This window comes from Bos mutus, chromosome 8 (genome assembly GCF_027580195.1).
Source record: "Bos mutus isolate GX-2022 chromosome 8, NWIPB_WYAK_1.1, whole genome shotgun sequence".
In the NCBI taxonomy this organism is placed as follows: domain Eukaryota; kingdom Metazoa; phylum Chordata; class Mammalia; order Artiodactyla; family Bovidae; genus Bos; species Bos mutus.
In genome coordinates this window covers 61,178,714-61,410,795 of record NC_091624.1, presented here as the reverse complement: position 1 = coordinate 61,410,795, position 232,082 = coordinate 61,178,714, and the positions used below count along the sequence as shown (strand labels likewise).

The following is a 232,082-nucleotide window of genomic DNA, read 5'->3' as shown; positions in this document are numbered from 1 at the left end:
CTTGAGAAATTTGTATGCAGGTCAGGAAGCAACAGTTAGAACTGGACATGGAACAACAGATTGGTTCCAAATAGGAAAAGGAGTACGTCAAGGCTGTATATTGTCACCCTGCTTATTTAACGCCAAGTGAAGAGGAACCCAAAAGCCTCTTGATGAAAGTGAAAGTGGAGAGGAAAAAAGTTGGCTTAAAACTCAACATTCAGAAAACGAAGATCATGGCATCTGGTCCCATCACTTCATGGGAAATAGATGGGGAAACAGTGGAAACAGTGTCAGACTTTATTTTTCTGGGCTCCAAAATCACTGCAGATGGTGACTGCAGCCATGAAATTAAAAGACGCTTACTCCTTGGAAGGAAAGTTATGACCAACCTAGATAGCATATTCAAAAGCAGAGACATTACTTTGCCAACAAAGGTTTGTCTAGTCAAGGCTATTGTTTTTCCTGTGGTCATGTATGGATGTGAGAGTTGACTGTGAAGGAACTGTGGTGTTGGAGAAGACTCTTTTCGAGTCCCTTGGACTGCAAGGAGATCCAACCAGTCCATTCTGAAGGAGATCAGCCCTGGGATTTCTTTGGAAGGAATGATGCTAAAGCTGAAACTCCAGTACTTTGGCCACCTCATGCGAAGAGTTGACTCATTGGAAAAGACCCTGATGCTGGGAGGGATTGGGGGCAAGAGGAGAAGGGGACAACAGAGGATGAGATGGCTGGATGGCATCACTGACTCGATGGACGTGAGTCTGAGTGAACTCCGGGAGTTGGTGATGAACAGGGAGGCCTAGCGTGCTGCAATTCATGGGGTCGCACAGAGTCAGGCATGACTGAGCGACTGATCTGATCTGATCTGATAAAATGAATGAATGAAGCAATCAATCAGTGTACATTCACAAAGAAAGATGACAAGATAAAGTTTTAATAATAGGGGTCTCTAGGTGGTAAGAGAGTGGGTGGCTCGTATTTTGGATTCTTAACTGCATTTTTTTAACTTTTTATAGTGAGCACTGGATTGTTCTTCCAAAATACAATAACACTATTTTCAATAGATGTTAGAAGAAATTCATTTTACATATAACAAATTCCTAGAGTGAATATGATCTCTGACACAGAAAGCATACAATAAGTAAACCTGAGCACTTGTCTTCTGTTTCACACAAAGAGCTAAAATGAGTATGTGTGGACACAAGTTCTAAACATTACAAAAAATTTGATTTCAGGTCATTTTGACTAGACCAGATGCCCTTTTATATACTGGTGATCCTAGTTGGGCTTGAGCCTGTCTGTGGAGTGGGAACATATGAGTAGTGTATGTGTCAGCTTATATGAGTGTGTGTGTGTCTGCAATCTACATTAGTATGTGGCAGGTGCCTTCTGCACCCGTTCTGTAAGACTCCTTGTGAAAGAACCCTGCCTTTTAATGAGTTTACCAGTAAAAAAAAAAAAAAAAAAAAATGGGACACTGCCTGGTTCCACGGTGTTAAATGAAAATAACATTCAGAGTTGAGTTAATCTGATTGCATGGGATCTATTTTCCCCCTTGCTGCAAATCAGAGCAGTTTTCAGCTAACAAGAATGGGTGCCCTACTTGAACGGGCAGCGGGTACTGCTGCTAGTCAGAGCAGCACTTAGCATGGCATTGCCATCATTACATCCCTAGGTTCGAGGCAATGAAACTCCAGGAGCAGCAAAGTCAAATCAGTTCAATTGTCTGATTGTTCATACTCATAAAGTGGGGAAGCTGGCAGGGGTCCGGCATAAAACTTGGAGTTCTGCACTGGAGCTCCTTTAAGGTAATTCATGGCCCTCTGCAGTAGCTTAAATCAGAAGGGCCAGCATGGTCACAGTAAATGCAGCTCCCCACACTGCTTGAGAGCAATATCGCAGATAGCCGGCTGCTATGCCAGATGTCAAAGGTGCACTAAAAGCACTTGTTTTTGATCTACCCCATTCCTGAGAAGCACAATGGATGGGCCTTTAAGCACTGCCATAAAAAAAGATTGTGATTAATGAAGCAGCACAACTTAATAAACCAAGTTGACTCCCGCTTCCTTCTCCTAGGCATTTCACTGTCCACAAAGCAGTTCTTTTACTTAGCAGCAGGGACATGTAAAATGTTAATCATCAATCTGTGGGCCATTAAAGAAGTTGCTTTCCCTTTCTCAACTTGAAAACCAAGGGGGAAAGATAATAGGTTTGGTTAACAGAGCTGTTCACATAATGGAGATGTGCGGAGGAAAGCTTTGATAGAGGCAGCGTGGGAGCCCTGAGCACTAATCCATTCTGCTCTCGGGACCAGGAGTTCAGAGCCTAGCTGAGGCTAAGAGGCTCAGGATGGAGGCTGGAGGAAATGTATTGATCTGGCTGGACCAATGGGAGGTTACTGCACCTGAGTGAGGACCAAAATAAGATGAGACGGCATGGAAGCTTTCTGTGTCATGTACTGCCTGATCTTATTTGGCCTTCTTCCTTGCAGAACAGAGGACCACGGCAGCCTTCCCAGGTGAGCAATGGCTGTGAGGGGAGCCCTGACCGAAAGAGCACTCCCTTGCCCAGACAGCAACAGAGTTTTTGGCTAATTCTCCAAAACCCAGTGAAACATTTTCTCTGCTGGAGTCAAAGGTGTATCAGTCAGAAACAAATAACATTTTACTCATGATTTAGGAATTGCTTCTGGCAGAGGCAGGAGTCAGAGATGCAAGGATTGAGCACATGGCCCACAGATGTTTAATATAGTCAATCAGTTAATACTGGCAAGAAAAAGAGAAACTACTAGAAGATGGTGTCAGGACATTCTGAAATGTCCACAGTTAGGAAAGTTGATGCTAAAATTAAGAACAGTTCATTGCATCTCTTTTCATTCCTTTAGAGAAACTCTTGGTCTTATCTTGCCTTGGTGAAGAAAACTTAGACAGTAAGCATGAGGAGATGCCTCTTGCTCCTGGAGAGAGCGTGTGTTGGATAACTCCAAAGAGAGGAGGACCAAGAGTCCATGACATTCTGAGAAACTCTATTTGATCAGCAAAATGCCACTTCTCTGTTAGAAGATTTAACTTTTGGATTGAGGAAACTTCCATCACTCACATCAAAGATAATGATAGTGCTAATGATAGGATAAAGTGAATTTGGATGGGGCTGCTGGTATGAGCAATTAAAAGCCCTTCCAAAAAAACCTCTACCAGTTGTAATCACTCACCAAATTCCAAGCTCCTATGGGCAATGTCTATGTCATAGTGTTGTAAGACCAAGCAGGTCATACTCAGGGGATGATTGATATGTGTCTGCTGAATTAATTAACCTAGAATTGATTATGTTTAAAGCATTTTCTAATTTCCTTAGCCTTCATAATAAAACTTCTTCCTTAAAATTGCATGAAAGGCTTTTAACAGTTTATCCATTCTTCTCAGCTTTATCTCACGCTACCCGCTACCTTATTCCAATACATGATATAAGAACTAGCTAGAACTAGCTATTCAGCATTCTCCAAACATCTCTCCCAGCTGCTGTTCCCTCCACCAGGCAAACTCTATGTCATTCTCTGTGAAGCCTTCTCTTCCCTCTTGAGATGGGAGTGAGTGAAAGTCACTCAGCAGTGTTATACTCTTTCAGCTCCCACAGACTGTAGCCCATCATGCTCCTCTGTCTAGGCCAGAATACTGGAGTGGGTAGCCTTTCCCTTCTACAGGGGATCTTTCCAACCCAGAGATTGAACCCAGGTCTCCCACATTGCAGGTGGATTCTTTACCATCTGAGCCACCAGGGAAGCCCAAGAGTACTGGAGTGGGTCACCTATCCCTTCTCCAGTGAATCTTCCTGACCCAGGAATAGAACTGGGGTCTCCTCCATTGCAAGCAGATTCTTTACCAGCTGAGCTAGAGGGTCCCTTTTTCACTTGAAATAAAGGCATTTTGCAAATGCCTCAATTGCAGCTTCTGTTGCAGCGAGGTTGTTTTCTACATCTGCTGCTGCTGCTGCTAGGTCGCTTCAGTCGTGTCCAACTCTGTGCAACCCCAGAGACGGCAGCCCACCAGGCTCCCCCGTCCCTGGGATTCTCCAGGCAAGAACACTGGAGTGGCTTGCCATTTCCTTCTCCAATGCATGAAAGTGAAAAGTGAAAGTGAAGTCGCTCAGGTTGTCTACTTGAAAGTTATACAGTTGTGTCCGACTCCTAGCGACCCCATGGACTGCAGCCCACCAGGCTCCTCCATCCCTGGGATTTTCCAGGCAAGAGTACTGGAGTGGGGTGCCATTGCCTTCTCCTTTCTACATCTACCTTCACACAAACCTGTGAGTACCTACCTTACTAATCTTGGCAAACAGTAGGCACTTAACAAATCCTTGTTAAGTCAATAAATCAATGACTGAACCAACAAAGTAATGGAGCAGCCACTGAGGAGTTACCAAAAAAAAAAAAAAAAAATCACATGTTCTGTCTAGTCTGCCTATGCTCTGTCAGCGATGGTTCTTGAACAGATCATAAATTTTCACAATAGTACTCTAAAAATGTCTTCAATTTTAAATTTTGATAAAGTGATATATTTCATGAAAATGTTTCAGTTCCCCACCCACTGCCCTTCAGTAAATGGCCCAAGATGACTCTTAAAAATTATTTTCAAGTTTATGAATCCAAGCTTTAAAATCAGAGCACAGTTTAAAGTCTGCTTTGTGGGAAAAGTACATGATAATAAAATCTCATCAGAAAATTTAGTTAATTCCCATCTCTTATGTATATCCAAGTTTTCCACCTCCATGTTAGCTCTTGCTGGGTGAAAATTTACAGTGATCATGACCATTCAGTGTAGGAAATGAATTAACATTCTCCACAGGACCCTCATTTGTATAGTATATTAATAGGCTCCTTATGTAAATTTCTACTCTTACCTCACTGCTTATATGCCTGCTAGCTGGTGGCATGCAATTTAGAAATGAGGGCAAGAAATGTTTGATTTCATGAAATGTCGCTTAGAGGGATGGTAAGGAGGGAAGTGGGTAGAGGTCAAGCAGTGAAAGGCTACAATGGACATATTTTATAGCTGTCATCAAACTAACAGTGCTCAAGAAAGCCAGCTCTCATTCCAGTAAATTATGGGGAAACAAACAGCAATATATCTGATGATATTTGAGGACACCTGGTGCAAGAAGATATGCAGTGTTAGTCAAAATTGTGCCATGTCCTAAACAAGGAGGACTTTGTAGTAAACATTTCCATGGAAAGAAAAAACCCATTCTCCAAAGCCATATCAAAGAACATTCCACTTTCCAGAACCACTTTCAATTAAACGAGTATTTGGACCAGATTAAATAATCCCTAATTGGACAGATTTTTGTCAGCTGTCCATCAGACTCCTTTTTCTCTTTTATGTGGGTACACTTCTAGACCACAGTTCTTAGCCTCTTTTGCAGGTAAGCGTGACTGAATTCTAGCCAATAGTATGTGAACAGGAGGACGTGTGCCATTTCTAGGGCTGGCCCATAAAGCCTCCCATGTGCTCTCTTTCCTTGCATGTTATTTTCTTTTGGGTGCCCATTTGTTAAAGATGATAGAACCTGGTCAGCCTGGGTCCCAGAAAGGCTATGTGGAGAAGAGAGCACAACCACTCAGCACAGTCTGCCCTGCAGTGTTAAGTGAAAAGTGTCCACGGTGTCAAGTCATCACACGGTTGTGTCTATTTACTGCTGTTGTCCAGTGTCCCCTAAAACAGAACCACCTCAGTGCTATTCTAGGATCAATGTCACTCACTATTACTCTTTTGTTTGAAAAGAGAAGCAGATGGAGGCCCATGAGCATATGTGGGGGCAGAGAATATATGGGAAATCTTTGTACATTTTGTTCAGTTTTGTTGTGAACCTAGAATTGGGCATTTAGAAAAGTCTATTTTTAAGTAAGAGAGAAGCATCTCCGGCTCCACCAATCCTGGGTGGGAAATTGTTTTGGTGATGAAATAAGAATATCTTAAATAATAACTAATAACTTCCCAGCACACTTATTGTGTGCCGGACACTGTACTAAGTGTTCTGTGTACAGTCTCTCTTTCTCAAGAGTACTCCTTCCTGGTAGACATTAGGTTACAGAGATGAATTTGCTCTACAACACTGAGGTGCAAAAAATGGCATATTACCTTATTTTTCTAAATCTAGAGAGAGGTCTGCTCTCTCTACAATGATAAAAGAGTTAGTCTCGCCAGTCATGTTTGGGGATTCTAAAACAGGTAAGAACAAAAGCAGGTCACTGAGTGTTTGGAAAACAGAGAAGGGCTTCTTAACTTGGTCACTGGGCCCAAAGGATCTGTTCACAGGTAGGTGGCTCCCATTCGATCCCTGACTAGCATGGATACAGATTGCTCCCTGTGACTTCCCAGGACAGCTCTTAGTCAGTTTTCTCGATAAACACAAACTGGCCCTTCACAAGCCCTATGCCTCTTACCCAAAACACCATCATCTTCCCTGCCTCCAGGAATGAGTTTCTCTTCTCTTGTCAAGTTAGGCTTCTTCTGCTTTATCAACTCCAAGTTCCAATCCCCATCAATTTTCCAGATGTCGTGGTGAGAAGCTGTCATACTGGGACCTTGTAACTTCTGCAGTAAGCCATTAATGTCCTGAGGAAAAGGCACCCACCTACCTTCTGCGATGGAGAACAGTGAGAAGAAAGACAAGTCAGTATATTAACAGATTACCTGCCATAGTCAGATGATACGCTGCGTTCAGAGAGGTTAATCGGCTGCCCAAAGGTTACAAACTACTCAGTGGCAAAGCTTCAGATCAAACCTAAGTCCATCTGGCCCCAGGGTATAGAGACTTTCCTACTGTTTCATGTAGACCCATCTGGGAAAATTCAAAGCATGCCACAGGCCTAGGTGGCCTTTGATGACAATAGGAAATAATCATAAATCATCCTAAATAAAATAAAATATCTGAATCTTTTCACTTGAAATCTTCAGCAGATATCCAAGCCTGGTATTCAAAGAACTACCTTCTATTTATACATACACACATACACATACACATACAAATAAGCAAAGTGCAATATTAAAGTCATCAATCATTAATTTGCAATAATATTTTGTGACTAGAATTCTGAAATCAGAAATCTAATGTATTATCCTCTTTGAAAAGCATAGACAAGTACATTTTATTTGATTATTCTTAATGAGTCTTGGGGGCTTCCCAGGTGGCTCAGTGGTAAAGAATCTGCCTGCCAATGCAGAAGATGCCGTTTTGATCCCTGGGTTGGGAAGATCCCCTAAGAGGAAATAGCAACTCAGTATTCCTTCCTGAAAAATCCTATGGACAGAAGAGCCTGGCGGACCACAGTCCATGGGGTTGCAAAGAGTCAGACATGACTGAGCACGCACACATGAATGACAGTCATGTAAAGATTTCCAAGTTAAAAAACTTAGTCACAGAAACATCTGAATATTTTTCAAGAAAACAGAGAAAATTTTAATACAAGACAAGCATTATTTCCCTTAACCCAAATTCAGTCATTATCAAGACAAATGATAGTGACTTGGAAGACCTGAGTTCTCGTCCCTCCTCTGACAATACAGTTATATTAACTTTGAGTGAAACACAGCCTCTTCCAGTTACATTACTTTTATGTACTCTTTTAGTTCTCATTTTTTCTAATTCTGTATTTCTGGAAAAACTGGTACTGCACTTATAAAATTAAAGACGTTTCTTGATCCACATTTGCAGCCAGCTTAGTATAAAAACATGTAACAGAAATACAGAGTCAGAGAAAGAAAAATGAAGAAAGAAGGTAGAGGGAGGGAGAGAAGAGGGGAGGAAAAGGGGGAGGAAAGAGGAAGGGGGGAGAGAGAATGGTTGAGAAAAAAATTCTCATTATCATCCATACTTTCAAGGCCGATCTAAGAGTCACTTTCAGTACTTTGGAGTCAGTCTGAAATATTGCAGACTTTGGGTATTCCACTCCCACTTAGCAGACCCATTTCTCTGGAGAAGATGGGATGAAACAGGAGGTCTTAGCCTGACACCATTAAATGTGTGATTTCTAACTCTCTTTGTTCTGATTCCATGCACCTCATGTAAACCTTTGATTATAATCCAGCTTCCAAGGCCTCCAGGGACACACTGTGATGGTCAGGCTGATAAAGGTTTTGTAGTTTGCATAGATTCTATTTTTCACTATAAATTGATAAACTGGAAGGTCACAAGATGCTATCAAATAGTTAGCTGTTGTATTATTGTTAATAACAAATAGTTATTTGTTGTGACCAAACAAATATCTGATTTTCTAGGAAGACATAAAAAGAGGACAGAAATGCAGTGGAAACAGAAAAATTCATTGGCAGACACAATGCCAGATTCAGAAAAGAACCCACTCACCAGCCTGCACTTACCTTGTGATGATGTCACGAGGGAATGGCTTTCACATGGACTCACAGATTATAAATGGCCATTAACTGTGTGTGGAAGATTTCCTTGACAACAACATATATGGAGAGGACACAAGGTAACATTCCACAGGTGACAGTTTGGAGCTTCTCATCCAGTGGCCTAAGTTAAGTCCTGACTTTCAAATCTGTGTTTCAAACCATCGTAGGGATTCAGGTGCTAGTAATTCTGAGTGTGCTGGTTAGTACTGCCTAGCATCTATGCCATGGATTGGATGGAGCTTTAAATTCTGGCTCCCCCTTGGGTAGCTGACTTAACTAAGCTGCCTAACTTATAAGCAGCTTTTTCAAATCTTTGTAATGGGCATTTAGCACAATGCCTAGAACATAATGAGTGTTCAACACCCACTGCCTTATAATGATATTAAAAAAGTTATCATTATAACCATTATTATTGTGGGCAATGACAAATCAGTATACTGTAAACCCCTTAATTGTCTTGGAGACCCTCAAAGACAGAAATGGATCTTATTTAACAAGTCTAACGTTAGGGTCAGGACATAACACATGGTAAGGCTCAGTAAGTATTTCTTAAATAGGACAAGTACTGACCAGTTGTAGAAAACTAAAGTCTACATTGTCGTCCACACTTCTTTTCCAGTCCCCTAAGATGTCTCCTTCTCAAATGGCAACCCACTCCAGTGTTCTTGCCTGGAAAATCCCAGGGACGGGGGAGCCTGGTGGGATGCCATCTATGGGGTCGCACAGAGTTGGTCACGACTGAAGTGACTCTGCAGCAGCAGCAGCAAGATGTCTCCAGAAGCCTTTTAGCAGTAGACAAACATCTCATCTCATGAAGCCCAGCCAATGTTTGTTTTCATCTGTAACACTCAGATGATCTCCAGAACACATCAGTCTCTACTCTCTCAATAAAATCACTCACCCAGTCCTGCCATCTGTGATACTCTCTATCCTCTGCCGCAGAAGATGGTCAGTGGTCATCTCCTCCTCTCCATTGCTATTGCCCTCATCTCTTCTCCCCAAGTCCCTTTCTACAAAATTCCAGGGTCACATAGGCAATTCCAAAGCATGGCAACAATGTAACAGTTTCCTAGGGCTGCCACGACAAAGCAGAAGGACTGGGTGACTTAAACAAGAGAAATTTCTTCCCTCCTGTTCTGGAAGCTGTGAGTCCAAGATGTCAGTGTAACTGATTTCCTCTGAGGACTCTCACCTTGGTTGGTTTGCAGATGATGCATTCTCTCTGTCTTCACATGGTCTTCACTTTCAGTGTGTCTATGTCTCAATCTCCTCTTCTTATAAGGACAACAGTAATATTGAGTCAGAGTCCACCCTAATGATCCCACTTAAACTTTATTACCTCTGTAAATACCTTATTTCCAAATACAGTTACATTCCAAGGTACTTGGGGTTAGGATTTCCACATGTGAACTTTGGGGAGACACGATTCAACCCAGAACACATACCAAGGATTTCTTTGGGTTACGAAAGCATCCTGAGGTTCTGTGACCTCTTATTGGTGACCAATATGGAACAGAGAAAGAGATTCATTACAAGCCAAAGTGCAATCACATGACACCAATGATGATTCCCACCAAATTCCTCCAATGAAATGCAGTTATTATTATGTTCACATTTGGACAGTCATTAGCCAAAGGTTTTCTACCATAACAATTGCATGAACTTTCTGACTATTAGTAGCAGATGGAATTTTTAAAGGTTCAAAGTGAAACAAACAAATGAACAAAACCACTAGGGGAAGATGAGAATGCTGAAGGGAGTTAGTTACTAAAAGATGTACAAGCCATAGGCCAGAATTTTCCTATTACTAAACAGCCTTATACTGACAAAATCTAAATCAGCATTAATTAAATTGTTTATAAAACATCAGGCCTTACAAATACCAAGATTCTAAACCTGCTCTTTTTTCATTCCTAAAAATATCATCAATGATGGTTCCAGATTTGGGCTTTACTTATCCTGGAAGGCTTTCTTTGGGCAGAGACTTTGGCTGTGTAAAACCCAAATCCATCAAAAAAGAAAATAAGTAGGAGACACTGTGAAATGGTGAACATCAAGATTTTGAACCACTTAATTAAGCTTGAAAATAAAAAGGGAGCAATGAGCTTTTTCCCCTTGGAAAGAGAAACAGCAGAAACCACTTTTGTGTTTATACTAGAACAAGTCCACTGAGCATCCTCTGTAAACATTAAATAATGATCACATAATATCAAAAATGAAAGCCCCTTATTATTTACTGAACTGGATCCCATGCTCACAAGAAGGCTTTTAAATGAGATTCTCAAAAGACTTTATAAAAGCTCCCTCATTATTGTTCACCTTTGTTTGAAAAGGTAAGTATCTCATCCTCATTTCAGAGTTAGGGACTAAAAGAAAGGTTAAAAGAAATATATAAAATTAAACCAAATCTGCCAATGCTAGAGATCAAGGGTTGTTATCCCTTGAGGACTTAAAGTTCCTTTTGAAAAATTAAGCAACTTCACTAATTATTTTCAGGAGGGCATTTCACTAAAATATACTTTATCTGTACATCAAGGTCTAAGAAGAAAACTCACAAAATAATAACTGTGCTAAATAAAAAAATCAGTGTGGCTTCCAGAACCCTTTCTATTCTGTGTACCCACCCATGTGGCTGGAGATTTGAAATGCTATTTAAGTCTCATTTTCCTTCAGAAGCTAACCTCTGTGGAATAAAATGCTGTTAAGGGGGAAAAAAAAATCTTTTCTGTCATTTGACTTTAACTTATGATAAATTAGCTTCAACTAGTTTCTTAGAAAATTGCCCAAGAAATGACTACAGAAAATTAAATACCAAGACTTCAAAGAGGCAAACACACAGCCTTCAAATTCCGACCTCAGAGAATAATCCTTCCTTTCTCATGCTTTGGAGAGATGTGAGTAAAGAAATCGTACTAGGGCATGGTAATGAACCATCTTTCAAATGACTTTTCTATCAATCTTCTTTTCAAAGGGTAATAAAGTGATGATTATTTCTAGGCAGTTTCTGGGAAGTTATCATCTCATTTCAATAGTCACCAGTAAGAAGGATGGTACTCTGGTATTATTGCCATGACGATAAGAGCAAGAACTGGTTGAGAATTCAATAGACAAGGTGTAGGTTGTTAAAAGCTATTTCCTGGAAAATTAAAACAGAGAGAGATCAAAAGAATTGTGTTGGGTCTTAAGGAATTGGTAATCATTCCCTTCTAGATTAAAAATGCAAATCTGATTTGTTAACTAGTAAATGAAATCCATTATCATGGGAAGGTTTTATTATTTCTTTCAACAAATAAAGTTCAACACTTATTACATGCCAAGCTTTGTGGTAGATGCCCGTGGCTGATGGAGAAAGGCTGCAAACCATGACGGGAGCATCTATGACATGACTTCTAGAGTGTGAGTGACCCATCTTCATCTAAAACAATAACAAACAACAGCAACAACAAAATTTTTTTTTTCAACTTTTCATTAAATGGTTGTTAGGGAAGTTTTAGTCACCCAGAACTTGTTTTGCAGAGTCACAGAAAATAGCCTGGTGAGAAAGACCCAAAACTATATCTGATCTCATTCCCCCAGAGTTGTTACTAGAAGCTTTAAGATGTCATGGGGCGAAGTTACCCCAGGAACACACAGCCCCAAAAAGGGAATGCCCATGCTCAGGATGCCTTCAGGAAGGACTCCCAGGAACCTAGCTGTTTCTCTGGTCCCCAGATTCAGATGCCATCTGTGAGATGGGCTTGCTGCTGCTGCTGCTAAATTGCTTCAGTCATGTCCGACTCTGTGCGACCCCATAGACGGCAGCCCACCAGGCTCCCACGTCCCTGGGATTGTCCAGGCAAGATCACTGGAGTGGGTTGCCATTTCCTTCTCCAATGCAGGAAAGTGAAAAGTGAAAGTGAAGTTGCTCAGTTGTGTCTGACTCTTAGCGACCCGATGGACTGCAGCCCTCCAGACTCCTCCGTCCATGGGATTTTCCAGGCAAGAGTACTGGAGTGGGGTGCCACTGCCTTCTCCAGTGAGATGGGCTTAGGGCTCCTATAAGGATGATGCAGTCCATTTTTCCTCAGTGGCTCCTAAAACCATCCCAGTTATGTCTTTTCATTTGTCCTAATTCTCATATCCCAATCTAAACCTACTGCTCACTGGCAGACAGAATATGGGACACATCTCTGTGTTCAACATTCCCCCAAAAGTCAAATTTTTCAGCACTCACCAGAAATCCAAACCTGGAACAACAACCAAAAAGGAAATATAAGACATGCCGCTTTTTTAAGGGCAAAGAAATGTTACGTGCACCACACCCTCATCTCTTACACATTACAGAGAAGGCACTTAATAAATACCTGTTGAATAAAATTAACCAAATGAATGAATTCATTCATTTGTGGTCATGAATCAAGTCATGATTATCACATTGGTATTTTCCTGTCAGCTATCCCACAGTGACCTTTGTCCAGTGTTTCATCTTTTTAAAATGTTATTCTGGTGATATTTTCTTAAAAGAGAGACACAAAACCACAACACAGAAAAGAAAAATCAAAATGTATTTTTTTCAAGTTCCATTCCAGGTAACAAATATTTGACCAATGAATTAATGCTTTCTAGTGTGGCCTTGGATAGGAAAATTGCCTCTTTCCATAGTTGAACATGTCTCTGAAGTGAGTACCAACAGATCTCTTACCGATTTGCAGAACAGGATAAGGCAGTTAAGCTCTGAAAAAGCATTAACAATTTATCCTCATTGCCAATCAAGAAATCACCCAGATTTCCCACCTCCCACCACCCCCAAGACCAAAGTAAAAGGGCTGTAAATCAGTCATCATGCATCTCACAAAAATCATGCACTATCCTTGGCAAACCAAATCCTTGGCTTTCCATCCCCCTACCTTTGGGCAACATATCCCCAGAGTATAACCTAAGAATACAGGAGCACTGATTTGAAAGGAAGCCAGCTAATGCAAGGGCTAATGGTAAAGATAAGGTGAAAATTTCAAGCCCCAGGAGGCTTGTTGCTGATAGATTGGAATGCTTTTTAATGAGGAAAGGAGATGAAGGGAGAGCGGGGGGGAAGGTACCCAGCCCTTCAAGTCCTCCTTGGGTGAACAGTTTGTGCTTGTTCTGAGGTAGGGTGACCCTTGATAAGTGTGAAAGAGGGATGACTGATCCCCCAAACATGTTGTACAGTGTGGCTCCCAGGGACCCTTTCTTCAGGCTTCTGAAACTGATCACATGTGCTCAGGCCATACTTAAACTATACACTCCAGCACTCTTGAAGCCACCAGAACTCTGCACTGCAATGAATCAAAATTTTCAAAGCATGTTTTCATTCAGAAACCCCATCTTTACTTATATGACCTGACATAGAGTAATTCAGCTTGTAATATTATATACCCAGCTTTGAAAAAGGGAGTAATTCTTAAGAGGTTGGGTTACTCAACTCTCTAACCAATAGTGTCCCTGAGCTTAAGGGAAGGGAAAACATTTCTTAATAATTGCTAGTGTTATATAACCTTGTTCCCTTAAAAAAAGAAATGCCAGGGCATTTGTCTTAGGTTTCCCTTTCCTCTCTTCTAGAGAAACCTGAAATGCCCAGTGATCGTATGATCCACTGATGATACTCAAACCCAGTAGATGTCACTAGGATGCTACCTTTTCGCTGACTAGTTTGTGCAGGAGTGTCCTCCAGTCTGTGCAAATACACCTTCTCTCCATTGTTTTCCTTTCTGTCACCATATAAAGCCCTATGCTGCTGGAAAGGAGAGAGGAGGAAGTCAAGTGAATTTTTTATGTACAACTATATACATCAATACAATATGGGGGTTAGGTGATGAATAGCAGTGGAGGTTAGAGTCTGCACACAGAGTGGGAAAATAAATTAATCTGCCTGGTTCTTTAAGTGCCCAGCATTCTGCACCAAGGAATGAGGTATGAAGGAGCCGCTTTCCCAGCTGATTCATCTAAATGTCTTCCTGTGCAACTTGAGCATGATGAACCCTGCACATGCAAAGCACCCTGCAGGGGTCAATATCTAGGAAAACCCATTAATCAAACAACAGGGAAGTCCTTGGGCAAGAGAGACCTGAGACTCAGAAGGCACGTCCCAGAAGGCCCTTGGGGTAAGGCCATTCTGGCAGAGGCTCTGACATCATCAGTGTTATATCGCCAGTCTGTGTTACCATAGAGTTCATGGAAGGCAGGGCAAAGGCTGTCATCTTCTTACTTCTGTTTTTTGTTTTTTTTTTTTTTACAATCGTGTGAGATCTTCTGGAGAATTACTACCCTCTTCCCCCGCTGGAATCTCCTCAGCTGGTTCTATTTTGATTTCAAGTCCAAAGGCAGAATTTATCCTTCCAGGAGAGTAGTCATTTCTTTTTAAGTCTGCAAGGAAGACAGTTAAGACAGTGATAAGGAAACCTTAAGAACATGATGTTCAGATAGATTGGACTTTAGGCCAAGTGCTCAGAGAAGACTCTGCTCCCTCTGATGTGTGAAACTCAGACCCTCAACCCAGTCCAAAGTATACCCCAGCAGGCACACATGCATCTAACTCCCCAAGGCTGTGCTCACTGTGGCAACACTCGGTTGCTTGGCTCAATACATAGCACCCTTGAGACGTGACCTGGCCGGACCTAAGTGACGCCACAGAACAGGGCGTGTTCACTGTGAATGACGGCAGAGTCAGACTGTCCGTCAGAATGGTGGACTTGAGACATCAGTGGTCAGTTTTCTGCAACAAAAATGTACCTCAGGTTTGGCTGAACCTCTAAAAGCATTGTCCAGTGATCAAATCCTCTGCTTCCTGAAGCCTCCTTCTTTAGTTCAACAGGGAAATTACCTAAAGAAATCATTAACAAGCGCAACCCTTGGGGAGAACTTAAGGAGGACAGTGAGCTTTAAATGTTTGGATTATCATGGTATACCATGTTGATTAAATTTGTTAAGCTTAAACATACATTCCTTTATAATTTTTTAATATTAAATGGGGACTATCTGGACATAAAACTAATACATACTATAGTTTGATAATAGCCAACACTTTTTACGTTGCTTCAATCCTTATACCACCTTTATGAGGTAGGTGCTATCATTCCCAGCTAACGGATGAGAATGAGGCCAAGGTCACAAAATTAGTACAAAGTACTCCTGGGATGTGAGCTCAACCTATGGACCCCATGCTCTCATACACTTTCTGAGATGACTTCTCTTTAAAAAAAAAAAAAAAGTAAAACATAAACAAAAAGAAAAATCACCCCTACTCCTGTTTTCTGAGCTAAGCTTTTTTAAATTCAAATTACCAAATGTTCGAGTAAATGAGGATATTTCTTATTTCCATTTAAATGTGTTAACTAAGGTTTTAAAAGGAAATAAGGATTAGGTCTAGAAATGGAGGAATTCTTGAATGTCTCAAAAGCCACCATGGTAGGGAAAGGCAAGAAGGAAGGGGATGGAGGAATCTTAATCCTACAGAAGAAGTGACTGGACAGAAGCAGTGAGTTACGCCTCAAGTTTCCCTTAATCCTGGCTGATCAGAATTAGTCCCTGTGTCCTCAAGAACAAGAAGTGGTCCTGCCCAGGAAACAATGAATCAGAGCTGGGAAGAGGTCAGCACCTGAGGACGCTGAGTTAATGAGCTGGATTCTGGCCTGCGATCATAGGCTGGGAGATCAGCTCCTGCCTCCCAGAGGACCCTTACCTGGAGGCCTGGATGTGGCTCAGTCCAGGCCCTGCTCCCTCCTGGGCTCCTTGTAGTCAGAGAGGAGGTCAACGGGCAGCTCAGCCAATGTGCTGAGGACTGTTCTCTTTGCCCATTTCCACTGTGTGGTTTGTGAGAAGGAGTCCTGGGCAGCCACCAGATGACAGCGAGATCCCACTCTCGGTACCACTCGAGTCTGACATCCTCACCACAACCTCCCCGGCCAACAAGCTACTCCCTGCTGGAACTGGAAGCTGTTACCCATCCCAGTCTCCTGTGGCATCGTGTCCACAGGAGCAACTCCTACCTTCAACTCCAACAAGATTAGAAATGGCCTTTCTTTGCTGTAAATTTTCACCTACTCCATCCCAAGTTACAGTGGATGTTGATCTCATACTGATTTCCAATTTGGGGTTCAATCACTTATGATAAGGCTAGAAGGGCTACTCAGCTTAAAAGATGTGAAATTCCATTTTAAGGACAAATGTGGTACAACCTTAGAGAAACAGGGAGTGAACTGAGACAGACATAAAGCGTCCCTTCTGAGATAAGAGGAAAGAATGCAACAGAGCTGGGGCCACCAACTTGGGGCCCACAGACCTCTGGCTATTGCCTTTTATGTTAAGAATATTTTTCTGTGCTAAGTCTATTAGTCTTAGAGAAAGCATGTCACACTATCAAATCAGATTTTAAAAACATATCTTGTAATATATGTTTACAGGAGTAGGTTTTTATCATAAAAAGCACTACTTTAATTGATAGCTGTTGCTTCCCTCCATGCCCCAGCCTCCCAAATGACCAATGAGTAAATAAGAACAGAATAGAAATACTGTGGGCATCACACAAGATCCAAGGGGTGGGGGCACGGCGGGGGGAATCTGCCTCCATCCAATTTTACCCCCAATTAAGTAGGTGGAACTTTTCCCTTAGAGAGACTGTGACAAGCATTGGGCCTGATGTTGTTTTATCACATTTCGGCAGAACCTGAAGTAAATCTTTGTCCTTTTAATCCCTTTAGAGACTTAAAAAATTTGCAGTCAGAAAGTCAGGCCTCGACTGCGAATGAGATAAAAAAGTGATTAAGATTTTCTACTCCATCCCAGGTTACAATGGCTGTTGCTCAATGAGAGATTTACTTAGAGAAAAATAGAATTGTTTGGGGCATACCCGGGAGTTTGAGCTTCCGGCAGCAGGAGTTGCAACGATGTTTTGCAATGAAGTTTCTAATTGCATCTTCCCCTAAATTGGCTGGTCCAAACACCATTCCTCTTGATCTAGAGGAAATATCAGAATATCAATTAGATCACAGCTAAGAAAAAGGAGCTCAACTAGGATTCTCTCAGATACCGAACAGTATCCCATAGTAACCCAGTAAACTTGAAGGAGCCAACAAAGAACAGAGCACTTTGGGGAAGCAACAGTGTTAGGTCTGCACATTTACAATTCAAATGCACTTCAATCTTTGTACCCAACTCCAAGACCTACTGTGAAACTCATTTCCACACTAATCTGATAGAAAAGTGAATTTTCTATGTACCACAGTAAAACAAAATACAGTGAGACCCTTTTTCATGCATATGGGGTGAGAGAATGACATTCACTACCAACTGTTCTACTAGAAAACCCAAAAGGTAAGTATGCAATAAAATAAATTTGCTATTGGCGCACCCCTTCTGAAAAGACTGATGTGCATTCTTTCAAACCCAAATACTGTTCTGAACATAATCAATGTCCTCAAACACAAAAGCCCAACAAAACCCGGCACCCAGGATTCATGGCTCCTTCGATAGCTCCTTCTACTCTGCAAACTGCTATGGCAGTTTTCTGGGCTCTTAGTGAAAAGACATGACAACTAGGAGACAATGATTTTGTGGAAGTAAACTTAGGTGACAAAATTACAAACAGAATCATATATATTAGGCACATTTTGAACACTCTATAAGTGATCTATTATAGATTCTCATAATATTATAAAATTATAATAGATTCCAGGGTCAAAGTTTACCCATTATTAGATCATATACAACTATCATTCTTCGACTGACATGCTACACACCATGGAACACAGCACACCAGAAATACCTCCAAAGAAACTTTATGAAAGCTAATATTTTATTTTAATGACATGCTGAGTGGAAAACAGCACATTTTAAAATCTGAACTCAATTACTGCTCTTAAATACCACGTCTTAAGAAAAAAGAAAAGCAAACTATCACAAAAGGAAACAATAAACTTTGCTTCTAAGGAATGTGGTTTTTCAAAAGGGACGTGGTATAAAAATGGACTTTTTTTTTCCATCTGAGTATTGAAACATTTATCTCAATTTCCACTTCCTTTTGGCAGAATAACAGTAGCTGCTCTGAAGATGTGCCAAGCTCAGAACGAGGGCTGATGTCAGTTTGATCTCAGATTGCCTCTTTGCTCTGAGGCGGGTAGGTGGAGGAAACCTCTTGGGAAGATGACATGAGCAGACACCCAGGATTAACTTTCCTGGTCACTCAATCGCCCTTACACAATACGGCTCTCGCGGTGTTTACCAGGCTGCAAGAGCTGCCTTTTGTTAACTATTCCTCTTTCAGTCCACATGGTAAGGAATCACTTCTTTAAGGTGAAACCAAATGTAGCAAAGAAGTAGAATCACATAATATTTAGTACCAGAATTCTATGACGCTGATAATGTGAAAAACAAAGGTGGTTTTTGAGTCATTAAAGTTGCAGGATTCCTTTTATAGTCTCTCTGGCATGACCCTATTGGAATATATCACTTTTTACATTCCACACTGCCATTTCTTTCCCCCCAGTAAAGCATGAAAGTTTCCAACTTAGAAATGTAACACTGATTCTCAGATAAAAGCTGTAAACTAAATCATTTCCCTCTATGAGCTTCATTAAAGTTAAGACAAAAGAATCAAAATTACTATAATATGTATGTATCAGGGGTTCAACCACTCCCTGAGCAGTGGAGAGTGAAGGAAGGTTGTAGGGACACTAACTAATACACCATGCCTACAGCCTTGCAGTCTCAGACAACCATGTTTGAAAAAATATACAACTGTTTTCCAGATTTTTCACAGCACAGGAAAGCAGGTGGTAACTTGGTTTCACATTCGAGGAAATGCTAATTAGTACCATGTACATAGAGATTTAGTAAAGAACATCTCATCATTATCATTTCATACTTGTCAAATGCCTGAAACCATCAATGCAGTAAGAAAAAAAAAAAAAAAAAATGCAATCCCAAACTACCAAAGCACTTGAGGCAACCTCCACTGAATGAGGAACCAAGGTGAGTGGCCAGAGAGAATTTGGGGGAGAGAAGGTGTAATGATTTGGTCTTCGCATGCAAGGGCAAAGTTCACATGTTAGGGAAAGTTATGAGACAACAGGCATTAGAGACAATATCGGAATTTGCACCACACAATATCTTCCCTCTTGTAGAGGATCATTCCTTTTCATTGACCCTCTTCTCCTCATAGGCAAGTTACCATCTCCATTGGGCTTCAGTTTTCTCATTTGTGAGCAGGGATTGAAGACATTTCCTTCTAAGGTTATCGTTAAGAGTAAAATAAACAACATGTGACAGCACTTGCTCCTCAAACTTTTTTTTTTTTTTTTGGTGGGGCGGGGGGCTGTAGGCTGCACTGCAAAGCATGCAGGATCTTAGTTCCACTGACCAGGGATGGAACCCACACCCCCCTCCCTGTAGTGGAAGCATGGAGTTTTAACCACTGAATCTCCAGGGAAGTCCCTCTCAAACTTTTATTTACACCAAATCACCTGAAGATCTTCTGAAAATTCAGGTTTGTGATTAGGGAAGACTAGGGAGGGTCTTTTCATTACAAAAGACCCTGATGCTGGGGAAGATTGAAGGCAGGAGGAGAAGGGGACGACAGGATGAGACGGTTGGATGGCATCACCCACACAATGGACATACATTTGATCAAGCTCCGGAAGATGGTGAAGGACAGGGAAACCAGGCATGCTGCAGTCCATGCAGTCACAAAGAGTCAGACACGACTGAATGACTGAACAACAACAACAAAGGGAGGGTCTCAAGAGGCTGCATTTCTAACATCTTCCGGTGCTGCTGATGCTATTGGTCCTGGCCCATGCTTTGTGTAGCAAAAATGTAATATATAAGAGGCATCCAGAAATGTGAGCCTCATTGAACTAATCAGATGTAATCCTCCACATTGTGAAAAAATAGTACTTACTATCTTCACCATAAAGATGCAGAACAACTGCACCAAAACTAGGTGATCCCCACAAAAGCAGACAGGCTATAGTGATACCAACCTATCAGCTTCCAGTGTTCCCGGCCTCAAGCCATTAAAAAACGTCTGCTATCAACCAGAGGCTCCCAACCCTGACTGCCCATTAGAACCACATGGGAAACTTTTGAAAAATACAGACATCAGGGTCCCATCCTGAGATTCTGACTTGAGGATAATTCTGAGCAGCTTTTTTTTTAAAGTTCCCTATGTGACCCTAATAGAAATTGAGACACACTGGCTTATAGAATGCAATTAAATACTCAACTGTCAAGAGGAATAATATAATCTTCTTAGAATTCGAAAAGTTGGAAATATTCAGGTCATATTAAATATACATACCAAGGTCAAAATTTAATAAATCATATACATAAAGTATACATAAACTCGATGCATTATATATGCAAAAATTTTCACTGCAAAATTATACAAAGTTTCTACTACAAACTCTTGGGCATACAGGACCACTGAAGAAATACTACATATTTTTAGCTAAAAAAAATAGCAAAGTCTTTATCTGTACACTAAGGGTTACAACATGAACTCCAGGGTCAAATATCATGGGGTTTGGATGCAGAGGAGCAACATAGCTCACTTTTATCTTCTCTAGCTCACCTGATGCAAAGAAACAGCTAATACACTTTTAGACGTACTTCCTTGTAGAGACACCTACAGATGGCACCATATTTAGATTAATCATTCAGTAAAAGAATATAGCATTAAAGTAGTGAATAACTACAATATGAGTCCATGGGAGGGAAATAAAAGTTTCCGAGTTCATCATATAGAAATCACCCATTTTTATAAAAATATGTATATATACAGACACTCATACACACAACCCACAGACCAAGTTTAGACACTTAGGACAACTAAGAAATTAAAATGTCATATGTTAGCAGTTCTCAAAAGTGTGGGCTTTAGGCCAGCAGAATTAGAATCATCTGGGAACTTGCGACATTATGTGAACCCATCCCAAACCCACTGAATTAGAAACCAGGGACAAGAGCTGGAGGTAAAGGGCAGCAAACTATGTTTTAACAAGCTCTCCGGGTGATTATGATGCAAGTTTATGTTTGAAAACCACTGTCATTTTTCTATATTGATCCATCCTTAATCACTACTTTTTTCCTTAATCATCACTTCTTTTTACTCCACCGTTAATACCACCTCAGATCCTTTACTTCCAAGAGCTCCCAAAAGCCTGCTCATGGGATAAAATGTCCATGGGAATTCAAAGGACAGGCAGATGACACATCTCTCTGTAGAATTTACTGTCCTGAATTAATAGACAACCTGATGACTCCATATCTAACCCCCACTGTTTGGGCCTCTTACAGATTTGCTGTTACTAAATAACACACTTTCTGCCCCCAGCTTTAATTTTATAGGCATGTGATGGAAGACACTACCCATGACAAGAATACAATGACTCCATTGTGAAGACAACAAAGGAAACTGTCTCTCCTAGGACACTGTCTTCATGTCAAAGCCTATGGAGGCTGAACTTACCCATATTTCTCCTTTGTCTGGGATAGGAGAAAACTCAGAGTCAAATTTGCAACAAAGTTCTGGCTACAACATTGGTCTTTATACAATTTCCATTTCTGTGTACTAACAACTCCAGATTTAATCATATTCTGCTTATTTTTTGGCCCCTATTTCCTAAGCCATACATTCTTTAAAACTGTATTTTAAATCTTACTGTATTTTATCATATTTGGATACAAATATTTGGGGATATAGATACAGACATTGATAAAACCTGCCTCAAAATCTTCCTAGGATCTAGGCAAGATATATAAGTGCTTAAAAATTATGTTTAAGAAATCATGTACAATGGGTCAAGTGCAATTTTCTAGATGATAAATTAACTTACTGTTTGTCTTCAGGTTTTATTACAGATGGATCTGTCAAATTTTCTCCAACACCTCCAAAGAAAAAGAAAATTCATTTAGTAAATGGGGAGTTTCACTTTTTCAGAAATTCAAGAAAATAATAACCAAGTTTTATTTCCTTTCTTTAAACCTACATCCACACTGTGGTAAATTCAACATCATGTGAATTTACTATACCATAAAAATTGTCCAAGCAAGTTTGAAAACTTCAGTTAATGCACTATCTCCTGCAACCCCGTCTATTACGCTATAATAAACCTCTAGGCTACAAATGAGTGTATTTTGATGTGTTCACAGTTACTGATAATGGCATCCATCATTCATTTATCACTCGTATACACCAGACTAGTTTTATTTTTTCTAACTCTTGGCAATCATGAAAGAAAAGTTTTAGTATGCTGATAGCCTTATTTTACCAATGAGTACACTGATGTTCAAAGATATTAAGCAATCTGTCAGAGGTTGCACAGACCACAAGAGGTCATAACAGGATTCAAGCTGAGCCAAAGCCTGTGTCCCTCCCCCTAGCCCATGGTCTCTTTAGATGGAGTCCATCAGTGCTCAGCAAGGTGCAAGGTACTGTGTGGTTCTGCAGATACCCACCTGTGGTCCATCAAAGACACACAACAAATGCTATTTTTACAACGTTTACAAACCGAAGAATACAAACAGCCTACATTCTTGATCTGGGTGCTGGTTACACACATGTGTTCAGTTGTGGAAATTCTTTGAGATGTACACATATGCTGTGTTCACTTTCTTGAATGAATGTGATCCTTCAGTAAATTTTACTTCTTTAAAAAATGGCACCAAAGCATAAAAAGACAATGTAAGTGTAATTTAAAATGAACGTTTATTAAAACAGGGATCAACATCAAAGTGACTCTCTGTTATTAAATGCAAGTGGTGGTGAGACTGACTTCCAATGGGAGCATTTTCACAAGTGAGCCAGTCAGACGGGTTGAGTACACCACGTGGGCATAAGCCAGCAATTTCTGAGACCATACTCTAATCAGCACTGGTTCTCTTGGCTTGGAAGAGACCAACCTCATGGGAAATCCACTTAAAATCACATAAAATGTAAAACATTATTATGTGTTTCTATTTGGTTAAGAAAAAAAAAACAAAACAACATGTTTCTAACAACTACTTTAAAAAAGAAAGGTTTTTACCATGTTCTGTACTTTTTCCATATGCTGATACCTTTCACAGGAAAATGTAATCCTTATAATTTATAGACCATTCCCCTGAGAAACTGACTTTCCTAAAACAGGTTAGGAAAATAACCTGTTTTAAGTTGGGGATAGGGGGCAGGTAGGGGTTCCAACTTTTTTTGTATCATGACACTTTGTCAGCCTGATGAAGTTAAGGGAACCCCTTCTCAGAATAAATGTTTTAAAATGTATAATCTGAATATGTACAATTACAAAGGAAACCACGATATTGAAATACAGTGATTAAAATATTTTGTAATACATGTGCTTCTTTTTCAGCACATTAGCTAACAGGATCAAGCACAAGTCTAATAACACTATAATATTCAAGTAATAAAAATACAATCTGTATTTTGAGAAAAACATTTGCCATGTTAACATCTGTAATTGCTATTGCAAACAGTCATGGGTACTGCCAATACCACTGTGGTTTGCTGTCTCCATTATAATTGAAGGAAATGATAACTTTCAGCTATAGGTTAGTATAAAGGTATAACTATTTTTTCATCAAAGTTCACAGACCCTCAGACTTCTACCCAGGGACCCTTTAAGAACCCCTAGCTTAGAATCTCTTTGGGCACTGATTCTAAATAGGAAAGGGAAAATAAGTCTGAAACATAGACTCACGTGGAAGTATGCAAATGTGCTTTCTTTTTTAAAGAAAATGTCATAGGAAGAAGCTGGGCCTTTTATAGTTTTCTCATTATAGATATAAGAAGAAACAGTGTAGCAGGACACTAACTATATAGTAAACATGCAGTAAATAAAAAGAACAACTTTGTTTAACTATTTTAGTAAATAAATAGCACTATGTAGTAAGTAAAAAAACAAGACATCCCATGTATGACCAATAGAGAGTGAAGGCCACAAAGCCTTCACACATCTAAGCTCAGACCTGATTTTATGCCTACAGCTTCCAGCAGTGATGAAAGCTTTAGGCTGATGTCTGAGTAAATTGTAAATTTAAGTTGGAGATACGCACAGTACTGAAAGAATTGGGGAAAGGGGGACTATACAGTGGGGAAAAAGTCTATCAAAATCATACCAGCTTCCATTTCTTTTCAGTCTTGTAGCCTGTTAAATAGGAAGAAGTCAAAGGGTCCAGGTCTCACCCACAGCCTCATCAGTCTCTAGCTATGTAATCTGGACACCTTCTTTAATCTCTCTGTGTTTCAGTTGTATCATCTGAAAGTGTGAATAATCATGGGCCTTATCCTATAGGTTACTGAGAAGATTACATGAACCAGCATATAAACTGCTTAGCAAAACAGAAGAAGGTGAAACATGTCAACTGCTCTTTTTATTGTCTTTATTCTATCAAGGGACTTCCCTGGTGGCTCAGTGGTAGAGAATCTGCCGGCCAATGCAGGAGATACAGGAAGACCCTGTGGAGGAGGAAATGGCTACCCACTCCAGTATTCTTGCCTGGGGAATCCCATGGACAGAAGAGCCTGGCGGGCTACAGTCCATGGGGTTGCAAAAGGAGTCAGACACAACTGAGCAACTAAACAACAATTCTATCAAAAGCTCTTGTGAAGTAAAGTTCTGTTTTCTTACCACTGATAAAACCAGGCTCTAATGATCTAATGTTTCCTAATGAACAGAACCTCCTCTAAGACTGAGGGTGAAGAGTATCCACAAACCTCTACATCCCTAAACCCAATCTGACAGCTCAAAGCTTAACTGCTAAACACATCTATCAAGACCCGTGAATGGCAGAAGGGGGATTGCAGTGAGTGAAAAACAGAAAACAGTTCAGAGAACCAACTATGCTGTACCCTCACGCCCACCCCGGCCTCTCCCAGCTACACAGGAGTCACTCAATAGGCAAACTCTAACACAGGTGCTTATCCTATCCACACACCTGTGTGTGTGTGTCAGTCGATCAGTCATGTCCACCTCTGTGGGACCCCATGGACTGCAGCCTGCCAAGCTCCTATATCCATGGGATTCTCCAGTCAAGAATACTAGAGAGGGTTGCCATTCCCTCCTCCAGGGGATCTTCCCAACCCAGGGATCAAACCCAGGTCTCCTGCATGGCAGGCAGATTCTTTACTGTCTGAGCTACCAGGGAAGCCCACCCACACACCTAGATATCTAGAAAATGTGAAAGAAAATAAGACATTTTAACATCTAAAAATTCCAGTGGTATCTCTTTACTGGCATTAACAGAGTATATGCCGATGTACAGGCAACACACAGCACGGCCTTATGAGAAACTCAGAGACTTACATTCTGATCCCAAGCGCTTTGGGATACATCAGTGAATTTCCATATCTACGGAAAGAAGTTACTTCCCTGGTAGCAGCAGAATTGTACCATGATGATGCTGCTGCTAAGGCTGACTTATACTGAAAACTGCTTTGTTGAATAAAAAATTAATAGCCCCAAAAGTTCTTTGTGTCAAGCCTTAACAAAAAAAAAAACAAAAAACGAAAAAAAAACGCCACAGACCACTGTAATTTCAAATACAATTGTTTTTCATTCCTATTGCTGGGAATAAAATATTAGATTTCACATGTAATAATGATGATTCAGGCTCTCACATGTAGGGTTTTTAAAGAGAATGAGACTGGAATAGTACAGTATCACTACAAGTGATCAGAAATTAGTCAAGCCTCCATAGATGAACCTATGGCCGTTTCATGTTGATGTTTGGCAGAAACCAACACTATATTGTAGAGCAATTATCCTTCAACTAAAAATAAATAAATTTAATTATAACAAAAAGAAAAAAAAAAAAGAAATTAGTCTAGCCTCTCCCTAAATTCAGCTTCCTGGCCTGATGTGGAGGCTGAGTTATGACTGGCACTCTCTGGAATAAAATAAAGAGAAGAACAGAAGAAACCGAATGAATAAATGGGCAGAGTATTCCTCATTCCTTCTTTCCCTCAAAGCAAGAGGGAGCCACAGCAAGCTGATCAGGGCTTCATTCTACAAAGCCCGAAGCTGGGATGTCCTTTAAGTTACCACCAGGACTACACAGCTAAGAGGAGACTGCCCACAACAGAGTAACTGCCATGTTAACAAGCCACCCAGAGATTAACCCTGAGAACAACAGCTACATTTAGTGTGTCGGGAACTTGCCTCATTTCGGCCCCTGAACAACCCTGTGAATTAAGTGCATAACATGATTTATCCCAATTACAAATGAGGAAGTGGAACTCAAAGTGGTCGCCCTCTCGTCACGCAGCTAATTCATGGCTCCACCATGAATTAGCTGGGGGTGGAGCCCCCAGCACCATGACTTCAGAACTTCTCCTAACTGCAGCTGACTGGCCTTTCAGTCTCCACTCCCTGCCACCCAGACAACACACATTGTCTCTCCAAAGACTAGAAATACTATGCAATTAAATATAAAACATAACTGAACTGAAAACTTGTTATCATATTTTAAGACTACATTCTATTCTCCCATTTTTCCTTTCCAACCTGGTTTGAGTTAAATATATTAATGCACATAAGCCTTTAGCCAAGTACTTGACACAAAATAACTAGGAAATGTTAGCTAGTAGTAGCAGTAGTATTATAACTGCTTATAATTACTATTATAGGATTCACATTCTTCCATAAATTCAGGGCTAAACAATTGGCAAAACACTCCAATAAGTATCTCAATTTCTTCATGCTCATTCTATGATGTCCATTCTTCCCTTCTTTGAAGGTCAGTGTTTTGACATAGTTTATTTGGAGTGGCCTATTTCTGCAGTTCACATAATTGCCCAGCGAAAAAATAAAGTTAATTCCTTTTTCCCCCCAAGACTATCAACGCAGTATTTGTTCTGTTTAATGTCACTTTGGATTACTAAGAGACATAAAAATCCCCAAACATAAACATCATTAAACAAAAACCTATTCAAGTGGAATACAAAACACACTGAAGAGTCATCATTAATTCCTTAAAGTTTTTCTTTGGTTGTTTTTTGGTTTGTTTTTTACTTTTTAAACATCTCCACCCAAACCTCAAAGCACAGACACTCAAGTACAGATGAAAACAATCAACCTTTCCCCAACATGAGCTACAAAAGCAGATGCCTAGGGCATCAGTGTGCTGGGTTTACATGGATCATGTACTTGCTGGCTTAAAACGGAATCATCTTGACTGTTTTAACTTTGTTTATATTGCTTCTTAAAATATTGTGTTTGAGGGTTAGAAATATAACTCAACCTTGTGAGCAGCACAGATATGAAAGGACAGAAGGACTCATGTGTCATTTGAAAAGTGTATATATATATATATATGTATATATGTATGTATATATGTGTATATATATACACTTTTCAAATGACACATAAGTCCAAATGACACATATATGTGTGTGTGTGTGTGTGTATATATATATGTGTGTATATATATATATATATACACAGACACATCCTTGAGCACATGGCACAAATTTCAATCAAAATGGGTTTGCAGTCTCAGCGGACATTGCTCACGATGCCCCAGGATTGCTTGCTCATCTCATCTGTCTCCAGCCTTCAAGCCTGGTTTCGGCATAGAATCCCAGGTCTGGAGAAATGGAAAAGTCAGAGAGGACAAGGAAGAGACCAGATTTTTTTTTTAATTAATAAATAAAAGGAATCAGAACATGGTAATATTCTTATGGATCTGAAACTTACAAAGAAATAAAGGAACAGTGACAAAGAAAGAGCATGGATGATCAAACCAGCTTAAGCCTGCGTCCTGGCTCCCTCTTAGGTAACTGTGCAACCTTGGGCAAGTTATTTAAACTTTCAGGACATAAATTCCCCGTAATATCTACCTCGAGGTGCTGCTTCTGGGATTAAATGAGATAACTTCTATGAAAGTTCCTGGGCTAAATCCCTTATTTGAAACCAAAGCCCCAGTCAGCGAGCCCGGGGACTAAACTTTGACCTTAATACATATCTCCTTCTGTCCCTCAAGGAAAGCCTACTAGAGATACTTTGTTTCGTGCCGCAGGATTATAAGTCACATGTGAGGTGTTGCTGGTAGAGAGATGCACTGATCAAAGCCTTCCATTAAATAACAGTGCACTGCGTTGCCTCTCCCAGACCGAGTCTGTACTTTCAGACCGAGTCTGTACTTTGCTGTATCAAGGTACACAGCAAAGAGAGCAAGCTAAATTATAAACTGCTGAAGTACGGAGCTCAAAATCATGAAAAGTGACCAGAATTGCAACTTTCCTACACATATTAATGCATGCCTAAGTGTTATTGTGCACTTAAGTCCAAAGAAAAGCCAGAAAACTAGAAATCTGGTACAAAAATCATTCTCCTGTTTAGATTAACATTTTTGATAACTTTATGTTCTAGGCCAATAATCATCTGCCTATATCATCTGCTCCTGATCATCACTGTACAATGTCTCTGACATAAATGGCCCTACCACATATCAAAGCTAGACAGAGCAACTCCATACATGACCTATCCTGGTTCTCACATGATCTCTCAGGATACCTGCCTGATTCTACCCACTTAGGACAGTTCCACAAACAGTAAATAAATTCAGAAAACTGATACCATCTTCTGTTTTCAAATTAAAAAAAAAAAAAGTACGTACTGCCAAGGAATGTCCCCACTGACAGATCTTAACTGTGACTTTAAGAAAGAGCTAGGGGCAAATGTAGGTGACAATGACAAGGAGAAAGCAATCCTTGGTCTGTGTTTCCTGAACTTTGCCTCATGCTTATTCTATCAAATCCTCAGCTATCAATCACCTTGCAAATCTAAAACCAGCAGCTCTCCCCGAGTATACTCATAGGTCCAGTGAGAGAAAGCCAACATCAGCTCCTCCAAGGTGTTGCTGGGGGCAATTTCATCACCGTTGTTGTTGTTGTACTTCCGGAACTCCCCCGTCATATACTTCTCAATGGTCAACCACTGCTGGGCTGAATGGCAGTAAATTAAGAAAACTTCTAGGAACCTATGAGGAGGGAAAAGAGGTCACGGTTTTCCCACCAGGCAGCAAAGGTAGGAGTTATATATTACTGAACAGAGAACAACAGAGGAGATGTCCTAGCCTGACTGAGTAGCCGCAGCGCGCGTGCCCCTGCCTTTCTATTGAAAAAAATGCGATGCAAAGATTTGGAGCTTTCCCCACGCTCACCCACCTCCCTGCTCTTCGAGGAACTCTCATGAGTACTGGATTCAACTTTCCTTGCCTTGCTGTATGAAGTTCCTTGTAAATGGAACAATAAAACTTTACTGTAAGTCCTCAGCACTGAACTATGATCTGTGTTGCTAAATGAATCCAAGTGCATGGAAACACTCAGGTGAAAGTATAAGAGTTCATTCCTTTAAAGTTCCTAATTTTTACAAGATAACTAGGAGAGGAAACTATGCTTACAATAGAAGTGTTTTCCTGCCATAATGTTTCTGGATATTAGTTAACAACACCCAAGATCTGCCTGCTTTCGTAATCGAGAGGTTAGTTATGGCCTCTGCTTGATCTGCTCTTTTCCACTCACATAAATTCAGTGATTTAAGCCAAACATCCCTGGGATGTCTACTTCTCTTTTTACTGTCTCCAAGGATGATCTAAAGAAGAAAACAAAATTAAGGTCATGGGGAACTTCCCCATGAGTCTGGTATTTCTTGTGACCGACAGTGGAACAACGAAATTGACAGAAATCCCTACTTAAGATGAAGTGCCACGTGCCAATATTTCCTCACCTTGGAGTGTAGGGAATGGTTTGTGGTTTTACTTGGTTGAAGGTATAGATCAGTTTTTGAGCAGCTCTTTGTTGTTGAATTTCCTGCAAAATAAGGAGCATTGACAAAAATATTGGTTTACTACCACATGCCTACTAATGAATGATCACAGAATTACTAGAAGACTCCCAGGTGTGATTTTTAGCCTTACTCAGCTTCCATCACTACCCACTCCAAAAGTAAAAGCTAAAAATAATAAAATACCACCACCTCCAAATATTGGAGTGGGTAGCTTTTTCCCTTCTCCAGAGGATATTCCCAACTGAGGAATCGAACCAGGGTTTTCTGCATTGCAGGCAGATTCTTTACCAACTGAGCTATCAGGGAAGCCCCAATTTCAAGATCTCTTGGGTTGAAGTAATGGCCTTCAACCAGGACAGAGCCAGATTCCCTTTCTTCGACCTGTCCATCTGGGCTCTGGGTCTCTGACTCACCCTAAGGCAAAGATGAAGCACAGTACTCTCCTGGAAGATTTCGTGCCATGTCTGCACAACCTCAGGAAGAAAGGACTTCACAATGAAAACCTGCCCTGGCTTGAGGATGTCATCCTCAGACCAGGTGCTAATGACTCTCATGGCTTTGCGAAGGCCACCATCCATCTCCTCTTGGGACAACACCTGGATCATAGCAGATCTCCCCCGCTGGGACCAAGAAGACATGCTTTTATCCAGATTCAAGGGAGAACTCTCCTCCAGCCTGTAGACTGTTACTTCTTCTCCTGCTGCAAAGAGAAATGCAGGGGAGGGGTTCAATGAGACTCATGTCTATGACATGAACGGCCTCCTAAATATCAACTCAGAAGAATCGATTCAGTTTCCCAAAGGATCGGAGGGTAATGGGAATTGCATCTGTTCAGGGTCAGGTACAGACATCTGGCTGTGTCAGAGTCCAGTAAAGAGGGAGAGGAAAAATGAACCAGGTGTTAGGTGTCACATAAGAATTAAGTTGTTCTTATTATAGATTATAGCTAGATGAAAATAAAATCAGAGAATCAAGGCTATGCTTCTTTTGTTAAAGACATTACTCTTAAAGAGACAGTTCAAACCCCGTGTTTATTATCATCCCCCTTAGGAGTTGTTTTAGACTGTTTGTTTTTTTTTTTTTCCTAACTGTCCCTTCCCTGACATTTTAATACCAAGGATATACTGTATATCTGTTTATAAACTCTGAGTGTGTGTGTATCTGTGCTTTACACACGAAAATAAAAAGATGTTTTTGCTCCCTTGGGGGTGATATTACCCCACTGAGATGGGTTAAAGTTAGAAGCAAAGTCATACCCCAGAACCTTTCCCTCCTTTCTTTGTGCCTTTGGACAAGTTATGTAAAGCCTCACTTTGCTCATCAGTAAAATGGAAGTGTTATTAAAAGAGTCACTTCATTAGGTGGTTATAAAGATTAAATACACGGCTAAAGTGAAGCAGACTCGCAGTTACAAACCCAATCCCACTTTAAAGATTTTACACCCACGTGTTCTCTAACTGCTCTGCAGCTTCCAATTTTAGGCTGTTGAACAGGGAGCCATTCTTATGGGGCCTAGACTCCACCTAATATAGTGTGCAACGCTTCCTGACAGAGGTAACATACTACAGAAAACTTCTGTCTGGCCTGTGTTCTCCTTACACCTCAGTTTCAAATGGCTTTTATTATAAAACACTGTACTGGCTTTTCTTATGAAATATTGTATAAAACACTTTACAAAGAAAAGAATCTATTTGCTCACTCTTGCATTTAATTGCTTACCAAAGAACATGTCTAGGTAATGCTTAGTAACATGCTTTTGAATATTTATTCTTGGTGCCCAGATAAATGGCACTAGAGATCTCTTTAGAGTTCTAAATACCTAGAGGATTTAGAACAAAGCTAGTGAGTTATACAACCAGTTGTGGAGACAAGTGGAAGGAGAAATCATCAACAATCAGAAGCCACCTGATCTGTCCTTATGTGAAGGATGCGAGAAAATCAAGATCAAGGACAGTGCAGGGACCCTTGTTATGTTGTCAAGTGGCAGGACAGAGAAATGCCAGTAGCCATGGCTAACATGGCACCCAACTCCAGTACTCCTGCCTGGAAAATCCCATGGACGGAGGAGCCTGGTAGGCTGCAGTCCATGGGGTCCGTAAGAGTCGGACACGACTGAGCGACTTCACTTTCACTTTTCACTTTCATGCATTGGAGAAGGAAATGGCAACCCACTCCAGTGTTCTTGCCTGGAGAACCCCAGAGACGGGTGGGCTGCCGTCTCTGGGGTCGCACAGAGTCGGACACGACTGAAGTGACTTAGCAGCAGCAGCAGCACGGCTACCATAAGTTTGTTTTTCTCTACTACTCCAGCCTTTAAAAATCACGTTTGTTCTCTGAGCTAAGAGCAATTAGTTTACATGAAACAAAACAAACAAATTAAAAGCAATATACCAAGCATTTCTCTTTAGATGTCTGTTAGCTTCTTCTGTATTGACATTGAATGCTTTCTCCTCTGTTTATTACGAATGACTGGTTGGTTCTTTTCTATTCTACTTTTTCCAGCCTTAAATCAGTGAATGCCCGGTGCAACAGTATTGCTTTTTCCCCCAACTGCTGCTCATTATAGTCCTGTCCCCATAGTATATTAGGTTTTGAGCCTAGATACCAGCCAGGCAGTTAATAAGAGTTTCCATTTTAGGAAATTAATATTGCTAAACTGCAACCATGGGTAAAAGAATATCTTCAACTAAAATTATGCAAAATGTTTTCTCCTATGATTCACTCAGATGTTCTGCCTTTGCCCTGGCACAACCTCAAGAAGGTAGAAACGGCACTCACCAAACAGTTGGATTGGTGTAAACGGTATGGTCTGAGAAAGCCTCATTAAATTGTTCCTTTCAATGGCTGCAAACAAAAGCAGATTTACTATTTTAAGTACGCATCAGTAGACTGAATTTATAGAAAGACTTCCCACATCAATATACTCATATAATGCTACAACATTTTATTTTGAAGACCCTTTAGTTGTTCCCTTATCAAAAACAGTATCTATAATACAGTATTTAAAATAAACTATGCTTTAAACAGGAAGGATATCCCAGTTTTAGTAACAGATTATATAAGATTATCTAGTAAATCCTGAGCTAGGGTTGTCACCTACACCCTCCTGAATAGCAAATACCACACTAATCCATACATATGTGGAACTTGCTTTTAAAGAGCATTTTAATCTGTGGTCTTCATTCTCTGGTTTTTCTTTTCCAGATCAAACTAGTGCACAGTGGGCTGTGGGGACATCTACTGTTGATTTTTCAGAGTTCATTTTCTTTTCCCGGAGAGAGCTGAAGACTAATTTTAATTAGAAGCAAGTGATCTGAATTTTCCTGTTAAGAGTTGTATCCTAACAGATCAGAATCAATGTCAGTTACAGTGTTCCTCACCAGAGACTTTCTTCAGCTGACAGCTGGAGTCAAAATAACAGATTACTGCTGAGCTGAAACACCCAGTTATGAGAGCCTGGAATGTGGAGTCTGAAATCCACTGAAACACTATTCACTACAGAGGAAAATTCAGGATAAGGTAGCCTATTGCCGAACCCTGAACCCATGACCTTGATATAATAATAATGGTAATTATCACACCAATACACTTGTACTCTTGTACTCAGCTTTAAGAGTGTATAAAAAGTTCACTCGTGTAGTATCTAATCCAATGCTGAAAGCAATGATACCCAAAAGACCACCCAATGGCATGAGTCCAGTTGGTTGTTACATTACTTTGCATTTCAAAGGGTTTCCTTTATTCTCAACTAGCCCTTTGGCAGATTGCTCCTCAGGAAGGGCAAGTACAATTATTCCCACTTTGAAAGAAAGACTACTGAATCACTGTGAAACGATGTTGCTTAAGAGAGTCAAGACCCTTGACGTCTTGTTTAATAACATCCCTTAAGGTGTCTTTGTTGAACACCCCCTGTGGGGCTGGCATTCATTCAGTGGTTCTGTTCACTGAGGGCCCAGTAAGGGTACAAAACCCTGCCTTAGAGAACCAGCCCCAGGCCTGTCCCCTCTCCAGCCCAAAACACAAAGATCTCTGGTTTTGACCTTGTAAGGAATTTTCAGATCTCAAGGTCATCTTTCCCTTTTACAATTTGGAACTTACCAATACAAACATTTTTTTTTTAAATTCAAAATTTCTTAAATCCTAACAACTTGCTTTCCCAATAAACCTGAATATGTTCTCATCAGAGTAAACAACTTTTCAAGTTGGAGCCATATCAACACCACAAATTCATTAATGCTTTTGTTTCCAAATGCAGTCTCACACACATCTAGTTCCATTGATACATCCATGTGTACATGCATCCTACCTGAATAATGATGGTGAGGCTCTTGAGGGCTTTTTAAGGAGTCTGAGATTTCTGAAATTACAGAGAAGATTGACATTTTAATTACTTGGCTGGAGATAAATACATACTTATGAATATATTGCCTTCAAAGTTATTATTGAACAGGTTAATCAGAACGGCTTCTCGGTTTTCGAAAAAGATTGTCTAATATCCTTTAACCACATTATCGTGCATGGTATCCTGACAGCTTCCAATCATCAATGCAATATCTCCAAATATATTTATATAGGGAATTGAAGAAAGACAGGTAATATTAGCCTCAAAGATGTATTTCCTCTGAACCAATTACACCTCTGGGTTGCAGAAGGCACGCAGCTGCCCATCACATTTCACGACATCCCAGAAGCACAATTCTCTGAGCTCCCTGCCAAGATGCAGTGCCCACATAAAGACGTTATTAATATCAAGTTATTAGCAGACTACTTCACTGACTTAAGAATGACAACAAAATGATGAAAACATATTAAGAGGTATATATCAGAAACAAAGGAGGTGGAAGGGAAGGTGACAGCAAGGGATTTGTGTGGTTACAGAAGGACTGCGTGTTGGGAATACTTCTTGCGAGTTCAACTGGTTCTCTTCTATCTGCTCATGTCTTAAATTACAAGGCTCAAGAGAAATCCTTTCCAACAGTTTTGCCATTTCATAAAGTCAGAATTAAAGTGGAGAACTTTGGTCTCATGGTGGTAACGGCTTTATACTTTGTAGAATAAGCAGCGTAATGAGCCCAATTTCACAGATGTCTCTGGCTTTTTGCTGCTGCATAAGCAAAGGAGCAAAACTCCCTCCCTTTGGGGGTGCTGGGTAAAAGGTTAAGATCATCAGAAAAGACTGTTCCTTTCTGGAATAACACTGTTTCAGTTAATTTGGAGGTAAGGAACGGGAGTGGCAGTCTGAAAGCCAGGTAAAATCAAGAAAAGGATTATTTTTTTCTTTTGTACACGACAAATTTTTTGTAGGTGGAGAAGGAATCAACTGCAAAGGATGTACTGAAAATACAAGAAATTGAGATGGAGCAAGACCACAGAAGAGGAAGGTTTCTGATCTGTTCAAGGGGTCAAGAAGACAGAAAGGGGTAAATCTGAAAGTGGCTATAGAGAGTGGTTTCGGTGAGGGAGGTGTCTCACCAAAGCAGGCTTGGTCCTACTTAGCCACTTGGGGCACAGAGTCCCACTGAAGCCACAAAAGAAAGATCTACATACAATCTCATGAGTTCTTACTGGGCAATGTGTTAAAACATCACAGTAGGAGTTGTCAAGCAGTCTAAATGAGCTGAGTGAGTATACTCTTACTCACTGGAAAATCATGGTTGAAAATTGGTTACTCCAAAAAATTTTAAACCAGATATCAGTCCTGATTTATCTGGGGAAAGACATTCAAAAACTTTCTCCTTTTCTACTGCATTTGCTACTCTGTATAGTAGACAAAACCACAAACAGGATTTCAAGAACTAAAAATCTCAGCAGGAGTGTAAACCTCACCAATAATAATATGAAAAAATATAAAAACTTACTGTTAACTCCATTTGAACTTCTCAACCTGTTTGAAAAATTAAAGTTGTTTAGATAATGCTTAAATTTTTCAATGATCAAAGATAGAAAAAGTGCACGAAACACTAAATAATACAGAGTCTATAAGCATATATGTATACACATGTGTATATACTACTTTAAAGGAAGAGTATCAGTTACATCTGACCCCTACTTTTAGAGAAACAGTTTACAGCCCTACAATTATTTTCATAGAAAACGAGCACCAGATATGCACGTAAGTCATTTACTGTGTATGCCCTAAGCTAACTGAAAAGCAGTTGTTGGTTTTTGTTTTTAATTAGCTGTGTGATCACACAACATATATAAGATTTAACTGTATTTGTATTCTTCTTGATCAATTAAACTAAAGGGTTCCTGAACTATGCAAAGTAGATGCCTACAAATGAGTCTATGAATGTCTCTGGACAAGCCTACAAATCAGTTTCATTAGCCCACGTGATCCCTAAATGTTCAAGGCTGAAATTAGCTCTCTTTAAATGGTTACGTGCCCTGCTCAAGTGCACAAGTGGCCATGGGCAAGTCAAAATAAGTGCATTCAAAGAATATCTCCAGAACGTAAGGTCCTTGGGGAAGAAAGTACAATTACAATTATTGTTTAATTTCATGCTGCAATAACCCACCACTCTGCATGAGCACAAACTACTGAACCTTTGGGAGAAGAAAGACATGTGCACATTAATTCTAGAGGCAGGCTTGCACAGAGAGACCTTGATGGGAGCTTCAGAGAAAAGGCCATCTCAAACACAGCTGACTGCCAACTGACCATCATATTCCACCTGCCTGACATCAATGGCCCCTTTGTAGAGTACAGATGCTTTTGAATTCTGCTCCTTTAGCTGTAAGAATAGTCAATTTGATGATGTAACTGGAAAGGTCCATAAAACCTACAAACAAAATAGAATAATCTGCCTGGTTGGTGTTCAAATATTCTCCGAGTAATAAAAATCCAGGAGTCTCAAGTCTACAAAAATGTGAGTTCTCTATCTGCTCTCTCTAGCCCTGTCCTCCTGTCTCACACCTTCTCAAATTGTTACTGTTTTGATGAACACTTAGGACGTTAAGGAGAAACCAGAAAGATCCATCTTAGAAACTAAACAGAAACATTTGGGGAAAAAAATACTAAGGGAAAGAACTATCTAGTCTTCACTCTAAGTCTTTTTTTCAGTCAAGACAGACTTATACTTAATTTTTAATGCAAATTTCACATCAGAAAAGATATGATACTTATTATTTCATGTGTGCTTTTTTGACACTAAAAAAGACAAAATGGTTAATTTGATGCAATAGCACATGTTTCATTATATTCTTAAAAGGCACTAAGGTGAGATCTTGTTGCCAAAAACAGGAAAGCTAGGAGAATAAATAATCGTCATTCTTTCTAACAAAAGAAAAATATTGTTGTTGGACATACTTCTCTTTTTTCTCCTTTTCTGACCCAATTAAACCTTGGTTCCCAGTCCAGTTAAAAAAAGAACAGAAGCCAAAGATGCTTAAAGACAGACATTCAGAAATACTCACTGAGACTTCCTATTGACTGTGGTGCTCCTGGAATCCCACAAAGAGCTTTTGCTAAGATCCTGAGGAAAAGCGAAAGATCATTACATGCTCACCCAACTTTCTCCCACCTCAAGCTTCCAACAACACATTTGCAAAACACACTCCTTGGAGGATATGGTTGTTTTCTTTTCCCTTCCTCTAGCTCAATATTTCTTTTATTAAGTATCAAAACTCAAGCTGGAAAGATGAATAATGTTAGCACAATATATGAGTAATTCAATGCGGTGACCAGCTTTAACAGAAAGAATTTTATGGGAACATCAAAGAGAAACTGTAATATATAACGGTTTTTACAAAATTGAGAGTGAACATATAACATCTGTTAAGGATGTGAAAGAAGGCATGAAGTCAAAGTTGACAGGAAACATTGATCATTACACTGTTATACCCAATCACCAGATCATTATTTCAGTTAATTATTATTCAGAATGTTACCTTTGAGATATCTCATTCTATTTCTCTTTAGATTCAAATTATTTCTTAAAATCCAGTATACTCCCAGCACTGTGTGCGTGCATACTCAGCTGCTCAGTCATGTCAGACTCTTTACCACCCCATGGACTGGAGCCCGCCAGGTTCCTCTGTCCATGGAATTCTCCAGTCAAGAATACTGGAATGGGTAGTCATTCCCTTCTCCTGGGAATCTTCCCAGCCTAGGAATCGAACCCTGCGTTGCAGGTGGATTCTTTACCGTCTGAACCACCAGGGGAGCCACTCCAAGCATTATTACAGGCATTTTCACTACTGTTATTTTTGTTATCCACTATTAAACTGGTAAGGATGGCATTAACCCCATTTTAGAGATGAAGCTAATGAAGCTCATAAGGTTAATTGATATGTATAACTTTGAAACCTAGGAAGTGGAAGAGCCAGGATTTGACAGGGCAGACAGGTTCCCTGACTACCTTCAAGTAGTATTCTGTTTCACAGATTACCTTCCTATAAGAACATCTGAGGTTGTAGTATATGTCCACATAGGTGATTTGTACACACTTTCCAAGGTCACAGAGGTAATATTCAAACAAAGGTCAAAATTATATTGGGTGGGGGGGATTAGGTGGTGGCTAGTCTAATTAGATCATGCTTCCCCCATGGTGGGTGGCAATAAAACAAGCACATATTTGCAGACAGAAAGAAAAACAGACTGAAAAATCAGTATTGAAGAAACACTAAAGGTCCTTTACTCTGAAATGTCCAATCCCCTCCAACACATCTACAAAGAAGTTGGCTTGGCCTGTTTAACTAACCACACTGAGTGAGACATTAACTACTGTGAGATAAACCATTCCATCCCCAGAAAGCTGCAAAAGGTAAAAATTCCTTCTCAAATCAGGCTGAAACCTGTCTCCCAGTAGTTTGTATATGTTGTTTTTTAGCTCTACCTCTGAAAAGTATATTAGAGGTATTTTTCTTCCATGTGGCAACTTTTATATATTTGAAAACAGTGTCAAAAATTCCTAAACTTTTTCTCATTTATGCTAAAATGCTCAGGATAAGTTATTGGATGGATAAATAGCAAAAAAAGAGAACAACAAAGAAATAATAAAGTGGGAGGAGAGGGGGTGAAAACTGAGCTTTTAAAATTTCAAATAAAATGCTTTCACCTCTTGAGACTGCCTTCCATAATCACTGACTTGTACAGGATGTCGTTCAGCTCCTTTCGTTTTCATTTTCTGATATATGTAAGATTCTAGACCTTGTTAAAAGGAAGGAAAAAATTAGAGAATACATGAAAATGTGTTATATGTGAATTACAGTTACAAATAAAAGATCTCAACACTGCATTTATCTAAATTGGAATATACTTTTCTTTTCTCTGTTAAGCAAATTTTACCAAGATTCTTTTGTCTTTTTTACTCAAGCGGTTGAAAGCTATTTACCCCATTTCTATTCTTCCATAGTTACCCTTATGTTTACAATTAATACTTCTCTATCAAAGAATTATCCATACCCTATCTTCCTATAAAATACCTTTAGTAATTTTCACTTTCCCCTGAACCTTGTCATCCATGCTTTATTCAAAATACATGAAATTTGAGATCCAAATTGTTAGTAATTCTTCCTTAATAGCATTACTGTAGGCTATTTAAAAAAGAAGACAAAATCAAACTGAGACAAAAGAAAGAAAAGAATGCCAGCAAATAGTTTTAATTTTTAGCCTTTTCTTTAAAAAACTTAACAAGGATCATTATTGTTAATATTTTTTATACCTGGTATTTACAGAGTCACTGGCATATAGTAGGTAATCAATAATAGTTTAATAAATATTTGGTTGGATAAATTCTGAGAAAAATACTTATTAAAAGTCCCTGGCTAAAAGTAGTTGTTATTTTTTCCTACTATTTGGTGCTGGTAATGCAAAAAAAGCTACTGAAAAAAATCACAAAATTGTATATATGATACTTCTCATAACATAATAAAATTATGATAAATATGATCTCAATGAGAGTACAGTACTACAATTAAAATAAAATACCTCTATGAAAATCTAAAACTATGCTTTTCCTTTCATAATTAATTTCCTCAAAACTTTACCTTTTGTGTTTAGAAGGAGCTACCTGACAGGGCACTCTCAAAAATGTTTTTTAATTCTTTTTCAATTCTTAACTCAGACAAGTTTTTAAAAAAACAAAGTTCTCAACCCAGAATGTGGATCAAGACACTAGGCCTCCTGAAGTCTTCAGATTAGCCAAACACCTGGAATTAGCCTAATTCTCTAGGTCTTCTCTTTCTTCCTGATCATCACATTTAAATGAGATTCTTTGCCAGAACCCTCCTGCCACTCCCATCTTTCTCAGTTTGAATTTTTTTGAAATAAGAGAAGATGGTCAAAATGTACAAACTCCAGCTATAAGATAAATAAATACCTGGGGAGGTAATATACAGCATGGTGGTTATAGTTTAACAATACTATATAGTGGCTAAGATAATAGATCTTAAAAGTTCTCATCACAAGAAAAAATAATTGTTAACTATAGGTGGTGATGGACATTAACTTACTGTGCTACTAATTTTGCAACACAGACATACATCAAATCATTATGTTGTATATCTAAAACTAATACATGTACCTTAAATTTAGTACTTCAAATAATTTTAAATATTTATGACTTGCTAACCACATAGTCCGTTCTGTTTAAAAATTAGTAAGGGTCTCTTAGTATCAAATGGAAGAGGTTCAATGTTCAGTTCATTGCTACCTATTCTCTTCCTAATATGTCCTCAACGCATCTGTCCAGGCTTATTTCACAGTCTACGCTTAGCTCACAGTCTTCATTCCTAGCTCACTCATCTGTCTTCTATCCTCTACAAACATCATTACTATTAAGTTTAAGGGAATCTTGCCGATGGAATAAACACTATATGGGAGCAGTTGTAAATGACCAACTACAACTCAATCCGCTGAATTCTGTGTAAGGGCCCATATCAACGTCGCCTGAACTTTAAAGATTAATTTATAACATTAGACAACTCACCCCATAAGTCAGACTAAATGAATACTCCTTGATGCAGATTCAACAGCTCTGAATAGGAGACTATCTACATTTTAATTGATTTTAATTTTTCTTTTCTGAATTCTGACAATTATCCTATTAAACAAATGCAAATTGAATCTCTTTCATAAAAACTAAAAGCAGAAAAGAGCTATTTATCTAAGAAAGTGTGGCCCCTTCTCATTCTCTCACCTCCACTTAAGAACAGCAGGTACCCCCAACTGGTCTAAAGACCATACCCTGAGGAAATTACCAGGGTTTGGGTAACTCAAGAATGCAGACTGTTACATACTTATCTGATTAAATTTGGACACTGGAATCCAGTTCTTGCTGCCCTTGTGTGCTTCTGAGATCTTTTCTCCAGGCTCTGGGTTCAACTGGTCACTTTGAGAGCAGGTGTTGACTGTTATGACCTAGAAAGAAACACATTCGTTGGAACAGAGTGACGTTAATCTGAATAGATTCCAAATCACAGTTATCACTGACATGAGTTTGAGCAAACTCTGGGAGATGGTGAAGGACAGTGAAGTCTGGTGTGCTGTCCATCCTAAAGTCCATCCCAGTCCATCCTAAAGGAACTCAGTCCTGGGTGTTCATTGGAAGGACTGACGTTGAAGCTGAAACTCCAATACTTTGGCCACCTGATGTGAAGAGCTGACTCACTGGAAAAGACGATGTTGGGAAAGATTGAGGGCAGGAGGAAAAGGGGATGACAGAGGATGAGATGGTTGGATGGCGTCATCGACTCGATGGACATGGGTTTGGGTGAACTCTGGGAATTGGTGATGGACAGGGAGGCCTGGCGTGCTGCGGTTCATGGGGTCGCAAAGAGTCAGACACAACTGAGAGACTGAACTGAGAACTGAGTGAAGTCTGGTGTGCTGCAGTCCATGGAGTTGCAAAGAGTTGGATACAACTGAGCAACAGAACAACAACCGCATGTTGAAGAACTGCTGCTGCTACTGCTAAGTCACTTCAGTCGTGTCCGACTCTGTGTGACCCCATAGACGGCAGCCCACCAGGCTCCCCTGTCCCTGGGATTCTCCAGGCAAGAACACTGGAGTGGGTTGCCATTTCCTTCTCCAATGCATGAAAGTGAAAAGTGAAAGTGAAGTCACTCAGTCGTGTCCGACCCTCAGCAGCCCCATGGACCGCAGCCTTCCAGGCTCCTCCGTCCATGGGAGTTTCCAGGCAAGAGTACTGGAGTGGGGTGCCATTGCCTTCTCCGATGTTGAAGAACAGCGGTTGTTAATATTGGCTGCACATTAAAATCACCTGGGAAGTGTTAAACTTCCATCACTCGTGCTGGCAGGACACAAGCATCCATGTGACTTTCCTATTTGCAGTCATGACTGAGAACCAGGGTGGGGAGCAGGGTTTCTCAAACTTGAGTGTGTATCAGAAACACCCAGGACTGTGTTAAACCCACAGATTTCTGGGTCCCATCCTCAGGAACTGTGTGTGATTCAGTAGGTCTGTGTGTGCGGTAAGTCCCTTCAGTCGTTTACGACTCTTTGTAACCCCATGGACTGTAGCCCGCCAGGCTCCACTGTCTATGGGATTTTCCAAGCAAGAATTCTGGAGTTGCCATGCCCTCCTCCAGGGGATCCTCCCAACTCAGGGATCCTACCTGCGTCTCATATGTTTCCTGCAATTGGCAGGTGGGTTCTTTACCACTAGTGCCACCTGGGAAGCCCTTAGTAGGTCTGAGGAGAGGGCAAATTTGAATCTCTTAAGTTTTCAGGTAATGCTGATGGGAGACCGCAGTTTAAGAACCACTGGTATAAAGCAAAACAACAAAAACATAAGGGTCTGAAAGAACTGGTTAGAATTCTATCCCTGTCACTCAGAAACTACATGAACTGAGCAAATCACTTCATGTCTATGAGCTCCATTCCCTACATCATTAAAATAACAGAGAGCTAACAATAACGGCTGCCTCATGTGCTTCACAGGGGCAGAGAAGAAATGAGATAAATCGACAAACTACAAGATAACAAACAAAAGCAAGTTATTAGTGCTTGAGCTCAGTTAATAGTTCTTATTTTAACTCTGGCCATTTTAGAACATAATTAGAACATAATTCTAAACTCATATTTTATGGGATCCCAGCAACTCATCGCATGTTCCCTGAAGGAAGCACATTCTTTATGGACGTTAAGTCTCCTTCAAAAGGTGATTCTGCACGAGTCACTATGGAAAGGCACATGAAACCACTGTGAGATACCACTGTCCACTCACTAATATGCTAAAATCAAAAAGACTGAGCCTACTAAGGACTGGCAAGGACTTGGACCACTGGAACGCTCATAAACCGCTACTCATAAACTGGTGGCAATGTAAGTTTCTTCTAAAATTAAACAAATACTTACCATATGACTTTACTATTCTACTCCTAGTTACCAAAGAGAAATGAAAACATATGTCCACACAAAGACTTGTACACAAATGTTCTTAGCAGCTTAAGTGGAATAGCCAAAAACTGAAAATAACACAAAAGTCCTTCAACATATGAGTTGATAAATGAATTGTTGCAAATCAGCTCTGCTGACTCTTAAGATTTACATCTCCATTCCTTCCAGGACAGTGTTATTTTGTGTACTTGGCACTTTAGAATAAAGAGAACTCAAGCTAAGATAGGATACTACCTCAGTTGCCAAAAACATAAAAGGCACTTACTGGCACCTGCAGTGCTTGTGTTTTCTTCTTCTTCTTTGACAGTTTCCTATCCTTGGTTAGCAATTTTGTTTTGATCCATTTTGACTGTCCTATCTCTGAGAATTTTGATAGATCTGTAAGGGAAATGATTTACATGAGACAATAAAGACAGTATGTGGAACCATTGTGTTTCACAGGTAAGACTGAGAGAATGGGGAGAATGAGAATGGTAGCAAGGTGAGAATTTAATCCCAGTTTTTAAGTGTTTACTTCTTACTTTTAATCTTAGAGATCTTCAACTTCTCCTCCTTGTGTAATCTCAAGCTCTGATTCCCAGGGAAGGGCTTGTCTTTCCGAAGCAGACTGATTCGAAAGGATGTGTTTGGCTGGAGCCATGGAAGTACTTCTGAGCAATTCCTCTGGGCCAGTCTTGCCGAGTTATCAGACAGGGATCTGCCCCGGTTCTGCCTCTGGCCGTGTTCACTCTGTCTGGAGTCATGGTTACAAGCGGAGGCCATGCTGATTTGACATTGCTTCTTGGTGCTAAACACACCAGTTTCATCACCTTCTGAAAATGCCCAGTTCACATACCCACCTCCAGGTTGCATGCTCATGACCTGGGAAGGGAGGGAGGACACTCTCGTGGGTGCAGGTGTGCAAATCAAAGTGGGGAGCACTCGTTCCCCCTTGTCTTCTCTGGCTGGTATCTGACCAAGTGACTCACACTGCTCCTTGGTTTCCACCACGGGGCCCTTGGCTGAGACACCCGGGGTCTGCCACATCAGATGAACAGGGACCTCAGTCTGGCTGACGTGTTCAGTTGTCAGCCCATCTGTACCTGCTTCCACAGATGGTGTGGACAGAGGCAAGTCAGTTTTTGCAGAATAAGAAACTTGTTCTAGATAAGAAGGGACCAGGAGATATTGGCCATACTTTGGATGTGCCTGTCTGTTCAGCATCACCCCAGAAGCAACTACACGATTTTTTGTTTCTTGCTCTCCTTGGTCATCTCTTACATTTGAAGCCTCTTGATCTGTAATCTCAAGAAAGGGCCCTTTCTGCCCTCGTGGGGGATACCAGCCTCTGGCCAGGCTCCGCAGCAAAGAAGGGGGCATGCTATAACACTGATACTTCTTCTTCTCAGAGAGTGGCATGCTGCCCAGAACCTCTGCACAGATGACATTGCTCCAGCTGTGGGGAAGTTTTCTGCAAGTAGAATGCTTTCTGTTGGCCAGGAGAGCCTCATCTTCTTGTAAGGTGTCAACAGCAGAAAGGACTTTTAAGGTATCCACTGTCAGGACAGAGAGATCCTGCAGGTGTCCCACCTGGCTGTCCAAAGACAATAAGGAGTCCTTTATGAAAGACACCTTTTCATTCATTTCTTTCATTTGGAAGTACATCTCGGTAACCCTAAGGGTAAAGGGAGGGAGAAAAGCAATAAACGCAGTAAGTTGATGGGAACTGGCCTGCCTCTCTTCCTGCTCTGCTTCCATCTCTAGGTGGCTGCGCAGCCTATGCGGCTTCCCTATGTTGGGTCTGTCTTCTGCCTTCTTCTCTATCCAGTAGGTACTCATCCCAGGTGCCCTCACCCACTCCTATAATTCCCACTATCACCAGAAAAAGGAAAATTAAAAATTGTATTTCTAGCCCTGATTTCTCTCCAGTATTTCAGAACCACATTCCAGCTTCTACTAGTTAGCCTTCCAATCATCTCATCAATCAGCCTATTTGTACTCATTAACATATTCATTAACTTACATGACAAACATTTTAATATCTCCTATTGTCAAGCACTGTGCTATTTTGGTAGACAAGGGAAATCCTGAGGATGAAACCAGAATGATAGGAATAGAATCAATAATAAAAAACATAATTGGAAAAAGTTTATAGATCTTTTAAAATAAAATTTCGTATCTACAGTATAAACAAGCATCCCAGGTTTCAAACAAAGCCCATTTTAAGAAACCTACAATCAGAGAAAGCCTGAGCCAATTCTTAAGTGATTTTGAATACTTGAACCCCAAATTATGATATTGAACCAGTGGTTCAAGTCAAAGCAGCATAAGACACCATCAGTTATGCAAGTACAAAAGTGCATTGCAAGTAGAGTCAAATTAAATTTAACACTTGATTTCATTTAGAAAATTAGAAAGAACAAAGAAAATATATCTATATCTATCTATCTCTGTTATATGGGTATCGGTTTTGTTTTGTGTGCCCCCAAAATAAGATAAGTTGAAATCCTAACCCCCAGTATTCCTAGAACGTGACTTTATTTGAAAGGAGGGCCTTTACAGAGGTAATCAAGTTAAAATAAGGTCATTAAAGCACACCATAAACCTGTATAACTCATATTCTTAAAAAAAGGGGAAATTTGGACATAGAGGGAAGAAAATGTGAGACAACTGCCTTCTGCCTGGAGTGATGCATCTACAAACCAAGGAACACCAGGGGCTGTCAGCAAGCAACAGAAGCTAGAAGGAGTGAGGAAAGACTCTCCCCTAGAGTCATTAGAGAAAGCATGGACCTCCAAACGTCGTAATTTTGGACTTCTAGCCTCCAGGACTGTGAGATAATAAATTTCTATTGTTGTAAGACACCCAGATTTTTGGCACTTTGTTAGGTGTGTGTGCATGCGTGATAAGTCACTTCAGCTGTGTCTCACTTTTTACAACCCTATGGACTGTAGCCTGCCAGGCTCCTCTATCCATGAGTTTCTCCAGTCAAGAATACTGACGTGGGTTGTCATGCCCTCCTCCAGGGGATCTTCCCAACCCAAGGATGGAACCCAGGTCTCTTATGTCTCCTGCATTGGCAGGCAGGTTCTTTACCACTGGTACCACCTGGGAAGCCCTTTGTTATGGCAGTCCAGGAAATTAACACAGTTATGACATTTTTCTTTCTTTCCTTTTTTCCTCTGTTTCATTCTTTACTTTGCAGAAAGGAGTATACTTTCCAATTTCTCAATACTAAAAATCTTTGATAAACAGAAATAAAGTGAAAAGTAGCAAGGGAGGGAATATAGTCAACAGTTTCATGACTCACATCACCATATGCAGAAATAAAAAATTGTTCCCAATCTTATTTGGGGGCTGGGAGAAGCAGTGATTAATTATATCACGAAGTGCTTGGCACTCAGTTCTAGGAAGCACTTTCCAAAATAGTGTCAGATGTCTCCTCTCTAGAATATATCACAGGTCACATGGATTGAGAAATCCTCCCCTTCTTTCTGGAATCTTTGCAGATAGAAATGAAAGAATAAAGGGGGTCGTATTTTCCATTTTTATTATCATCTAGGCGGGTGGAGCCCTCTCTTGCTTCAACTTCTTTAACTCAATAGAGCCTTAGTGAAGGCTTCCTGACCTTCTGGAACCTGTAAAACTAGAATTGGTAAGGATGATGAAGAGCACAAAATATATGTTTATTCACTTCCAAATATGCTTCATTAGAGCCTCTCCATCTAGCACACTGTTTCATCTAATTCAAAAACAGTGCAGTCTGAACAACAGTAATGGAGACTCATTAAGTTCCATTAGCAGCAGCCCCATCAAAAGGATACAATAGACACCAACAACTATTCAGAGCCACAGGTAATCTGCTACAATAGAGACTGTCAGGCAAATAACCTGGTCACCCTCAAATCAGGTCCTTGTGCTTTCATAGGCACTTCTTATCTAAATCTCAATGTCCTATGAAACATATTTTAATTATATTTCTCAACCACGATCTATATTAACCAAGTCTTTTAGTCACTCTGACATGGAAAAGAAATTCTCGTAATTTTTGTTTCTTCTGTACAAGGTTTGAGAGTGAGGGGGAGACCAGTATGGTTATTGTTTCATTGTGGGTCTCTGGACTAGATATTGTAAAATGAAATTATAGAAAGTATTATTATAATTATCATGATAATCACAGTGTTCCTGAGTGCTCATTATGTGCCAGGCATTATACATTATTTTATTTAATCCACATGACCACCCTATAAAGTAGGCATTCTACCATCCCTTCATGAATATAGGTCACATTACCCATCACATGGTCGGTGAAAGAGTGAGGCTTCAAAGCCAAAGCATGCAACTCCATATTTAATGGCATTAACCACTGCCCTCCAGCATGTATCAGCAACTCAGCAGGGATCCAAGCAAAGTCCTATTGAGGTCCTAGAGTCCCACGAAGGATGACTGAATTGCACCCACATTTTCCATGCCGAGAGTTGTTCACAAATGTTTCTCAGTAAGATATCATGATAAAACAATGATGGGACCTGCTCAAGCTCTAACTCTGCTGAGTCACATTGCTCAATGTGATAGTTTAAAAAAAAAATTTTTTTTAAGATATAGCACTTTCCAAATATAATGTAACCAAACATGCTTACTATGGAAAAATCCCTAGTTAACAACTTATTCCATAGAAGAGAGAGAGAAAACACTGGCTTACATCGGTAGGAACAAAAAGTAGCCAGCATTCCAAATAGAGAAAGTAAAATATAAAACAGACTTAATAGGGTCTCTTTCCACTTTTACAATTCACCTAACTCTGTAAGGATACAGATAATCTCTTTTCAGAGGTAGGCAAACATACAAATGTCTTCCTAATGTCTTTTCCCTCCCTCTTCAAACTACTGCTCAGTTACTGCCAGAAAATATTCTTCCCTCCCTGGTAGCTCAGACAGTAAAGAATCTGCCTGCAAGGCAGGAGACCTGGGATTGATCCCTGGGTCGGGAAGATCCCCTGGAGAAGGGAATGACTACCCACTCCAGTATTCTTGCCTGGAGAATCCTATGAATAGAGGAGCCTAGTGGACTACAGTCCATGGGGTCACAAAGAGTTGGACACAACTGAGCAACTAACACTTTCAGAACGACCTCAATAAGGACCATCGTGTAAAAAGAGGGCTCGTGAAATAGCTCTATCAAAAAGGAAATTTGATCAATTGTGTTTTGAAATTAAATTAGGGCTTCATAATCAAATTCTAGAGCCTTTGAAAGCATCTAGAATATTTTTCAGAAGCTACTTACCCATCTACCATCTAATCCTTCTCTACTCAAACGCCAAGAAAAAAACTGAAGAAAATGTAATAGCATATGATGATTACTGGTGTTCAGTTTACTATTATTACTATCATCAAGTTTCACTCTGTATTCACTTGACTCATGATATTACCTTCTCCTAGTTTTCATTATTCTCTTCTGATCAATTCTTTTCAGTCTTCTCCACAAGTTCCTCTTCCTCAGCCCATGACACAGGTGTTGACACCTCTCAGCGTGAGACCCACTGAGTCTCCTCACTCCACTTGCTTTCTGAGCATAATCGCTTCCTCTCTAATAGTTTTATTTTCCTACAATAGGCAGGTGACTATCAAATTTCCTATTCAAATTTTGCCCTTCGGGCTCCAGAGCCATATATGTAAAGCCTTCCAGACATCTCTGGCTAAATATGCCACTAGAATCTCAGGCTCAACAAACTTCAACCTCATTGCTTCTACCCGCTGCCTCAGTCTCTGCCATGCATCTTGCATTCCTTATCCCTTCAGTGACACCTTTCACCTCATTACCCTGCCTTAGACATTATTCATCCTGGACTCCATATACTCCCTTATCACCACATCCAATCCTTAACTCTTCTCATGAATTGTCTTCTCTAAAAATGTCTTTATTTATCCTCTCTGCTATGCCCTAAATGTTAGTGTCCGCACCCAAAATTCACATGTTGAAACTTTAATCTTCAAAAGTGATGGTGTTGGTACATGTGGCTTTGGGGAGATGATTAGGTCATGAGGATGAAGCCCTCATGAGTGGGATTAATGCTCTATTTTATAAAAGAGACTCCACAGAGCTCCTTAACACCTTCTACCACGTAGGTATACACTCAGAAGTTTGTAACCCAAACAGGGCCTTCACCTGACCACCCTCAGACCCTGATCTCAGACTCCCAGCCTCCAGAACTATGAGCAATAACATTCTGCAGCTTCTAAGCCATCCAGTCTGGGAAATTTTGTAACAGCAAACCAAATAGTTTAGTCAATCCTAAAAGAAATCAACCCTGAAAATTCACTGAAGGACTGGTGCTGAGCTGAAGCTCCAATACTTTGGCCACCTGATGAAAAGAGCTGACACATTAGAAAAGAACCTGATGCTGGGAAAGACTGAAAGCAGGAGGAGAAGGGGATGACAGAAAACAAGATGGTTGGATGGCATCACTGACTCAGTGGACCTACGTTTGAGCAAAGGTGAAGTACCTTTCACCAGGACATGGTGAAGGACAGGGAAGCCTGGTGTGCAGCAGTCCATGAGGGCACATGAGGATTCAAGTCCACGAGGATTTGAAATAACTCAACTGGAATTCCATCACCTCCACTAGCTTTGTTAGTAGTGATGCTTCCTAAGGCCCACTTGACTTCATGTTCCAGAATGTCTGGCTCTAGGTGAGTGATCACACCATCATGATTATCTGGGTCATGGAAATCTTTTTTGTATAGTTCTTCTGTGTATTCTTGCCACTGCTTCTTAGTATCTTCTGCTTCTGTTAGGTCCATACCATTTCTGTCCTTTATTGTGTCCATCTTTGCATGAAATGTTCCCTTGGTATCTCTAATTTTCTTGAAGAGATCTCTAGTCTTTCCCATTCTATTGTTTTCCTCTATTTCTTTGCATTGATCGCTGAGGAAGGCTTTCTTATCTCTCCTTGCTATTCTTTGGAACTCTTCAGTCAGATGGATATCTCTTACCTTTTCTCCTTTGCCTTTCACTTCTCTTCTATTCAAAACTATTTATAAGCCTTTCTCAGACAACCGCTTTGCCCTTTTGCATTTCTTTTTCTTGGGGATGGTTTAGTCTTGATCCCTGCCTCCTGTACCATGTCATGAACCTCCATCCATAGTTCATCAGGCACTCTATCAGATCTAGTCCCTTATCTATTTCTCACTTCCACTGTATAATCATAAGGGATTTGATTTAGGTCATACCTGAATGGTCTACTGGTTTTCCCCACTTTCTTCAATTTAAGTCTGAATTTGGCAATAAGGAGTTCATAATCTGAGTCACAGTCAGCTCCCAGTCTTGTTTTTGCTGACTGTATAGAGCTTCTCCATCTGTGTAGAGTCTTCTCTTGTGTTGTTGGAAGAGGGTGTTTGCTATGACCAGTGCATTCTCTTGGCAAAACTCTGTTAGTCTTTGCCCTGCTTCATTCTGTACTCCAAGGTCAAATTTACCTGTTACTCCAGGTATCTCTTGACTTCCTACTTTTGCATTCCAGTACCCTATAATGATACTTTGGCCACCTCATGCGAAGAGTTGACTCATTGGAAAAGACTCTGATGCTGGGAGGGATTGGGGGCAGGAGGAAAAAGGGACCACAGAGGATGAGATGGCTGGATGGCATCACTGACTTGATCGACGTTGAGTTTGAGTGAACTCTGGGAGTTGGTGATGGACAGGGAGGCCTGGCGTGCTGCGATTCACGGGGTCGCAAAGAGTCGGACACGACTGAGCAACTGAACTGAACTGAACTGACCCTATAATGAAAAGGATATCTTTTGGGGGTGTTAGTTATAGAAGGTCTTATAGGTCTTCATAGAACCATTCAACTTCAGCTTCTTCAGCATTACTTGTTGGAGCATAGACTTGGATTACTGTGATATTGAATGGTTTGCCTTGGAAACGAATATTTTCATTAAAAGAAGAAAATCTGTAACTGTGTACGGTGATAGATGTTAACCAGATTCACTATCGTGATCATTTCATAGTACACAAATGTCGAACTATCATGCTATATGCTTGAAACTAATATATTGTTAGGTTAATTACAGCTAAATTTGAAAAATGCAAATAATTACATGCAATCCTTCATTATTTTAACGCCTACAATTAGTAATACATGCACAGCAGCTTTGATCTTAATAGACTCTGAGTTTGTTCACTTTCTCCAACACATCTCCTCTTTCCTCAAAACTCTGAATGGCATTCTTACACTAATTCCCCCCACAATCACACCCATCCACAGATACCCTCCCTGATGACTGCCCTGGTTCCTGCAGCCTGGTTGCATCCTCTCCTGGTCCTCTCCACATCCTCTCCTGGTCCCCACCATTAACTCCCCTTCCCAAGGACTTCACTCAGCAAATCACTTTTTCCCTCTGGCTCCTGCAGCTCCTCCCATTTCCAGGAACAAACACATTAATTTTGTTATCGCCACATAGAACAAAAGAACCCCACCATGTACCCATACCCTGCTTCAGAGGTAAACCTCTTACAAAATCTGCCTCTGATCTCTGTCTCTTCTATTCACCCTCAACTGCCCTCAACTCAATGCACAAGTGCTAGTCAGGCTCCCTGAGAGCTCCATGACTCCCAGTGCAACCGGTACCCTGCACCTGCCCTCTTCAGGACCAACCTACTGCTCCTGGACACATCCGCATCCAGTTTGGGGGCACCATCCCACCTTCCTCAGGTCTCTCCTTCTCAGCTGCCTCAAAGTGGTCCTCCTGCACCAGGCTCCCCAGACAGTCCAACCTACCCAAGCCAACCCAGCTCCAGCAGACCCTTCAGGGCAATCATTCCCTATTCCCTTATACTACTTGTTTTTCTTCATTGCTCTGGCATTAAATTACATATTTCTTTTTTGTCCTCCATTCCCATCACCCCTCCACATGCACACACTAGAATGTAAGTCCTACAAAGGAAGGGCCCCTGGTCTCATCCACCATTTATCTCCTCTAACTTATAAGACTAGAACCCAGCAGATGCTCAATAAATGTGCAATGATTACAAGAATATTACACACTACTTGAGAAAATTTTAGAGAATCAAAACCTCGGGTTTTGAAAGTAGACCTTCTACTTTTTTCAGCCATTCTAGTAAGAATCAGCTTCAAGTAGCAGCTTAGGGAATGAAAATACATATAGAACTTTTACCTTTCTGATGTCACTCGGATTTGTTCCTCACAACTACAATTCAGATCTTCCATCTTCTCGTGGAAGTACTTTTCCACACACTGTTCTTCAAAATCGTGAAGTTTTTTCAGATCCTCCTTACTTAGGTAGAGTTCTGTGGAAGTAAGTATAGTATATAAAAAGAATCATCATTCCCCCTCCATAGGAAGCTGAGACCACGTCTGAGTGACTTTTCTTCCACTGGCGTTGAAAATGAATAAAACTATAGTTTGTGTGAGAATAGTTTACGGCCTTGTCACACTGTATTACTAACACTAATTGGGACGCACTATCCACCAACACCTGGAAGCACCGGGCTGAGTCTTCTAGTTGTTTTATAAGCTGAAGTGGGGTCTTGGAGGTGACTCATGTGGATCAGATACTTTATCTTCAAAATTGTCCTAAGTTAGAATACTTTTACACATAAAAATCTATCATATTTATATGCTTATGGCAGTTCCTCCACCAACTATTTAAACTGTCAAAATGACAACAAGTAACCCACAGGTTAAAATCAAAGTTAGAAGAAATCTACATCTATTTCAGAGAATCTAGTAAGTGTAAGAAAGTTGTACCTTGTTGCACTGGGTTTATATAGGCACTGAGTTGGTATATACTAAGTTCTTCTATTGAAAAAAGATATTATTGCCAGTAGTATTAATGGCCAATCAAGGCTATACATCTTCATTGACAATAACTAATTCATTAAAAGACACATCATTTCATGATGTTATGCAACTAATGCAATCTATATCAATTTCAGTGATCACATGTGGTATACCACCTTGACTCTTACCTAACAGAAAAAAACATTATCTTTTAAGCAAGTTTCTAATACTTGTTAAATATAAAAATGCTGTTGCAAAAAGGGTAAAATTGGAATGTTTTCTTCCTTCAACCATTTCACCTAAATTAGGGGGGGAAAAAAAGAAAAAACAAGAAAGAACCATTAAAGTTCTCCAGAATTAATTAGAAATTCAAAGGTTCTAGAAGTTATTTAAAGTGCAAATTAACAAAAATATTAATTTTAGAGGATAATTAAAAGAAAATATTCAGCCACAAAAGGTGTTCACAATGTTTTCTGAGTTTTACAGTATGGAAGAATTTTTCAGGTACAAAAAAAAAAATCCAGTATCTCCCCATCCCCACTCAGCTCTAAATTTTTGTTTGCATTAAAGAATCTTGTATGAGTAAGGGACTTTAGAATTGTGTGATCTGAACCTTCGGCGGATTCCTGAGAGCAAATAATCCCCAGAGCAATTCCAGTGATAGCGGTAGGTACAGCTAGAAGCATGTGACATTTTCTTGCAACTGTCCACCAGGTGGCACTGCTACCCCGTGTGCAAACATTCTGAACCTGAATACAGAGGCTCAAAGGCAATCACAAAAATTTAGAATTTCCTCTAAAACTCAGGGTGAGTGCACCTCTACCCATCAGAATATTTCCTCAAGTTTTATACCAGAATCACCCTATAAGTTCATATCAAGGCAAGCTCAGGAAAGGGTTCTTTGGTATGGTGCTATAAAATCTGGCCAAATCCTAGTTAATTCCAGGATCTCTCAAGTGGTTCACGCTCTCCTGTTAAATTGTTCTGGGATGGCACTCTATTAGAAGATGAAAAATTATAATATAATTATAAGCCTTTAAGTTAACTTCAGTTGTGCTTTGACTTCCTTATAAAGGCTGAATCTCTTGAGGGAAAGAAATGGAAAAGAAAAATAAATCAGTACAGTGGTTCAAGAAGAGAAAAATACTTCACAGAGTCAATTACCAGCAGGAGCAAAAGCATGTCACCCTGTCAACCTTGTGATAACACCTGTTAAGGGCTCACCAAAATGTACAGATAGTCCACAATTCCATATCTGAAACTCTTGGAACCAGTCTATTTCAGAATTCAGAAGTTTACTCTTCTAGTTTTGGAAATATAATATAAAGCATATGCCATAAATGAAGTAAAATCTCTAATTGGGGCTAGAGCAATATTCTGAAATTAAACACATTATTTCTGTAGCAAAATCAATGAGTATTCCTACTACAAGGGATAAAGAGGATAAGTGGCTTACATTAGTCCCATTAGCCTCTTCTATCCAGATGAGTCTCTCTCTAACTTAAGAAGAAAAAGACTTTCCATTTTCAGATATATTTTGGATTTAGAAATTGAGATAAAGGATTGTGGATTTATGCCATTTCCTTACTATATTTAGGAATAATCTAGAAACGGGCCTAGTACCAACGGACCTAGAGGAACTACAAAAGATCTGTAAACCAAAAGAATGAATTTCTCTTAAGACGATTAGTATGACAGTCATATCATGCTGTCAAGATATGGATAAGCAAAATGAACTAGGAAAAAAATCTCAAAATGTGTCGAGTTAAGCTTTGCCAAAAAGAGAGAGAAACCACATTTCTGCATCTTGACTTGAAGTTCCTGAAAATATGAGACATCTATAGAGAATGACCTCCACATTCTGTAAATCAGAGAACCAGAGAGCCTTGACTCTAGTGAATAAGTCAGACAAAGTCTGGTTTATCTATTTCCCTTAATCCACAAGACCTGTATCCTTTCAATTTGGATTCCATGTTCACCAACAAAGAATAAGTATGGGCCACTGGGACTACTACCCTCTAGGAGCTACTCTGATGACCTCCCAGTTAAGCAGAGAAAATACAGGTTTTCCAGGTGACAAAAAACCTTTACAAACCCAAGCAGAGATTCTGTTCCTACCCATTTCTTTCTTTCAAACTATTAATTACTCTTAGCAAAAGATACTATAAGCACATGAGATCAATGTATTTACTTAGACCCAGGTTCCCAACTGATAGTCTTTTAATTTAACTCCCAGAGCCTTCCAACCTGAGCCCTGAATTTAATCGAAAATGTTCAGGTGTCTTCACCTTGGATCTCTGCTCTTTACTTTCTTTCTCCTGTGCCACCAATTAAAAACTTACTTAATCCAACATCACCCTCTTCTTGGTCATTTGGAGCTTGGTGCTGGCAAAGACGGCGAAGCAGGAGACCAATGTGACTCAGCAGGATAAAAGGTGGGGGCAACCAAGGCTTTTCATGGTAGGTCATGATGTAACGATAGCGATTATATTTCCACAGGTTATTTGAAATGGATTTCAGATCTATGTAAACGTTACTGTAAGTAGCAGTAAAAGAGGGACAGTGTTTTAATACGGAATCCTGAAACATAATAGTTAGATTACTGCTTTATTTTCCAGCTTATTATTGGTTCACCTGATGTGACCAGTAGTTAGCCAATAAAAATAATATCATCACATTTATGACTCTTCTTCCCCAAACAACCCACATTAATCACCCTCTACAATAAAATATGCTAATCAGAAAATGCAAAAGGTAGAAATTACAATCAGAGAGAAGAAAATGCTAACATTTTAAATACAATGAACAGAAACTGTCCTCTGAAAGTAACATTATTCTTGATTCACTATCTTTTTTCACATAAGATCTTTTCAGTCCATAAGTCATCCTTAATGATAAACGGTTTTAATGTTCTGCTATATTATCAATCTTATGAAGAGATTCTCCTAATTATCAAATGTGAGAACTGCTAGAATAACCCTAGCTAAAACATTCAAATGGAAAAAAAAGATGAGGCAGGCAATAAAAATCAATTTATCCTACAATAAACCAATAAGCAGAACTTTGATTTAGAAGCTAGATCAATTATTTACATTAACTTTATAATAAAAGTAACTTCATATTGGTTGGCTACTTTGGATTTTTTTTCCCCTTTATTATGTCAATTACAATATACAAATAGTGCAGAAAAATATGTTGATGCTATAGAGCTTGTGATGAAGTTGTCATGAGTGGTATCCATTCTCAAGCAATATGTCATCCTTAACTATATAACTTTAAGTCTATAATATGATATGGGTGGGGAGGACACAATGAAATATCTATCTTAATATTTTGCTTAGGCTAATATAGAATTTATTTCTTCAAGAAATATGGCAGAGAAGCACTTAAGAAGGGCAGACAAATTTAACAAATAGAAATGCAAGTAACCCTAAACTGCAGGAATGGTAAAGAGAAGAAACTCAAACTATCCCGGAGAAAAACAGCTTAGGATTGAAGAATGGGGAGGGACTTCCCTGCATCCTGTAGTTACGACTCCATGCTGCCACTGCACAGGGTGCTGGTCCTGGAACTAAGATCCCGCATGACACTTAGTGAGATTTTAAAAAAGAGAGGAAAAAGGTAAGGGGAAGTTTCAGATTACATAAGATAGATGAAGGAAGCACTGACAACCGGATTTAACGGCAATTCTTAAACTGCAGTCACTGAGCCGGCAGCACTAGCATCACTTGAGAACCTGTCAGAAATACAAATTCTTGGACCCTACCTCAGAATGGGGCTTCCCTGGTGGCTCAGACAGTAAAGAATCTGCCTGCAAAGCAGGAGACCTGGGTTCGATCCCTGGGTTGGGAAGATCCCCTGGAGGAGGCAGCAGCTTCCTACTTCAGTACCCTTGCCTGGAGAATTCCAGGAACAGAGGAGCCTGGCAGGCTACAGTCTGTGGGCTTGCAAAGAGCTGGACACGATTGAGTGACTTTCACTTACTCACTCACCCCAGAATGACCAAATTAGCTATCCCTGTCTCGGCAAGTCCTCCAAGTAGTTCTCTTGCACAATCAAGTTTGAGGATGGTCCAAGTTCCATGCTACCCCCAGTCCAAGTGTGACTACAGCATGTCTACCAGCAGGTGGCGATCTTCAGAGTGTTTGTCAGGCTCTTCGTAACTATTACAGAGTCTGGAAAGGGGCTTTTGGATAAGTAGTCAGATCTGGGGTTGCTCAACTTGGATGAAAATCCTAAAGGAAATCAACCCTTAATGTTCACTGGAAGGACTGATACTGAAGTTGAAGCTCCATTACTTCGGCCACCTGATGCAGAGAGCCGACTCACTGGAAAAGAGCCTAATAACTGGGAAAGATCAAGATGGAAGACAGGAGGAGAAGGGGGCAACAGTGAGATGGTTGGATGGCATCATAGACTCAATGGACACGAGTTTGAGCAAACTCCAGGAGATAGTGAAGGACAGGGAAGGACATGGACTGGCATGCTGCAGTCCATGCTGTTGCAAAGAGTGGGACACAACTTAGCAACTGAACAAGAAGCAGCTTGTATGGTTCTCGGTGTGTTCATCGCAGTGACGAGATTGGCCTGTGGGAGGATTTTTCAACCTCTCTTTTGACACCTGCTATTTTTGAGAAACAAAAATCTCATACCCACTGATCTTATTTGAAATGTCAGAATAAAAGCTATAATAGTTAAACACCAGCAAATGTTGCAAGTTCATAATATGGTGAGACTAAAGAGAGATGACAGTTATCATATAATCTTGTAATAATTAATAAGATTTCCCTGATATATGTGCAACAACAGTCGCTTTTTGCCTGTGTTTTTATTTATTTTATCTGCTTTCAGCCATATCTCCTCTACTTTCTTTACTTAGCTTCTATGCATTGATTTCCCTTTCTCTCTTCAGTACGATAATAAATAAAATACCTCATACAGTGGCTGGCATAAAGGAGGCATTCAGAAAAAACTAGTTCCTTCCCATCATGTCACTTGATTTCCTTCATCAATTAAACTCTTTTCAATGCTTGGGATAAATTCATAGGCAAAAAAGGAAAAAAGAAAACCCAAAAGCAAAAAAACAAACTTGTTCTTGTGAAGCCTGTATTCCAGAATGAGATAAATGGGGGAAAAATAATATATAAATAAATTATAAAATATATTTGGATATATAAGTGAGTAGGATAAAGAAAGAAGAGTAAGGGGGACCAGGCACGCCAAGGAGATGATGGAAGGAAAGGGCAACTGCACTTTTAAATAACATCCTTAGGTTTGTTAAGTGTCATTAGGGCTACAGTGTTGAGAAAAGAATATAGGGGCCAAAGTCAGAAGCAGAGAAATGATTAGGAGGCTTTGTGGTGGTAGCAGTGAGGTAGTGACAGGTGGTTGGACGAGGATCTATTTGAAGGTGGAGTCAAAGGTATTTCTGACAATCTAAACCTAGAAATATGAGAGGCAATAAGAAGGCCAAGGTTTTTGGCCTGAACAGCAAAGAAAAAAAGATGAAGCTTTGGCAGAAATGTGTGCTCTTCTTTAAAGATGTGGGAACAACTATAAAAAGAATAAGTGTATATTGGGAAAGAGGGGAAATCAAGAGTTTGGACATTTAAAAGCTCAGAAATCTATTATACATCTGACTGGCAACGGAACAGGGCAGCTGGACCTATAGAACTGGAGTTCAGGAAAGAGATGTAGGCTGAAGATACACATTGGACTTTGTCCAGATATAGAACATATATGCAGGAAACTGAAAGAGATCACCAAACAAAGCATAAGCAAAAGGCCTGGGCCCAGGGACAAATCCCAGTGTCAAAAGCTTGGAGAGAAGATGATGAACCAGGAAAAGAAGACGGAGAAGTGAAGTGATATTGAAGAAAACAGAGAATGAAATATAATGAGAGCTGATGAAGGGAAGTTATCAAGGACTCTCTAGTCAACTTTCAACTCATCAATTGCTCTTCTCCATGATTCCAAATTACTGCTTAATTACAGTGTATGACCTCTTTTAATTCTGTTTTTATTTCAGTCTATTGCTTTTTCTCTTCTCACACTCCGCTACCTTCCTACCAGTAGTCCCATGCCCATATTTTTAAAACCATAAAACCACAGTAATAAAGCATGATATGCATTAAAACAAAGGTTACATGTGACTCTTTCAAAATACTTCACCCATTTGACTGATACAAAATAACCATATTTGATTAAAATAACCTACTTAAAGAAAGCAATCAACAGGTTCACCATGATGATATATTGCACGAAGAGGTAGACAGCTTGCAGGAATGGAGTAAGAAAAGAACCAGGAGGGCAGGACGGCTGGCTTGAACAAACTGCAAAGAAAGAATTTAAAAGAATGAGAGACAAGGTGAATCACAGTCCTATGACCATGGACAAATATTTAGCACACTGATTTAGCAGAATACCACAAACTCTTGACATTTTTAAGATTCAGATAGTTGTTTTCCAGAGTTCTTTACAACTCTGAGTGTCTACAAGGGTTTGATTTCCACAGTGTTGGAATACTCTACATACCATCTATCTCTGAAGCATAGACTTCTCCATATATCATCCAGTATGGCTCAAATACGATATCTCGGGCAAGGGTCCAGGATGGGGGCTCCTTTGGTGAAAGGATGGCTTTGCGTGCCACTCCAAAGCTCAGGAGGACAATGGCCATGATGATCACAATGTAGAACATGTTTGCTGTCTACAAAAAAGCAAGGCACAGAAACAAACTCACAGACTTAGAAAATGAACTTATGGTTGCCAGCGGGAAGAGATAGTTAGGGAGTTTGGGATAGTCATGTACACACTGTTATATTTAAAATGGATAACCAACAAAGACCTGCTGCATAGCCCATGGAACTCTGCTCAATGTAATGTGGCAGCCTGGCTGGGAGTGGGGTTTGGGAGAGAATGGATACATGTATATGTATTGCTGAATCATTCTGCTCTCCACCTGAAACTATCACAACATTGTTAATTGGCTCAGTTCAGTTCAGTCAGTTCAGTCGCTCAGTCATGTCCGACTCTTTGCGACCCCATGAATCGCAGCACGCCAGGCCTCCCTGTCCATCACCAACTCCTGGAGTTCACTCAAACTCACATCCAGTGAGTCCGTGGTACCATCCAGCCATCTCATCCTCTGTCATCCCCTTTTCCTCCTGCTCCCAATCCCTCCCAGCATCAGAGGCTTTTCCAATGAGTCAACTCTTCGCATGAGGTGGCCAAAGTACTGGAGTTTCAGCTTTAGCATCATTCCTTCCAAAGAACATCCAGGACTGATCTCCTGTAGAATGGACTGGTTGGAACTCCTTGAGTCCATGGGACTCTCAAGAGTCTTCTCCAACACCATAGTTCAAAAGCATCAATTCTTCGGCGCTCAGCTTTCTTCACAGTCCAATTCTCACATCCATACATGGCTACTGGAAAAACCATAGCCTTGACTAGACGGACCTTTGTTGGCAAAGTAATGTCTCTGCTTTTTAATATGCTATCTAGGTTGGTCATAACTTTCCTTCCAAGGAGTAAGCGTCTTTTAATTTCATGGCTGCAATCACCATCTGCAGTGATTTTGGAGCCCAGAAAAATAAAATCTGGCACTTGGGGCCAGATGCCATGATCTTCGTTTTCTGAATGTTGAGCTTTAAGCCAACTTTTTCACTCTCCTCTTTCACTTTCATCAAGAGGCTTTTTAGTTCCTCTTCACTTTCTGCCATAAGGGTGGTGTCATCTGCATATCTGAGGTTGATATTTCTCCCGGCAATCTTGATTCCAGCTTGTGCTTCTTCCAGTCCAGCATTTCTCATGATGTACTCTGCATAGAAGTTAAATAAGCAGGGTGACAATATACAACCTTGACGTACTCCTTTTCCTATTTGGAACCAGTCTGTTGTTCCATGTCCAGTTCTAACTGTTGCTTCCTGACCTGTATACAGGTTTCTCAAGAGGCAGGTCAGGTGGTCTGGTATTCCCATCTCTTTCAGAATTTTCCACAGTTGATTGTGATGCACACAGTCAAAGGCTTTGGCATAGTCAATAAAGCAGAAATAGATGTTTTTCTGGAACTCTCTTGCTTTTTCGATGATCCAGCGGATGTTGGCAATTTGATCTCTGGTTCCTCTGCCTTTTCTAAAACCAGCTTGAACATCTGGAAGTTCATGGTTCACGTATTGCTGAAGCCTGGCTTGGAGAATTTTGAGCATAATTGGCTATACCCTAACAAAAGTGAAAATGTTAGTCACTCAGTCGTGTCTGACTCTTTGTGACTTCAGTGACTGTAACCCACCAGGCTCCTCTGTCCATGGAAATCTCCAGGCAAGAATATTGGAGTGGGTAGCAATGCCCTTTTCCAGGGGATCTTTCCAACCCAGGGATTGAATCAAGGTCCCCCACATTGCAGACAGATTCTTTACCATCTGAGCCCCAGTATAAAATAAAAAGTTAAAAAAAAAATATGGCACAGCCAGAATTTTAGCATAGATTAGAAATTCAAAACAAATAAAATACCTGGAGTCATCATAATTATCGGAGAAGGCAATGGCACCCCACTCCAGTACTCTTGCCTGGAAAATCCCATGGATGCAGGAGCCTAGTAGGCTGCAGTCCATGGGGTTGCTAAGAGTCAGACACGACTGAGCAACCTCACTTTCACTTTTCACTTTCACGCACTGGAGAAGGAAGTGGCAACCCACTCCAGTGTTCTTGCCTGAAGAATCCCAGGGACAGGGGGGCCTGCCAATAATAAGACTGTCTAGTCATTGACCAAAATACCTAGTCCATGAACAACTGGATTTCCTTTGTCTAAAACATCTTGTTTTCTCTGCAAAATATGTGTTTCAGGTAGCCTATAGAATAATTTAAATGTACTAACAGTAGAGAATCTATGCTTTTTTAAGAAGTGATGAAATATGAATAGCCTTTGATTGGATAGTATCTAACTTTTCATCAGAGATTATGAAAAGAAAAAAATTAGGGTAATTCAAATTAGTAAAATGGCTCCTTATTCCCAGGATTATCTTCAGCAGTATTTAGAGTCTCAGAAAATTGATTAGGCCAAGAATCTGCTGAATAATTCCAGGCTACTTAGGAAACTGAAGAATTTAAGGGGGAAAAAAAAAAGATGTAAAAGCAACTATAAAATGACGTTTGTTAAATCCAGTGGTTCATTAACTCTCAGTTAGTCTTTGCAGTAAAAGTAAGCCTGATTCAACCCTCCTACAATGTTGGTGGGAACACAAATTGGTACAGCCACTATGGAGAATAGGATGGAGGTTTTTTAAAAAACTAAAAATGGAGCTTCAGTATGACCCTGCAATCACACTTCTGAGCATGTATCTGGAGAAAAACATGATCTGAAAGGATACATGCAACCAATTGTTCATTGCAGCACAGTTTACAATAGCCAAGGCATGGAAGCAACCTTGGGGGTTCCCAGGTGGCTCAGTGGTAAAGAATCCGCCTGCCAAGCAGGAGACATGGGTTCAATCCCTGGGTTGGGAAGATCCCCTGGAGAAGGAAAGGGCGACCCACTCCAGTATTCATGCCTGCAGAATGCCATGGACAGAGGAGCCTGGAGGTCACAAACAGCTGGACGTGACTTAATGACTAAACAGCAACAGCAACAAGAAGAGACATAAACGTCCAGTGACAAGAATGGCAGAAGACGTGGTGCATCTGAACAGTGGAGTATTACTCAGCCACTAAAGAGAACGAAACAATGCCATTTACAGCGACATGGATAGACCGAGAAGTCGTCACACTGAGTGAAGTCGGTCAGACAGAGAAGGAGAAAGATCATCTGCCATCCCTTATGCGTGGAATCTAAAAAGGAATCGTACAAATGAACTTATCACAAAACAGAAAGAGACTCACAGACTTATGGTTGAATGAACTTATGGTTACCAGGGGGAAGGATGGCGGGGAGAGATAGTTATAGAGTTTGGGATGGACATGTACACACCGCTATATTTTAAATGGATAACCAACAAGGACCTATCATATACCACAGGGGAATTCTGCTCAACGTTATGGGGCAGCCTGAATAGGAGGTAGTTTGGGAGAAACGGATATATGTATATGCATGGCTGAATCCTTTCACTGTTCACCTGAAACTATGACACCATTGTTTGTCAGTCAGCTATACCCCAGTACAAAATAAAAAGTTTAAAAAACAAAGTAAGCCTGCTTGTTTTAATGCACAATGGAGAACTGCTTGAGAACACATATAATATATACATGTACCAAACACATGTACTATAACTTTTAAAGGCTCTTTCAAATAATTCATTTCCATTACTAAATGTATTAATACATCACATCAATCTACTTGTTCACTGTGGCAGAAACTTACACCATGAATTTCCTATTAGCTTCCCTTCCATGAGGCAGGAGCCACATGACCTATTCTGGCCAACGGGCTGTGGAATAATAGTGATTTGACTCACTTCCTCCTCAGAGCAGTTAAAAGCTGCTCCATCCCTTTAAAAGCATGCTCCTCCATGGAATTTTTTCCATCCCTCTGATTCCCTGTCATAGGAAACCTGAGAAGCCACATAATGACATGGGTATGCGCCAAGAAGGAAGGATTTGTGATCCCTCAGTCACTGGATAAGGGCCAGGCTCCATGAGCACCCATTGGTCTTTGCATTAGGAAGAAATAAACTTGTACTGAGTCACTGGGATACATTGGTTACCTCAACATAGATTTCCAAGTTAATACCAATGTCACCAAGAACAGAGAAAATATTGCTGGTCTAAAAAAAAAGTATAAAGTAACCAAAATCATCTTTGGTATCCTGGAGGTTCTCCCTTTACTGTCCTCTTCCTCTATCTCAACATAACTCTTTCTTCTCAAGAGCTTGCCCCTTCTCTGTGAGTATTCTAGAAGAAAAAGCAAAGATCTTGAGGTGCTGTCCTTCTTAACTCCTGTGCAAAGTCAGCTAGACAGGGCTTATACAATTGCACAGTGAGCTCAGACGGCAGACAGAGCCAGGTGGTCCAGATTTGAATCCTGACTCCCCAGCTTACTCCTTTGGGAAATTTACGTAAACTCCATTTCCCTGAATGTAAAATGTGGATTATAGTACCCATCTATTAAAATTGTTTTTAAGATTAAATGAGTTAATATATATAAAGTACTTAGAACAGAGTGTGGCCCATACTAATCACTATTTAAGAGTTGGCTAGGGGTGGAGAGACAAGACAAATCAGCATTTCAGCTTACTGTGCTCAGAGACAAATACGACTCAATACCCCATCATCTGGCCCTAACCAAAAAGGTAAGGTGAGTATCACAGTCAACTATCTAATATGCTATCCAAGGACATTGGTTAAATATGAATTTAAGTTATACAATAAGTGGTGATGAAGTGTGTACTTCTTTAAATAATTTTAAAAGTTAAAATACTATTGAATATGAACCATGAAATCAGGTAGAACTGTTAAAATAACACCAGGTTATACAGCAGACAGTACTCACCATTTTTGCAATCATGGTCACATAGGGACCTGCATGTTGATTCACAGCAAAGAAGTCCAGGAGCCGTGAGAACCAGAATATGATGTTGATGCAGTATATCAGTCTTCCCGCCGTGTAGAAAGGTGGGGCACCCCACCGAAAGCCAAATCCCACCAAAAACAGGCCAATAGCCACAGTTTCCATTAAGTTCCAGTACTCGCTAATCCACACCTTCACCTTTTGAGTAAACTTCCCAGGTTCTGAAACACAGACCTAAAACATGACAGAAAGAAAGAAACAAAGAATGTGTTATAACTCAAGAGTCTCATCGATATGATCTTCAATACTTCAACTGTTCATTTACAGAGGAATTGAATCCTGCCAAACCTTAGATCTTAAGGCAGCTTTGGAGATGTAAGTTATCCTTGGGGAATGAATTATTTAAACAATTCTATAAATACAGCTTAATGTGACTGTTAATGCTGGTCAACTATTTAAAAACCCAACTAGAAATTTAAAAAAGGAAGGAAGAAAGAAAAGTTTTTTCTAGATTTGATCAATCCTAAACTAACACAGGGAAACGCTGAGACAATTTTAAAACTCGACATTGCAATGGACTATAGCTGCAATGCCATTTCATGATGAATAGCCTAGTGCAAAGAAAGGAAAGAATCCTATAATCTGATCCCACTATTGCTGTTAGTGAACAGTTAGCAAATTGAACGTGACATTAGAACTCACTATTGCAAGAAATTACCCCTGCAACAGAATGTCAGACAAATTGAAATGTCAGACAGTAAACCCATTTTTCCTGAGGCATTAAAAAGAATGGTAGAATTTTGATAACATTTTTCTGCTGAATTATTTTCTACTGTCTATAAACTCCACAATAGTAACTAGCAGGCAACATAAATATATTACTAAGACTATATCTACATAATATACAGTATTGGTCATAAGAGCTCTAGGACAAACTCAATATATGTAAATGCACAAAGGTAGAGCTACATATACAGTGATTCTAAAATAGTCTAAGTTATACTATATGTGATTACATTACAACTGCATGGGAATATTCATTCCTTTTTTTTTAAGTGACTCACTATAAATTAAAAATAAAGTTTGCTTTGTTTTGTTTCTTGGACTACTTGCCCCAGAGGAATGTTTAGTAGGAACTTTCGAAGGCTATACATGAATTCTTTACCATTGTACAACTTTAGCCACTATGTGACATGAAATCAATAATATGTAAGTAATGTTAGACTATATGAAAATCAATCTTATTTTAAAAAAAAAACACTCTGGGGATGGGAAATCTAACAGTCGGAGGGTCTAATAACAACTAGACACTATCACTCTGTGACTGATAAACACACTAAGATGTCCTCAAAAATAACTGCTTTCAAAGAGCGGCAATCAAGAGAAATTATTTGTCAACAAGAAAAGGTTGAGATCAGAAATTTCCCCCAATTATCCTCCTGCAGCATGCCAAGTCAGGATCACTGTCCACCCCACCTCAACCTTTGACCTCTCCCTTTGCACCACCCCATCCCAGAACACCTCTAGCAGAGATGTACAGAAGACAAAGGGAGAAAGGGTAACTCACCTCCCTGACTTTCTCAATGGCATTGGTGAAGATGTAGATAATAACAAGCCACTCTTGCACGCTGGGCTGGGGCTGCATCTCCACCAACACGGTGTAAGTGAACAGCATAAGGAATGCCAAGTACACCATCTGTGAGGGGGACACATTTCTTGGTCATGAGTGAGAGTCATAGTGGAGGATACCAAGCAGACATGGACCCAACTCAACAGAAATCACATGGACTTCAACATGATAGCAGGGAAACATAACTGGGACCACCTGGTGCTCAGTCGTGTCCAGCTCTTTGCAACCCCATATACTACATGATCCATGGAGTTCTCCAGGCCAGAATACTGGAGTGGGTAGCCTTTCCCTTCTCCAGGGGATCTTCCCAACCCAGGGATCGAACCCAGGTCTCCCGCATTACAGGTGGATTCTTTACCAGCTGAGCCACAAGGGAAGCCCAATATCAAGGAAGGCATAAGAATCCACAGTTCTCTGTTCTATGATTCTATGGAAGGAAAGAAGAGCACTATTCTCTAATGCATCAAAGTGGGCACTGTTTCATCTTGTTGGCTCCTGATCAGAATTTTCAGAACCCTGCACATTCTGGCATGGACACAGTCAGGCTAACAACAAGGCAAGGGGGAATCACACACCTTCTCCTCCATTTAAACAGAAAACATGTGTCCTAAGGATGCCAAAGTAGCAGTATTGGTAGGAGACTGTTTCAAATATAATAAGTTGTGATGTTTATTACTGCTGAGAATTTTATTTTATGCTGATTAAAATATCCTGGTTGATAGAAAAGTATTATCTGATTGTGAATCTTTATAATTAAAGACTGTTGACATTTTTATCTATAGCACTTAAGCACTCAGCCTAACACATGATAGACAATCAAGAAATGTATGTTTAAGCGGTATGTATATTAAACCTAGATTTCCAGTCTCTTCCAAGAATTAAGGCACAGTAAACACATACACTGGAGAAGGCAATGGCACCCACTCCAGTACTCCTGCCTGGAAAATCCCACGGACGGAGGAGCCTGTTAGGCTGCAGTCCATGAGGTCGCTAAGAGTCGGACACGACTGAGCGACTTCACTTTCACTTTTCACTTTCATGCATTGGAGAGGAAATGGCAACCCACTACAGTACTCTTGCCTGGAAAATCCCATGGACGGAGGAGCCTGGTGGGCTGCAGTCCATGGGGTCGCTAAGAGTCAGACACGACTGAACGACTTCACTTTCACTTTTCACTTTCATGCATTGGAGAAGCAAATGGCAACCCACTCCAGTGTTCCTGCCTGGAGAATCCCAGGGACGGGGGAGCCTGGTGGGCTGCCGTCTATGGGGTCGCACAGAATGGGACATGACTGATGCAACTTAGCAGCAGCAGCAGCAGCAAACACATACACATAGATGTATGGTGATTAACAGCTTTGTGATCTTATCTAACATTCTTATGTCTTACAATTTCCAGAAGTAGAATAACTACACACATTTAAAAATGTGACACATATTACTAAGTTGCCAGCCAGAAAGGCTTTACCAATTTCTCAATCACCAACAAAGCATGAGACAATGCAGCCCTTCAAATATCTTCAGAGACCATACACAGTACTAGCTGATAAACACATATTACAAATCCCAGATCAAAGGGGGAAAAGTGCCTCTGTGTGTGTTCATTCTCATGAGAATCATATTATTTTAAACTGAATCCTTATTTATCAAATCTTTTTGAGCTCTACCTAAGTTTGATAAGTCTGCTAAGCTTAGTGCTGCATAGAGAATGGCTGAAATCACTTTTGACTATACCAAATTGGCATTTACAATAGGTGGTATTTCAGGCAGGCATAATGGCTATTAGCATTGCCTATGAGTTCAGAAACTTAATAGAGAAGCATATAAGAAAGTTAAGTAAATTCCATACTTCTCTAGATCTGTATTTCATAGTTTTAATATGTTTGATGATCCCGTAGGGACACAATTTAAATAAACTTGTACTGTCAAGCAGACGTTTTTTACATCGTTATCACTGGTTCCATGGTGGCCAGACACCAAAACACTGTAGATATTGGTGGTATTACTTCTGACTCTTTTTTTTCTTTCCAAGTTTTAAAAAGATATCCAAAAATGTTTACATTTTTGCTTTTTCATCATACCATTTACAACAAGACACTGTTTTAATAAAGTACACGTACCATAACCTAGCAATGTAAGGGCCATGAGTAAAATGCCTGTGCTCACAGCTAATACAGTTCATTGTGGTGCGTAGATATGGTTGGCTAGTTTGTTTATTTCCATCATCATTATTGTCCATTTGCTTAGGTTGTTCCTGTCTCTAAGAGTTCATAAGCTGGAATTTTCTAAGGAAAAAACACTTGAATACTCTACCCAGTGATGTGACAATGGTTGGGCTTCCCTGGTTGCTCAGCTCGTAAATTATCCACCTGCAATGCAGGAGACCTGGGTTCGATCCCTGGGTTGGTTAAATTCTCTTAATGCTACTATCAGAGTCTCTAGGATTTTGTTGCATATTCACAAAAATGGTAAAACCTGAATCATCTGAATGAAAATTTTCTTTTTGAAAACATAAAAGTTATTTGGACCTATGTACTTATTCAATATGTATATGAAACAAGTGTGTGGTTGGGCAAGGAATATTTTGAAATATAACGCATTTATATAAATATCCTCTTATAATGACTTCAAATGTTTTAGAAATATACAACCTTGACTATAAGCAATTTAACTATAGATAAGCATTAGAATCCCAAAGAAAGGCAATGCCAAAGAATGCTCAAACTACTGCACGATTGCACTCATCTCACACACTAGTAAAGTAATGCTCAAAATTCTCCAAATCAGGCTTCAGCAATATGTGAACTGTATACTTCCAGATGTTCAAGCTGGTTTTAGAAAAGGCAGAGGAACCAGAGATCAAATTGCCAACATCCGCTGGATCATCGAAAAAGCAAAACAGTTCCAGAAAAACATCTATTTCTGCTTTATTGACTATGCCAAAGCCTTTGACTGTGTGCATCACAATCAACTGTGGAAAATTCTGAAAGAGATGGGAATACCAGACCACCTGACCTGCCTCTTGAGAAATCTGTATGCAGGTCAGGAAGCAACAGTTAGAACTGGACATGGAACAACAGACTGGTTCCAAATAGGAAAAGGAGTACGTCAAGGCTGTATATTGTCACCCTGCTTATTTAACTTATATGCAGAGTACATCATGAGAAATGCTGGACTGGAGGAAGCACAAGCTGGAATCAAGATTGTCGGGAGGAATATCAATAACCTCAGATATGCAGATGACAACACCCTTATGACAGAAGGTGAAGAAGAACTAAAAAGCCTCTTGATGAAAGTGAAAGAGAAGAGTGAAAAAGTTGGCTTAAAGCTCAACATTCAGAAAACTAAGATCATGGCATCTGGTCCTATCACTTCATGGCAAATAGATGGGGGAAATAGCGGAAACAGTGGCCACCTTTATTTGTTGGGGCTGCAAAATCACTGCAGATGGTGACTGCAGCCATGAAATTAAAAGACGTTTACTCCTTGGAAGGAAAGTTATGACCAACCTAGATAGCATATTAAAAAGCAGAGACGTTACTTTGTCAACAAAGGTCCGTCTAGTTACGGCTATGGTTTTTCCAGTGGCCGTGTATGGATGTGAGAGTTGGACTGTAAAGAAAGCTGAGCACCGAAGAATTGATGCTTTTGAACTGTGGTGTTGGAGAAGACTTGAGAGTCCCTTGGACTGCAAGGAGTTCCAACCAGTCCATCTTAAAGGAAATCAGTCCTGGGTTTTCATTGGTAGGTCTGATTTTGAAGCTGAAACTCCAATACTTTGGCCACCTGATGCAAAGAGCTGACTCATTGGAAAAGACTCTGATGCTGGGAAAGATTGAGGGCAGGAGGAGAAGGGGATGACAGAGGATGATATGGCTGGATGGCATCACTGACTCAATGGACACAGGTTTGGGTGGACTCTGGGAGTTGGTGATGGACAGGGAGGCCTGGCGTGCTGCGGTTCATGGGCTCACAAAGAGTTGGACACGACTGAGCAACTGAACTGAAGTGAAGCATTAGAAAAATAAATATTATCAAATAAATGTAAAAACCACTGAATACATTTAGTGTATAGTTACTGCTTTTGCCATCTCTCCATCCATGACATATGTAGTATTTGATACAATTTTTCTAAAATTTGTCTTGTTCTCCATATAAGTATTTGCTACTGAAGACAACAACAACAAAAACTTGCATTTTTAGTCTATATTACACAACATTCCTACAAAGAAAAAAAATCAATTCAACTACTGACATTTTTGCCCAAGATGGGAAATTAATCCACCCCCATCCCTTAATACTACAACCACTATTTTCATTTTATTGTTCCACAAAGTTTCAAATGCTTAGTTCCAGCTGTGCTAACTGTAAACACTCAGAAGAAGAAAAAAATTCTTGTGCTTTTGCTCCCAAAAGTAGGAAAGACCTGCCCTCACCTTTTCTCACCTCCCTCCAATCTTCTTTCCTATCTCCTTTGCCAGGCCTCCCACTCTTTCTAAACTATATTTTTATTACAAGTTGGTAAATCAGGCATATCACTATCAACATTATCATTAAAAATTAACCATCCTGAATACTATATACAATTTTTTAAATGAGACCAACCGTATAAAACCAAAACTTGACAATTGGAGCATTGTAGAACTCATAGACTTTCCTGGTCCAAGGAAGGGTTTGGAGCCCACTCTTTAAATCAAAGTGCTGACTTTCATCTGTTTTCTCATCAGGTCCCCTTTCCAAATCACAGTCTTTCTGTAAAATAAACAAATAATTATTTATTGTCAGAGCCTTAACTAAATTGCTAACATTTTTAAATATCTAAAATATTATATATTTCATAAATATATAAATATAATAAATAAATGAGAAATTAATTGGGCATCCACCTTCCAAATTATAATCTTAGTCTTGAACAGAAGAAAAACTACATGTATTGTATCGATCTTTGACAGGGTAAAGAGAACAGTGCATTTCTGAAAAGCAAGTTGAGTCTGCCGTAATCAAATTTAGTCAAACTAAGAGTAGTTCCAAGCATTTTAAAATGGTCCCTCTTCCTGTTCTTTTTAATCTCCTTTATCAGTAATTTTGGAACCTCAGGATATTCATATAAATAAAGTCCTTGTGAAATCAATTAAGTAGAGAATAGATTTGTTTCCACATAAAAGGAGGAAAAAATGGATAGAGAATGGTGATACATCTTTCCCAAGTCACAGGGAAGTCAGGCTCAGTGTTGACTTAAGAATTCTGACTTTGACAGCTTCTTCACTCATTAATAACAGAGGTTCTTTACCTGAAGTTCATGAACTCTCTGAGTTTCTGGAGTTCTTTGCGCCTGCTGCAATTATATGCAAGCATTTGTGTTGTACATGCATTTTCTAGGGAAAGCATTTTCCATCAGTTTCTCAAAAGTTATGGGTCAGCCTAAACGGGTTAACAGTTGTAGGTGGTGAGAAATGAATATCTGTGTGACAAGAAAGCGGTTGCATGAATGTGACTAACAGAGGTGTCTGCTCAGAAGAGCCATTAGAGAGAAAAAAAGAAAGAGAAAGGGAAAAGCACTTGCACCCTGGTTACTTTTGAGAAGAGGAAACTTAGGGATGATGAAAGAAAAGCAAAAGAGGTATCATCCTACTTCATAGATGTCTGTGTGATTTTAATCTTTCAATAGGAAATGTACTACTTTTGTAATATTACGAAAGTCATATTAAATGAAAAGAAAGGAACGTTCTATGGTGCCTCTCAGACTAGCCTATTTCTTCAACCTATCCACAAAAGATGTCTCTCGAACACCAGACCTGCATGATTACCAAGAATTTCCAAGCCAAGGAATGAATCAGGTTTTGCCTGAATTATCCATGTAATAGCAAGAAAATTTAAATTTTGAGGCCTCAGGCCTCTAGATGGGTTTTCTCAGGGCCTAATTGATAGTTCTGTCATTCATGTCACTTTGGACAGTGGAATCAGAGATGTGATTTAGAAGTACAGTAACTGAGCCAGTTACTAACAGAGTTAAACCAGCCTAGAGTTAAAATGGCTTAGAACCATGGCTTAGAACTGATTTTAAAAGTCATCATATACTGTGATTTTAATGGCATCAGTACCACTTCGGAAAGACTCCAGAAAGCTATTTAAGTAATGATCTTGTTGTTAAATAACTTCTCATTATTATATTATAAAACATTAATTGAGGGCTTCCCTGGTAGCTCAGTGGTAAAGAATCCACCTGCCAACGCAGGAGACACAGATTCGGTCCCTGATCCGGGAAGATCCCACGTGCTGTGGAGCAAATAAACTCTGTGCCACAATTCCTGAAGCCCCTGTGCCCTAGAGCCCGTCCTCCACAACAGACAGTAGCCCCCTCTTGCTGCAACTAGAGAAAAGCCATCAATGAAGACCAAGCACAGCCAAAATAAATACAATTATTTTAAAAAACACTACTTGAGCCTATCTCTGAGTTGAATTCAAAGACCAAATACCATGACATGTATATGAAGTTCTTGATGTTGTATCTGATTATGACATCAAATAAAATACACAAGATTATCTGCCAAGAGCTGTGGCTGAAAAGCAGAGTGCTGGAAAAACACCTGTGTTGGAAAGATTGCTCAAGCACGAATATTTCCACCAGGATTCGAGGAGATGATGACATGTTCTCCAGACAGGGTGACTCAGAGTAAGTCTCTTAAAATGTGGCCTGGTTTAAAGATAGTTCTTGGCCATGTGCTCTTACCAGAGGGAAAGATTTTGCAGCCTTAAGGCATGAAATGGAACTCCAAATGAGGAAAAATGTGAAAGAAGGCTGTACTGTTAGCCTTGAGACCATATAAAATCAAACATGTATATGTGAATATCTCACATATAAAGATTGCCTTCTATTTCTAATAAGGTTAGGCCAGCACTACATTTCTTTTCTTTTCTTAAAAAAAAAAAAAATGAAACAGTCTAAACTTAGTAAACATATAATCTAACCAGTACAATCACAATTATGACAACTTGCAAAGCCCAGTTTTGCAACAGAGAATTTCTCACACACTCTGTAAAGGTTAGAATGTACCTGGTATCTTGTACTCTGAGAACCCCAAACAGAACTATCAGGCTTAGAAAAGAAGGGAAGGGAGGGAAGGAGGGATAGAAGAAGAACACATATACCCAAAGAGTCATGATAGTCAAAATATTTAATAACTCATCTGGTTAAGTGATCTGGCATTATCAATCAGAATGGATGCTCAATCAATCACAACAGATGCCATCCGTACAAACTATAATTAATTATTTTTCATTTAACATTTATCATAGATGTTTTCAACATTATAACAAATACCTCATAAGTACAAAAGCCCATCAGACAAGACACTAGCTAAAGATGCCTCACTGAAGTATTAAGTACCAGAAAAGATGTTCACTACACTTCATAGTCCGTCTAGTCAAAGGTATGGTTTTTCCAGTAGTCACATATGGATATGAGAGTTGGACTATAAAGAAAGCTGAGCACTGAAGAATTGATGCTTTTGAACTGTGGTGTTGGAGAAGACTCTTGAGCATCCCTTGGACAGCAAGGAGATCCAACCAGTCCATCCTAAAGGAAATCAGTCCTGAATATTCATTGGAAACTGAAGCTGAAATTCTAATATTTTAGGCACCTGATGCGAAGAACTGACTCATTTGAAAAGACTCTGATGCTGGGAAAGATTGAAGGCAGGAGGAGAAGGGGACGACAGAGGATAAGATGGTTGGATGGCATCACCGACTCAATGGACCTGAGTTTGAGTAAACTCCCAGAGTTGGTGATGGACATGGAGGCCTGGCGTGCTGCAGTCCGCCAGGGGTCACAGTCGGACACAACTGAGTGACTAAACTGAACTGAACACCTGATAGTAAATGGCAACTTCATCAGCAATGATCCAAGTTGAAACACAAAATTTAAAAAATGGATGTGCAGACAGCATATTGGAGGCTCTTCAGCAAAGATGGGTTGCAAGAGAACCAGCTCAAGTTACCCATGAAAGAGTACACATTTGGGAACTCAAGTAAAACCATCCAAACTCATTGGATATGACAAATGAAAAAACTGTGGCATGAAACAGTGAAGATCAGCACAAATTCTAAATCAGCATTTTATAAAATATTTTGAAGGCTACGAGACATCCCTTATTATAGCTTTCAAGAAACAATAAGTCTATTTGTTCCACTAGTCATAAAGGAAAATAAAATATTAAGCAGCTTCCTAGATATAATACAGTCTTTGATTTTGGCAGAAATAGGATATTTTGCTTAATCATATACGGAGGTTAATCAGAACTATCATACATAGTATACCTGACCATACTATAATATGATTAAGATTGTTAAATAGTTTGTTAATAAGTAAGCTATGCGTCTGCGTTTGTGTGCAGTCCAGGTCACAAAAACTCAGTTCACCATGATATCGTACTAACCTGACAAGAATTTTCTTTGAGAGTACTGGTGTTCTGGTCACCATTATACCATGTAAAGTCCTGGGACTGTGGGACATGTGACATTTCCGCTTTGCTTTTAAACTCCAGTGTCAAAATGGCAGGTGGGAAAAGAATACTGATGATGATCTTCAAAAGAGGAGAACAAAGCAGGTAGTGAGGGTTATACAAGACACACATATGATCCAAATAAAGTCAAGATTTGGGTGTATAGGAAATGTCAGATCCGCCCCCAGTTAAGTGGATACCCTGATTGTATACATTTTCTGACGTAAGAATTCCAATACCAGAAGTGTCTCCCTCAGAAATACTCATGAATCCAAGCATATGTATAGGGATGTTCATTGAAGGGCTATCTGTAATGGCAAAAAAATTAGTGTCAACCTAAATGTCCAACTAAGAAACTGAGCATAAAAGTCCATCTATAGAAGGATAGCTGATGTGGAACAACCTAACGGTGGAATTCAGCCAGCCCATCATATATGTGGGCTTTGCATCTACAGATGCAACTAACTGTAGATTAAAAATATATAAAAAAAAAAAAAATTCAGATAGTTCCAAAAAGCAAACTTGAATTTGGAGCACTCTGTCCCTGGTGGCTCAGACAGTAAAGAATCCGCCTGCGATGCAGCAGACTTGGGTTCAAACCCTGAATCGAAAAGATCCGCTAGAGAAGGAAATAGCAACCCATTCTTGTCTGGAAATCCCAAGGACAAGTGGGCTGCAGTCCATGGGGTTGTAAGACTTAGCGACTTAGCGACTAAACAACACCTAGCAGGAAGCGGCTGTGTATCATAGGGAGCCCAACCCGGCTCTCTGGGATGACCCAGAGACGTGGAATGGTGGGCAGGGTGGGGAGGTTTAAGAGGGAGGGGACTTGCATTAATGTGTGGCAGAGACTACCACAACATTGTAAAGCAATTATCCTCTAATTAAAAAAAGAAAACTAGTGGCAGGACACTGAGATGTCTTCTTTTTCAATGAGCATAATGCTTGAATAATTCTTTAAAGCCACTAAGTAGTTATTATCACATAAAACACTCTAAAATTTATTTATATTATAAATCAATAATGTAAAACCATACCAAGTCCCTCTGTTTACATCTATCTCCCATCACACATATATTTTCTCTGCCAGCAAAACCTACAGAATGTATAACTCTAGACATCCTTCACTCTATTGCTATCATTCTTGAATTTATTTATGGTCTATTCAACTTGTATGGCCTTTCGGGGTAAAGAGCTTGGATTTACTCAATTCTGTGAGAATCATCTTGGTGAACATTATCTCTTTTGAGCTAAAATTAAGCTCCAGTATTCTAGGATTCAATGAATGAAAATAAGATTACCCTGACTCTATACCATTCATGATTAAATAAACTAAAGCCATGCTCTTGTCAATTTCTTTCTTTCTTTTTTTTTTCATGCTGAAATGACTTTTTGTTGTTTTGTTTTAAAGCCTGATGTCCTGTGGAAGTTCTCTGGACTTGTCCCAGTTCTGGCAGGGATTGGTTTGTTTGTGTGTTTGTTTTCTTTTCAGATGTTGAACCCAAAAAACATGCAATCTTCTAGGTCTGGAAACATCATAGTTATCAAACACAATGATAATATTGCACTAATTAATTCCTAATCTACTTCCTGAAAAGCTCCACATTCTGTTGCCATTGACCACTGCAGAACCATCAGCTTGTGAAACAGTGTTCAATGATATCAACATCCCATTTCCAAGGAAGGGTTTGGAGTCTATTCCCTAAAAGCACTTACATGAGCTTTCCTTTCCACATAAAACTCTATAAAGTCTTCCTCCAGTCCTCATCCACTTGGAACTAGTCATTTTACAATTATTTATGGAAGTGTTCCCAAAACTTACAAGCCAAGCACTGATAAATTAGGATCCAGGCATAGAGAGCAATATGGTTTACTGCAAGTCAGAGATTTTAAGTAGCTAATTCAGTCTTGTAAGCTCACCATGTTTGGGGGCAAAACACCTAGTCTTACTTCACTTAAGTCTCTTCGTTGATATAAAAAATAAAGTATACAAAGAGCAGAAAGTTATTACGTTTTCAGGAATAAGGGTTTCTAATTTCTAATTCAAGATGAAAGATAAGGCTAAACTATAATGGAATACAAAAATTTGGATATAGTGGTGTGAACAAATGTGTTTGAGGGCAGCTTTATAAAACAGCCATTTATTTCCTGAAACATTACATTAGATGAGCACAACCAACTGCTAATTTTATTTAGTTTATCATGGGTTAGCATCCTTAAGCTAAGAAAATTCTCAGTAAAAAGTCTCATTTATTTCTATTATAATTATCAGGGACAGTGGTGACTACTAATAATGAAATCTTACTTATGTCTGTACATGCTTTTAACTTCTAGCCACTTTCTCATGAGTATGCCTTTGCAATGGACTGAGCTGGCACAATTATGCCCATTTTTAAAAAGAAACCATAGGAGTGGGAGATAAAGTAGTTGTCAGAGGTTTCACTGTGAAGATCTCTGCTCATCTGTGAGAATCAAAAACAGTATTAATAATTGGTTTTCCTAAAAGTACTCTTCTGGAACAAGTGACAAATGAAAAAAGTACAGACCTCCAGACTAAACTATTAATAACATTAAACTCTATAAAGCAAGTAGATATACCTTTAACCAAGAGTTTTTCCTCATTTTCAGACGCCCCATCCACATATCAGTTAGTAGCATTTGGGTACAAGTGTGTGAAACAAAGGGCCTCAACCCTCCAGAAACAGCCAGCTTCAAACAGGTAGAGTTGCTCCAGTTCTTGAGTTCGTAGGTCAGCAGTTTCATGGCCATTCTTTCGTTCTGTTTGAATGCCTTCTCCAACACATCCAGGGCAAGCTGGCCAAACTGTCTGCAATGACACAGTGGTGAGCGGCAAATATAAAGGCAGGCCAGAGTCCCAGAAACGTCCAAAAGGTTACATATGGGACTCAGAAAAGACCAAGAGAAAAGAGGGGACAGTAAAAGGCAGAGGCTACTTTAAAAGGGACTGCTGCTCAGAAAATGGATTGTTCTCCCTTTCTTGAAGGAACAGTGGGTTTCCAACGACGGTCCCTGAGCTATTCCTGAGGAGAAGTGACTCCACACCACAAAACAAGCTATGTAGGGCTCCCTGATAGGTCCTAATGAAGAATTTTTGCCAGAAAAGACTATTCAAAATCAAACTAGCATATAAGGAAAAACTGTGGAAACCCCTCACTCTTATTTTTTTTTTTTTTTAAGATTTTACAAAATACACAGATAACTTAAGTAAGAAGCCAGACCTGGAGACATCCCCAGGTGATCTTCTGGGAGGTTGTTTTCTCTAAAAAGTAGACACTGTCATTCTCTGAAATTTTTTAAAATAAAGACACGTGTACCCCAATGTTCATCGCAGCACTGTTTATAATAGCCAGGACGTGGAAGCAACCTAGATGTCCATCAGCAGATGAATGGATAAGAAAGCTGTGGTACATATACACAATGGAGTGTTACTCAGCGATTAAAAAGAATACATTTGAATCAGTTCTAATGAGGTGGATGAAACTGGAGCCTATTATACAGAGTGAAGTAAGCCAGAAGGAAAAACACCAATGCAGTATACTAATGCATATATATGGAATTTAGAAAGATGCTAACAATAACCCTGTGTACGAGACAGCAAAAGAGACACTGATGTATAGAACAGTCTTATGGACTCTGTGGGAGAGGGAGAGGGTGGGGAGATTTGGGAGAATGGCATTGAAACATGTAAAATATCACGTATGAAACGAGTTGCCAGTCCAGATTCGATGCACGATACTGGATGCTTGGGGCTGGTGCACTGGGACAACCCAGAGGGAGGGTATGGGGAGGGAGGAGGGAGGAGGGTTCAGGATGGGGAACACATGTATACCTGTGGTGGATTCATTTTGATATTTGGCAAAACTAATACAATTTGTAAAGTTTAAAAATAAAATAAAATTAATTAAAAAATAAAAAAATAACATAAAAATTATAAAATTTTAACTAACTTTGGCTTCTCTTCTCTCCCTACTACCATCATGCATTAGTAAATAAAAAAAAAAAATTCCCAACTTTCTATTTTCCATCATCATTCTCTGGCACTTAATACATAATATATTTACCTGTTTTCCTGCCTGAGAGGTACTTAAACAACAATTTTTAATATAACTTAGTATCAAAGAGTTTGATAGTCAGGAGGGAGTTCCAAAATCATTCATTGAACATTTTATAGTTTAAAGTCCCAGGACTTCCCTGGCGGTCCAGTGGTTAAGAATCCAAACTTTCACTGCAGGAGGCACAGTTTCTGTTCCTGGTTGAGGAACTAAGATCCTACATGCCATGTGCTGAGGCCAAAAAAAATTTTTTTAATAAAAAAAAAGAAACTAAAGTCCCACAGTCTTGGCAAGTCATTTGACCATTAGTAAAGAGCTGGCCCCAGGATAAGAACCCAAGTCTCCTGAACTAAGGGCCACCTCTCTTTCCTTTAGTCCTTAAAATATTTTAAGACTCTTATCTAAGGAAGAGTCCATGAAATGCACCGCTGTAAGTCCACTCCTCTTATAAGTTCTAGGGTGTGGAAGATAAAGGTTTCTAACCATTCTAAGAAGTGTCAATGTTAAGTGTGAGGTGAAGGGAGAACTCCTACTTTGAGTAATTTTTCAGTTCTTCAGAGGCATCATCGACCATGTTGCTCTCCTTGGCTTCCCGGGCCATTGCTCGGTAGAGGATACAAGCGATCACTGCCTTGACCGTGGCCTCCTCACCATGCTGCCAGAAGAACATGGCCATCTTCTGCCTTTTCATTAGCACAGCCCACACAAGCAGGTCATTATAAGGATAAATAAAGCCAGTAGAATCAGGGTCATCTGATATATTTTGTTCTTCTTTTGACTTCTTCCTTGATTTATGAAGGGCTGCAGACTTTTCCTGTTAGAATATAAAATAGGAATGGGTGTCCAAATACTCAGATGGATGATGTTCTACCTGACAAAAGACATTGAGTATCTCAGAAATATTTTTTAAATCACTGAAAAAGGATGGAAATAATAACAGAACTTTATAGCTTTTGTGACCCTATGAACTATAGCAAGCCAGGTTCTTCTGTCCATGGGATTTCCCAGGCAAGAATACTGGAGTTGGTTGCCATTTCCTTCTCCAGGGGATCTTCCTGACCCAGGAATGGAACCCAGGTCTCCTGCATTGGCAGGTGGATTCTTTACCACTGAGCCATCAGGGAAGTCCTATAAAATAGGAATGGGTGTCCAAATACTCGGATGCATGATGTTCTACCTGACAAAAGACACTGAGAATCTTATAAATATTTTAAAAATCACTGAAAAAGGATGGAAATAATAAAAGAACTTTATAAATCAGAAACCAAAACTTTGGCCTTTTATTAATCTATTTCTTGTTGTATCTAATAGTTTCAGGGTCCCTAGGCTAAGATACCTTAAGTCCACTTAAGTTAACACAGCTTAAAACTTAACACAGCTTAACACAATACAAAACAACTTAATAGAACCTAAAGCTCTACACCTTTAGAAAAGTCACTAACTATACAACAGTTTTCAATTTCTCAAGGAAATGGGCTGAAATTACATATAAGACAAATGAGAACTATTAAAAAAAAAAAAAAAAACTCTAACCTTACCTTACAAATAGATCCACTATCTTCTTTTCAGTAAAATGACATTAGTGTTGCCAACATTGTTACAAATAGATTGGTTTTAATTCTGATCTCCTTTATTCTGGCCATATTTCCATAGTGATGGTAATAGGTAATAATGAAATACCATTTTCTACCTGGTTAAACCCACCCTTTACAATTCATGTCAAAAACCATTCGCTAAAGCCCCACAGTCTTCTATGCCACTCTGCATGTATCTCTAGTTCAATGCTCATCACACTGCACTGAGGTTACTTCTTTGGGAGGGCAGGACCATTTCTTAGTCATTAACATATCTTCTCCAGCCCACCTGCATCTCAAATTCCACCAAGAGCCCAAAATAATGCCTGGCAAATGATAAGACTCAATAATTATTTTTTTTAATTAAAGGAGATCAGAGAAAAAATTGTAATAAGCTTCTTCTATTTCTATAAGTAGAGGGAATTTGTGTTCATTGGTTATGACCAATAGTAATTTTATGATATAACTTTTCGTTCTAAGAGCTGTAAAAAGCAAGCCTCTTTCAGCCAACATAAGAACCATTTCTATGGAAACTCTATGGAAACTCTTGAACAAAAGCATTCATGCCCAGAGGCAAGTGGGACTGAGGTAGTACAGGCAAGGGGGCATAACACTGCTCACACACATATAACATTCATAAATACATTATCATTACCATACATTAAGCGAAAATTAATTTCAAAAAAACTTCAAAGGGGAAAAAAGAAGATACAAGAGGGCAATGTAAGAGAAAAGCAAAGGAGAAGGTAACAGTCACCTCTCTAATCAGCCTTAGAAAAAGGAGGATGAAGGTTTAATGGTGATTTTTTAGTACCATTCCATGGACTGCCTTCCTGAGTCATCATCTGGACGTGGCAGAGGTAGGAACAAGGAAGGCAGCCTGAGGTGCCAGCCCTGGAGATCATTTAGTTCCCCATCCTGGGCATTTGCTCATCATTGTTAGAGAATAGCTTTATCATGTTTTAGACTTGTACCATCTGTTTACAGTTCCTATAAATGGTCCCTCTATCTGTATTCCCCATTCTTGAATTTAAAATGATGAAAAGATCTCAGTCTTCAAGGACAATTTTATTCTCAAATTTAAAAGAAGTAATTGGTACCTTGACTTTGTAAGGTTGGGCAGTTCTAATGAACTGGGAATGCAGGGTGCTCTCTGTAGACTCCTTTCTATTTCCTGAGCAGCGTCTTCGGTGAAGAGCAGGCTGGGACAGGCTTTGAGCAAGAGTGGTCACTTGCTGGCATGTGTTATTTTATTTTTAAAACAAACAAAAAGGGAAAAAGATGATTATGGTAACAATGAAAGTGGTAACAATTAACCTTTTGTTTCTCAGTTCAGTTCAGTTTAGTCTCTCAGTCATGTCCAACTCTTTGCGATCCCATGAACCACAGCACGCCAGGCCTCCCTGTCCATCACCAACTCCTGGAGTTTACCCAAACCCATGTCCATTGAGTCGGTGATGCCATCCAACCATCAAATCCTCTGTCATCCCCTTCTCCTCCTGCCCTCAATCTTTCCCAGCATCAGGGTCTTTTCAAATGAGTCAGCTCTTCACATCAGGTGGCCAAAGCATTGGAGTTTCAGCTTCAACATCAGTCCTTCCAATGAACAGCCAGGACTGATCTCCTTTAGAATGGACTGGTTGGATCTCCTTGCAGTTCAAGGGACTCTCAAGAGTCTTCTCCAACACCACAGTTCAAAAGCATCAATTCTTCGGCACTCAGCCTTCTTTATAGTCCAACTCTCACATCCATACATGACCATTGGAAAAACCATAGACTCAACTAGACAGATCTCTGTTGGCAAAGTAATGTCTCTGCTTTTTCATATGCTGTCTAGGTTGGTCATAACTTTCCTTCCAAGGAGTAAGCATCTTTTAATTTCATGGCTGCAGTCACCATCTGCAGTGATTTTGGAGCCCAGAAAAATAAAGTCTGACACTGTTTCCACTGTTTCCCCATCTATTTGCCATGAAGTGATGGGACCAGATGCCATGATCTTAGTTTACTGAATGTTGAGCTTTAAGCCAACTTTTTCACTCTCCATTTTCACTTTCATCAAGAGGCTGTTAGACAACAATAAAACCAAATATAATATTGCATCCTAGCAAATATCCAATGGTTCTGTCTTTCATCCAAGGTTAGTAATTAATTACTCATCCAACAAGAGCCTCTCATGGCCCCTTCTTATTAAGCATACTCTTATTTCCTAACATCTTAAAGAACATGCTTTTTTGTTCCCTATTATATATCTGCATTCCTTCTCTATGTGGAAATTCCATTAGAATCAACAGATGTTCTATACCTGGAACAAGTTCAAAACAGGCAATAAAGATTCACAGGTCTGATAAGAGAAAGTTCCCATTCACAAACAGCTCCAAGGTTAAGCTTAAGTTAGAAAGTTATGGAACGTCTCCAGGTGTTACATAATATCACTACTGGAGTGGAATTCCAGTGGCTAGATCCAATAATAACATAATTAGTTGCTTGTCAGTATGAAGCTTTCAGGCTTCCCAAGTGGCACTAGTTTGTAACCGCCACCATCTAATTTACTAGGAAACACAATAAACTCTATACTCCTTCACTAGAAAATAATTAGAGAAATGGGCAATTTCCTACCCATTTCTAGAAAGGGCATTAGAGGAACTTGCCCAACATGCTCCCCACTGGACTGCACCAATATCACAGTCAGTCCTATATCTGCCCCTGGTAGCCTCACAGCAAGGCTTATTTTGTTTAAATGAAGGAGCTGATACCTCAAGTGTATCCTTATGTCTGTGAAATTCCAATAAAGGACATTTTCTCTGGGAGAACTGGGTTTCTTTCTGTTTTGCTTCCTCATCTCCTAGAGCCAAGTTGGGTTTTCACTTTACTTCATTCTTTTTTTTTTTTTATTATTAATTTATTTTATTTTTAAACTTTACAAATTGTATTAGTTTTGCCAAATATCAAAATGAATCTGCCACAGGTATACATGTGTTCCCCATCCTGAACCCTCCTCCCTCCTCCCTCCCCATACCATCCCTATGGGTCATCCCAGTGCACTAGCCCCAAGCATCCAGTATCATGCATCGAACCTGGACTGGCAACTCGTTTCATACATGATATTATACATGTTTCAATGCCATTCTCCCAAATCTTCCCACCCTCTCCCTCTGCAACAGAGTCCATAAGACTGTTCTATACATCAGTGTCTCTTTTGCTGTCTCGTACACAGGGTTATTGTTAGCATCTTTCTAAATTCCATATATATGTGTTAGTATACTGCATTGGTGTTTTTCTTTCTGGCTTACTTCACTCTGTATAATAGGCTCCAGTTTCATCCACCTCATTAGAACTGATTCAAATGTATTCTTTTCAATGGCTGAGTAATACTCCATTGTGTATATGTACCATAGCTTTCTTATCCATTCATCTGTTGATGGACATCTAGGTTAAATAAAGGTCAAAAGTAGCTTGATAGTCTAGACTTTTCATGTGATCTTTCCAGTGTCATCCCTCACAACCGTCTGGCATTGTCCAGCGACCAAGGCCTCCTGGTCACTGAAAAACCATACCCTGGTGTCCACAGCACTATGCTTTGTATTGTTCCTGCTCTTCTTTCAAACAAAAATGCCACAAACTATCTTTTCTAACACTTGCATTATCCCCTAATAAGAACTAAGCTCTTCAAGCCAGAATAATTCTCATCTGTAGACTTCTGAGTGTACTAGTCCCCTCATGTCCATGCCCTCCCTCCCATTCTTGCCTACCCAAGATCTACCACTATTCTTAACTGAAATGTCGTTTCCTCAGAGAGATGTTCTCTGATTTCTCCATCTAAATCATTCTCTTTCAGTGCACACTTTTCTTTCTTCCAAATGCATAGAACAATTAAAATTTACTTATTAACTAACAAAGGAACTAAGTTCTTCAGTTTACTAATCTGGAAAGGCAATTTCAAGAAATGAGCAATATTTTCTCTGCTAATCAACAACTAGCAACTCTAATTTTGGCACTTCCCTGGTGGCTCAGAGGGTAAAGAATCTGCCTGCAATGCAGGATACCCAGGAGATCCAGGAAGCTCCCCTGGAGAAGGAAATGGCAACCCACTCCAGTATTCTTGCCTGGAGAATTCCATGGATAGAGGAGTCTAGTGGGTTACAGTCCACAGGGTCACAAAGAATCAGACATGACTGAGAAACTAACACCTCCACTTTCAGACTTTAAAAACTATGATGGAAAATAAAATATATATAGTATATATTTTTACATAGTACATTCTGCATACATCTTCCAATATAACCCCTACACATGTTCCAAGTGTCATCTCCAGGCTATGTACTAGTATGAGTTTATAGATGCAATCCTATTAAGCTTTACACTTGTGTATTTTCAAAGGAAAGATAAGGAAAGAACTGATCATCTCTCCCTCTAAACTTTCTCACCACATACTTCTATGTCAATACAGCACACTTTATATCCTGTTTTGTATTGTGGCTAGTTATTCATGTCTGTTTCCTCTAAGAGTTTCTAAAACTGCAGGTCTTTATGTCCATCCAGGCCAGCATGCCAGCATTTAGCACAGTAATTTACACGTAGCAAATATTCAATAACTATCAATAAACAGAATGTCCATTTGGAAAGCTCTTCCCACCTAAACTTCCCAAGCCATTTTTTCTAAAAGTATAACTCCTAGAAATCATCAGTTCTACAAGGGTGCTTTTCAATTATGCTACCTTATGTTTTCTGTAGAGGTTGTTGTAGAGGGCTCTGAAAGTTTTTCTAGTGTAGCTGCTGCGATATGCTCCACCAATAAGGTATTCTATTACCAATCCGATGTCAATCAGCGTTATCTTATAGCCTGAGAGAAGTGTATGCTGTAACAAAAACACATACAAATTATAACTGTCAGTTCTCTTTGTCTCTCTTTTGTCATGTAACTAGAACATAACCAAAGAGGGAGACATATTCTTTAGCCCTAGAACAATGCTTAGACTCACAAAAGAAGTGAGAGCCCCCGAATGTCACTAATAACAAAACAATAACAAAATCAATTGATGAATTAATACAACTAGCTACTGTTACAATCTGCTTGTTCAAATGGGAAAAATTACTTAGCCTTAATATGTTTTTAGTTTCACAGACACAGAATGTCTGCTTATAAAGAGCACATTGACTCTCTTTTCCTCTCTTTCTCATGCATACACACACTTTCAGAATAAAATACACTTAAAGAGAGCATAAAAGATTTTTTTTAACTGGCAATGACAGAACTACTACAACAGAAATACAATCACTAGAGAAGATACTGGAGAATCCAAAATAAACATTAGGTTAAAATCATTAGTCTCTCTTGAAATGGCTATAACATCACACACAAAACAAGAAAATGAAAGGAAGTAGAACAAACAGAAGGAACAGGAAATGGTGAAACAAAATGAAATATCAAAACACGAGGCTGTGCCAAGACAAACGGTATGGTTAGTAGGAGGCCTGAACAGCAGATTTTCAAGTACATGGTATTAGCCTAAATGAAAATTATTTTGATCCCTTAAAACCCACCTTAGTGCCTCTTCTGAACTGCCATGCATACATAGCATACTTTTAAAGGCACACAATGCTGAATAAGACCCTTGAAATGAACAGTCTGTGAATAACAGTCCCAAAGCTTTGAATAAGAAATAAGGTTATGTGTATAAATAAATGATTTAATTTCTTTTTCACATTCATAATTTACTTTTGTAAGGAACACAAATTTTAGCTCAAAAAATTTATTTTTTAACACAAAAAATAGCTCTCATTTTTCTGCTAGTTAAAAGCATATCTAACTATTTCATTCCTTTTTCTTCAGTTTAGAAGAAAACTGTGATAGAATTCGAGTTTTAGGAACTAACCTAAGGAAAATTATTTTGACCCAGCATAAATCAATGCAAACTAAATTTACATCAGCATGGACACTTTTGCTTACTACTGATTTGCCAACTAAATATCTTCCTCCACAGTCCTTTCACTCTGGTTCTCTCACCAAGTCAACATAATCAGAAAGCCCACACTCTCCCCACCAATATATTAGAGTTTAGAATTAAGGCAAAAAAAAGTCTGTTAAAGTCAGAAAGTTTTAGTAACTATTGGGAGGTGAGAGATGATGTTAAGTCTGACTTAACTCAAGGTGAATTGAGAACAGCATGAGTAAAATATAAGGAAAGATGGGACCAGTGGATGGGTCCTGGTTCCCTAGAACAACACACAGACTCACAAAAAAAGTGAGAGACCCTGAGTTATCAATAATAGCCAAAACAAGAACAAAAACAACAGAAATCACATGCCAGTCCTTCAGGAAAGATAACACAACCAGAAAGTTTCATTTTCAACAGATATTATCATCATTGGCAATTCTGTTACATCACGTTAAGCTGAAATTCTGCCTGGAAGTTTCTATGTCTACAATTCATGTTTTATAAAAGGAAATAATTATTTGCTCATGCCACTAACTTGGTGGGTCAAATCTTTTTTTTTTTTTTTCTAATTTTATTTTTAAACTTTACATAATTGTATTAGTTTTGCCAAATATCAAAATGAATCCGCCACAGGTATACATGTGTTCCCCATCCCAAACCCTCCTCCCTCCTCCCTCCCCATACTATCCCTCTGGGCCGTCCCAGTGCACCAGCCCCAAGCATCCAGCATCGTGCATCAACCTGGACTGGCAACTCGTTTCCCTACATGATGTTTTACATGTTTCAATGCCATTCTCCCAAATCTTCCCACCCTCTCCTCTCCCACAGAGTCCATAAGACTGTTCTATACATCAGTGTCTCTTTTGCTGTCTCGTATACAGAGTTATTGTTACCATCTTTCTAAATTCCATATATATGCGTTAGTATACTGTATTTATGTTTTTCCTTCTGGCTTACTTCACTCTGTATAATAGGCTCCAGTTTCATCCACCTCATTAGAACTGATTCAAATGTATTCTTTTTAATGGCTGAGTAATACTCCATTGTGTATATGTACCACAGCTTTCTTATCCATTCATCTGCTGATGGGCATCTAGGTTGCTTCCATGTCCTGGCTATTATAAACAGTGCTGCGATGAACATTGGGGTACACGTGTCTCTTTCCCTTCTGGTTTCCTCAGTGTGTATGCCTAGCAGTGGGATTGCTGGATCATAAGGCAGTTCTATTTCCAGTTTTTTAAGGAATCTCCACACTGTTCTCCATAGTGGCTGTACTAGTTTGCATTCCCACCAAATCTTTTAAAATACGAAGTAAATTACGGGAAAAACTGTGAGTGTGATTTGGTTAAAACTGTTCAGAGTCACAACTGTTCAGAGTCAAAGAGGACAGGTAATTCACTAGAAAATCCAATACTATTTTTTACAAAGCAAAATCTGGTAACATTTCACCACAAAGCTAAGACAACACAAGAAGAAATTTGTACACCTTCATAATTAGGTTACCTGTTTTACATCTTGGACAAGATGATGTAAGAGCATATTGGTTGGTCCTTGTTTCTGTAATAAAGAACAAAAGGAAGAATTTTAATTACCATGTGTTGGGGAGAAATAAAAAACCTTTATTTCAGAATGTATAAATAATCCAGAATACTGAAAATTTTCTTCAGCATCTTTAGTAATGAAGCTTAAGCCAAATTAATTCTAAGAAAGCTATTTCCCAAGAGAAGATGTAATTAGACTGAAATATTTTTAAGTGCACAATGTATATATCTAGGTAGTAAGGACAGTCTTAATTAACCTTGTGGCAAGAGGCAGAAACAAATTTGTAAAATCTATAACTATCTTTTATTATTTATAAATCACACAACTACAAATTCCATCACACAATTACATTGCATCAACAAATACTGATTGAGCACTAGCTACATTCATTCAAGTTACTGAGGGATTCAACAAAGAATATAAGTACTTTCTTTACAGAATTTTTACAACCCAATATAAGAGTGTGGTACTTACACTAAAAAAATAGCCAATATTATGAAGAGTATATTCAAAACAATGGCAAATAATCTGTATTATTATGAAGTGATTTGGGAGTGATCTATGGAGTGATCAAGAAGATCTATAGATCAAAATACTATGGAGTGATCAAGAAGACAGAGCTTTAAAGAAAGGGTAAGATCCAAAGGCAAGGAAGAACATCTCAGGAAGGGTGCTTGACTTGAGCAACTCACGTCTTTACAAGGAGTAAGCCAGTCTAGTTTCAATAAAAGGTTTGCATAGGAAAATTGCAGGAACAAAATTTTTAACAGTGTCCCTAGATTGAAATGCTCTAATTACTCAATACAAGCGATTTGTTCTTATTCCCATCTTTGGCTTTAATTATGGTCTTACTATATCCTATTTCTGAAATTAGTTTATGCTTCTATTCTGTATAATTAATTAAAGTGGGAAATGCAGAAATGGTCCTAGGGTTTGCTAAGAATGTTTCTTCTTTGATTGAAAAGTCTGTCTCTATAAGCTATCTTTGTACATAAGCACTGAAGGAAACTTGAACATTCAAGATACAGTTGAAGCTAAGTGTGTCTAATTAATAAGTAATCTTAAGGCACCAACTGATAAATTGTTCCAGTACTCACTGTATTATAGAGCTCTTCCAGTCGGGAGATGGTAAGAAAGCGATGGAGGTTCACTCCATACTCTATTAAGAGCTTCACAAAATCAACTCGATCCATCATCAAGGCATCTAACATCGCTTGTTCTAGAGAGCCAGGCTTCAGAGGGGAGAGATAAATAAGAGATATGGAAACAATTAAGAAAGCAGAAATAAGTAAAGAGTTACATGTATTTGAACTCAAAACTATACAGACAAAAATAATTATAAAATACAATCTTACTAAGGAATGTTCAGGACCTAAGTGAGGAAATAACAAAAAGTGAACCAAAAGCCTAAAAGACCTTTTGAATAAATGTGTTCTTGGATAAAAAGACTGACTATGGTAAAGATCTCAGTGTTTCCCGAATTAATGTTTGAAGTTAATAAAATTCTAATAAAAATCCAAGGTCTCTTCTTTTCTTTCTTTCTTCTTCTTCTATTTTTTTTTTTTTTTTGGTAACCTGGTATGTTCCTTTTAAACTATACCTGATTTCTGGGTATCATGGCAAATTAAACACTCATTTACTTTTAACCCCACCTAAAACTTCACTAAAATTATAGTAAAGGGTTTAAAAAAAACAAAAACAAAACCAGAATCCACAAGAACAAAGAGGTCAAAAGTGAAATATTTCAGAAGTTGGAAAGCAGATGGCCCAATGGTAACTGACTTAGCAGTCCCCAGGAAACCAGAAAATGGAAAGAGCAAAGAACCAAACAATCTATACAATAGAATTCTGGCAGCATAAATTGCTAACACTGGGACCTTTTCACTCATCTTCCCCTACTGACTTCCCTAACAATAACAACAAGGCTTTTATACCTTCTAAGCAGGAGACTGGAGGATTTCTTTCTGACAGTGATGAATACAAGAGAAAAATATATGAATATGCTAACCCTGCAAGTCTCCCAACAAATGGCAGCCAGATCACCCTACTGTGAAGCCCACATCTATAGGCTTGGAACTTCTCATGATCTTCCTTTCATCAACTCTTAAAAAAGAGTACAGGACAAACAGACCAAAAAACATCAACTAGGAAGAATCAGACAATAAAGGAAGAAGAAAACTTCAAAAGAACTATCGTTAATATCCTCTAAAAAACAAAAGAAGATATATACAGGATGCTATTTTTAAAAAGACAACAAATTTACCCCTAGAAATTAGTAACACACTACCAGAAACAAGGTAGCACTAGTTGTAAAGAATCTGCCTGCCAAGGCAGAAGATGCAAGAGACACAGGTTCGATCCCCGGGTGGGGCAGATCCCCTCGAGAATGGCAGCCCACTCCAGGATTCTCGCCTGGAGAATTCCATGGACAGAGGAAACTGTCAAACTACAGTTCATGGAGCCACAAAGCATCAGACTCGACTAAACAACTAGAGCACACAAGCACCGAAACAAAAAGCTACATACAAGGCAAGAAAAATTAAACTTGAAGGCATATACCAAAGAAAAGATATAGAAGATAAGAGGAATAGGTAAGATTAGAGGAGGAGCCCATAGACCTAACATTTAAATGATACAATTCCTGAAAGAAAGCAGAGAAAACAGGAGAGGAAACTCCCCAGAAGGGAAACCCGTTAAGTGCCAAGTTGAAAGCAAGTGTCCACTGTAATGGATATAAAGTTATAACAACACACATCACTGTGAAATCTCAGGACACTGAAAAGCAGGAAGATTTCTTTTTAATCCCAGAAAAGAAAGAAATGGTCACAAAGGATCAAAAAAACAGAAAGATTTTTTACTTCTCAACAGTCACTGCTGGGTGCTAGAAGCTAAGCATTCAAAATTCACGGGGAAAATTAGTCTCCTCTTGAACTAAAATATATCCAAACATATGAGGCCTCAATATTTTTATCTCCCATATTCCCTTTCTCAGAAATGATCAAATAAAGGAGTAAACCAAGAAAGAACAAAACAAGGGATACAGAAAACAGGTGTTCTAACCAAGGAGGGCATCTCCAAGATGATGAAGGATGATAGCTCAGCACCAGGAACAGCAGGCAACCAGTCCAGATGGCACCAGTGAGGGCCACAGACAGAGGTTAAGAGGCCTTAAGATTAATCAGAGGGACTTCTCTGGTGGGCCAATGGCTAAGACTCCTTGCTCCCAATGCCGGGGGCCCAGATTCAATCCCTGGTCAGGGAACGAGATCCCACATGCTGCAACTAAGAATCTGCATGCCTCAACTAAAGTTCCCGCGTGCTGCAATGAAGACCCAGTACTGCCAAATAAGTAAATACAATTTTTTAAAGTTTAAAAAAATAATGACTCAGAGAACTCAAACCAGGGCTCTGTAACAATCTAGAGGGGTGGGAAAGGGTGGGAAGTGGGAGGGAAGTTCAAAAGGGAGGGGACATATGTACAAAATTCATATGTATATGAATTAAGCCAATTCATGTTGATGTATAGAAGAAATGAAACCAATATTATAAAGCAATTATCCTTCAATTAAAAATAAACTTTAAAAAACAAACTTGAATAAAATAAATTATTAAAAGGAATCAGAAAACAGTAATATGACTTATTATTTAGAGATGGAGATTTATAAATGTCAGAGCAGTCCAAAAATTTTCAGTTTTTGGCTCTTGTGGTTTGCAGGGTAGAGAATTACTGTATTTTTGGTAGCTTTTTAGTACCATTTGACATTTTAAACGATGTGCATGAATTAGTTAAACCCCAAAATAACAGACCTATGGTATGGTCACAGCTATAATTTTTTTAAATGAAATGTTAATAGTGATTAGCATTAGCACTATGAATAATCTTTCTTCTTCCTGCTTTTCTCTGTTTTCACTAATTTCTACTGTGAGTATGTATTACATTTGAAGGCAAAAAAATAAGATAAACTTTAAGTTTTAAATAACAATATAAAAATCTGCCCAATCAAAAAATGAATAAAAAACCCTTTCATTTGCCTTTCCCCCAGCATCTTTTGTCAACTTCAACTAGGCTGCAGATTCATAGGAAAAAAAATGTTTTCAAGAAGGCAAAGTAGACAAAAGAAATGTCTTAGTGATCACATGTACCCAGCATCAGAGATGCTACCCCCTCCCCGAAGTAACCTATCTTTCCTCCAGTTTTCTCTTTGGCCCCTCCCTAACAAACCAATACACAACACGTTTCTTCAAAATAACTTCATTTTCATTATACCTTCCAGTGTTGTCCATAAATTAGGATATGTTTCTTGGCGATGTCCATTCTGTCCCAAGCCATTGCCAGATTCAATTGTTCTGATGCTGATAAATTCGTGCCTAAGGTAAAAGAAAGGGATTACATATTCTGTTTACAATATCAACATAAAAAGCACCAAGTGCCATGAGTGTGAAAAGAGGGAAGGAAGAACAAGTATAACCTTACTTAGACACTCACCCTTTAGCAGAGCTGTTAGGATTGCTAAATCAAGGTCCTGTGACTCCTCAGAATCAGCATCAAAGATGGTAATCTGTAATAGTTGAAAAACAGAAAGCCATACATTTTAAGAACTAGCAAAGGAATGCTTTCAAAAATTTGCTTTTGCACTAATGAATTAAGTGAAACATTCTTCATTAATGTCAAAAATCATACAGTTTAAAAAATTCTTTTTTTCACTAATAAGAGGGAAAACTTTTAAGTAGGGTAATGCAGAATTGTGCACATGAAGGGGGTGAAAAATAACTGAAAAATTCCAAGTATGTTAGAGGAAACATGCATGAAAGAACATTACTCCATTAATTTACTACTCATATGCTGTAATAGAAACTCAGTGTCAATTCCTCATGTAAAGCAAACTATTCCTCATTTTGAAAGGATACAAAGTGAGAGCCTTCCAGTCACCTAGCTTTCGAAATAAAGGCTTTTGCTTTTAATGAGAAATGAATACTCAAGGACTTGTCATAAGATAAATGAGGCACTTACAACATACCCAATGAGCAGGTACAATAGATAGCACAGAAAACCTGTACAATGTCAAAGTCTCCAGTGCATCCTGGCAAGTGACTCATGTTTTTAAGACAAATAAGGACATTTTTTATTATTATAACAGGCCTTCTCCTGTTAATGAATGCATCTCAGCCTTTCCAAATGAAAATATATAGTAGAGGGAGCTGTTCAACAAAAAAGAGCCAAGACTGCCAAGGTCCAGTCTGAGATATGCCACTAATTAGTCAGTCTTGGGTAAATATTATAAAGCCACTGCATCTTGGGTTCCTCACCCACAAGAAGAGAGGAACTCACTAACTAATCTCTGAGGTCTCATAAAGACAGAAAAACTATGCTTCTACAATTCACACTAAGAGCCTCTCTGCCTAACAGCCCCTCCAGTCCATGACTAAAATCAACCCTCAACTGTATAGGAGCTCAGGACCTAATTTCACTAATGTGTAAAACCTTAGCTGCCTCCACTTGTTACTTATTGATTATTACACCACTTCCTGGTTACTCTCCTTGATGACAGGAAGAGGCAAGTATGAGGGCGATCCCTTTAACATGTCCTTTTCTTTACCTACTGACATTGTGGGGGATATAAAATGTGGTAGATCATACACAAGATTTCAACCCTGAGCCCCAATTTCAGTTCTACTATTTCATAACTGCACGACTCTGGGCGAAACACTTAAAGTCTCTAGTCTTTAGTTCATTATCTCTGAAACTGAAATAAGCAATCACTGCCATACTGAACTCACTCATGGGGATATTTCATGTAAAAAAAAATTATTGGGAAAAAAAAACATATATTGAAAGCACACTGCTAACTGTAGACATGGTTACTGTTTTTGTTATTATTCAAATAGTTCAGTTCAGTCGCTCAGTCGTGTCTGACTCTTTGCGACCCCATGAATCGCAGCACGCCAGGCCTCCCTGTCCATCTCCCGGAGTTCACTCAGACTCACGTCCATCGAGTCAGTGATGCCATCCAGCCATCTCATCCTCTGTCGTCCCCTTCTCCTCCTGCCTCCAATCCCTCCCAGCATCAGAGTCTTTTCCAATGAGTCAACTCTTTGCATGAGGTGGCCAAAGTACTGGAGTTTCAGCTTTAGCATCATTCCTTCCAAAGAAATTCCAGGGCTGATCTCCTTCAGAATGGACTGGTTGGATCTCCTTGGAGTCCAAGGGACTCTCAAGAGTCTTGTCCAACACCACGGTTCAAAAGCATCAATTCTTTGGCACTCAGCTTTCTTCACAGTCCAACTCTTACATCCGTACATGACCACTGGAAAAACCATAGCCTTGACTAGATGGACCTTTGTTGGCAAAGTAATGTCTCTGCTTTTCAATATGCTATCTAGGTTGGTCATAAGTTTCCTTCCAAGGAATAAGTGTCTTTTAATTTCATGGCTGCAGTCAGCTAAAATCCCAAAGGGCTTTCACATCTGTTTAGCCTTGCCTAGTCTACACTGAACTTGCTCGACTGGTTTTTTGAGGCCAAGTGCTTTAATGGTACCAAAATCTTGTACAATTTGATCCACCCTTCAAATTCTGGGAAGATCACTGTGAATCATGACATATTTGCATATTTAATGTAACTGTCAGCTACCTATTATCCAAGTCACTGATAAAAAATTTTGATCAAAATGCCCTAAAAGATTAAAATCTCCTGATCTGTATCATGTTTATAGTCCATAGTTTGTGGCCTCCATCTTCCAGCTGAGAGTATATTCTCACATTTTCACTATCCAGTGCATCCCCAGTGATTCCTGCAGGATATACTGAGGATACTGAGAAATGGTCATCTAAGCCAGCAACCTTGAGTTTATTTAAGGCAGGAAGCTGTTCCTTTACCCTCAGAAAATATTCACATGTAATTTACATTAAATTCAATCACTTTTCTGTAATACTGTTATATTATCTAAGTTCTTTTTCCCAAGTACCATTAGGAATCTGAAGCATGGTTCCAGAGAAGGAGGGAACAAAAAGTCAAGTTAAAAGTCAAGTTCTGTAGCACTATATACAACCAAGTCAGAAATGAAAAAAAATTGTGAAAATAAATGTCACAATTGTTGAACATTCACTAGTGCTCATGCTCAGCAGCTCAGTCATATCTGATTCTTTGTGACCCCATGGACCATAGCCCATCAGGCTCCTCCATCCCCGGGATTCTCCAGGCAAGAATACTGGAGTGGGCTGCCATGTACTCTTCCAGGGGATCTTCCTGGCCCAGGGATTGAACCCATGTCTCCTGAGTCTCCTGCACTGCAGGCAGATTCTTTAGCTCTAAGCCATCAGGGAAGCCCCTTTTTGAACATTAGCAATTTTTAAGTTGGTCAAGTCATCAACTCATTATACTCACAGAATCCCTGTGCACCATACACTCCATCAGAATTTGGAAAAGGTGCTTGGACTGCTTAAGACTAAAGTTGAAGGTGTTCTGCATCATGCAGATGATCTCCTCCTTCACCTGAGGACGCAGGGTCCTGGGAGAGAGAGAAATAGCCATGACTTGACACAATCGAGAGAGGGAACAAGCTAAAAACATCAGCATAAGTACAACATCACTGTGTCTGTCCACGTGATGGAGGTATCTATGGACAGTTGTGTCAAGAGACAAATGAATGGGAGGAAGCAAAGCGGAGCACCGGCATGAGGAGAAGGCTGAACATTAAAACAAGGATGGACTCATATGCCATTCTCCTAGGAAGAAAGCACTTGGGGCAGGTTTTTGAGCTGACAGATTTCCAAGGGGCTGTGAATCTCCAGAAATTATGGGCATGGTATCCTTAAAGAATCTGACACTCCGAATCGTGTAAGAATCACTTGTCTAGGGTAACTTTAGGAAAGAGAGAGGTATAACCGAAGAGGAAGAGGATAGAGGGTGGAAGTGGGGCTGAAAGGGGAGAGAAACTGTAAAGGAAAAGTCATCAGAGAACAGTTATAGCTTAAAGTGAATGAATGTTTTTTAAGCAAATGAGTGGAGTCAACATTTCAGTTCCTGGGCCCTGTATTTACTCATGCGGCAGAAATACCATGCTTTTGAAATTGGAAGAATCATGCTGGATTTAGGGATGGCTTAGAGAAAAACTCCCATCTTGAAAAGAAGAAAGAGCTAAAACCTCAACTAAGTACAACATATGCTACAAAAATATCAGGATATCGATTTCTCTAATTTCTGCTATATTTACTGACAGCAGTTGAATTCAAAAGTGACTACCACAGTGGTCTTCTCCTTCACTCCCCCTGGAAACGCTTTTTCCCTAAGCTCAGACAAGGTTCAAAGTCCTTTGTAGATGCAAGCCATTCTACAGCTAAAGAAATAGCAACTTGCATCACTGGAGGGCATTTTGGTGTTGCTTTAATAAATACAAAAATCACTGAAAAATGAATTCCAGTCTCAACCCATCCTCCAAGATATCCAGAGAATTCCGGTCCCTGTCCTCTAAGGACATCCATCCCACATGAGAGCAGTGCTTAAGAAGAAGAAAGAGTCAGCATAGTTTTAGAAATGAAGGCTCAACAGCTCACCCTTCCTCTGCTAAGTGTTTGTGGGTGAAGGCCAGGAGGTCAGCAGCCCTGCCTGTGCCTTCGCACACCACCACCGGGTCTTTGTCTTTCACAGTCTCCCACACCGAGAGGATGACGTTGGGACCACCTTCCACCACCAGCCCCACCACGGGCACGCCTTGTCCAGAGCCTATTTCAGATGACAAACAGTATCAAATTGTTACAAAGGGACGCTATCAGCAATGCCAATTGCCAGACACAAGCCTTTCAATTCCCGCGTATATTCCTTACTTGAACTAACCGTTCTCTTCTTTGACTCAGGTTTACTTAGTTCAAGGCCAAGTCAGAAGCTTGGACTTTAAATAAAAGTAGCCACAAATATGGTTAGAGTATCTTCTCCCAGTTAAAAAGGTATCTAAAGGCTTTCAGTAATTAAAAAATAATAATAAGTAGTAGTCTTTAAGAAATTAACTTTTTATTGTGGAAATTTTCAAACATACGTCAAAGAAAACAGAATGATATAATGGATCCCAATGTATCCATCACTCACCTCAAAAAAATAATCAAGCTGTTGACAATTCAATCAACTTTTAATAGTGGTTATTTCTAAGAACAGAATGGGATGGGTAAACCTCAAAGACTTTCATATTTCAATGTATTCCATTTTTCACTAGTTGACTTTCTTGTCAGACTACATATTGCTTTATTAAAGTAAGGAAGACAAAAAAAAGAAAGACTGTGGAGTCATTCTTTTTAAAGATATTAAGCAAACTAAAGTTACAGATTGATATGTCCAGTATGATCCCATTTAAAACCCTATTTAAAAATTTAAAACTATATATATAGGTATATATTTTATATATACATATACACATACCTATATGTGCAACATGTTTTTATATTTACATAAATAACCAGAAAACTCTGGAATGATATACATCAAATTATTAATAGTGTAGGGAGGGGAAGATTTGGGGAAATGTTGACTGTTTATAGGCTTCTTGTTTGATTTAACTTTTACATCACACGTGTATTGATATATTTAATATTTAAATCAATTTTTTTCCCCCAAAAGAAGGAAAACTGGCGGCAACACCATGCCCACACCTGAGCAACAGAGGACTTCACTCTGGGTTCCAGGTTCTACCGCGCCCTCCTCTGGCCAAGCCCTTCCCCTCCCAGTGAGGAGTCTACAGGGTCAAGGTTCAAGAGAAGCCTGTGCTCCCTGTCGTACATTGGACTGTACTAGACCCCAAAATTCTTGATTCCAGGGGCTGCTTGAGCCTCTGCCCCAGGGATGTACTTGTCAAAGCAAGAGGATTTGGGGGGAGTAGGGCTTGGACATATAGATTGGAGTGTCTAGGTGACAATGTCTATGTCAGGCCCAGACATTATGAGATTGAACCAAAGCAAGGAAGAGAAGCAGAGAGTGACTGTAAACCAGGGACCAAGGTCCTGGTTCTGCTTCACCTCCATGATTTGGCTTTGTACTCCCCAGAATCCAGGACTCTGACCTCAAACCTGGCCTTCCAGCTATATATGCAAAGGTAAAAGGATTAAACATTATTTTATTATGTTTTTAATCTTGTTATTTGTGTTTGTTAGCTTGATTCAAAACTTTTAAATATTTAAACAAACAGTACGTGGGCTTCCATGTGCACCTTGTCCTGACTCCACAAATGATCGGAGTGGGCCTCTTAGTCCATTGTTTTAATATTTTACTTCCTTTCCTTTTCTACATAACTCCACCTCCTTATTACTTTCTCCTTGTCACTAAAAATCAGACCTAAGATGTACCAATTGATAGACATAATCTTCTTATAACATCATCTTATAAAAACTAAATTCAAATTCTAGGTTTTTATTTGGAGAAGAAAGGGATAGCCTTCCATATCAGAAGGGATATGTTCTTCTGAAATCATACAGATGAAAAAGTTAACAATGGTTATTTTTCGTAGTAAGATTACAGAGGGCTATCCCTTCCTTTTCTTTCTTTATCTGAATATGAGAGTATATAACACTTTTATCAACAGAAAAAGAAATCAGTAAGGGTATTTTGTAGGAGAAAGGAAAATAATTCAATTTCAGTTAGGGATATCTTTCTTGAAGCAATAACTAATCTCCATAAAAATAAATATGTTTATTATTGTTTTCTACAGAAAGAATCTTACTGATGCAACTAATTAAATTTGTTATAAAAGGAAAACAACTGTGAAGTTCTTGCTTATAAATCTCATGAGAGAGCTTCCTCTACTCCTGGCTCTCAGTTTAGACACATTATAGCTCCAGATGAAAACCTCCTAGAATAGGCATCCCAGGAAAGGGCACTCTTCTCCAAGACTTGGATGATGGAGACATGCAGAGTCACCCAATCCTATGCTTTCCATCCTCAGAGGCCTACAGCACAGCAACTGACATTGGCATATTTCATATGGATGAACCCAGGGATTTCTACAGCAACTTTATGAGTCAGGCTTTTTTTTTTTTGGATAAACGTCCGCTCTCAATATCAAGGGTTTACCAAGGACTACAAGAAGCCCATCTGGACCTCTCCGCAGCAGTGCCCCTAGACAGGACCTGTCGGCTGAGGTCCCGTGGGTACTCACAACTATGTATCTTCTGCAGAGAGAGGTACTTTTCCAGGTTCCTCCTGAGCTTCATCTCATTGCCATACTTGCCCACAGTGCCATCATCAGACAGGATAAAGTGGGAGTGCATGCAGTTGAGTGTTGTGAGCTTGCTGAGGGGGTTTCCCAGAGTCTGGTACAGGCACACTACCTGCAAGACAGTGAGAACAAGGGTCAGAGGTCCTTCCTGGGCTGACTGCTCCAAAGGCCTGTTTGTGCACTACAGAGTTCTGGTCCATGCCAAAAAGCACTACTAGCTACTAAGAGCTATCTGCCGTGAAGACTCAATCTGAGTTCCTTTACTTTTTATTTTTCTATGGATGGATACGTAGTCCCATAGTGCACGACTAGTCTGCAGCTTGTGCTACATTAGACTCGTGACACAAGTTCAACGACACTCGCACACACAGCAACATGAGAACACTTACCATATGCTTGGAGTCACAGCACTGTTACATTGCTAAAAATGCTTCCAAATATTTATTTTCAATTTCTCTACTTACTTTGTCTCAGATCATTGAAAAATCAGTTCAAGGATCTGCACTGGTACACAGAGCACATCAGTATTCAGAAACTATGCCTTTAAATAGATCTATTTCAGAATAATATTTGGACACTGATTTATGTTTCTCGTATCCCAAATGAAGTGAAGAGTAAATGGAGATGTATTCACATTCAATATACATTACCCAGATCCATGGAATTCACCAGGCAAGAATATTAGAGGGTGTTGCCATTCCCTTCTCCAGGAGATCTTCCCAACCCAGGGATAGAACCTGGGTCTCCTGCATTGCAGGTAGATTCTTTACCATCTGAGCTACTAGTGAAGCCCCTTATTAATATTTACTGATTCTTCCATAAACTACTCCAATTCTTATTTGTTTCTAGGGAGGAAAGCACAGTATAGCCATTTGGTATCCATGGGGGGTTAGTTCCAGAACTACTCATGGATACTACAGTCCACAGATGCTTGGATCCTTCATATAAAATGGCATAATACAGTCGACTTTCATATCCCCTGGATCCATGGTCGGTTGAATCCTGGGGATCCAGTGTTGGTTGACTCTTCAGATGCAGAATCCACAAACAGGGAGGGGCAACTGTGTTTAGAGTCTAAGAGTCCAAGTTTAAGGCTAGACTCTTCTGCTTTCTAATTTTAAATCTGGGTAATACCTGCTTCCTTTCTCAGGTTCATTTCCTCATGTGTAAGTGATATTAACGATTCCTATAGCAGAGGGTTGCTATGAGGTATTAAAGAAATAATGGATGTAAAAAGTACCATAAATGTTAAAACATTAGTCTTTAAAAGTTACCTTTACAATTCCTAAGCATGACACTGAGGCTATAAGCCAAAAAGAAAATGATTGATAGATTTAACACATTTTTTATATATGGAAAGATTTCATAAATAATACAAATTAAAATCTGGGAAATGCAGCATACGTAGCAAACAAAAATGCTAAAATGAATTATAAAAGGTCTTTCAACATTTTTAACTATGCTTAAAAGTGTCCAGAAACCACATGAAAAGATGTCGAACCTCACTAGTAATCAGAGAAAGGTACTTAAGAACAATTAGGTATTAATTTATACCTATCAGAAAAGCAATGTTTTCTAAAAAGCCAGAATATCTTCTGGAGCCAGGAATGGTACAGAACAATGGGCATCCTCATACCCTGCTGTTAGGAATGGAAACTGTTATCATCTTTCTGGAAGGCAATGAGTCACTTTTTTTTCAAGATATAGTTGTTTTGTTTCGTTTTTTTAGTTTTTATTGGAGTACAGTAGCTTTACAATGTTGTACTAGTTTCTGCTATAGAGTAAGTGAATCAGCTATATACACGTTCCCTCTTCTTCCGCTTCCCTTCCCTTTTAGGTCGCTACAGAGCAATGAGTAGAGTTCCCTGTGCTATTCAGTAGTTTCTCACTAGTTATCTGTTTTATATATAGTGCACGCTGTGTCGCGAAGTCTGACTCTTTGCGACACTATGGGCTGTAGCCTGCCAGGCTCCTCTGTTCATAGGGATTCTCCAGGCAAGAATACTGGAGTGGGTTACCATTTCCTCCCCCAGGGGATTTTCCCAACCCAAGGATTGAACCCCTATCTCTTACGTCTCCTGCATTGATTGGCAGGAGGTTCTCTATCTCTAGTGCCACCTGGGAAGCCACGGATGAGAATTGGGAAAGCTATTAGAATTACCCAGGGGATTAGGTTTGAGGTATGAGCAGAGATCACTTCAGGGTTAGTGCAGGGTTTTGGGCCTGAGCAACTGCAGGGTAAGATTGTCACTTTCTAAGACAGGGTAAGAGAGGCAGCATGAAGTCAGGAATTGGTTTGGGGCATATTACATTGAAGATGTCTACAGGTATCCAGGTATAGTGCTAAGCTGGCAAGTGGATATATGTTTATTTCCTTTTGCTATGAAAGAATTGTCTACTTACATCTCTTCCAATAAGATCTTTCCGGTTCTCAATGACACCCCAAGGAGGGATTCCAACTGTCCAGATTTTTCTCAAGGACTGCGAGGAATGGGCTTTCAGGGCATCCCCAACATGTTTGGACACACCTATGAACAACCAGGTTAGAAGTCAAACTTTAACTCACAAATCACGCAAAACACTGCAACTGCCAGAAAGAGAATAATAGGCAAGTATATGCAAAAGCCAACTTTTTTACTCTCCACTTTCAAAGTGAAAGTGGACAGTGAAAATGTTGGCTTAAAGCTCAACATTCAGAAAACGAAGATCACGGCATCTGGTCCCATCACTTCATGGGAAATAGATAGGGAAACAGTGGAAACAGCAGCTGACTTTATTTTGGGGGGCTCCAAAATCACTGCAGATGGTAACTGCAGCCATGAAATTAAAAGACGCTTACTCCTTGGAAGGAAAGTTATGACCAAACTAGATAGCATATTCAAAAGCAGAGACATTAGTTTGCCAACAAAGGTCCGTCTAGTCAAGGCTATGGTTTTTCCAGTGGTCACGTATGGATGTCAGAGTTGGACTGTGAAGAAAGCTAAGTGCCGAAGAATTGATGCTTTTGAAGTGTGGTGTTGGAGAAGACTCTTGAGAGTCCCTTGGACTGCAGGGAGATCCAACCAGTACATTCTGAAGGAGATCAGCCCTGAGATTTCTTTGGAAGGAATGATGCTAAAGCTGAAACTCCAGTACTTTGGCCACCTCATGAGAAGAGTTGACTCACTGGAAAAGACTCTGATGCTGGGAGGGATTGGAGGCAGGAGGAGAAGGGGACGACAGAGGATGAGATGGCTGGATGGCATCACTGACTCGATGGACGTGAGTCTGAGTGAACTCCAGGAGTTGGTGATGGACAGGGAGGCCTGGTGTGCTGCGATTCATGGGTCACAAAGAGTCAGACATGACTGAGCGACTGAACTGAACTGAGAAAGTGCCAGTTGGACTATAAAGAAAGCTGAGCGCCAAAGAATTGATGCTTTTGAACTGTGGTGTTGGAGAAGACTCTTGAGTCCCTTGGACTGCAAGGAGATCCAACCAGTCCATCCTAAAGGAGATCAGTCCTGGGTGTTCATTGGAAGGACTGATGTTGAAGCTGAAAGTCCAATACTTTGGCCACCTGATGTGAAGAGCTGACTCATTGGAAAAGACCCTGATGCTGGGAAAGATTGTAGTCAGGAGGAGAAGGGGATGACAGAGGATGAGATGGTTGGATGGCATCACTGACTCGATGGACATGGGTTTGGGTAGACTCAGGGAGTTGGCGATGGACAGGGAGGCCTGGCGTGCTGCAGTCCATGAGGTCACAAAGAGTCGGACACGACTGAGCGACTGAACTGAACTGATACGCAATTATTTCCCTGTTATCAGGGAAAGTTGCTGGCACAGAGGAATTACAAACATAATAGTTTCACTGTCCTCAAAATCCTCTGTACTCTGTCTATTCATCCCTCATTCTCCCCAGTCCTTGATAACCACTGATCTTTTTATCGTGTCTATAGTTTTGCCTCTTCCAGAATGTCATATAGTTGGAATTATGCACTATGTAGCCTTTTGAGATTGGCTTAACCTGCCTTTTAATTGCAAACACTACATTACACCACTTACTCTTTTAAAGTAGAATCTGACTCTGTATGTGTCATTAGCACAGGAAGAAAAAAGCAAAAACCCTGCATATTGCATGCATCTGAAGCACAGCACTTAAATCATTTTCTTCTCTCTGGCATCCCCGCCTCCCAGTCATCTTCTAAAACTGGGGTTCTGAACCACAGAACATACATCAGTACCAACAGAGATTCAGATCCATAGGTTTGGCGTGGATTACCAGCATGTGGTGGTGACAGTTTTTCAGCGGCCCACATGTGATCTTAACACATATTACCTGCTAAGACTCCATAAAACCTGATCGGACAATATCATTCCCTATTTATCCTTCTGTTCAAAAATCTTTTAAGGGCTCCCTGCTACACAGAGAATAAAACCTCAACCCAAATAGCATGGTACCCAATCTGGCTCCAGTCTCTCTTGGCTGTCCCTGTCCTCTGCCACAAGGCACATCCAGCTAGAAGGTGTATCACCACTCTCTGCACATGCCTTAAGCTCTAGCTGTGTTCCCAGCCCTGAACTGCCACCTTGGCCTAGAATGCTTCTTTCTACCCTTTTCTCAAGGGAAGAGTATATATCCTCCACCAAGCCTTTTTCTCAGGTTCCCCAGTTGGAAATGGAATTTGTCTTCCTCTTCCTTTTACTCCCAAACACTTTCTTTGTATCTCAACTATGGCCCATTCAGCATCAAGTTTTGGTTAGTTATTTATTGTCTGTTATCACAGTCACCCGCTTCATCACTAACCCAGGGGCCATATCTTACTCATCTTTCATCCACAGCATCTATCCAAATACATAGTAGGTTCTTAAAGGCTTCTGGCATTCAATTTAAATAAGTGTCAAAAATTCATGCCAAATAACGTTCTACTACAGTTGAGAAGCATTCAAGCATAGGCTAAAGCTGATAAACAAAGCTTCTCAAATTTAAATGTTCATAAGAATCCTCTGGGGCTCAGTTGGTAAAGAATCTACTTGCAATGCAGGAAACCCCGGTTCAGTTCCTGGGCTGGGAAGATCCGCTGGAGAATGAATAGGCTACCCAGTCCAGTATTCCTGGGCTTGTCTGGTGGCTCAGCTGGTAAAGAATGCGCCTGCGATGTGGGAGGCCTGGGTTCGATCCCTGGACTGGGAAGATCCCCTGGAGAAGGGAAAGGCTACCCACTCCAGTATTCTGGTCTGGAGAATTCCATGGATTGTATAGTCCATGGGGTTACAAAGAGTCAGACATGACTGAGCAACTTTCACTTTCAAGAATCATCTGGGGATGTTATCAAAACGCAGTTTTTTATCCCACTCATCTGGGGAGCCTGATATCTGGGTTACCATCAAACTCCTTGGTGATGCTGATGTTACTGGTCCAGGGACCACTTATTGTGTAGTCAGGCCCTAAGGAGCTGTGCTTGAATCAAGTCAGACCCTGGTTATTGTTTAAGGAAGCTCCAAATATATCTCATTTCTTTTGTTCATATGAACTATTTCTATAGTTTTCACACTATTATATTTGCATTCCTTAATTGACCCTAACCTAAAATATTAATTTTAAAAAGGCAGTAAGTAAAGCACGTGACACAGTTAGCTATTCAAAGAAAAAAACTATGACCAAGTTCACCTTTTCCTGAACTCTATAAACTTCCCCACCCACCCTTTTATTTTTTTTTTTTTACTGGAAATAAAATAAGTACTACACACTGGACTTAGAACTCTGCAACCTTCACTTTCTTTTAAGAATGTGAAACAATAGTACCAGAGGTTACCTACCCACTGGTGACAGGCTCTAAATCCCTTGGTTTTATGTTTTCTTTGTTTTTTCAATCACTTGCTTTCTTCATTCCTTTTTAGTCAAAAGAAATTATTTCTTATCTTAGTACCTGTTGTTCACTGTTAGACAAATGTATAGGCCCTGGCTTCTACCTCATAATCAAGGAGACTCATCCTGACCTAGCCTGTATGTCAAACACACACGTGGCACAGGTGCTACAGGCAGAAATTACGGAACAACAGTGAGTTGAGATAGAGAACGCTTCCTGGGTATGTCAGCACCTAATGTAGATCCTAAAGGACGGGCAGAATTTAATAGGAAACACTGGCTAGAACATCCCAAGTAGAAATAGAGAGAAGTAAAGGGAAGAGGGAAAGCTACAGGAGTGATATTGTGACTTGTAATAATAACTATTTAGTCTGTCAGAGACACAGAGCTCCTCAAATCCCTGGAATTTCCTAAGTGGTGAGAGTGAGAGATGGTATTGTTATGTTAATGAGACAACTTTTGGACCTACTGCTGTGGGTTGGTTTCCAGAATAACCAACCATCTTTGTGATTAGAGGGTTGGAACTTCCAGTCGCATCCCCAACCTCTGGGGAAGGGAAAGGAACTGGATATTGAGTTCAATTATCAATAACCAATAATATAATCAATTATGCCCATATAATGAAGCCTATGGGTTTCCCAGGTGGCTTAGTGGTAAAGAATCTGCCTGCCAATGCAGAAGATGTGGGTTCCACCCCTGGCTTGGGACGATCCCCTGGAGAAGGAAATGGCAACCCACTCCAGTGTTCTTGCCTGGGAAATCCCGTGGACAGAGGAGCCTACAGTTTGTAAGCTACAGACTGTAGCCTACAGCAGGCTACAGTCCATGGTTTGCAGAAGAGCTGGACATGACTCAGTTGACTAAACAACAACAAGAACAACAATGAAGCCTCTACAAAAACCAAACAAACAAAACAAAACAAAAAACAGGATTTGGAGAGCTTCCAAGTCAACATGTGGACATGGGAGGAAGGCACAGAAGCCCCATGCCCTTTCCCACAGGTGCCTTGTCCTATGAATCACTTCTCTCTAGCTGTTCTTGAGTTACATCCTTCTATAATAAACTGGTAATCTAATGAGTAAATTGGTTTCCTGCATCCTGTGAACTACTCTAGTAAATTCATCAAACCCAAGGATCGGGTAGTGGGACGTGAAAGAAAGTGTGAAAGTGTTAGTCACTCAGTTGTGTCCAAGTCTTTGTGACTCCATGGACCATAGCCCACTAGGCTCCCTCTGTCTATGGAATTCTCCAGGCAAGAATACTGGAGTGGGTTGCCATTTTCTTCTCCAGGGGAAATCAGGGATAGAACCTGGGTCTCCGACATTGCATGCAGGCTCTTTACCATCTGAGCCACCTTATTTGCAGCCAGAGAGTCAGAAGCACAGGTAACAACCTGGACTGGAGGCTGACGTCTGAAGAGAGGACAGTCTTGTGGGACGGAGCCCTAAACCTGTGAGATCTGATGCTGTTTCCAGGTAAATATTGTCAGAACTGAGTTGGATTGTAGGACATTTCAGCTGGTCACATGGGAACTGGTGTTAGAACTGTGATAGGTTAGTAACAGATGGTAACAGGAGTTTGTGAAGTTACTAATTCTCAACCCCGGCTGCACACTAGACATCCTTCAGAAGTTCCACCCTGAAAAACTCTAATTAATTTGGAGTAGAGCCTGTGTATTGTATTTTTGTAATGCCCCCAGATGATTCTGTTATACACATACAGTTCATAAAAACTGATGCAAGAGAGTCGGGTTAGAGGTTCAGGGGCTACTAAATGAAGTTTTTGAATGCCAGATTTCAAGAAATATAAGACTCAGATAGAGATAGTACGTGAAAAGGTGGTTTTGTAGTTAATTATCTCCTCATGCCCCATGCACTCAATACAATTGTTGCACACGTCCCTGCTTTCCAATTGCTGAGAACTTGACCACGGCGAGTTTATCTCATGTCTATGCCCACACACTACACACACTACACTGTTGCCTGGAGTCCGTGTCCTTTGTAACCTTACAATAGTCCAAAGCTCATGAAAAACTATTTTCTTTGGTAAAAGCCTACAAAGTTATATTAAAATAGGAGATTTTAACAATGGTAAAAACACAGTCCAGGAAAGGTCTATGATTCTTCTGGGTTTCTTTTTCAGTTACTACAGTTTCAGTCTTCCTCCCTCATGCTGCCTATATCTCCTAGGAGCACTGCAGAGCAAACTTAAGTGCTATACTGGCTGATTCAGTTTTAAAAGGAATTACAGAAAAAGAAAAAAAAAGAGTGGAACAGGGAATGTGCCTTACCTGTATTAATGCCTTCAGTTATTATCCATGCTCCTGTTGTCTCTGCAGCTTTGACCAAACCTTGGCTGAAGATCTCTTTAAGTTTTGAGGGCATCTTGAAGTTCTGGATACCACCATGGACGGAGATCACCAGCTTTGGCAGTTCCATCTTCCACTCTTTCAACATTAAATGTAACAGGTGATCCAACTTTGTGTCATAAGAAGTTCTAATATACTGGAAGATATACATAAACACATACACATAAAATAGTGGAAAAGACATGCCAATTCATAATAAGCACACAGCAGGGCAACTGAAATGCCAAAACTTAAAAGAACAGTGCCTGGAATCTCTTTAAAAGCTCATCTTCCTATGATGGAAATATTTACTTTGAAAGGATCCCACACCCCCTTTAAGTTCCTTCTGGGAATTACAAGTCACAGCAGGAAGGTTTCCTCTGATTTTCAGCGTTGGTCCATCAATGTTCTCTAGAAGGTCTGAGGTGAGGCAGAAAAATGTCAAACTGGCAAAAACCATTACTCCAGCAAACCCATTTAAAAAAATTGTTTAGAAATCAGTGAAATGAGGCTTTTCATAAATGTTTTGGCTTTTCTTAATTTACTTGGTCATTTCACATATGTGCATATTTTTTCATCCACTATTGACAATTATTGTACATCCCTTGAGATGCATATACTTACATGTTTGCATAATTTAAATTAAGATCCAGGAACATGTATATTTATTTCAAATTTTACTTTCTAATGATATTATTTATATATACATATATATATATATAAAATCTCTCTAAAAACTTTTTTCCCTAAAATATACACTTTTCACAAAAGGGTCAATGTAACCAAAAAAAAAGAGGAAATCAGACAGTCCAGAATCATTTGTCATTTTGCCCAAAATTAAAAAGCATATGACTGGCTTTCTTTTCCCAGCCAATGCAGCCACTTACAGATTGTTAAAATTATATTGAGATGAGTGTGAGCCAACCAACAGCAAGAATAAGTCAGATTTATAGGATAAGAGCTATAAGAAACCATGAATCTATAACCACAGGTAGAGATCACCATAGATATGCAAATAGGAATTATCACATGATCCTCCAGAATGTGATACTGATTTAAAACAATTGTCTTCACCTTTGAAATTCTTAAAAAATAATCCCTTTATTTCATAATTAAAATATTAGGAATTCTGAACATGAGGATGGTGCAGCCATCACAGAATGTATTGAATAGTAGAAAGAATCTAAGGGTAACTAGGATTCAATTTACAAGCGAGGAAACTGAGTTACCATGGCTTTATCATGTATACAAATAGCAGGGAAAATACAAGTGGACCTTTGTGCAATGGTTTATGTTGCTCCAAGTAATAAATAAAGGCAGAGAAGCAGCTCTGGGTTAGTTCTCCTTCTATCGCAACTCTTCTTCCAGGTAGCACTCTCTTTCAACCATTAAGTACTTTTAGTCCTAGAAGATACTTCTTGAGATTTCAGGATAAACACCCTTCATTAACTAAATTATCAGCAGCAGAGTCTTTTCTTCCAAAAGCCAACCAAAGGCGATGCTAAGGGTTAACTACTCTTACCTTCCCCTCCTCCTCCTTTATAACTACTACTACTACTAAGTCTCTTCAGTCATGTCCGACTCTGTGAGACCCCATAGACGGGAGCCCACCAGGCTCCCCCGTCCCTGGGATTCTCCAGGCAAGAACACTGGAGTGGGTTGCCGTTTCCTTCTCCAATGCAGGAAAGTGAAAAGTGAAAATGAAGTCGCTCAGTCGTGTCCGACTTTTCGAGTTCCCACGGACTGCAGCCTACCAGGCTCCTCCGTCCATGGGATTTTCCAGGCAAGAGTACTGGAGTGGGGTGCCATTGCCTTCTCCACCTTTATAACTAACTCACCTCCAATCCTTTGTGGAAGGAGGTGGGAGGGCTAACAACTGGGAAGGCAAATGCAGCCAGAGGGATGAGTAACCAGCTCTCACAAGCTCTCCTGCTATGCACTCTAAGACTGAAGTTCAATTCCAGGCTGAAGTATAAGGATAGCTGCTTCTCTTCTGAGAGGTCAAATAAAATGTATTCAGGCACAGAGTAGGTACCAGGAGCCTAATGCTAAGCATAAAACGTATTAGTGATCAGGAGATTTGTCTGACTATGCTTTTGGTTTTCCTCAGTTCAGTTCAGTCGCTCAGTCGTGTCCAACTCTTTGCGACCCCATGAATCGCAGCACGCCAGGCCTCCCTGTCCATCACCAACTCCCGGAGTTCACTCAAACTCACGTCCATCAAGTCAGTGATCCCATCCAGCATCTCATCCTCTGTCGTCCTCTTCTCCTCCTGCCCCCAATCCCTCCCAGCATCAGAGTCTTTTCCAATGAGTCAACTCTTTGCATGTGGTGGCCAAAGTACTAGAGTTTCAGCTTCAGCATCATTCCTTCCAAAGATATCCCAGGGCTGATCTCCTTCAGAATGGACTGGTTGGATTTCCTTGCAGTCCAAGGGACTCTCAAGAGTCTTCTCCAACACATACCCGAATCCCCCTTGGCCTTCGTACAAATTATTCCTCTTGCCTACAGTGGTGTTACCCTTCTGCCTCACTCACCTTTCCCTTCTCAGTATAGCCGTCCCTACTCTCAGATGGCTTCCCTGACATACACACCCAATCCAAGAAAAACAGGAGTTTGCTTTTCATTCTCTCAAAGGACCCTGTACTCCCCTTTCATAACATCTACACTGTCTGTAGTAATCGTATGTTCATTTCCTGTTTCCCTCACTAGACTGTAAGCAATGTTAGTACACAGAACATATGGTCTTTGGGGCATAGCAGACTATGAAATGAAATGAAGTGAAGTGGCTGAGTCATGTCCGACTTTTCCTGACCCCATGGACTAAATCCTATCAGGCTCCTCGGTCCATGGGATTTTCCAGGCAAGAGTACTGGAGTGGGTTGCCATTTCCTTCTCCAGGGATCTTCCCCACCAAGGGATTGAACCATAAAGATCTGCTGAATGGACTGAAAAAAATGAGTAAATGATGATGATTATGAACCAACATAAAACAAAAGGAAGAAGACAAAAACTTAAGGGAAAAAATCACATAAAGAGTTTTGTGAAAGTCAGCTTCCAAAGACAGTTTTCTTGGCAACTGAAGGAAAAGTCAATGCACAAAGTTAGGTGCAAGAGGATTAGTAATCAGACATGTAGACTACTATACAATTATATTATGAAACCTTATTATTATGGCACTATTAAAACTGTTGCTGATTTGCATTGTTATATGAGAGAAACCAACACAACATGGTGAGGAAATGATCCTCCAATATAAAAAAAAAAAAAAAAAGAAACTTGAGACTTGTTAAAACATTAAAAAAAAAAAAAAAAAAGAATTATTCTTTCAAATCCATTTAACTGATGGTGACACTCCAGGGCACAGCTGATTCTGAGCTTTCCTGAGGTGAGTGCCCCTTGCATTTTCCCCAGGGAAAGCTGCCTCTAAAAAAGCAGGGAGTAGTTAACAAGCTCAACAGAGACAGCTGACTTGTCAATAACTATGCAAATCACATGCAAAATACCATGTTAGAGACAGGAAGAAAACTGGCCTGGAAAGCCTAGCACTATCATTCAGGGGGTACAGAAAGAAATCACCCCCATTTTCTTTCCAAGAAGAATTTCTCATGGGGACATATCAGGCATCAAGAGCCACAGGCTAAGTTACTGAGAATTGCTATGGCCACACTTCTGCTGAAATCTGTTCTTTGGTAGTAATTTTTGTGCATTCCCGAAGGAAGGGCAGCCCTTTGGCAACTGCCTCAAGAGTAATAAGCCATTCTCTTCTGCAGGGGGCATAAAAGCTGGCTTGAAAGAGGTCAATCAAATAAAGAGCTGGCCACACCACATCTGGGAACTGCTCCTCAAATATAAAGCAAACAGCCCAGTCATTTTTGTCAACAGGTCAACAACATGGATCGCTTTTGCAATAAAATCTGGTCATCTGATCATCTACACTTGGAAATTCTATTTGGACATACATTTGGAGGTTATATCCTCTGTTTAGAAACCAGCAAAATAATGTGAGTTATTAGCAAACCTTGGAGTGGTGGATGTGCTCTCCATGTTGGAAGTTAATCGTGCCAAAGGTGTCTGTAGGGCTTTTCGTTGTGTGCTTTTCAACAGACCACTGTTCATCTTCACTACCGCTGGCAGCTGAGACAGTCCGAGTATAATCTATCCCATGATGGTCTCTAATCAATAGTCCACAGTAACACCTTAAATTTGACATAAAAACCAATTTAAAATAGAAAACACACAATTTTAGAATAGGAAATAGAGGCAGTGGGAACTTCCCTGGTGATGCACTAGTTAAGACTCCATGCTTCCATTGTAGGGGGCATGGGTTTAATCCCTGGTTGGGTAACTAAGTTTCTACATGTCATGGTCAAAAAATTTAAAAAGAAAACAGATTCAGTGTTTCTACATGTTTCTAGGGTAATGTACAGATGACATATATCAACAGTTTTAAAACTTCTCAATGAGGTTTATATTAGATTTCAAACACTGGGTTGTTTTCTAAGTTTAAAAACATTCTCAGAGGTTCTCTCCCTTAGCTGCACATTAGAATCATTTTGGGGATGCTTTAAGAAAACACTAAAAATCTCTTATGCACCCATGTTCATAGCAGCATTATTCACAATAAGCAGGAGCTAGAAGAAACATCAACAGATGACTATAGGAACAAAATTTAAAAATTCTGAACATCAGCTGACGAATGGATGGACAAAAGGAAAAAGTTCTAAAAATCCATTACACAACAGTGCGAATATACTTAACACTGCTGAACTGTACACTTAAAAATGACTGAAATAGTAAAGAAAACAAAAAACCCATCAAATTGTATATTTTAAACACGTGCAGTTTATTTTATGTCAACTATACTTCAAAAAAGCTGTTTTACCAAAAAAACTCAAGACTTGAGAAAATTAAGAAAATATCCTCATGTAATATGTAAAATGCACATCAAAAGGAGTATTAACCAATCCAAAAAAAGAGATGTGACCTCAGAGATATATATAAACATAGAATTTTTTATCTAAGGCTTACCTGATTAAATTCTGACAGACCTGACATCCTGCAGTGCATCTAAATAAAACAGATAAAACCACTGTTAGTTTATTAATGTTTTAAAACAAATTTAATTCATATTTAAATATCTGTTAGTTTTCTACAGTCTAGAAATCAGGATTACTGAGTATTCATATATATACTACCTCCCAAATATTCCCCTGTGTCATTTTCCATATATAATTACACCTTAGCAACTATGATCTAATTAACAAAACACAGTTAGGAACCAAAATACCTGGATTTAAATCTCAATGATTTAACAATTCTTCTAAGCCCCAGTTCTCATATCTGAAAATAATATCTGACCCATACAATTATTAGAAAGATTAAGGGTGATAATATATGTAAGGTGTCTTATAATATCTGGTACACTGCAGTTTGTATAATAATGTTGGCTACTAATATTATACTATGAAGATAACAAAATTCTTAAGAATTAAGTAAGAAAATACACATATACAATTTTAAAACCCTAAACACTGTCAAATTAAGGAACATTTGGTGTGAATATAATTGTTATCTTTATTAATCTCTTTTTTATGATTCAAAAAAGCCTCCTGGATTTGGGAGTTAGCCTTATGGTCATCAATGATTACATTTTTAAGCCTGAAGATTTTTTGTTTGTTTTGTAAAAATAAGATTTTTAAATCTTAGCACCATGGCAGATCCTCTGTTGTAACAAGCAGGCTCTCTAATTGTGCTTCTCAGGCTCTAGAGTGCATGAATTCAACCGTTATGGCGCAAGGGCTTAGCTGCCCTGCAGCATGTGGGATCTTAATTCCCTGCCCAGGGATCAAACCCACCCTGTTCCCCACATTACAAGGTAGATTCTTAACCACTGGACTACCAGGGAAGTCCTGAAGAAGTTTTAACTAGAAAAGAAATCTAGTTAAAATAATGAAATAAAAGATAGTGTTCATAAAATCAGTCATTCTAAATTATTCAGAAATGAATGTTCCAGCCTTTTAGAATTTTTGTTCCCTCAACAAGTTCAAAATGAGGGGGAAAAAAAAAGCACTGTAGTCAAGTCCATCAGATTTTTTTCTTATTAGAAGGGACAAAAAGAATCAGGAAAAGATCAACTTTTATCTAAGTTTAAAATAATGAACCATCACTCTTTTGCTGTGCACTGTAAGGAAGAAAATTGCATGAAGGCTACAGCTTTGAGAATTTTACTAGGGTCTAAGAAAAAGGCTGGCATAGGAGAAATAGCCATAACCATCCATTAACCTTTTTTTTACAATCACAGAAAAAGAGAGACTGCTTTCTTCCAATAAAAAGTAGTACATCTTAGACCATTCATGGAATTATGATCATTGATGTTCTTCTTGAGTCTGTGGGCTAATGACCTACTGCTGCTGCTGCTGCTAAGTCGCTTTAGTTGTGTCTGACTCTGTGCAACCCCATAGACAGCAGCCCACTAGGCTCCTCTGTCCCTGGGATTCTCCAGGCAAGAATACTGGAGTGGGTTGCCATTTCCTTCTCCAATGCATGAAAGTGAAAAGTGAAAGTGAAGTCGCTCAGTCGTGTCCGACTCTTAACGACCCCATGGACTGGAGCCTACCAGGCTCCTCTGTCCATGGGATTTTCCAGGCAAGAGTACTGGAGTGGGGTGCCATTGCCTTCTCCGAATGACCTACAGTTTACCACATTTCATGAAGTTCAAAGTGACTGTGAAGACGATTTTCCATTTACAGAGCAATGCGAGTCACCTGAACTCAATCTGCCTTCCACTACATCCATCATCATACTACAAAATGTCATAAAAGATGAAGGGAAAAAAGGTTACCCTGATTTTTTAGTCTGTAAACATTTCATAAGCAGGTAAAATGAGGATTTCCAATCACAGGGCTTATAAACCACAGGTAATTCAAAGAGGGTGGGACTAGTAAATATTTAACAAATGCAAAGAACACTATTTTAGTCATCATCCCCAAAGAACTAGAATTTCAGTGACCTCATGGTGCTATCTTTCATGAACATACAGCTGTGATTTCTAAACTTCACATGAATATAAGGTTAATTGCCCAACAGAATCTAAAAATAGAATGGTCCCCCTAATTAAAACACTGCTCTCCTATTTTCCTTTAATTCTTTTCCCTAAGGGCAATGCTACCCAACCTTAATTTCATGGATCCATTACCCTGGGGAATTTTCCACAGCCCTGTCTTCCTTTATCTTTCCCTGGCTACTGTTTTGAACTTTGTTCTACAAGTAGAGTTTTCAAATGATTGTCAAGAACTCGGAGTGGTCAAACTCAGGTCATTTCATTCTGCTGCCCATTATCTGCTCAAGGAAAAAGCCTGCAGGAGGAAACAATTAACTGTTTCTATATCTGAGCATGGAGTCCTGAAATATCCCAGCTACTATATTCCATAGACACCTGGGGATAAGGAATTCACACTATGTTGAAATATCCAATACTCAAAAGTTATAAATTATCCAAACCCACATGGAATAGATGTAGTACTAGATACTTCCCTGGTATCTATCATTCCACTAGACAAACAAGTGTATTAAAGATAAAGCAAGAGTAAAATTTACCACAATACCAACAGTGGCTCTGCCAAGGTAAAGTCATAGCTCTAAATTTCAATAAGCAGTCTTCCAAGTACTGTAGGTTTAAAAAGAAAAATGTAATTAAAAATTATACCTGTGAGGGTCTTTAGAGCTGGGTATGATTTTGTTACATTCTCTCTTGTTGAACACTCCTTCAATCCAAGATTTCTGGGACTGAATAGAAGAATGTCATTATTTTTGTAGCCTAATGAAATAAGAACTCAGTATAACCACAGTAGGCCAGGTAGGCAATATATGTTTAATTATAATAGACACAAATTAAAATGCCAAGACCAACCCCAAACAGACTAAGTGTTCATTGGCTTCTATTACAGACATATAGACAGAAATAATTTGAATGCAAAAATTTTCCCAAAGTTAATTGGTCCATAATCTCATTTAAATGTAAGATCCCTAAATGCATACAACTCTACCAAGGAAATAAAGATATAGCTGAAGCATTCTCTTAATTCTTCCAAAAGTCACTTTTAAATCTTGCACTGTAACCCTATAGAGTGAATATGAAGCTCTTAAACTTCAAAAATCTCACTTATAAAGTCCTACTCTGGCTAAGATTTGACAGGAAGCTGGAAAGAATGTCAGAGGAGGGCTGTAATCTCAGCAAGATTCTATGAAAGGAGTTCAATCTAAAACTAATCTGAAGGATATGTAATGGGGAATACTGCACATGCGCCCTCAGAAGGGACCTTAACTGAAAAACTGATTTCCCGATTCACAAGATAAATGCCCGATTCACAGGAAATGAGACTTAATTCCTGACCAATAACCATCCACCAACAGTCTCTCCCATCCTCAAGACAATGAATTGACTGCTTGGACTCTGACTGGATGCCCCCTTCTTTGCACTCCCTGTCCCAAACCCTCAACAGATTCACCTGTAGCTTGTGACAGCATGCATTTCCCAAATTGCAATTCCTCTGCTATTCCCAAATGAACTCAATTTCTGGTCATTCAAGCTCGCCCCAGTTTACTGCTTTCTTTAAGGGAGAATTTGCTGCACATTGTATAAGCATAGGATGTTATTGGGTAAATTTCAAAATATCTGAATTCATTCAACAAACATTTTAGAATAGGCCTCCATGTGGCATGCTGGGAATCCTATGGCAAATAAAACAAAGTTCTTACTCTGAAGAAACTCAGAATAAAAAGAAGGAAATGGATAACAAATTGATATAATTAAACCTCATGTGTAACAACTATTAAAAATAGCTCCAAAAAGAGAACTTAATTCAGGGGCCTATGTATATAAATTAAGCAAGCTAGGCTCAAATATTCCCTTCTTTTAAAAGGCTAGACAGCCAACACTAGTAGAACTATCTGGGCAAATTACTTTCTTCATACCTGTTTGCTCATCAATTAAAAATGGAAATAATAATAATAGTAATACCTTACTGTGCTATTGAAAGGAATTAAAAGCTTAGATTTCTCCTTGGGACCTATTAAGGCTCAATAAAGCTTAGTTATTATTATTGGTAAATCAGAGGTAAAAATTAGCTTTTTGGTTGGTAGCATGGGAACTTAACATTGGTGTATTTTTTTCATAGAAAAACACTTTGGTGAGCTCCAAGTCTCCCTCCTAGGACCTCTCATATTACAAAGAATGATTTTTATGGGTCCATTTTTTCCCACCAGACTCCAGTTCCTAACAGGCCCCTAACCAGTCATTGCTATTGCCCCAGGGCCCAACCCAGTGATTACAGAATGAGCAACAAAACGAACACACTTAAAATAGAACTTCAAGAATTCATGTATACAATTTTCTCTCCAAGGGTGTAAACAGGAAACCTGTGCCCTAACAAGAACATGGAAACCTTCCTCCTGCAACTCCCATATCTTATCTCAAAACTACAGGAAAAGAAAAGCAGGCTTAATTTGCAAGCGTTTCAAAACAATTCTCAAATTAGAACTTTATTTTTTTGTCCCTACCTCATAATGGTAGCCTTTTGCAATATACACTTCAGCACCTGTGGAACAGGTTCCCCCGTGTTCAGTTCAACAGAGTACCATTAGAAGCCATATGTCTGTTGGTTCTGATTCAATAGCCCACATCTATTCAGGGCAAATAATCGACATGTGTTTGCCACTTGGAGCAGCACATTGTTGTTGATATTAGAGAATGTGCCATTTCTGCAGCAATCATGGTAGTCTTTATAGACTGGGTATTTTTTATATACTGCGTTAGTGAGCTTGTGTTTTCATTGTGGGCGTTATTTAGGGAAGGGAAAGGCAGACAGAAAAGAAGGAAAATAGTGCCAGTCTTAGGCTGTGTTGGCACAAAGTTTGCCTCACCCTAATATATTTTACGTGCCCAGGACTGGGGTAAGGGTGGTGAACAGCAAAGAAATGTCTAAGACTAATCCTCTAATGGTAGCTATAAATGAATTAATTCCTGATGTCACTGAAAGTATTTCTTCACTGGGGCTTTTTAGGGTTTCCAGATAACAGATTGTTTCTCAGGGGAATCTCTGAGAAGGAATAGTCTTAGAGGCATTTCTTGATTAAAAAAAAAAAAATTCTTCTAAATGTTCATGGATTTTTCTTTTTTAATATCCAGGGGACTGTGTGATTAGGTGCTGAAGGGCACACAGCTAACAAGTAATTTTTTTTTTAACTTTCTCATACTTAAAAAAAATTAAACATTTAAAACATACTTTTTCCAGGTTAAATTGACTACTTTCTTTTATATCTATGTTTCTATACACACAACACTTACTTGCACCTAATCAGTTGTTTTCTTCTCAACATTATTACAGTCTACTTCAAGATAGGCATTAGCTTATTTATCATGGAATCTACACCATGCAGGGAAGCACCAGAATGAATCAAATAGACAAAATATTTTCACACTCCAGATTGACATTTTTTATTTTCTCTACACAGCCCCTCCGTTGGAGCAAGGACACAACTCAAATTGAGTGGCAGGCAGATGGATGTGTTGGCTGGGGAAATACATCAATGCAAAGCCAGCCCATCTACTGGGAGACTCAGCTTAGGGTCTCCCACGGCGTTTTGTCCATAATCTGAGGGATACCTCATGGGACTCACTTGATCTGAGATTAAGAGTCATAGGTAAAGGGCATCCAAGTCTAAAATAACCCAAACTCGAGGATCTGGCTCACCACACTGCCACAAGTTAACCTCACTAGCTTTCTAGTAAATAATCTTTCCAGAAAACCGCATTTAGGAGTACTTCTTCACGAACACAAAATAACCTTACAGGTTTTCTTCTCTTTGGGTAGTCAAAGGTAAGCACTATTTTGATGGTAATGATTTATTTTTATTTTTCTTATTTTAATGGTAACATTTTTAATAGAATGTCAACTAAATAACTCACAATTCCCTAAAATGCCACTTCTCCCGATTGGGTGAGAAATTTTACTGACATTTTCATATACTGCCTTACTGAACAAAAGCATTTAGAACTTCATAATGACTATTTAGATTACATAAACTCATGAGTATATGAGTAAAACATTTATGAATTCTTCACAGACTCTAATGGGGAATTAGAAGAACTCAACAGTGACCTACTTAGTAGAGTATATCATAAAAGGTTCAAGCTAAAATGTCAAACATCCCTCCACATCCCAAATTGGTGAAAGCTCTCTTTACGTTAGTCCAAAAACACAATTTTAAATGGCAATGAGAAGACATCCTTTCCTCTGCTGTCACACATGCTCAGCCTTATTCTTAGGGAATTAAACTTGCAAACAAGATGTTTATTACTTCAGATCATGTGAAATCATTTTGATAAGTAGGGAAAAGGAAATGGGAGGCTTCCCTTATGAGTATTCTTTACAACTATCCCTGGATAGTGAAATACAGAGTTTAACTGAATGCTGGGCCTATTTGCTGTAGAACCACTCTAAGAAGGTTTTCAAGTTAGATACACTCAGTCTCCAATTTTCACTCAGCAAAATGTTCACAAATTTGTTATTCAGGTACACAGGGATGGTCTTTATTTATGCTACAAATATCTTCTTAAATTATCCAAAACTTTACTAGTACTATACCTAAGTGAACATAGTCTAGAAAAGTTTCTTGGAGTGAAGCTTTACTATCAGCAGAGCTATACTCAAATAATTGACTTTTAGAAAACCTACCATCCTCTGAGACAATAAAGCCTTTACTAGGAATTATAGGCTAAAGGCAATGGCATTTATGTTATCCATAGTAAGGTTTATATACAAAGAAGATTACTTGTTTCACCTTCTAAGTGTAACAGGGCAGAAAGAACACTGCTGCTTGCAATTCCATGCAGATACATATCATATATTTAACATATTTAAATACCACACATACCACATATTTAATTCAAAATCTTTGCTAAAAGAAAAGAGTAAGAGAGGGCTTATCATATTGAGTGAAGTAAGTCAGAGAAAGGCAAATATTATATTATATCACTTATATGGGGAATCTAAAAAAATGATACAAATGAATTTATTTACAAAACATAAATAGACTAACAGACACAGAAAACAAACTTATGGCTACTAAAGTGGGTAATGGGGGGTGAGGGGAGGTGGAGAGAGATAAATTAGGAGTTTGGAATTAATATATACACACTATTATATACAAAATAGGTAAATAACAAGGATCTACTGTATAGCACAGAAAACTGTATTCAATATCTTATAATAATCTATAATGAAAAAGAATCTGAAAAAGAACACACATATATATGCATGTATAACTGAATCATTTTGCTGTATACTTGAAATTAACACATTGTAAATTAACTATATTTCAATTTTTTAAGTGGAAAATAAAAGAATGAGAGAGGACTAGAAGAAGAAAGGTGAGAGAAAAGATATAAAATGTTTAGGTGTGGGCAATTCCAATGCCATTCCACATTCAGGAGTACAGCATGCCCACGAGAAGCAGCTCTCAAACTTTGGGGAGTTAGAACTCCATATTCATTAAATTTACCAAGGACCTCCATAGAACTTTCACTTGTGGAATACAGCTACCAATATTTACATATTAGAAATTAAAACTGGGACTTTTTAAAGTATTTCCCCATCAATTCATTTAAAAAATCAATAATTATAATCAACCTAACACATGTTAAAATAAATATTTCTCATGAAAAGTATTTTTTAAAAGGTTTATGAGAAAAGCATTGCATTTTTGTCTGGCTTACCATTGTATTTTTGTCTGGCTTTAAACAGCAGGATTCTTATATCTGCTTCTGCATTTAGTCTTTTACAAAGTGGTTTTGGTTGACGTACATAAAAAGAATTGACCCAACAGGGACATGGAGTTGGAAAAAGGAAATAGTATTTTAATAAACATTTTCGATATCATGGATTTGTCATGTAGCGTCTGGAAAACTCCACTGTATGCTTATGATAGAATGAGTGGAAAAGGGAAACAATGTACCAGTATAAAAATAATTTTGACTTTGAGGAACTTTGAAAGGGTCTCAAAGATCCCGAGGAATCCCCAGGGGTACCACACATGAAAGATCACTTTCTAAAAGTGACCACATATAGGCACTAGGGTTCAGTGTGAATGAGAGGCAGGATCTGCTGCTTCCTGGCTGGTCTCAGGTCCGATGCACATCTTAGTCTGCACATCTAATCTCAGTGAGTGCACTGCAGTATTTCAACATCACCTGTTTAATCTGGTGTTCAACTGAAGAAAACTCCCACATAGAGAAAAAAGCAGTTAGAGATCAAATCTTCACATACTTCTCTTTCTGAGCAATGCAGGAGATTTTTGAACGATACATTTGACTGCATTTATTTTTACCTTTACATCTGACTTTAGTACCTACCACATGGTTCCTCCCAAAGACATCACTGAAGCATGGTAAGGGATAAGCCCTCCAGAACTCAGGCAGTATATGTTCTGTCAGTCTACCTGCTCTTTCATTGATACTTATAAGAATAATACCTTTATTCATTCATTCATTCAAAATACTTTGATGGGCATATTATATAATTCTAATAAAAATAATAAATAAAATTGGGTCCCAGAGACTAACACCAAAAGAGAAGAACCTATGTTTACTGATAGATATTAATACCAAATATGGCACAAGAGCAGGCTGTGGGACTCCTTAGAAGTAGAAATCCCTGCTGTCTGCCAGTATTTGGGGGAGGCTTCAAGGAGAACACAAAACTTAAAAAAGTCCTTGAAAGATGTCAAAGATTTTTTTTCCCCTGCACATCATGTAGGATCTTAAGTTCCTCAACTCGGGATCAAACTTACATGCCTTGAATTGGAAGCTTGGAGTCTTAACCATGGAACTTCCAGGGAAGCCCCCAAAAGATGACAAAGGTTTTGAAAGGTGACTGATGAAGTTCAATGGTGGTTAGAAATGTAGAGTCTTAGGCCTGGAGAAGAATTCAGAAGACACCAATGCTAAGGTACAACAAAAGCCACAAAGTCACTGGGGAGGAGAAAAGAGAGAAGATAAAAGAGCCAGGAATCTTGGGGAACACTAAGCATAGGGTAGAGAATAAAGTTCAGGGAATAAAAACCAGAGCGTTATTAATCGGGATGACACGATACCTGAAGTTGAGAAGGGAGAAAATTTTTCTCTCTAAAGTTTGTATTATTACAAAAGTAGGTACTTTCAAAGAAATACTGAGAAGTGTTTAATCATGAAAAGAAAGTAAGAAGGACAATTTTTGTTGTCCATGACAAATACACAGATTGAGAGAAAATCAGGAAGTAGATTGTAAAACAGAGAAGGAAGCTAGTGTAAGATATCCTTGGAAGAAAGAAATAAAACAGCCACTAGATCAACAATATAAAGCAAAGTCAATGCTTATGTAGACTTTCATATATGTCAAGTGAAGTGAAGTGAAGTGAAGTGAAGTCGCTCAGTCATGTCCGACTCTGCAACCCGATGGCCTGTAGCCCACCAGGCTCCTTGGTCCATGGGATTTTCCAGGCATGAATACTGGAGTGGGTTGCCATTTCTTTCTCCAGGGGATCTTCCCAACCCAGGGATCGAACCCAGGTCTCCCGCATTGTAGGCAGACGCTTTACCGTCTGAGCTACCAGGGAAGCCCTCATATATGTCAAGGGCTGTGCTAAATGCTTTAAATACTATTCACAACTGTGAGACAGATACAATTACCACCTCTACAGAATGGAGCAGGTTCTATGGAATACAAGCACTAGCATTCTTTTGCACTGTGTTTAATAAACAAAGTTGAGAGGTTGACTTTATATTAAGAAAGTTGGAACCATGTATGTAGATAAAAGAGTGAAGATGGAAGAGAGAATAAAAATGACTTTAGAGACTTTGGGGGTGAGGAGCAGGAAACAAAATAATATGAATAGCCAAGGAGGAAGACTCAGCCTTGAGGAAAATGCTGCTTCTTGTGACAGAGGCAAGCAGTGGAGTGGCAAACTTTCCCTTCTTGGTAATTCTGCTCCAGACCCTCTTATCTATGCTCTTCAGAACATGCTCTATGCTCTCCACATCTCCATTTAGCTGCGATGCCTGCAAATCTCAGCATTCTCCTTTGTTCATCTTAACCAGACAGAAAGGCAGGTGATACACATGTGGAATCACAGTGCCTCTTTTCATTACTAGCTCTTTACAATACAACATCAGCATAGTACAGTATCTTTTCTGTGAACCACAAAGCATAGGAAATGCTCTCTCAGTAGAGGATCCAACAAATTTAAAATAGATGCGGGGGGACTTCCCTGGCAGTCCAGTGGTTAAGACTCCACTCTTGCAGTGCAGGGAGCGTGGATTTGATTCCTGGTCAGGGAACTAAGATCCCACATGCCATGAAGCACAGCCAAAAAAGAAGAAAGAAAGAAAGATGGGGAACACCAAGAGTATCTCACTGTTCACCCTATGGAGAAACTATCATATGACTTTCCAGGAATGTCCCTAATACACTAACCGAAAAAAAATGTGTGCCCAGATGACTAGACTGTGTGACGTGTAATTGGAGACTTCAGACAAGTGGACAAGTCAGAGCAAGGTATAATGAAAGGAAAGGAAGTGGAGAGCAAGGGTAAGGTAAATGTGTTTCCTTCTCTAGTCTGTAAGAAATCTCTATCAGAAAACTGGATAAATCCTGTTCTTCCTGGGCAATTCACCCCAGGGGTTGTTAAAATAATCTCCAACCATCCAGCTATCCAGCTGTCCATTTTCCTCAGCATTTCTTTAGCTACACTTAGAAATAGGTACTCTACTTACATTTTTTAAAATTAATTACAATCACTTTAGGTAAACATTTTACAACTGTGTGCATAATTGCTACTTAGCCAAAAACAAAACAAAACAAAACAAAACAGATTTGCTGTAATGTTACAGTAGCAGGCAGTAGATAGCTCAGGTGGTAAAGAATCCACCTGCAATGCAGGAGACCTGAGTTCAACCCCCTGGGTTGGGAAGATCCCCTGGAGAAGGAAATGGCAAGCCACTGTAGTGTTCTAGCCTGGGAAATCCCATGGACAGGGGAGCTTGGTGCGCCACAGTGCATGGGGTCGCCAAGATTAGGACGTGACTTACCAACTAAACCACCACAACCACCACCGTAATGTTATAATTTAGTTATAGTTCTTGGATTGCTCTTAGTTCTTGGACTCTAAGTCTCCACTCTTTCATGGAACATGTTAGCCAGGCCCCAGTAACTTTTTTTTTAATAAGTAATTTTGAAAATGGTGTAAATGTCACCAGTACAACCGATAAGAAAGGAGAAAATCTTTTCTGCTCATATAAGCAGTTGGAAAATGTTTTCTGCTCATATGACTCTCCAGAAAGAATAAACTATCCATTGTTCCCCTAATTATATTTAATCAAGGATCGCCTGTGAGGATATCACACACTTGTTTCCACAGGATGCAATTTTGGTATATTCTTTTCCAAGAGACTTCCACCCATTATCAACTAAGAATATTACCTCCCCTAAATCTTACATCTTAATGCAAGATTTTTACATTTATCTTTAGGATTTTTTAACTTAGTTTTTAAAGTCTTTGAAATGTTTAACTTAAAAGATAGAAATTGTTAAGATTTTTATCTGAATTTAAGCTGAAAGATTTAGGGTAGGGTACAAATCAGATTGGTTGTTTGTTTCTTTTTCTCAGAAAAAAATTACATCCAGAACAAATAATTCCCCTAAAATTCAAAGAGGAAAAAGATGTTTTAATGGAATGAGGTTGGACCAGGAAGTTGAGAATCAGAAGTCTGTCAGGGGTACCAAGAATTCTGTGAGCAACAGAGGTTGGCAGATATGAAATATCATTTGCTAGGAAAAAAGTTCCCAACTTCTCTTTCTGGTTGTTATTTGATTTTCAAAGTTCCCAAATTGTTGTTTAGAGACTGACTGTACTTTCAATGCACTTCAGGAAGGAAAGGGAACACAGTTATTGCACAATGCCTTTTTCTAAGTCATTGAAAGCCAAACTACGAAACAAGTTTTCATTTCCACTGGGTACTGATTATTAAGACATTTCTTCTATATCTAATTTCTTCTGCTAATTTAAAATGAGAAAAAATATATTCTATTCATAAGGAAGAGACCTTGAAATGACCTAAAAAGACAATTCTAAAAAAGTGATTAAACAAAAGAAAAGCAACTTTCTTCTTTAAAGAAGGTATCACTCAAATGATCACATATTTTGTGATTGTATTAAAAAGAAGAATGTTCTACCTTAGTCACTTCTAGCTACAAGCTGAGGAAGACTCTCTTTCCTAACCAAACTTGGGTCAGGCTCTTTCTGACTTGAGTCCTCTTTCTAACTAGGCCCCAAACTTGGGCTCTCTCATTAGCTCACTTAGTCAATTTTTAGAATCCAGCTGAGTTAATTTAGCAAAAATCCCCCATGCTTGGTATCTGATCACTCTACTCTGGCCCACCTTCAGCAAGACTCCGGTTGAATGGTCTAAGAAGAATCCCCTAGCCTTGATGTTTCCTCTTAACCCTTTCCATTCACTGATGGTATCCTGCTCCTTGCCCATAAATCTCCACTTCCCTTGTATTTGGAGTTAAGCCCTATCTCTCCTGCCTCCTGAAAACTCCCATTGCAATCATTTTTTCTTCACTGGTCTTCCTTGTTCTTTTTAACAAATGTCATGAAAAATTTTTCTTTAACAAAGCCCATGCACCATACATACACACACAGACACACACACACACGCACACAAATCACTGTCTGTGGGTTAGAAAACAACACTGACAACATATTGGGATTCCAGTAATTCTTAGAAACTCTCTCCTGGGCTGACATTTACAGAGCTTGTCCCTTCAGTTAAACTGAAATGAAGGACTCTGACATCAAGGAGACCCCACAGAGAAGGACTTCAGATGTCTCCTTATGGGTAAGTGGTTTCTATTCCTTCATCTACCACTCTGCTTTTCACACTCAGTATTTGCTGAACCCAAACACCAGCCAGCAAGATGCACTTTCCAGCTGAAATATCTCCACTAAAAGAGCTGCTTCTCAAAATGTGATTTCTCTTGGAAATAGTGGCTATTCTTGCAAGTAGTGGCTATTAGCAGCTCAAGAGACCAAAACATGAGCCTGAGAGGCTTGCCTCTTTATCTCATCCAAGAACAAAGATCCAATCTGTAAAGTCTTCTGCCAAGTCACTTACTCCCTCCTAGTCTGTCTTTCTTAACACTGTCCCAGGGAATTCCTTGGCATTCCAGTGGTTAAGACTCCACACTGTCACTGCTATGTCCTGCGTTCAATCCCTGGTCAGGGAACTACGATCCCACAAGCTGTGTGGTGTAGCAAAAAAAGAAAAGACTGCCCTAAAGACTCTAGCTAATACTATAAAGAGTTTAAATCTTAAGACTTTGGACTTTCTTTGTTTTAATCCAGCAAGATCTACTCAGTTGACCTGATCACAGAACAATACTGACTACTTGGAATCTGAGTTTCTCTAGGCCAGATAAGGACAAAAATTGGGGGGTTTGGTTTTTATTTGTTTGTTTTAAATCACTTTAAATAGACACTAACAGAGGTGACAAAGTTCAGTCAGGATTAACTGATCCAGGCCAAGGATCTGTAAAGTACCCTCTGGACTGAAATCCTTCTGGGAGGAAAATTCTCTTTCCTAAGATAACAAGATTCAGTTTATAGGAAAAAAAAAAAAAACCTCTTAGCTCTTTAAAATATCAACAGAGGATATCTATCTCCTCCAGGAAGAAGAAAGGTGTTCTCATATTCAAAGGCCAACCTGCTCCACCATAACCTGTGCTGTTCTACATTGCTGTTGTTTGGTCTGTAAGTCATGTAACTTTGGTCTGTAACTCCTTTGTGGCTCCATGGACTACAGGCTGCCCTCCAGGTTCCTCTGGGAACTCCTCCCAAGTTTCCCAGGCAAGAATACTAGAGAGGGTTGCCATTTCCTTCTCCAGAGGATCTTCCCAACACAGGGATAGAACCCGGGTCTCCTGCATTGGCAGATGAATTCTTTACCACTGAACCACCTGGGAAGCCCATTCTGTTCTATATGCTTATGTGCTAAGTCGCTTCAGTCATGTCCCACTCTTGCGACACTATGGACTGTAGCCCACCAGACTCCTCTGTCCACGGGATTTCCCAGGCAAGAATATGGGAGTGGGTTGCCATTTCCTCCTCCCAGGAATTTTCCCAACCCAGGGATTGAACCTGAGTCTCTATGGTTTCCTGCATTGCCACACAGGTTCTTTGCAACTAATGCCACCTGGAAAGCCCTAAGATAATATAAATAGCAGGTATCTTACTTGGGTTACTGTAACAGAATACCATAGGCTGGATAGCTCACACTACAAATATTTATTTCTCAACATTCTACAGGCTGGAAGTCCAAGATCGTGGTGCCCTCATGGTTGGGTTCTGGTGGGAACCCTCTTCTTATTTACAATAGCCACCTGCTTACTATAATTTCACATGGCAGAGAAAGCATTCAATTGTGTCTCTTCTTGTAAGAGCACTAATCCCATTCATGAGAGCTCCACTCTGAAGACCTAATTATTTCCCAAAAGTTCCACCTCCAAATACTATCACATTGTAGATTGGAGCTTCAATATATGGACTTTGGGGGGACACAAACATTTAGTCCACAGCAGCAAGTTAACAATTTCTTCAGCACTCTCTATGCACCCACTTGCACAAGGCAAAGCACTTTGTTTATATTAACTCTGCCCCAGAGCATGTGGGAAGTAGTTGCAGTTATTATCTCCATTTTACAAAAGAGGACACTGAGTCAGAGAGGTTGAGTAATTTAAACAAGAACACAATAGTTCATAAAAATGACACCAGGATTCAAACACAGGCAGTCAGATTCAAGTCCACACCTTTAATGACTTCATTTCACCATCATTTACACGCAGAACTTGCACAAGTACCAATCCCTGAAGCTGAATAGTGATTTGGGGTTTACAAATCACTTTCCTGAAGATCTGATCCTCACACAAATCCCATAAGGTCCTTAGCAGATGTAAGAGTGACATAAAGCACATGAAGTGCCCAGAAAAATCTCTGCTTCATACCCCAACCTCTTTTTTTGGTATCCTTAGACCCAGAGAGAGGTATCAAGAGGGTCATGAAGCCCTAGAAATTGTATAACAACTTTTGCATGGATCTGAATACATGCATTTCTCAAAAGAAAATCTCAAGAGCTCTATTGAAAATAAGTGCTACACAAGGGTCTGAATATGCTGTTCTCCAAAGAAGATATACAACTGACCAGGGAACACAGGAAGATTTTTCACATCATTAATCATTTAAATGCAAATCTAAATCACAGTGAGATACTTCTTCACACCTACTAGGATGGCTATAATCAAAAACTCAGACAATACAAAGTATTGGCAAAGATGGGGAGAAATTGGAACTCTCATAGATTGCTGGTGGGCATGGAAAGCTGTACAGGCGCTGTGGAAAAGAGTCCGGAGGTCCCTCAAATGGCTAAACACAGAATTACCATATGATCCCGCTAGTCCATTTCTAAGTATCTACCCAAGAGAAATGAAAACAAATGTCCACACAAAACCCTGTACACAAATGTTCATAGCAGTATAGACCAAAAAAAAGCAAAAACAACAAAATATCCATCAATGGATGAATGGACAAATAAAACATGATATATCCACACAATGAAATTGTATTCAGCAATACAAAGAAGTACCGTTACATGCTACAACATGGATGAACCATGAAAATGTTATGTGAAGTGAAAGAAATCAGTCGCAAAGGCATATACATTGTATGAGTCTATTTATATAAAATGCCCAGAATAGGCAAATCCATAGAGAAAGAAAGTACACCAGTGGCTGCCTGTGGCTGATGGAGATGAGGAGGATGAGGAGACGAGGAGATGAGGACCTAAGGAGGATGAGGGATGGTGGGTATGTTCTAAAACTGACTGTGGTGATGGATGCACAACTCTGTGAAGATAAAAAAAAAATCTCATTAAATTGGATACTTTAAATGTGTGAATTATATGATATGTGAATATATCTCAATAAATCCACTAAAAAATATATTTGCAGAAGTGGTACAGGCAGAAAGGGAGAAAAGCCCAAAAATAAACCCATAAACAATTTGGGTTTAACCATAGTGGAAAACAAAATTCAGACATGTTTCTAACCAAAGGAAGAAATCAGGCCATGAATGTGTTTTGTTCAGCCCATAAGTGTTTTCAAAAATCTTTGAAGCAACTAGAAAAATGTAAAAACCCAGAGGTTTCATGTTCAACAAAAAATCTATACATCCGCATTTTCCTTAACAAGGAACAAAGTTTAAACAAACAAGCAAGCAAAAAACAGAATCTGGTAATACTAGGTTGCATTCTAATTTGGCAATGGTCTGTTAAGGCCAAGGGTGGGCAGTCATTTTTAGACAGAGCTTAAATTGCCCAGTAAGCCTGAGTGCCCAGCAGGTCAGGTTTCCACTGTGAGTTTCTGAGTCACTTATCTATAGCTTTCATCAGATTGTCAAAGGAATCTCTAACTCCAAGCACATTCACAACCTTTAGAAAGAAGCAGCCAGCAAACAGTGGCCATTTGCTTTACAGATAAGAAAACTGACCTAACTTGCCTGAGGCCAGGAGAATGTGCAGTCAGCAGTGAAAACTACTTTTTCTGACTCTTGGTTACTTTCATTACTCTTCTGGCCTCCCTGTTGATATTTCTAGAGCATCTACAATTACCATATCCTGTTCTTTTCAGCAGCAAATGAGAGAAATCAGTGAGAAAGGAAAGAACCTTCTAGACATTCCAAAATGGCATATGATTTTCAGGTTCTATGATCTTCTAATCACACAAATTTTGCCTGGACCTAAATTCCTTTGGTTTGTGTGGGCAACCTCAGCCATCCTCCTATCCCACAGCCCAAGGAAGATAAAGAGAATGTTAAACTCTTAGGACAAGGAAATAATCCCAAGAATATGTTTTCTCCAAGGTTACTAGCACTCCTGCTACAAAAAGCACAAATTCCTGACAGATTCCACCCTGGGACAGGTGGTTTGCTGATGTCAAAAATGACTATTTGGGCTTCCCTAGTGGCTCACTCGGAGAAGGCAACGGCAACCCACTCCAGTACTCTTGCCTGGAAAATCCCATGGACAGAGGAGCCTGGTAGGCTGCAGTCCATGGGATCGCTAAGAGTCGGATACGACTGAGTGACTTCACTTTCACTTTCACTTTTCACTTTCATGCATTGGAGAAGGATATGGCAACCCACTCCAGTGTTCTTGCCTGGAGAATCCCAGGGACAGGGGAGCCTGGTGGGCTGCCATCTATGGGGTCGCACAGAGTCAGACATGACTGAATCGACTTAGTAGCAGCAGCAGTGGCTCAGTAGCCTGGTGGGCTACAGTCCATGGGGCCACAAAGAGTTGGACACGACTGAGCAACTAACACTTTCACTTTTTCACATTTAGTGGCTCAGTGGTAAAGAATCTGCCTGCTAATGCAGGAGACACAGGTTCCATCACTGGTCTAGGAACATCCCATATGTCGTGAAGCAATTAAGCCCATGCGCCACAACTATTGAGCCTGTGCTCTAGAACCTGGGAACCAGGACTGCACAGCACATATGCCAAAACTACTGAAGCCCACACACTCTAAAGCCCGTGTTCTGCAACAAGAGAATAGTTCCAGCTCTCTGCAACTAGAGAAAAGCCTGCACAGCAACAAAGACCCAGAATAGCCAAAAATAAATAAATAAATAAAATTAATTTTTTAATAAAGTACATAATTAAAAAAAAAAAAGACTATTTACAAGAAGCTCCAAGTCCACAATAGGTAAAGTGAGAAGAGAATGTCACTTGTTTATAGTCACTTACCCCACCAAGCTTTGAGTTTGCCTGGAAAGAAAATTCTATATGATGCCCACACATAGTTTAGGGAGAGGTGGGAGAATAAAGAACAACCCATTCTCAGAGATCTGCTCTTACTGAAGAGGATTAATGATGAAAATAGCCGAATCTGAGCATCAGAAGACTTCTTAGTCCACCTGACATATGATCTCAGTAGTACTGAAAAGCAAAAGAATAATTTAAAATAAGGGGTGTGTGTGTGTGTGTGTGTGTGTAAAGGTGACAGTGAATAACTGAGGATTCACTGATGGATAAGTGAGAGTGGGCTGGGTGTGTGCGTGTATGAAAGGCTGATCAGTTCTGAGCAATGATGACAAGGTTTTACTACAGACCTTTGTAACTACACTTGATCTGAGCTCGGAGAAATAGGAAAAAAAAAAAAAAGAAGAAGAAGAAGAAGAAGAATCCAGTTCACCAGGCTGATCTCTCCAATCAAAACACAGCATATCTGCAACCCCTGGATACCTGACTCGTATCCAATCTGGGTGGGCTTCAAGATCCAGAGCCAGCAAATAGCACAGGATCATTCCACATCAGGCCAGGGCTGGAAACTAAATGCCAGCTGGGAAACTACAGGAGAACCAGGGCCAGGGAAGGCACCTGTCTATGCCCTGCAAGCAGTAAAAGTCAAAACAGACCAGAAGGCTCTCGCAGAGAGGCACGTGCTTACAAAACCAGGAAAAGAATGAAACTTTTAAGGCAAACAAAATGACCACTTCTCACTTCTCTCAATTGTGTAATTCTGAAATAGTCTCAAAGTTTATCCGTGCCATAAACAACTTAGGGACCTTTTCCCCAGAGATATGGAAGTGCCAAAACTCATGGGGAAAAAATGAAAAATAGCATTGGGCTACCACCAACAAAGGAACATGCTAAAGGTTCTGGTGCCAAGAAGAGTTTCCAGGGAAGTCCACTGTTACCCCAACCCCTAAAAAAGCCATGATTCCCTGCAAAAGCTGAACCCAGCTGAAAACAGGTTCAATCATGAATTCAAAGTATAGGACAGGGCTACCCTGGTGGCTCAGTGGTAAAGAACTGGCCTGTCAAGGCAGGAGGCACAGTTTCAATCCCTGGTCTGGGAAAATGCCACATGCCATGGAGCAACGGAGCCTAAGCACCACAGCTATTGAACCTGTGCTGTACAGCTTGGGAGCCACAACTGCTGAAGCTCACATGCCCTAGAGCCTGTGCTCCACAACAAAAGAAGCTGCTGCAATGAAAACCTGTGCACCACAACCAGGGAGTAGTCCCCGATTTCTGCAACTAGAGAAAAGCAATGGAGACCCAGCGCTGTGAAAAATAAAATAAAAATTACAAAGTAAAGGACAAATCCCACTATGGAGCTTGTGTGAATTTTTTTTCTTATTTTTTTAAAAATGGTGGTAAAATACACACAATGTAGAATTTACCATCTTAGCCATTTTATAGTCCACAGTTTAGTATTATTAACTGTACTTAAACTTGTGCAACCAAATCCTACGATGTTTTCACCCTGCAAAAATTAAACTTTATTCCCATTACACAACTTCCAGGCCCTAGCAACCATCATTCTACTTTTTCTTTCTGTGCACTGGACTACTTTAGACATCTCATATAAATGGAATCATTCAATATTTGTCTTTTTATGACTAAGCATTGCATCTAGCATATTGTCCTCAAGGTTCATCCATGATGTAGCATGGTACAGGAATTCCTTCCTTTTTAAGGCTGAATAATATTCCATTGTATGTGTACATCACATTTGTTTATCTATTCAGAATATCCATTTCTGTGTCTCAGAGGTATGGTTCTGTTGCACTGGTGGCACACACAGAAGTTGTGGAGTCCAATTTGTAATGGTGGTTTTCTACAGAGAAAGACAGACAGACTTGGTTCAATGATGTGTACTCCAAGAGAGGAAAAACAAGCTCATTAAAGCTGCTGCTGCTGCTGCTGCTAAGTCTGCACTCAATTCCATCATCTAGAACCATCTCACCATCCCTGTCTACCTCAAAAATAAAGGTTTTGTTAACTGTATATTCCCAGGTTCTGGAACAGGATTTAGCATATAGTTCAGTTTAGTTCAGTCACTCAGTCGTGTCCAATTCTTTGCGACCCCATGAATCACAGCACACCAGGCCTCCCTGTCCATCACGAACTCCCGGAGTTCACTCAGACTCACATCCATCGAATCAGTGATGCCATCCAGCCATCTCATCCTCTGTCATCCCCTTCTCCTCCTGCCCCCAATCCCTCCCAGCATCAGAGTCTTTTTCAATGAATCAACAATTCTCATGAGGTGGCCAAAATACTGGAGTTTCAGCTTTAGCATCATTCTTTCCAAAGAAATCCCAGGGCTGATCTCCTTCAGAATGGACTGGTTGGATCTCCTTGCAGTCCAAGGGACTCTCAAGAGTCTTCTCCAACACCACAGTTCAAAAGCATCAATTCTTCAGCGCTCAGTTTTCTTCACAGTCCAACTCTCACATCCATACATGACCACTGGAAAAACCATAGCCTTTTCTAGACGTACCTTTGTTGGCAAAGTAATGTCTCTGCTTTTCAATATGCTATCTAGGTTGGTCATAACTTTCCTTCCAAGGAGTAAGCGTCTTTCAATTTCATGGCTGCAATCACCATCTGCAGTGATTTTGCATATAGTTAACACTCAGTAATTATTTATTGGCTGAGTGAAACTAGAAAAGTAAGTGTTCAGAAAATTTTATATGCTTGATTTTGAATGATCCAATTCATCTGAATATATTAGCCAGGAAAGCATCAGTTTGTATTGATATGGAAAAATAGTCCAAGAACTACTTTTAAAGGAATCAGGTTGCATATCAATAATCAGTATAATTTCCTTTATGTAAAAACAAATGCACAAATCAAAACAATATATTGTATATAGTAATATATAATAATACTGTACCTAATTAATATTCTTCAAATCCAATGGTTTGGTTACTTCTGGGTTTAAGAGAGATGAGGACCAAAGACAGAAAGGAAACTTTCTGTTTGAATTTCTACTTGTAGGGTTTGAATTATTTACCAAAAGAACATATTTTTGTATTATTAGTGAAACTTTGGTAAGAAAAAAAAAAATATGGAAGGATCATATGTCACAAGAACACATTGATTCAGGGACTTCCCTGGTGGTCCCTGGTTAAGATTCACCTTCCAAGTGCAGGGAAGTGTGTGTTCAATCCCTGGTCAGGGAACTAAGTTCCCGCAAGCCTTCCTACCAAAAAATAAAACAGACACAATATTGTAACAAATTCAATAAAGACCTTAAAAATGACCCACATCAAAAAATATATTTTTTTTAAAAAAGGAATACATTGATTCAGTTTACTTTACATGTAACCTTTCTCAGAGACCTACTGGAGAATGTGCTCCACCAAAATAATGGGAAATAAGAAAGACAACGACATGGGATACAAGAAACAGGATCCAGCATTAGAGAAACTCAAAGGGAACCTTTGCGATAACTATATTCTGAAGATAGATGGAAGGAAGAGAAAAGATGTTAGTGATAGGTGCAGGAACTTAGAAGAAAGCTAAATACTCATATTCCATTCTGAAAAAACAGTGCATAAATACTAAACCTGAAAAATCAAGAAGGAGTAATACAAGCATTATTTAGACATGAATAAGTACCAACTAGCTAAACAGCGGAGACGGCAATGGCACCCCACTCCAGTAGTCTTGCCTGGGAAATCCCATGGATGGAGGAGCCTGGTAGGCCACAGTCCATGGGGTCACTAAGAGTTGGACACAACTGATGCGACTTAGCAGTAGCAGCAGCTAAAAGAGATGAACATGATTGCTCTTTCTGAAAAGAAAAAAATGACACAAGTTCTGCTGTTTTTGGTAATGAACCTTATGGAATTATTTGTTTCTGAACTACGTGTATATACAACTTCAATCATACTAAGAAGTAAAAAGAGAAAAATCACAACTGAGGCCCACATCAGAAAACCATACCTAAAGGGGGGTAGGGGGTTGCCAGGTGTCAGTCAAGCCAGAATATCCAACACTTTATCAGTCATGGAAGAATCCAAAGCAAATGAAAAACGAAATACCAAAATTTTTATACAGGGAAAAAAGAAATTGCAGAATCCAGTCCCCACTTTGGTAGTTAAAAATGAACCACCTTCTCCCTAGGAACAAATGCTCAAAATCCCGTGCATGGTATCCATATTCTTCGTGTTTTAAACCCCTACCCTGGACTCCAATCCTAACTATTCTCCTCCCTCAACTTCATTTTCCTCATCTATAAACCGGTGTGGTGGGAGTGGTGGGTGGTGATACTTAGATCTTACAGGATTACTTTCTGGGTGAAATAATAACAATCAAACTTCTGTAATCCAATAAATATTAGGCGTTATTCGAAATGTTATTGCATATATAACATCTCATTTAATGTTCAAATTACAATCCTCATCCCATTTTCCAGATGAGGAAGCCAAAGTACAGAGGTTCCAGTAACTTGCTCAATATCGTAGCTACTGGTGAAGCGAGGATGCGAATTCGGCTGATTTGGCTTTAACAGTCTGTACCAAAAACCAGACTATGCCGAAATGCAAGAATAAAATGTGCACAATAAACCGAACTATTTCACACATGTGTGCCACTCCAGACAAAACAGGTAGGTGATAGCCAGTTCGAGGTTTGGCCGCCTTACAAGAGACCAAGGCACTACCAGGGTCTCCACTCCTGTCCCCAATTCCCCAAGCTCCTTCAAGGCTCCCCAGCAGCCGGGGGCGCCCTCCCTCTCCTCCCCCCCTCCCCCCCAACACACACACACACAAAACTTCCCATAGCACTTCGGACGGGAGTCGGGAGGAGCCAGCGCGCTGCTCTCGCTGCGAGCCCCAGCGGTGGGAGGTAGAGGATGGAGCGGAGCCCCGGGAGGGGACTCCGGGAGGGTGTTTGGGGCGGCGGCATTTACCTTGACCTGCACTCTCATCGCTCCGGGACTCCGGGGCGGGCCTCGCGGGGACCTGTAAGGGTGCAGGCAGTGGCCTGGGGACTTCTCCCGCCGCCTCCCGGAGCTGCGACGCCCGGCTTCTCCAGGTCTGCGCCGCCCAGACGTGCCTCTCCGCTCCGAACCGAGACTTCTCTCCTCCCGGGTCCGGCCTCACGCCACGTCCGGTCTCCTCCGCCGCCCGCCCGGAGTGGAACCAGAGAACTGCCTCCTCTCCCGGGACGGGTTCCCCACCGCCCTAAGGCGGACCCCCAGCCCCGTTAGGTTTCCGCTCTGATACCACCTCCACGCTGGCCCCGTTCCAGCTCCCGGAACCTGGGCTGTGGGGCGTGCACTTAAGTGTCCTACGGTAGCGAACCCTCAAATATGATAATCGGCTCCGGGTGGAGACCAGAGGAGTTGAGAGCAGATATTTCGTAAGTCCCATCTATTCTAGATTCTAGTTAAATAACTTGTGGCCGGCCCCACCTACAAAGCACCCAGGGCACTGGGATCAAATCTGGTAAAGTCGCTGAAGACAGCCCCGCCGACTGGCAGCCCGGCTTACCTGTAAGCGCTCCGCCGCGGAAGGAGCGCTCATCCTGGACTTGCAGGCCCCGCTACCAAAGCCTTATCTGAGCTTCTGACTTGTGGAGTCAGATTTGAGCTCCACCTCCACACGCTGCCTTTTACAGCCGTATAGATTTGTCACAATACCTTTTGGCCTCAGTTACCTCCAGTGTAGAAAGGTGATTCCGACCTTACCTGGATCAAGTATAGGGAGGGTCAGATGGGATTTTCATCATCATCACAGATATATCTAATTGTATATTTAATTGTGTTGGTCTTGTTGAGTCAGCATGGTGTTGGGAGGACACGGGGGCGGAGGGGTAACCTAACAAACAGTCTTTTACTATCTGGGAGTTATTGGATGTTAGGTGACCCCTTTGGGCCTGGGATTGTTTGTTTATCTACACAGTGGGAACGATGGTGAATGAATCCCTTTCCTCAGAGGCTGTTCTGAAATCCAGAAGATACAATCAAAAGCTTTGTGATTTCTGTATTTTCGGTGGGTTCCCCTGGTTAGGCAGTCTTTTTAAGGCTGCCATCAGTTACTGTGGGTGAATCCCAGTATGTTGGCAGAGATGAGGCTCACTTATTACAAGTGTAGTTAACAATGGTAGCTATTCATCCTTAACTGACTTCAAATTAGTCCATTCTGAATTTCTGCCCAGTGAGCTCACATTTGCAGACACTTCTTTTTTTCACTCATTTTTTTCTTCTTGTTGGCCACACCAGGTAGCATGCATACACGCTTGCTAAAGTCGCTTCAGCCATGTGACCCTATGGACTGTAGCCAGCCAGGCTCCTCTGTCCATGGGATTCTCCAGGCAAGAATATTGGAGTGGGTTGCCATGTTTATATGGGATCTTAATTCCCCCACCCAGGGATGAACCTGAACTCCCTGCCATGGAAGAGCAAAGTCTGAACTGCCAGACTGCCAATGGAAGTCCCTTCTCTCATTTCTCAATGTGGTTTTAATTTTTCTTTGTTAGAAAACTTGAACATCTTATTTGCATATTAACATTTTGTTGTTGTTTGTTTTTCTATTAATACATTTACTTTTTCTCCTTGACCCAATTCCCTCAAAATTTTAATGTGAGCAGTTAACGGATTCAGGAGCCCCCCTAAGGCATGTAAGCACCTCTTGATTGGTATTTCTCCATACATCTCCTCTGTCAGTCTGTCTCAGCACTAGAGACTCAGTTCAGTTCAGTCACTCAGTCGTGTCCGACTCTTTGCGACCCCATGAATCGCAGCATGCCAGGCCTCCCTGTCCATCACCAACTTCCGGAGTTCACTCAGACTGACGTCCATCGAGTCAGTGATGCCATCCAGCCATCTCATCCTCTGTCATCCCCTTCTCCTCCTGCCCCCAATCCCTCCCAGCATCAGAGTCTTTTCCAATGAGTCAACTCTTTGCATGAGGTGACCAAAGTACTGGAGTTTCAGCTTTAGCATCATTCCTTCCAAAGAAATCCCAGGGCTGATCTCCTTCAGAATGGACTGGTTGGATCTCCTTGCAGTCCAAGGGACTCTCAAGAGTCTTCTCCAACACCACACTTCAAAAGCATCAATTCTTCGGTGCTCAGCCTTCTTCACAGTCCAACTCTCACATCCATACATGACCACAGGAAAAACCATAGCCTTGACTAGATGAACCTTAGTTGGCAAAGTAATGGGAGCTCTCAAATATCTGCAGACCCCCAAGAAAACTAAACATTTGGAACTCAAGATTCTTAAGAGTGTTCAGTTCAGTTCAGTCTTAACCTCTTTGGTAAATTTACATATCAGGATAGTCATATATTCTTTTCAGACCAAGCCTCAAGGCAGAGTCTAAAATATCAGGACAATTCTAGGGCTTAAAACATCTGATGTGCTAGTATAAGGTGCCATTGGTCTCCAAGTTGTAACAGAAACAACTGAGGCATTTGTTAAAAGTGCAGATTCCCAGGCCTCACCCAGGCCACCTAAACCATCTATATAATTTCTGGGGTGGGGCCCAGAAATCTGTATCTTTCACAGGCACCTCACTCAACTTAAAACTTGTCTAAAAAAAAAAAAATCTCCTGGCCACAAGTATACCTTTGCCTAGTGGAGAACAATGAAATTTAAACTTTAGGGTGTTCATTAGTAGTTTAGGGTGGTTTAATTCAAGCCAACAAACATTTCCTGAACACAGACTGCTTGTCAGACATCCTGCTGGGTGCTGGGAAAACAAAGATGAATAAGACATTGTCCAGTCCTCAAGAAGCTTGGGTTTGTAGGGAGGAGGAACAATTAAAAGTGAAACAGTACCTGGGTCACCACTGGTAACACTAATCAACATACACAGCTTTATTTTCTCATTTGTTGTCCTTTCCTAATCCCTTTCTTCCTCGTCCCTTTCTTTTCTCCTTTATTTTCTTCTTTATCAGATCTCTGTTTTTACCCTGAACATTGTAAATGTTTTGTTCCTGATCTAACATGGCTTTAAGGCACTAACTTTTAAAGTCAACCTAGTGATTTAAAAATGAAGGGAAACAGCTGATTTTTCAACAGAGAAAAATGAGTATGACAACACTTTTTTTATATGTAAAATTGTTTTTTGTTTGGTTTTGGCCATGTTGCGCAGCTTGCGAGGTCTTAGTTCTCTGACCAGAGGTTGAACTGGTGTCACAATGACAGCATGGAATTCTAACCACTGGACCACCAGGGAATTCCCTATATGTGAAAATCTTAATGAGTCCCAGTTACTGGGGACTACTAAGGAGTAGGTTCTAACATATGCATTCTTCTCCTAAAGAAAATTTTACAAGCTTGGATTTGGCTCATTTTCCTTAATTTGAATAAATAACTCTCTTTGCACCAAGAAGAAAGATCACCATGAGAAACTCATGCCCAATGAATCATAGTGTATCTCCTGTTCATGGCCTTCACTTTGGGTAGCCACCACTATGTTCCTTTCAGAAGCATAAAAGAAACAAAATAAATGCAGTAGCATTCTGAAGTGGGTAATGGAAATGATGATAAATCTAGAGGGCATTTCACAGTGGGAGAAGTTTAAAGGTATGGGTTAGTAATTTAAATAAAGGCGGGGGCTTCCCAGGTAGTGCCAGTGGTAAAGAGCCCACCTGCCAATGAAGGAGACTCTAGAATATGCTTAGTTGTTCATTTGTGTCCGACTCTTGCAACCCCATAGACTGTACCCTGCCAGGCTCCTCTGTCCATGGGATTCTCCAAGCAAGAATACTGGAATGGGTTGCCATTTTCTTCTCCAGGGGATCTTCCTGACCCAGGAATCAAACCCAGGTCTCCTGCATTGCAGGCAGACTATTTTACTGATTGAGCTATGAGGGAAGACTTTAGAGACACAGGTTCAATCCCTGAGTCAGGAAGATCCCCTGGAGGAGGGCATGGCAACCCACTCCAGTATTCTTGCCAGGAGAATCCCGTGGACAGAGGAACTTGGCGGGCTACAGTCCATAGGGTCACAAAAAGTCAGACACAACTGAAGTACAGTATAGCACATGCTTCCAGTAAGGAAGGATAAAATCCAGACCTCCAGTCCATTCTTGTGTGACTGTTTCTGTTTTCAAACCTTCCCATTCAAATCAAAGGTGCTAAGTTTGAATTTCATCCATTTTATTCTCCTGAACTGAAGTGAAGTCGCTCAGTCGTGTCCGACTCTTTGCAGTCCCGTGGACTGTAGCCCACCAGCCGCCTCTGTCCGTGGGATTCTCCAGGCAAGAATACTGGAGTGGGTTGCCATTTCCTTCTCCAGGGGATCTTCCCGACCCAGGGATCGAACCCAGGTCTCCCGCATTGCAGGCAGACGCTTTCTCCTAAACAGCTGCAAGTCAAATTTCCTTTTGAAAGGTAGCAATATATTTTCTTATGCCTACTGAATAGATGTTTTTCTTATTCAGTGCTTCTGTTGGAGTATGCTCCCAATTTGTTTTTCTGCTATGAAAATGGATCACTTATCCTGTCACATAAACAAAGATTAAAATATTCATGGTTGGCCAGGGGAGAAACAGGAACCCTCAGATACTTTTGGTAAGAGTTTAAAATGAGACCCTTTTGGAAAGCATGTTAGAGATCTGGGGGCTTCCCTGGTGGCTCAGCTGGTAAAAAATTCGCCTCCAATGCAGGAGACCTGGTTTGATCCCTCAGTTGAGAAGATCCCCTGGAGAAGGGAAAGGCTACCCACACTAGTACTCTGACCTGGAGAATTCCATGGACTGTGTAGTCCATGGGGTCTCAAAGAGTCAGACATGACTCAAAGACTATCACTTCACTAGAGAGATTTGGATTCAAGGCATATCTTTTCCATCACAATTTCAGTCTTAGAACTTCATATTTCAGAAACGCACTAAGATTTGTATATAACGATATACACAGTAGCACCCTTTGTAATGAAGAGAGATTGCCAATAATCCAAACAGCCATTAGTGGGTGCTTAGCAATGGCAACCCACTCCAGTACTCTTGCCTGGGAAATCCCATGGACGGAGGAGCCTGGTGGGCTACAGTCCATGGGGTCACGAACAGTTGGACTCGACTGAGCGACTTCACTTTCACTTTTCACTTTCATGCACTGGAGAAGAAAATGGCAACCCACTCCAGTATTGTTGCCTGGAGAATCCTAGGGACCAGAGCCTGGTGGGCTGCCGTCTATGGGGTCGCACAGAGTCGGACATGACTGACGTGACTTAGCAGCAGCAGCAAATAAACTGTGATGTGTCCATACCATAAAATACCATGCACCTTTTAAATGAATGAGTTACCACCCAAGGGCCAACAAGCTCCAGATCAAGACATACCACACAAATTCTCCAGCAACACAGGAACATAACCCTGAGCCTCAATATACAGGCTGACCAAGGTCACACCAAACCCACTGACATCTCAAAACTTATTACTGGACACTTCATTGCACTCCAGAAAGAAGAAATCCAGCTCCACCCACCAGAACACTGACACAAGCTTCCCTAACCGGAAAACCTTGACAAGCCACCAGTCCAACCGCACCCACAGTGAGGAACCTCCACAATAAAGAGGAACCACCAACTGCCAGAATACAGAAAGGCCACTCCAAACACAGCAATATCAGTTCAGTTCAGTCGCTCAGTCGTGTCCGACTCTTTGAGACCCCATGAATCACAGCACGCCAGGCCTCCCTGTCCATCACCAACTCCCAGAGTTCACTCAAACTCGTGTCCATCAAGTCGGTGATGCCATCCAGCCAACTCATCTTCTGTTGTCCCCTTCTCCTGCCCTCAATCCCTCCCAGCATCACGGTCTTTTCCAATGAGTCAACTCTTCACATGAGGTGGCCAATGTATTGGAGTTTCAGCTTCAGCATCAGTCCTTCCAATGAACACCCAGGACTGATCTCCTTTAGGATGGACTGGTTGGACCTCCTTGCAGTCCAAGGGACTCTCAAGAGTCTTCTCCAACACCACAGTTCAAAAGCAACAATTCTTCAGCGCTCAGCTTTCTTCACAGTCCAACTCTCACATCCATACATGACCACTGGAAAAACCATAGCCTTGAGGCTAGACGGACCTTTGTTGGCAAAGTAATATCTCTGCTTTTCAATATGCTGTCTAGGTTGGTCATAACTTTCCTTCCAAGGAGTAAGCGTCTTTTAATTTATGGCTGCAGTCACCATGTGCAGAGATTTTGGAGCCCCAAAAAATAAAGTCTGACACTGTTTCCCCATCTATGAAGTGATGAGACCAGATGCCATGATCTTAGTTATACAGCAATATAAACAAGATGAAAAGGCAGAGAAATACCCAGCAGGTAAAGGAACAGGATAAATGCCCACCAAACCAAACAAAAGAGGAAAAGATAGGGAATCTGATAAAAGGTTTTCTGATAGGGAATCTGATAAAAGGATTCCTGATAGGGAATCTGATAAAAGGATTCCTGATAGGGAATCCTGATAAAGAATTCCAAATAATGATAGTGAAAATGATCCAAAATCTTGAAAACAAATTGGAGTTACAGATAAATAGCCTGGAGATAAGGACTGAGAAGATGCAAGAAAGGTTTAACAAGGAGAAGTAAAAAGAGTCAATATATAATGAATAATCAATAAATGAGATCAAAAACACTCTGGAGGGAACCAACAGTAGAATAACAGAGGCAGAAGATAGGATAAGTGAGGTAGAAGATAGAATGGTAGAAATAAATGAATCAGAGAAGAAAAAGAAAAAAGAATTAAAAGAAATGAGGACAACCTCAGAGACCTCTGGGACATGTTAAATGCCCCAACATTGGAATCATAGGAGTCCCAGAAGAAGAAGACAAAAAGAAAGACCATGAGAAAATACTTGAGGAGATAATAGTTGAAAACTTCCCTAAAATGGGGAAGGAAATAATCACCCAAGTCCAAGAAACCCAGAGAGTCCCAAACAGGAGAAACCCAAGGCGAAACACCCCAAGACATGTATTAATCAAGTTAACAAAGATCAAACACAAAGAACAAATATTAAAAGCAGCAAGGGAAAAACAACAAATAACACACAAGGGGATTCCCATAAGGATAACAACTGATCTTTCAATATAAATTCTTCAGGCCAGGAGGGAATGGCAGGACATACTTAAAGTGATGAAAGAAAATAATCTACAGCCCAGATTACTGTTCCCAGCAAGGATCTCTTTCAAATATGAAGGAGATATCAAAAGCTTTACAGACAAGCAAAAGCTGAGAGAATTCAGCACCACCAAACCAGCTCTCCAACAAATGCTAAAGGATCCTCTCTAGATAGGAAACACAGAAAGGGTGTATAAACTAGAACACAAAACAATAAAGTAAATGGTAATGGGATCATACTTATCAATAATTACCTTAAATGTAAATGGGTTGAATGCCCCAACCAAAAGACAAAGACTGGCTGAATGGATACAAAAACAAGACCCCTATATATGTTGTCTACAAAAGACCCAACTCAAAACAAGGGACACATACTGACTGAAAGTGAAAGGTTGGAAAAAGATATTCCATGCAAATAGGGACCAAAAGAAAGCAGGAGTAGCAATACTCATATCAGATAAAATAGACTTTAAAACAAAAGCTGTGAAAAGAGACAAAGATGGACACTACATAATGATCAAAGGATCAATCCAAGAAGAAGATATAACAATTATAAATATATATGCACCCAACATAGGAGGACCACAATATGTAAGACAAATGCTAACAAGTAAGAAAGGGGAAATTAACAATAACATAATAATAGTGGGAGACTTTAATACCCCACTCACACCTATGGGTAGATCAACTAAACAGAAAATTAACAAGGAAACAAAAACTGTAAATGATACAATAGACCAGTTAGACCTAATTGATATCTATAGGACATTTCACCCCAAAACAATGAATTTCACCTTTTTCTCAAGCGCACACAGAACCTTCTCCAGGATAGATCACATCCTGAGCCATAAATCTAGCCTTGGTAAATTCACAAAAATTGAAATAATTCCAAGCATCTTTTCTGACCACAATGCAGTAAGATTAGATCTTATTTACAGGAGAAAAACTATTGAAAATCCCAAAATATGGAGGCTGAAAAACACGCTGCTGAATAACCAACAAATCACAGAAGAAATCAAAAAAGAAATCAAAATATGCATAGAAACGAATGAAAATGAAAACACAACAACCCAAAACCTATGGGACACTGTAAAAGGAGTACTAAGGGGAAGGTTCATAGCAATACAGGCTTACCTCAAGAAACAAGAAAAAAATCAAATAAATAACCTAACTTTACACCTAAAACTTGAAAAGGAAGAAATGAAAAAACCCAGTGTTAGTAGAAGGAAAGAAATCTTAAAAATTAGGGCAGAAATAAATGCAAAAGAAACAAAAGACACCATAGCAAAAATCAACAAAACCAGAAGCTGGTTCTTTGAGAAGATAAACAAAATTGACAAACCATTAGCCAGACTCATCAAGAAACAAAGGAAGAAAAATCAAATCAACAAAATTAGGAATGAAAGTGGAGAGATCACAACAGACAACACAGAAATACAAAGGATCATGCTACTGCTACTGCTAAGTCACTTCAATCGTGTCCGACTCTGTGCGACCCCATAGACAGTAGCCACCAGGCTCCCCTGTCCCTGGGATTCTCCAGGCAAGAACACTGGAGTGGGTTGCCATTTCCTTCTCCAATGCATGAAAGTGAGAAGTGAAAGTGAAGTCGCTCAGTCATGTCCAACTCTAGCGACCCCATGGACTGCAGCACACCAGGCTCCTCCATCCATGGGATTTTCCAGGCAAGAGTACTGGAGTGGGATGCCATTGCTTTCTCCGGACAAAGGATCATAAGCGTCTACAATCAGCAGCTATATGGAAATAAAATGGACAACTTGGAAGAAATGGACAAATTCTTAGGAAATTACAACTTTCCAAAATTGAACCAGGAAGAAATAGAAAATCTTAACAGACCCATCACAAGCACAGAAATTGAAACTGTAATCAGAAATCTTCTAACAAACAAAAGCCCAGGACCAGGCGGCTTCACAGCTGAATTCTACCAAAAATTTAGAGAAAAACTAACACCTCTCCGACTCAAACTCTTCCAGAAAATTTCAGAGGAAGATAAACTTTCAAACTCATTCTATGAGGCCACCATCACCCTAATACCAAAACCTGACAAAAATAAAAAAAAAGAAAACTACAGGCCAATATCACTGATCAACATAGATGCAAAAATCCTTAACAAAATTCTAGCAAACAGAATCCAACAACATATTAAAAAGATCATATGTCATGATCAAGTGGGCTTTATCCCAGGGATGCAAGGATTCTTCAATATCCACAAATCAATGTAATACACCACATTAACAAATTGAAAAATAAAAACCATATGATTATCTCAATAGATGCAGAGAAAGCCTTTGACAAAATTCAGCATCCATTTATGATAAATTAAAAAAAAAAAAAAACTCCAGAAAGCAGGAATAGAAGGAACATACCTCAACATAATAAAAGCTATATATGACAAACTCTCAGCAAACAGTATCCTCAATGGTGAAAAATTGAAAGCATTTCCCCTAAAGTCAGGAACAAGACAAGGGTGCCCACTCTCACCACTACTATTCAACATAGTTTTGGAAGTTTTGGCCATAGCAATCAGAGCAGAAAAAGAAATAAAAGGAATCCAGATTGGAAAAGAAGAAGTAAAACTCTCACAGTTTGCAGATGACATGATCCTCTACATAGAAAACCCTAAAGACTCCACCAGAAAATTACTAGAGATAATCAATGAATATAGTAAAGTTGCAGGATATAAAATTAATACACAGAAATCCCTTGCATTCCTATACACTGCTGCTGCTGTTAAGTCACTTCAGTTGTGTCCGACTGTGTGAGACCTCATAAATGGCAGCCCACCAGGCTCCCCCATCGCTGGGATTCTCTAGGCAAGAACACTGGAGTGGGTTGCCATTTCCTTCTCCAATGCATGAAAGTGAAAATCAAAGTGAAGTCGTTCAGTCGTGTCCGACTCTTAGCAACCCCATGGACTGCAGCCTACCAGGCTCCTCTGTCCAAGGGATTTTCCAGGCAAGACTACTGGAGTGGGGTGCCATTGCCTTCTCCTCCTATACACTAATAATGAGAAAACAGAAAGAGAAATTAAGGAAACAATTCCATTCACCATTGCATTGAAGAGAATAAAATACTTAGGACTGTATCTACCTAAAGAAACAAAAGACCTATATATAGAAAACTATAAAACACTGGTGAAAGAAGTCAAAGAGGACACAAATAGATGGAGAAATATATCGTGTTCATGGATCAGAAGAATCAATATAGTGAAAATGAGTATACTACCCAAAGCAATCTACAGATTCAGTGCAATCCCTATCAAGCTACCAACGTATTTTTCAGAGAACTAGAACAAATAATTTCACAATTTGTATGGAAATACAAAAAACCTCCAATAGCCAAAGCAATCTTGAGAAAGAAGAATGGAACTGGAGGAATCAACCTGCCTGACTTCAGGCTCTACTACAAAGCCACAGTCATCAGGACAGTATGGTATTTGCACAAAGACAGAAATATAGATCAATGGAACAAAATAGAAAGCCCAGAGATAAATCCACACACCTATGGACACCTTATCTTTGACAAAGGAGGCAAGAATATACAATGGAGAAAAGACAATTTCTTTAACAAGTGGTGCTGGGAAAACTGGTCAACCACTTGTAAAAGAATGAAACTAGAACACTTTCTCGGAGAAGGCAATGGCAGCCCACTCCAGTACTCTTGCCTGGAAAAGCCCATGGATGGAGGAGCCTGGTGGGCTGCAGTCCATGGGGTCGCTAAGAGTCGGACACGACTGAGTGACTTCACTTTCACTTTCACTTTCATGCATTGGAGAAGGAAATGGCAACCCATTCCAGTGTTCTTGCCTGGAGACTCCCAGGGGGAGTCTGGTGGGCTGCCGTCTATGGGGTCAGGCAGAGTTGGACACGACTGAAGCGACTTAGCAGCAGCAGAAGAACACTTTCTAACACTGTACACAAAAATAAACTCAAAATGGATTAAAGATCTAAACGTAAGACCAGAAACTATTAAACTCCTAGAGGAAAACATAGGTAAAACACTCTCTGACATAAACCACAGCAGGTTCCTCTATGACCCACCTCCCAGAATATTGAAATAAAAGCAAAAATAAACAAATGGGATCTAATTAAAATTAAAAGCTTCTGCACAACAAAGGAAACTATAAGCAAGGTGAAAAGATAGCCTTCAGAATGGGAGAAAGTAATAGCAAATGAAGCAACAGACAAAGAATTAATCTCAAAAATATACAAGCAACTCCTGCAGCTCAATTCCAGAAAAATAAAAGACCCAATCAAAAAGTGTGCCAAAGAACTAAATAGACATTTCTCCAAAGAAGACACACAGATGGCTAACAAAAACATGAAAAGATGCTCAACATAATTCATTATCAGAGAAATGCAAATCAAAACCACAATGAGGTACCATTTCACGCCAGTCAGAATGGCTGCGATCCAAAAGTCTACAAGCAATAAATGCTGGAGAGGGTGTGGAGAAAAGGGAACTCTCTTACATTGTTGGTAGGAATGCAAACTAGTACAGTCACTGTGGAGAACAGTATGGAGATTCCTTAAAAAACTGGAAATAGACGGCCATATGACCCAGCAATCCCACTACTGGGCATACACACCAAGGAAACCAGAATTGAAAGAGACACGTGTATCCCAGTGTTCCTTGCAGCACTGTTTATAATAGCCAGGACATGGAAGCAACCTAGATGTCCATCAGCAGATGAATGGATAAGCTGTAGTACATATACACAATGGAATATTACTCAGCCATTAAAAAGAATACATTTGAATCAGTTCTAATGAGGTGGATGAAACTGGAGCCTATTATACAGAGTGAAGTAAGCCAGAAAGAAAAACACCAATACAGTATATAACGCATATATATGGAATTTAGAAAGAAGGTAATGATAACCCTGTATTTGAGACAGCAAAAGAGACACAGATGTATAGAACAGTCTTTTGGACTCTGTGGGAGAGGGTGAGGGTGGGATGATTTGGGAGAATGGCATTGAAACATGTAAAATATCATATGTGAAACAAATCACCAGTCCAGGTTTGATGCATGATACAGGGTGCTCAGGGCTGGCGCACTGGGATGACCCAGAGGGATGGGATGGGGATGGAGGTGGAAGGGGGGTTCAGGATGGGGAACACATGTACACTCATGGTGGATTCAAGTCAATGTATGGCAAAACCAATACAATATTGTAAAGTAAAATAAATTAATTAATTAATTAAAAAATCAAAGAGTGAGTTAGATCTACATGTACAAACATGGAAAGGGAAAATAGCAACTAGTAAAGGTAAGTATGTTTCTGTGTTTTTTTTTTTTTTAATTTATATGTGTATTTGGAATATTCACAGGAAAGTCCTAGAAGAATATGTGCCAAACTGTTAACAAGAAAAAACATGATTATTCTAAAAAACTATTTGCTGCTTATCTGAAATTCAAATTTAACCGAGTGTCTTATTACATAAGATTGTTATACAAGCCTACACTGGTGGCTTCTTCTAGCTGTGGATGCTGTTTAAAAGTGTGTACTGCAAACATTTACACCAGCCCAAACTCCTTTGGAACTGTCTTCACATGCAACATTGAATGATTCTTAAAGGGAAGAAAGGAGGAAGATGAAGACTGACTATAACAAAGTGCCAGGCACCCTGAGAGACAGCACCATTTGCAGCTTCTTGAAGACAAACACAGCTGATTCTATAACTGATTTAATAACCTCTTAGCCCAGCAGCATACTTTTTTGCAAGGTAATTTTCCAACAGCCTTCCCATGCAGCGGCCTAATCTCTTCTCCATCCCATGAGTCTGAGCTAGACTTGTGGCCAGTAAAATGTGGCCATAATGGTTTAAGTTCCTGACCTAGGCCTCCAGTGGCCCTGCAGCTTCAGGCTTCACTCTATCATAATACTGCCCTGAGACCACCATCCTGGAAGAAAAATCACTGAGAGAAACCAGCCAACCCTCAGAATCATGAGAAATAATGAACTGATGGTATTTTAAGCCACTAAACTTGGGGGTTATGTGTTGTGCCACAATAGATAACTCAGTTTCCTTCCACATTGTTTTCCTAATTTTGTTCTGCACAAATTCTCTGGTGAGGCTTCACTGAGGGTCAGAAATCTTCATCATGAATGTCACTAGTCTCACAGCTAGTTAGGTGTGAAGCCAACAAAAATTTGACAACAGATGTGTGTGACTGTAAAGGTCCATTGTTTTCTCTACACACACCTTGAATGTAAGAAGCATTCATTTAAAATTTAGTCGGATGACTGTTTGAATCAGAACTTGGTTTTTATTACTTGTATATATCACAATTAAGAATATGTTTATTCAACAAGAAATGTCTTCTAGTAAGAAATTTTTTATGCGGCTTCCCTGATGGCTCAGTGGATAAAGAATCTGACTACACTGTAGGAGACATAGGAAACATGAGTTCAATCCCAGAGTCAGAAAGTACCCCTGGAGGAGGAAATGGCAACCCATTTCAGTATTCTTGCCTGGGAAATCCCATGAACAGAGGAGCCTGGTGGACTCCAGTCCATGGGGTCACAAGAGTCAGATATGACCTGGCAACTAAACCACCATCAGGACATTTTTAAACCTTAGCCCTCTTCTCTCGATTAAATTACTTGAAAGGAAACAGTATTCAACCTATTACGTTCTCCCTAAAAGGTGAACCACTACTAGTTTAAGGAGTTGTGTTTTTCCATTTCAGGTGAGAAACTAAGAGAAAAAATAAATAACCAGAAGGAACCAACTAATTAAACCCTCCATACCTAACTCAATTATCTAGTATTGCCTTTTTTTTCTTCTTAACTCTTTATTTTATCTTTTATTTATTTATTGGCCACATGGTGTGTGGCATGGGGAACTTCCCCCCACCAGGTATCAAACTCACGCTCCCTGCAACAGAAGCACAGAGTCTTCTCCAGGGAAGTCCAGTTTTCTATTTTTAAAAGAGTATAGTAAAGCCTCACAGAAAGCTGCAAAACTCTTTTATAGAGTTCCTTCAACTAAAATGAAAGTCTTTTAAGTATTTTAAATCATATATTTCCTCCTGAAATAGTCTGTAGATTCAGTGTGTGTCATGAATAAAGAAGGGAAGAAATTACTCCTAATTAGTAATAAGTTGGCACTCACTGTGGGCTAGGCTCTTAGATATATGCTTTATTTTTATTTAATACATTATTAACCACCGTTTTATACAATAACTGAGATTCTGAAAACATAAAACTTGTCCAGAGTCATAGATTGAATAAGTGGTAGAGCTGTAGTTCTAGTCTGTCTGACTCCAAGGCCCATGGTGTTTCCATCCTATCAGAGTTCCTATCCACAATAATCTTAACTTCCTCTTACTAGTAAGGTTTTATTTTGCAATTACAATCTGCACACTTCCAGTACTGATTAAATATTTCTATTACACCTTTCTCTAAACAGACTGCATGTGATTTACTTGATGATAAAGATGCTCACACAGACAAACAAAAAAATTTTTTAAGAAAAAAAATTTTTAATAAAAAAAGATGCCCAAGCATTTCTGTAATATCCTGGAGGGTATAATAATTCAAATTTCTTTAAGATGGGTCATTATGTTTAGATATTAAATTCAGAATTGCTACATTCCAACCACACAATTTAGTCATTTTAGGCTCTTAGAAACTGTTTTACTAGCCTAAGAACAAAATGCTATCATAAAAGGCTTCATAATCCTTTGACCCAGAAATATCACATCTCTTGCCCCTCAAAGCCCTAATATGATGCACATTCACATAATTAGATATTTATATCAAAATTATATAACATAATACATTAGAAAGTTATTGAAGTCTTTTATTTGACAAGTAATTAAGTGAACTATTAGATGGGCAATTATGTAACTATTAAAAAATGCTAACAATGAAGAGTACGAAAAACCAAAAAAAGAGCTAGAACATCTGTATGTACTGTATGAGTACAACTGTGTCAAAAACTGACTTAGCAACTAAACCACCATGTCAAAAACCACATAAAAAAAAGTAGAAAGAAATGACTTTTCATTTTTCCAGGTATTCTGTTAGCCCAGCTGGTAAAGAATCCGCCTGCAATGTAGGAGACCTGGGTTCAGTCCCTGGGTTGGCAAAATCCCCTGGAGGAGGGCATGGCAACCTACTCCAGCATTCTTGCCTCTAGAATTCCCATGGACACAGGAGCCTGGTGGACTACAGTCCATGGAATCTCAAAGGGTTGGACACGACTGAGCGACTAAGCACACAGCACAATATTCTATAATGAGCCTTATTTTGAAAAAAAAAAATTGATTAATTTAAAATGAACATATTAAATATCTTGGAATGATTTACAGGGCTAGTGTACAAGAAATTCCTATATTACATTTTTGTGGTGGCAGTTTAGTCGCTAAGTTATGTCCGACTCTTGTGACCCCATGGACTGGAGCCCTTAAGGCTCCTTTGCACATGGGATCTCCCAGGCAAGAATACTGGAGTGGGTTGCCCTTTTATTCTCCAGGGGAATCTTCTCGACCCAGAGATTGAACCCGCGTCTCCTTCATTGGAGGCAGTCTCCTGCATTGCAGGAAGAGTCTTTACCACTGAGCCACCAAGGAAGCCCTATTACACTTTTACTGATTGTTTATTCTTCCTGACTTAATAAAACATGCATTTCACTCACTTCCCAGGCCCCTTGAGTCCACAAGTTATGTACCAAGGCCATATTTTTTTAATGTTTATAAAGACTTGTGTATTATATTGACTCAACTGGTGCTTTTTTTTTAAGCTTAGAACTTCCTGTCCCTAAAACACATTGAACTAACTCAGGATTATTTCTCCACAGAGCTCAGAATTAATCATATTTATTATTTTAGTAATCATAAAATCCCTGTAGAGATGGGTAAAGGAAAAAATAGCTTTAATTTCATAAGTGAAGAGTCAGATCTCAAAGTAGAGAACTATCAACCAATGTGATAAAAATTGACCAGCCTATTTGTGGCACCTCCCAGACATGGCATCCCATAGTTCCACATGCTCTAGTCAACTGCTACTTGAACATCCTTCTGCCATCAGTGGCCAGTCTTTATTGCCCAAAGGAAAGAGGAATTGTAGAACACTAATAATCCCCCCAGACTTTCTATTTCTCTAGTCATCCTCCATTCTGTTTATTCTCCCTACCCATCTTACCTTATTAAAGTCTATGATAGAATTGCCTCCTGATCATGATGTATACAAGAAGATGGTACCCACTAGCCATCCAGATGTAACATCTCTTTTATTGTGGTACTCTTGTCAAGTTTCTACCGTCCTTCCTGTTGTTAGTTGAATCATGCCCCTCTCCAACAAAGATATGTTGGTGTACTACTCCGCAGTATTTCAGAATGTGACCTAATCTGGAGTTAGGATCTTTACAGAGGTAATCAGGATAAATGAGGTCATTTGGATGGACTCTAAGATAATATGACTAGTGTCCTTATAAAATAGGGAAATTTGGACCAGAGACATGCATAGAGGGGACATGATGTCAAGATATAGGAAAAAGACAATCTTTTTAAGCCACGGAGAGAGGCCTGGAACAGACCTTTCCCTCACAGTCTTCAGGAGTAATTGACCCTGCTAACACCTTGATTCTGGATACTTAACTTCCAGATCTGCAAGACAATAAAATTCCCATCGTTTGAGTCATCCATTTATGGCAGTGCTAGCAAACAAATACACTTCCCTAACATATATACTCATGGAAATTCTCCTAAATCACGTTTTTTAACAAGGGGCATAATAACTTCCTGTTGGCCTAAAATAATCTAAGATTACACTTCTCGAATAGGCATAAATGTTAGTAGCACCTCTTTCATTCACAAAAGTGCTCATGTTTAGTCATCCTATCACTTGTGCCACCCACAGTCCTTTCTATACCGTACTTCTATTCAGCCAGGAGTTTCTTCACAATCACTCTAGTGTCTGACTATTACAGACCTCCTCGGTATAATGACAAAAGGGAAATTCATTTAAAAGTTTTCATTAATGTTTCTTTTGTTTTGACTAGATGTACATCCTGTAAAGATAGGAACTGCTTCTTTCTCATTTTTGCATCACCTAGCATTTACATGGTCCATCATGCAAGAAATGTTTATACAACCAAATTAAACTGAGGTAGGAACTTTATTATCCTTACTAAAGTATCATATTTGTTCCAGATTACCCTCTCTTAAAGTTATCAAGAAATAGATTCAAATTGCTAAGTACCTCTATTTTATTGGACTGAGAAATTCTCATATTTTTAAAGAATAAGCAAGTTGAAGCATTTTAGCTTTTTATGGCATTAGTATGCTTAGGCCAGCATGATTGTATCTACAGGGAGAAACCAAACATATTGAACATGTATTAGTATCATGTTCCCATAAAATAATCTACAAAGTAATAGGATAATGGAAATCAAAATTGTAACAGCAGATGATTACTACAAGTAATGCAATCATCATTGAGATAAGGAGAGATTAGAAGACAAATACTTTCCTGTGCTTGTAGACCAAAATATGAACAAAATACATAGAAGGAAATAGGACTTATTTAGGAAATTAGTCCTGAATATTCATTGGAAGGACTAATGCTGAAGCTGAAACTCCAATACTTTGGCCACCTGATGCGAAGAACTGACTCATTTGAAAAGACCCTGATGCTGGGAAAGATTGTAGGCGGGAGGAGAAGGGGACGACAGAGGATGAGATGTCCTGTTGGATGGTTGGATGGCATCACCGACTCAATGGACATGAGTACAAGTAAGCTCTGGGAGTTGGTGATGGACAGGGAGGCCTGGCATGCTGCTGTCCATGGGATTGCAAAGAGTTGGACACGACTGAGCAACTGAACTGAACTGAACTGTGTTGACCAAACTTAGTGGTAGCGTGAGGGTGGACTGTGTACCCTCTTCATTGCTATGGTGACATGAGTGAACAATCCCCTCTGTAAAGTCAAATAAGCCCTTTTAAAGGGCATGGCATAAGTATTTATAGATTTAAAGTCCCATCTGGGACAGCATAGAGAGGACTCAAGAAGCTCAAACACTGCTCTTTGATGGTCTGCGCAGAAATGGTAAAGGATCTGTGAACATGATCATAGGAACATCATTAGTATCAGGACGACTCAGGAAAACAAAAGTATTTCAGAAAGATATTACTAAGAGATATCTAGACACTTTACTTGCTCTTCTTTCTCCTCTCTTGAGGATGGGCACTTATTGATAGCAGATTTAGCTCAACATGCCTTAAGAGAAGTGCAAGGTTTTCAGTATAACTTCTTCCAGAATGGTGATGTAAACCCAGGACTTAAAGCACTTACGGCTCAGTAGTAATCAGACTCCTTTCTTGACTCTGGCAGGATAGTGCCATATCAATGGTGGCTTCATATTTCATTGCAGGAACCAAGGAAGAGGTAGCATCTGTTCCTTTTCAGAGTAAACTTCTCTTCTGTAAAGTTCTGCATTGTGTATGTGCCTGTGCCTACTCAGAAGGTACATGTTACCGTGCCTGGAAACCACCTCACCTCCACCACGTGGAGCGTATTCTACCTCCACATGGTGTTAGAATGCTCCATATTTTACCTCCCCTCCTACTAAACATATTGTGACCTGTTTCAAAAAACCCATATGCAACTCTTTCGTTCCAGAGCACTCTCATTTTTCTGGCTATAAAAGCAGTATATCCAGTTGTAGAGAATTTGGAGAATTCAGAAAGATACAAGAAAGACAGAGAAAGTGGGGAATGAGGGAGAAAGAGAGAGAATATGAAGAATGAATCACTGGTGACTCTGCCTCTCAGAGACAACAAATATATTATTCTGCTGTATTTTTGTTAAGAAGGTCTCTTCTCAATATTCTTCTGCTTAGTTCTGTTAATAGCGCCCTTGTCTGCACGTCCTCTGTCATCTTTATAGAACTGATAGTTTAGCTGGTAAAAACTTAAATTGCTGCTGCTGTTGCCAAGTCACTTCAGTCATGTCTGACTCTGCGACCCCATAGACAGCAGCCCACCACGCTCCTCTGTCCCTGGGACTTTCCACTGGAGTGGGTTGCCATTTCCCTCTCCAATGCATGAAAGTGAAAAGTGAAATGAAGTTGCTCAATTGTGTCCAACTCTTCGAGACCCCATGGACTGTAACCTACTAGGCTCCTCCGTCCATGGGATTTTCCAGGCAAGAGTACTGGAGTGGGTTGCCATTTCTTTCTCCATACTTAAATTAGGAAAGATTTTATTTTGTGTAATTAAAAGCATATTAAAAAGGGGGCTTTTCCTTTAATATTACTCACTGTATGCAGTGGGGGTTTGTAGCAATAGAACTATGAAGAATAGGAGCCCATCTGACATAACAGAGAATCCTCCTCCCTAAGTCTCAGAAACCGCACCATTACCACCATGTACGGCAATGATCAGAATTGTTCTGTATATATATTAGTTACATTTTGAGTAACACAGGCCCAGAGATAGGCCAGGGAACCTATAACTCATGTACCTCTGTTGCCATGAGAAAATCTGTTCCAGGTTCCAAACTGCTTGTTTACAAACTAGCCTATAGAAAACAAATTATTTCTAGGAGGGAGACTGCTTATGTTTGGATCACTGGAATAAGAGAACAGGAGTGACAGATAAATGGGTATAGAAGATGTGGTACATATACACAGTGGAATACTACTTGGCCATAAAAATAATGAAATAATGCCACTTGCAGCAATATGAATGTAACTAAGAGGTTATCATACTAAGTGAAGCAAGTAGAAAGAGAAAGACAAATATCATATGATATTACTTATATGTGGAATCTAAAATATAACACAGATGAACCTATCTATGAAATAAAAACAGAATTATGGTCATAGAGAACAGACTAGCAGTTGCCAAGGGGAGGGGGTGGGGCAGGGGTTGGGGAGGGATGGAGTGGGAGGTTGGCGGTAGTAGATGTAAGCTTTTACATACAGAATGGACAAACAGTAAGGCCCTACTGTATAGCACAGATAACTAAATTCAATCCTATGATAGACCATAACGGAAAAGAATATTTTTAAAAGAGTGCATATATATACACACACATATATGCATGTATGTATAACTGAACCATGACTTAGTGGCTGAACAACAACAACATAACTGAATCACTTTGCTGTTCAGCAGTAATTAACACAATACTGTAAATCAACTATGGTTTAGTCACTAAGTCGTGTCCAACTCTTGAGACCCTATGGACAGAGGAGCCTGACAGGCTACAGTCCATGGGATTCTCTAAGCAAGAACACTGGAGTGGGTTGCCATTTCCTTCTCCAAAAATCAACTATACTTCAATTTAAAAAGAGAGAAAGAGAACAGGAGTACGTGCTTGGGTAAAATTTGTGAACAGGCAGTTACAAGTCAACCCCAGTGAGGAAAGCAATGTGGTTAATTTATTTGCTGCTACTGCTAAGTCGCTTCAGTCGTGTCCAACTCTGTGCGACTCCATAGACAGCAGCCCACCAGGCTCCCCCGTCCCTGGGATTCTCCAAGCAAGAACACTGAAATGGGTTGCCATTTCCTTCTCCAATGCATGAAAGTGAAAAAATAAAGTGAAGTCACTCAGTCATGTCTGACTCCTAGCGACCCCATGGACTGCAGCCCACCAGGCCCCTCCGTCCATGGGATTTTCCAGGCAAGAGTACTGGAGTAGGTTGCCATTGCCTTCTCTCACTGCTGACCTAACAAGTGACAATTTTATTTATAAAATGGGCCTAATTTACTTAGGGGATGCCTAAGAGTTGAAAGAACAAGAAACAGGACAGATTTTCAAAATAAATGCCCTGTGAGGTTTTTCTTATTTCTAGTATTTTCTCATTCCTCTTCTTGCTCTATTGAACTTGTTTATCAAAACTTAGCTCCATGAAAGTATATGCATATAAAACTGGTGAAATCTAGAAAAGAGCTGCAGGTTGTTCCAATGTCATTATGCCAGTTTGGGTACTGTACTCAAGTTATATAAGATGCTACTATTGCGGAAAACTGGGGGAATGGTACATGGGACCTCTTTGTATTATTTGTTTCTACTTCCCGTGAGTCTGTAATTATTTCAAAAGAAAAAGAAAAAACTCAGCTCCAGAGCTTGCTGCAGTACGGTCTTGCCTGACAATCAAGAATTACATCACCTTCCAACTGCTTTGACTAATTGTCCCTTCCAATAATTTCCATACTGCATCTTGCCCACTTACTAATTGTCTGTGCCATCCCACTTAGTATACATGTATATTTACATGTGTACTGCATATGTTTATATATGTTTACGTACATTGAGACAAACATAAGATATATATAATACATCTTGTTCACTAACTGGTTCATATATGCATAGATTGTGAATACCTGCAAGACTGTAAGTTCTGTGTTTGTACTTCGTTTCTTCATATCCCCATGGTAGCCCACTGTTAACTTAATGGTAGGTGCTCAATAAATACTACTTAAGTGAACAAAAAACCAGGAAATATTAAAGAGAAAAAAATAGTTAACACTTGACTAAGTTTAAAAAATAAAAACAAAACAATATAATTTGGTGCCCAGGAAACATTTACTGGCCCAAGATTAGTGTTTAAAGGCTGTAGAAGCCTGTACATCTGCCTCCTTTAATCTTGGTTATCACCATAAACAGGTAGTTATCAGCTTAGAAGCACAAAGGTTAATCCCAGGTGTGTTGTTTTAACACTTGGCCATAAAATCTGAGTTCATTGAGGGAAATGCTGAAGAAGCACTTTGCTAACTCCAGAATCCACCCCTCCTTTGGTAATCTTACCTGAATCAAAGGGTGAACAGGTTTGCTTAAATTGAGAAGTTGGTAAAATTTAAACTTCATGAAAAATGTGTGTGAAGTCGCTCAGTCGTGTCCAAGTCTTTGTGACCCTGTGCACTGTAGCCCACCAGGCTCCTCTGTCCATGGGATTCTCCAGGCAACAATACTGGAGTGGGTTGCCATTTCCTTCTCCAGGGGATCTTCCCAACCCAGGGATCAAACTCGGGTCTCCTGCTTTGCATGCAGACGTTTTATCCTCTGAGCCACCAGGGAAGCCTTCAAAATCTATATGAATGGTAGGTACCTCCACATTAAGAAATTAGAAATATATCTGCTGACTTAATAAAGTATATTCTTAGAAAAGTTACCTTCTGATTTAACTGCTGTTTGCAGGTTAAAATACATGGATTGTAGCCTAAAAATAGGAACACATTCAACTGTGTGGGTTCACTTATTGTTGTTGCTGTTTAGTTGTAATAGCAAGGGGCTTCCCTTGTGGCTCAGCTGGTAAAGAATCCACCTGCAATGTGGGAGACATGGGTTTGATCTCTGGGCTGGAAAGATCCCGTGGATAAGGGAAAGGCTACCTACTCCAGTATTCTGGCCTGGAGAATTCCATGAACTGTATAGTCCAAGGGATTGCAAAGAGTCAGACACGACTGAGTGACTTTCACTTTCATTTAGTTGAAAAGTCGTGTCAGAGTCTTTTTTGACTCCATGGACTGCAGCCTGCCAAGCTCCTGTGTTTGTGGAATCTCCTAGGCAAGAATACTGGAGGGATTGCCATTTCCTTCTCCATGGGATCTTCCTGACCCAGGGATCAAACTCAAGTCTCCTACATTGCAGGCAGATTCTTTACCACTGAGCCACCTGGGAAGCCCCTGGTCTAGGGTGGACGGAGTGGGTAAACTGTTCACATATACATGGATATTCTTCGACAAATACAGTGAAGTTTTTAAAAATATTTTTGACAGTTTGAAAAAATGTGCAGAAGAACTTCATGGTCAAAAATATTGAAAAAAATTAAGAAAAAGGTATATGATGAATGCATAAAACACATGAAGGTACCAATCTATTCTTACATAGGCATAAAATAATGATATTTAATTTAAATTAATAATGTTAGTTTTCTTTACTGTTTTACAATATTACTTTCAAAGAATAACATTACCATACAGTATGCTTCTCTCTTATAACTGGAGAAATTATGTATCAGCCCATTATCACAGGTAAGTGGTTTTTTAAAAAACAAAACAGTATTTCCAATACTGTATTATGAGTAGGAGTGTAATCCTGCATGCTACAAAATTTTATAATGATTTATTCATTCAGTTCAGTTGTTAAGTCGTGCCCGACTCTTTGTGACCCCATAGACTGCAGCACGCCAGGCTTCCCTGTCCATCACCATCTCCCGGAGCCTGCTCAAACTCATGTGTATAGGCTAGTCTACCATGAGGCAATCTTTTTGATTACACAAAGATACCATAAAGCAATCACATTGCTGCTTCTTTGATATCAAAGCATGAATCATTTTACGTGTAAGTAAATGTAAACTTTTTCACACTATCTTTTTGTTTTTGATGTCTAGTATCACTAACATCTACAGTGTCTTGTATCATATACAATACTGATGTGCCATGCTAAGTCGCTTCAGTAATGTCCGACTCTTTGTGACCCTATGGACTATAGTCCATCAGGCTCCTCTGGCCATAGGATTCTCCAGGCAAGAATACTGGAGTGGATTGCCTTGCCCTCCTCCAGGGGATCTTCTCTACCCAGGGATTGAACCCACATCTCTATGTCTCCTGCACTGGCACATGGGTTCTTTATCACTAGCGCCACCTGGGAAGCTCAACTAGAGTCGCAACTGCAGAATCCACACGCTCCAGCTATTGAAGCCCAGGTCCCTTAGAGCCCGTGCTCTGCAATGAGAAGCCAGCACAACGAGAAGCCTGTGCACCGCAACTAGAGAGCAGTGCCCTCCTCACTGCAGCTAGAGGAAAGCCCTCACAGAAACAGTGACTAGCACAGCCGGAAAAAAAGAGAGAGACACACACACACATAACAGCATCCTGGCTGTAAGAACTGGAGTAAACTTTAAAAAAAAAAAGTGAAATAAAGATCAGAATATGTGCATGGTATTCTAATTCTACCACTTATACTTTTAAATGAAAACAAATTTTATGCATATTTATACACATACGTGTGTATGTGTATGTGATTTTATATGTATGAGATCTCTGGATAGATACACAAGAAGCAGGTGACAACAGAAAAATTCAAGGACTAGTACATGAGTTGGGAATATTGATTTTTTACTATATAAAATCTTCCACTTGGAGTATTTTACCACATGGATATATTATTTTCAGAGATGTTGTTTTTATCTTTCTATTGTAAAATAAAACACAGATAAAGAAAAACCACTTGAAACAAATTAATGTCTCAGTAAATTATTGACAGCAGGTTAAAAAATAAAACTTGGCTAGCCACAAAGAAGCCTCTCCGTGTGCCCCATATCTATCACAGACTGTTCCCACTCCTTCCAAAAGTAACTACTATCTTGGCTTTTAGAGTAATCATTCAATTCTACTCTCCTGACTTTGATAACTTCCCTTGCATTTCTTTATAATTTTATCAATCAAATGTGCATCCTTAGCTGCTAGAGTCTTGCCTATTTTTTAAAATATGGGTCTTTTATGTATGGTACAGGTTTCTAAATTCTCTCTGCTATGGACTAATGGATTTAAGCATATCTAATGTGTTTCAGATTGTGGAAGCCGGAATCCAAGATGGCCCCCAGTGATCCCTGCCTTCCAGTACTGACACCTTTATATGGTCCCCTCTCACATAGGAAGGGTTGGTCTGCTTAACCAATAAATTACAAGCATCCTCAGATATATTGTGAGTCGAGTTCCAGACCACCAGAATAAAGAGAATATTGCAATAAAGCTAGTCACATGAGTTTTTCGGTTTCCTCGTGCATATAAAAGTTATATTTACATTATACTATAGTCTATTAAAGGTCATTGTCTTTTTTTAAAAAAAAGTACACATCTTAATTTTAAAATACTTTACCGCTAAAAATTTCTAGCCATTATCTGAGCCTTTAGTGAGCCCTAAACTTTTGCTGGTGGAGGGTCTTGCCTAGATGTTGATGACTGCTGACAAATCAGGGCTGCTGCTGCTAAGTTGCTTCAGTCGTGTCTGACTCTGTGCGACCCCATAGACGGCAGCCCACCAGGCTCTGCCGCCCCTGGGATTCTCCAGGCAAGAACACTGGAGTGGGTTGCCATTTCCTTCTCCAATGCATGAAAGTGAAAAGTGAAAGTGAAGTCGCTCAGTTGTGTCCGACCCCTAGCGACCCCATGGACTGCAGCCTACAAGGCTCCTCCATCCATGGGATTTTCCAGGCAAGAGTACTGGAGTGGGGTGCCATTGCCTTCTCCGACTAATCAGGGCAGTGGTTGCTAAAGGTTAGGGTGGCTTTGGCCATCCTAATCAATTTCTTAAAATAAGACAGCAATAAAATTTGCTGCACTGACTCTGCCTCTCGTGAATGATTTCTCTGTAGCACGCATGATCTGAGATAGCATTTTACCACAGTAGAACTTCTTTAAAATTGAAGTCAGTCCTCTCAGAATCTGCCACTAATTTATCAACAAAGTTTATGCAATATTCTAAATCCTTTGTTGTCATTTCAACAATCTTCACAGCACCTTCACTAGGAGTAGATTCCATCTCAAGAAAGCAGTTTCTTCGCTCATCCATAATATGAAGCTCCTCGTTGTTTAAAGCTTTATCATAAGATTATAGCAATTCAGGCTCCATGTCTAATTCTAGTTCTCTTGATATTTCTACCACACTCACAGTTACTTCCTCCACTGAAATACCAAACCCCTTAAAATCACCCATGAGGGTTGGAATCAACTTTTTCCAAACTCCTGTTAATGTTGATATTTTAAACTCTTCCCATTCATCACAAATGTTCTCTTTAAAAATATATTTATTTGTTTATTTATTTGGCTATGTTGGGTCTTACTTGCATCATGCAGGATCTTTTGGTGTGGTGGGTAGGCCCCAGAGCTCGTGGGCTCAGTAGTTAACAGCACATGGGCTTTGTTTCCCTGTGGCAATGGGATCTTAGTTCCACAACTAGGGATGGAACACACATCCCCTGCATTGCAAGGCAGACTTCTAACCACTGGACTACCAGGGAAGTTCCACAAATGTTCTTAATGGTATTTATGAAATAGATGGGCCTCCCAGGTGGGGCTAGTGGTAAAGAACCTGCCTGCCAATGCAAGAGACATAAGGGCTCAATTCCTGGGTCGGGAAGATCCCCTGAAGGAGGGCATGGCAACCCATCCCAGTATTCTTGCCTGGAGAATCCCATAGACAGAGAAGCCTGATGGGCTATAGTCCATAGGGTTGCAAAGAGTTGGACACGACTGAAGCAACTGAGCATGCATTAAATAGAATAGTGAATCCTTTCCAGAGGTTTTCAATTTCCTTAGCATCAGAGGAATCACTATCTATGGTAGCTATAGTCTCATGAAATATATGTCTTCAATAATGCTTGAAATTATAATGACTCCTTGATCCATAGGCTGATATATGAACTTTGCATTTGCAGGCATGAAAACAACATTAATCTTATTGTACATCTCCATCACAGCTCTTGGATGACCAGGCATATTGTCAATGGGCAGTAACACTTTGAAAATAATCTTTCTTTTCTGAGCAATAGGTTTCCACTGTGGGCTTAAAATATTCGGCTTAAAGACATCAGCTACATAAGCCCCTAATAAGAGAGTCAGCCTGTCCTTGGAAGCTTTCTGAAGCCAGGTATTGATTTCTCCTCTCTAGCTTTTGAAAGTCCTAGATGGCATCTTCTTGCAATATAAGTGCCCTTTGTTCATGCTGAAAATCTCTTTTTCACTGTAGCTGTTTTCAATAATTATCTTACCTTCTGGATAACTTGCTACAGCTTCTACATCAACACTTGCTGCTTCATCTTGCACTTACGTTATGGAAATGGCTTCTTTCTTTAATCTCATTAACCAATCTCTGCTAGCTTCAAACTTTTCTTCAGCAGCTTTCTCACTTCTCTCAGCCTTCATAGAATTAAAGAGAGTTAGGACCTTGCTATGAATTAAGGAAATTTGGGGCTCATTTTCTCTTCTATCCAGATCACTCCAAATTTACCCATATCAGCAATAAGGCTGTTTCATTTTCTTACCATTTGTGGGTTTCCTGGAGTAGCACTTTTCATTTCCTTCAAGAACATTTCCTTTGCATTCACAAGTTGGTTAACTGTTTAGTGCAGGAGACTCAGCTTTCTGCCTATATCTTTTTGACATACCTTCTTCACTAAGCTTAATCATTTCTGGCTTTTGATCTGAAGTGAACACTTAGATGTCACTGTAGGGTCATTATGGGCCTAATTTCAATATTGTTGTATCTCAGAATAGGAAGGCCCAATGAGAGGGATAGAGAAGGGGGAACAACCAATAGGTGAAACAGTCAGAACACATGCATTTTTTTAAGTTCACAGTCTTATATGGGTATGGTTCATGGTGCCTAAAACAATTATAATAGCAACATCAAAGGTCATATCATCAAAGATCACAGATCACCATAACAAATATAACAACAACAATAAAATGTGAAATGTTGCAGGAATTATCAAAATCTGACACAGAGCCACACAGTGAGCAAATGCTGTTGGAAAAATTGAGCCAAGAGACTTGCTCAATGCAGGGTAGTCACAGACCTTCAATTTGTAAAATAAAAGCATTATCTATGAAGTACAATAAAGCAAACAATAAAACAAGGTATGCTTGTACAGCAGAAGTAATGGTGTGCCACTTCGGAGATTAGGTTAAAAGTCTTCAGCTTTCATTTTTAGTTATCACTCACCAGACTGCCCTTTCTCCACACTCACTCTGAGGGAAGCCACGTTGTAAGCAGCCTGTAAGCCTCCTGTCAAGAGTCATGTATACATGACCTTCCCAAAGTCCTTAACCATTCCCTTCCCCACAGCAACCATGAGTTCATTTTCTAAGTCTGTGAGTCTCTTTCTGTTTTGTAAGTAAGTTCATGTACACATTGCTATATTTAAAATGTATAACCAACAAAACCTATTGTATAGCACATGGAACTCTGCTCAATGTTATGTGTCAGCCTGGATGGGAAAGGGGTTTGGGGGAGAATGGATACATGTATATGTACGGCTGAGTCCCTTCACTGTTCATCTGAAACTATCACAACATTGTTAGTCGGCTATACTCCAAAACAAAATGTTTTTTGTGTTAAAAAATTAAAAAAAAAAAAAAAAAAAAGAGCCGTGGGAATGTGTTTCAAAGTGGATCTTCCATGCCCAGATTCCAATAAGCATATTGCCACTGAACAGCCTGACTGCAATCTCCCTAAGGACCCTGATAAGGTTACAGTTAAGTTGATCATGAATTCCTGACTCTGTGAAACTGCAATATGATAAACTTGTCTGGCTTTAAGCAAGGCTCTGGAGGAATTTTTTTTTTTTTTTAAGTTAATGCTTTGGTGACTCAGACGGTAAAGAATGCACCTGCAATGCAGATGACCCAGGTTTTATCCCTGGGTCAGGTGGATCGACTGGAGAAGGAAATGGCACCCCACTCCAGTATTCTTACCTGGAGAATTCCATGGACAGATGAGCCTGGCAGGCTGTAGTCCAAGGGGTTGTAAAGATTCGGACACAACCGAGTGACTAATACACACTTTATTTTTTTTTTTTTAATATTTATTTATTTATTTTGCTGCACTGGGTCTCAGTTGTGTCCAACTCTTTGTGACCCATGGACTGTAGCCTGCTGGGCTCCTCTGTCCATGGAATTCTCCAGGCAAGAATATTGGAGTGGGGTGCCATTTCCTCCTCCAGAGGCTCTTCCTGACCCAGAAATTGAACTCATGTCTCCTGAGACTCCTGCCTTGACAGGCAGGTTCTTTACCACAGAGCCACCCGGGAAGCCCTTAGTTGCAGCATGTGGGATCTTTTAGTTGTGACATGCAGGATCTTCATTCCCTGACCACAGATTGAACCCACATCCCCTGTCATTAGAAGTGGGATGTCTTAACCACTGGACCACAAGGGAAATCCCAGAGCAACTTTTTTTTACACAGCAGTGTAGTTTACTACACTGTAGTAAAATTAGTTTACTACATAACTAATTTACAATTCATTGCAATTCTTACTGCTACTGAAATTCAATTTATCTCATCTTTCCCAGTGGAGGCCTCTTCAAACTGTCTCCTGAGTTATTTGAGATAATCCTAGTAGTCTTTAATAGCTCTTTTGCTCTCGATAGGTTTTCAGAGTTTTCTTAAAATTGCCTGCTCTAACTTCCTGGTGGTCCAGTGGTTAAGACTCTGAGCTTCTAATTTCAGGGGGCCCAGATTCTACCCCTGGTCAGGAAACCAAGATCCCACATGTCGTGTGACACAGCAAAAAAAAAAAAAAAGGGAAAGAAAAAGAAAAGTATGGGCTAAAAAAAATTTTTTTTTAATTAGCTATTTCTCCAAGAAGTCCTGGTTTATTTTATTCAGAATGATCTAGAGAAAGACCAGAGTCTGGGTGCCATGGGTGCTTGGTTGATCATTATTTCTAGATCTTTTCAGTAGAGAGATAAAATGTCTTATGAGTTAATACTTAAATTTCCAATCCATACACAGGATTAAAGATTTTTATTTAACTTCTTAGGATTAAAGATTTTTATTTAACTTCTTTTATATTAAATCTGATTCTTTTCAACTACACAGAGAATCCTGGTTCTCAAGGACAGAGGCAACAAAATTAAATAACCATTAAGTAGTCATTTGTTTCATTCTACGTAAACATACATACAACAGTCTCAGAAAACAATTCCAATACTATCACTAATCATTATGACTTCTGAAGGCCATTTGAACAACTTTTGCATAGGCTACCATAATTTTCTCCTTTTAAAATACTTATACCATGTCTATATTCTTTGGTCAGTCATCATTACATACACTTTTCCTTTTAAATATTCACATAATATTAGTTCCACAAGTAATCATACAGTATATTTGATGCCTACTGCCAGTACAATCGGAGAAGGCAATGGCACCCCACTCCAGTACTCTTGCCTGGACAATCCCATGGACGGAGGAGCCTGGTAGGCTGCGGTCCATGGGGTCGCAAAGAGTCGGACACGACTGAGCGACTTCACTTTCACTTTTCACTTTCATGCATTGGAGAAGGAAATGACAACCCACTCCAGTGTTCTTGCCTGGAGAATCCCAGGGATGGAGGAGTTCACAATCCCAGGGATGGAGAAGCCTGGTGGGCTGCCATCTATGGGGTCACACAGAGTCGGACATGACTGGAGCTACTTAGCAGCAGCAGCAGCCGGTACAATGATATGATAAGGTGTCTCATATTACTTTGGTTGGTAAGTTGTTCTTCAGTAGATTACTCAGGGAAAGCTCATGAAAACAATATTGTTTTCACTCCCAGCAAGTTTTCCCATTTGAGCACTTCTGAGAAGAAACCATAGAGGGTTCATTTCAAGAGATGATGGGGGTGGACTTAATAGTCCTTTATGCTTTATCACAAGGCTGCTTGCCCTCACTCACTGGTGGAGTAGGCAGAACCCCTCCCAAGGTCAGTTGATGTTCTCAAAGTGCCCACCACACTTCTTAGTGATGATCTGACTGCATCTTTGAGTTTCTCTTGTTTTCAGTTCATCTGCCACCACACTGCTTCTTTCTGCTATCTTGCACATAGATGATAATAATATCCACAATCTGGTTGTTGCTGATTTCTACCTGATTTTACTCAGGATTTCCTAGAGTTAACTTGTCACTTAGTTTGATATTTATTCTTCTTCTTTTCTATGAGCTTCTGGATCTGTGGTTTGGTACTTATTACTAATTTTGGGAAATATCTGTGCTTATCCCTTTCTTCTTCTAATACTGCCATTACACAGATGTGAGTGGGTGTGTGTACTCAGTCATACATGATTCTTTGGACCCCGTAGACTGTAGCCCACAGCCTCCTCTGTCCACAGAATTTTCCAGGCAAGAATACAGAAGTGGGTTGCCAGTTCATCCTCCAGGGTATCTTCCTCACCGAGGGATCAAACCCACATCTCCTTCACTGGCAAGTGGGGTCTTCACCACTGAGCCACCTGGGAAACATGTATGTTATGCATTTTCTAATTGTCCCGTAGGATCAAATATCTCTTTTTTATATCTTTCTTTTTCATTGCATTCCCTTTTTCTCTCTGCATTTCAGTTTTAGAAGTTTCTGTTGACATTTCTTCAAAAAAGAGTTGTTGATTTTCAGTTTGTTCAGTTTTTTTCTTGGTGTGGCATTGGAAGTGAAACTTCTCATCTCCTTACATGCCAAAGTAGAAACTGAAGTCTATTTAGTTCTGTTGCAAATTTTCTCCATGGGTTTTTTTTGTTTGTTTGTTTGTTTTGCTATACATTTTATATGTGGGGATTTGAGAGGGTCAAAAAACCACATAGCCACTGCAATCTTCTCAAACTCAGAAATAATGTTTAATAATAAAAAAAAAGTAAGAGGTATTTGGTACAAAGTAATTCAATGTTACAACTTAAGCTAATTTTCTTGGTTTAAAAATGTTTTAGTAAACATTTACTATAGTTATAAATTGGCAAGCAGGACTTCCCTGGTAGTCTAGTGCTTAAGAACCTGCCTGCCAATGCAGGGGACACAGGTTTGATCCCTGATCTGGGAAGATCACACATACTGCAAAGCAACAAATCTCATGCCCCCACAACTAGTGAGCCCACTTGCTGCAACTACTGAAGACCATGCACCTAGATCCCTGCTCCTCAACAGGAGAAGCCACCACAATAGAAGCCTGTGTACAATAATGAAGAGTAGCCCTGACTCTCTGCAACTAGAGGAAGCCCATACACAGCAATGAAGATCCAGCATAGCCAAAAATCAATTAAAAAGAAAATTTTTTTAATAATAAAAAATAAAGGATCCAAAAAGACATTTAAAAAATTAACAAGAAAAAGACAAGAATTCCCTTAATAAAAAACAGACAATATCTTGAAATCAGGCAATTTATAGAGAAAGTGAAACAAACTGAAGATATTGAAACTCATTAATAAACAATGGAACACCTATTAAAACAACAATGAGATATCAGTCTTAACTGTGTTAGTCTAGCAAAAATTAGAGAACTAGATAATAATAAGTTCTCATTTGCTGTTCAGTCGCTCAGTCATGTCCAACTCTTTGTGACCCCATGGACTGTGGCACGCCAGGCTTCCCTGCCCTTCACCATCTCCCAAAGTTTACTCAAACTCATGTCCATTGAGTCAGTGATGCCATCCAACCATCTCATCCTCTGTCCTCCCCTTCTCCTCCTGACTTTAATCTTTTCCTGCATCAGGGTCTTTTCTAAAGAATCGGCTCTTCACAACAGGTGACCAAAGTACTGGAGCTTCAGCTTCAGCTTCAGGCCTTCCAATGAATATTTAGGATTGATTTCCTTTAGGATTGACTGGTTGGATCTCTGTGCAATCCAAGAGACTCTCAAGAGTCTTGTCCAACACCACAGTTCAAATACATCAATTCTTCAGTGCTCAGCCTTCTTTATGGTCCAACTGTCACATCCATACGTGACTACTGGAAAAACCATAGCTTTGACTAGATGGACATTTGTTGGCAAAGTAAGGTCTCTGCTTTTTAATATTCTGTTTAGCTTTATCATAGCTTTTCTTCCAAGGAGTAAGCGTCTTTTAATTTCATGGCTGCAGTCACTATCTGCAGTGATTTTGGAGCCCCCCAAAATAAAGTCTGTCATTATTTGCCACGAAAGTGAAAGTGGAGAGTGAAAAAGTTGGCTTAAATTTCAACATTCAGAAAACGAAGATCATGGCATCTGGTCCCATCACTTCATGGGAAATAGATGGGGAAACAGTGGAAACAGTGTCAGACTTTATTTTTTTGGGCTCCAAAATCACTGAAGATGGTGACTGCAGCCATGAAATTAAAAGACGCTTACTCCTTGGAAGAAAAGTTATGACCAACCTAGATAGCATATTCAAAAGCAGAGACATTACTTTGCCAACAAAGGTCCATCTAGTCAAGACTATGGTTTTTCCAGTGGTCACGTATGGATGTGAGAGTTGGACTGTGAAGAAAACTGAGCGCTGAAGAATTGATGTTTTTGAACTGTGGTGTTGGAGAAGACTCTTGAGAGTCCCTTGGACTGCAAGGAGATCCAACCAGTCCATTCTGAAGGAGATCAGCCCTGGGATTTCTTTAAGGGAATGATGCTGAAGCTGAAACTCCAGTACTTTGGCCACCTCATACAAAGAGTTGACTCATTGGAAAAGACCCTGATGCTGGGAGGGATTGGGGACAGGAGGAGAAGGGGACAACAGAGGATGAGATGGCTAGATGGCATCACTGACTCGATGGACGTGAGTCTGAGTGAACTCCGGGAGTTGGTGATGGACAGGGAGGCCTGGCATGCTGCGATTCATGGGGTCGCAAAGAGTTGGATATGACTGAGCTACTGAACTGAACTGAACTGAACTGAATGGGACCAGATGCCATGATCTTAGTTTTTTGAATGTTGAGTTTTAAGCCAGTTTTTCCACTCTCCTCTTTTACTTTTATCAAGAGGTTCTTTAGTTCCTCTTCGCTTTCTGCCCATAAGTGTGATGTCATCTGCATAATCTGAGGTTATTGATATTTCTCCTGGCAATCTGGATTCCAGCTTGTGCTTCATACAGCCCACCATTTCTCATGATGTACTCTGAATATGAGTTAAATAAGCAGGGTGACAATATACAGATTTGACGTACTCCTTTCCCAATTTGGAACCAGTCAGTTGTTCCATGTCTGGTTCTAACTGTTGCTTCTTGACCTGCATACAGATTTCTCAGGAGGCAGGTAAGGTGGTCTGGTATTCCTGTCTCTTGAAGAATTTTCCACCGATGTGGTCCACACAGTCAAAGTTTTCACATAATCAATAAAGCAGAAGTAGATGTTTTTCTGGAATTCTCTTGCTTTTTCTAGAATCCAACAGATGTTGGCAATTTGATCTCTCATCACTCTGCCTTTTCTAAATCTAGCTTGAACATCTTGAAGTTCTCAGTTCACATACTGTTGAAGTCTATCTTGGAGAATTTTGAGTATTACTTTGCTAGCGTGTAAAATGAATGCAATTATGTGGTAGTTTAAACATTCTTTCCCAGCTGGGAAAGATTGAAGGCAGGAGGAGAAGGGGATGACAGAGGATGAAATGGTTGAATGGCATCACCAACTCGATGGACATGAGCTCTGGGAGTTGGTGGTGGACAGGGAAGCATGGCGTGCTGCAGTCCATGGGGTTGCAAAGAGTTGGACACGACTGAGTTACTGAACTGAACTGAACTTGAACATTCTTTGGCATTGCCTATCTTTGGGATTGGAATGAAAACTGACCTTTTCTAGTCCTGTGGCCACTTCCAAATTTGTTGGCATATTGAGTGCAGTGCTTTAACAGCATCATCTTTGAGGATTTGTATAGTTTTTATGTATTCTTATCACCTCTTCTATCTTCTGCTTCTATTAGGTCCACACCATTTCTGTCCTTTATTGTGCCCATCTTTGCATGAAATGTTCCCTTGGTATCTTTAATTTTTGTGAAGATATCTCTAGTCTTTCCCATTCTGTTGTTTTCCTCTATTTCTTTGCATTGGTCACTTAGGAAGGCTTTCTTATCTCTCCTTACTATTCTTTGGAACTCTGCATTCAGATGGGCATATCTTTCCTTTTCTCCTTTGCCTTTACCTTCTCTTCTTTTCTCAGTTATTTTTAAGGCATCCTCAGACAACCATTTTGCCTTTTTGCATTTCTATTTCTTGGGCATGGTTTTGATCAACACCTTCTGCACAATGTTTGAACCTCTGTCCATAGTTTTTCAGGCACTCTGTCTATCAGATCTAATCCCTTGAATCTATTTGTCACTTCCACTTTATAAACATAAGGTATTTGATTTAGGTCATACCTGAATGGTCTAGTGGTTTTTCCCTATTTTCTTCAATCAAAGTCTGAATTTTGCAATAAGGAGTTCATGATCTGAGCCACAGTCAGATCCTGGTCTTGTTTTTGCTGACTGTATAGAACTTCTCCATCTTTGGCTGCAAAGAATATAATCAATCTGATTTTGGTGTTGACCATCTGGTGATGTCCATGTGTAGAGTCATCACTTGTGTTGTTGGAAGAGGGCATTCTCTTGGCAAAACTGTTATCCTTTGCCCTGCTTCATTTTGTACTCCAAGGCCAAACTTGCCTGTTACTCCAGGTAACTCTTGATTTCCTACTTTTGCTTTCCAGGCCCCTATGATGAAAAGGACATCTTTTTTTGGTGTTAGTTCTAGAAGGTCTTGTAGGTTCTCATAGAACCGTTCAACTTCAGCTTCTTTGGCATAGAAGCATGGTCGGGGCATAGACTTGGATTACTGTGATATTGAATGGTTTGCCTTGAAAACGAACAGAGATCATTCTATTGTTGCACCCAAGTACTAGTTTATAGAAACCCTGAGACAGAGTCTGGAAAGGTTCCCACAGGCAGATATCTTTTTTTTTTTTTTTGTTAAGTGAAAGAGGCTTTATTTGGGAAGGGAGGGGGCTTTAGTACATTAGTACATTTAGTACATTATGACATTAGTACATAAACTAATGTCACCATTCTGCAGTGAAATTTAGTACTTCATAGTCAAATTAAATAATGCAAACCCTGTGATCCAGAAATGCCATTCCTGGAGATATAACCAAAATAAACTCTCACACTAGATGTATGAAGAAACAATATGAGATTGTGATATGGTTTCTGTCACTGGAGGCATAAATAGGTAAAATGTGGTGAGTTCATAATGATGTCCCATGTAGAAACAACAGATCTATATGGTAGCAATTATGTACAGATCTTTAAAACTTTACCACTTAGTTAAAAAAGAACACAAATTGAGATCCATAAGGTATTACAGAATATATGTTTTAAACATGTACTAAAAAAACAAAAAATACACAGTTTACAAAAACTGATATAAAAAGAGAACACACATTAACTGAATTAGAATGGCTGCCATAGAGTAATGACAATAGGAATAAAGATAAAGAGGGACAGAAATAAACAGATTTTTTTTAAAGAGCATGATCTTATAGATTATGATAAAGTGCCTTAAAATGAGAAGTATATAAACTTATTTTTCCACATCTGAATTTCTACTATAATGTTTTAAAATAAATTTAAGTACTTTCCCTCAAAAACCTGTACTTTTCGAGAATACTTCAAACCACAAAGTACTATTTATTTTCCTTGTGCTATAGCATCTCCTCTAGTTATTATCCATTTTCTGACTTCCTTTTCTAGCAGCATATCTAACCTCATAACTTTTTATTCATCTGACTCATTCATTTATTTACTCAATAAGTATTTAAGTGTTTACTTAAATATCAAGTGTGCATAAAGTATTGTTGGGCACTAAGAGGACATGTGGGAAATATTTTATGACCGCTTTTTCCAGGAACCTTCATTCTCATGTTGCATGTAAAGCATTAACCCACAAAACAGCTCAAAGCATTCCTACGCAGTACTGATTTTGTGTCTGAAGATGAGAACTGGATGTTAACATGTGGTGGGATCTGGAGAAGACATATCAGTGAGGATTGAAGTAGGTGGGAAAATATGTCAAGAGTCTACCTGTGGGACTTCTCTGGCACTCCAGTGGGTAAGATTCCACACTTCCACTGCAGGAGGCATGAGTTCTGTCCCTGGTGGGAGAAATAAGATCCTGCATGCCATGTGGTGATGCCAAAAAGAAAAAAAAAAAAAAAAAGAAGAAGAGTCTAGGTACATTTTACATCTTATATAATGAGTAGGAGAGAGAGAGAAAGAAAAGGGATCCCATGTGGGGACATGTCTTTTTACAAGGCACAAAGTCAAGACTGAATAAAGCATAATCAGAAAGCATAAAACTAGATGGTGGGAACTGAGGTAAGGAATTAAGGGCAATACGGTTAAACCATGGGCTTCCCTGGCACCTCAGCTGGTAAATAATCCGCCTACAATGCAGGAGACCCCAGTTCAACTCCTGGGCCGAGAAGATCTGCTTGAGAAGGGATAGGCCACCACTCCAGTATTTTTGGGTTTCTCTGGTGACTCAGCTGGTAAAGAACCCACCTGCAATGCGGGAGACATGGGTTTGATACTGGGTTAGGAAGATCCCCTGGAGAAGGGAACGGGGCAACCCAGTCCGGTATTCTGGCCTGGAGAATTCCATGGACTGTATAATCCATGGAGTCGCAAAGAGTCAGACATGACTGAGTGAATTTGACTTTCACTTTCACTATTAAAACAACAGAGAACAAACTGTAGATGACTTCAAGGTCTCACCAAGTAATCTTGATTTTATCCTGTAGGCAGCAGGAAGCTTCTGTAGGGTTCTGATTTGGGAACTGAATAGATTTTTCTGAGTTACATTATCACATCAAATCTTTCACCAAATGCTGCTCAGGATCATAGTTCTCCTTCTGTCCAGTCCCACAGTGATAGACCTCGTCCAAAACGGGTTCAGTGAACTTTTACTATAACCCCTCCCTCCTCCCTGCTCCTTTCCCTCCCCAACTTGCAGCCTTTTATCCTTTCACTTCTTCCACCTCTTCAGCTTCATAACTTGACCTCATTCTATCAGAGTTTGGGTTATCTATGTTTCTCTGGCATCCTATGTTTACCTCTACCACATTAATCGATCATTACTTTAATCATCAAAAGTTTAGTGATCCCTCTACTGTCTACTAGGCTGAGACCATGATGATGAGTAAAAACAGAAGCAAAACCTGCCCTCATGTAGCCTAGAAGCAGAGAGAAAATCTGTCTTATTTTAGAATCCTATTTTTCACTGTAGAATTTATTGCACTGCATTTCAACTGAGCTGAGAGTGTCAGGCACCTTGTAGATGCTCAGTAAATGTTAACTGAATGAATGAATGAACAGAGGTTTGGAGAATCCTACTTATATGGCCATAAGCATTATCATCAGTCCTGGACTTATAATGGCAATTTCATCCATTCTCAGAACTGCTTATCACTTGAAAACATAAGCTCTAGGTCAAACTCTAGGTCAAACTTTTTCTGTAAAGTGCTGGCTAGACTTTATAAGCCATATGGTATCTGTCACAACTACTCAGGTCTGCCATGGTAGTACAAAAGCAGCCATAGATAATACGAAAACAAATGTGGCCGTGTTCCAAGAAAATATTATTTATAAAAACAGGTGGTGGACTGGACTTGGCACAAAGGTCCTTGCTTCCCAACCTGTGCTGTAGATGAGGCCCCTTCTGCCAATTTTTCAGTACTGCCTTCATGCCTGGTCCATACTCTATTCTTTAGTCAGGTAAATTTACTTGCTACACCCAACAGCTGAGTTCCCCTTTAAACTCATGCCTGACATCTGCAACTTGTCACAGATTGTGGTATTGTGAAAGAGTATATAATCTGGAGCCCCGAAGACCTGTTTTACTAATTGGTTGACCTTTTGCCAAGTTACTTTGCATTACTGAACCTTTATTTCCTCACTGTAAATGGAGTTTTGCTTTTTTTAATTTTGACTAAGAAGATCAAGTAAGGAATGTATACTGAGAACTGAACGTGACGCAGACACACAGGAAACAGTTACAAATATCCCCCGGTCATGTTCTTTTCCTATTTTAAATCATTATCAGGTATTTATGGAGGATCTATTATATCCAAGGTACAGTTTCAGGTACCTTTAAAACTATCCTAAATCTTCCATGATATCTCCCTTGACCACTGGGTCTCCAACTTGCATATAACACGATACACCTAAGAGCCTAAAAGTTCTGATGCTTGAGTCCCAGCACTAGATATTCTGATATGTTTTATAAGGAATGGCCTGAGCATCAGAACTACCCCCAAATAATTTCAATATAGAGCAAATTTCAGGGTCACTGCTCTAGATGGGACTCTGGGTTCAAACAACTCAGAAGCCCTCTTCTTCTGTCTTTCCAGCTGCTTTCTCTTTAATAGTTAATGCACGTCCTTATAGAGTTAAGAGTTGATTGAGTTCTCCCAGCAATTATTTACTCATTTTTGGATACGTTTATGTTAAGGACAATGGAAAAAAAGAGAATGAAGTAATCCTCTTACCTTGCATTTGACATTTGTTGTGTAATTATCAAGTGTCTATTCCCCTTTCTTGTGGCAACAATCTGGATTTTCACTTGGGGATTCTCCTTTCCCCATCTTCAGTTCAGTTGTCCTGCTTGAGGCTTTTCCCCTGGACCCTAGAAGCTCATGAAACCAGTACAGTAACCCTCCTGGCTACCATCACTCTTGGTCTACTCTGAGGAACTTTCATGTTTTCCAGGATTGCTGAAAGACACTTACTTTTTTCCCATTGATTGGAATCTGAGACAAAATGGCTCTTGGAGAGTCTGGCAGCTATTCTATAACCTCAAAGAGAAAGCCCATCTAAGAACAAAATAAGAGAAAGAGATAAGACAGACAGAGAGATCACTTTGTGCCTTAGTATCTAGCTGTTTCTCAAATCAGGTGCATCATTAAACTGCTATATGAACCAATAAACTCCCTTTTGCTTCTGCTTCTGCCAACTTTAGTCAGGTATTCTGTCACTGACAACCAGAAGAATCCCAAACTGATACAGCCTTCACTCATCTCCCTCAGAACCCAATTTATCACCCATATTCACAGAAACTACATGCCAGAGCCAATTACCAATCATTCGTTCAACAAATGTATTAAGTGTCTATGGAATACAATGTTCAGCCTAGGAGGAGGGAGGAGGGATGATAGCAGTATGCCATGATTAAGAACTGCAGGAGAACAAGGTGATGGAGGAGTAGGTGGACTTGGAGTACATCTCTCTCCATGGATACATCAGGAATACACCTTCAGCCATAGAAGTGCACGCAGAACACCAGCTGAGAGCAAACAGAAGTACCTGACCAGAGGAAAAGAATATATAGACCCATGCAAAACTTGGTAAGATGAAGGAACTAGGGGGAAAAACAGGAGTGTTCCTAGGACTGGACCTGCCCTCGGCTGGTGGGAGAACTGAAGCAGGGGTCCAATCCCCACATCAGGGCAATTGTCTGAGTCAGAGGAGAAACATTTAAGGCTGAAAGTGAAACAACTGATCTGTGGCAGCCTAAATGGAATGAGAATCAGACAGTCCTTGCCACAGCCATACATACCCTGGACATGAAGGTTGGCCCCCTGGAGGGCACAGTGGCTAGGAGCTGGAGTTTAGGGATTGTGGAGAAGTCCCAGGGCAAGAGCTTCTGTTGACTGAAGAGAGACAGGTTGAGGGGATTTGAGGGAGGAGATCGTGGTAGAAAACGCAAGTGAAGGCAAGCCAGGCAGCCATGGAAGCAAGGTGATACTGCTGAGTCATGTGTAGGGGATGGAGCCATCACCATAGGCTCTCTCTCCCCATATGCCAGCATCAGTCAGCTGAACAATAGAGAGGCTGACCCATCAAATGCCTGACGCACTGAACTACAGAGTAGGACCCCCACCCAAGGTGCCCCTTTAGGTGCCTGATGCACTGATCTATAGAATAGGATGCCAGCCGGGGGAGGGGGGGCCCTTCTATGTGCCTGACATGCCGAACAACAGTGAAGGACCCCAGGCAAGGAAACTCTCTAAGTGCCTGAATGGGCAGAGCTACAGAGAAAGGCCAAAGAGGCCTTCTGATCCCCAACTGCAAGAGGCTTGAAAAAAAGACTCTGATAGGGCCATAACTCCTGCAGTGGAAGCAGTTCATGTCCTTGCACACTTGGCGCCTCCAGAGTCCCCACAAGCCAAGCAATTGTACCACCTTCATGCTCAACTCTTACTGTGGCAGAGCTGCCACAGGCAAAAAAAGTCTTGAGTCTATGCACCCAGGGTTGCTTCCATTGTGTCCGACTCTTTGCAACCCTGTAGACTGTGCCCTGCCAGGCTTCTGTCATGGAGTGGGATTCTCCAGGCAAGAATACTGGAGCACATTGGCCAATACTGGTTGCCATACCCTCCTAGAACACTATATTTCCTGCTTCCCTAGCCACCAACTCCCCTGAGTACCTGGTGCTGCCAGAACCCCTGTGAGCCAAGCAGTTGCACCACCTTGAACATGACCCTCACAGGAGCAAACCCAAGTCCTCCAGGGCAGCCTCGGGAGTAAACCCCACTGGATGACCCACATGTAGAGGTGGAAATAAAACCACAATTGAAACCCAGGGGCAGAGTGGGAAGACCCAAAACCTTCCCACCAGCTGTACAAGCTGCAGATTAAGTCCACATGATTAACTAGGCAGACTGTTTGTCTATGGAATATATAAAAGGCCATTGAGAGCTCCCACAAAAGAAAATGCACTAGTTGTGATACCTGTGGACATTGGAGGCAAGAACACACAGGAGTAGGACCAGATTAGAATCCGAGCTGCCCCCACAGCAGGTCCAGAGATCAGCACAGTGTTGGAGGACAACCTAAGGAGGTGAGGTGGACTGTGACTCCTAGCGAGGGAAAGACTCTGACAGCAGTGACTCAAGAAAAACATGTATTATTCTTACTTTTTGACTTGTTCTGTAGATTCTTTTGGATTTTTTTTTTCCTTTTCCTTTCTTCCCCCACCCCCCACCATTGTAGTTGTCAATTTTATTGGCACTAAGAAATCCAATTAAGCTTTTGAGCTTTTTTTTCTCAGTCACATTTTTTTTACTGTTGTTATAAACCTTTGCCTCTACGTTGGGCTTTTGCAGCTCTGTGGATTTTTCCTTTTTTTTTTTTTTCCTTCTCTCTTTTTCTAATTTTAATTTTTAATTTTTTAAACCTTATATAGTCAAGAAATACAAGAGAAGAAAAAAAGATCTACAAAATCAACCACAAACAAGAACTGCATAAAATTTGTGGAAAGAATACTCAGTAACAATGCCATCCTACTGTGTGTGAAGCCCTGTGCTAGATATTGAGGACAGAAAGGATCATAAGACAAGAATGATGCAATGTTGCTGTAAAAAATAGGTGGCATTTTCCATAATTTTTCCAACACTCAGAAAAGTATTAAAGTTCTCCAAAATGGAAAGGTTTGGTTTATAGTGGGAAAGAGGCAAATTAAATTCCTTTCAGATAAAGACCCTTTTCTACTTCCTTCTAAATTCATCATTGACTTATTGAGTACTGAATAAAGTTTTATACAAGTGGTGAGAAGATATATTCTGATATCCATTAATGTAAGTGCAGACTTAAAACTAGACAAATAATCAATAGCTAATCCCACAAAGTCTTCTATGTGCCCAGGACTGTTCTGGGCCTCAAAAGAGAAATTCTGGATTTTTTTTTTTTTAATTAAAGGTCAAAATTGAAATCTGCAAGAAAAGTCAGTATTCTAATGAAAGTACTTCTATTATACCCAAATATCATTCTTTATTTTTCCAGAAAAACAATAATTGAAATATCTGTTTAGGTTTCATTTATAAAACTGTTATGACTAACTTCAAATTGATTTCAAGAAACAAGAAAATAAAATCGTCTTGCTAAATAAAAACACACAGCCATAAAATAAGTTTCCGCTAGAGTATCTGACATTTAAAGTCTCCCCCGGGATGTTCCATTCAGGTCCTTCTCTGGCTAGTTCCAATAATCAAAATTATTTATCTTTTTGATCACTTAAAACTGTCTCCAGTCTACTTACTAAACAGTTCAACATTCCATCAATGTAGAAAGACATATTAATTACAGTTCAATTAACCAAATAAACTGCATAGTTAATAGAAATAATTTTTTTTAGGAGGAAAATGAAACAATTTTGTTTGGCATGCATGCCTAATTGTGTGTTTTAAATTCTTGGTTTTGGCTTGTGATCACTTAAAAACAACCACCAAACACATCTAAATGGTTGATTATAAATGCAAGATTATGCCTTCTGCATTTTATAGTATATAAAATCTAGCATACGAAAAAATAAACTCAAGAGCAACAAAGAGGTCCAGTCACTTACCCTCTTCATAACCACGGCCAGGGTAAATTTCACTCAACCTTCAGCCATTGAATTTTATCCTGAGGTTTCCATCTACCACACAATCAGATAAACCCCGATTTGTGGGAGCAAGTAATGGAAACTGTGATGTAAAAAGAATTGCCAAACAAATTTCCATGTGCTTAACCTGAAAGGGAGAAATTCCAATGTGAACTGAGGAAAAAGTTTTCAGCTGCTTTTAAACCCAAGGGGCTGATTTCACTTTTAGCAGGAACTTGTGACTAAGATTGCCTTGTCGGGAAAATGATTAACACTCTTGTTGTCGTCATCTGCTTGAGCTCTCCAGCTGTAGGAAATTGGCCGAGGGAACCTTATCAATCCTAGACATGTGTGCTGTGAATACACTGTCCTCCTGAGCCAGCATTTAGTTACTTATTTAAATAAAGATGTATTTAGAACCTCTACCAACATTGTTAGTGGTTATTTTATTAAAACTATGATTAGCAAACACCCTCTTCCAACAACACAAAAGAAGACTCTACACGTGGACATCATCAGATGGTCAACAGTGAAATCAGATTGATTATATTCTTTGCAGCCAAAGATGGAGAAGCTCTATACAGTCAGCAAAAACAAGACCGGGAGCTCACTGTGGCTCAGATCATGAATTCCTTATTGCCAAATTCAGACTTAAATTGAAGAAAGTAGGGAAAACCACTAGACCATTCAGGTATGGCCTTAATCATATCTCTTATGATTATACAGTGGAAGTGGGAAATAGATTTAAAGGACTAGACCTGATAGGTAGAGTACCTGATGAACTATGGACAGAGGTTCAAGACCTTGTACAGGAGGCAGGGATCAAGACCATCCCCATGGAAAAGAAATGCAAAAAAGCAAAATGGCTGTTTTAGGAGGCCTTACAAATAGCTGTGAAAAGAAGAGAAGCGAAAAGCACAGGAGAAAAGGAAAGATATAAGCATCTGAATGCAGAATTCCAAAGAAAAGCAGAAAGAGATAAGAAAGCCTTCCTCAGCAATCAATGCAAAGAAATAGAGGAAAACAACAGAATGGGAAAGACTAGAGATCTCTTCAAGGAAATTAGAGATACCAAGGGAACATTTCATACAAAGATGGGCTCGATAAAGGACAGAAATGGTATGGACCTAACAGAAGCAGAAGACATTAAGAAGAGATGGCAAGAATACACAGAAGAACTGTACAAGAAAAATCTTCATGACCCAGATAATCACAATGGTGTGATCACTCACCTAGAGCCAGACATCCTGGAATGGGAAGTCAAGTGGGCCTTAGAAAGCATCACTACGAATGAAGCTAGTGGAGGTGATGGAATTCCAGTTGAGCTATTTCAAATCCTGAAAGATGATGCTGTGAAAGTGCTACACTCAATTTGCCAGCACATATGGAAAACTCAGCAGTGGCCACAGGACTGGAAAAGGTCAGTTTTCATTCCAATCCCAAAGAAAGGCAATGCCAAAGAATGCTCAAACTACCACACAAGTGCACTCATCTCACACGCTAGTAAAGTAATGCTCAAAATTCTCCAAGCCAGGCTTCAGCAACACATGAACTGTGAACTTCCAGATGTTCAAGCTGGTTTTAGAAAAGGCAGAGGAACCAGAGATCAAATTGCCAACATCCACTGGATCATCGAAAAAGGAAGAGAGTTCCAGAAAAAACATCTATTTTTGCTTTATTGACTATGCCAAAGCCTTTGACTGTGTGGATCACAATAGTGGAAAATTCTGAAAGAGATGGGAATACCAGACCACCTGACATGCCTCTTGAGAAACCTGTATGCAGGTCAGGAAGCAACAGTGAGAACTGGATGTGGAATAACAGACTGGTTCCAAATAGGAAAAGGAGTTCGTCAAAGCTGTATATTGTCACCCTGCTTATTTAACTTATATGCAGAGCACATCATGAGAAACTCTGGGTTGGAAGAAGCACAAGCTGGAATCAAAATTACCGGGAGAACTATTAATAACCTCAGATATGCAGATGACAACACCCTTACGGCAGAAAGTGAAGAAGAACTAAAAAGCCTCTTGATGAAAGTGAAAGAGGAGAGTGAAAAAGTTGGCTTAAAGCTCAACATTCAGAAAACTAAGATCATGCCTCTGGTCCCACCACATCATGGGAAATAAATAGGGAAAGAGTGCAAACAGTAGCTGACTTTATTTTTGGGGGCTCCAAAATCACTGCAGATGGTGATTGCAGCCATGAAATTAAAAGACGCTTACTCCTTGGAAGGAAAGTTATGACCAACCTAGACAGCATATTGAAAAGCAGAGACATTACTTTGCCAACAAAGGTCCGTCTGGTCAAGGCTATGGTTTTTCCAGTAGTCATGTATGGATGTGAGAGTTGGACTGTGAAGAAAGCTGAGCACTGAGGAATTGATGCTTTTGAACTGTGGTGTTGGAGAAGACTCTTGAAAGTCCCTTGGACTGCAAGGAGATCCAACCAGTCCATTCTGAAGGAGATCAGTCCTGGGTGTTCATTGGAAGGACTGATGCTGAGGCTGAAACTCCAATGTTTTGGCCACCTCATGCGAAGAGTTGACTCACTGGAAAAAACCCTGATGCTGGGAGGAATTGGGGGCAGGAGGAGAAGGGGATGACAGAGGATGAGATGGTTGGATGGCATCACCGACTCGATGCACATGAGTTTGAGTGAACTCCGGGAGCTGGTGACGGACAGGAAGGCCTGGCGTGCTGAGATTCATGGGGTCGCAAAGAGTCAGACATGACTCAGCAACTGAACTGTACTGAACTAAATGATTATAAAAGGCTTTTTCTTACTTTTAATTTATCACCCTCTTAAAAAAAAGATCCTTTTTCTTCAAATTCCAAAGCTTTGGGACTTTCCTGATGATCCAGTGGTTAAGACATTGCACTTCTACTGCAGTGGGCACAGGTTTGAGCCCTGGTCAGATAAGTAATATCCCATATGGCACATGATATGGCAAAAAAAAAAAAAAAAAAAGTAGAAAAAAAATCCAAAGTTTTATAAGTAATATTAGCAATACCTTTGTGTTCTCTCAACCTTGTTTCTCTTCCAAGCCATGCTTGTGTCTAAAGCGTCCATGTCCTTTTGAACCACCAGTTCTCAGCTCTTTTGGAAACCAGGGACATGGAAAAATGGGGAAGAACTAATCAATAGGTAGGTGTACATAATTTGGAGGCATTAGATAGTCATCAAAGGACTTTTTTTCTTTAAAATGATTGTCATAAATAGCATTACTACCTAATCTGTCCTTCAAAAATACTTTTAAAAGAAAAAAGGAAACTCACCCATATATGAGGAAGAAACGCAGAGATTTATTTAGACAAGCTTCTGTGCAGTATTTGTGAATAGAAGCCTAAGATGATAACACAGATGCACGGTTTCCCTTAGCAGGGCTTTCACTCCACCAACAGGGTGAAGTAGATGGTGCACTGCACTTCCTGTCAACTGGCCTACAAAAGTTGAAACTGGGTCTCAAATATAGTGCTGAGTAAAGAGTGTAAGAGCTCATTGTCAGTTGTGTTTATTACATTATAAACCTCATTTTCCTCATAGCCTTAGACTGCTGATTTAGAAGTAGATTGATGACGACTTAGAGTTCATATCACCCTTCCTGAGGTATTTTCCACGAATTGTTAAGTTTCTTCTAGGAATTCAATTGCATCACCACCAAAGAAAGCAAGTTTCAACAGTTTCAATGCTGTAAAACAATTCCAAATAAATTCAACTAGTTTTTGCCTCTGCAACTTTCTATTGCTTTTCTCTGAAATTTAACAGGCACTTTGAGTTAGTTTGCAATATTCACTGCATGCTTAAATGCTGAGCACTTTACAGTTCTAACTACCACACCTTCACTTCATTTTGTTAGACTGTAACAAACAGCTAGAAAGTTGAAGGAAAATTCCCTCTCCCCCAACTCTCAAAACAAAAGCTCTAAGTCATCTTCATTGCTTATCTTTATAACAGTGCCTTGATCATAAGCACTGAAATTCATTATTATTCAGTTGTACAAAAGAACAGTGACAAAAAGCACATGAAAAAAGCCAAAGCAAAACAAACAAATCTTTCAGAACTGAAGTTCTTAGCCTACAATTTAACAGATTCTGGGAACACACTGAATTATATGTAAATTTTAGAGTTGTGTGTATTTTTCTGGGGAAAACATGCTTAGGGTTCATCAGATCCTTAACTGAATTGGACAATAACACACAAAGGAAAGGGCAAGAACCACTACCTCAGAGAAGTATTAAAAATATGTAGTCTCAAAAGAGGACCAAAATAAACAAAATAAGAAAGAGGAGAAATTATAATTAACACCACAGAGATTTAAAAAATCATAAGAGAATACTACCACCAGCTATATGCCAACAGACTAGACAACCTAGAAGAAACAGATAAATTTTTAGAAACATAAAATCTGTCAAGATTGAATCAGGAAGAAATAGACAATCACTAGTGTGAAATTGAACTAGTAATCAAAAAACTCCCAGTAAACAAAAAGTCCAGGACCAGACGGTTTCACAGAGAAATTCTACCAAACACATAAATACAAGCTAATAGCTATCTTTCTCAAACTATACAAAAAAATTAAAGAGGATACAACATGCTCAGATTCATTCTATGATGTTACCACCACCCTGATATCAAAACCAAAGAGACTACAAAAAAAGAATATTACAGGCCAGTATCTCTGGTAAACATAGATGCAAAAGTACTCAGCTAAATATTAGAAAACCAAATCCAACAATATATTAAAAAGATTATACAGCATGATCAAATGGGACTTATTCCAGGGATGCAAGGAGAGTTTAATATCCACAAGTCAATCAGTGTGATACACCACATTAACAAAAGGAAGAATAAAAATCATATGATCATCTCAAGAGACATTAAAGAAAGCATTTAACAAAATTCAACATCCGTTAACAATAAAAAATTCTCATCAAAGTGGATATAAAGGGAACATATCTCAACATCAGTTCAGTTCAGTTCAGTCACTCAGTCGTATCCGACTCTTTGCGACCACATGAACCGCAGCACGCCAGGCCTCCCTGTCCATCACCAACTCCTGGAGTCCACCCAAACCCATGTCCATTGAGTCAGTGATGCCATCCAACCATCTCATCCTCTGTCATCCCCTTCTCCTTCTGCCCTCAATCTTTCCCAGCATCAGGGTCTTTTCCAATGAGTCAGATCTTCACATCAGGTGGCCAAAGTATTGAAGTTTCAGCTTCAACATCGGTCTTTCCAATGAACACCCAGGACTGATCTCCTTTAGGATGGACTGGTTGGATCTCCTTGCAGTCCAAGGGACTCTCAAGAGTCTTCTCCAATACCACAGTTCAAAAGCATCAATTCTTCGGCACTCAGCTTTCTTTATAGTCCAACTCTCACATCCACACATGACTACTGGAAAAACCATAGCCTTGACTAGACAGACCTTTGTTGACAAAGTAATGTTTCTGCTTTTTAATATGCTGTCTAGGTTGGTCATAACTTTCCTTCCAAGGAGTAAGTGTCTTTTAATTTCATGGCTGCAATCACCATCTGAAGTGATTTTAGAGCCCCCCAAAATAAAGTCTGACACTGTTTCTACTGTTTCCCCATCTATTTCCCATGATGTGATGGGACCAGATGCCATGATCTTCATTTTCTGAATGTTGAGCCCTAAGCCAACTTTTTCAGTCTCCTCTTTCACTTTCATCAAGAGGCTTTTTAGTTCTTCTTCACTTTCTGCCATAAGGGTGGTGTCATCTGCATATCTGAGGTTATTGATATTTCTCCCGGCAATCTTGATTCCAGCTTGTGCTTCTTCTAGCCCAGCGTTTCTCATGATATACTCTGCATATAAGTTAAATAAGCAGGGTAACAGTATACAACCTTGACATACTCCTTTTCCTATTTGGAACCAGTCTGTTGTTCCACGTCCACTTCTCACTGTTGCCTTCTGACCTGCATACAGGTTTCTCAAGAGGCAGGTCAGGTGGTCTGGTATTCCCATCTCTTTCAGAATTTTCCAGTTTATTGTGATCCACACAGTCTTTGGCATAGTCAATAAAGCAGAAATAGATGTTTTTCTGGAACTCTCTTGCTTTTTCAATGATCCAGAGGATGTTGGCAATTGGTCTCAACATAGTAAAGACCATTTATGACCATTAGCTAACATCATAGTCAATGGTGAACAGCTGAAAGCTTTTCCTATAAAATCAGGAATAAGATGACACCCATTCTTGCCACTTCTATTTAACATAGTATTGGAAGTTCTAATCACAACAGTCAAACAAGAAAAATAAATAAAAGGAACCCAAATTGGAAAGAAGTAAAACTGTCACTATTTGCAGATGACATATACTTTACATTGAAAACCTTAAAGTGTATGTCAAAAAGCTATTAGAGCTAATAAATAAATTCAGCAAAACTTCAGGATACAAGACTAATATACAGAAATATGTTCCTTTTCTATACACCAGAAATGAACTATTAGAAAGAGAAATCAAAGGAACAATCTTGTTTAAAATCACATCAAACAGAATAAAATAACTGGGGATAAACTTAACCAAGGAAGTGAAAGACGTATACTCTAAAAACTATAAGATATTGATGAAGGAAATTGAAAAATGATACAAGGAAATGGAAAGATACGCTGTGTTCATGAATTAAAGATTTAATATTGTTAAAATGTTCATACAGACCAAAGCTAGCTACAGATTTAATGTAATCGCTATCAAAATACTCATGACACTTTTTAACAGAACTAGAAAAAATAATTCTAAAATTTATATGGAACCACAAGAGACTCCAAAAAGCCAAAGCAATCTTGAGGAAAGAACAAAGCTAGAAGTATCATGCTCTCAGACTTCAAACTATACTGCAAGCTATAGTAAACAAAGTAGTATGTTACTGGCACAGAAACAGCCACAAGATCAATGGAACAGAATAGAGATCCCAGAAATAAACCCACACATTTATGGTCAATTAATCTACCAGAAGAGGGGCAGGAATATACAATGGCAAAGAAAGTCTCTTTAATAAGTAGTTCTGGGAAAACTGAGGAGCTACATGTAAAAGAATGAGATTACAGCACTTCTTACACCATATACAAAATACAAATATACACCATATACAAAAATAAACTCAAAATGCACTAAACACAAAAAGGTAAGACCAGAAACCATAAAACCCCAAGAAAAAAATATAAGCAGACCACTCTTTGACATGAATTGTAGGAATATTTTTTAGATCTGTCTCCTAAAGGCAACAGAAACAAAGGCAAATATGAACAAATGATACTTAAAAACTTAGCTTTTGTACAGCAAAGGAAACCATCAACAAAATGAAAAGACTACTGAATGAGAGAAAATATTTGCATATGATACCACTGATAAGGGGTTAACATCCAAAATATATAAACAGCTCATACAATTCACACAGCCAGTCCCTCCCATCAGGAAGCTTCCACAAGCCTCTTATCCTCATCCATCAGAGGGCAGACAGAATGAAAACCACAGTCACAGAAAGCTAACCAAACTGATCACATGGCTCACAGCCTTGTCTGACTCAATGAAACTATGAGCCATGCCGTGTAGGGCCACCTGAGATGGACAGATCATGGTGGAAATTTCTGACAAAACGTAGTCCACTAGAGAAGGGAATGTCAAACCACTTCAGCATTCTTGCCTTGAGAACCCCATGAACAGTATGAAAAGGCAAAAAGATATGACACTGAAAGATGAACTCACAGGTCAGTAGGTGCCCAATATGATACTGGAGAGGAGTGGAGAAATAGCTCCAGAAGGAATGAAGAGGCTGAGCCAAAGAGGGAACAAGGCACAGTTGTGGATGGGTCTGGTGGTGAAAGTGAGGTCCAATGTTGTAAAGAACAATATTGCATAGGCACCTGAAATGTTAGGTCCATGAATCAAGATAAATTGGAAGTGGTCAAACAGGAGATGGCAAGAGTGAACATCAATATTTTAGGAATCAGTGAACTAAAATGGATGGGAATGGGTGAATTTAATTCAGATGACCATTATATCTACTACTGTGAGCGAGAATACCATGGTCAACAAGAGTCCAAAATGCAGTTCTTGGGTGCAATCTCAAAAACAACAGAATGATCTCTGTTCATTTCCAAGGCAAACAATTCAGCATGACAGTAATCAAAGTCTATACCGAAACCACTGATGTCGAAGAAGCTGAAGTTGAACGGATCTATTAAGACCTACAAGACCTTCTAGAACTAACACCAAAAAAAGATGTCCTTTTCATCAAAGGGGACTGGAAGGCAAAGTAGGAAGTCAAGAGATACCTGGAATAACAGGCAAGTTTGGCCTTGGAGTACGAAATGAAGCAGGGCAAAGTCTAACAAAGTGTTGCCAAGAGAACACACTGGTCACAGGAAACACCCTCTTCCAACAACACAAGAGACGACTCTACACATGGACATCACCAGATGGTCAATAGCTAAATCACATTGATTATATTCTTTGCAGCTGAGATGAAGAAGCTCTATAGAGTCTGCAAAAACAAGACGGGGAGTTGACTGTGGCTCAGATCATGAACTCCTTATTGCAAAATTCAGACTTAAATTGAAGAAAGTAGGGAAAACCACTAGACCATTCAGTAATGACCTAAATCAAATACCTTATGATTATACAGTGAAAGTGACAAATAGATTCAAGGGATTAGGTCTGATAGAGTGCCTAAAGAACTATGGATGGAAATTTGTAACACTGTACAGGAGGCAGTGATCAAACTATCCCCAAGAAAAAGAAATGCAAAAAGGCAAAATGGTTGTCTGAGAAGGCCTTACAAACAGTTGAGAAAAGAAGTGAAGCAGAAGGCAAAGGAGAAAAGGAAAGACATATCCATCTGAATGCAGAGTTCCAGAGAACAAGGAGAGATAAGAAAGCCTTCCTAAGTGAACAATGCAAAGAAATAGAGGAAAACAATAGAATGAGAAAGGCTAAAGATCTCTTCAAGAAAATTAGAGATACCAAGGGAACATTTCATGCAAAGATGGTCACAATAAAGGACAGAAACAGTATGTACCTAACAGAAGCAAAAGGTATTAAGAAGAGGTGGCAAGAATACACAGAACTGTAAAAAATAGATCTTCATGGCCCAGAACACCATGATTGTGTATTCACTCACCTAGGGTCAGACAACCTGGAGTGTGAAGTCAAGTGGGCCTTAGGAAAGATCAAACCAAAAAAACTAGTGGAGGTGAGAGAATTCCAGCTAAGCTATTTCAAATCCTCAAAGATGGTACTGTTAAAATGCTGCACTCAATATGCTAGCAAATTTGGAAAACTCAGCAGTGGCCACAGGACTGGAAAAGGTCAGCTTTCATTCCAATCCCAAAAGAAGGGCAATGCCAAAGAATGTTCAAACTAACACAAAATTGCACTCATTTCACATGCTAGCACGGTAATGCTCAAAATCCTTTAAGCTAGGCTTCAACAGTACATGAACCAAGAACTTTCAGATGTACAGCTGGTTTTAGAGAAGACAGAGGAACGACAGATCAAACTGCCAACATCCACTGGACTATGGAAAAAGCAAGAGAATTCCAAAAAAAAAATCTACTTCTGTTTCATTGACTATGCTAAAGCCTTTGACTGGATCACAATTGTGGAAAATTCTTCAAGAGATGGGAATACCAGACCACCTTACCTGCCTCCTGAGAAACATGTATGCAGGTCAAGAAGCAACACTTATAACTGGACATGAAACAATGGACAGGTTCCAAACTGGAAAAGGAGTACATCAAGTCTGTACATTGTCACCCTGCCTATTTAACTTACATGCAGAGTACATCATAAGAAATGGTGGGCTAGATGAAGCACAAGCTGAAATCAAGATTGCTGGAAGAAATATCAATAACCTCAGATATGCAGATGATACTACCCTTATGGCAGAAAGCAAAGAGGAACTAAAGAGTCTCTTCATGAAGGTGAAAGAGGAGAGTGAAAAACCTGGCTTTAAACATTCAGAAAACTAACATCATGGCATCTAGGCCAATCACTTCATGGCAAATAGATGGGGAAACAATGGAAACAGTGACAGGCTTTATTTTCTTGGGCTCCAAAATCATTGCAGATGGTGACTGCAGCCATGAAATTAAAAGACACTTGCTCCTTGGAAGAAAAGCTATGAGAAACCTAGATAGTGTAATAAAAAGCAGAGACATTACTTTGCACACAAAGGTCTGCGAAGCTATGGTTTTTCCAGTAGTCATGTATGAATGTGAGAGTTGGACCATAAAGAAGGCTGAGTGCTGAAGAACTGATGTTTTCAAACTGTGGTGTTGGAGAAGACTCTTGAGAGTCCCTTGGACTGCAACATCAAACCAGTCCCTCCTAAAGGAAATCAATCCTAAATATTAATTGGAAGGACTGATGGCCAAGTTGAAGCTTCAGCACTTTGGCCACCTTATGTGAAGAGCCAACTCATTAGAAAAGATCCTGATGCTGGGAAAGACTGAAGTCAGGAGGAGAAGGGAACGACAGAGGATGAGAAGATTGGATAGTATCACCAACTCAACAGACCTGAGTTTGAGGATTCTCCAGGAGATGGTGAAGGACAAGGAAACCTGGTGCGCTGTAGTCCTTGGGGTCGCAAAGAGTCAGACACAACTGAGTAAATACAATTCAATACCAAAAAAAAATGATTTAAAAATTGGCAAAAAACCTGAACAGTCATTTTCCCAAAGAAGACATACAGATGGCCAACAAGCACATGAACAGATGCTCAACATGCTAAACCATCTGGGTAATGCAAATCAAAACCACAGTGAACTATCATCTCATGCCTGTCAGAATGGCTCTTATCAAAAATATCACAGATAATAAATCTTGGAAAAGATATGTAGAAAAGGAAATCCTTATCCACACTTGGTGGGAATATAAATTGGTGCAGCCACCATGGAAAACAGCATGGAGGTTCCTCAACAAAGTAAAAATAGAACTATCATATAATCCAGCAATCCCACTCATAGGTATATACCTGGATAAAACAATAATTTGAGAAGATACTTGCACCCCAATATTCAGTGCAGTGCTATTTGCAATAGCCAGAACATGGAAGCAACCTAAATGTCCATCAGCAGAAGAATAGATAAAGAAGATGTGGTACATATATACAGTGAAATATTATGTGTAAAAAGAACAAAATAATGCCATTTGCAGCAACATGAATGGACCTAGAGATTGTTATACTGAGTGAACTAAGTCAGACTCAGAAAGACAAATATTATATAATATTGCTTATATGTGTAATCTAAGAAAGGGGCACAAATGAACTTAATTACAAAACAAAAGTACAGTCAGATCAGATCAGATCAGTCACTCAGTCGTGTCCGACTCTTTGAGACCCCATGAATCGCAGCATGCCAGGCCTCCCCATCCATCACCAACTCCCGAAGTTCACTCAGACTCACGTCCATCGAGTTGGTGATGCCATCCAGCCATCTCATCCTCTGTCGTCCCCTTCTCCTCCTGCCCCCAATCCCTCCCAGCATCAGAGTCTTTTCCAATGAGTCAACTCTACGCATGAGGTGGCCAAAGTACTGGAGTTTCAGCTTCAGCATCATTCCTTCCAAAGAAATCCCAGGGCTGATCTTCAGAATGGACTGGTTGGATCTCCTTGCAGTCCAAGGGACTCGCAAGAGTCTTCTCCAACACCACGGTTCAAAAGCATCAATTCTTCGGCGCTCAGTTTTCTTCACAGTCCTACTCTCACATCCATACATGACCACTGGAAAAACTATAGCCTTGACTAGACAAACCTTTGTTGGCAAAGTAATGTCTCTGCTTTTGAATATGCTATCTAGGTTGGTCATAACTTTTCTTCCAAGGAGTAAGCATCTTTTAATTTCATGGCTGCAGTCACCATCTGCAGTGATTTTGGAGCCCAGAAAAATAAAGTCTGATACTGTTTCCACTGTTTCCCCATCTATTTCCCATGAAATGATGGGACCAGATGCCATGATCTTTGTTTTCTGAATGTTGAGCTTTAAGCCCACTTTTTCACTCTCCATTTTCACTTTCATCAAGAGGCTTTTTAGTTCTTCTTCACTTTCTGCCATAAGGGTGGCGTCATCTGCATATCTGAGGTTATTGATATTTCTCCCAGCAATCTTGATTCCAGTTTGTGTTTCTTCCAGTCCAGCGTTTCTCATGATGTACTCTGCATATAAGTTAAATAAACAGAGTGACAATATACAGCCTTAACGAACTCCTTTTCCTATTTGGAACCAGTCTGTTGTTCCATGTCCAGTTCTAACTGTTGCTTCCTGATCTGCATACAAATTTCTCAAGAGGCAGATCAGGTGGTCTGGTATTCCCATCTCTTTCAGAATTTTCCACAGTTGATTGTGATCCACACAGTCAAAGGCTTTGGCATAGTCAATAAAGCAGAAATAGATGTTTTTCTGGAACTCTCTTCCTTTTTCCATGATCCAGCAGACGTTGGCAATTTGATCTCTGGTTCCTCTACCTTTTCTAAAACCAGCTTGAACATCAGGAAGTTCACGGTTCACATATTGCTGAAGCCTGGCTTGGAGAAATTTGAGCATTACTTTACTAGTGTGTGAGATGAGTGCACTTGTGTGGTAGTTTGAGCATTCTTTGGCATTGCCTTTCTTTGGGATTGGAATGAAAACTGACCTTTTCCAGTCCTGTGGCCACTGCTGAGTTTTCCAAATTTGCTGGCATATTGAGTGCAGCACTTTCACAGCATCAGCGGCAGAGAGTACCAGACTGCGACGGCGCAGGAATGGCCGAGAGGAGCTACCCGGTGTCCAAGGTCAGGGAGGGGCGGTCCAGAGGAGATACCCAGTGTCAGAGGTCAGGGGTGGCAGCCGAGAGGAGCTACCCCACGCCCCCACAACCGAGGCCAGGGGCGGCGACGAGAGGAATTACCCCACGTCCGAGGTCAGGGGCCGAAGCCGGGAGGAGCTACCACACACCCCTAAACCCGAGGCCAAGGGCAGCGGCAGGGAGGAGCAACCCCACATCCAAGGAGCCATGGCTGCCCGAGTGCAGGAGGGCCTAGAGGAGCTATCCCACATTGAAGGTCAGGAAGGGTGGTGGTGAGGAGATACCCCTCGTCCAAGGTAAGGAGCAATGGCTGCACTTTGCTGGAGCAGCTCTGAAGAGATACCCCACACCCAAGGTAAGAGAAACCCAAGTAAGACGGTAGGTGTTGCAAGAGGGCATCAGAGGGCAAACACACTGAAACCATACTCACAGAAAACTAGTCAAAGTACAGTCACAGATGTAGAAAACAAACTTATGGTTACCAGAGGATAAGGTGGGAAAGGATAAACAGGAGACTAGCATTGACATGTACACACTATTGTATATAAAATAGATAACTAATAAGAACCTATGGTATAGTATAGTTAACTCTACTCAATATCTGTAAAAGCCTATATGGGAAAAGAATCTAAACAACAACAACAAAAACGGATACCTGTATATGTATAACTGATTTACTTCGCTGTACACCTGAAGCAAATACAACACTGTAAGTAAATCAACTATACTCCAATTAAAATTTTTAAAAAACTAAAAACAGAGTTACCACATGATCCAATAATTCTACTCCTGGTTATACATCTGAAGAAAGTAAAAACACTAATTTAAAAAGGTATGTGCACCCCAAAGTTCACAGCAATATTTTTACAATTGCCAAGATATGGAAGCAACATGTGTCCATTAACATATGAAAAGATAAAGAAGATATATATTATACACACACACAAAGGAATATTACTTAGCCATAAAAAATAATGAAATTTTGCCATGTATAACAAAATGGAAGACCCGTAGGCTATTATGCTTAGTGAAATAAGTCAAAGAAGGATAAATATTGTGTGCTATCACTTACATGTGGAATAAAAAAAAAAAAAAAATGAATACACCAAAACAGAAACTGACTCACAGATACAGAGAACAAACTAGTTACCAGTGAGGAGAGGGAAGCACAGAGAGGCAAGATAAGGGTAGAGAACTAACAAGTACAAACTACTATGTACAAAATAAACAAGCTACCAGGATATACTGTACAGCACAGAGACTATAGTCAATATTTGATAATATTACTTATTCACATATGGATCAAAACTTTCAAGAAAGGATTACATTATCTCCGTAATGCAGCGAAGCCCAATATTAACTATTTTCAGTGACATACAATATCACTACCTACTTTTATTATGAGTATTATGAGGTTACTATAATTAAAGCATAATAAGCAAGGAGATCTAACCAGTCCATTCTAAAAGAGATGAGTCCTGGGTGTTCATTGCAAGGACTGATACAAAGGCTGAAACTCCAATACTTTGGCCACCTCATGCGAAGAGCTGACTCATTGGAAAAGACCCTGATGCTGGGAGAGCTTGGGGGCAGGAGGAGAAGGGGATGACAGAGGATGAGATGGCTGGATGGCATCACCGACTCGATGGACGTGAGTTTGAGTAAAGTCCGGGAGTTGGTGATGACAGGGAGGCCTGGAGTGCTGCGATTCAAGGGGTTGCAAAGAGTCGGACAGGACTGAGCGACTGAACTGAACTGGACTGAAAAACACATGAACAGGCAATCATAGTTTATGTTCAGTTGACTCAGAGTCAGTTAATGATAGCCATACTCATGATGTTACAAAGTAATTAGACCTAAATAATAAGAAAATGCAAGGGCCTGAAATCAGCATTATTTTTATATAATCAAATCAAGTATCTCTCTTCATGCTATAATTTGATATAGCTGCAATAACCCTAATGCCAGCATTAGGCACCATCCTAAGATGCTAATTGAGTCCTACCTGAAATGATTTCATCCTCACCCAGAATGGTGAGTTGGTGCTGATTTGCAGAGAAGTCCCTCAGTAATGAACTCTTTAGATCTGATATTTGAGCAAAGACAAGGAATCCCATCTGAGTTCAAAAGAAACAGGGAAGGCAGGACACTGGGACAGAGAACAAGGCCTAGAGCTGCAAACTGAACCCAAGCAGGATATATCTCAGATTGGAAGAACATACATTGCTCCATTTACCCTCATCAGTTCAGTTCAGTTCAGTCACTCAGTCGTGTCCAACTCTTTGTGACCCCAGGAATTGCAGCACGCCAGGCCTCCCTGTCCACCACCCTCTCTCGGAGTTCACTCAAGCTCACAACCATCGAGTCGGTGATGCCATCCAGCCATCTCATCCTCTGTCGTCCCCTTTTCCTCCGGCCCCGAATCCCACCCAGCATCAGAGTCTTTTCCAGTGAGTCAACTCTTCGCATGAGGTGGCCAAAGTACTAGAGTTTCAGCTTTAGCATCATTCCTTCCAAAGAACACCCAGGACTGATCTCCTCTACAATGGACTGGTTGGATCTCCTTGCAGTCCAAGGAACCCTCAAGAGACTTCTCCAACACCACACTTCAAAAGCATCAATTCTTTGGGGCTCAGCTTTCTTCACAGTCCTACTCTCGCATCCATACATGACCAATGGAAAAACCATAGCCTTGACTAGACGGACCTTCGTTGGCAAAGTAATGTCTCTGCTTTTGAATATGCTATCTAGGTTGGTCATAACTTTCCTTCCAAGGACTAAGTGTCTTCTAATTTCATGGCTGCAATCACCATCTGCAGTGATTTTAGAGCCCAGAAAAATAAAGTCTGACACTGTTTCCACTGTTTCCCCATCTATTTCCCATGAAATGATGGGACCAGATGCCATGATCTTTGTTTTCTGAATGTTGAGCCCTAAGCCAACTTTTTCACTCTCCACTTTCATTTTCATCAAGAGGCTTTTTAGTTCTTCTTCACTTTCTGCCATAAGGGTGGTCTCATCTGCATATATGAGGTTATTGATATTTCTCCTGGCAATCTTGATTCCAGCTTGTGCTTCTTCCAACCCAGAGTTTCTCATGATGTACTCTTCTTATAAGTTAAATAAGCACAATGACAATATACAGCCTTGATGTACTCCTTTTCCTATTTGGAACCAATCTGTTGTTCCATGTCCAGTTCTCACTGTTGCTTCCTGACCTGCATACAGGTTTCTCAAGAGGCATGTCAGGTGGTCTGGTATTCCCATCTCTTTCAGAATTTTCCACAGTTGATTGTGATCCACACAGTCAAAGGCTTTGGCATAGTCAATAAAGCAGAAATAGATGTTTTTCTGGAACTCTCTTCCTTTTTCAATGATCCAGCAGATGTTGGCAATTTGATCTCTGGTTCCTCTGCCTTTTCTAAAACCAGCTTGAACATCTGGAAGTTCACAGTTCGCATATTGCTGAAGCCTGGCTTGGAGAATTTTGAGCATTACTTTACTAGCGTGTGAGATGAGTGCAATTGTGTGGTAGTTTGAGCATTCTTTGGCATTGCCTTTCTTTGGGATTGGAATGAAAACTGACCTTTTCCAGTCCTGTGGCCACTGCTGAGTTTTCCAAATTTGCTGGTGTATTGAGTGCAGCACTTTCACAGCATCATCTTTCAGGATTTGAAATAGCTCAACTGGAATTCCATCACTTCCACTAGCTTTCTTTGTAGTGATGTTTTCTAAGGCCCACTTGACTTCCCATTCCAGGATGTCTGGCTCTAGGTGAGTGATCACACCTTTGTGATTATCTTGGTTGTGAAGATCTTTTTTGTACAGTTTTTCTGTATATTCTTTCCATCTCTTCTTAATATCTTCTGCTTCTGTTAGATCCATACCATGTCTGTCCTTTATCAAGCCCATCTTTGTATGAAATGTTCCCTTGGTATCTCTGATTTTCTTGAAGAGATCTCTAGTCTTTCCCATTCTGTTGTTTTCCTCTATTTCTTTGCATTGATCGCTGAGGAAGGCTTTCTTATCGCTCCATGCTATTCTTTGGAACTCTGCATTCAGATGCTTATATCTTTCCTTTTCTCCTTTGCTTTTCGCTTCTGTTCTTTTCACAGCTATTTGTAAGGCCTCCCAGACAGACATTTTGCTTTTTTGCATTTCTTTTCCATGAGGATGGTCTTGATCCCTGTCTCCTGTACAAGGTCACGAACCTCATTCCATAGTTCATCAGGCACTCTATCTATCAGATCTAGTCCTTAAATCTATTTGTCACTTCCACTGTATAATCATAAGGGATTTGATTAAGGTCATACCTGAATGGTCTAGTGGTTTTCCCTACTTTCTTCAATTTAAGTCTGAATTTGGCAATAAGGAGTTCATGATCTAAGCCACAGTGAACTCCCGGTCATGTTTTTGCTGACTGTATAGAGCTTCTCCATCTTTGGCTGCAAAGAATATAATCAATCTGATTTTGGTGTTGACCATCTGGTGATGTCCATGTGTAGAGTCTTCTTTTGTGTTGTTGGAAGAGGGTATTTGCTATGACCAGTGTGTTCTCTTGACAAAATTCTATTAGTATTTGCCCTGCTTCATTCTGTACTCCAAGGCCAAATTTGCCTGTTACTCCAGGTGTTTCTTAACTTCCTACTTCTGCATTCCAGTCCCCTATAATGAAAAGGACATCTTTTTTGGGTGTTTGTTCTAAAAGGTCTTGTAGGTCTTCATAGAACCATTCAACTTCAGCTTCTTCAGCGTTACTGGTTGGGGCATAGACTTGGATTACTGTGATATTGGATGGTTTGCCTTGGAAACGAACAGAGATCATTCTGTTGTTTTTGAGACTGCATCCAAGTACTGCATTTTGGACTCTTTTGTTGACCATGATGGCTACTCCACTTCTTCTAAGGGATTCCTGCCCGCAGTAGTAGATGTAATGGTCATCTGAGTTAAATTCACCCATTCTAGTCCATTTTAGTTTGCTGATTCCTAGAATGTTGACATTCACGCTTGCCATCTCCTGTTTGACCACTTTCAATTTGCTTTGATTCATGGACCTAGCATTCCAGGTTCCTATGCAATATTCCTCTTCACAGCATTGGACCTTGCTTCTATCACCAGTCACATTCGCAACTAGGTATTGTTTTTGCTTTGGCTCCATCCCTTCATTCTTTCTGGAGTTATTTCTCCACTGATCTCCAGTAGCATATCGGGCACCTACTGACCTGCGGAGTTCCTCTTTCAGTATGCTATCATTTTGCCTTTTCATACTGTTTATGGGGTTCTCAAGGCAAGAATACTGAAGTGGTTTGCCATTTCCTTCTCCAGTGGACCACATTTTGTCAGACCTCTCCACCATGATCCACCCATCCTGGGTGGCCCCACACAGCATGGCCTACTTTCACTGAGTTAGATAAGGCTGTGGTCCTAGTGTGATTAGATTGACTAGTTTTCTGTGATTATGGTTTCAGTGTGTCTGCCCTCTGATGCCCTCCTGCAACACCTACTGTCTTACTTGGGTTTCTCTTACCTTGGATGTGGGGTATCTCTTCAGAGCTGCTCCAGCAAAGCGCAGCCTCTGCTCCTTACCTTGAACGGGGGAAACTCCTCACCACCACCCCTCATGACCTTGAACGTGGAGTAGCTCCTCTAGGCCCTCCTGCGCCCACGCAGCCACCACTCCTTGGACGTGGGGTTGCTCTTCTTGGCCGCAGCCCCTGACCTTGGGTGTGGGGTAGCTCCTCCTGGCCGCCGCCCCTGGCCTCGGGTGGGGAGTTGCTCCTCTCGGCCGCCACCCCTGGCCCTATCTACCCTCATCAGTTCAGTTCAGTTCAGTCGCTGAGTCGTGTCCGACTCTTTGCAACCCCAAGAATCGCAGCACGCCAGGCCTCCCTGTGCATCACCAACTCCCGGAGTTCACTCAGACTCACGTCCATCGAGTCAGTGATGCCATCCAGCCATCTCATTCTCTGTCGTCCCCTTCTCCTCCTGCCCCCAATCCCTCCCAGCATCAGAGTCTTTTCTAATGAGTCAACTCTTCACATGAGGTGGCCAAAGTACTGGAGTTTCAGCTTTAGCATCATTCCTTCCAAAGAAATCCCTGATCTCTTTCAGAATGGACTGGTTGTATCTCCTTGCAGCCCAAGGGACTCTCAAGAGTCTTCTCAACACCACAGTTCAAAAGCATCAATTCTTTGGCGCTCAGCCTTCTTCACAGTCCAACTCTCACATCCATACATGACCACTGGAAAAACCATAGCCTTGACTGCTGCTGCTAAGTCGCTTCAGTCGTGTCCAACTCTGTGCGACCCCATAGACAGCAGCCCACCAGGCTCCTCTGTCCCTGGGATTCTCCAGGCAAGAATACTTGAGTGGGTTGCCATTTCCTTCTCCTATGCATGAAAGTGAAAAGTGAAAGTGAAGTCGCTCAGTCGTGCCCGATTCTTAGCGATCCCATGGACTGGAGCCTACCAGACTCCTCCATGCATGGGATTCTCCAGGCAAGAGTACTGGAGTGGGGTGCCATTGACTTCTCCATAGCCTTGACTAGACAGACCTTTGTTGGCAAAGTAATGTCTCTGCTTTTGAATATAGCTACAGACAATTCACAGGTCATTATGGTAACAGGGTATCTAAAGGAAAGTGGAGACCATTCCTTGTCTTATATTTTCCCACCCTTTCTACTAAGATGCCATCTGGTTTATCAACTTCTACTCCATTTACAGTGCCTTCAGAGGAGAGAAAAACATTCCTCACCAGCAAATGCCTTGAAGGAGACAGTGTGTGTGAGGAAGCCAATTGCCATCGTTTATTGATACCTATTAAAAACTGGGTGCTTGCTTTGCATTCATTTTCTCATTCATTCTTTATAACAATTTTATAAGGCAGGTACAATAAGTATTCCTATTTAACAGACCAATCCTTCTCAAGGTCAAAGTAGTGTAACTTAGGAAGAAGTATGCTAGAACTGTCTAATTTTCATTACAATATTTAATCTATAATCTTCTCATTGTTATTCTCATTTGGTATTAACCTTTACATCTTCATTTCTGAACCACTAGACTTGCTGCCTACCTAGTGTCTTATCTTGCAGTCTAAGACTAATTCCTTTTGCAGAGTGTCATATTAGCACACACATACAAACACACACAGCCCCTCAAGTATAAGTGAGCCAGTCTAGAGTCCTCACCACTGCAAGGGGATGGAATAGACAAAAATAATAATCTTTTTGGCTTTTCATAGGAAAAAAGTAGAATTCTAAACTCTTTAACAGTCTTGCTTCTTTCTTATTTTCAGTGACATTTTCAGGGTTTTTTCTTAAAGGAGGATGGGTTCTGGTATATTTAATCTTTAGAAGCTATTGACCAGAACATTGTAAAACATTAAATAAAATCTACTGTCTATGATTCTAATAGAATGAAACACATGCCTTTCTAACTGTAAAGGCACCTTGAAGTATTATTTTGACTTGGCATCACGGAGTGACATTTGGTCCAAGGAGGCCATAGTTCTTGGCCACGTGATGGTCATTTGCACAAGGCTGATTTTGTCATGGAGCCATTAGTACCCTATAACAATGGAATTGTTGCAGGAAGGCGGACCCCTTCCAGGGCCCGAAACTGGGCTCTTGTCTAACACTCGGAAATGAATTGTCTGAGGAGACACATGTGCTGACAAAGCAAGAGATTTTATTGGGAAAGGGCACCCGGGTGGAGAGCAGTTAGGGTAAGGGAACCCAGGAGAACTGCTCTGCTGTGTGGCTCACAATGTCGGGTTTTATGGTGATGGGATTAGTTTCCGGGTGGTCTTTTCCAATCATTCTAATTTATAGTCTTTCCTGGTGGCGCATGCATCGCTCAGCCAAGATGGATGCTGGCAAGAGGGATTCTGGGAAGTGGATAGATATGCGGTATCTCCTTTTGATCTTTCCCGAACTCTTCCGGTTGGTGGTGGCTTATTAGTTCCGAATTCCTTATCAGGATCTCCTGTCATAAAACAACTCATGTAATGGTTACTATGGTGCCTGGCCAGAGTGGGCGGTTTCAATCAGTGTGCTTCCCCTAACAGAATCATAGTTGGAGTAACACTTAATAAGCAGTGAAGATGAAAAAAGTGTGCTACACTAAGTGACCCACAATTAAAACTAATATGGTCCATAGCAAAATTGTGTACAGGTCAGAAGTAATGTGACAAAGAAAATTCTAAAAAGACTTTGCAAAAAGACCAAATAGGAATATATATTGTCTCAAATTTGACTTTCACTTAGAATTTTGCAAATCCTAGAACCATGAATATTATCTATATAATATGTTGATCAGATTGGCTAGTTTACTGTGATTATGGTTTCAGTGTGTCTGCCCTCTGATGCCCTCTCGCAACACCTACCATCTTACTTGGGTTTCTCTTACCTTGGACATGGGGTATCTCTTCATGGCTGCTCCAGTAGAGAGCAGTCTCTGCTCCTTACATTGAACGAGGGGTATCTCCTCTCAGCCGCCGCCCCTGACCTCGGGCGTGGGGTAACTCCTCTTGGCTGCCTGTTAGGTTCATACCATTTCTGTCCTTTATCGAGCCCATCTTTGTATGAAATGTTCCCTTGGTATCTCTAATTTTCTTGAAGAGATCTCTAGTCTTTTCCATTCTGTTGTTTTCCTCTATTTCTTTGCATTGATCGCTGAGGAAGGCTTTCTTATCTCTCCATGCTATTCTTTGGAACTCTGCATTCAGATGCTTATATCTTTCCTTTTCTCCTTTGCTTTTCGCTTCTCTTCTTTTCATAGCTATTTGTAAGGCCTCCCAGACAGCCATTTTGCTTTTTTGCATCTTTTCCATGGGGATGGTCTTGATCCCTGTCTCCTGTACAAGGTCACGAACCATATTCCATAGTTCATCAGGCACTCTATCTATCAGATCTAGTCCCTTAAATCTATTTGTCACTTCCACTGTATAATTATAAGGGATTTGATTAAGGTCATACCTGAATGGTCTAGTGGTTTTCCCTACTTTCTTCAATTTAAGTCTGAATTTGGCAATAAGGAGTTCATGATCTGAGCCACAGTGAGCTCCCGGTCGTGTTTTTGCTGACTGTATAGAGCTTCTCCATCTTTGGCTGCAAAGAATATAATCAATCTGATTTCGGTGTTGACCATCTGGTGATGTCCATGTGAAGAGTCTTCTCTTGTGTTGTTGGAAGAGGGTGTTTGCTATGACCAGTGTGTTCTCTTGGCAAAACTCTATTAGCCTTTGCCCTGTTTCATTCCATACTCCAAGGCCAAATTTGCCTGTTAATCCAGGCATTTCTTGACTTCCTACTTTTGCATTCCAGACTCCTATACTGAAAAGGACTTTTTTTGGGGGTGTTAGTTCTAAAAGGTCTTGTAGGTCTTCATAGAAACGTTCAATTTCAGCTTCTTCAGCGTTACTGGTTGGGGCATAGGCTTGGATCACCGTGATATTGAATGGTTTGCCTTGGAAACAAACAGAGATCATTCTGTCGTTTTTGAGATTGCATCCAAGTACTGCATTTTGGACTCTTTTGTAGACGATGATGGCTACTCCATTTATTCTGAGGGATTCCTGCCCACAGTAGTAGATATAATGGTCATGTGAGTTAAATTCACCCATTCCAGTCCATTTTAGTTTGCTGATTCCTAGAATGTCGACATTCATGCTTGTCATCTCCTGTTTGACCACTTCCAATTTGCCTTGATTCATGGACCTAACATTCCAGGTTCCTATGCAATATTGCTCTTTACAGCATCAGACCTTGCTTCCAGCACTGGTCACATTCACAACTGGGTATTGTTTTTGCTTTGGCTCCATCTCTTCATTCTTTCTGGAGTTATTTCTCCACTGATCTCCAGTAACATATTGGGCACCTACTGACCTGGGGAGTTCCTCTTTCAGTACTCTATCATTTTGCTTTTTCGTACTGTTTATGGGGTTCTCAAGGGAAGAATACTGAAGTGGTTTGCCATTCCCTTCTCCAGTGGACCACATTTTGTCAGACATCTCCACCATGATCCGTCCATCTTGGGTGGCCCCACACAGCATGCCTTAGTTTCATTGAGTTAGACAAGGGAAGAATACACAGAAGAGGTGTACAAAAAAGATCTTCACAATCCAGATAATCACGATGGTGTGATCACTCACCTAGAGCCAGACATCCTGGAATGGGAAGTCAAGTGGGCCTTAGAAAGCATCACTATGAACAAAGCTAGTGGAGGTGATGGAATTCCAGTGGAGCTATTTCAAATCCAGAAGATGATGCTGTGAAAGTGCTGTGCTCAATTTGCCAGCGCATTTGGAAAACTCAGCAGTGGCCACAGGACTGGAAAAGGTCAGTTTTCATTCCAATCCCAAAGAAAGGCAATGCCAAAGAATGCTCAAACTACCACACAATTGCACTCATCTCACACGCTAGTAATGCTCAAAATTCTCCAAGCCAGGCTTCAGCAATATGCGAACTGTGAACTTCCAGATGTTCAAGCTGGTTTTAGAAAAGGCAGAGGAACCAGAGATCAAATTGCCAACATCTACTGGATCATTGAAAAAGCAAGAGAGTTCCAGAAAAACATGTATTTCTGCTTTATTGACTATGCCAAAGCCTTTGACTGTGTGGATCACAATCAACTGTGGAAAATTCTGAAAGAAATGGGAATACCAGACCACCTGACCTGCCTCTTGAGAAACGTATATGCAGGTCAGGGAGTAACAGTTAGAACTGGACATGGAACAACAGACTGGTTCCAAATAGGAAAAGGAGTACATCAAGGTTGTATATTGTCACCCTGCTTATTTAACTTATATGAAGAGTATCTCATGAGAAACTCTGGGCTGGAAGAAGCACAAGCTGGAATCAAGATTGCTGGGAGAAATATCAATAACCTCACATATGCAGATGACAACACCCTTATGGCAGAAAGTGAAGAGGAACTAAAAAGCCTCTTGATGAAAGTGAAAGAGGAGAGTGGAAAAGTTGGCTTAAAGCTCAACATTCAGAAAACAAAGATCATGGCATCTTGTCTCATCACTTCATGGGGAATAGATGGGGAAACAGTGGAAATAATGTCAGACTTTATTTTTCTGGGCTCCAAAATCACTGCAGATGGTGATTGCAGCCATGAAATTAAAAGACGCTTACTCCTTGGAAGGAAAGTTATGACCAACCTAGATAGCATATTGAAAAACAGAGACATTACTTTTCCAACAAAGGTCCATCTAGTCAAGGCTATGGTTTTTCCAGTGGTCATGTATGAATGTGAGAGTTGGACTGTGAAGAAAGCTGAGCCCCGAAGAATTGATGCTTTTGAACTGTGGTGCTGGAGAAGACTCTTGAGAGTTCCTTGGACTGCAAGGAGATCCAACCAGTCCATTGTAGAGGAGATCAGTCCTGGATGTTCATTGGAAGGACTGATGCAAAAGCTAAACTCCAATACTTTGGCCACCTCATGCAAAGAGTTAACTCATTGGAAAAGACTATGATGCTGGGAGGGATTGGGGGCAGGAGGAGAAGGGGACGACAGAGGATGAGATATCTGGATGGCATCACCAACTCAATGGACATGAGTTTGAGTAAACTCCGGGAGTTGGTGATGGACAGGGAGGCCTGATGTGCTGCGATTCATGGGTCACAGAGTCGGATACAACTGAGCGACTGAAGTTGAACTGAATATGTTGATGGGTTACCTCCACCAAAAAAAACCTTACAGGAGTTATATGTATATAACCATGCAGTTTCAACAAGTATGTGCTCTCAGATAATTACTTAATGGGATTATCTTGCCTACATTTCTGGTGGCTGGGACATCTCTGAGTTAAGGGTCATGTTTCCTGACTACTTACTGTCTATAAGCCTCTGGCTTTGATTCTTGAAAAATAATCCTTTGAAATATGTCAATAGTTTGATTTGACTTTTGCTAAGATTTATCTTCTTTGAATAGAAACTGTCTCCCCATTCTTGATTTGAGAGATACTACACCCTCTCCCCCACTCTCTGACTGCCTTTCTTCTGCCTTATACCCTTCTACAGTTTGTTTGTTTGTGTTTTCCTCTTTCTATAGTTTGAAAGAGGCAGTGGTCCTAAGTATGTGGCCACCATCTTCTTTCTCTCTTCTCCCTCAATATCTCAATTACTCCTGCTGCTTCAGTGGGCACCTCCAGGAAAATGACTCTAACATGTAATCCTTCACCCTCAAGACTTTTCAGCCTAAAATCCCTGACTACTTGTTAACATTTCCAGCCACCACCAAGTTCAATTTAACTCCTCTAAACTAGCCTTGCCTTCATTCTCCCAATTCCCATTCTTACTTCTCTACTTCTAGCAATCGTCCATTATTGTCTGTTTTACCAAGGTCTGAAAATTCAGTGTCATGTTTTATCTAACCTCTCTGCCTCAGGATCCCTTCTCACTCACTAGTATATCTCATAATTGTCCAAGTTTTATGCTTTTTATCCTTCATTAAAAAAAAAAAAAAACTCTTGGGGGAATTCCCTGGCAATCCAGAGGTTGGGGCTCCAAGTTTCTACTGCAATGGGTCTGGATTCAATCCCTGATCAGAGAACCAAGATCCGGCAAGTCACACAGCATGGCCAAAGATAAATAAAATTAAAACATGTAGGTCATATGCAATTCTTCATGATCTCTCCTTTTTAACTTTTGATACTTTATTTGCTAAAATATTTAGTGGCAAAGAAACATTTATCTGATGTTTAGCAACTTCTTCCATTTTTACTTCAATATCCTCTATTTAATTCAAGTCTATGTAGTACTTTTCATGATGCCATTTTATTAAATATAAACCTACTTCTGTCTAGCTTTCCTCTACCCACCAGTTTATTTCCATCCATCAATTTCTCTATACACCAAAAGGTACTGGTCATGATTCTCATTTATTGTTGTCAAACATTACTTCTGAGACTTCCCTGGTGGTCCAGTGGCTAAGACTCCATGTTCCCAGTGCAGAGGGCCTGGGTTTCATCCCTGGTCAGGGAACTAGATCTCACGTACTGCAACCAAGTGTTCACATGCCACAACAAAAGATCCTGCTTGCTGCAATGAAGACTTAAGATTCTGTGTGCCACAACTAAGACCTGGTGCAGCCAGATAATTAAGTGCTAAAAAATTCATTGCCTCTAAGTGACAGTGGTGGCATTTTTACATTCTTCTTCACACTTATCTGAATTGCTTAAATTCCTAAGAGTATACTTCATTTTAATAAATTAATACATTAAATTAAATCAAAATTTATTCAATTTTAATAAATTAAAATTAAATTTTAAAATACTTCAGAATTTCAAGCACATGGAAAGATCACAAAAGAAGAGCGTGTTAACAGATGTAGAGAATAACCAAATGGATACCAAGGAGAGAAGAGGAGGTGGGAGGAATAGGGAGATTGGGATATATATATACATATATATATATATATATACATACACACCCACACACTGCAATGTATAAAATAGATAACTAATGAGAACCTTGGCTTCCCTGATAGCTCAGTTGGTAAAGAATCCACCTGCAATGCAGGAGATCCCGGTTCAATTCCTGGGTCAGGAAGATCCCCTGGAGAATGGATAGGTTAACCACTTGAGAATTTTTGTGTTTCCCTTGTGGCTCAACTAGTAAAGAATCTGCCTGCAATGCAGGAGACTTAAGTTGGATCCCTGGGTTGGGAAGATCCCCTGGAGAAGGGAAAGGTTACCCACTCCAGTATTCTGACCAGGAGAATTCCATGGACTGTATGGTCCATAGGGCCACAAAGAGTCAGACATGACTATGTACAATGAGTACCTACTGTATGGCACAGGGAACTCAACTCAATGGCCTGTGGCAACCTAAATGGGAAGGAAATCCAAAAAAGACAGGATATAGATACACACATTGCTGATTCGCTTTGCTGTACAGCAGAGACTAATACAACATTGTAAAGGAAATTTACTCAAATAAAAATTAATTTAAAAATAGAAGACTGTGTTAACAATGCAGTAAGATTAGATCTAAATTACAGGAGAAAACCTATTAAAAATTCCAATATGGAGGTTGAACAACACACTGCTGAATAACCAACAAATCACAGAAGAAATCAAAAAAGAAATCAAAATACGCATAGAAATGAATGAAAATGAAAACACAACAACCCAAAACCTGTGGGACACTGTAAAAGCAGTGCTAAGGGGAAAGTTCATAGCAATACAGGCATACCTCAAGAAACAAGAAAAAAGTCAAATAAATAACCTAACTCTATACCTAAAGCAACTAGAAAAGGAAGAAGTAAAGAACCCCAGGGTTAGGAGAAGGAAAGAAATCTTAAAAATTAGAGCAGAAATAAATGCAAAAGAAACAAAAGAGACCATAGCAAAAACCAACAAAGCCAAAAGCTGGTTCTTTGAAAGGATAAATAAAATTGACAAACCATTAGCCAGACTCATCAAGAAACAAAGGGAGAAAAGTCAAATCAATAAAATTAGAAATGAAAATGGAGAGATCACAACAGACAACACAGAAATACAAAGGATCATAAGAGACTATCATCAGCAATTATATGCCAATAAAATGGACAACGTGGAAGAAATGGACAAATTCTTAGAAAAGTGCAACTTTCCAAAACTGAACCAGGAAGAAATATAAAATCTTAACAGACCCATCACAAGCACGGAAATTGAAACTGTAATCAGAAATCTTCCAGCAAACAAAAGCCCAGGTCCAGACGGCTTCACAGCTGAATTCTACCAAAAATTTAGAGAAGAGCTAACACCTATCCTACTCAAACTCTTCCAGAAAATTGCAGAGGAAGGCAAACTTTCAAACTCATTCTATGAGGCCACCATCACCCTAATACCAAAACCTGATAAAGATGCCACAAAAAAAGAAAACTACAGGCCAATATCACTGATGAACATAGATGCAAAAATCCTTAACAAAATTCTAGCAATCAGAATCCAACAACACATTAAAAAGATCATACACTATGACCAAGTGGGCTTTATCCCAGGGATGCAAGGATTCTTCAATATCCACAAATCAATCAATGTAATTCACCACATTAACAAATTGAAAAATAAAAGCCATATGATTATCTCAATAGATGCAGAGGAAGCCTTTGACAAAATTCAACATCCATTTATGATAAAAACTCCAGAAAACAGGAATAGAAGGAACATACCTCAACATAATAAAAGCTATATATGGCAAACTCTCAGCAAACATTATCCTCAATCGTGAAAAATTGAAAGCATTTCCCCTAAAGTCAGGAATAAGACAAGGGTGTCCACTTTCACCACTATTATTCAACATAGTTTTGGAAGTTTTGGCCATAGCAATCAGAGCAGAAAAAGAAATAAAAGGAATCAAATTGGAAAAGAACAAGTAAAACTCTGTTTGCAGATGACATGATCCTCTACATAGAAAACCCTAAAGACTCCACCAGAAAATTACTAGAGCTAATCAAAGAATATAGTAAAGTTGCAGGATATAAAATCAACACACAGAAATCCCTTGCATTCCTATACACTAATAATGAGAAAATAGAAAGAGAAATTAAAGAAACAATTCCATTCACCATTGCAACGAAAAGAATAAAATACTTAGGAATATATCTACCTAAAGAAACTAAAGACCTATATATAGAAAACTATAAAACACTGGTGAAAGAAATCAAAGAGGACACTAATAGATAGAGAAATATACCATGTTCATGGATCAGAAGAATCAATATAGTGAAAATGAGTATACTACCCAAAGCAATCTATAGATTCAATGCAATCCCTATCAAGCTACCAACGGTATTTTTCACAGAGCTAGAACAAATAATTTCACAATTTGTATGGAAATACAAAAAACCTCGAATAGCCAAAGCAATCTTGAGAAAGAAGAATGGAACTGGAGGAATCAACCTGCCTGACTTCAGACTATACTACAAAGCCACAGTCATCAAGACCGTATGGTACTGGCACAAAGACAGAAATATAGATCAATGGAACAAAACAGAAAGCCCAGAGGTAAATCCACGCACCTATGGACACCTTATCTTTGACAAAGGAGGCAAGAATATACAATGGAGAAAAGACAATCTCTTTAACAAGTGGTGCTGGGAAAACTGGTCAACCACTTGTAAAAGAATGAAACTAGAACACTTTCTAGCACCATACACCAAAATAAACTCAAAATGGATTAAAGATCTAAATGTAAGACCAGAAACTATAAAACTTCTAGAGGACAACATAGGCAAAACACCCTCTGACATAAATCACAGCAGGATCCTCTATGACCCACCTCCCAGAATATTGGAAATAAAAGCAAAAATAAACAAATGGGACCTAATTAAACTTAAAAGCTTCTTCACAACAAAGGAAACTATAAGCAAGGTGAAAAGACAGCCTTCAGAATGGGAGAAAATAATAGCAAATGAAGCAACAGACAAAGAATTAATCTCAAAAATATACAAGCAACTCCTGCAGCTCAATTCCAGAAAAATAAACGACCCAATCAAAAAATGGGCCAAAGAACTAAATAGACATTTCTCCAAAGAAGACATACAGATGGCTAACAAACACATGAAAAGATGCTCAACATCACTCATTATCAGAGAAATGCAAATCAAAACCACAATGAGGTACCATTTCACGCCAGTCAGAATGGCTGCGATCCAAAAGTCTACAAGCAATAAATGCTGGAGAGGGTGTGGAGAAAAGGGAACCCTCTTACAGTGTTGGTGGGAATGCAAACTAGTACAGCCACTATGGAGAACAGTGTGAAGATTCCTTAAAAAACTGGAAATAGAACTGCCTTATGACCCAGCAATCCCACTGGTGGACATACACACCAAGGAAACTAGAATTGAAAGAGACACGTGTACCCCAATGTTCATCGCAGCACTGTTTATAATAGCCAGGACATGGAAGCAACCTAGATGTCCATCAGCAGATGAATGGATAAGAAAGCTGTGGTACATAAACACAATGGAGTATTACTCAGACATTAAAAAGAATACATTTGAATCAGTTCTAATGAGGTGGATGCAACTGGAGCTTATTATACAGAGTGAAGTAAGCCAGAAATAAAAACACCAATACAGTATACTAACGCATATATATGGAATTTAGAAAGATGGTAACGATAACCCTGTATTTGAGACAGCAAAAGAGACACAGATGTATAGAACAGTCTTTTGGACTCTGTGGGAGAGGGGAAGGGTAGGAGGATTTGGGAGAATGGCATTGAAACATGTATAATATCATATAAGAAATGAATCACCAGTCCAGGTTTGATGCAGGATACAGGATGTTTGGGGCTGGTGCACTGGGATGACCCAGAGGGATGGTATGGGGAGGGAGGTGAGAGGGGAGTTCAGGATCGGGAGCACATGTACACCCATGGCAGATTCATGTTGATGTATGGCAAAACCAATACAATACTGTAAAGTAATTAACCTCCAATTAAAATAAATAAATTTAATAAAAATAAAAAAAGAACACTGTGTTAACAACTCAAGAGCACTCTAAAAACAATGTGAATTTGAAAAAATAATTAAATGTATATTCAGCCATGTCCTTGTCTTTCTTTGATTAAATAAAGCAATGATGTTGAATTCAAATACATATATATATAACTATAGATAAGAAAAATCAAGCTAAAACCATGATTGTCTCTGGAAACAGGATTTTAATTTTTCTATACCATCATGCTCTCATGAATTTTCAAAATGAGCATATATTCCTTGTATGGTCAGAAAAAAAACATACATTTTTAAATATAGATTTATTATTTATAGATAATAGATTTAGCCATGAACAGATACAGTCATGTGCTGTGTTAACATCTTTGTCTGCAAGACTTTACAGCTGCTTGTTTAACAATGAAACACAGTGATCAAATGATGCCTGTAAAGCTTAGTTAGAATTCTATTAGACATTATTGAATACACCCATACTTTTGCACCTGCAACTTTACAAGCTTAAGTTAGAAAAACTATCATATTAAAAAAATAAAAATACTGCCTTCAAATTTTAATAAGCATTGCAGAATTATGTAATAATGCCCTTTGTAAGACTGATAACTAATACCTTTCATCTTAAGGTCAAGCCAATATATTTTAAACAGTTAATTAAAAATATTGAGCTATTTATATGGAAAACAATACTATTTTTAAAAGTCCAGGTGTTCAAAAGGCTCAGTAAGCCTTTAGAAACACCTAAATAAAATATTCAGAAGCAATGTAATGACTACAACATCACTCTATCTTGGACTAAAAAACAAAACCATAAACTTCCTTTTCTGTAGTGTTTTTATCTAGTTTTGGTATTAGGGTAGTGGTGGCCTCATAGAATGAATTTGGGAGTGTTCCATTCTTTTAGTTTAGTTTTTTTTTTTTAATATATTTTCAGAAAGATAGGTATTATTCCTTATTTATATATTCCCCTGTGAAGCTGTTCAATCCTGGACTTTTGTTTGTTGGAAGTTTTTAAATTACAAGTTCAATTCCACTACTAGTTATCAAGCTGTTTAAATTGTCTGTTTCTTCTTGGTTCAGTCTTGGCAGGTTATATGTCTAAAAATGTACCTGTTTCCTCTAGGTGGTCTGATTTGCTGGCATATAACTGATGGTAGTATTCTCTTATAATTTTCTACATCTCTGTGGTATTGGTTGTAATTTCTCTTCTATCATTTGTTATTTTGTTTATTTTTTCATCTTTCTTTTCTTCTTGGTTACCCTGGCTAATGGTTTGTCAGTTTTGTTTAGCTTTTTCAAACACCAGCTCTTGGTTTCATTGATCTTTCCTATTGTTCTTTGAATTTCTGTTTTATTTACTTCTCTGGTCTTTATTATTTTCTATCTTCTGCTGATTTTGGACTTTGTTTTTTTTCTTCCTTTTCTCACTTCTTTTGATGGTAGGTTATGCTTTTTATTTGAGATTTTTCTTGGAAAAGAATAAAATAGCTAGGAATAAACTTAACCAAGGAGGTGAAAGATCTATACTCTTTGAAAGTATAAGATACTACATGGAGGAAACTGAAGATGGTACAAACAAATGCAAATGTATGTCATGTTCATGGACTGAATGAATTAATAAAGTGTTCATACTACTTAAGCTATCTACAGATTTAAAACAATCCCTATCAAAATAGCCATGACATTTTTCAAATAACTAACCTTATGGATAATTACAAATAATTCATATGGAACCACAAAAGTTGCCAAAGCAAACTTGAGAAAAAAGAACAAAGCTAGAGGTAACATACTCCCAGACTTCAGACTATACTACAAAGCCACAGTAATCAACAGTATGGTTCTGGCACAAAAACTGACACATAAAGCAATGAAACAGAATAGAGAGCCCAGAATTAAACCCATGCACTTATGGCCAGTTAATCTATAAGCAAAGGGGCAAGAATATACAGAGGACAAAAGACAATCTCCTCAATAAGTGGTGCTGGGAAAATTAAAGAGCTACATATAAAAAAATTAGATTTGAATATTTCCTCACACTACATACAAAAATAAACTCAAAATGGATTAAAGAGCCACATATAAGACCTGAAACCATAAAACTCCTAGAAGAAAACGTAGGCAGAATACTCTTTGACATCAGTTCAGTTCAGTTGCTCAGTCGTGTCCAACCCTTGGCGACCCCATGAACCACAGGACACCTGGCCTCCCTGTCCATCACCAACTCCCGGAATTTACCCAAACTCATGTCCATTAAGTCGGTGATGACATCCAGCCATCTCATCCTCTGTCGTCCCCTTCTCCTCCTGCCCTCAATCTTTCCCAGTATCAAGGTCTTTTCCATTGAGTCAGCTCTTTGCATCAGGTGGCCAAAGTATTGGAGTTTCAGCGTTAGCATCAGTCCTTCCAAAGAACACCCAAGACTGATCTCCTTTGCGATGGACTGGTTGGATCTCCTTGTAGTCCAAGGAACTCTCAGGAATCTTCTCCAACAACACAGTTCAAATACATCAATTCTTCGGTGCTCAGTTTTCTTTACAGTCCAACTCTCACATCCATACATTACCACTGGAAAAACCATAGCCTTGACTAGATGGACCTTTGTTGGAAAAGTAATGTCTCTGCTTTTGAATATGCTATCTAGGTTGGTCAAAACTTTCCTTCCAAGGAGTAAGCGTCTTTTAATTTCATGGCTGCAATCACCATCTGAAGTTATTTTGGAGCCCCAAAAAAATAAAGCCAGCCACTGTTTCCACTGTTTCCCCATCTATTTGCCATGAAGTGATGGGACTGGATGCCAAGATCTTAGTTTTCTGAATGTTGAGCTTTAAGCCAACTTTTTCACTCTTCTCTTTCACTTTCATCAAGAGGCTCTTTAGTTCTTCTTCACTTTCTGTCATAAGGGTGGTGTCATCTGCATATCTGAGGTTATTGATATTTCTCCCAGCAATCTTGATTCCAGCTTGTGCTTCTTCCAGTCCAGCGTTTCTCATGATGTACTCTGCATAGAAGTTAAATAAGCACAGTGACAATATACAGCCTTGATGTACTCCTTTTCCTATTTGGAACCAGTCTGTTGTTCCATGTCCAGTTCTAACTGTTGCTTCCTGACCTGCATACAGGTTTTTCAAGAGGCATAAATCATAGCAATATTTTTTAGACTTGCCTCCTATAGCAAAAGGAAAAAAAGCAAAATTAAACAAGTGGAACCAGTTAAAGTTAAAAGTTTTTGCAGAGCAAAGGAAACCATTAACAAAATGAAAAGACAACCTATTGACTGGAAGAAAATAATTGCAAATGATATGACCAGCAAGTGGTTAATATCCAAAATATGTAAACAGATCACCAACTCAATATTAAAAAAAAAAAAAAAAAGGCAGAATACCTAAACCTGCATAGACATTTTCCTGAAGAAAATATACAGATGGCCAACAGGCACTTGAGAAGTTTCTCAATATTGCTAATCATCAGGGAAATGCAAATCAAATTCTCAGTGAGATTTCACTTCACATGTGTCAGAATGGCTATCACCAAAAAGTCTACAGACATGCAGATGTTGAGAACAGATATATGGATATCAGAGGGGGGAAGAGGAGTGAGATGAACTGGGAGATCATGATTGATATATATATACACACACTGTTGTGTATAAAATAGATAACTAATGAGAATCTACTATCAATATATAGCACAGAGGACTCTACTCAATTCTCTGTGGTAACCTAAATGGGAAGGAAATCCAAAAAAGAAAGGATATATGTATACATATCGCTGATTCACTTCACTGTACAGCAGAAACTAACATTGTAAAGCAATTATACTCCAATAAAAATTAATAAAAATAAATTTACCTTATGAATTTTAAAAAGTCTACAAATAATAAATATTGGAGAGGATGTAGAGAAAAGGGAACCCTGAGCTACTGTTAGTGGGAATGTAAATTTGTGCAAGCACTATGTAAAACAGTATACTGCTGCTGCTAAGTCACTTCAGTTGTGTCCGACTCTGTGCGACCCCATAGACGGCAGCCCACCAGGCTCCCCCGTCCCTGGGATTCTCCAGGCAAGAACACTGGAGTGGGTTGCCATTTCCTTCTCCAGTGCATGAAAGTGAAAAGTGAAAGTGAAGTCGCTCAGTCGTGTCCGACTCTTAGCGACCCCATGAACTGCGGCCTACCAGGCTCCTCCGTCTATAGGATTTTCCAGGCAAGAGTACTGGAGTGGGGTGCCACTGCCTTCTCTGATGGAAAACAGTATAGAGGTTCCTCAAAAAAAATTAAAAAATAGAATTACCACATGACTTCTAGAGATTCCTCAAAAAATTATAGCATACAAAAGTTCCCCCCAAAATTTAAAAAATAGAACTACTATATGACTTTATTTTCTTGGGCTCCAAAATCACTGCAGATGGTGACTGCAGCCATAAAATTAAAAGTCACTGCAGAGGGTGACTGCAGCCATGAAATTAAGACACTTGCTCCTTGGATTAAAAGCTATGACAAACCTAAACAGCATATTAAAAAGAAGAAACATTACTTTGCCAACAAAGGTCCATATAGTCAAAGCTATGGTTTTTCCAGTAGTCATGTTTGGATATAAGAATTGGACCATAAAGAAAGCTGAGCATGGAAGAATTGATGCTTTTGAATTGTGGTGTTGGAGAAGACTCTTGAGAGTCCCTTGGACTGCAAGCAGATAAAACCAGTCAATCCTAAAGGAAATCAGTCCAGAATCTTCATTGGAAGGACTGATGCTAAAGCTGAAGCTCTAGTACTTTGGCCACCTGATGCAAAGAACTGACTCATTGAAAAAGACCCTGATACTGGGAAAGATTGAAGGCAGGAAGAGAAAGGGACAGTGGAGGATGAGATGGTTGAATGGCATCACCGACTTGATGGACATGAGTTTGGGTAAGCTCCAGGAGTTGGTGATGGACAGGGAGGCCTGGCATGCTGCAGTCCATGGGGTCACAAAGAGTTGGACACGACTGAGAGACTGAACTGAACTGAACCATATGATCAAGCAATTCCACTCCTGGGAATATATAAAACAATAATACTAAGTCAAAAATATACTTGCACACCAGCGTTCATAGCCATCACTATTTACAATGATCAAGATAGGGAAGCAGCCTAAGTGTCCATCAATAGATGAATGAATAAAGAAGATGCCATATATACATGCAATGGAATATTATTCCAGGATAAAAAGGATGGAATTTTGCTATTTGCAGCAATGCGGATGAACCTAGAGAATATCATGCTTAGTGAAATAAATCAGACAAAGAGAAAGACTTAAATGATCACTTATATGTGGAACCTAAAAAATAATACAATGATACAAGATATACACACACACACATCTCAAAACAGAAACAGACTCACAGATATTGAAAATAAATTAATGGTTACTAGAGGGGAAAAGGAAGAGGGGAAGGACAAATTAAGGGTATGCAATTAAAAGATGCAAACTATATGTATAAAATAGATAAGTAATATGGATATATTGTATAACACAAGGAATTATAGTCAGTATCCTGTAATAACTTTTAATGGAGTATAATCTATTAAAACACAGAATCACTATGCTGAAACTAATATACCTTGATTGTAAATCAACTGTATTTCAATACAAAAACAACTTTTATAATTTTAACATGTGTCTTACCATAGACTTGGCATCTGTTGATTATTATTCCCTTGTAAATTGATTACATTTTCCTGACTGTTTGCATGTTAAGTACTTTGGATTTTGTCCCAAATATTACATCGTGAGATTATGGGTCCTTTTAAAATCCACTAAAGGATGTTGATTTTTTTAAAAGCAGGCACTCAGCCCAGTTAGGTTCAGACCATAAATTCTGTCTCTTTTGTGGGTATGGTTCTAAAGTCAGTTTAGTTGTCAAAGTCATGGCTATGTTGCTAAGGGCCTGCCCCATGCATGCATCACTCAGATACCAGTGAAGAAACTGGGCACAAGTTCATACTGTGGTTTAGTTCTCAATGTCTTTGCTATATAGCTTTTAATCTGTCCCACGAATGTGTACCTTAGGGCAGTGGTCCCCAGCATTTTTGGCACCAGGAACCGGTTTCATGGAAGACAATTTTCCACGGATCAGGGGTAGTGGGGACAGGGGAGGTGGTTTGGGGATGATTCAAGAACATTACATTTATTGTGCACTTTATTTCTGTAATTATTACAAGCACCACCTCAGATCATCAGACGTTAGATCCCAGAGGCTGGGGACCCCTACCTCAGGGATGAGCCAAGGACTAGTGCCAGTTTATATACACAATTACAGAATTATGTACTTACCAGCTCTCTTATCTCCAGAATTCTTTCTTCTACTCAAAGCAGCTTTCTTTCTTGGTCTTCTACCCCAAAACTGAAGCTTCTCTCAGAATTTGGACTGCCCACGCTGCCACAGTAGTTCTGCTGAGTGTTTACTCTTTATTCAAAGCTGGGGAAAAGGGTAAGAAATAAAGCCAGAAAACTTAACATTGTATGAGTTGCTTTGCCAAATTTGACTTCTGTTTCCAATCCAGTAGTTTTCATTTAGTTTTCAGAAACTACAGATCTATTTTTGCTGAAGTTTTTAGTTGTAATTAGTGGGAAAGAGAAAGAATGTACTGAGTTTATTGCACCTTGATCAGCCCTTAAAGACCTAATTTTATGCTCACTTATTTTTTAAAATATTTGGCTGTCCCAAGTCTTAAGTGTGGCACGACAGATGTGAGATCTAGTTCCCTGACCAGGGATTGAACCCAGGCACTCCAAATTGGGGGCACAGAGTCTTAATCACAGGACCACCAGGGAAGTCCCTATTCTCACACATTTTTAAGCATTTTTCTATATCATTAAAATTCTTAATAACATTATGGTTTCATTCTGTTATAGATACTTAAATTATCCATCCATTCACTTCAAAGCTATTATTTATTTATAATATTCTACTATTATAAATAATATTGTGATATATAAGTGCACATTTAATTTTCTGATTATTTTTAGGATAATTTTCCTATATAGAATGACCTGTTCAAATTATAGTAAGGCAAATCATCAAATTGCTTTTAAGAAAGGTGTTAGATATATATGGAATCTAGAAAAATGGTAACGATAACCCTATATGTGAGACAGAAAAAGAGACACAGAGGTATAGACAGTCTTTTGGACTCTGTGGGAGAAGGCGAGGGTGGGATGATCTGAGAGAATAGCACTGAAACATGTATATTACCATATGTGAAACAGATTGCCAGTCCAGGTTCGATGCATGAAACAGGGTGCTCATGTTTGGTACACTGGGATGACCCAGAGGGATGGGATGGGGAAGGAGGTGGGAGAGGGGTTCAAGATGGGGAACACATGTAAACCCATGGCTGATTCATATCAATGTATGACAAAACCCACTACAATATTGTAAAGTAATTAGCCTCCAACAAAAATAAATAAAAAAATTTTTAAAAGGTGTTAGTAAAACTAAAGCATTATCTGCAACTTTTTCCAATTTATATTGGAAGTAGTATCTTAAATTTAGGACCACAATCTATTAGAATTTTTTTTTTTTTTTTTGATGCACAAAGTAATTCATTGTGGCACTATCTGTAACAGAAAAGATTGGAAACAATTCTACAGTTTGATAGAGGACTGGTGAATAAATACTGATGCAATTACCTGAGGGACAACCATCTAGGCAGATGCAGACAGATCTCAACCAAAATATTTTGCTCATGTTCATTTTTTTTGTAAACTATTTTTTTTGCAGTTTAACCCATTACTCATTTATTAGAATCATAGTTTCATAATAAATTTGTATGAATTATATATATATATTATATATAGAAAAGAAATTCCATGTCTACCTGCCCATTAGTGCACAAATAAAAACAACAGAACAAATCAGAAATTAATGAGAGTTTCACTTTCAGGGGTGAGAATAAAGTAGGAAAAACAAGGGAATGAGAGTAGGGTAAAAGATGTAGTGGGAACGACTTCTCTGATTATACATTTTTACATAGTTCTGACTTGTAGAACTATGCAGATGTTTTACAAACTTATAAAATTAAAAGAACAAAGATGTAAAGTCAAAACAGAAACAATTGAACCCAACTATATTACAAACAAATAATATAACTCTCACTTTTGAAGAGAGGGATGGGAAATAAGAACCTACTGAAGTAACTTTGGAAAACAGTATTTTAATTGAATATCCAAAGACCAAAGACAAAAAGAAGTGTATTTTAATCTAATTAGCCTCCCTGCTTTTTACAGAAGTATGGGTTAACAATTTAGATTATGTTATATATATAAATTTGAGGCAAGAATTGAGTAAATAATTATACTCTGGATAAACAGCCCAGTTTTCTCACAATTAGAGAAGAGTTAACAAATAAGGAACGAGGGGAAGATAAAAATGAACCCTGCCATATTGCATCAATATGAACTCATGTGCTCAGACGCTCAGTCCTATCCGATTCTTTGTGACTACATGGACTGTAGTCCACCAGGCTCCTCTGTCTGTGGAATTTTCCAAGCAAGAATACTGAAGTGGGGTACCATTTCCTCCAGACAGGGATCTTCCCAACTCAGGGATCGAACCCTCATCTCTAATACCTCTTGCACACTGGCAGGTGGATTCTTTATTACTAGTGAAACCTGGGAGGTGCCATATGAATTCATGTGTTTTTAAATATTTTTAAAATCCATTAATAAAAGATGTACAGGATTCCTTGATGGTTCAGTGGTTTAGGACTCGGTGCTAGCATTGCAGGGTTCAATCCCTGGTCAGGGAACTAGGATCGTGCAAGCTGTACAGCCAAAAATAAAAAATATTTATACAGATATAGACACAATATTCAGATAGATATAGAAATACATAGTTGTGTACACAAATATATTTTATTGTTTTGTCAGCTGAGAGGACCTAGAAAGCAACGATACCCAATACCAACGAGTATATCTTGCACTGAGCTCTTCATTTCTAAATACCTTTCTCTAATAAAGAAGTCAGGGCTTTTGGGAGAAATAATTTCAGGACTAGGGTAGAGAATTTACAAGAGAAACATCTGTGGCAGACGTCTTGTGTGAGAAGATAAGGAAGTGCTAAAAAGTGATGGGGTCTCTATTAGCTTTCTATTGCTGCCTAATAAAATTATCACAAACTAAGCAGTCTAGAGAAACAAACCTCTTCAATTAACTCAGGGGTGCCCAAAATCTGGGATCTAATGCCTGATGAGCTGATGCAATAATAGAAACAAATTGCACAATAAATGTGCTTTAATCATCCCCAAACCATCACCCCCAGACACAACCGTGGTCCGTGGAAAAATTGTCCTCTCCGAGAGTGGTCTCTGGTGCTCAAAATCTGGAACCACTGAATTAACTCACTTTTGTATGTCAGAAGTCCAGTTTGACATGTAATGTTCTCTGTTCAGAGTATCATTAAGCTGAAATCAAGATGTCAGCCAGGCTATGCTCCTTCTCAAAGTTCTTTGGAAGAATCCACTTCCAAGTTCATTCACGTTTTTGGCTGAGTTTAGATCTTTGAGGTTGTAGGACTGAGGTCCCATTTTCTTTCTGGGTGGCCACAAGGACTTACCCACAGCCTCTGGTGATTGCTCTCAGGTTCTTACACATGGGCTCCCTCAATCTTCAAAGCCAGAGAATTACTCTCCTATTGAACCCCTACCACACTTTGTAGCTCTCTGACTTCCTCTGTCTCTAACCTCTCTACTCATTTTTAAAGGGCTTGTGTGATTTATATCAGGCCCACCTAGTTCACCTCCCTATCTTAAGATCAACTGATTTGAGACCTTAGTAACATCTGCAAAGTAGTCACAGTAGTACCTAAATTAGTGTTTGATCAAATAAATGGATGTTACCACAGGGGCTGGGAATCTTGGGATCCATCTCTGCCTATCATGGGGTCATACAACCAACAAATATAAACTGTTACGATATTATTGTTTAGGTCTGTGGACTCCAGATAATAGCTGAAATTCTTTAAAAGTGCCTTTCGTAGAGTGTTTACCTCAGTCAACTTTAGGTACTGATATCACTAATAGTTAACTACCAGAAAGATAATGAATACATGCACTTCAAGTACTGTAAAGGAAGAGAAATATGTATTTAGTGGCAATTACGGGTTCCCCACAATTACCATGTCATTTCACCTCAACTCTGTTCCTCTGAGGTAAGTATTAGTGTTCCCATTTTCTGAGGAGAAAAACAAGACTCAAATTGTTAAGTAACATAGTGATGCCACAGCTGGCACTGATTTCCATCCTTCACCTTGTAAGTGCAAAAGTGTTCTGCCAATATTAATCAGTATTCACACAATAAATAACAAAATACATTTTAAAAGGGGGAGAGCAAAAGAACCAACTTGAAGGACTCTCAATGATTAAACCTGGGATTTGTGTAAGTAAATAATGATAGCAACAGATTATAACTCATAGGATAAAATATATACTCGTTAGTCTATATTGATATAATCAATTGACTATAGAAATGAGGATGAAAGGAAAGCTCTCCTTTACAGGAGAATTCCAATAAATATAGTAGAGATGATGGAAACAGAAAATTAACATTTGACATATACCAGAGAAATAAGTATTTCAGGCAAGAATCATCAAGCTTCTAAAACTTGTGTGCAGAATGAGAAATTTATATAGTTTCAAAAAAACTTTTCCAGAAGTGAATTATTAATTAAAGGAGAAAACTGTAACTTTACAAGAAAGAAACATGGCAGACACCACCTTAACCAACTAATCAAAGTTACAATCACCAATGACACAAACTGACATCCAGTGCCTCCAACACTTCTATGAAGTTCTTATCAAAAATGCAAATTATGGGAAATATCAGACAAATCAACAGAAATCAAGTGTCATCTGATGAAATAACTAACCAGTCCTCTTCAAAAAGTACCAAGGTCGTGAAAGGCAAAGACATTTTGAGAAATTGTGTAAAGAGGACTAAGGAGATACAACTAAACATATAATATGGATTGAATCCTGAGCCAGAAAAGGGATGTTAGTAAGACAGCAATGAAATCTGAATCTTCCCTTTAAGTTTTTGACATACATTCTTTAAAGAAGTTGTCTGATGTCACTCTTTCCATGTCCTCATAAAAGTATAATAGAATTATACTGATGTTAATTTCCTCATGTTCATAATCATACTGTGATAATGTAAGATACTACATTAGGGAATCTGAGTGAAGGGCATACAACTTTAAAAAAAAAAAAAACCTACTTTTTAATTTCCATTTCAATTTATCCACAAGGTTATTTTGCCAAGTTACCTGAGGCGACCAATTTTTTTTTTTTAAAGGACAAAATTATTTCAAATCTCTCTATATATGTAAACACACACATACATACCCTGTATGTGTATATTATACATATTTTATGTATTAATATATATGTATAAATTTTATTACATTTTACTAAAATACATATACACCTACATAAAATACTAAAACTTTTAACATAATAACAACAAGTATTTTCCCTGAATCTTTACCTTATGGTTTTAATGCTTTTTGACATATCCTTGAAAAAGATATCCAAGCTACTCTGCATCTTCACTCAGACACTGCAATGTGGTATCCTATGAAATTTTTTGTCAAAGTAAACATCTCTTATTGCTCATTTGGGAGACATCTTAGTCCTTATAGTCTTAGTTATTATATAACAAATATAATTAACTTAATGCATTTCCATTGTCTATTGGATCTCTACAACAAACCTTTTGTATACACTTCTAAGGGAAATGGCCTAAAATTGCCAGCATGACCTTCCCAACAGATAAGAGCACACACTCATTCGTTCATGCAACTGTCTACTATGTGACAGGCATTGTTCAGGCACTAGGAAGAGCAGTGCAAAAAAATGGACACCTTCCCAAAATAAAAGGGTACCTTACCCTCAGGATTAACTATAAAGCAGGAAGAAAGTTTCCCCTTTTCACTGACTTTAACTGCTACCCTCCACTCCACAGTTCCTTTGCTATTTCTTCAAATTCCAGCTCTTCTCCTTAAAGTTCCTAGTAGCAATTTAAAGCGGAATGAAGTGCAACTATAAGAAGCACATTTATTCCAAATATTTTTTTTGTACCTTTAAGAATATTAAGAGAATTAGACAAGATGATGCAGGTATTTTGTATATTGTTTCACAATAAATATAGTCTGAGATAGATATTATTTATTCTAATTTTACAAGCTGACACATCTGGGGCTTGGAGATGAAAAATAATTGTCCATGTGGATTCTCTAGGCAAGAATACTGGAGTGAGTTGCTATGCCCTCTCCCAGGGCATCTTCCCAACCAGGGATCAAACCCAGGTCTCCCGCATTGCAGGTAGATTCTTTACCATCTGAGCCAACAAGGAAGCCCAAATTAATATTACATAGGTAGAAAGCAGTAGGACAAGACTTTGAACCATACCTGACGCCAAAGACTTAGCTATACACGTTTGTCTTCTCTTCTAGAATATTCTTACTAATGTCAGCCCATATTTAAATGCTACAGTACACACTCCACAGTACACACTAGTATTTCTTTTTTTCTCAATGGCATCCTTCCTAAATTTTGGATCTAATGTCATTAACAACAACAAAAACATACAAAGCCAAGTCAGTCAATTACAAAGCCAACACTCTGGATACAGTACTAAAGTTAATTAACTTAATTACTGATACTAATATAACTGAAAACATAAATTGCTTAATTTCTTCAACAATGAAAGACTCATAACACAATTTAGTTGTAACAAAGCCATCAACAGAGCAAAATAAAAACATAGCTAATTAAGAAGGCAGTGCTTCAGCTCATTAGTTATCTCCTTTAAACAGGAAAACCTACTATTAGTCTACTGGTTCTCAAACCAGTCTGCACATTTGAGAAATGGGAGGAAGAACGATTGGTGCTTAAAAAAAATAGTTATACCCAAGCCCACCTCAGAACAATTATATGCGAATCTCTCAAGAGTGGGGCCCATACAAAATCTTTGAAAGTTGTATAAGTGTTGATGACTACGAGTCTAGATAATAAGCAATAAACACCATGTCCTCAAAGCAATTCAAAATCAAGAAATAACAATAAAAGCATAAAAAGAAATATAAATTTCTTCTTATCCTAGGAAAGGAGGAGAAGGAATCACCTGCTCAATTCTCTTTGTTCTTTATCCATTACTGATGGCCTACAGTCAAGTTTAACAAATCTTAACTACTGGAAGTTATACAAACATGCTACCCAAACTGAAATTCTCACTACTTTACATTTAGAAAGCTCTTTTAAAACTATACTAGGTTTCAGAAAGAACCCCATTTTAAGTTTGCACAGATGTTTAAGTCAGCTATTTGTTCAACAAAAAAAGAGTCAATGAAGTGTATTAGAAAGTATTTTATTAATAAGTTATTATAAAACAATATTCATTTCATGTACACAAATTAATTTTTTGGTGCAACAAGAGGAATATCTGAATGTTTCCCATCTATTTCTGTAACTGTCAAAATTACTTTTGTAAGACTGGTATCTTCAAATTTAGAACCTACACATACATTTTTCTTAAGAATGCACACATAAGTACTTCCCCTACAACTGCACTATATCCTTGACAAATCCCCATTGGGAGGTACAGTAGTGACTGCAGGCATTTATCTTTGAAACAACTTTTCCTCATTTTTCAGGTTTGGGAATGATATCACATCAAGTATGGAAAATAACTTTTTTCCTTAAGAATACATAAATTCACTTAGAGATGTCTCCACAAGTTGAGAAAAACCCACTTCTTTGGCTCCTTCTGTCAAGACTCCATATCAATCTCAGCCACTTCATTCTTGCCCTGCAGTGCTGTTTCTATCAGGTTGTCTTCGCTTACATCTTCAATGTCTGCCAGATCAATAGGTGGTAAAGGGTTCCTCCAGTACTGGAAGGTGTTATACTGCCAAAATTCTTCACTGAGCTTTAGTGAAAAGGAGAGAGATGAAAGCACATCAATGGTCTAGAAAAAGTTGAGGTTTTTCATGAAACCCATTTTTTGTTTTAAAACAAACTCACATAAGATTTTGCAGTCTTTAATTTTGTATCTTCAACAAATAAACTATTAATTCTGCCTAATCAAAGTACTTCATGGGCTCAAATCCATATTTTCATATTCATGAATTTGTGAAAGTATTTCTTGCTAGTAGTTTAAATTTAAAAGAATCTCCTCCAAGAGCTTCTCTTCCCAGAATTTCCTTCTATTTGTCAACCCAAAAATAATGCCTAAAGATGGTCTTAGAATTTTTTACCTTTCAATGAGGAAAACAATATAAAAAATACATAGACACATCTTAAAACTTACTTTTGGCCTCTGCCCTGAGGTTTGGAATTTTAATAGGTTGATTTTACATAGGCTAAAATATTTTGACAACCTTCTAAAAAATATTAGAATAAAAATATAGTAAATAACAAGAAAATCTGAAACTGATCATTTTATTAAACATACCATTTTGTTCAAGACATGACTTTTAACTCAATAAACCAAAACTGATAAATCCAAGTGAGTGCGAGTCCTTTAAAAATTCAACAGCTTATTCTTAAAGGCTATAAAACTGTTCCAAGTAACTATGAAGTTGATGTTCCAAAGAATTTCAAAATTGGCACAAAATTTCAAAAGCATCCGCTAAATATGTTGTGCATTGCTTATTGATTATATACAGATTTCCAAGGTGATCACTTTGAAGGTTAACACCTTTCCTCGATGGGTATCAATATATCTATATTTAGTATATTAAGTCGTGTCTGTACTTTAGGTTCATACTTGCTATAGCAGCAGTATCCAACAGAAATATAACAGAAGCCACATATATAATTTAAAATTTTCTGGTACCTTCAGTTAAAAAAAAAAAAAAGAGTAAAAGAAACATGTGAAATCAATCTTAAAATTTTACTTGATCTAGTAGAGCCAAAAACACCATCATTTCAAGATACAGTCAATATTTTTAAAAATTAATGTGATGTTTTACATTTTTCTTGTCATAGTAAAAGTTTAAAATCTGCCAGGTATTTTACACATCCAGCACTATTCAGCGGAGAAGGCAATGGCACCCCACTCCAGTACTCTTGCTTGGAAAATCCCATGGACGGAGGAGCCTGTTAGGCTGCAATCCATGGGCTCGCTAAGAGTCGGACACGACTGAGCGACTTCATTTTCACTTTTCACTTTCATGCATTGGAGAAGGAAATGGCAACCCACTCCAGTGTTCTTGCCTGGAGAATCCCAGGGACGGGGGAGCCTGGTGGGCTGCCGTCTATGGGGTCGCACAGAGTCGGACATGACTGAAGTGACTTAGCATAGCATAGCATAGCATAGCATAGCATAGCACTATTCAGACTAGCCGCATTTCAATGCTCAGTAGGCACATGTCGCTAGTTACTTAAATGGAGAGCACAGGACTTTTCAATAAGTTCATTCAGTGCCTTAGACACTAAGGCTTAGCGAATTAAGAATCCCTTGGGAATTTCTTAACGCTGGGATAAAAATCTAATAACCCAAACGATGCCAAGAAAAATTTCATTTTAATAAGTCAACGGTTAAAAACAATGACCTATTTCTCTGTCTTTTGGAAAAAATCTATTTTCCAAATTACCTACTTATAAAACACAAATCAAAAAAGATCCCTTAACAAGGTCAGTATAACCTACTAGCTAAGAGCACAAACTTTGCCCACAGGACAGGTCTGCATTTATGTGATAACTCCAACACCCATTAACTCTCATCTTGACTGAAGTCTATTTCATCACAGATAAAAAAAGACTCTGCGCTCTTGTGCGAATTACGGTCTAGCACTGTAACTGCCAAATATAGCTAGTTATTATATCCCAAGAAGCCGATAAACCTGTATCATTATGAACTAAAATCATGCCATTTCTGCTATTTTAAATATCAATTAATAACAGTAAAGGTCAGCACTGACAGAGTACTAAATCTGCATAAAGTGACTCTAACATGAGAAAATACATGAATACTCATTGAAGTAACACCTGGTTTTTAGTTCTCCAGTTAATACCTGAAACAATTCAATAAATACTCGAGATTCTAGGACAGAAAACAGGTACCATCATTCTGCCTAGATTTCATCCTTCGTATAGAAAGGACATATTTGAGGAAATTCTCCCTAAATGAGATCCCAAGGATAAAGATAGGGACTTAAGCTCTGAGAACAAGAGGAACAAGGAAGACATTTGCTGCAGGAACTGAAAAAGCTTTTTAACTTCTACATGTTTTTGCTATATCCTATTTTCCCTTGACTGTAACACTCTTAACACAAAAATCATGCATCTTTGGTGGCAGTGGGGAAAAAAAGCTGAAGAAAATTAAGTTTGCACAAAAGAGCAGGTCAAGGAAAAGGACCAAAAAAAGGAACATGAGGGTTCCTGTGGAAAGAGAACAGGGGACTAGTCTTTATGAAGAAATCCCTCAAAACAGGCTTGTTCTCTGCTTCAGGCTTATAGTGAGTCCAGGAAGCAGAAAACTTCTAGATGTAGTCACTGCTGTGGAAGATACAGGTTGCATCCAGGAGATTCTAAGCAGATGTCTGCTGTCAATTTACTAAAAAATTCCTTTGCCTACCTGCCATTTTCATTTCCCTTTTACCAATTTGTGGCATACTGCAGTCAGTATACTCTGGTAGGAAAGCCTAGGTATGGGTAGGGTAACAGAAACAGTCAAGTTCTCAGACTATACAGTACTTACCTCCATACCAAATAGGTCTGGATGACTATCATCCTAGCTTTTTGTTTTTTCAGGTTTTGCACATTGGTATGACATGATTTAACTGGAAATTGTAATTCTTTATTCTACTTTAAAACTAAGGGCTATCATTCAGTCTTAAGCTGACTTGAACATCTAAAAATAGTTTGAATTTAAAAGTCTAATTTAATTTCAAGAAAACCTGGGGTAGAAATGCTCATCATCATAATTATACCTAAAGGATAATTTCCGACGACCATGGAACAAGATCTTTCGAAACTACTCTATTTTATTGGCAAAGTATTTGATGTATAAGATATTTAGGACAATGGAGAAATGTGGGGCAGATGATATGATGTAGTGGTTGAAGAGAACTTGCTTAAGTCTCAGCTCTTCATTTACTTCTTCCACCTGCAAAGCTCCTGGTTCAACCCCTAAGTGCCAAAACACTGCCTGAATTCCTAAGATGAGACCAAAGCTGCCCAATAATACACAATGCCAGTCACAAACATTATTTAAAATTCTCTAATGGCCGTAATTGAGAGTCCCTTGGACTGCAAGGAGATCCAACCAGTCCATCCTAAAGGAAATCAATCCTGAATATTCATGAGAAGGGCTGATGCTGAAGCTGAAACTCCAAGACTTTGGTCACCTGATTCGAAGAACTGACATTTGAAAAGACCCTGATCCTGGGAAAGATTGAAGGCGAGAGAAGGGGATGACAGAGGATGAAATGGTTGGATGGCATTACCGACTCAATGGACATGAGTTTGAGTAAACTCTGGGAGTTAGTGATGGACAGGGAGGCCTGGCGTGCTGCAGTCCACGGGTCGCAAAGAGTTGGACACGACTGAGCGACTGAACTGAACGGCCATATTTTAAAAGTATATATTTTATTCAAGCCAGTATCTTCAAATGATTTCAATGTCCATTCAATATAAAATTTTTTGAAATCTTTGAAATCTAGTGTGTATTTTACACTTTGAGCACATTTCAGTTTGAACTAGTCACACCTCAGGTGTTATGTCATAATTCGAGTGGCTGCCACACCTAAGACAACAGATCTAGACATCTTAAGTGCCAATATGGGGCAGGCTCATTTCTCACGGAAGTGGAACTCTCCAAAGATCTTTATACATATACCTGATGTTAAGAACCAGATTAATTTTCTGATCCTTTTTCATAGGATCAGACTTAACACTGCATTCAGTTCAGTTCAATCGCTCAGTTGTGTCTGACTCTTTGCGACCCCATGAATTGCAGCACGCCAGGCGTTCCTGTCCATCACCAACTCCCAGAGTTCACTCAGACTCACGTCCCCCACATCCAAGGAGCGGTGGCTGCGCGGGCGCAGGAGGGCCTAGAGGAGCTATCCCACGTTGAAGGTCAGGAAGGGCGGCGGTGAGGAGATACCCCTTGTCCAAGGTAAGGAGCAGCGGCTGCGCTTTGCCGGAGCTGCTGTGAAGAGATACCCCACGCCCAAGGTAAGAGAAACCCAAGTAAGACGGTAGGTGTTGCAAGAGGCCATCAGAGGGCAGACACACTGAAACCATACTCACAGGAAACTAGTCAATCTAAGCACACTAGGATCACAGCCTTGTCCAACTCAATGAAACTGAGCCATGCCCGTGGGGCAACCCAAGATGGGCGGGCCATGGTGGAGAGATCTGACGGAACGTGGTCCACTGGAGAAGGGAATGGCAAACCACTTCAGTATTCTTGCCTTGAGAACCCCATGAACAGTATGAAAAGGCAAAATGATAGGATAGTGAAAGAGGAACTCCCCAGGTCAGTAGGTGCCCACCATGCTACTGGAGATCAGTGGAGAAATAACTCCAGAAAGAATGAAAGGATGGAGCCAAAGCAAAAACAATACCTAGCTGTGGATGTGACGTGATAGAAGCAAGGTCCGATGCTGTAAAGAGCAATATTGCATAGGAACCTGGAGTGTCAGGTCCATGAATCAAGGCCAATTAGAAGTGGTCAAACAAGAAATGGCAAGAGTGAATGTCGACATTCTAGGAATCAGCGAACTAAAATGGACTGGAATGGGTGAATTTAACACTATGTTAAGAATGCCTTTTCCCCGAAATACAGAGGCCCTTCCTCTCAACCAAAAGAGCTGTGCCATCCCTTAAAGGACGTCAAACTGGTGGCTACTACATTGGTCACCCTCTTTAGAAAGAAATCGATCACGAATTCCAGAAAACAATCATTGTTAGACCGAGACAGACGCAATACACCTTTCTCTGAACTTTGTAGTGGAGCTTAACTTATCGCGGTTCACGGTCAACGTCTTCACCAGGCTCTCTCGTCTGTCATGGCCCATGCCCCTGCTTCCCTCTTGGACAGCACAAGTGCTGAAGGTGCAAGGCCACGTGTATAACTCACCCAACGGTCTGTTTCCCTCTAGTTTAGCTTAGTGCTCTCTGCCCGTCGTAACGAACCAAGACGCTGCCCAAGGCCGGCTCTAGGGCCCTTGGTGTGTTGCTTGGGGGGCCGGGTAGAAGGGGGGTTGTCAATGTACATTCTTAAGGGGAGGACCCCAGCTTTTCATCTTGAGCGGGAGTGTCGTAACAAACACGACTTTAGAGGGGGACGACAGGTTCCTTCCCGGGACGCGCAGTGCCGGGGAAAGGGTGACCCTTTCTCCCCGACCCCGGCCCCCGCCCCTCGTCGGAGCGCCCAGCCCACCACCAGCCCCTACCTGGCGCGGTGCGGCCCCCCAGTCTCCCCGCTGGGGCTGTGCGCGCCCCGCCCCATCGTCGCCACCGCCTCTCGGGGGCCGGACACCCCGGGGCTCCACCCCCGGCCCGCGGGGCCGTACGGGCGGCTGCAGCAGCTGCGACTCGCTGGTCTCCAGGCCGCGGCCCTCACGCTCCGCGCCGCCCTGGGCGCCGGTATCCCCGTCGTCGCGGCGCTTGCTGGGCGAAACCGAAGGCTCAGTCATAGCCCCCGCGTCGATTTTACGCTTTCGGGGCAGCTCGGGGAAGCCGAGGGGCCGCCCGGGATAAGAGGCCCCCGGCGGCGGGATCCAGAGCGGCGGCGGCGGCGGCTCTTCAGGAAAGTCGCAGAGCAGGAGCCGCTTCCAAGGCACGTGGAACGTCAGCGGCTCGGCCGCACGGCGCTTGGCCATGGGCCCCGAAGTCTCGGGCGGAGCCCGCCTGGCGCGGGAGGCCGAATGCGGATACCTGTGGGGGCGGAAGGCGAGGGCGGAGCGCGCAGCGCGCGAGGGAAGCCGAGGACCGAGTCCAGGCAAGGCTGCCGCTGGAAAGGGCGGAGGGGGCGGGGCAGCCGATCCGGCCCACCTCGCGCGCGCAGCCCTCGCCGCCGCCGCCGCAGCCGCCGCCGAGGTGCTGCCGGACGTTAGGGAGCAACCGCGAGGCGGCGGAGATTCGAACCTGCGCACAAATGTGCGCGGGCGCACTCGCGCAAGCCAAGCCGAGCCGGTGGTTGGTGAAGGCTCGCGGAGCGAGCTCCCGAGCGCCCCCGCGGCCGGAAGTGCGCGCCCTGGGGCGAGGCGGGCTTATTAAAGGCCCAGTGGCCTTGCAGAGGTTTCAGAGTAGCTGTGTTGCTTTCCGATTGAAACTTGAAATGTTTGGCTTTTAAATTATGTGGGAAACGCAGCGTTCCTTGCTTGCTCTGCGCGGTGGTCAGAAGTGAGATTCCAAAGTCTTTCTTAGAGCAAAACTTTGTGTGTTGTCAAAGGACATGAGAGAATAACAACCTTATTTTTAATAGTTGATAAAAACAGTAACCAAGAAAAACGTGAAGAAGAAAATTATGTATAAGTGATTTAAAGGGAGAAACTACTGTGATCTTCTAGAGAAAAGTATGCAAGGAAAGTAATTGTTCCCTGATCAGTAATTAATTATCCCACGCCCCTACACATCAAGGCTGTTTTGAGAAGTTAGGAGTAACCAATTGTTTATTATAGAAATAGAATAAGTAAGGTAGTAAACAGTAGCTTTTCTGTTTGATCTTTGCATTTCCTCCCGTTTTCTCTCATCCCCAGTCCCCCTCCCCTCTGGCTGTTTGTTCTGTCTATGACTGTTGGAGAAGGCAATGGCAACCCACTCCAGTACTCTTGCCTGGAGAATCCCAGGGACGGTGGAGCCTGGTGGGCTGCCGTCTCTGGGGTAGCACAGAGTCGGACACGACTGAAGCGCCTTAGCAGCAGCAGCAGCATGACTGTTTCTCTGTTATATTTGCACATTTATTTTGTTTTTTAGATTTCACATATAAGTAAAATGATACCGTATTTATTTCTCTTATTTCACTTTGCAGAATAACCTTTAAATCCATCCATATTGTTGCAAAGGGCAAAATTTCATTTTCTGGCAGAATAACTTGCCGTTTATTTTATATATATATATATATATATATATATGGATATATCACAGTCTGTTTATTCATTCACTTTCGGTGGACACGTAGGTTGTTTTCAGTTTGGGGCTGCTGAGAACATTTATATGTAAAGCTTTGAATGGACATAATATCTCATGTATTACATTGTAGTTTATCGCATTGGATTTCCCTAATGACTAATGATATTCAGGATTTTTTAAGTGCGCGCTTACTATCTGTATGTTTTCTTCGATAAAATACTCAAATTTTACCCAATTTTAAAATCCGGTCATTTGCTTTATTTTCCTTATTTCATATTTTTATGCATGTAATTTCATTCATGTTAAATACAGTATTCCACCATATGAATCCATTTCATTGTTGATAAGCATTTGAGTTTTTTTCAAATTTTTAAAGATAGTGTACTGTTAACTACAAACAAAGCTAGTGGAGGTGATGGAATTCCAGTGGAGCTATTCCAAATCCTGAAAGATGATGCTGTGAAAGTGCTGCACTCAATATGCCAGCAAATATGGAAAACTCAGCAGTGGCCACAAGACTGGAAAAGGTCAGTTTTCATTCAAATCCCAAAGAAAGACAATGCCAAAGAATGCCCAAACTACTGCACAATTGCACTCATCTCACACCTAGTAAAGTAATGCTCAAAATTCTCCAAGCCAGGCTTCACCATTATGTAAACCGTGAACTTCCAGATGTTCAAGCTGGTTTTAGAAAAGGCAGAGGAACCAGAGATCAAATTGCCAACATCTGCTGGATCATGGAAAAAGCAAGAGAGTTCCAGAAAAACATCTTATTTCTGCTTTATTAACTATGCCAAAGCCTTTGACTGTGTGGATCACAGTCAACTGTGGAAAATTCTGAAAGAGATGGGAATACCAGACCACCTGACCTGCCTCTTGAGAAACCTATATGCAGGTCAGGAAGCAACAGTTAGAACTGGACATGGAACAACAGACTGGTTCCAAATAGGAAAAGGAGTTCATCAAGGCTGTATATTGTCACCCTGTTTATTTAACCTATATGCAGAGTACATCATGAGAAACGCTGGACTGGAAGAAGCACAAGCTGGAATCAAGACTGCCGGGAGAAATATCAAAACTTCAGATATGCAGATGACACCACCCTTATGGCAGAAAGTGAAGAGGAACTAAAAAGCCTCTTGATGAAAGTTAAAGAGGAGAGTGGAAAAGTTGGCTTAGGGCTCAACATTCAGAAAACGAAGATCATGGCATCTGGTCCCATTACTTCATGGGAAATAGATGGGGAAACAGTGGAAAACAGTGTCAGACTTTATTTTTGGGGGCTCCAAAATCACTGCAGATGGTGATTGCAGCCATGAAATTAAAAGACGCTTACTCCTTGGAAGGAAAGTTATGACCAACCTAGATAGCATATTAAAAAGCAGACATTACTTTTCCAACAAAGGTCCGTCTAGTCAAGGCTATGGTTTTTCCTGTGGTCATGTATGGATGTGAAAGTTGGACTGTGAAGAGAGCTGAGCGCTGAAGAATCGATACTTTTGAACTGTGTTGTTGCAGAAGACTCTTGAGAGTCCCTTGGATTGCAAGGAGATCCAACCAGTCCATTCTGAAGGAGATGAGTCCTGGGTGTTCTTTGGAAGGACTGATGCTAAAGCTGAAACTCCAATACTTTGGCCACCTCATGTGAAGAGTTGAGTCATTGGAAAAGACTCTGATGCTGGGAGGGATTGGGGGCAGGAGGAGAAGGGGACGACAGAGGATGAGATGGCTGGACGGCATCACCGACTCGATGGCCACGAGTTTGGGTGAACTTCGGGAGTTCGTGATGGACAGGGAGGCCTGGCGTGCTGCGATTCATGGGGTCACAAAGAGTCGGACACGACTGAACCAAACTGAACTGAACATGTGTGTGTGCTCAGTCATGTCCAACTCTTAGATCCCTTAGACTACAGCCTGCCAGGCTCCTTTAGTCCATGGAATTTTCTGGGTAAGAATACTGGAGTGGGTTGCCATTTCTTCCTCCAGAGGATCTTTCCGACCCAGGGATCTAGCCCATGTCTCCGAGTCTCCTGCACTGGCAGGCAGATTCTTTGAGACATCAGGGAATCCCTGATATGAGCATGCTTCTTCATAATTTCTAAGGCGCATGTGCAAGAATGTCTCTGTATGCATGTTTAGTTGCACAGTCATGTCTGACTCTGTGCAATCCTATGGACTGTAGCCCGCCAGGGTTCTCTGTCCGTGGGATTTCCCAGGAGAGAATACTGTAGTGGGTTGCCTTTTCCCCCTCCAGGAGATCTTCCCAAACTAGGGATCGAACCCAGGTCGCCCACGTCTCCTACATTGGCAGGCGGATTCTTTACC

The 232,082-nt window shown here is 39.8% G+C and overlaps 2 protein-coding genes, 1 non-coding gene and 1 pseudogene across 5 annotated transcripts; 2 read left to right on the top strand and 2 right to left on the bottom strand.

The window, feature by feature from the left end:
* Positions 1-12,918: 12,918 nt before the first annotated feature.
* TRPM6 (transient receptor potential cation channel subfamily M member 6) lies at positions 12,919-178,509 on the bottom strand. Of its 3 annotated transcripts, none has more exons than XM_070375764.1 (39): positions 178,354-178,509; positions 115,190-115,269; positions 112,513-112,551; positions 111,503-111,680; positions 107,425-107,638; positions 101,687-101,811; positions 99,224-99,395; positions 96,639-96,807; positions 95,470-95,593; positions 92,574-92,646; positions 92,355-92,455; positions 89,185-89,319; positions 88,049-88,102; positions 85,325-85,465; positions 81,710-81,844; positions 79,569-79,849; positions 77,561-77,789; positions 74,897-75,043; positions 71,067-71,213; positions 66,399-66,527; positions 64,814-65,065; positions 59,866-60,040; positions 59,549-59,663; positions 55,674-55,867; positions 52,706-52,838; positions 44,072-45,204; positions 43,816-43,928; positions 41,429-41,549; positions 39,247-39,338; positions 37,604-37,662; positions 36,046-36,071; positions 34,494-34,544; positions 32,966-33,031; positions 30,601-30,887; positions 30,128-30,210; positions 29,173-29,378; positions 22,238-22,289; positions 17,254-17,360; positions 12,919-14,771 (listed from the first exon to the last, which is right to left on the bottom strand). In XM_070375764.1, exons 1-39 carry the CDS (start codon positions 178,360-178,362, stop codon positions 14,638-14,640), a joined length of 6,081 nt encoding a protein of 2,026 aa, XP_070231865.1. In that variant the 5' UTR covers positions 178,363-178,509; the 3' UTR covers positions 12,919-14,637. The 3 variants fall into 3 exon arrangements, with proteins under 3 accessions (XP_070231865.1, XP_070231863.1, XP_070231864.1); XM_070375762.1 differs by lacking the exon at positions 178,354-178,509 and adding an exon at positions 135,925-136,040; XM_070375763.1 differs by lacking the exon at positions 178,354-178,509 and adding an exon at positions 135,342-135,817.
* LOC138989034 (small nucleolar RNA U2-19) lies at positions 130,497-130,576 on the top strand. The gene has a single exon (XR_011465278.1). It is a non-coding gene; the product is annotated as a small nucleolar RNA U2-19 (small nucleolar RNA).
* LOC138989033 (small nucleolar RNA U2-30) lies at positions 130,714-130,771 on the top strand (annotated as a pseudogene).
* A 43,511-nt stretch (positions 178,510-222,020) lies between the features above and the next one.
* On the bottom strand, positions 222,021-228,711 carry C8H9orf40 (chromosome 8 C9orf40 homolog). The gene is made up of 2 exons (XM_070375761.1): positions 228,077-228,711; positions 222,021-222,597 (listed from the first exon to the last, which is right to left on the bottom strand). The coding sequence occupies exons 1-2, from the start codon at positions 228,503-228,505 to the stop codon at positions 222,439-222,441; spliced, it is 588 nt and encodes a 195-aa protein (XP_070231862.1). The 5' UTR covers positions 228,506-228,711; the 3' UTR covers positions 222,021-222,438.
* Positions 228,712-232,082: the final 3,371 nt, after the last annotated feature.

Coding starts and splice junctions, on each gene's coding strand:
- TRPM6 (XM_070375762.1), bottom strand. CDS start 135,957: ATGAGCGCTCCTTCCGCGGCGGAGCGCTTACAG. Junction 96,808..99,223: donor TCTGCAGAAGATACATAGTT/GTGAGTACCCAC, acceptor CATCTGAAATAG/GCTCTGGACAAGGCGTGCCC. Junction 52,839..55,673: donor AGAGGGTGATGTTGGATTAA/GTAAGTTTTTAA, acceptor TTACTTCCACAG/AACTCTACCTAAGTAAGGAG.
- C8H9orf40 (XM_070375761.1), bottom strand. CDS start 228,505: ATGGCCAAGCGCCGTGCGGCCGAGCCGCTGACGTTCCACGTGCCTTGG. Junction 222,598..228,076: donor GGGGGGCCGCACCGCGCCAG/GTAGGGGCTGGT, acceptor TTTTCACTAAAG/CTCAGTGAAGAATTTTGGCA.